This window comes from Tiliqua scincoides, chromosome 1 (assembly GCF_035046505.1).
Source record: "Tiliqua scincoides isolate rTilSci1 chromosome 1, rTilSci1.hap2, whole genome shotgun sequence".
Taxonomy (NCBI): domain Eukaryota; kingdom Metazoa; phylum Chordata; class Lepidosauria; order Squamata; family Scincidae; genus Tiliqua; species Tiliqua scincoides.
In genome coordinates this window covers 196,339,593-196,543,036 of record NC_089821.1, presented here as the reverse complement: position 1 = coordinate 196,543,036, position 203,444 = coordinate 196,339,593, and the positions used below count along the sequence as shown (strand labels likewise).

The following is a 203,444-nucleotide window of genomic DNA, read 5'->3' as shown; positions in this document are numbered from 1 at the left end:
GAATTTTCTATGACCCTCGGATAAGTCAGGGGGTCTTGTTTTGTGTGATTTTACCTGAGGCCGGATCCTAAAAAATAACCTCCCAGTAATTGTTATCTAAGAACTATACACTCCAATTTATTGAAAACATAGTAAGTATTAAAAACACAGTATACATACATAGTATATACAGTATGTATACTTAGCATAGCAAAAACCGTTTTTGTACAGACTCTAATTTATTAAAAACTATGATTATTAAAAACTATTAAAAACTCTTACCCCTGCTAACTGGTAAGAGGCACTTTTTCAAGTGGGTGCTCCTCTTTTATTCAGCAGGGGGAGAGTAACTGGCCCTCTTCTCCCCAGCAGTGTCTTTTCTAGTGGCTGCCTGCTGGTGTTCTTTTGCATCTTTTTAGATTGTGAGCCCTTTTGGGACAGGGAGCCAGTAGTTGTTTTGATTTTTTTTTCTTCTGTAAACCACTTTGGGAACTTTTTGTTGAAAAGTGGTATAGAAATACTGTTGTTATTATTATTATTTATGATCTATCTCATAGATTAGGTGTCTCCAAACTTTTTGGCAGAAGGGCCACATCATTACAAATTTTCTTCTTTGATAAAAACACATGGGAATGAAAGAACTGGAAAGAACACCTCTTGCCCAAGGAAGAACACTGCACAGTGGGGAGATTTAGCTGCACATGGGGTTTCATTTCATCAAGCAGGGAGTCAGATGGGGGGGTGGAAGGGGAGTGAAAGAAACTGGAAAGCAGCAGCGGATTTACTCAGATGTAGACCCTCTTCAGGAGGAGGTGCAGCAGCACCTCCTGGGGTGTGGGGTTTTGGGATTCCTGGCAGCCTCGCCTCCCGCCCAGCCGGTCCCCCCATTGCACAAGGACCCGGAGGAGCCCTGGAGGAGGCAGGGCGGTGGGGGGACAGCCTGCTCTCCCAGCGCTCCCCACGCCCACTCAGAGCTGCTGCACGCACTCACTTCTGCCGCCCGCGGAGGCAGGGAGCAGAGTGGGGGTGACCTGGCTACTGCCCGCCGCCGTCACCAGACTGATGGAGGGCAGGGAGCGACCTGCGCTGCCTACTCCCAAGCGCACGGCTGCGTCTGTGGTGGGCACGGAGGGAGGCACGCTGCCCCATCCAGGGAGCATCTGGTGGGAAGCAGGCAGCGCAGGACGCTCCCTGCATGCTCCCTGCCCTCCATCAGTCTGGTGACGACGGCCTCCGCGGGCGGCAGGACTTAAGCGAGTTCGTGCAGCAGCTGCGCAGGGGAGCACTGGGCCAGCAGGCTGTCCCCCCACCGTCGAGACTCCTCCATGGTTCCTCTGGGTCCTTGTGCAATGGGGGGACCTGACGGGAGGCGAGGCTGCCAGGAATCCCACAACCCCATGCAAGACCTCAAGAGGCGCCGCTGCCCCTCCTTCCACAGAGTCCCTCCCTGACCAAGGCAGGGTGCAGATGGCCCCCTCGGTCGGCCTGCGCGACCGCGCAGGTAAGACGAGGGGCGATTCTCCCATCATTTCCGGGCGCAAATTTATCGCCTTCTAGGCGAGTATCTATGGTAAGTGCTGTAAAAGGTGGGGGTGGGGATCTGATTCCTACTGAGGACTGCAGCATGCCAGGAGAGAAACTTTCCTCTTGAACTGTTTTCTTGACAAAAATCACTCACCAAACTCACTAAAATGATACAGATTGCAAAAATATTAGGATTTTGGTGCTCTGTACGAAGGAGTTAAATGGCAACAAAACCTATTATTATATATAGGGAACCTGGAAATGAATCTGGTACTTGAGCTCTCCCCAAGGCGATGCCTGGCCATTGTATCTGGGATTTATCAACAGAGTTAATAACTGCTAATTGTCCAGGATGTGGTCCTTAAATGGAAGGTCTCCCTGGAAGGTGGAAAAACCATCCGATGGGAAGGACTGGCATGTGTGATGACTTACTCCCTTCTTACACATTTTGTGCAGTCAATGGAAGGAGGAAGTTTTTCTGGGAGCTTCTATGAAAGACAACAAGAGTTTTATATGATCTGATACAGACCAGAAAATGGAGAAATTGGTAAGAGCACGTCAAGAGCCAAAGGTGCAAGGCCCAGTACCTCTGAGAAATTGTACTGATGTTGATTGTTATTTGCTTGAATGAGGTGGTCTGCTATCAACCTATTTGCATGTTAGTAAATAAAACAACTATTAAAAAGACATGATAAGCCTCCACTACTCTTTCCCCCAAGGAAAGCTAGAACCTGGTCAATGCTTGCCACTGGAACTCATCACCACTCGAGGAAGGAGGATTCAAGCGCATAACAGTGCTGAAGGTCTTGGCCCAGCCATACTTTCCTATGGATCATGGGTTACATCAGCTCCATAGTTCTAGTCATATGGAATAGCAAAGTCAGCAGAGCAGCTACAAGCTACTTGGCTTGTGAAAGGAGACTCAGATAAAAGTCTTTGACAAGTATCAGTGACGCAAAAAGTTTCAAATATCAGAAAAAGCAAAGTTTTCCCTCCATTTTCCCCCCTTTTGAGTGTAGTCCTCGTTTCTCTCTGCTCTTCAAAGTGGCTAGAAGTTCTCTCAGACTAATTCCATACCCAAGAGCCCAAATGTATTGAACCAGAAAGTGCCCAGTGGATTCTCTATAGCAGTGTCGCCTTCTAGAGGCAACTCAAGCAGGCTGCCGATTGCTGTGCTTGTAACTCGGGTGGGCTGGGCTGATGTGAATGTAGCATTTGGTAGTCGAGTGCTTTGGGGAGCAGAAGTCCTCACAGAAAAAGAGGAGAAAAACGACTGAACCATTTGCCCCTTCCTTGGAGAAATGCAGGTATTATGGCTTTGCTCTTAGAGGAAAGCATTTTAAATACAGCACACTTGCTGACAAGGAGAAATCATTACTCAATATTCAGCATTTCTGCATGGCAAATCCTGTCAGCATTGTAGCTGAGGCTACCATTGCATAGAGTTTCTGGGTCCAGAGGTTTAATAGAAGAGCACCGCATTTGGGGGGGGGGGCTGTAGATGTTTTTACTATACACAGGACACACATTCCTTTTCAAAAATCCACATCCTTTATTTCTGCCAATCTGGTGTTGAGTATTTTGCATACTGCAGTGGTGTAAGGTGTGTATTCTATTCAAAACTACATAAAAGAGGTTTGATTTTCCTTTAGCTGTGGTCTTCCACAGATAAAGGTCCATTTGCGACTATGATAGAAATACTATTCATTTGCACCCTGTGTGAGTGAATGGATAATCAAGTTCTCTGTTTCCATGGAAATGGCTGTCAGAAGAACAGCCTAAAAGCATTCCCTTAGTTTCAGCTGTTGAAATGAGGGTGGGGGGTGGGGTGGGCTTAAGCAGGCCGATTGGGCATAACATGGCCTCTTATGGATTCTCTTTTGCGAATGCCCTTGTTGTGGAAAGCTGTTGAAGTCATACTCCACAATCCTATATCTACATCAGCTGTTGCCTGAGTCAAAAGGGCTTATGAGATCGTATGAATTTGGGGCTTAGCCACATATAGCCTAAAAATAATAATGCAGGATATTGTACAACATATTGTTAACTATTTTTTTTTATTCTTTTCTATGTATTTCCCTCCCATTAAGGCAACACTCAAATCAGCACACAACATAATTTTAAAACAAAAAAAATGTAAAGAGAATAGTGATAAAACAGCATAAAAGCAGATTTTTAAAAAGCAGTGGCAAAACAGACATACCCAATAGCACCAGAAATAAAGGGAAGGGGTGGCTATATAGTATTTATTTGCTAAATAGAAAGGTTTTCAGTCAGCACCAAAACTGCAGTAGTGATGATGCCAACCTTCTGGGAGAGACTTCCATAATCTGGGTGCACCAACAGGAAGGCCTTTTCTCACATTACCACCAAGTAAAATTCCTTTGGCCCAAGGACACCCAAAACAGCCCTCTCTGAGGATCTTAAGGGGACAGACAGTTTCATGCAGGGGGAAGGCAGTCCTCCATATATTTTAGCTCCAAGCCATTTAGGGCCTTGATGGTCAAAACCAACACCTCAAAGTGCACTCAGCAATGAGCCAGAAACCAGTGCAGATGGAATATTGCAGCCTTTGTGCTCAACATGCCTTGTGCCTGTCAGCAAATGTGCTAGCTATACACACTTTGAAAAGTATGGCCCCTTTTATATACTGCATGAGAACAAAAAAGATACTAGAGTCTACTGGCTCTTCTGCTAGCAGGTAGACTATTTTGATGGAAGAATAGCCCATGCCATTTCAGGGTTCAGTGGGTCATAATAACACTAGTGATTGCTTTCTCCCTCCCCACCTCCCGAATACTCCCTGGTTTGAATTATTCATAGTAGGCTTAATCCCCCCACACTGACTGGGACACATGAGGAGGGAGCAGGACATGCGTACGCTGTGAAAGCACACACCATTAAACACAGGAGGGCAGCCAAACGTTTCAAGTATTATCCAAACCAGCCCACTGGAAACATAAATCTAGCAAATGTGGAAGACAAAAATTGAAACCCACCTGTAGCCTTAAGTCTACCTCCTTACTCTGCTATTTATTACTACCACCCATTGCCTCATTCTACTGCGTGTATAGACTCGGCCTAGCTCCCTGTCTCCTCACCACTCATGCAGCAGCTGTAAAATAGACCAGGGATGCAAACTCAAGTCCTGATGGCTCAACTCAAGTTCTGAAGACATGTGTTTTCCACGACTCATGTCAATTCGAGTCATGGATGCCACTGACTCGGACATGACTTGCAATTTGTGACAGTGACTTGGAAATGAGTCGTGACTCGCATATACTTGAGGGCACAATCCTAAGCAGGTCTACTCAGAAGAAAGTCCTATTGTGTTCAGTGGGACTTACTCCCAGGATAGAATTGCAGCCTGAGTCACTTAAGTATAATGATTTTTGTGCTTGCAACTCTGTTTTGTGTCTATGTGTTCTTGCTTACTTTTCACTGCCTCCACATCACCCCAGAAGACCCTATGGCCTATCTAGAAGTCAGCATTCAAAAGCACAGCAGCAGTAGACACAATGGGAGGAGACTAGGTAGTTCTAGGAGGCAGGGGCTGGGGGGGGTGAAGGAGAGAAGGAAGGCAGAATAAGGCTGGGGGAAAGGTACCAGAAGAAGGCGGGGGCAGCCCAGGGGAGGGTGCTCTTGGCCATCTCAGAACAGACAATTGGATAAATGATGGATGACCTGATTTTTTTTTTCTGGACAAGGGAGGGGAGAAGGAGGAGGAGGAAACCCAATCTGGGGTGGCTCGATCCAATCTACCATCTCAACCCTCTACCACCACATGCCACTGCATATACAGAAGAGGCCTTGTTCTACCTATTACACAGACAGAGGTGATAGACTGAGGTGGTAAAATTCTAGGTGTACTACATCAATTGCGGGCTGGGGAACGACAACATTTTTAATGCACTTTCATGTGGAAACACCTTCTGTTACAAAGGGGATAAAAATATCAATATTAGAATAAAATATAATTATGTTAAAGGAAATTCATAGAAGGAGGTTAAATTTCAAGTTTATGCAATGAATGTTTCCTATTAATGTTTAATGCAATTAATGTTTCCTGCCCCCTTTCTGCCATTCCTTACCCCTAAAAGCCCTGCCACCAGCCATTCCTACTGCTGGGAGTTCTTGGTGGCAATCTTTGGGTGCTGAAGCCCAGTGCCAAAGGGTGCTTTGCTCAATGCTTGTTGTGTGTCAGTTCCACTGAAACAAAAGCGCCTTAAGGCACTTTCTGTGACAGCCCGGGCCAGTGGCGCTGGCAGGGCACTGGCGCCATAGCACTAAGGGTTCCATCCTACCCAACTTTCCAATGCTGATGCAGCCATGCCAGTGGGACATGTACTGCATCCTATAGTGGGGAGCAGTCATGGAGGTCTCCAAATGGTAAGGGAATGTTTGTTCACTTACGTCAGTGCTACATTGAGACTGCATCAGCACTGAAATCAGGATAGGATTGGGTGCTAAGATGGCTGCTAAGAAGGGTGGCGATGGAATAGCATGGGAACGAAAACATGGAATAATCAGAAAGTACTGAGCAAGAACGTGCAAGAGTTATACAGCCAGAACGATATTGTACCATGTAGGGAAATATTGGGAAAAATGGATGATCATATGAGTTTCTCTCAATAAAACCTGTAAAAGCCCCATTTGAAAAAAATGTAGTTTATGGTCAGTCTGCCTATGTAAACTGCATTGATTCTATGTGACACAAGTCTACAACTGTCTGAGAAAGGCAGTATAATAATAAGACCTAGAAGAGCACCTGAATAGTATAGGGGTCACAGAAATTACCATCAATCAACTGCAAAAAGCAGCTTTACTGGGAACAGTTTATGTTTTGTGACAGTATTTGTAACATCAAAATAGGATAAAACCAGGCATACCAGGTCCTTGGGAAGGACTCAATGTCTGGATAAAACAAACCAGTCAATAACATTTACCAGACTGTGTAAAAATCTATTAATAATACTAATATGACTCTATCACTTATGAACAAAAAATTAAAACCAAGCAAAAATCAATCAACATTCATCGATGTGCTGATGAATGTTGATGCACCTAACATATTTCTTATATTAGATTTGTAGTATCTAGTTTTATTTTTTAACTTGTTCTAGCACTAACATTTCCGCCCAAAATATGTTGCATGAAAATAAGCCCCACTGTTTTCAATGGAACTTAATTCCATATAATTCCATAGCATATTTGTATGCTCAGTATTGCCACCAATTTTGCAAGTCTTTGGGACTTGCACAAGAACAGACATATCTTCTTTTACCAACTAGCTTGGTAACCAGTCATTCACTGAGAGGGTCATTTGGCAAGTGGCTGATCTATTCTGATGTCACAATAGGTTTTTGGCAAGCAGAAGGTGTGTCAAACAATTCCTGCAGCAGCCCTTTGCTTAGTCAGAGCTCAGAGCTGAGTTGCAAGAGAGATTGTAAAGTCCTTGACAGTGGAATTCTATGATGCCCACAGCATGTTAACGGCCCAATCCTGTCTGGGGCTTGTACTGCTGGAATTTTCTCTCTGACAGTGCAAGGCCTTTGTGGCAGTGTAAGACCTGAGACACCACTGAGTGCTCCTGGGCGACAGGTGCAAGCGGCCAGAGGCAAGGCACACATGCCAGTGGCCCCTAGAGGCTGCACCAATGCCTGCAGTGGGAAGCAGTAGGTTCAGGTCCATTCCATGTTGGGGAAGGATAGGGGCCAGGAGCAGACTGGAGGGAGTGGATCTTGGTGGATCTTATCCCCAATTTTCTAGCTCACACTGCTGTGTTCTTCTCCTCAGACATATGCCAGCAACATAGCTGGTGTGGGTCCAAGGAGACCCATAGGTGGCCAGAAGGCCTACTCAGAGGTAAGTACAAAAGTACTTACCTCTGGTTGGCCTTATGATCAACCTTCCCCCACCAAAGCATGCAGCACCTAGTCCACTGGTATGGTTATATACTATAGGATGCCAGGGGATAGGACTGCGCTGTTAATCACATCAATGTTGCTTATAAAACAAGGGCTGTTGAATGACATTTTGGAGCGCACACTGGTTAAACTGCAGTTTCAATAGCTTTTGTGGCCACAGACTAAATTGCTGCTGAGGGGGCACAAAATCTGCATGATAATGTCAGAACATAACGCATAATGCCAAAAGCATAATAATATATTATTAAGTAATGCAGGCTTTCAAAACCTGCAAAAGAAAGTTGGGGGTGAGGGAGAACTGACATACAAAGATTACATTCAGTGTAATCAAGGAGGCATCACAGTTGGTCTTGGAATCCAGTTCAAAGATTGGTATTATTAATGGAGAACTAAAAGGAGGCAAACAACACAATATTTTAATAGAAATTTCTGGTACAAAATACTCTTAGTATATCTATTCCTGCTTGTTTTGTAGCAAGGGAGGCGTATCCTGAGAATAAATGCATGGCATCATGAGTGTTTCTATGGAAACAAATCATTGGCAAAAACACTAAGTTTTATAATTTCACAGTTGGATTAAAGGGGAAAAGAAAATTAGTGTAGAGTGCAAGGAAAGCTTTTACTTTAACGCCACTTAAGGGAATACAGAAAACTGCAAAGAGAGAAAATTGCTTTCCATTGAAATGTTCTTTTCAAGTTTGACCCACTGTGAAAAACCCCTTTTAACACATATGATTTGGGCAATGCTGCCTAACCTTTTTGAATATTCAAAATAATGATGAAGCTATTTTCTCTCTGGAAGTATTTAACAGCTTTAATACTAGATGTTTTACTAGAACACTAAACGTTTAGCTGGGAGTGGATTATACTGAACAGGCAGGCTAATCCTATAGTATCACTATGTTGGCTGCCACTTCACCAGGCTAATGCTAGAGTGACATCGATGGGATCTTATGGTTCATCAGCAGCACAAACAACTATGCAAGAATAGCAGTAGATACAAAAGCTAACATAGCAGCACCAACAGCCACTTCCATGGCAACTCTGTTCCAGTGACCAACCAATTACATTGTTGTTCCATGATGACACCCAATGTTAGACATTGGAGATAGAAGGCTCCAATCAACAGTGACTCCCCCACATTAGTGATGGATGGATAGTGCCCATCAGCAAGCAATGACACCACCAACACGCCATATTAGTTATGCATGGAAGGCACTAATTAACATGAATCAGTGGCAGGAATGCTACGATAGCAACAATGAAATCATCCCAAACCCTTTCCTATATGCAATGTACAAGCACTGCCCAAGAGAGCATGTAACATCTCACCTGGTACAGACCATTATAACCCAACAGTTAGAGACTTCCACACAGAACCTATAATTGACCAGTTTTTCAGGAGAAAGGTTTGAGTTCCTTCACAGACCGTGTTCACAAAACTCCACAACAATATCAAACCTGGCCTGAGTATAAGTTGTACCTGAGGCACACAAAATTTGCCACCCCCATTACTGTTGCCACTTCTGCCTCTTCTGGACTAGGAGGGGGCAAGGGGATGCAATCTAGCAGTGCAAAGCAGTGAGGCAAGGCATGATCCTCTTTCTACACCCAAGTAGTGTCTATGCTACTGCTGCTGGAGAAAACCACAGTGAAGATAGCAATCAGACCCCCTACCCCCTCATCTTGCTTCTCCTTTCACAATCCCATTAAGCAAATTAGGAAGGACAGAATGTGCTTCCACAACTTCCAGCATGTCCCATACTTCCTATTTTGTTCAAAGGGTCAGCACAAGGGAGGACAAAGCAGAAATATAACTTGGGTAGGGTGAACGGGGTGTGTGACAGGGGTACAAAAGAACGGGGTACAAAAGTGACAGGGGTGCAAAAATGTTAAAGGATAGGGTGGAGTGTTTATCTGAGATTCAGAGAGTCCATTACTGCTCTTTTTACAACCAACTCTACTTAAAAAAAAAATTGGGCACTAGATTAGTCATGCCTTGCTATCTGAATTTGCTCCCAAATGAGGCCATTTAAGACCAGATTTGTTAAGCCTTCCCCACCTCTTGAGACTGGGAGGAATCTGCGGGGTTCAGCTTTCATTGCCCTGAGAGTCATTTGTAGGCACTGAACATATTGCATGTTTTGAAAATGCTCTACACACACATAGGATATCATTGCAATAAAAGAGATAAACTTTACAAGACTTGACAAAACAGCAAACGACAACTATTGCTATAAAAATTGGAATATCAAATATATTCTAGATATGTGATTCAATGCTTAATTGGAAAACGTGTGGCAGCTTAAATGAAAAGGAGAGGTGGCATCACATTTAAAGTTATTTTAATTCTGCCAGTGACAGGAAAAAGGGAAACTCTTTTTTTCCCTGGCCTAGGCGCTCATTTCTTTTGCTACAGCTCTGAAGCAAGGTAAACAGGTAGAGGGCCTGATTGCTCCTATTATAGGTAGGTAATCAGACAATTTCCCAGAGGGCTGAGGGTGAATGTCCTGGAATGGCTTGCTGGAGTAGATCCCTGGTTGTACTGGAGTAGATCAGGCAAGGAATTATATTAAGTAGATTTTTTGTTAGAATTGGCACATATAAATTAGGGGTGTAGGAGCATCCCTTTTGCAATAGTCCGAATGAATGTCCATAAAAGCTTGAGACTTTGCAACCCATCAGCTCCATCTGTCACAAAGGCTTGAATGTGTCCACCAAGCGTCAAGTCTTTGCAACCAATGACCACACACAAAAGCTTGCAAAGGTTCAAATCAGAAAGCAGTAGATTGGCTTGCAAAGATTCAAACTTTTGGTGGGCGTATTCGTGGTCCTCTTGATTCTGTTGACCAACATTTAAAGCAGGTAGTTTAGTATTTCAAACTCCCTAGTAGAATGCTAACAGAGACGGTCTAGAGTCCTGCTTCAAGGCATGGGCTTCACCTCCTTTGTCAGTTTTCCTTTGCAGCCCCAACTGCAGCAACGGAATTAAGTTTCCTTGTGGGTGCTGAAATTCCAAGACTAGGTTGAAATACTGAGATTGGGGGCTTGTGTGCGGCTAATATTACCTGGGTACAGAAGTTTACAAAAACAGACAGACGATTGAAAGAGAATATACCACCAATCTGGACTGAAATCATAAGGAATACCTTGTTGACCTGCTTCAGCACCCCCTGGCATCATAGCTCATTAATTTTAGTTCTTATATTTAATTGCATCCTTGCATGTAACCTTCCTCGGCATAGTATGACAGCTCTGTCACCCCAAGGTCTCCTATTGCTGCGATCAATAAAGTCATTTTTCCTGCTATCACTTGCACTCCTGTATTTTATCATCGGCATTACCCGTCTCATCTCATCTGTATCACTCATATCACTCATACAGAATCACACTTGTCTCATCTAATATTACTTGTTTGACAAAGTGATGGACACAGGTTATTTCTTTGCCAATGAGAGCAGTCCTATAAAACCAGACTTGACTTCCTAAAGCAGGAGGGACTCACCTTCTATCAAAGAGATTAAAGCAATGATGTGGTGGGGAATGAAACCTAAAAAACTTATCCACATCAAGGGTGGATCCAGTGTTTGTATTGGCAGTGGCTATGATCACTACCAACTCCAGAGCCCAGGTCAACCATGTGGGTAGACCTGGGCTCCCAATTTATCTTATGGCCTTCAAGGTTTGCTGGGCAAGTAGACCTGGGCTCTCTCCTGGACTTGTAGCCCAGATCTACCACCGGGTAGACCTGGGATCCCACCTGGACTTTAAGCCATTGGCTAGAATGGGAACCCAGGGCTACCCAGCTGGTAGATCTGGGCTCCAAGTTCAGGTGGGAGCCTAGGTCTACCTGTACAGCAAAGCTTGGCCACAGAGGTCACAAGTTAAATCAGGAGCCCAGGTCTACCCGGCAGGTAGATCTGGGCTCGAAGTCCAGGTGGGAGCCCAGGTCTATCCGCTCAGCAAACCTTGGCCACAAGGGCCACAAATTGGAAGCCTGGGTCTACCTGGCAGGCAGATCTGTGCTCCAAGTCCAGGTAGGACTTGGTAGCTGGTAGACCTGAGCTCCCATTCCAGCCAATCTTGCCAGCACCCCACCCAGCAGGCATTCCCCTGGCACCTGATTTTGCTCCCCAGTCTGGCAGGCACTCTTCCCTACTGGCAGACAGTTTGGGAGGGGCCATGCACCCATGCCCCCCTCCTCCTTGAATCAGCTTCTGATCCAGGTCCAGTTGTCTTGGTGTTGATTAGTATATTCCAAATTGATTCTGTCAAGAATGCTTAATGTCAAAAATGTCTCACAAAAAAATCAGTCAAGTGATCCAAGACTTAAGACATACAGTCTGAGTCTCGGATCACGTAGGCTAGTGACCTACCCAGGCTGTGTGTGCTTCAGAGACTTCTGTAGACACCACTGGAAGAAGGATTACACAATATCAGGCCCTGTGAGAGGTATTCAGTTAACAAGCCTCTGGAGTTGCATTCTGGTCATGTCTGGTCACCAGAGCATAGTTCTGAACAATGGACTTCAAAGATCCTGAAAGGGATATTGCTCATTCCAGACCTGGTCTTAGATGAAGCCACATATGGTCCACCCTCAATCTGACAGTATATCTAATATTCAAAAACAGGAAACTGTTAGTTTCTCAAGAAAATGAATCCAATGCAACAGGCTCAGATTATCTTTGGCATGGTGGTCAAAAGCAACAGTATACCCAATATACCAAAAATAAGCAAGCCACACTAGGACTAGGTAGTAGAGACTTCAGTTGTTTCAGTGGAAATAACTAGCCTAAACTGAGACCATTTCAAAAGAAGCTGAGGAGACCTTCCACACCTGACTTTTCCCAACCCTTGGCTGACTAACGTGTATCCTATTTAAAAGGAAAAATGAACAGCTTAAAAGGAAAAAGTGATTTAGCACACCGTTTCCAAAACTGTGGATTGCAACGCACCAGTGGGTCATGACCGATTGTTGGTGGGTCCTGAAACTGAAACTGACAAGCTGATTGCTGAAGAGGAAATGTATTGAGCCTATAGAAAGTGACTCACAAGTAAGCGAAAGTGCCACAGTCCACTTTGAAGGGCAGGTTGAGAGGAATGCAACGCTACCAGAATGGTCCCAATCTGATAAATACAGGCCCTGCAAAACACTAGAGAATGAAGCCCGCCCCCCCCCCCCGAAGCTGACAAGGAAAATAAGCCCTATGGAAAGAAAAACTGAGCAACCCATGTGTGTTTAGTCACAAGTAGGCAAACAAGCCTCTGGTCTTATTGAAGACCAGGTGAAGGGGAAAGTAAGGCCATCAGAATGGTTCCAATCTGATTCACATTGAGCATCTGGTAAGGTGAAACTTTTTTAAGTCTTGTAAAGCTAGGTGGGTCCCTATAGATTGTTATTTTAAAAAGTGGGCTCCAGTGCTAAAAAGTTTGGGAACCTCTGCTTTAGCCCCATTCACTGTGACATCTTGTCAGCTAGCTTTTGACTGCTTCCTATTCATATGCATTGAGGGAAGAGGGTAGAAATGACAACAGACCTGCATTTTACTATGTCCAAATGGGTCAACAAGAGAAGCAGGAAGCACCCTGAGTTGCATGTAGGATTTGATTTGGCTCTTCTTCCGAAATGATGGGAGCAGCCAAGGTTTTAAGAGAACTGTGAGGAAACAGCTAAGTCATAGGTCAACAGCAGGGGAATTCCTGATGGATTCTGTTCCTATCTCTGTACTAAAGTACAAATACAAAAATTCAGAGGGAAAAACATTTGCTAGATTTTGTTTGTTCCTGTTGAAACTCCTGTTGAGTGCACAATTAAACCACACCTAGGTCCTTCAATTTTCAAATGAAACAACGAAATTCTTCCTTTGTTTTAGACAAGGAATGCCATAGAACAGTATATACACTGCAAACTATACACTAGAGGTCACTATTATGATAAAATAAAAATCTAGATTTTATAGGAAGCTGGAAGGCATTCATTAATTCACTCCTAATGGTGACAGAAAATGAAAGACAAATTTAATTACAAATCAAATTATTTGGATTAGCCATTCAAGACACCCTGAATGACTGTATTTCTGACTCTTCAATGCTGGTTTTTACTATTCAAAAACATATACACTGCAAAAAGATGTGCAATCACACACCCTCTGTTTTGCATGGGTTGAACCAACCAGGCAGAAATAAAATATGATAAAGAATAAGGAACTGTGGTTTATGTGCATGGAGTCACCTGCACCCATGAAACTGCTAAAATAGCTATCCAGCTCTTAGCACATTGGGTTTTCTCATTACCGGATGAGGTGCATATAAAAGCAGATACAAAAGCAGATACCAACTTCACAGATACATTGTGCTACCATAATTCACAAAACTGAATTCCTGAGATTAATTCCTATGGCCACATTGGCAATAGGTTGCCTTTATATGTGCAAAACACTACTACAAATAATAATACATTACATAATTCAGTGCAGTAAAAAAATGCCAGTGGGGTGAAGATTGGGTGATTGGCAGCCTGACCTTTCAAAAATGTTTTCCTTATGGAATCACAAACAGTGGCTTTCACTAAGCCCCTACAGCAAAGACCTAACCCAGGCAAGATTAACCAAGCACTAATTTTCCAATACTCTGTGTTCTTCCATTCATGACACACAATGGACAAACAAAAGGTGAGTGGGGGGGGGGGATTATTTATTTATTTACAGCATTTTTATCCCACCTTTCTTCCCAAAGTGGCTTACCAAAAACAGCTGCAAAAGTGCAGAAGATGTTAAATCAGTTAAAAAGCAAGCTACACAATGGACTAAAACAATTTTTTAAATCAAACAATTAAAAATATCTTTAAAATAATAAAACACTGTTACAATGAGCAGTAGCCACCACATTATAAACAAAGGACTTGAGGGCCCACTCTCACCCAATTTTCCAGTGCCAGTGCTGCTGTGCCAATGGGGTATGTACTGCTTCCTGTGTTGGGGAGGCAGTCACAGAAGCCTCCTCAAGGTATGGGAACATTTGTTCCCTTCCCCTGAGGCTGCGCTGAGGTTGTATAGGTGCTGGAAAGTTGGATAGGATTGGGCTTTGAGGCTGCAATCCTACCCACACTTACCTAGGAGTAAGTTCCATTGACTATAAAAGAACTGAGTAGACATACATAGGCTTGGGTTCTGTAAAAGCAAGATGTCATTAAAAAGGCCAAGAGCTGAGAAAGCCTGTCTAAACAAAAATGTCTTCAGGCCTCACTGGAAGGTCTCCGATGAGAGAGCAGTTTTTACAAGAGAGAGACACTTCCATAGGCTTAGTGCCACTGCAGAGAAGGCTCTATTTCTTGCTATTGCCCCTCATACTTCCCTAGGCAATGGCACCTGCAAAAAAATCCTTCTCCAATTACATATGAACCAGATTGTATAGAAGTAGGCAGTTCCCTCAGATAATCTGACCCCAACCATACTAATCCAAGACAATGAGAAAAATACTCAGTGTATACAAGTATAAACACAAGCAATCATGTGCAGGTTAGTTCCACCTTGTGTTGTGCAATTCAGCTGCAGCAGAGGTTTACATGGCTTGGATAAAAAAAGGGAAACCATGGTAAGGCCAGACTGCAAGAAAAAGAGAACAAGATTTCTTTTTGTATCTTCCATGACATGGCACTGGGCTTTTTAATGAGCACCTGTACAAGCTCTAATTGCTCCTGCATGTGAACTAGGAAGTTGTGTTATCAAGCCTGGCCCTCCCTGCCCTGCCAGTGAAACTGAGGAAAGGGGGGAGGGGCTTGCCAGTTGCTGAAGAGTGACCAGGAGCAGGATTACAGCATCTTATTTGACAGCAGCACTACAGGAGGAGGTCAGCCACCCCCCTTCTCTCATTAGCCATTTAAAGAAATAAAGAAGACAGTGAAGCAATGAATGGGTGGAGCGGATGGGGGGCACCCACTTATCCCAACCCACTGTTCAAGTGCTGCTTCAGCCCACCTCATGGGTCTTATGCAGAGTCAGAACTAGATTCTTCTACATCAGTATGATTGTCTACACTGCCAGGCAATTGTTCTTCAGGGTTTCAAACAGTAGTCTTTCCCAGTCTTCCTTGGAGATGCCAAAGAAGTAACTTGGGGCTTTCTGCAAGCAAAGTAAAGTCAGCCCACATCTTCCACAGAGGTTAGAGTCTGAAGACCGTGCATAGGGGGGAAATCACTTATAGATGAAACTACCTTAAATCTGAAAAAAAAATGTGTACTTCTCTTAGAACTACAATCACAGTATGGGAGATACAGGGAAACTGAGATGACTGAGGGAACAGCAGCTTCATTTTCACATCTTACGCTCACTCCTAGACAGGGCCTAGGAAACGTTTGGGAAATGCTGTGCTAGTATGCTGTGCTAGGGCTGCAATCCTATGTACACTTTGCCTGGAGCAAGTCCCATTGAACACAGTGGGACTAACTTCTGAGCAGACATGCATAGAGTTGCACTGTAGTTATGGCCTTCCCCAGCTTTTAGATCCCAAGGGTTAAGAATATAAGAACTGTTTCACCTGATGACACTCAAAAGTCAATTTCATCCAGTATTCTGTCTCCAGAAGCAACTAGCCAGTCCAGTCACTCTCTGAATACTCACTGACACTCTGGACACTCACAATCCAGGCACAACAGTAATGGCCACCCCTTGTCATTTTTGCCCTAGTATCAGCTATAATGGAAGAACCATTTGTCTAGATCAGCCATTTTCAACCACTGTGCCATGGCACACTGGTGTGCCGTGAATAGTCCCCAGGTGTGCCATGGGAGTTTAGTGGAGGATCATTTTTTAATAGGACCATTGGGGGATATGAGCCCCCTACTCACAGCATGATGTGCCTTGTCAATTGTCCAAAAACTGATGGTATCCCTTGAGACAAAAAAAGATTGAAAAATAACTGGTCTACTTGTTAATAGTCATTGGTATCCATTAATTTAAATTTCTTCTGCGCTTCAGAAATTTATAGTTCAACTCAAGTAATCTCTCAGTTCTCCCCCCCCCCATGAGACACTGTTATGAATACTGCTGTGAATACAGCCCATATGTAACCCCATATTAGAAACAGGAGTCTGTTGCCCCAGGAGCTCATCATCTGTTCTGCATACAAGGATTCAACAAAAATTGATTTATATAATTTATTTGCAGTCTCAGAGCCAAATCTTATCCAAATTTATAGTGCTGATGCAGCTGTGCAATGGGACATGCACTGCATCCTGTGGAGGGGGGACAGTCAAAGAGGCCTTCTCAAGGTAAGGGAATGTTTGTTCCCTTCCCTTGGAGCTTCATTGCAGCTGCATCAGTGCTGGAAAGTTGGATAGGATCAGGCCCTCTGTTGTCTTTAGTCAGAGGATGGTTAAGAACAGAATTTACAAAAATCTGAGGGCCCAGTCCTATCCAGCTGTCCAGTGCTGATGCAACTGCAGTGCAGCCCCAAGGTAAGGGAACAAATGTTCCTTTACCTTGTGGAGGCCTCTGTGACTGCTCCACCACTGCAAAATGCAGCACATGCCCATTGGCATGGCTGCACTAGCACTGGAAAGTTGGATAGGATTGGGCCCTGAATCAACAAAAGCCCAGATATTCCTCCTCCCATTGTATTTAATGGCATCTTCAAAAAAAGTACTGTCTACCAGGCATATTCTGTACATGGCCCTCAAAATGCAAGTTATTTCTGCTTGTGTCTCTGCCTGGAGAGGCTCTTTTAGTATGATTTGGGCCAAGGTTTCAAGGGCTGTTCTTCTGACTTGGGAACAGAATGTAGACTCCTGTAAAGGAGAATATTCACTGATTACAGAAAGGCCCATCTTCCCCATTCCTTTTTTGTATGATGAAGACAGAAAGACAAGAGTGTCAGCATGAAATTCCTATGGTCCGTCTCAGGCAGAATTTTGTCACAACAATAATGGTCATATTTAACGTTCTACCCTGAAAGATCATTCCTTTATTTCCCTGACTCAGCAGCATAACCTGTCTAGAGCCTGCTCTCTGATTATTTGGGACATGCTTCCTGTTTTGTTTCCTCTAAAGCATTGTGGTTCCTGATGTTTTTGCACATCTTCGTGTGGCACATCCTGCCCTGGGATTTCTTATCAACAGTGTTGACAGTGTGTTGTGTCAGCTGCTACTCCTCACTCTTGTCTCTAACTATGAGGAACTTATCTTGTCTTACTGTACTTGACATCACTTTAGTCTCCTCTGTGGAATAGATTTTGCTATTAACTTTGGTCTTTTGCAAGCTTGTCTTGCACCACATACAGAGTCCAATCCGATGTGGGCTGAGCTGAGCACTGGCAGAATGCATGATCCACCAGTGCTGGCAGCTAAAAAAGAGCCGTAAAGTTATTTCCAGCCATGCGCTCAGTAGTGCACTGCCAGGACACTAGCAGGAAGGCAAGAACCTTCTCGTGTGTGTCTTTGGCTTTCCCACTGTCCACCAAAGCACATAAGCCAGTGGAGGAGAGGGGGAGGGGAGAAGGCAGAATGGGGCAGGGAGGGGTGAAACCGGGCAGGGAGGCTGTGGGAGGGGGTAGAACTGGCAGTGATGGTGCACACTGGATCTTATCCCTCTTTTCTTCAGTCACCCACACTAGAAGAATGGGTCTCTTCAGACTTGTGCTAGCCTAATTGCTAGCACAGGTCCAAGAAGACCCATTCTAGTGGGAAGCTTACAGAGGAATAAGGGGATATAAATCCCCTTTCATCTCTGAAGCCTCTCAATCAATCACTACCTCCTGAGGGATACAGAACACCCATTTTTTGCATGGCTGCATCAGCATGGCTGCACCAGGAGGGAGGGAAGGATAAACATAAGAAGAGCCCCGCTGGATCAGGCCATAGGCCCATCTAGTCCAGCTTCCTGTATCTCACAGTGGCCCACCAAATGCCCCAAGGAGCACACCAGATAACAAGAGACCTGCATCCTAGTGCCCTTCCTTGCATCTGGCATTCTGACATAGCCCATTTCTAAAATCAGGAGGTTGTACATGCACATCATGTCTTGTAACCCATAATGAATTCCATACATACATACATACATACATACATACATACATACATAAGACCTTTATTGGCATAGATAAAGGAAATACACAACAACAGACATCCAGAACAAACAAACAAAAAACAATAAAACAATCATAATCATCCAGTAACCCCTCCCCCGTTCACCATAACATAGCAGAAGACCCAGAATTCCATCCTGCCAGTACCCCAGAAGCAATAATGTTGTAATAACAACAACAACAACAACAACAGGTATTTATATACCGCCTTTCTTGGTCTTTATTCAAGACTTTATTCAAGGCGGTTTACATAGGCAGTCTTTATTAAATCCCTTATTAAATAGGAATTTTTACAATTTCAAAGAAGGTTCTTTCTTTCAAGAACGACTACATTCAAGGTGTTTCATTCCGATCTGGCTTCACATTCTGGCCTCCATCCTCCCATGCTCAGAGCAGATGGAATTGCTTGGCCTCAGTTTGTCAGCCGCTCCAAGGTCGCACAGTGCCTGTGGCCTCGAACTGGCGACCTTGTGGATGTTATCTTCAGGCAGACGGAGGCTCTACCCTCTAGACCAGACCTCCTGCATGTTGTAATGTCTCCACACAGTTCCTGTCACAGGTACATCTTCTTTCTGAGTAGGGAATGCCACTAAACCTGCCTGCTAGCAGAGCTGATGGAAATGTATTACATCTTGCAAGGGAGAATGCTCTGCGAGCCTGTGGGCACTGCATATGATAAAAGAAAGAAGCTGGCTTCCCAAAACTGACTGGGATGTGCAGATAGAGAGGGGAGCAAATGGTGTTAGCCGTGCAGAATAGCTCTTGACACTCAATATCAAGCAATCTTTCCTTGATAATCCTGTAGGCTTCGTTTAAACCAGTCATACCCAGGCTTGCTGTGTCTAGTCCTATCAATTTGAGCTTCCGCAATCTCCACAGGCAGTACTGGATCAGCCAGAAGCTGGTACATTAGCACATACGGGGCCATAATGGATTTTCCCCCCAGAAATTTGTCCAAGCCCCTTTTAAAGGCATCTAGGCCAGATGCCATCACCACATCCTGTGGCAAGGAGTTCCACAGACCAACCACACGCTGAGTAAAGAAATATTTTCTTTTGTCTGTCCTAACTCTCCCAACACTCAATTTTAGTGGATATTTCCTGATGCAATTGGCTACAATTGTACAAAGGATACAATTGACTGTAAGTGATGTAGGTACTGGAGATGGAAAGTGTCCACAAGTGCACTTTAAGACAGCTACACTGTAAGAAAGAACACACATATCAAAATGTTTTCTCCATGGACATGTGTTTTCCATACATGCTCCATAAAAATATATTTATTCTAATGTAGGAATCTTTCACCTCTTTGAGTACTCCAGTTAAGAGCCATGTGACATTTTGCACCATCTTTCCCATGCTGAAAACAGCATCCCTGTGGTTTTTACAAGCCTGACTGTAAATAGATGTAAATGTGGGGCATGAGCACATTGTGCTATTGCCCACCTCTCTCTCTCTCTCTCTCTCTCTCTCTCTCTCTCTCTCTGTTTTTCCTCTTTTCCTACTAATGCAGGGCTTTTCAAATTGGGACATCATGACACCCCAGCCGGTGGGCCCTGGCCTCTGCCCCCCTTAAGGGGCAGAGGCAGTGAGGAGGCAGTGATGCAATCACCAGGATCACGTTGCTCAGGGGGCTGCTGGGGCTGGCTTGGCTGGACTTACCAGAGCCTCCTGCAGCCTCCCGGGGGTGCAGGGGGCCCTGCACGACCATCTGCAGGGCTCCCTGAAGCTTTAGAAGTGGAAGTGGAGCGATCGCACCCCACCTCCGCAAAACCGGAGGTGGAGCACAATCGCTCCACTCTCACTTCTGAAGCTTTAGAAAGCCCTGCAGAAGGTTGCGTAGGGCTCCCCACACCCCCAGGAGGCTGCAAGAGGCTTTGGTAAGTCCAGCCAAGCCAGCCCCTGCAACCCCCTGAGCGATGCTATCCTGGGGATTGCGTCATTGCCTTCCCCCCGCTACCTCCCCCCGCCCCCACAATCTTAGAGTGGCTCAAATTCTCCCTGAGAGTTTGAAAACCACTGAACTAATGACTCACAGTCTAGAATTCTGCTTCTCCCATATACTATGGATTGCCATTTGTCTGCCAGACAAACCAGTTCCATATTAGATGTACTTAATCATGGCTCATGGTAGTATTTACATCACGGGTGTCATAAACTGGACAAAATGAGTTTATACACATTTATCTGGTGAGCTGGGGGGAAAAAACTTGCTGACCCAGCAGGATGTATAAGAAAGGAAAGATACTTCAAGGCATCATTTTTCCTAATGATGATAATCACAAACCTGGAAAACACATGTCTTTGGAGAGGAATTCCTGCTTACATGCTCTCACTGCTATAATGGCTGCTGTTCTCTCGATGCTGATTGTGTTAGTAAAAGTGTTAGGCAGCACTGACATCTAGTTTATAGGAACCTGGTACACCTGCACCATCATAAGTGAGACATTCACAAAAGTAGTACAAGTGCTAGGAAAAATGAGCACCAACAAGTGCTCTAAAAGGAGGACTGGGCTAACTGGGTAACCTACATTTACCCCAAAGAAAGGTCAGGAAGAAAATTCTGCCCTTTTCTTCTCCCCGCACCTATTCTAGAAACTGTAGCTTTAAGAATTTTGGGGACCTATCAGGATTTCACCACAGCCCTACTTCACACAATCTATCTGTTTTTAAATTCACACACATAATGATTGAAAAACTATGTATTGATCACATTCATGCTCCACACTTTTCTCCAGTGAGCTCAAAATGGTTTACATGGGAGGTACTCCGTTTTATCCTCACAATGACCCTGTGATGTGGAGTCAGCTGAAAGATGCTGACATGTTGAAGGTTCATGGCTGAGTAGAAATTTGAAAGCAGGTCTCCCCAGTCTAAGTCTATATCTATTATACCACATTATCTCCCAAATATGCTGTGGATGACCCTTTATCGAATCCACACAGTTGTGTCATATACCCATTTGATTCAATTCTTTTCCCTGTTCATAGACATATCCTATGACATGCTAGCCCAGCACCCTGGGCCCTTGTAGCTGGGGCATCTTAATCTGGGTTTAGGGTTGTTGGGGCCTGCCCCTTTGAATAGGTCCAGTGCACCAATGGCGACAAATAGATACATGAGTGAGGACGTACTGCAGAAACTGAAGCTGTTGAATTCAACAGAGAGGAAATGGTCTCTAGAGGCAGAGGAGGTTAGAAGGAGGGATGTCTCCAGGATGGGGAGGGAGTGGTATGTCCACAGGCTGGGACGTATGGGCCTTGTTGCAGGAGACTCTTTTGCCACTGGAGGGATCTGGGTTCCTTGGGCCTGCCACTGATTGGGATCAGACCTTCTCCGCCATGGACCATCCTGCAATTCCACTAGTCATCATGTGGGATTGCAAGCACACCTGGAGAGCTGTGGCCCTCACAGCATCTCACCTGTTGGCCCTTGAATGAGCATGCCTGTGGGAGGTGGCCTCTGGTTCTGAACACAAGGCAGAGGGCAGGTGCACAGACGAATAGACACCAAGTGGTCATGCTTTCTATAGACCAGACGGAGAGCAGGAAGAAAGCTGATAAGAGGTGACTGTCCAGGTAAGGGCATGGGGAGAGGCATCCATTGGGTGCCCCTGGAGACACTGTAGCAAAAAAAGGAACATTGTATCAACTTAAGGGTAAGCATCTTATGCCTGCTGTTCCAGAGGGAGGAAACAGGCCCCAATGAGCATGATCCACCCATATGATGTTGAACTTCCCCTATGGGATGGAGCCCAGCAGGCCAGAACACTCCAATACTTTGATGATGGCTTTTAAACTTCAATTCCGTTCTTTGTTTCCTTCTCAATTCCTATATTTTTTTCATTGTATATTACAGATTTTGGTTGTATCTTTTCTTCTTTCAAATTGTTTGTGATATGCTGAATCTCAAGAAAACATGGAATATAGTGATTTTTTTAAAATGTATCTCCAGAAAGCGTGTTTGAAAATAGCAACATCAATACTACTCTTGCTGTTGAACACTTATGACAGCTTTAAGCCAGTGAGTAAACTGTCCTATGACAGTCTATATTTTTCCACATACTTTTCATTCTTTAAAAGCTGGAGCACAAAAGGAAGAATAAATATGAGAAGAACGCAAGTTCCTTCTCCCACACAAGCTAGCTAAATCCATTTGGATGGAAAATGATGAATGCAGTTTATTGTACTGCAGACAGAAAAGATTGTCCGCATGCATGCAGTCATCAAATGTGTGTGAATCAAATCTCTCTGTCTCTCTTATTCTGGGCATGCCTCATGGTGCAGCTTACTCTTTTTGCCATTTGAGCAGAAATGCTGCCTCCAGCCAGGTTGCTTACACCCCTATTAAATTCAGCCTAACTGTGCAAGATTGTTTTTGTATTGCCAAGGGTTTAGAATTACCACATGTCTCACTGAGCCTAGAACCACTCATGAGTAATGCAGGCCTTTTTAAGCCTTTGAAGTTGCTCCAGTTTATCATACACATTTTTTTTGTTCACATCATTTAGCAGTCCTTTGGAAATAAATTGAAATACTCATGCACACCCTCCAAGATTTCATGGATGAAAATATGCAGGCCCAGCCTTTCCATGAAGCCAGCTGAAGTGGTTGCCTCAGGCAGATTGATGGGTGGCGCCCAGCTCTGTCCACCTACTTGCCTCCACTACTCTTCCTTCTCCTGCCACTCCCTGGACTGGAGCAGAGGGAAGAGGAAATGTGGAGGGGAGGAGCTTGCTGACCTAGAACATGGGAAAGTGGGAGGAGCACAGGCTGGCACATCATTGGGTAAGGGGGGAATCATGTGGAATGCAGTCTCAGGCATCCAGAGGTCTTAAGCCAGCCTTGAAAATAGGAATACTCCTGCCTGCTTGCAACACTGCTGCTCTCACATCAAGAGAACAATGCAGAGCTCCAGAAATGGCTAATGATGAGTGTGCGTATAAGCATTGGATATACAGTATATGTGAGCAGTGGCCATCAGTGCATCTAGCAGCAGCAAATTCCACAATTATGTGCTGAGTAAAGAACCACATTCTTTTATCTGTCCTAAATTTAATAGCCCTAACATCTCCTTTACCGGTTTTCTGATTCTGAAATATTTAAAGAATTTTTAATTGTTTATCTCACGGTCCAATGCTATGCTTCCTCCCCATAGATGAAGAAGCACTAAAATGGCTTGCGCTGCATCCTGCAAGGTGGGGGGGCGGTCCAGGAGGTCTCTTCTAGGTAAAGCAACATTGTATGTAACACCATGGCTAAAGCCTCTGTGGCCCAGAGGGATCTACTTGTTCTTGTGCCAACAAAATTGCTGATGCAGGTCTGCATGACCCAGATGGCAGGATCAGGACAGAGAAGGAGGTTAGAATTAAGCTGCTGCTGAACATGCCCCCTTCCCAAATCTGATCCACCCTCCCCCTCTCCTGTTCCTCCCTCAATCTGCCTTATTCCACCCCACCCCATCTTGCCTCCCCTGCTGAGATTAGTCAGCAGGTCTTTTCCTGGCTGTCACTCTGCATGGGGTTGTTCTTACCCTGCCACAGGTGGGCCAGTATCACACAACTGTGTGTGTTGCCAGCAGGCCATTTGTGACAGCCATACTCACTGCCAAGGCTAGTTCTGATGACATAGTGTGGGACTAGGCTTGGTCTGCCTGTGTTTTTAGCAATAAGATCTTAAAATCCATTTTCTCTCGCCTTATTATCAATTTACGCTTTTCCAAATTTTGTGCTCTTTTCGTTCTCCTTATTTAGCCAGGTCTTCCACTTTTTATGGGAAATCTTCTTGTCTTTAATGGCTTCCATGACTCTGCTCATTAATCACACAGTCAACCTCTTGAAGTTGTTTGTTCCTTTCCTAATGTGTGGGATATATTTCATCTGAGCTCTATTGTAATGGTTTTTAATAACCTCCAGGTGTCCTGAAGAGATTTGATCTTTCCGATTCTTCCTTTCAACTTAAAAAAAACACAAATATTCCTTTTGTTCATTTTTAGAAGTCTCCTCTGCTGCAGCTATCTGACCATTTTTTGACTTTCTGAGCAACGAATGTTTCTGTATGTTGAATCTGATAGCACTGTAGTTGTTGTTCCCAAGCAATTCACACCAAACCCTGAGCACTACTTCATTTGTCTATTTATTATTCATTCACTCTTCCTATTAACTAGCAGCCCAATCCTGTCCCCTGCCAGTCCATAGCATATAGCGTCACCTACAGAGTGAATGCTTCAAGCTATGGTGGGGGTTGATCAGATGGCCAGCAAGAAGTAAGTAAAAATATTGTTTTTATTTACCTCCTGGCAGGCTGCTTGGTCACAAATGGATCTCCTCAGATATACACCAGCTATGCTGCTAGAGTAAGTCCAAAGAGAGGAAGGGAGAGGGTCTGAGCTAAAAAAAAAAAAAGGGTGATAGGATCTGGTGTATGTGACTTCCACCTAGATCTCTCCCTCCCTCTACCTTCACTCTGTTTTGGCCCACTCCCTGCCCCATCAGCTCCAAAAGCACCTGCAAACTGCCCCCTCCACCACCTTTCCTGCACTGGAGGAGCATCCAAGCAGTTCTGGCACATGCACAAAGCTTCCAGTCGTTTCCACTAGTGGCTATGTAGTGCACGATGGCAGATGACGTTTGTATCATTGCAAGGTGACTTATGATAGGAGATTGCTAGATCTGCTGTCATAACTGACAGCAGTTGGGACATGAGGCTGCAATCCTATAAGGGAGTTGGGAGCACAGTAAGTCTATGCGGGATAGGAGCTATGGCACCAAAGCAATCCCCAGTATCACACTGTTGCAGGGGACGGGAGTGTTGTTTTTTTTAAACTTTCTGGCAGCCAGTGCCAGAGTACTGGGGACGGACGGACACATGAATCAAATAAGTATGGATAAAATACTAGAAGAAGGGGAAAAAAAGAACAGCAGAACACTAGTGCCCACAGCCAATGAGGATAAAAACACCAAGGCAAATAAATATCATACAATGTCAAACTAGATGGAATTTTGCCTGGCATCAAAAACATAGCAAGGAAGACTCTCTCTCTAGTGTCCATCCCTCTCACCTGTGTCGGCAGGTATACTCATAGAAAGGTTTCAGCAGACTATCGTAACTGATTGACTGGTTTTTATGGAAGCAGGCAATCTTTCAGCTGCTCTGACCCCAAACCACTTAGGCTATGAAGGTTAGAAGTTAGGGTCCTGGGCATCACAATTTCACACCATATTGTGGGCACTATTTAGGATTAAGTGGTGAGGCAATTAAGTGTTTCCCAACCCTTGAAATTCTACTGTTTCATATAAGCCCATATCCTAAAGGTACCCACCCTCATGTAGGAAGTTATATCCCTTGACTTTATTCTGAAGTCAAATCCTAAGCCACAGACAGCTGACAACTGCCAGTATATAGCTTCAGGTGGGCATTAACCCAGCAAAGCAGCATTAACCTTTCTCTTTGAGACACATTGTCTTGGCATGATGCTGGATGCAGTGATCAAGCACAATGGGGCACCACTGCTCATCACTGCTTTTCTCCTATATATACTTCCATGATGTAGTGGAGCACTGGGAGGCAGGGCAGAAAGCTGCCATTCTCTCTCACTCCTACGATGGCTAAACCAATTTCTTCTATGTTCTCCTGACTCTCCAAGTCATCAGGCAAACATAGCTTAGGAAATCCTGACTTACACAAATAAAATCAATCAAACTAGCTTATATTCCTGATACGAAGGTAAACGAAAATATTATTTCTCTACATAATCAAACCTAATATGTTCTCTCAAATCCTAGCTTCTTGATTCATTTTGGTATTTATTTATAGATATAGGAGCTTTAGAGATTAATGGGGAAGGATGAAAGCCGATTTAACCGCAACATCTTTCTTAAAGTTTTTCATTTTTAAAATAGTCAGCTTTCTTCTTGAAGCTTGCATTTCTCCTCAGCCAATCAACTGCAAAGTAAAGAGACAATTTTATTTTCCTGAGTTATGGGAAATAAGTAATCCTTTAAAAAAAAAAAAAAAAGTACAGTTCCAAGAAATGTAAAACCTTGCAGGGAGCTATGGAGCCTACAGTATTCGGTGACTGCAGTGGGGAAATCTGTCATGTCAGATTTTTAGATTCACATCTTCCTAGAAATGTTGTTGAACATGAGACTGTTATTTGTAGAACTTCCTCAATGGCCACCTATATTTATAAGAAGCATTTTACATTACAAAAGTACCCCACAAAGAGATAAGCAAATTTATTGGCCTTCCTGATTCTAGGATTGGTTAAGTAAGAAGCATGAATTCTGCTCAAGCAGAAGGTAACTGTGGGTGCACTCCATTGTCTGTAGAATTCTTCTTCCTAGTCATAAGATATGGACAGCACAGAAATTCTTCTGTACTTTTTAAACTTAATTAGCCGTTATATCAGCAGGTCAGCTGTTACGTTAGGCCTTTCTATAAAGGTAAGATTGAAAATCAACAATGTCTCTTTTTAACACACATAAAAAATTGTTACTGGGGGTGTGTGGGCAGGGGAACTGAGAGACCAGAAGGCGTATAACTCAGCATGCACACATCTGACTTTCAGTTAGATGGGTATAAATCTTTTCCATATTATAAGGCTGCTTTGCAAATTTACCACATCAACAATCATTGTGGCTGGGTGAAAGGGATATAGCTCAGTGATAGAACATATGCCTGGCATACAAAAGGTCCCTGGTTCAATCCTGATATCTCCAGGTAGAGTGGGAAAGACCTGTATGAAACCCCAGAGAGGCACCTACCCAGAAGAGAATATTTGACAGTCCAAGTCTACCCTCACCATACTATAGACTGCAACTGCACCAAGAGTGCACCTCAACACAAGCAAAAAAAAAAAAAAATGCTTATTGTCCTTCCTAACCTAAAAAAAATTCCTAAAAAAAGAATTTCCTAAAAAAAAATTTTTTTTTTTGCTTGCTTCCAAACGAGCCTTCAGGCTTCCTATGGGTCTCCTAACACTTCTGCCAGATATATAGCTGGAGTAAATCCAAGGAGAGAAAAGGGAAGGTACCAGGTAAAGAAAAGAGAATAGGATTCTGTTGCACGCGGGTGCAACTGAGATCCACCCTTTCCTCCCCATCTACCCCTGCCCTCCCCACTCCAAAACTCCCCCTGCCCTCTCCCTTCCTACTCATGACATGCCGCTGCTACCAACTTAACCGCAAGTGGTGGAGCCTTGGGTCTGCAGCAGCATGGATCCAATGCTGCTGTTGCTTTGCAGTGGTAGCTTGAACTGGCCCAGTGGTATTGAGATGTTTGTGCCATCACTGGGCCTTTTGCAACAGTGGAATAATAATTCTGCTGTCACAAAAGGCTCATAGGATCTGGACATGAGTTAGTTAGCAATAACCTGATCCAGTATATAGCAGTCTTGTTGGAAGAATCTGAAAGAAATAGCACTGCCCATCCAAAGTTTCTTAGCCTAGACCAACAGTGCCCAAACCCCAGCCCTGGGGCCACTTGCAGCCCTTGAGGCCTCTCAATGTGGTCCTCAGAGACTATGGCCCTCTGGAGATTTGTTGGAGCCCACACTGGCCCGACACAACTGCTCTCAGTGTGAGTGTGACTGTTTGACCACTTATGTGAGCTGTGGGACGAGGGCTCCTTCCACTGCTTCTTGTTTCATGTCTGTGATGCAGTAGCAACAGCAAAGGAAAGGCTGGCCTTGCTTTGTGCAAAGCCTTTTATAGGCCTTGAGCTATTGCAAGACCTTCATTCATTAATATAAGTTCATCTTTAATATATTTATTTATGTAAACTTATGTAAATTTATTTAAATTTTAAATGTAAATTAATTCTTTTTTCCCTGGCCCCCTCTCTGACACAGTGTCAGAGAGATGATGTGGCCCTCCTGCCAAAAACTTTGGACACCCCTGGCCTAGACTCTAGAGCAAGGGTCTCCAAATTGCAGCCTGGGGGCTATATCCATCTCGCCACAAGATTTTATCTGGCCCAAAGCAACTTGTTTTTTTGAAAAAGCATGTGCTACTGTTTGACATATTTACTCGTTATGTATATTTTCTCAGTTTAAGCACAGCATTGTTTCTTTGTAATTGCCACATTTCTCATTTATGCTGAATTATATCATGCTGATTACAAGAAAAGATCCAAGTAAAATTTAGGGCACAATCCTAACCAGGTCTACTCAGAAGTAAGTCCTATTTTGTTCAATGGGGCTTACTCTCAGGAAAGTGTGGTTAGGATTGCAACCCAAGTCATCCATTTAAATTTAATTCATTCATTTATAAAACTGATTTTTTCCAGTCCATTTGAAAATGTGTCAAATATATGAAGTGGCCCTTGTACTGAAAAGTTTGGAGAGCCCTGGCCTAGAGGGATGATGTTGGGGGCTTATTATATTTGCTTATATGCAGTGTGCCATCCATTGTTGTATGCTGCAACCTCAGCTAGGGCTGCAATCCTAAACATACACAGGGCCCAATCCTTTCCAACTTTCCAGCCCTGATGCAGCTGCAATGCAGCCCTTAGGTAAGGGAACAAACTTTCCCTTACCTTGAGGAGGCCTCTGTTTCTGCCCCCCCCCCCCCCACTGCAGGATGCAGCACATGCCCTGTTGGCACATGCCCTATTGGGATGCCTGCATCAGTGCTTGAAAGTTGGATAGGACTGGGCCCAAAAAGATGTTAAGTGAGCAGTCAACAGCCTTAAGCTTGCCCTGCTCTGTACTGGACCAGGTTGCTTATGTATGGAACACTACTGTATTTCTCTTCTCATTATATCTGTGCCTGCTGTTTTCAGGTGGTTTGCATGAAAGTCAAAGGAACTTTGATACGTGCTTCTGAAGATTCATGGAAGTTGTCAAAATAGTATACTTGGAATGACGCATGATCAAAGGATAAACATATGTGGCTCAGAAGTTAGAGAGAAAGAGCTAGGAATATACCAAAATGCATGGGTATTCTAATTAATTCTGAGATTAAAGGAGCAGCTATATGCAATTAACAGCCTGATCCTATCTTATGCATACTTACTTTGCATACACTACTTACTAATGCCATCGAACCTAGTAAGACTTGCTTCTGAATAAACATGTGTAGGATTGCTGTGAGTGAGAGGGTCACTATTTTATAAAGGGAAAAAAGGTCAACTGCAATGGCTGCAAACAATGATAGAAAAAGGAAGCATAAGGAGAAAATGTGTTCATATCTTAGAGGACAGATGTGCAGCTGGATCCAGCCCCCATAGCAACGATATCTGGCCCCCAGAAACTACCAAATTCTAATAAAGGTATAGGAAACATTGTTTGCTCACATATTTAGTTGTAGAGAGAAGAAGCAATATTCCACCATGTTTATTTCATATAAAGATTTGAACAGTGATTTCATGTACATTCTGTAAAGACAAAGGTCCTTTGCCAATCTGCCTCTTGCATGGAGCTTACAGCATGCACATCTGTTTGTCAACCTCAGACTGCGATCTCACACTACCTGTGTGAACCCCAATCTGGTATATGATGGCAACTTTACTAGAGAACCTAACCATTTGCAAGGAGGGCCAGATTTTTCCAGCTCTTGGACTTATGTCTGAGGATTATAGCAGCCCCTGAAAATACAGACTTTGTCTTCCACTATCTTAAATCATTTTGCCTCAGGGTTTAATGCTCTGTGTTGCTTACAATGATGTAAGTGACTGCCCAATTCTTTCCCCTGCCACATTATAGCATAACGCCACACCAACGGAGCATACACTGTATTCTGTGGTGGTGGTGGGTATGATTGGACAGTCTATAGGAGATAAGTAAAAATATTTCACTTGCTCCCCAGTATGCTGCCCAAGTGCTGGCACAAGTCTGAGGAGAGCCAGGGGGGAGGGACAGGAGGAAAAATGGGGAATAAGAACTAGCATGATCAATTGCCACAGGATTAACCCCCTCCGTCTCCTGACAGGCAAAGGCAAGGAGGCAGGCTGCCTAAAGGTAGTTATTACTAGGGTTACCAGATACAATGAAGAACAAGTGCCTATACCAGTGGTATTCAAACCGGGGCGTCGCGACACCCCAGCCTGAGGGTCCTGGTCCCTTTCCCCTTAAGGGGCGGGGGCAGCCAGGAGGCAGTGGCGCGATCCCCAGGGTCGTGCTGCTCCAGGGGGGCTGCAGGGGCTTGGTGCACTTGCCCAAGCCCCCTGCAGCCCCCTGGGGGTGTGGGGAGCCCTGTGCGACCTTCGGCAGGGCTCCCCGGGTCAGGGAAGGTGACAGAGGAGCGATCGCGCCCCGCTCCACTAAACTGGAAGTTGTGCATGATCGCTCCACATTCCCTTTTGACCAGGCTGCAGGAACTGGGATGCACCCTCCAGTCCCTGCAGCAGCCGTCCCTGGCTGTGGGGAGCCTGGCTCCTCAGGTCAGGGAAAGTGAGAGTGGGGCAATCGTGCTCCGCTCCCTGTTTTGCGGAGGCAGAGCACCATCGCCCCACTCTCATTCCCTGACCCAAGGAGCCCTACAGGGATGGCTGCTGCAGGGACTGGAGGGTGCACCCCAGTTCCTGCAGCCCGGTCAAAAGGGGAAGTGGGGCGATCGCGCACCACTTCTGGTTTAGCAGAGCGGGGCACGATCACTCCGCTGTCACCTTCCCTGACCCGGGGAGCCCTGTCAAAGGTCGCACAGGGCTTCCTGCATCCCCTGGCGGCTGCAGGGGGCTTGGGCAAGTGCACCAAACCCCTGCAGCCCCCTGAGCAGCGTAATCCTGGAGATCGTGCCGCTGCCTCCCCCCTGCCCCCACAATGACTTACTACGGGATTCAAATTCCCTGCAAGTTTGAAAACCACAGGCCTATACCTTTAACCATAGTATAGAAGAAAGAATTTTGGTAGGTGCAACTCAATATGTAAGGGTTTAAAAAGGTTAAAGGTATAGGTACTCTTTCCTACTTTGTAGCTGGTAACCCTAGTTATAACTCCCCATTCACACATATGAACTGGAGTCAGATTTAGCAATTATTTAGAGTAAATGATTCACTTACTCAATAAGTAACAGTGGTCACAATCCTATGTAGACTTTCCTGGAAGTAAGCATAATTGAACACATTAGGATTTACTTCTTTGTAGACATGCATAGGATTGTAGAACTGCATTCAGTAGGCCTTCCTCAAAGGCTACAATCCTGTGCACACCTTCCTGTGAGTAGACCCAACTGAGCACAATCCTATGCATGTTCTACTTGCTATAAACATGCGTAGGATTGCATTACATCCTACCTTCTGTAGGAGTTCTCACTTGAAGGTGAACCAAAAGAGTTCACAGCTTATCACTACTATTGCAAAATAAATTACAGATAGCTTCTTGCAAAATACATGGATAGCTGAACTTTGAATTTCATAATTTTGTGGCATGGAATCTTTCAGTCACAATAGAATGCAACCCTCTAATGAATACTGATTTTCTGAAGAATAGGAAACAGATGTTGTATGCCAGGAAAACTACAGCCAGGAAAAAAAGAATAAGGGCCAGCCCTGGATTATTTATGACTATGTGATTACCACTGTGACATCCACTTGACAGCATATGAGACCTCTGAAAACCAATGGTTCCACCTCAAAAAGAAATTGTTATAAAAATGAAAAAGGGGGAGACTGTTCATAACTGGCCATTGAGAAAGGAAATCACTGTGAGAAATAATAATAAATATTATTATTGATTAGTTTTCCCCTGGTTCTCCTTGCTCTTGAAATATTCCAGCCACGTTTGCTGACAAATTAAGTTCTATTGAGTTTGATGGAACTTACTTCCTGGTAACCATGCTTAGGACTGCAATTCAAATGAACTGTAGATGTCCATTCAGTGTGAGGCTGAGTGATGAAAAACCGCAAATATTTAGAAATATACTAAGGGTCAAGGGCATCCTTGTTTTCTATAGTGAAAAGTAGAATCAGCCCAAGACCTCCTGTGGCACTGCGCCACATGTTCCCCTTAACTGGTAATGTGCCAACCTCTGCTTCCTCCACTTCTTGGATTGGGAAAAGGAGACTGTGACCCAGCATTCTTCTCCCTTCCACACTTCCTCCTTTGCTTCATCCCCCTCTACTTTTTCCAATCCAGGGAGAGATAGGAGGAAGAGGAATAGTGGAGGCAAGTGGCAGCCCTATTCAACTTTCCAGCACCTGTGCAACAGCAATGCAGCCCTGGGGTAAGGGAACAAATGTTCCCAAACCTTAAGGAGGCCTCTGTGACTGCACCCCCAACACAGGAAGCAGTGCATACCCCTTTGGCACAGCAGCACCTGCACTGGAAAATTGGATAGGATTGGGTTGCAAGTGGGTAGAGTTAAGCCTTCCCAATCTGCTGCCTCATGAATGGACCATACCTGAGTAGACCTTTCTGCCAAGGACTGGAATATTAACCTTGGCATGGGCTTTTGGAGCAAAATGCCATGGAAACTTGCAGCACATGCTGTGTGTGCCTCTGTTCAGTGGGCCTTAGAGCCCAATCCTATGCCTGTCTACTCAGAAGTAAGGCCCATTACAATCAATGGTGCTTACTCCCAGGACAGTGTGGATAGGATTGCAGCCTTACTTCCCCATAAATATGAAGAGAATTGCAGACTTCCTATCTGTAAAAACTATGTTGTAAAATACAGTACAGCTAATTTCAGGTGGGTCCCCATTCATTTCAATATTTTATTTTTAAAATATTAGACTTGATGCTACCATGCTAACTGCATTTGGGGAAATGTTACAGACATTTATCTGTAACCAGCTTTATCTCTCCTTTCCTCCAGACTCCAGGGTGGCGGTTGAGGGCCTGGAGCGCTGTCTGGAAGCAGTGAGGATCTGGATGGGGGCTAACAAGCTGAAATTAAATCCGGATAAGACAGAGGCTCTCCTGGTTCGGAAATCCTCGATGCAGGTGCTGGATTATCAGCTTGCTCTGAATGGGGTTGCACTCCCTCTGAAGGAGCAGGTCCGCAGCTTGGGAGTCCACCTGGACTCGCAGCTGCTCCTGGATTCCCAGGTGGCGGCTGTGGCTAGGGGGGCCTTTGCTCAGCTTCGGCTGGTGCGCCAGCTGCGACCGTACTTGGATCGTGCAGACCTGGCCACGGTGATCCATGCTACAGTGACATCGAGGTTAGATTATTGTAACGCGCTTTATGTGGGGCTGCCCCTGAAGACGGTTCGGAAACTGCAATTAGTGCAGAATGTGGCAGCCCGTGTGGTCACTGGAGGTAGGCGGTTCGACTCTGTCAGCCCGCTTCTCCGGGGGCTACATTGGCTGCCCATTCGTTTCCGGGCCCAATTCAAGGTGCTGGTTTTGACCTTTAAAGCCCTATACTGCTCTGGGCCAGGTTATCTTAGAGATCGCCTACTCCCGTACAATCCGGCTCGTCCTCTCAGGTCATCAGAGAAGGCCTTTTTACAAGTGCCGCCGCCTAAGGAGGTATGTGGGGCGGCGGCAAGAAATAGGGCCTTCTCAGTAGTGGCACCAACATTGTGGAACTCCCTTCCCCTTGACTTGAGAATGGCTCCCTCTCTTGAGACCTTTTGGCGAGGCCTGAAGACCTTGTTGTTTAACCAAGCCTTCTGACGTTATGGCCTTTTTAACATCTTTTATATATCTTTTAGTTGCTTTTTTACAGGCCCGATTCCTCTAAGAACTGCTGTTTTATGCTCTTTTATTCTGACTCTTCTGACTACTGTTTTTATGGGTTCTGCTAATGTGTTTTTTAATATGTTTTTATCTGTTTGTGAAATTATGTTTTAATCTGTTTTATATGTTGTCAGCTGCCCTGGGTCCCTTTTTGGGAGAAGGGCGGGATAAAAATAAAGTTTTATTATTATTATTATTATGTACTTTTAACAAGCTACTTTGTATAATCTTTTAACAATGATAGTAAATGGGACATTCCTGGGTAAGTGTGGGTAGGATTGTAGCCTAGGAATGTTAAAAATTTTCCTGCTTGATGATAGCATTTCTGGTCATGACATCACTTCTGACAGGTCCTGACAGATTCTCATTCTAAAAAGTGGGTCCCGATGCTAAATGTGTGAGAACCACTGTAGTACAGTACTACAACTTGAGAAGACATAATAGGGGAGCAGCAGCCATAACAGGCAGTGTGAGACTTATGTGGCTTTTGCTCCATGCAAAGTGACTTAAGAACATAAGAAGAGCCCTGCTGGATCAGGCCAAAGGCCCATCTAGTTCAGCTTCCTGTGTCTCACAGTGGCCCACCAAATGCTTCGGGGAGCGCACAAGACAGCAAGACACAACCTGTGTCATGGTGCCCTCCCCTGCATCTGGCATTCTGAGGTAGCTTACTTCTAAAATCAGGAGCTTGCACATACCTACCATGACTTGTACCCATGATGAACTTTTCCTCCACAAATGTATCCAATCCCCTCTTCAAGGCATGGAGGGGAGATGACACCACTTCCTGTGGCAAGGAGGTCCACAGACTAATTACTTTCCACAGACTAATTACCCAGTTCTTTACTGGGTAAAGAACTATTTTCTTGTGTCTGTCCTAACACTCAACTTTAGTGGATGTCCCTCTTGTTGAGGCTTCCTCCAGAGGCCTCTTTGCAGCATCTTGTCCAGCCCCTACTGAACTAGCCCTTCCCAGCCCCTGCTGCCTGCAAGACCTTTGCCTAGCTGCTGTGGAAGCCAGCTGCGTGTGGTGTGGCGAGCAAGGTGAAAGCCTCGTCTTGCGGCCCTCCTCAAACTGACCACCACATCCTGAAGCGTGTTGGCGCGGTCTGCGCGCGCCTAGGCGACTTTATTTGGCGCGTGTGATCTCTGAGGGGGGTGGGTGGGGTTGGACTCCTTACAGCAGACACGTCAGTTTCCTTGCCCGGGTCTGGCAAAAGCCAGGCAAGGAAAGGAGGCGTCTGCTCTGTCAGCGAGTGGTTGGAATGACCCCTTTCCAGCGGGGCGCTCTGTCAGGCGCATGCACGTTGCACACACCCTTTCCCACAACTGCTGTGCGCAGCGGGTCCCTTTCCAGCCGCCCTGGCCTGCGGTCCCCCCTGCCCTAGAGGAGCTTTGCCATAGGCCGGCTGGGGATGTCAATCTTGGGACTCTTCCCCCCTCCCCAGCTTTGGGAACTGACGCAGGGGCTGTGGAGCCCGGGCTCCCTCTCCATCCGCGCGCGCTGGCCGGGAGGCGCGCCAGAGCAGCGATGCTGCGGTTGCGCCATCTGTCAGGAGCCTGGGTGGCGGTGGTGGGAGGGGAGGAGACAGGCTGAGGCTGCTTCTCGCCTGGCTCTGTCTTGGGCAGGGGAGGAAGCGGAGCCCATCTTCCTCCGGACCGCGCTGCAGGCAGCCCACGCGCCAGACAAAGCTGCGCCGCCTCGGAGCGGAGCAGGGACTTCGGCGTCCGCCCACTCCCTTCTTCCGCTGTTACTGCCATCCCTGCGTTCGTAACAAGCAGCAGGGTTCGGTCGGGGGCGCGGCAGCAGGGCGCGCGAGGAAGCTTTCTCTGGAGAGGGGGGAAGCTCTCCCACCGCCGCAAGACCCTGCAGTGAGCCAGGGGGGGCGTTGCTGCAGGCGCTTCAGGTAAGAGAGCAGGAGGCGCGGAGGCAGGCGCCTGCTTTTGTGCAGCCGGGCTGGCTTGGAGGCTACGGTGGGGTGACCCTTTCGCGCGGAAGTGCCCCTGGCAGCCCCTGGAATCGCCCTCTGAGTTCAGAGCCTCTCCAGGCCCTGGCTGGGTGTGCTGCGCATGGAGAGCAAAGGGGGTGAGGGGAGAAGGAAACATGGTGGGCTAGTGTTCAGGGCTGGGCCCAAAGACTTGGGAGGAGGGCGCCTATCCATCATCACCAGAAATGGTTTGCTTTGGAAGGACCACAGAATGCTGGAATGGTGCCATTCAGCATGGGCAAGGGGAGAAGGGAGCATAATTTCCATGCTCACTGTGCTTCTTGGCCATCTAGAGAAATCTGGTAGCCTATTTGCGTGTACCATGTATCCAAGAGATGGTTTGAGTGGAGCTCTGCTTGGGTAAGGTGCCCTGCGTTAGCCTCTGGCAGAAGGCTTTGGCATGAAAAGTTTTCTCATATATTCGATGACTAGGATGTTGTGTGGCCTGCTGGGAAAGAGTAGGGGGTCTCTGCAGAAGTGCTAACCCGTCCAGGCAAGATCCTGATTGCTCTTTGGGATTGGCCCTTGTTGTGACCCAGCTGGTGGCTGTGACGTTTGAAGAAGGAGCGCCTGACCCACAGCATAGTGTGGAGCGGGGCTTTCTGAAATGAGGGTTGGTTGCCGCCCCGTCATGTTCCATGGTGCTGAGATGTTCTGGAATATAAGATGTTCTTTTAAAAGAAGGGAATGCCCCTTGGAATAAGGAACATCGGATAACCCCTGCTGAGGGGAGTGCCTTGCCTTGTGAGCAGCAGATCAATTAGATAGCCTTCTGGAGCATGTTGAATGTGGAAGAGGGTGATAATGACTGCGATGATGTAATGCGCTTAATAATTGATGGTCCTCCTCACAGCTGGGTTTTCCACAGGCACATGCTGCCTTTCTCTTCCTTTTGGGCCCTTGCAACGTTTTGAAATCTGTCCAGGTCTCCACCCTCTGTAACTCACACACAGTGAGGTTTTTACTAGTTTGGAGGGGGAGGGGGCTGCGAGAGAGAACCACTGAGATTCATCCCAGGGTTTTATGTGCTGCAACTTAACTGCAAAAGGGGGGAGTGCAAGAAATAATAAATAAAATGACTCCTCCCTCCCTTGCAAATAAATCTTGCAGGATTTGTATGTGTGACAAAGAGAGCTTTCAGGGAAGAAAGCAGGAGATCCACAAAATGCCCAAGGGTGGTGAGGTCTGAAAGAGAGCTCTTTCCTCCCTTTTCTCCTTTGATTCCTGCATCTCCTCCCTGGGGCTTCTTCTTTCTCTTTGCCTCAGAAGAGACCACTGATCCGCATTTCAGTTCCTTTCCAGGCGCATTTGGATGAGCGAAGCATTCCAGACACCACACTGTGGGTTTCAGCATCTTGCTGCATCTGTACAATGTGTATCTAAGCCAACTCTCCTTTTAAAACATTAAATCTGCTTTGTGATGCATTAAGCATTTGTCTTTTCATGTAGATTTTTCAATTTGAAATGGGGAAAGTCTGCTTTCTTCTATACAAAAATTGAAAATGGAACAGGGTCTTCATTTAGCAGCTATAGTAGATGAGGGGAAATCAGGAGAACATTAAAAGACAGTGTTGTTTAAATGCAAGGATGCACCCAGCTGTGTGTCTCTCCTCTCTTCTCCCTCCCTCCAATTTCTGTGATGCATTCTAATCCTCAGAAGTGGGGACAGAGTGTGTTTGTAAGGCATGCACAGTGACTGAACATTTTCCTCAGGAGACCTTGTCACTTTCCTGTCTGTATGCATCTTTCGCACTACATCTTGCACCACCTAAGCAGCTTTGTAGTTCTTTTAAACACACTCTTCTCATGAGAGCTCTGAGAGGATTAAAAACAATGATTGGGTCCTTTTGCACATGTTCGCAGATGGTTTGTTAGGATGTTAGATACTGAAGGTGAATGGTAAAAATAAAGTGTCTTGCTTTTACAGTTTTATTAAGTGATTTTGGTGATGGAAAAATAGATTATTAATGCATTATTCAATTATCAGTCAAAATGTAGCAAAATTAATCATTTTAAGTCCCATTAATTTATCTAGGAGACCATGAATCAATTTTCTCAAAATAGAGAGGGCTGAGGTCCAAATGTCACATTGACTGTGATGAACATAGATCTTCTCCATTCACATATTAAGCAGGGGATGCGGATCCTGTGTTATGAGGCAACCGTACATGCTCCTGTGACTACTCTTCTCATAGTGACCCACTCATGTCACAGACAAACCGTGCTCCACTGTTGAGCAGCTACACTTCCCCTAAGTGGAATGTGAGGAGGGAAGTGGTAGTGGACAAAATGGTTCAGAGCTCCTCATGCATGTGCTGCTTTTCCTTTTTAAATTAAACCTTTGTCCCTCCACGTGCATGTGCACACACTCTTTTCACATAATTAGGCTGGAACTGGAGTTAAAGGTATGAATCTGCCAATATCACATGAGTTTCAGCCTCAAGGATCTGTCTCTGTCAGGATGGTCTCCATTCATTTTATCATTAAAATGACTATACAAAGTGTTCCAGCAGATGTAACTGTTGTTAGTACAGTTGGTTTGTTGCAATAAGTTTCTAACATTGCAAGATTTAATATATTTTTCACATTTTTGTACTGCCCTTCCTCCATGGAGCTCGGGGTAGTGTACCTACAGCCCAATCCTATGTATACTTTCCTGGGAGTAAACCCCATTGACTGCAATGGAACTTACTTCTGAGTAGACATGCATAGGATTGGGCTTTTAGTTCCCTCTTTTAAAAACGACTTTAGAGCTTGAGGATCACAAGCAAATGGAACGGTGACTTTATTTGGGTTGATAATGTTCAAAATACCAGATGCAAGTTTTTAAGGCACATAGGACTATCTCTCATTCTTTTCGCTCAGGCAGTAGTGTGGTGTTGGGTACCCAGAGCTTGATGATGCAACGATGCTACATTACTGTGTTCAGGAATCTAAAGAGACATAATTAAGCAAGATATTTAATCAAAGTTTAAATCAAATCTGTTGAATTTCCAGTCCTACACAAGAGGAAATCAAATGAACAACCCAGTCTATCATTGTCTGGTATGTGAAACAGCTGCCACAGCATCTTATGTGAGATAACTGAAACAAAGCTGAATAACTTTGCTGAGCTTGCAGTTTAAAAGAAGCACCTAGGAGTTGCAATGCTGTGCTGGTGTTGGTGATATTTATGGAATGGTATACAGAGCTGAAGTTGGATCTGGCTTTCCCCCAGTGCTTCCTTTGTAAATCTCCTGTGCCATGTAGTGGTTTCTTCTCTCCTCTAGAATTATAGTGCTAAAGATGGCTGCTACCTTTTTAAACGCAAAGGGAAAGCCCGGCTTCTAGTACTGTATTGTGGAAAGGGACTTTCTTGTACCTCACTGAGAACCATGAACACAAATCTATGCTCTTTTATTTCTGAACAGCAGAACATAGAACTCAACTCTTAATAAGATCAGAATACATGTTTTTGAATATTGTTCTGATATGCTTTTGGAAATTGCTCAGCTGAAAATGGGTATGAATTAAAATGAACCAGAAAAGGTAGAATTTGACATTTTTACCATAGTTCTTCTTCCATATGACCTGTTAATTTACTGTTACCTGAACAAATTCCATTTTCAACTCCAGCTGTCTTTTACGCATGCAGTTTATATTTTTTGAACATTCAGGTACCTTTTAATAATTCAGAAAGGAAAATAAAGTGTATCAGTATTTAAGAACATAAGAACAGCCCCACTGGTTCAGGCCACAGGCCCATCTAGTCCAGCTCCCTGTATCTCACAGGGACCCACCAAATGCCCCAGGGAGCACACCAGATAACAAGAGACTTCATCCTGGTGCCCTCCCTTGCATCTGGCATTCTGACATAGCCCATTCCTAAAATCAGGAGGTTGTACATACACATACACATGGCTTGTAACTCGTAATGGATTTTTCCTCCAGAAACTTGTCCAATCCCCTTTTTAAAGGCATCCAGGCCAGACGCCGTCACCACATCCTGTGGCAAGGAGTTCCACAGACCAACCGCACGCTGAGTAAAGCAATATTTTCTTTTGTCTGTTCTAACTCTCCCAACACTCAATTTTAGTGGATGTCCCCTGGTTCCGGTATTATGTGAGAGGTAAAGAGCATCTCTCTATCCACTCTGTCCATCCCCTGCATAATTTTGTATGTCTCAATCATGTCCCCCCTCAAGCGTCTCTTTTCTAGGCTGAAGAGGCCCAAACGCCGTAGCCTTTCCTCATAAGGAAGGTGCCCCAGCCCTGTAATCATCTTAGTCTTTTGCCCTTTTCCATTCCACTATGTCTTTTTTGAGGTGCGGTGACCAGAACTGGACACAATACTCCAGTTGTGCCCTTACCATTGATTTGTACAACAGCATTATAATATTAGCCGTTTTGTTCTCAATACCTTTTCTAATGATCCCAAGCATAGAATTGGCCTTCTTTACTGCTGCCACACATTGAGTCGACACTTTCATCGACCTGTCCACCACCACCCCAAGATCTCTCTCCTGATCTGTCACAGACAGCTCAGAACCCATCAGCCTCTATGTGAAGTTTTGATTTTTTGCCCCAATGTGTATGACCTTACACTTACTGACATTGAAACACATCTGCCATTTTGCTGCCCATTCTGCCAGTCTGGAGAGATCCTTCTGGAGCTCCTCACAATCACTTCTGGTCTTCACCACTTGGAAAAGTTTGGTGTCGTCTGCAAACTTAGCCACCTCACTGCTCAACCCTGTCTCCAGGTCATTTATGAAGAGGTTGAAAAGCACCGGTCCCAGGACAGATCCTTGGGGCACACCGCTTTTCACTTCTCTCCATTGTGATAATTGCCCATTGACACCCACTCTCTGTTTTCTGGCCTTCAACCAGTTCTCAATCCAGGAGAGGACCTGCCCTCTAATTCCCTGACTGTGGAGTTTTTTTAGTAGCCTATAATGAGGGACCGTGTCAAACGCCTTCTGAAAGTCCACATACATAATGTCCACGGGTTCTCCCACATCCACATGCCTGTTGACCTTTTCAAAGAATTCTATAAGGTTTGTGAGGCAAAACTTACCCTTACAGAAGCCATGCTGACTCTCCCTCAGCAAGTCCTGTTCGTCTATGTGTTTTGAGATTCTATCTTTGATGAGGCTGTCCACCATCTTACCGGGTACAGATGTTAGGCTGACCGGCCTATAGTTTCCTGGGTCCCCCCTCTTTCCCTTTTTAAAGATAGGTGTGACATTTGCTATCCTCCAATCTTCTGGCACCGTGGCCATTTTGAGGGACAAGTTGCATATCTTAGTCAAGAGATCAACAACTTCATTCTTCAATTCCTTAATAACTCTTGGGTGGATGCCATCAGGGCCCGGTGACTTATTGATCTTTAATTTATCAATGAGGTCTGAAACATCTTCCATACATCAATGCCATACTGGTACAGTCCTCTCAGTAACATAAGTGCAACATTTCCCAGAAACAACCCCCCATCTGTGGGAAAACCTCAGACATCCTCATTGTCCATGGAGCAGCATCTTGACATTAGTGTATTATTGGAGTGTAGCATCTAAGGAACCAATTGCCACATCTACACAGCCCCAGTGTGGTGGTCAGAGAAGTGGCACCAAGGTAAACTGAACAGATCAAATGAGTGGCTACCTCTGGGGTGTTGCCTCCCCTGGCGCCCCCCCCCCCAGAATGAGTAACACAGCATCAGTCAGGACAGCGCTGTCTAAGGACTTCTCACACAGAGAGAGTAAGGGTTTGCTTTCCTGTGACTGAGTTCAGCAGCTAGCAGCAACTTTTGTGCCAAGGGAGGGATGAGGCCTTTCTACTGGTGGAGTTGTGGTATCCAAGTTGCATCGGTGTGGTGTTGCACCTGTATTTGTGGACATATGCTGGGATATTTTGAGAATAGTATTGGGCTGTAGGAATAGCTTTTTTTTACAGACCATCAACTGCAAAGCATTTATGTCTGAAACTATTATGTACTTTCAATTCGGACATATAATTCGTAAGACTCCAATTGGTTTGTGCTACCACCTGACAGAGCAGGAAATGACAGTTTGTTTAATGAAAAATCCAAATTTGGAATCTGTTTTCAAATGAACAAATAGTAGGCCTTGTGAAATTGAAGATGCCTACTGGATTTTTCAAAGACACAAATGCTAGGCTTTGCATGTGAACATTTCTGTTTGCTGAGTTTGCCAACAAAGGAGTTATCTGCTAAAACAGATGTTTGCTAAGTATAAAACTGAATTTGCAGTTATGGTATGCTTTAATAGGAAACAGTTATACTCCCTAAGGAGCCTGAGTGATGTTAACCAACTGGTGCATGTGGATAATATAAATATAAATATATAAAAATATAGGTGAAGTAATTTGAGAAGGGACTTGGGGGGCCAATAACTCTGTGAGCTTCATTAGGATGAACACTGTAATCATAGGCATGATATGATTTGCAGTGGATTTATGGTCTAATAAAAATGCAGTTGGACAAGTTAAAACTGCCCACTGTCTCCAAGAGTGTGCCTCACATTACAGTATTTTTAGTCATTACAATTAGGGATTTAACTGATGCTTCTTGGAATACTAGTTTGTTTGCTTTAACATAACATTACCATGTTATTCTACCATGTTTTCTTTCCGCTTGTCAGTCCTCTAAAATAAAGTGTTTGAAAAGTTTAATACAAGTATAGTTCATAGTACTGCACCAGCAAGGAACAATTACTTGCTTTGTGGTAATGTTGGCATGTATTGCTCTGCTCTTAAGGAAGCATTAATGGTGGACCACAAGCTTCAAAAGAAAGAACTCACACTCCTCTGTGCCACATAGGAATAATTTGATTCTTTGGTATGAATCTAGGACACTGAAGTTATTTATAGTCCCAGTGTGTATCTGGTAAGTCGAGACTATATTTGTAAAACTTGCATATAGCAGCTCAGCAGTTTAACTAGAAACCAAGTATTTCTCAGACATGATATGTGCAGTCCTGAACAACTATCAAGGGAGTTGCAGGCCTAAGACATTTTTTTCTGGTTGGGTAAGATTTTTTTAGAAGTTAAAATAATCTTGCATGAAAAGGAGTGTCAAACTAATAACAAAAGAAGAACTTGCCTGGACCAACATTCTATCTAACCCAGCATCCTCTTGCCTCTAGAGGTATTCTTCCTTGTTGTTTGTCCCCAATATCTGCATGCTACCTCAGTTAAATAGCGTCTCCACATTCAATCCTACCTAATAGCTATTGACAGACCTGTTCTCCATGAATTTGCCGAATCCTTTTGAAAAGTCATCCCTGGAGGCTTGTACATGGCTTACGTTCCTTGCATGGCTATTATCCCTCCATGTAAGATAACTGCATATAATATCATGTGATTAGTGTCTCATTTACTATACAGACGGTATGCTTCCAAATCTAACATGGTATATTACAGTAAGGGTGCCGGTACAGCTCCTGATCTGTGCTGGTACAACCCAGTTGCAGTGGCCTGTGCAGTATCCAGCACAGGGCAGGAGACTGCTGGAGATCACCTTGGGGTAAGGTGATACTTTTCCCTTTACTGTGTAGCACCCAACTTGCCTTATGTGGCTTCTCAGATCTGCACCAGCTATTTAGCTGGCACAGATTCAAGCATTCCATGTAGGGCTCTGAGGCTTGGGAGTGGGGTTTAGGATATGGTGTGTGCTGCCACCACCAATCCTTGCCCCTGCTGGGCCTGATGCTCCCCCTGCCCAAAAACAGCCCCCTCAATGCCTTCTCACCATCCTCTGTCACTCCCTGCACCACTCAGCACAAACCCACCTGACCTGCCTCTGCTGGCATAAGCATGGAATCTGGTACCGGCAGGCCAGTACATGTTCTTGTGCCAGTGTGGCCAGCTCTTGAATCAACACAAATGTGCTTTACGGCATGTTTGTGACACTTGGGAGCTGGTAAAGGGGGCTTCTGTCAGTTCAAGTGGACTATAGAATTGGGCCGAAAGTTGTAGTTTCCTGTTTGGAATCTGAAGAGGGAGAATTTTAAAGGAAATTTTAAAGGAAACAGAAAGTGTCAGTGAAATCCTTTGGTGACTAACAAGAAAGCTTGCAGATGGAAAAGCAAGCTCTGCATTCTAGTATTCTAGCCAACAGTATTTCACTAAGATGTGATTGCTTACTTAGGGCATCAAACCTTAAGATGTCAACCTGTTGTTGGTTGCCAGTCTTGAGCAGCACGGAGTGGCTGCAAGCTGCTCTGCTCTCCTCGGACTTGTGCCACCTCAGAAGGAGGTGGAGTCCGAGGAGACCCATAGGGGTTGCAGTGGCAGGGGAAGAGTTTCTTCTTACCTCTGGCTGAGCCACTTTGGCACCCTATCCTGTGCTGGATACAGTACAAGCCTCTTGACCTGCCTGTTCCAGCGCCAGACAGGATTGCACTATTAACCTTGCGTTTACATCTCCTGCAACTAGTGAGATCCTAAAGGGCTCTTCTGTGGCTAAATTTTACTCTAAAACAGTGGTTCTCACTCCTTTAGCACCAGGACCCACTTTTTAAAATGAGAATCTATCAGAACCCACTGGGAGTGATGTCATGACCGGAAGTGACATCATCAAACTGGAAAAATTTTAACAATCCTAGGCTACAATCCTACCCACACTTAACCAGGAGTAAGTCCCATTTCCTATCATTATTAAAAGAATCTGCATGGTAGCTTGTTAAAAATACAGGTCTGTAACATTTCCCTATATGCAGTTACATATCATGGTAGCATCAAGTCTAATATATTGAAAATAAAATATTGAAATGATTGGGGACCCACTTGAAATTGGCTTGCAACCCACCTAGTGGGTCCCAACCTACAGTTTGAAAAACACTGCTCTAAAATGTAATCCTTGCACTGAAAAGATTTGACTGCAGAAAAGCTTCTAAGGTCACTTGTGAAACTAACTCAATAGTCCTAGGCAATTGTTTGTTACAATGTGCATACATACATTAAATTCTTCTGGTAATTAACACTTGAGGCAAGAATACCTGACATACTTTTGTTCATATCTTGAGTAATCCAAGAATAGTATTGGAATAACTTTATCCGAAAGCCGGCTTCTTACTGCAAGAAGGAATAACTATCCTAGGGATAAAACCAATGCAACCATTTGTTGGAGGTGCATCACATGCATTTTTAATCTCAAAAAATCTTCTGTTCAAGAGCATCTTCTGCTTTCAGAGCTGTATGACATGACAGCTTTATGTCAGACCTTTTTTCTGTAAAAACAAACATTTGGAAAGACCTTCTCTTAAAAAAATAGAACTTCCTTTTCATTCCTTTTCTAATATAGGGGGAAAAAAATCTTCTGGAGTTATTCTTCATCCATATCCTTCTAAATATATGTTTTTAACGGTAGAGCATAGTTTATAATTGGTGCTTTCTTTCAGTCTTTTGTATTAGTAATATACAAAAGAAAACCTAATATTTCTAATGCAAACTTTTAAGGAACCTTCTTACAACTTTGTTCCAGCCAACTACATATTGTCCACTCTGATTGGAAGCAGCTCTCTTGGCATGGAACAGCATGCTTGCAGCAGTGTTACCTGGAGATTACCTTTTTGAATTTAACTATTTTTTAAAAGTGTTCTGGGTCCCAGAGAAAGGCATATAAAGCATGCACACTTGTAAACAAACTTGTATGTGGTGATATGATTTCACTTGTCTGTCCTGCAGTTTCTTCAGTCCAGAATGATACTGTTATACAACATGAGCGTTTGATTCTTGAATTCTGCTTCTCTCTACATAAACCAAGATATTTACATCAGATTTGATCATTTGAGCCTGAAGGACTAAAACTTTTATTGTATTTTTTGCACACATAGCACAGGGAATGAACATTGCTGGGTGGTTTGTCTCAAGTTTCATTATGGTGAGTTGCAAGCCTGTTAGAATCACTGGAGCTTCTGTGTTTAAAGCAGGAACCATCTTTTTTTCTTTTTAGAATTTGCATGCATATTATATTTTGGAAGCACTTACTCAGTGGAAAGGTCCTGTAGGCTGGTATGTCAGGCTAAACATGCTCTGGTCAAGACATAGGAAAGTAAGAGCAAAGCCAGACATGACCACAGGAAAGAAGCTTGTGGCTGTGCTTTCAGAAAACGTGGAGAATTTTATGCTTTCACTTAAGAATCATAAATTGTCTGTTTTTCTTCAGATGAAATCTGAATTTCGGCAACTAAACGAATTTGTCCTGTTCTGTAAATGTACTCTGTGTGTCTCCTTTGCATACTGAAATAACTTACTTTAGTACAGAGAACTGCACTTAGATCCAGAGCTATTTCTCACTAAGAGCCCAATTCTAACTAACCCAGTGCTGATGTCAACAGGGCAGGTGCTGCATCCTGTGGTAAGGGAACAAAAGTTCCTTTATCTCATGGTAAGCCTCTGCGTTCCCAATGCATCTTCTCAGATCTACTCCGCCTATTTTGTCGGCATAAGTCTTTGGAGAGTAAGGAAAGGAAGAACTGGAATCCAGACACTCCCTCACTCCTCTCCCACTTCCCACTCGCATACAGTCTTACCTGGACTCCCATGGCAGCAGCAAGTTGCCAACACTTCTACCATTTGTGGCGGTGGCTCCAAAATGGCCAGCATGCTGTGCACCCTGCCGTATGGACATTGCAAAAGTAGGACTTCTGTTCCACTGTCATAAGCATTAATCCTAAGTAATGCTTAGTTGTTAATTTCTACTTGGATATGGATTCCGTCTTTTAAAAAATAACAAAAAAAAACTTTATATATATACATACATACATATATACACACATACACACAAGGTAAGTATACAGTGCATAAAAGGATATGAATTGTTTGACACATGGTCAAAAAACAAAGAAGATTAATAGTGCAGTGATAAATATTGATAGCCAGAATAAAATGCAGAAAGTTATTCTGCATTAGAAAGATTATGTTAAACAGGACTGGGTCACTGTAAAATATTTATCACTGTTGGCTAGCAAATGGCCAGGAAGACCTCCATGTTCATTAACAAAGTAAAATAAAAGGATGTCATGTTTTACAGGCACAAGTTGAAGATGGTACAATGTGTTTTAAATTTTTCTTATGTTATATACAAAAGCACCAAAAAAATAAAAAAAGAACGGAGCCCCTGAGAACACCTGAGTGAGGTATTCTCAGCCTATGCTGGGTTTATGTACTTTATATTTTGGAATCTGTATCTGAATGCAAACTATGAAGTGAGAAATTTACTTTCTGGTGGAATGTTATTCTGGGGAAGCTTAAGGACCTTAACATAGTGTCCATAGACTCCTTTTTCTAATATTTCAGTGACTCATCTTCAGTTTCCTGCTAGGTAATCTTCTAGACAGTAGGGTACGGAGAAGGGAGAGAGGGGTAGTGTTCATGCAGGTGAGAGCTGAAGGGCAACATCCCTGTGGGTGAGAGCAAAATTGTGATTACTTTCCTGGAAAAATTACATTAGGGTTTTCTGCTAAGCATGGCTCAGGATCAGGTGCAGTCGAAGGGGACTAGTGCTCTTTGATGTCACCTGTAGCAGGAGTGATGATGTTGGCAGGGATGCTCAGACTCATGCCTTTGAAGCTTTTTTAAAGGATTTGAGCTGAAACACCAGGCTCAGCAGGAGACAAATTGAGAAATTTGCTTAGGGCCCTGTGTTAATACTTAGGAAACTATCTCTCAGAAGGTCCTTATGCAAGGCAGTATGTAGCTCAGTATGTACGTTAAGACTACAATCCTATGTACATTTATATGGAAGTAAGACCTGTTGATCACAATGGGGCCTTGCAGAACAGTACCCTTTGATGAAAAGCTGTTGATTGGAATAAAAAATTGACCATCCCAACATTTTGCATGTGAACAGGGGCAGCACAACACAGAATGCTGCTCATTCTGTCATAGGTTCGTCCCCCTGTGCTACAAAAAAGACACCAAAGTCCTTACTATGCTTTGTATGCTGTTTTCAAGACCAGATGCCCTGCTCTTCTGGGCTTATTTACCAGGACAACATGAACAAAGGAGTGCAAGGGTATGTAAAAGAGGGGAATGATTTATTGATTTATTACGTAAACTACTTCGGTTGAAAAGTATGTATTTTCAAAGTATGTAAAAGAAGTATTCTCAATCTGCTTCTTGCTTGAGTGAGTAGGAAGCCGATTATTACAGTCTGTATCGGTTGTGGGTAGGAGTTGGTGGGAGTGGCAGCGGTGGCAGCAGACATGGGATGAAAGGAACCCCAAATCTGCAGACCCCTTGCAAACTTCCACTGATGCTGCTCACATTGGCCTGCTTCATGCATGGGCCAACCCTGCACATGAGCTTCTCTAGTTCCCAGCCATGAGATATAGATGGTGTGAAGTTGTATCCAGTAACACCTGAATCTGCAGTCACTCGAGTGAATGAGATTTACTCAAGTTCAACCAATTTATTTCAAAGGTATCTGCCTGTTATGTATTGTCTCTTTGCTTGACACACTGTGGCCTGGACTGTGAAGGTCGTCTGGTAAGTAGGTGTGGTGCATGGTCTGGTCTTGGGCAGAGGCAAAGAACAGCCCTGCTGGATCAAGCCATAGGCCCATCTAGTCCACCTTCCTGTATCGCACACTGTCCCACCGATTGCTCCAGGGAGCACACAAGACAACAAGAGACCTGCATCCTGGTGCCCTCCCTTGCATTTGGCATTCTGACGTAGCCCATTTCTAAAATCAGGAGGTTGCACATACGCATCATGGCTTGTAACCCGTGATGGATTTTTCCTCCAAAAATTTGTCCAACCCCCTTTTAAAGGCATCTAGACCAGATGCCATCACCACATCCTGTGGCAAGGAGTTCCGCAGACTAACTACACGCTGAGTAAATAAATATTTTCTTTTGTCTGTCCAAACTCTCCCAACGCTCAATTTTTGTTCCTTCCAGCTCGGTGATTCTGTGGTAATCATTATGATTGCATGGGTAGATGGTCAGTATTTGGGAACTGGATGGAATGAAGCTGCTATTCTGATTAAAAGTCAGGCTCAAAGGATTTCCTTTATGCTGTGAGTCACTAGAATGTATCATTTTCTAGGTTAACTAACTGTTCTAAAGCACTTGGCAACACTTTTGATGCCAATACCACTCTGCCCTTTCAGCTCAGAAAGACTTTGTGAATAGCAATTTTCTTGCCAATTTTCTGGACAATGAAGCAAGCCTGGACTGTGGGCAGGCAAGCAAGCAAACTAAGGGACACCTGATATCTTCACTCCTTCCAGCCAGCATTCTTAGCTTTCCATAAAGGGACCTTCCTTTTCCTTCCTTTTTTTTGTGATAATTACTTGCCTTGGCTGTGTTTGGCTTGAAAGAACTTAGGTGTATGAAGTCTCCTTGATGGCAACCATCTTCATGTTTGGCATCCATTTATTCAAAATAAGTGACACAAAATACTTGCTCTGCCTGGAAAAATTTAGTCATGTTTTTCATTCCAAGTATATAAAGTAACTAATTTTTTTAAATGTGTGTATATCTTGCACACATGAAATATGAAATTTCTTCAGTTAGGGAATCTGATAATTTAGACATTCTGATTATGAAGTACGGCCCAGCCTTTGACTAGAGCTTTGTAAACTGGGACTGGAGAGAATCTGTAGACATAAACAATCGCACTAGTATATGTTTTGTCAAACGCTTTAAATCCAACCCAGAAATGTAATGATTAGAGAACTATTTTAAAATGAAAGAAGTGGAAAAAAGAGGGAGTATAGGCTGGAAATGGGTGACTAAACATCGACATTTTTTGGGAGGCATTGACCAATCCAACCGGTTCTTCATAAGAGATCTACTGTGTAGCTGAAATGATTGATCTGCTGGTATACCTGCAGTAACTTTCTTACTTGGATACTGAGTTTTCTCTCCCTGTCTCTTAAACATTAGATTGTCACGACTGAAAATGTGGGTATCTGGTGTGGTGAAAATTATGATTTTCCCATATTTTTGACCTTCTGAGCCCCTAGAAGCATCTAAGAGATTTCTTAGCTTCCTAAAAAGGCTGCTGAGCATTTTTCTGGGATGTGGCCCTTTGTTCAAGCATCTTCATCTTTTCCCTTGACTTGGAAACAAAGAAACTTGAATTTGAGCCAGCAGATTGGATTATGAAGCCCTGATTCAAGAGCAAGAGATTCAGGAATGTAGGTGATCTCCAAGTGACCAGACCTACAGGTAAAGCAGGGTTTATGCCCAATGTTCGTCTAAAAAGGGAATGCAGACACGTTTTTGCATGTTGCCCAGGTCAGTCATTGGAAGCATCTGCTGTTTTGCAAAAGACTTGCAAAGGGAAAGTATTTTCATCAGGGTCTTTTTGTTTTCAGCTTGTCTTAACTTCCACCAGCCTTTGCTGCTCACCTACCCCTTTCTTCTCTTTTGGTTCATTTATCAACTTCATGTTGTTGATCCTATGCATTTTCCTTCCATCTTATTTTGATTTGTCATCTTTTCCTGGTACTGTATACCCAGATAGGAGACTGAAGTGGAAAATGGAGAAGTGGGAATAATCACAAACCTAGGCATAGTCTTCATCTTCTCTTACAGCTGGTGTGAGTTATGCTTCACATATGGATTCTAATTGATTCACTATAGCCAGTGTCAAGAAGGCATGCTCCTCTGATCAATGTGGCTAAGGTTTGTTTTTGTTTGTTTATTCCTGAGGTGTCTAGATTGTCTCACTTTACCAAACTGGATTGTGATGAGGGATTCAGTTTATTTTCACTATATATCTTTATTACTAAAGAACCTATGCTACCCTATTTATTTACTGTAGTCCTACCCCACCTTTCTCTCTGAAGGGAACCAAGGCGGCTTACAACAGTATGAGGAAATACAGTAACATAAAATCACCATTAAAAACAAATTATAATAAACCCTTCACAATTAAGAACATCATAAAAAAGCAATAAAATGTTCATACAGTAAAAAGAGCAGCAGCAGCAATCTTATTAAAGCCCCAAGCCCATAAAAACCAGATGTTAAAAAGACTAGGAACTCAAAAGGCTTGTCTAAAAAGAAATGTCTTCATAGTTTTCCAGGGAAGGAGCAGTTCGTGAATCAAGAGGGAGGGAGTTCCATAGTGTTGGTGCCACTACTGAGAAGGCCCTTTGGCATCTGTCACACTCTTACACTCTGAAGGTGACAGACCAACTGGATAATGGTGTTCCTGTGGTGTAGTAATCAACATTCATTCACTGTGCATGAAGCAGACATGGAATTGTTCTACTTTTCAAATACATATCCACAAACAAGTCCTCTGAAATTTGTAGTAAGAGGTGTGTTTTCAAACTGCATACAACTGAAGTGGAGGGATTCTATTTTTCAAAGGTTTATGTAAAGATCTTTACACCTAAAATGATGTTTAAAGGTAACTGTGCTTCTAAAACCTATATAGCTAAGTAGGAATGGTTGTGTTTTGTAGATGTGTATTTTCAAAGCTATGTTCCACACCCTCAGTTTGTAGCTGGGTCATTGTCAAGAAACTTATACGTTCACAGAACTTGCATTTTCAAAATATGCACAACTACAGGGGGATTTAAAATTTGTGAAAGTGAAATAGATACTTGTTTAATTTGAAGAGAGTAAGGGATATATTTAAGGAAACATAAGAGGGAGTAGAATGGAACTGTTTTGCAATATGCCAGCAAAGCAATCTTCACCACATTACACCCCCACTCACAGTTTTGTCATTGTGAGTGACTGTGTGGGGGAAGATTTTTTTTTTTTCCTGTGTGGGAAGATATCTGTGAATGTGGGTATAGAAAATTAAAATTTATTTACCATACTGTATTTTTATCCTGCCTTTCTTCCCCTAAGGGGATCCAAGAAAATTTATTTTTTATAAGAGCTCTTGATAGATGTTAATGAGATTAAGATTTGATTTACTGCATGAGAGCAGCAGTGAATAAAGCAGACTTGATTACAGGTTGAGACTAATTATTCATGTGGGTTCAGTTCCAAGCACTCACATGGATAACAAAAAAAGCACTATAGCAAATCAATTTAAAAAACAAAGTTTCTTTGCTCCAGTGATTTAAAAACAGCCCTTCTGACCTTTTGACTCTAAGATAAGAGTCATTAAGAACACAATCCATCAGCACTTCACTCAGCCCCTCCCTTCACCAATGCAAAATGATCACCTTTCTTTCACATGCTGGGGGGAAGGGAGGGGTCCGCAGGAGAGAGAAGGATTGATGGATTGTCAGCCTGCTACCCCCTCTCTCATTAAGGAGGCTATTGTTAAAGGACTGTTCAGTTTTTTAAACTGATTTTAAAGGAATGCATTTTTCCCCTTCTCCAGGGATCAGCATATTCCTTCTCATTTGCAGGGGCCATTTGTGTTGAGTCAAATCCGTGTATAAAAGATCTGTGTTTAAATAGGTTGAACCTGTATTAAAAGCTTTGGAATTTCCATGAACTACAGCCATTAAGTAATTATTTAATGATATATTTGAGGAAAGAGACATTTCCCAAACATTGATCATACACTGAAAATCTTTCGGGGAAGAACAAAAACACCTCAGAAGTTTTGGATGTTCACACTGTTCCCGTGATGAATTTTACTGGACAAATGTAGTAATTGCCCTGTTCCTCTGTCCGCTCAGCCTTGGACTTCTGTGCTGATATTATCAGGATTGTGAATTTTGTGGTACTGTTCTGAGAACATCCACCATCTAGAAACTGGACCAAAATACCTGTTATTGCTTCCATAGGATAGCAAGGAGCCTCTAATCTGCAGTTGTCACTGCCATGGGCTGGATAATTTTGAAGTGGTGACCCTGAAGGATGTAGGCATTACAGATTTTAGTAATCTGATCTCCCATTCAGCTTCCTATTGATTCTTAAATGCTCCTGTCTCTATTGAATCCTTTTAACTAAGAAAATATGAGACTCTGAAATCCTGCCAGTAACTTTAAGAGTTTGACCTAAATCCTTGCAACAACAAGAAGCTTAATTAAGCTAGACAGCTGGACTCTTGTCCCAGTGCTATTGCCAAATATTTTTCAGAATTCTGCAAATGTTATCCTGCCTTATTACAATGTGGATATCTGATTATAGATATCTCATTGTGTAGCATGTACAATGTTCTTAAACTTATTTGCTTTTAGTAATGTTTTTAAAGGTCTTCTGAAAGATTGCTTGAGATCAAATATAAGTAATGTGATTAATTTTATGACTGCAAATTAACCTTTGTGCTAAAATGGGTAGCATCTACAGGATCAGAAAATAAAACCAACCTCAGGAGTGTGATCTAATTCCTAGTTTTGTAGTTGGTTGTGATTCTTAAAAACCATAGTAATGTTTAACAAAGCAATATTAACATGATTACAAAAACATTGTATTTGGTTCCAGTTGAGTAAAATTTCTACTTAAAAGGTAGCTAGATGGAAAGAGAAACCCTTGGAAAGGAATCTTATCTGAATGAAGAGATTTTTCTTTGATTTGTGCTTCAGTGTGGTTCATGAATGAGAGGAACTATGCAACAAGCACTCTGTTGTTGCCAGCTTTGTTCACTTGAGCCATAGTTCCTGGCAGGCTGAAATCTGGAGCAGAATTTCTTGTCCTAACATTTGAGCATGAATGCCAGAATGAACAAAAGAAATTGTATAGGCTAAGAGAACATGATGGGAAAATGTGCTTTGTCATCACCACTTAAATCACATGCTGAACAGTGAAAACAGCCGATAGGAGGATTTATTTCTGAGATTATTTTGGAACAGCTGCTAGGACATTCATATAAGAGGCAAAACATGTAGCAATGGAGTTCTAGTTTTGCCTACAGTGTTGCATATGATCATTATGATATATTTTAAAATGTGGCTAACATCTGGGGAAGGAAACAGAACAAAATCATTTAATATTATCCGAAGGTACAGTGGTTTGACTTGGATACAGAATTGATGAGTCTCTTAGCCTGTGCCTGGATATAATGTGAACCATGATTTGTCTGAACCCAAAGTTGGCCACAATCAGTGGTGGGTTTAGGACTGAAGAATCAGGATTTGAAACCATGGTTTGAAGCATACTTGCAAACTAGTTTGTGTTGCTGTTATGTCTGAATTCACAGACCACTGACGAACCACAGAGAGCCATTGCTCTGTTTCAAGAGGGCTACTGTACCAAAATTATTAAATGTATATTATACATTTAATAATAATTAAATGTATTTGTTTATGAAACTGAGTCTTAAGCAGATGAGAGAAAAAGCCATGATTTGCTGGCAAATCATCTAAACCAGGGCTCTCCAAACTTTTTGACCTGAGGGCCACATGAAATATCTGGCGCAGTGCTGAGAGCCGGAAAAAAATTAAATATAAAATTTAAATAAATAAATTAGAGATGGAACTTAGATGAATGAATAAATGAATGAGTGGGCTCATTCACTCAGCCTCTTCAGCCCTCAGAACACCCTCCAGATGCAATCAGAGCACAGCTCTGATCATGTTCAGTCAAGTGGGCCAGAGGCTTTCAGGGGACAAGAGGCTGGCCGTGGGCTGGATAGAGGCTCACTGTGCGCCGCATCTGGCCCTCAGGCCGGGGTTTGGAGACCCCTGATCTAAACCATGATTTGCCAGCTGTACGTCTGGAGAAGTTCAGACTGTGAGTAGGTTCTTAATTATTAGCACAAGCTATGGTTTTCCAGTATGATTGAATTCGGCATTAGATGAGAATTTCTTCTATATGAGAATGGAATATGCAGAGGGGTACTAATATTGTGACACCCTAACTTAGAACAAATGTATTGTGACATTTTTGGATTACTGTCCATCAGATGTACCTGATAAATATGCAAATATGGGTGCAATCCAAACCCATGCTGGAGCAGGCAAGCCAGGAGGCTTGCGCTGCATCCAACGTGGGTTTGCAGCGAGCAGCAGCTCAACCAGAGGCAAGGGGAAGCTCTTCCCCTTACCCATGGGTAAGGGCTGCATGCCCCTAGGGGTCTCCTTGGACCTGCGCCACTTCTGGAGGTGACACAAGTCCGAGGAGAGCGGAGTGGCTTGAAGCCACTCTGCTCTCCCTGGGGCCGGAGTTTAGGATGTGGCATAACTGCTGGGTCCCAGCTCTGCCCCCGGCTCCCCACGTACCCACCCCTGGGGCCGCCCTCCCCCTGCTCAGTACCACCCCCTCCTGCCCCATCCCACGCCCCCCACAGATACCTTTGCTGCTTGTGTCGGCATGCTCGCGCCAACACAAGCGGTGGCGCGGGAGCTGCGGCGGAGGCTTCTGCCTCCGTCTGTGCGTCGGCGCATCTGAATGCGCTGATGCAACTCCCGCTCACAGAGGTGCAAATGTGTTTTACGGCATGTTTGCAACCCTCCAGGGCCACCTATACCGGCATAACTGCTGGTTAGGATTGCACCCTATGTCAATGTTCTTAATAGTGAAACCTTATAAAATACGTTAATGAGTATTAACCCTATAACATATATTGATTTACTTCATTCTGTTGAATAAACAGAGATACTGTATTCTTCAAAATGATCTGGTTGATGTGAACACAGGCTATGTGTGTAGGTTCTGTGTCTCATAGCAATTTTACTATGGTCAATCTCTTTTAGCTCTTCCAGTGCTGAAAATGGTGTTTTGTAATAAGATGGAAAATGCATACATTCAAGAAAAGTGTTTTGGGAGTAATGGAAGGTCAATATTGCTACCAATCTGAAGGCTGCCACTGTCCCTGTGAAAGTTACTGGAGCCTTTACCAGCTGTTCCTAGTCACTGTTGAATATGTACAGGGGACAATATTCCCATTGAATTTATAAAGCTGGATAGCTTGTATAGCCTATGTTTCCTTGAGTCCTAAAGTTAGCTCCTCTCTACAAAAGGGGACCTACACAGGAAAGTAGTTTAAAGGAGTCTGTAGATTCCAAATAATAGACCTCTTTTCATCCTTTTGAGGTACCGAAGCAGTTTTTCCTCTGCAGCTGTTCTCTGTCTCCAGCTAAGCCGGTAGTTGCTCCTGCACCTCTTTAAGGCTTCTTTCCCTGATTGACTTGGGTCATACCTATGTACTTTCTTTCTACTGTATGATCCCCTGTCTTGCAAAGCTAGGCATCTGGTTTGTTCATTGCCACATTGTGCTTTGAGGGTGTAGCTAAACATGATGGTGGTGTGATATACTGATCAGATCTCTCTCTCTCTCTCTCTCTCTCTCTCTCTCTCTCTCTCTCGGGTGAAAGCAACTGTGAAGGTGGCTGAATCAGATGTTGGCCATGTTGGAAGGGATTTAACACTTTCCTCCTGAATAACTTTACTAATAGAAATTGTCCATACCAAGATGCTATTTGTCACATGGGACAAAACATTCCAATTCCATATACATGTGTACATTGCTGGACTTCACTCAAGCTTGTTGCATCTCATCTTGACTGAAGAAAGATCCAGACTTTCCTTATGACTCTCACTCAAGTGGCACTTTCAGTCATTTGTATTCCACCTGTTCTTACACACTTCAGCTCTCTGGATTTGTTTCAAGCAGGCTTGCTTAGTAGTTGTATCCACAAGCCTGGCTCATCCATGAGACTAGCGGTCACTTCAGGCAGCAGATTAGTGGGGAGAGGCATCACCCACACCTCCACTGCTCCTTCTTCTCCTTGGGAAATGTGAATGCGAATAGAGTGCTCAGCTGGAATATGGGACATTTGGCAGGACAGAGGCTGGCCTATCACCAGATTAGGGGGGCAGCATTTGATGTACTGCCTCAGGTATTGGGAGATCTTGGTCCTGGCATGCCATAGTAAAGTTAAACTAACACTACTATGGCTTACCAAGGAGTGATTTCAGTTGGGCAACTGACAGGTGGCAGTATATGAATGCAGTGTTTTATCTGGCCTGAGGGATTGTGACCCACAACTTGGATTGTGATCTTAGTTAATCTGGGTCACAGTACTAGTGCTCTGTTGATCTTTTGGTGGAGGGAGGGAGAAGTGAGATGGTGTCTCAAGAGACTGTAACCAAGAGTATAAGGCTGCAATCCTATCCACACTTTCCTGAGAGTAGGCTCCATTGACTATAATGGGGCTTATTTCTGAGTAAATAAGCATAGGATTGGGCTCTCTACCTGCAGTCAGAGACCTGTCTTTCCTTTATCATATGTTGTTATTTGACTAGTTACTTGTGTGCCCTGTGTTGCAGCTTGAGGATCAAGGCATTGATCCCTCTAAGGCAGGGTGCCCAAACCCTGGCCCTGGGGCCACTTGCGGCCCTAAAGGCTTCTCAATGTGGCCCTCAGGAAGCCTCCAGTCTCCAATGAGTCTCTGGCCCTCCGGAGATTTGTTGGAGCCCGCACTGGCCCAATGCAACTGCTCTCAGTGTGAGGGCGACTGTTTGACCTCTTGTGTGAGCTGTGGGATGAGGGCTTCCTCCACTGCTTGCTGTTTCACATCTGAGATGCAGTAGCGGCAGCAAAGGAAAGCCAGCTTTGCTTTGTGCAAGGCCTTTTATAGACCTTGAGCTATTTCACGACCTTCATTCATTCATATAAGTTCATCTTTAATATATTCATTTATGTAAACTTATGTAAATTTATTCAAATTTTAAATGTAAATTAATTCTTCCCCCTCCCCCCGGCCCCCGACACAGTGTCAGAGAGATGATGTGGCCCTCCTGCCAAAAACTTTGGAGACCTCGGCTCTAAGGCAATGATTTTCAACCCTTTTCATCTCACAGCACACTGACAAGGCACTAAAATTGTCAAGGCACACCATTAATTTTTTTACAATACAAATTGACAAGACACACCCATTGACAGGAGGGACTCACATCCTACTAACAAATGACCTTGCCCCCAGACTTTCATGGCACACCTGCAGACCATCTGCGGCACACCAGTGTGCCACGGCACAGTGGTTGAAAATGGCTGCTCTAAGGTTTATAGCTGAGCCCCTGTGCACCTCACTGCTGAGCTCCATGCAGCACAGAGCTCAGCAGCCTGGAAGTCTGGTAATAATGATGTTGTCGAATGTCTGAAAGCAGCATTGCAACACTGCATGGTACCAGGCTGGACCCCTTATAGCAGTGGTTCTCAAACTGGTGGGTTGCAACCCACCAGTTTGAGTAAAGGTTCCCCCATCCCTTTAAGGGGCGGGGGAAGGGGAGAGGCAGGGAAGCAATCCCCAGGATCACGTCCATTGGGGGGGGGCAAGGAGATTAAAAGGTTAACTTTGGCTAGAATTTCCCATTTGCCATAGAAAGGATCTCTGCCCTGCCCTGCCTGCCTGGTGCCTGCCTGCTGCTTAAGAAACTTGGCACCTGCCTGTCTGCCCTTGAGAATGGAAACTGTTCAGAGTTGAAAGGCTCTGCCCTCTGATTGACCTGGAGATCAGGCAAAGTTAGAATTGGAGCTTGATTACTTGGCAAAAATTTCACTTACTATACTTGAGTATCTTCAGTAGTTTCCACCAACTCGTTCACAGCGAAGAAACCTCTTGCAGTCATGTTAGAGCAAATAAGCATGGAGAAACCATGCATAGGGATTTGCTTCTCTGGGTCATAGTATGTATAACTAATAGTTCAAGAGTGTTTCTACTAGTAATTAAATAAAATCTTGAATGACTTCTACTGTTCATTAAGGCATCACTGACTTGGAACCAAAACCTATTGTCCCTCCCACCACTGATGCAGACATGCCAAAATGCCTACCACTTCATCTTGTGCCTGGGTGGGGGGTTTGCAGAGCTCTCCTCTGGGTAAAGGAAAAATTGTTCCCTTACCGAGGGGAAACCCTCTGTGGCAATGGGGTGGGGTTAGTTCTAATCAGACCTATGCTAGCACTGCTGGATCGGGTCCAGTTAGGGAGTTAAGATTTTGTGGCCACCACTGCCACCCAACTATCCTCCCCTGCCCCTGTTACACCCTCTCCCACCGCCATATCTCTGCTGTTGCCGCCTTCAGCTCTGGAGTGTTCAGGAAGGATCCTGCACGCAGCTTCACTTGTTGCCAGAGCACCTTTTACAATTGCTCTGACTGCTTTATGGCAGTCAGCGCCAGCAGAAGAGGAACACTGCCATCACCTGACCCAGGTAGGAGTGGACTGTTAATCAGAACTGAGTCTTAATGAATTTGGAGTCAGAGCAGGACTGATTTATTTTTGTAAAATTCATTTAAAAAACTGTTTGTTTATAAAACTGTTTGTTTAAAACAGTTAAAAAAAACTGTTTATAATATAGGATTCTCCTCAACACAGACATTTCTTTTTCTAGTTGTACCCATGAAGTTTAGTTTTCAGTTCTTTTCAGGAAATGCTATACTGCTGACTGCTACATACTTATGACTGAATAATAATATTTGACCCTCACACTTTAAGGGCACTGGACACCTTGCAAGTTCAGAACCTGAGAGGTCAAAGGAAAAAAATGTCTTATTTTAGATGTAGGCTGGCATCTGCGAACCCCTGCTAATTGGGTAAGAGGCACTTTTTCAAGTGTGTGCTCCTCTTTTTAGCAGGGGAGAATAACTGGCCCTCCTCCCCCCAGCAGTGTCTTTTCTAGTGGCTGCCTGCTGGTGTTCTTTTGCATCTTTTTAGATTGTGAGCCCTTTTGGGACAGGGAGCCATTTAGTTATTTGATTTTTCTCTGTAAACCGCTTTGTGAACTTTTAGTTGAAAAGCGGTATATAAATACTGTTAATAATTAATTTTGTAAACCATCATTTGTTTACATCATTACTGTTTTCAGGACCAGATAGCTAATGAAAATGGCAAAGTATCTTGATGCAGTGTTTGTTTTACAATTCCTCTGGATTTTTTTGTCAATACATGTTTTGAGTGAAAAAGATATTGGTTGAACATAATGCGCCATCATGAACATCATATGCCAGACTGTACTCATATCACCAATTGATTTTACAGAATGTCACTGTTTACTGATATGGCATCCCAATATATAAAGGGTGGCCCTTGTTATGCACAGATGTTCAGTTCCCAGAACCAAAAACAGAACCGGATACTGAAAACTGTGGATGATTGAATCAGTGGATTTTGTGCCCTGAAATCCTTTGGAAACCAGGAGTGGCGATTTTCAGCCTTCATGAGGCCTCAGAAGGCCTTCTGAGTGCCAGGAAGGCATGCCCAGCTCCCAGAAGGTTGTGAGTCCCAACCCACTAGCTATAAACAGGTGCTATCAACATTTACATTTTAATGATTTTTGCAAGTATACGAAATTGGAGGGAAAATTGTGCTGCACAGGTTTGCCTTAACTCAGTCCTTATTCTGTATGTACACAAAGGCAGTATTTAATGTTTTCATCATGCGCATTTTTTATTATAAATGATTCAAGCTACTTTTTTAAAATGTTTGCTCTGGGACTGTGTGACCCAAGCTGCAACTGTTACTAGTGATTACAAAATTCCCACTGACTTGTACTGATTTGTTTTAAAGAAAAAGAAAAGATATGGGAACAGTAACATGGTTATTTTGTTACTTGTATTACTACTTTGAAAAATGTCCCTAGGAAAAAGATGAAAATATGTGGGGTACTTCCCGTGGGATTTATAGTTGCCTTCGTCTATTAAACAAACAAGATTTCAAGTTATGTATCTCACATGGTGGAATTATTAAGATAACCTATTTGCAATGCTTTCAAATTATAAAAAGAGACCTTTGTTAGGCTAAAATATGTATAGTGTAGCCTTTTGCCATATAATTAAGTGGGAAAAGACTTGTGACCCTGGAATCTTGTTAGGATGCAATTAGAAATGCCAAAAAAGTGGGGGAGGGAAGAGGAAGAGCAACAGCCACAGCCAGTGGCATTGCTAGGAGCGTGCGGGGGGTGCGGGACGCATCAGGTGACGTGCAAGAGGGGGGTGATGCACACTGGGAGGACATGCTAAAATTGTGGTGGTTAGGAGTAATACCATCATGTTATACACCATTGGATGCAGAATTTCAAGCAGAATGCAATGCAAAGGCAGGAGTGAAATATCTCATTTCTGTCAAAAGTTATTGGCAAAAAACCGGAAAACAAAATGCATGGAGCCCAATGGAAAGAGAAACCAAGGGGTATCGCGTGTTTACTCGTGAGTAGGTGAACATGCCTTAGTCCAACTGAAAGGGCAGGTTGAGAGGAATCCAAAAACACCGGAATGGTCCTGATCCAATGAATGTAGTCCTAAAAAAACACCCAAGAAGGAGGTCCCTCTCTCCAAGCTGGCAAATGTATTGAGCCCTATGGAAAGCAAAACTAAGCCACATGGTCACGTTTTCTCACGAGTAAGCAAACATGCCTTGGCTCCTGGGCAGGTCAGGCAAAGGGAAATGTGAGGCCACCAGAAAGGTTCTGATTTGATGCAACTGGAGCTCAACAAATGCTCCAGAAGGCAGCCCCCCCACCCATAAAAAGAATGAAACAGGCTTGACAGGGTAAGGGGAAATTTTTTTCTGTTTTAGGCTGCAGTCTTATCCACACTTTCCTGGGAGTAAGCCCCACTGACTATAATGGGACTTACTTTTGAGTAGACAGGCATAGGATTGGGCTCTCAGGCTTGCAAAGCCACATGGGCCCTGATAGTGATATGCTTGAAATATAAGAACTTAAATTGAACTGGGTACTGGGTAGGGGTGAAAATCTTACTGATTCTTTTGGCGGGGGGTTATTGCAGGCAGGCTACAGAGAAAATTCACTTGGTCGAACAGGGCTGGCTTTCCCTTATTTATTGATTTTACTTTAATTTATTTATATTTATTTTAATTTGCTTTAAGGTGGGTCATGGACAGATTGTCATTCTAATAAGTGGGTCCCAGCACTAAAAGTCTGAGAATGGCTCCAATAAGTTGTCAGTAAGTTGACACCCTGGCGGGAGGTGACACCACTAGTGACAAAATCACTAATAGGAATAATACCATCATGCTATATATCAATCAATGTGTAATTTCATGCAGAATGCGATGAAACAAAACTGTGTTGAAATATCTTTATTCTATCAAAAGGTACAGCCAAAAAACCAGTGGGGGCGGGGCGATGGTAGATCACCACGCCCACCACCTAGAGTGTTGCCCTGCCCACTGCAGGGGGTGATGTGCTGGCTTCCTGCCCCAGTAACGCGAACCCGAGTGACGCCACTGGCTGCAGCTTGCTTGCTCAGCTGCCTCTTTGCTGTTTTATCCAGTCATGTTTTCCAATGTTGATGTGCTTTCTAAATTAAACTTGTCCATCTTGGCAAGGATGACTGCGAAAGATGAAAACCGTACATCTATTTACTGAGTGTGAAGTATGTAGCTACTTATTGCTGCTGAAAGACTTGCGTGAAAGTTTGTTCTCTTTATTGACTTTTTGAAGTACAGATATTTATGGCCTTAAGATTGTTAGATGTATTCTCAGGATACCTGTTCTATAGGTTTTACTTCCAAGCTTAAACAGCTTTACATTTAAAAACTTCTTGAGGATTACATGGTATGCAGTAGGGGGGGAGGAAGGAAAGTATGTTCTCGACTTGTTGACTTTTCAATTGCCTGAAAAGGGTTTGAGGCATGGGATGGGGTACACAATGCAGCCACCTTGCTAACACTAAGTAGGTTTAGGTTTGATCAGCACTTGACCTAAACTATTACAGTGTTTCATGAGTTTGAATCGATTGCATTTGAACAGTCCCAACTAGCTTGCGTTCTGTTTTAAAAGGAGGCTACCTTCTATTGAAATTTCAGTTGAGTTATTTATGTAAGAAAAATCAGACAGAATCTCATTCCCAAAAGTATCTGGATGATAAGAGTGTTGACACCAGCCTGGCTTTTGTGAGTTGGTCCCATAATATATGTTAGCCTTCAAGATTCAACAAGATCCTATAACCTTAATTGTTATGAACCGAATTGATGAGTGCTTTCTTAGGACTCAGTCCTATCCAACTTTCCAGCACCGGTGCAGCCACAATGCAGTCCTAAGGTAAGGGAACAAACTGTCCCTTACACTGAGTAGGCCCCTGTGACTGCCTCCCCACCACTGGATGCAACACACGCCGCATCAGCACGGCTGTACCAGCAGTGGAAAATTGGATAGGATTGGGCCCTTATTCACTAGATAATGAGGATTTGTAAATTTCCACATCATGAATGAATAACAGGAAATTGTTTTAATGGTATTTTATACATTATTGCCATATATTAATTACATTCCTAATCTCCCATAGTGCATAATTTCCTCATAGGGAAAAACAAAGTGAAAATGCAGGAAAATTTATGATCTGGGATATACACACATGGTAATGTCTGTTTTCAACAGTGATCTAAGAATTTTCACTTTGAGAGGTAGACAGTTGATGTCAGTGATGATGTAGCCTTTAACCTTATTTGAATTTTTATCCACATTCAGATTTGCTTTGCAGCCTCAGGCCCACTGATTAAATACAGAGATAGAACTTTTACTCTGTTATAGTCTGTCATTGAAGCTTTACTGAAAGCTACCAATTAAACTAATTAAAGTTTACAGCCCTAGAGGGATTGAATTTAGAATTTATTACTGCTGGTGGACAAAAGGCTGAAGAACAATGGAGCAGATTTTTAATCTACAAAATATAGTTGCCTAAATACATATTCGCACTTGTACAAATAATTCCTTTAGTATTTCATTTGAAAAATTATGAGGTACTGTCATTAGTCAGGTAAACACTTTGTGTAAGCCAAATGTACAGTGACATACCTGAAAGTCTTTTGAAATGCAGTAATGGAAGGGAGGATCAGTGCATAAAACCTAATTTCAGCTAAGGTCATGTTCATATGACCTTACATATGTGACCTTCACTATCATGTTTTCAGTTATAACAAAAAAAACCTCATTTCAGCTGAGGTCATGTGTCAGGACGTATGTGTCATTACTGAATGAAGTGACTATAAAGTGGCTGTACCAGACCTGGCTGTATGGAGTCACATGCCCCAATTCAACTAAGACTGTTCACAGGAGGAAACACCTGCTGTATCCAGTGGGGGGAATGGACCAGGAGGCTTCAGAAGGGAAAGGGGACTTAAATCCCCATGCCCCTCCATAAGCCTCACATTCTGTAATGTAGTCTCCTTGGACCTGCACTAGCGCAAGTCCAAGGAGAGAAAGGGGACAAGGAGGCTTGAAAAAGAGGGGTAAGAATCTGTCATGCACCATTGCCACTGAATCCACACCCTCCCTGCCTTCTTGCTCCCTCCCTGCCCCATTTAACCTCTCCTTGCCACTGCCTTACCTCTTTCCAGGTCAAGGGAGGTCCCCTGACGGAAGGGGAGTGCTGCTGCCTCTTATGGCAGTGTCTTCCTAATGATCACTGTCCAGAGTGCCGGCAGCCATTTTACAAGTTCTGCTGTCATAAATGACTGTACGCAGAAGCCCAAGATAGGATTGGGCTGTCCATGTTTTAGCTATGGTGAGAATCTGGGATTACGTACAGCGGTAGTAATTGTCAATCCATCAGCATCTCTTCATTGGCTAAAACTAAAATGCATCTCCTAGTGATGAAATCATACAGTTGGACTGCTTTATATACCACAGAGAACTACAATCCCTTCACAGAACTAGATTACATAGTTGCTTTTTTTAAAAACATATCTGGATAACCCTTAGACATCATAATCAAGGTTTTGACCAATTAATGCTTTCATTTGTACTTTGGACAGAGGCTTTGCCCTGCTTCAGCTTCCTCAAGCTAAAGTGTTTCTGGTAGACCAAAAGCCAGCCTGAAAAATGTATTCTGCACTATCTTTAGATCACTTCCTGCCCACCAGAATTTAGCTCTATATAACAGCTGGACTTGCACATTAACCCTACATAAGTGCCAGATAACGAAAGCCAAATCTTCCACTTGAGTTCTCACAAACTGTACTCTTGCCTTTGTAGAGCATATTGTTTTGAGCTTAGTGCTTTTCACATAGCTTTCCAAGTTGCTGTTGTCTGAAACACTGCCGCCAGTACTAAAAGATTATAATATGACTGTCCAATAGGCTGGACTGTCATTGTGTCAGTGTACATGGAGATACACTGGCATATCTCAAGGCTAGGATTTGACCGTTAGTCTGTTATCTAATGTATGCATTACTCATAAGTAGAGGTGGGAGAGGATTTTTATTTTTTTCATGGATTTCATTGTTTTCCAAAGTTAGAAGTGTAGAAAGTGATGTTATATTTTTTTATTCCAAGGGTGCACTTTTATAAATTATTATTTAAAATTTTAATCACTTAAAAATATACAGGTTAGGTGATATATATGTAGTATAATGTCAGGAGATGGAGCCACATGCATGTAGAGGTGTTAGAGAATGGTTTTATTTTTTGCAGATTTCAGGGTTGTGTTTTTTTTACAAAAAATAAGGTGCAGAAAGCAGTGTCATGTGTTTTTATTTCATTATCACTGAAAAACTCACCTCTACTGATATCTGTCCAAGTTCAACAAGACATCTTAATAAGTGCATAAAATTGCCAACATAAAGCATTTGAATATATCAGCTGTAAGTCACTGGTACATCTTCTCTGTGTCTGTATCCACCTCCTCTAATGCGCATATTAATACTTTAGTTTCAACAAAATAAGCATTGGATAGTTGACAAGAATTTCTCCTGATTTTTGCCAGTTTCTCTGGACACCAGGTTAGAGCAGTGATTTCAACCACTGTGTCATGGCACTTTGGTGTGCTGCGAATGATCCATAGGTTTGCCGTGGGGATGGACGGACGGGGGATGGTCAAATTTTTGAAGTGCTGTTGGGCAATGTGAGCTGGCAGCATGATCTGTCTTGTCAATTATCCAAAAACCAATGGTGCACCTCGACAGTTTTTGCATCTTGTTAGTGTGCTGTGAGATAGAAAAGGTTGAAAATAACTGGGCTGGATAGAAAGTAATACAAAACACAGTGTTAACACACTATCAGACTTTCATCATGATATATATCATGATGGGATTGCATCTAGTTGTAGTGCAGTGTGAGCCAGGATGCAGGATAAGCAAACAGAGGGGGAGCTGATTTTACTAGCTAGAAGGGGCATGGTGACACTTAGAAGTAAGAAAATTTTAAAGTGAGAATTGTGATGGTGTGTGTTAATTGAAGCAGAGGGATGGCCCAATCCTGAGCTGCCCAGGGTACTCAGGCTCAGCGGCACCAAGAAAGGCTGCCTCTGGCTCCTGTGCCTCCCGAGCTACCACGGAAGGTGCCTCAGGAGAAGGGGACTTTCATCTCCTTCCCCCGAGTAAGGTAAGCAGCCCCGCAATGGGGCTACTCACTTTACCACCGACCAAAAGGTCGGTGGTAAAGTAAAGGCACTTGTGTAGGGTGTGGAACCCTACACGAGTGCCTGGGATCCTGCGCAGCAGAGCTCTGCGGATCTGCCTCCCATCCCTCCCCCAGCACTCCTCGTCCCACCCCCCTCCCTGCGTCATGTCTCCCCGGCACGCCTCCTGCCCGGCCTCTCTCCGCCCCCGCTGGACTCCCCCCTCCCTGGAATGCCTCCTCCCCACCCCGCCTACCATCCTGCAGCTCAGCGGTCTGGGAGACCGCTGAGCTGTGGAACCTGGGCGACTGACCTGCGCTAGCACTGGCGAGAGACCGGTGGTGAGGCTGGCAAACTTGCCTTATGCACGTTTGTGACAGTGCTCAGCAGCACGGAGCCGTGCCGTTGAGCATAGGATTGGGCCCTAAGTTTCCTAAATCATTAAAGTGCTCAAAAAATGCACCTGGGGGCACCAAGAGTGCCATGAAGTGGGAAATTTTTGTATATGGCATGAGTAGAGGTGTTTCTTGTGGTAAGATAAGATTACAGCCTAAGCCAGTGGTTCTCACACATTTAGCACCAGGACCCACTTTTTAGAATCAGAATCTGTCAGGATCCACCAGACATGATGTCATGACCAAAAGTGACATTATCAAGCAGGAAAATTGTTAACAATCCTAGGCTGCAATCCTATCCACACTTAACCAGGAGCAAGTTCCATTTACTATCTTTGTTAAAAGAATATATATAGTAGCTTGTACATCTACTTCCCCAGATGTAGTTACATACCATGGTAGCATCAAATCTAATATATTAAAAATAAAATATTGAAATGAATGGGGACCCACCTGAAATTGGCTTTTTAAAATGACTTCTCAAACCCACAGAGAAAGCTTTACTGCACACAGTGGCCTTAGTTTCTGAGTAAGGTAAATAACACAATTTTCCATCACCTCTAGGCATGAGCAAAGGACAGCATAGAGGAGGTTAAATTATAGGCAAGAGAGGTGGCAGCAGAACTTCATAATGGCATGGATGTGCAGTGGAGAAGGACAAGAATATTGAGTCATTATTCAGCTCTGTGTTCCACTGCTGTGTATGATGAGAAAAAGATAGCAAGAGTTTGGGCTTCTTAATAGCCAAACTTGATAAAATGCTAGAACAGAGTCTTCTCTCACAGTGTAATAATAGAGGCAGGTGTGTGCATGCATTCATATATCACCCTCATGCATACCCCACAGTCACTTTTCCGTATACTGTATCTGTAAATTCAGCTAAAAATTAAAACAGCTATTTTCAACCACAGTGCCATGGCACAATGGTGCGCCGTGAATGGCTTGCAGACATGCTGCAGAAATTTGGGGGAGGGCCATATATTAGTAGGGCCATTGGGGGATATGAGCCCCCCACCAACAGCATGGTGTGCCTCATCAATTGTCAAAAGACTGATGGTGGGCCTTGACAGTTTTAGTACCTTGTCAGTGTGCCGTGAGACAAAAAAGGTTGAAAATCCCTGAGTTAAACTATCAAAAACACAAGGGTATTTTTAAGATAAGCATGTACAGATTGTGGCTGGTGTATGCAGAGTTCTGTATCAAGTGAGGCAAGCAGCTTAGTTCTCACAAAAATGTAATATCCAGAGCTCATATCAATAGGATCACTTGTTGTGTCGTCCCCCCCCCCCAACTGAGATGTTAATGGGTGAATAGACATGGAAACTGAATTAAGCTTTTCTTCTTGAGTTCCTGATGAAGCCACATTGCTAAGCTGTGGGGGAAGCTGCCTGTATCACAACTATTCTGGTGATAAACAAAGAAGTTAATTCTCAGAGCTAGTTCTCTTTTGGCCTCTCTCAAGAGCAATAGAGTATTAGGTGCATACTCTTTATTTTTCATCTGTTAAACTATTTATGGTCTAATGTTGCACATATGGTAATGCACTGGGGGGTTTCGATAGGGACTGGAGCTCATTTTCCCATGACCCTTTCTGTGTGCATGTGTCTCGGTGCCTTATACATAGCTAGTTGTCATGGTTACTTGCAATGTCTCCATAATGCTGCCTTATAGCCATGTCCTTATATTGTTACAGTTTTAAAAATGCAATTAGCTCTTTCTTTGGATGTGTCTCATCTGCCTTAACATAGTGCAGAGAGTCACTGGACTTCTTTGAAGGCTCTTTTCTGGGTGACTCTACCATCTGAGGCAAGATGAGTGGAAAGTGGGGAGAGAACCCTTCATTCGTTCAACCTTTATTTGGCATAAGTATTTGGTAAATAAGGTCTCTGAACAGATACCATACCGAGAATGGAGACCTAAGCAATACACAGATATATATGTGCACACATAAATGTACACACAAATACATACAAACATAACATTATACATACATGCATATATTATTTAAAGAACAGAAAACAGCCAGTTACTGACTTTGCCAGGATGTGATCTACTCTGTGGTTACTTGGGACCAATAGCTTGGCTTGGTTCAAGTTACTCAAGTTTAGAAACTGCAACTGAAAGGGTTATATGCTACCTTCATCCCCCAGAAGGTACTGAATTATAGCATTCTCTGAAAGCCCTGTTTTAGCACTGAGCAAGGGAGAGAGAAATTGATGTCTTAGCGCTTGATGTTTAGGAAAGCGCAGCATAATGTGTATAGATGATTCTACTTCGCCTAAGAAGCAGTTACACAAACGTTCTCCCCTGGAGGCATTTCTAAATCTGCCAAGTAGGTCATTAGAGGGGGTCACATTACAACGTGCCAGGGTGAAAGCCCTTCTCTTTGGGGGGGCATATTAGGAGGGACAGATATTTTAGTTGTTGACCAAATGTAATTTTAAGTCGGAAATTCAACGGGGAACATTTTTTGGGGGCTATGCCTAAAATCTCTTGCCTCTCTATGTCATGTAGTCTGGTTGTCATAAGCCTGATAATAACCTCCAGAGAGGGAGCCCCTTGTAGATCAACCTCAAGTCCCATCTGTTGGGTTTTTTTATAGGATAGGACTAGGCAAGGTGTTATCATTGGGTCTGTCAACAGCCCCTTTAGCAGCAAATCATGATCAGCCCTGAAAAAGACTTTGGCCCAGTATTTTTAAAAAACTGGATCATGCATGTAGCTCCAATCTATGTTGACCTGACTCCAGGCAGAGTGCTGCATATTGAACACAATGTGGTAAGCCAAAAATTTTGTAAAGGAATTTAGACTGAACCCTTTCGATTGTATCATTTAATGCCAGCATCCATACAGGGATGCTATATAACATTTGAGCTATGACTTTTGCACTAAAAGCTTGCAAAGCAACTGGTACAAATGAGTTGCCCCAAGAAAAGAAAAAAAAATGAGTTATGGCTTGGACAGCTGGTTTGGATGAATTAATTGCAATTGAACAATGGGAGGACCAGGAATGCTTATAATGAAACCAAAGGCCAAGGTTCTGGAATTCCTTGACCTACTGTATTAGTTTTCCATTGAAAAGCGAAGACTTCCTAAAGCCACTATTTTGGACTTTTCATAATTTATCTGTAGAAAGTTAGTTGCAAGATATTCAATACAGGCTTTAACCAATCTTCGTAGGCCTATTTTTGTGCGGGAGATTAGAGCCATGTCGTCAGCATAAGGGAACGTCCACTGGTCCCAATTTGGGACAATGCGTGTCAAACTTTGTTAGGAAGGGGGCCATGTCGTTGATAAAAAGAATAAACAAAATGGGTGCCAGCACACAACCCTGCTTGACCCCCTTGTTGATTAGGATTGGAGTTGAAAGGTGACCCTGCGGAGATAATTTCACTTGGCAAGAGGTATTTAGGTGGAGGACACAAATTAATTCTAATAATCTTTTATCAAGTCCCATCTTCTCAAGTTTTTCCAAGAGTTTGTCTCTATCAATAGAATAAAAAGCTGACTTTAGGTCCAGAAATGCCACATAAAGTCGAGATTTATTTTGAGTCACCTGTTTGAAAATTAAGAGGGACAATATTACACAGTGGTCGATTGTGGACTTGTTTGGCCTGAAGCCTCCTTGTTCTGGGCCTATGATGTTGTAATCAGATATCTGGGAAGAGAGTTTCCTCAGTAAATGGGATGCGTACATTTTCCCTGCAACATCCAGAAGGCCTGTAACTGGAAGGAAGGTTCTTATTTCCTTTTTTGAAAATAGGGACCAAAATTGATCTAGTTCAGTATTCTGGAATTACTCCAAAATTTATCAAATCTTGTAAATAATTCCGCAATGATTGGGGCCCACCAATCCGGAGCTGCTTTATAGATATCTGATGGAATTGCATCTGGGCCAGCTGCTTTACCCTGTTTCAGCTGGTTAATAATTAAGATGACCTCATCCACTGAGACTGTGGGCCAGTCTGGGAGGTCTGGCAGGATATGTGCCTTAACAACAGAGATAGATTTAGATTCATCAAAAAAAAAAATTGGTTTAAAATGTGTTTCCCACAGATTAGCAGAAATTGTGGTAGTACCAATTGGCTCTTTATGAAAACTGCCTGATATTATTTGCCAAAAACTCTTGACATTTTTAGATCTAACAGTGTTAATTAAGAGTGACCACCTTGCTTCTGCAATACGATGGATTGAAACTCTAACAGCGTCCTTCAGGTGGGCAGTCAGCTTGAAATATTGGTGTAAAATTGGTCTTCTATTAGTTTCTCTGAATTTTTTATAAGTGCTGCGAACAGCAGTTTTCAGAGATAAGCAGGTCTGATCAATCTTGGTAGAATCATCGGGGGAGAACCCTTTTCAGTTGTGGTGCCTCATTTGCAGCATTCTCTCCACTGTGAAAAATGTATTTCTCTTCATCTGGCATTTGTGCTGTTCCCCTCCCCCAGTTCCAGGGAAAGACCGGTTTATTCTTTCAGGCCTTTTAGATAGATTTTTTTAATTGTTTGAATGGTGGCTCTTAATGTGCTATTTGGTTTATTATTGTGCTTTGTATTTTATGATGGTATTGTAGTTATGCCTTATTTTCATAAATCATCCTGAAAACACTGATGAAGGGTAGATAAGGACAGAAAGGCTTTTTTTCTTTTTATATTTTCTGCCTGCCCACTACAGTGTTATACCATGAGCAATAAAGGACTTCAAGATGTCGTCTGCTGGGCTCCCTTGGTAGCCTTTCCACTGGGATAGTGTCAGAGTGGGAGCCTGTTTTCCATTATCTTTTTTGCTGACAAATGGAAAACCTACAGAACGGATCATGCAGATGGCTTCCTTTCTTGTTCCAAAATTCTGCCACACTTGGAAATCTGTTGATGGCTGCTGTGTCCTCTGCTCTTCAAGTCAGTTGAGTGTAGGTTTTGGGGCTTGGAGTGCGTTTTATTCTGACACTTCTTTCCTGAAGATGAGTTGCATCCAAACTTTGCCTTCTGCTTAGGCTATGTTGCAATTGTGCAAAAGAGGGGCAAGTTTTGCCAGCTTTCCTTCCTCTCTTACCCTGCTTTCCTCCCCGCTGCACAGTGTCCTAGCACACAAAATAGGTTTACCCCGTGTTAACACTTTTCTGAACCCAGTTACAGGAGATAGCTGAAAGGAGGCTGGCAAAAATTGCAACTTCTTCTTGCATGATAGCTAGACAGTACAAAAAGGAGACAGGATATGGATATAATCTGATAAGTTAAAAATTTCTTTTGCTTTAGTGTTGCTGCCACCTTGTTTGTCAGGCAAAAGAAATCTCCTCTGAAACTCAACTTACTGAAACTGTTTAATAATTGTCCCTTATGTAAAATTCCTATTTAGACATCAGTTTATTGCATTAACTTCAAGCAGATTCAGGAATTTTTTTCAACAGTGTTGACTTTCCGTTAACTATCCCTTGCTTTCTGATTTAAAGTGTTATGGGCTCCTTTTGTGGCCTCTCAGTATAATTTTTTCTTCCTTCATATTTTGTAGTTTTCCCCCAAAGTCAATTCAAGCCATAGTAAGGCCTTTGAAGCATAATATTAACATTACCTACAAAAAACTCACTTAAAATATACAGAAGGTTGATATTTTGCTGTGTATGCATTTCATTTTTAAAAATAACATTAAAAATTAGAGTGCTTATATTAAAAGCACACAGTCTAAATCAAATAAATTGCCCAACAGCTGCTCTGTGTGTTTGGCTATCAAGAAAACTTTCTGGTTGTCAATATCATCTTCAGTGTGTGGTGCTCTGTTTATGACTTGACTGTAGACTGAAGGTAGACTTTTATCTATGGTAAAATGGTATACTTAGTATTGTTTTGCCTCAATCTTAACAATGAAAGTGTTGTATTGAAGCATTGTGCAGCTGATTCTGTACACTGGTGAGTAACTGTTGCTTAGTTCAGTGAGACTGATAGTCCAGTTCTATCCCTCTTCTCCTCGTCCTCCCCAACTGATGCAGCCACTCCAAAAAGAGTGCACTGTATCCTGCAGAGGGGGGTAGATGGATCAGGAAGCTTCAGAGGGAAAAGGGGAATTATTTCCCCTTACCCCTCTGTAAGCTTCCAACTCTGCAATGGGTCTCCTTGGACCTGCACCAGCTCTGTAGCTGGCATTAAGTCAGAAGAGAAGAAGGGAGCGGGGAAGCTGGTAAAAGAGGGAATAGCCTTCCCACAGCCTTTCCACTCTGGGCAGGAGGTCTGGTCTAGAGGGTAGAGCCTCCGTTTGCCGAAGATAACATCCACAGGTCGCCAGTTCGAGGCCACCGGCACCGTGAATGGTGAGACCTTGAAGCAGCTGACAAGCCGAGTTATTCCACCTGGTCTTTGATGTGAGCAAAAAAGCATCTTGGCTGCCCTCCATGTGAGAGATGAAGGAGCTGCTTGTCAGCTTGCGTGGGAGGAAATCGGAGGCCAGAATGTGATACCAGATCAAAAAGATCCATCTGAAATGTTGTGGTTCTTGAAAGATAGAACCTTTCTTTGATTGTAAAAATCCCTACGGGAATTTAGAAGAGCCTGTCCATGTAAACCGCTTTGAAGAAAGTCTGAGGAGAAATCTGACGACTGAGAAAAGCGGTATATAAATACATGTATTATTATTATTATTATTATTATTATTATTATTATTATTATTATTATTCCACTCCTGTTCCTCCCTGCCCATCCTGACCATGGCCTTACTTGGTGTGGCAGGTGCAGCTGGAACCAGTGATATACGTGGAGTTTTGGCAGTGCTTTAAAAATAGCTGCTGATGGAGTGCTTGGTGTGTGGCAGCCATTTTGCAACAGTGGAAGTATCTTCCACTGTCACAATGCACTCCAGCCAGCAGCCCAGTCCTGGATAAGATTGGGCTGTTACTACCGCATAAGCATTCCCAGGACTATGGTCTTGGTAATTTTACAAATTGATAATCATACATTTACAAAAATTCTTACTTATTATAAAAGCCTCTCTGCTGTTAAGATGCATTTACAAATGTACAAAATTTTTAGTATTGAGGTTTGCTGCATCTCTTTCTTTTGGGGGCACAGTCCTAACCAGGTCTACTCAGAAGTAAGTCCTATTTTGTTCAGTGGGGCTTACACTCAGGAAATTGTGGTTAGGATTGCAGCCTTTGTTATTTAAATGCCTATTAAGATGCATTTATGGAACTTCTGATAGTAACTAAACCCAACAATGGGTCATAATGCAGCTCCTGATGCATTTCTTGTTGAACCTGCAGAATCTTTTTAGAATTGTAAATTTTTTTAGTTAGGGAAAGAGGGTAATGTAATTTTACAGACTTGATAGCAAAGCCAAGCACAAATCCAAAGACTTTAGAAATCAGATTTTTAAGAGTTTTCCAGCTTTGCACATTTGAATAAATGAGCTTTAGAGTAGTTTGGGATACACTTTCATATGCTGCTGCCCAATTACACTGGTCTGCAAAATAAAACTAAATATTTTGTACAAGAAAAACTGTTCAATCCTAATAGTACTTTTTTATGCTGAATTCAAATGTTACTAGTTTTTCTCTATCATGCAGAGATTTTTACTGACACGCAGGTTAAATCTGGAAAAAATGAATATTTATATACATTTTTAACATGTCATGATACCTAAAAAGTGACATTTATTATTCTGTATTTAGCATTTAGAACAACCTCTTAAGCAGTGGTTCCCAATCTATGAGCTGTGGCTCCCCAGGGAGCCATAGAAACCTGTCAGGGGAACTGTGGAATTGTCACAAAAAAACCTGCTACCCTATACAATGTATAGTATTGTAGCCCTAATGAACAGCTGTGGCCAGTGGCCCGGTAGGTCAAGGGAGTCGCTAATTGAAAGTGTTTGTGAACCACTGTCCTTAAGTGTTGAACAACAGTTAGCAAGCATGGTAGTGCTCCACTTTCCCTGGTATCTTTTTTCCTTGATCAAGACATCTTGGTGAAATTGCTTGCTATGTTCATTGCTAACAGCACCGAGATTCTCAGGGAAGAAATTCAAGTGGGATTCCAAAAAAATGATTTTAAGGGACATATTACAACCATTAATGTAAGAGTTTATCCACAGTGTCACAGTACGTCTGTGTTTTAAACTAAATCATTTTCTTGAGAATAAAAATTTTTAAACTCATTCTGGTGGTTACCAAAAAACCCATATACTTCAGTGTCTTGGTGAAATAGATTACAGCCTCTCAGCCTAGACCAGCCATTTTCAACCACTGTGCCATGGCACACTAGTGTGCCGCGAGTGGTTCTCAAGTGTGCCACAGGAATTTGGGGGAAGGTCATTTATTAATAGGGCCAATGGGAGATGTGAGCCCCCACTGGCAGCATGGTGTGCCTTGTCAATTGTCAAAAACCTGATGGTGTGCCCTGACCATTTTAGTGCCTTGTCAGTGTGCCGTGAGATGAAAAAGGTTGAAAATCACTGGCCTAGACCCCAAAAGTTTGGTCTGTGTTTTGGACAACTTCAAATCCAAAATAAGATTGTTTATATTGCCTTAAGTTAACAGATGTGAAGCAAGTACCTCTTCTTTTGAGCCACATGTAGAGTCATGTTGCTCCTCATGTTGAACTAGACGACTGCATTGTTCTCTGAGTCTTCATCTTCTGCATTTACATTTATTAGAGGCTATGGTATGCAAGTCTTGACTGTGAGGAACTGACCTGATAGTAGATCAGAAATCTGGGTATATTGCTGTGTGTTTGGATTTACTTATTGTTCCTTTTATGTTTGTTAAATCAAAATAACAATCTGATGATTGATCTTTGGGTTCCTTCCAAACCATGGGAACTGTAAAGCACATATGCTCTTTACCCATTCTGTCAGATGCTTCACACAGGTTGAAAAGCAGATATGAGGGGCCCAGTTCTGATCTTGGTCACCTACTTTACAGCCAAAGCATACACTAGCCAATTCTTTTTATATGTATATTTACTATCTGTGAATTTGTTTATCTGTGAGGGGCAGAACTGCTGCCTGCTTTCATTATCAGCGTCTCTGTTCTTGTTATCTGCAAAGCAGAGACCTTCCAGAACCTGCAGGGACCTTCAGAATGGCACCTGTGACTAGAGCAAACTCCTTTAAAATGTCTGGTGGAAGCTTCTGCTGGTCATTTTAAAGGGGTCTGTGCTGGTTGTGGTAGCCATTCTGAATGTCCCTGAAGCCTCTGGAAGGTCTCTGCAGCATTTGGAGGTATTTTGGCACTTACTGCTGGCTTCCTGAGGGTTTTTGCTGGATTCTTCTGATGGCAGGGAAGGTACTCCTTGCCCTCCCTACCCTAACCCCATTGATCCCATAGGATCAATGGTTCATGATCTGCAAATTTGCAGTCCACAAGGGTTTCTAGGAATGCAACCCTAGCGGATAACGAGAACTGACTAGTTATATTTTTAATGCATCAAGTGAAATTTTGCCATTGAACTTTAAATGTCAATTCCCCACATGCATAACAGAAGGTATCTGGATCATTTAAACGTTTCTTGGCATAATGACACTGTATCAACCACATCACAGTTGCACAGTAATCTAATCCCTAGAACTGTGGTTCTCAAACTTAGGGAGAGTTTTACTCCCTGAGTAAGTCTTTGCGGGGAGGGCCAGGCCATTGACGTGATTCCCAGGATCTCATCTCTAAGGGGGGGCAAGTGGGGGTGCTTTTACTTAAGGTGGGCTTCAGCAAACAGCAGGAGGAGCCCTCTGCATCATGTGACTTAGAATGTTGAGAAATAGCATACACAAACCACCTCCTGGCTCCCCTCAACTGCTGCAGTTTGCTAAAGCCCACTGTAAGTGAAAGAATCTCCCCTCACCCCCCCTTAGCGACACAATCCTGGGGATTGCATTGCTTCCTCCCTCTTTTCCCCATCCCTTAAAGCAGGGGCCTCCAAACCCCGGCCCCTGGGCTAGATGCAGCCCGCAGCAAGCCTCTATCCGGCCTGCGGCCAGCCTCTTGTTCCCTGAAAGCCTCTGGCCCACTTGACTGAACATGGCCAGAGCTGTGCTCTGATTGCATCTGGAGGGTGTTCTGAGGGCTGGAGAGGCTGAGTGAATGAGCCCATTCATTCATCTAAGTTCCATCAATTTATTTATTTAAATTTTTTCCCGGCCCTCAGCACTGCGCCAGATATTTCAAGCGGCCCTCTGGCCAAAAAGTTTGGAGACCCCTGCCTTAAAGGGACAGGGAAGCTTTACACAAGCTGATGGGTTTGAGAACCACTGCACTAGACACAAAAGAACTCCAACTCTGTCAGTGCGTACACAGTGTATGTCAGCTCACCACTGGAGTAGGTTGCTGAGACTAGTAACATGTTTATGTCAGGTCACACTGCATAATTCTGTTGTCTGCTGCCGGTTAGTCAGTCTGCCATGTACCTGAATGTCATTAAACAAACAAACAAAAAATTACATAACCAATTGTGAGAAAATATGTAAATCTTTCAATATATTAATAAAAAGCTTCATCGCAGAAAAACAGTGGGTGATAGAAGCTGATTGTATATTTGAATTCAGCATGAAAAGTTAGAAATAACTTCCTTGTTCCATGTGCCAAAAATGATGCAACAAGTGTTGTAAAAAAATTAACTATAGTTCTCTGGTGTATTATATATTTAAATGATGGGTAGAGTTGCCAATTCTGAAACTATTCCTAGAGATTCCCTCCCCCCCCCCCCCCCCAATGAAGTGATATTGGAAATATCTGGAGGCCCTGTTAAAATCTTCAGAATTGTATTCAGACATCTCTGGGAGATTGATGCTGATTCCTTGAGTCTCCCAACCAGTTTTGGAGGTTTGTTAACTCTAATGGAAACCTAAAGGTTTCTTGCCCCGTCTTAACACTTTTCCTCAGGCATCTTTCAGGCACATTAAAAATATTTTGTATTCCTAAGCTTACTGATTCAGACAAATGACTCTCTTGTGAAATATAATTGATGATTCATACATGTGGGCGTAATGTATTGCTTTATGTGCACAGAGGCTGCCCAATTCACAGCTTTTGCTTCCATATTCAGTTTTGTTTCATGTGTGAAGCATTCATTTTCTTAGGCCAAAATAAGAGGCTTCCTGCATTCACAAGGGTCAGATGACATTTACATATCATACAAAGTAACTACTACAGAGCTGCAGAACTGGCTCTGAGCCCGATCCTGTGGTCCGCGCTGTGCCTCCGTGATGCGGACCACAGTCGCAAGCATGCCATAAGGTGCGTTTGCAGGGCTTACCACCAGGCTCTGCCAGAGCTGGCTCAGCTCCAGCCGGCGCTAAGCCAGCATGTGGCAAGTACCCAAGTTCTGCAGCCCAGCAGTTTCCATGACCGCCGGGCTGCGGAACGGGAGGTGAGGGCATGATCGGGGGTGTGGGGGATGCATTCCGGGGAGGGGGGAGGCCTGGCTGGGGGTGTGGGGGAGGTGTGTCAGAGGGTGGAGGAGAGGTGGGTCCGCGGAGCTGAGCTCCACAGGATCCAGGGAGCTCGGGCAGGGCTGCTTGCCCTACAGGAGCATCTTCACTTTAGTGGTGACCAAACAGTCGCCGCTAAAGTGAGTAGTCCCATTGCGGGACTGCTTCCCTTACTCGGGGGAAGGGGACAAACGTCGACTTCTCCCATGAAATTTGTTAAGGAAGGTGTGTGGTGTGAAAGGCTCAATCAAATCTGTTTGAGTTCTCTGAAAACCGTACACACTGCAGTTGAAAAACTTAAGGCAAATTGTATTTTTATGCACAATGGAAGCTGCAGCTAGTTGATTCAGTTGGTGCCTTGTTATCTCCCCAAGTCCTGTAACCTTATGCCAATCCTATTGCCCTTCCCAATTTATTTTTAAAATAGTTTCAGTTCGTAAAAACCGCCAGGAACTGCTTGCTCCCACCATGCCACCTGTTGTCAGTACTTTGAGGTGGTGCTTGATGGTTTCCTTATGTTTAGCATGAAAACATCCAGATTTCAGTTTTCCTCCCTATTGTTTTGAGCACAGTCAGCAGAGCAGTGATCTCCAGAGTGCTGGTAGCTGGTGTGCTCCTGTCTAGCTCACTACTTCTATCTGTAACTGGCTAGTGCTGGCTCCCACCAGAGGCTGGGCTGGCTATCTCAGACAACGGCTGAGCTGTGAAACAGAGGCATGGGGCATGAGTGAGGAAAAAGGAGGACTTGCTGAATTCTGCCATGCTACTGTATGTTCCTATTTGCAACCAGCATTCTTTTTAAAAATACTTCGAATTGTGGTTACAGGAGGAGGAGCTGAGGTAGGGCATTCATCAACATTAGAGAAGGGGAAAGTTAGTTTTCCGAGTGCCACAGTTTTGTTTTAGATGTGAAAGGGGCTAGTTATACCACCACAGGAAAACAGAAACAGTGGCCATTTTAAAATTCTTCATTGTGGGCATGTACGGCACCTTCAAGGTAAGATTACATTATTTATTTGGGTGAGGGGAAGATAATTAAAATATTTTAAAAACTAAGGCAACAGTGAAAATGGTCTCAGTTGTGAAAAGCAAATTGGTTATGGGAGTGAAACATAGGATGAAAGAAGGTTCAACCATGAAGGGTCAATACTGCTACAGGTGCTGTCAACAAGGTGGTGCATTTCCTTTTTTTAAAAAATGTGCTCCGTATAAGCAGTAAAGTAGTTCTGTTGTCAATAGCTTCTGTATTCTGGAAGAAGCCACTAAACAGCAGTGTCTAATACTCTGAAGTAAATCTATCATCAAGGATGATCAATATAGTATGATAACTGGAACCATTCTAGGTCAAGAACTTACTTTGGTCAGTGTGTATGGTGAGGTGCCTGGTTAGAGACTCCATAATCTATTATTTCACTCTGTCTAGTGATGGTACCTCCCAAGTCAGCAAAGCCATTTAGCAGAAGTTGGTGAACAGTCATCACAGGCATAAGTTAACTTGCACACAGATGTGTGGGCATAATGTCTGGATAAAAAAATGAGTCAACCAGCAGTGGAAACTGTAGATAGGTTTTTTTTTAATTTGGGTGTTCTCAATAATTAGAGCACTGAAGTAAGAAAAATCTTCCAAAGAAGTACTAGGAATAGATGACAAAACCCAAATTCTGGAGATAACACAGTATTATTTGTTTTATTAGTAGTATTAAAAATAAAAATGGAAAATCTACTAAGCTCCCCAGGTTGGGGGAAGCTAATCTGTTCTGGTCACAAATGTACATCTTCCTTTACTCCAGCAGTCCTGGGAAATGGGAATAGAAGAACCAGTATAATTTGTTCTTAGATGCCAGGCTAAAGCAAAAGTACAAGAAGGAGTTAAACTTTTTATTAGAGAATATTTCAATTTTACAATTTTACAAGCAGAAAAACAACTAGGTAGAGAATACAAGATCCTGAAACACGGTTACATACATTGAGAAAGTATTGTCAGTCACAAGCATAGAGCATTCGAGTCTGGTATGCAAGTCCGTTTCAGGGGGTTACAGGTGGTAGGTTGGAAGTCCATAGGTCACTAGATTCAAGGCTAGAGCGAGACGTGCTCACTCTCGCCTTGCATGTGTACCAGGCCAGGCTTCTTCTACTACATTGAAAAGTAGTCAAGCAACAAGAGATCCCCAAGTTCTGTGCCCTTAGCTACTCACATGACATGAATATTTCTCAAAAGCCATATTTCTCAAATTGGATGTCACTTTAGTGGAAAAGTGCATGTAGCAATTAATGGAAAACCTCTTCTTACAATGTTTGTAAATCTTGCGGCAAAGGGTAGAGATCTTTAAAACCATGTCCCTTGACTTCTCCTTTGGATGTCCTTATGTTATAGAGGACATGGGCCATGTCACAAGTCATTACTTGCATTACCAAACATGCCTGGCCATGCTTAGACACACTTGCCACATGCATCAGTCCATTTAGAAATAATGCTAGGATTCCATCAGCGCGCACACCCCCTGAGCCATTGAACACTGGTATGCTAATGAACACATGAAGGGGCCAGGGCACCTAGAAAGTACATTTAAATATGAATGGTGGTGTGTAGAATGTTTATGCTGGTAAAGGCTTTCCTTATGCTTTTCCACAAGGCTTCCTTACGCAAGTCTGTATAAATTTTTATGTACAGTAAAGCTTGCTTAACTGGCACAGTGTTGACTAGCATATTCAGTTAAATGGCACCTTCGCTCACTTGAGGAACAAAGTGCTGGTTAACCAAGCTCCCCATTTGCTTCCCTGCTCCCTCCCTCATATACTGGACAGGGCTTACTCTTCTGTGCTATTGTGCCCTTCTTCCTTCTTCATGAGGGCCCTCTAGGAATGTACTTCTAAGCAGACCCCTTGTGAGGAAGGAAGTGGAAAGTCTTCTTTCCTAGAGCCCTTTGTAAGGAAGGAAGGAGGGCAGAGCAGCACGCAGAGGAAGCCCTGCCAGGTAAGAAAGGAGGGAGAGGGAGCCCTGTTGCAGGAGGGGCTTATAAAAGCTTTTGAAGTCCCAATCCTATCTAACTTTCTCGTAGTACTGATGTAGCCATATCAACGGGGAATGTGCTGCATCCTGAGGTGGAGCACACTCACAGAGGCCTTTTCAAGGTAAGGGAACTTCAGGTCTGCATTGTGGCTGCACTGGTGCTAGAAATTTGGGTAGGATTTGGCCCTTTAAGTCTTGTAAAAACATTGTTAACCGGAATATTGGAGTAACCATCACCCACCTATTCCACAAAAGTGCAGGTAAAACTAACCGGTCTCATGATGGTCTAATCCCAACTCATGTTCCCTTATGATTATGCTTAGGGGGGATTCTGACTTAGAGGCGTTTAGTCTTAATCCCACAGACAGTAGTTTCGCTCCATTGGTTCCTCAGGAAACAGTTTATTTTTAATAACTCTCAATTCCCTTTATGAATTATTTGTCCTGCAAGCAGATGATCTGAAATAACACATTTCTTTCTCTCTTGCTTTGAGTATTTTTGTCTATCCATAACTAGCATATCCCTGCTTCTATGCCATTTCTGCTTCTATGCCATTTATTTCTGCGGCCAATAATTCTGCAGCATCTGCACTGCTTTTTAATCGCATGTTAAGGAGAGCAAATTAAATTTAAAATGAGTATATTATCTCCTCTTTTTCGATGAAGTAGAGAAACGGTTCTCAAACTGGGTCTGGGACCCACCAATGGGTCATGACCCAATTTTTGTTGGATCACAGAACTGACAGGGTAGACTAGGCCGTGTGCATCAAGGGTTAAACAAGCTGCTACTGGTGGAAGCAATACTGCCCAATCACCATTATAGCTGCACCCTTTGGCATTTATAAATCAGGCAGCAGCCTCTATAAACGCTTGGGAACCACTGCAGAAGGGAGTATGTTAATATGTTTGGCTGCGTGGGAGAGGTTTGCATGCTGCTGAGAGTTTTTCAGCAACAAAAAACAAGCTGCAGTTTGAACTAAACGGAAAGTGCAACCTGTGATGTGTAGGTTCCTGTGTTGGTGGTGTTGCAGTCACAGGATGATCAGGTTGTGTAGGCAAGATTTAGCACTGATTACAGACATTGTCATTGTGTTTGAAGAGGAAATGATTCATCTAATGCAGGGGTGTCCAAACTTTTTGGCAGGAGGGTCACATCATCTCAGACACTGTGTTGGGGAAAAAGAATTAATTTACATTTCAAATTTGAATAAATTTGCATAAATGAATATATTAGAGTTGGAATTATATGAATGTATGAAGGTCTTGCAATAGCTCAAGTCCTATGAAAGCCCTTGCAAAGAGCAAGGCCAGCCTTTCCTTTGCTGCTGCATCAAACATGTGAAATAGCAAGCAGTGGAGGGAGCTTTGTCCCACAGCTCACATGAGAGGTAGAACAGTTGTCTCATGCTGAGAGCAGTTGCATTGGATCAGCGCGAGCTCCAGCAAGTCTCCAGAGGGCCACAGGCTCATTGGATACTGGTGGCTCCCTGTGGGCCAGATTGAGAGTCCCTGACGGCCAAAAGTGGCCCCCAGGCCAGGGTTTGAGCACCCCTGATCTAATGGTATAGTTGTAAATTTTAAAGTAAAGGTGCTTATCATAAACCTCCTATAGCTTCGCCCCACAAAGACTAAAGAACACTAAAAATCACCTTAAGTTCCTCATTAGAGTTTTTTGTCTCCAGACACTTTTTTACTTTGAAAATTACTATACAGGTATGCACCACTTAATGACAGGGATACGTTCTCCAATCCCCGTTGTTATGCAGTTAGGTCATTAAGTGAACACCCAGTCCAATCTATTGCCTTTGTTGTGTAAGCAGACACTCCCTTCCATACACTAGCTGGCTGCACAGGCTACAGGAGATAGATTGCCTCTTCTTCTCTGTTGTGTGAACAGACATTCTGCTGCAGCTATGGGAGACTCGATTGCCTCATTAAGAGCATCTTTCTTGTGCTTTGACCACTGTCATATATGCGGTCCATCATTAAGTGAACTGTTGTTAAGCGGCAGGCGCCTGTACTTAATAAAGAAGCTAATTTCATCTCAGACTCTTGAGTAGGTTGCAATAGCTTTAAAACAAATTTGTGGACAATGAAAAGGGGGATTTAAAAACTCCAAAAAACATGAAGAGTATTTTAGAGTGCTAGCCTAGTCTGTTTAGTCAGATATAAGAAATAGTTTCTTCAACAGGACTTATTTTCAGGAAAATTAGCACAGGAGTTCAGCCTTAATATAACATGGAGTACATACTGTCTCTCCCTTGAGAAATATGAAGCCCTGGGCATGAACCTGAGCCCCTGGATAAATTTCTCAGTTTGCCTCCTGCTGAGCCTGATGCTTCTTTCAAAAATGTTCCAAAGGCAGCATCTTAGCATGGCTATTGATTATGTCACCACTCTTGCTGTACGTATGTCCTGAACCTTCACCCACCCCCCATCCTCCCTCAATCTACACCCCTGGATTGATCAACTCACTCAATTTTCAGACAGCCTTGTAGGTATTTGCTTGACATCTTTTTGGGAATTGACTTGTCCTAGGTTGATTCACATTATGCATTTTCTTTTGCATTTTACTTCAAATTCTGGATTTAATTTGGTCATGAATTTTGGATTGATAAATTTTTTCCTAAGTTTACTTTGAGCTCTTTGTTTGTTTGTTTTGTTTTGTTTTCCCCAATTTTCTTTGTGGATCTGTCTTAAATGGCAAGGCGGATTACTGTTAAGTATTTTATTGTTGTTGTTGTTGTTGTTAACAGTATTTATATACTGCTTTTCAACAAAAAGCTTACAAAGCGGTTTACAGAGAAAATCAAACAAACTAATGGCCCCCTGCCCCCAAAGCGCTCACAATCTAAAAAGATGCAAAAGAACACCAGCAGACACCCACTAGACAAGAGACTGCTGGGGTGAGGTGGGCCAGTTACTCTCCCCTTGCTAAAAAGAGGAGCATCCTCTTTAAAAAGTGCCTCTTACCCAGTTAGCAGGGGTAAATAAACATGTTTACCGATACTTTATGACAGTTTAGGATGAGACATCTAAGTGCATACCTATAAAACAAGCTTAAACTATTTGGACAGCCCAATCCTATCCTGCGCTGGAACAGGCAGTCCAGCTGGCCTGTGCTTTATCCAGGGCAGGGCTGGGGCAGGCTGTGGTGCAACCTGGGGCAAGGGGAATCAATTCCCCTTATCCTGGGTAACATGGCAGCAGCCTGAATGGGGCTACTTGGATCTGTGCCAGCTAAAGAGGTGGTGCTGATCCAAGCAGCTCAGCACTGGGACAGACAGCCCTTGAGGGGGTTAGGAACCAGCCTATGTGCTGGATCCTGGCTCCAACTCCCCACCCGGGCCCAGCCTGTATACCACCCACCCTCCCCAGACATCCACATTGGCCAAGGTATGCCAGCACAAACTTACAAGGCACTGGCACACTGGAAACCATATTGGCCTCTGGAGGCCAACACATATCCATTTCTGTATAAAAACCATTATTTGGAAATAGAATCTAAGAATTTCAGAAAGCTGACCTTTGCTTTTCAAATGTGACTTTAGCTTGGGACAAAAAGATGAAAGGACTCCATTTGTAATTGCATGGATGGAGTTAAAAATATCCTTGGCGGTTAGAGAATTGTTAACATGACAGCTGCATTTATGCTACAGGACTACCCCAGAGCCTATAATCACACTAGAAGTTACTGTAGCTCTATATAGCTTTTCATTTTCTTAATCTTCAAAAGTGGGATAAATTTGCATCAGCCCTAAATGACTTTACCGGCAAATGTGGTGGATTAATTTTCAGCAAGGGGACCTCAAATTTTAATTTCATTTATTTGCATGTGCGTGTTTTTTAATGGCGCAAAAGAGATTTTGCGTGCCCTGGAATGTGTTGCTGGGATCAAATTCCCAAGAAACATTTAAATCGTGTTCCACTTAAGTTAAAAGTACTTATTAATGTTTAACCTAGAATACTTCACATGAATTTTTAAAAATACAGTTGTCCCTTGGTTTCTGCAGGGGATGGGTTCAAGGCCCCCCGCCCCCCCTGGATACTGAAATCCGTGGACGCCTGAGCCCAGCATCGCAATCACTTACCTGAAGATAATATCAGGCCCTATGGAGATTGCAGCCCACTCCATGGGCCTTCCCAGGTCTCAGAACAACTCCCGGTCGTGATTGGAAGTCCCTTCCGGACACATTGGGGAGCCGTACTAAGACGGGGAAGTCATCTGCAGTTGCTGGAATCTGTGGATACCAAGACCGCAGATGCCAAGGGCCTACTCTTTCAGTATTTATTAATAGAAATTAGGGGAAAATGTTCATTTGGAACTCTTTGAAAGGTGAATTTTCATACTGTGCACATACTGCAGTTGCTATTTTGGGTCTATTGGTTCAGTAACTTATAACCATCTTAATTTTCAATTACTTGTTTTCTTTCTCCTGTAGATGTTCCGAGGTCTCAGGCAATGTAGTCCTTGATTTAACAGACCTCATTTCATGAAACTTTAGCAATAGAATTCAGTGGCGTACCTGGAAGAGCAAGGGGGACAAGTGCCCCGGCAACATCGTGCCACCATCCACCCCCACCCCGCGATACCCCCCTGTGCCACCCAGGGCCTTTTGCCCAGAGGTATTTTGAGGGCCGGGGAAGCTGTGCGCTGCTGTCTTGACCCTCCGAAGGCCTTGTAAAGGCCTTGGAGGACCAAAAAAATCATTTCTGGTTTCATGGAAGAAGCAGGAAGTGACATTTCTAAGCTCTTAGAAGGCCTTCTGAGGACCATGGAAGCCTCTCCAGCCCTCAGAATGCCTTCTAAAGGCATTAAAAGTCACTTCCCGTTTCCTCCATAAAACCAGAAATTGATGTTTTTTTGGGGGGGGGGTCCCCCAAGGCCTTCACAAGGGCCTCCAGAAGGGAGACAGGGGGTGGCAGCCCACAGGGGGAGGGGCAGCCTGCGATCTGGTGTGGGGCGGTAGCTCGGCAGGGAGGTTGCAGTCTGCGATCTTGGCCCTGAGTGCTACCGGGGCCAGGATCACTAGTGATACAAGAGGTGATTCTGAGGTCCATTAAGCCCTACCTTACTGAGCTCTGTCATCAATGCCAAAGGAGTTCTGTAAGATTGTTAGGGGTCAGAGAATGCTGGAGGCAGATTTCCTCCCTTCCATAGCTGGTACTGAAGCTGCCACTCTCCATTTTGCCCTCAAGCTGGCTAGGAATGGAGATATTTTTCAATACCTGAAGATGCTCAGAGTTCCTCAGGAAGTGAATTATGCTTCTGGAATAACTCTCCATCCCTATTTGCAGGAATGCAAAAATATCTTAGTTTCTTGAGTTCCTACTTGAGGGCAACATGGAAAATGGGGCTCCAGTACTTGTCCTGGAATGCAGTACACATCCCAATCTTATTCATCTCACCCCCCAATCACTGGTGCAACAGACTCAAAATGGCTACTGTTGCACCCTGTGTGGGGGCAGTTGTGCAGGTGTCCTTTGTGTAAGGCAGCGGTTTTCAAACTCATGGAGAGTTCAGACCTCTGTAAGTTCATACGGGGGCAGAGGGAAGACAGGATCACGTCACTCAGGTGGGCTGCAGGGACTGGGATGCACTCACCAGTCCCTGCAGCAGCTGTCCTGGGGTGTGGGGAGTCCTGCATGAGCATCTGCAGGGCTCCCCAGACTGCATAAAGTGAAAGTGGAGCAATCGCGCTCCACTTCCAAAAAGTCAGAAATGGAGCACAGTCGCTCCACTTCACTTCTAACAAGCTGGGGAGCCCTGCAGGCACTTGCGCAGGGCTCCCTGCACCCCAAGGAGGCTGCTGCAGAGACTGGTGAGTGCATCCCAGTCCCTGCAGCCCTGTGAGCGATTGCATCCCTGCCTCCTCGCTGCCCCTGCCCCTTAAAGGGAAAGAGGCCAGGGCCTTCAGGCTGGGGTGCCGCGATGCCGCAGTTTGAAAACCACTGGTATAAGGGAACAATCATTCTCTTACTCATTGTAAGCCTTTGCAGCATGGGGGCATCTAGTAAGACCTGCACTAGCAAAATTACTGATGCAGGACTGCATTGCCCTGGATGTGCCCTGGGATTGGAATTCAGCAGCTGCCACTGCTCCCTGGACCAAATCTGCTCATCCTCCACCACTTTGTTGCTCTGCCCCTTCCCATCTCTTTCTGTCCCCCCTTCACTTCACCCAGCCTCCATTAGTGGCTTATTCTGGCTGCTCCAGGGCTGCTGGAGCACCTTTTACAAGTAGCAATGACTGTGTTTCTATAGTCGGTGCCAGAGGAAAGCATATTCCACTGCCACCAAACCCCATTAGGATTGGGCTGTAAGTCAGTCTCCCCAATTGTGACCTACTTTGGGAAGCTCCATTGGTACTGCTGCTCGTCGCTTCACTAGGATAATCCTAAAGTGCCCTGGTGGGAAGCAGAATGGCAATACTGATGGAACTTCTTAAGGTAGAACTAATAGGTGGGTGGTTATGCAGATTGGAAAGAGAGTGCAGATCTTTCCGCATTAAGAGACACCCCTCCCCCCATTAGTCTGTTAAATTGAGGGTTCACTGTATGCTAAGTGAATAATGTGGACTGGTAGGTTTTTCTTCTGTTTATAAATATTGCACAACAATGAAAACCAATAGAAGCATTTTCCCCAGTAGTAACAGTGCATCCAGGAAGCCCTGATCAGATTCAGAATAGCGATGGGAGCCAAGTTCTAAAGTCCCTACTCCTTGCTGCAGTTTTGCTGTGTTCCCCCCTCCCTACTCACTATTCATAACAGAATGGGGGGAAAACCAACCATGGACCACATTACACATTTAGGGCAATGTATAATTTAACCCTAAGAAACCAGTTATCATTCTTATCTTTGGAAGGACATAGAAAACATTTTTCTAGAAATGTATCTAAGTACAAACACCTGTTTTTTAAAATTTATTTCATTTTTGTGCACTCTAGTAAGCTAGAGGCAACAGAGGTTAGAGGATTAGTGTAGTAAGCAAATGGCTATTATTCAATAGCCTTTTAAGTTAGAGTAGGGCTAACCAAACAAAATACAGATTGTTTTGCTTTCACACACTTCTTGTATGTCCCCATCGTGACCTTGCAGTATGCTAGAACCTGGATTTTTGTCTTGGGACCAAGTCAGAAAATCCATATTACAACTATTCATCCTCCTTTTCCTAAATCTCCTATTTCCTTTTGTAGGGGAGCATATATGGAGATGTGAAAGGATGGTGGATATCTGTGTGCTGCTCCCCTTCAGGGCAGTAGGGTAAGCAGAAATACATCTACCCTACCACTCCAGATTCTCTTCTGACATCCATTTACATTGGGAGATAGGGATACTAAAACTGCAGATACAGGAGAACTCTATCTCTGTGGAGCTGCTGCACCCATTAACTTCATTTAGGTTCTTGCCGCTGGCACCAAGAGAAAATGTTTCTTCTTTTTACTGAATGCTATCAGCATGCAAGCTTATAGCAGGACGTGCAGGCAGGCAGCCTGAACACTTGAACAGACTAATCAAACAGGAAGCAGGAAATTAACTCCTTCCTGTTAATGTTTGATTAGTCCGTTCAAGCATTCAGGCTGCCTGCCTATACATCTTGCTCACTGCTGTTGGGAGGGGGGGGGGGAAGAGAACACTTAAGTTTCTTCAGGCCCTGGCTGCTGGTGTGAAGCGGCCCTCCTCCTTGCCTCCAGAGCCAGTCATAAATGCAAAAGCAAAAGCTGACTCTGAAGGCGAGGAGGAGGGGCTGCTTTACACCAGTGGCCAGGGCCTAAAGCAACCTAGTGTTTTGCCTCCCTCCAGGAACACCAGTGATCCTATTATAAGCTTGCATGCTTATAGCATTCAGTAAAAGGAAGAAACTGTCTCCTGGTGCCAGCGGTAAGAAACTAAATGAGGTTCATGGGCACCGAGGGGGTGCGGAGAACCAGGGAGAACTGCATCTGCGGACACAGGGGGATGCTTGTATATGAATATCATCCAGTGCAATATTGGGCTGTATTGTAAGGTAATCAAATACTACGTAGATTTCATTTCAAACCTTGTTAAAGTATTCACAATTGCATTAAAAATAGTAAGTCTGAAAAATAGCAAGTCTGTAAGGCTTTCTCTGGCTAGGCTTGTTAGGCATCCCAAGCTGACTCCTTGACTGATTAATATTTTTTTTGCTTTGTAGCTTCCCCATTTTGAGCTTTTTCTAACTACATACTGATATAACTTGAAAGAAGTATGAAGTATTAAGCTAGTGTGTTGGAGTGTCTTTGTGGAAGAAATTGCGGTGCAGTATAGGTGGGTACTTCCCAGAAGGAAGGTCAGCCCCTCCTACCCTGAAGTTATGTTTCACCTCAGTTGACGGGAAAAACACTAGGGGGAAGGGGAAAAAGCCTGTTGATTGGAACTGTTTTCACTGTATTGAAATGGAAAGCTTCTCACTCTGTCATAAGTAGTACACAGCAACCGAATTAACACCAGCTAACGGTTTCCATCCCATCACTTACTTAGGGCGTTTTAATCAGTCCTCACAACTGAAGTTGGAGCAAACCATCCCGGTAGCCTTTTCAGTTTAATACAGAAGGATCACTAGCTTACTATTAGCATATCCCATTTTTTAACTATTTGTAAACATTGTAATGCTTGGTTAAAAAATACCATATGAATGATCTCACAAAGGCTGGTATGAAAATGAGCAACACTTGGTTGTAACTGTATATAAATATGCAGTACAGATATAACTTAATTATCCACAGATTTTTTACCTGCAGTTTTATCTCAACCCAATGAGAACGGCCCTTTAAATTAAAGGAAAAAGGTTATTTAACAATAGCCTTGTTAATGCAAGAGGACAGCCGTCTGACAATCCATCAATTATTCTCTCTCCAGGCACTTAGAACAGCTTCACTCCAAGGCAAGTGACCCCTCCCTTCCCTGAGCATGTGAAAGAAAGATAATCACTTTGCATTGGTGAAAAGAGTGGTCCCTGGCTCGGAGTGAAGCCTTTCTAAGCGCCTAGAGAGAGACTGATTGATGGATTGTCTGCTTAATGATTCTATCTTGCCTCACAAAGGTCAGCAAGGCTGTTTTTAAATCACCTAGCAAAGGGACATTGTTTCTTAAATGGATTTGCTTTAATGCAATTTTTGCCATCCACATGAGTTCTGGGAACGGAACCCTCACGAATAACGAGACTCAACCTGTATATACAATTGCAAGAAACAACCAATTGACCGATGCAGTGATTGCAATATATTGATAAGAGTGTGGATATTATATCATTCCACAAACAGCTCTGTCACATTATATTAACCATTGTGTTCCTTTCAAGTACATATGTTCCTTAAAGAATCATATTTGTGCTCTAGGAAGCTGCTAGAATTTTCTGTAATTATGATGTTAAAAAATTCTCAGACACATGCAGTACTTTCCAATCATCAGTATGCAAAACCTGAAACACAAGCACAAGATATGGAAAGGAAGTTCTGAGAAGATGCTGTCAAATTCCTCCACTTTCAAAGCAGCTTGGAAGTTTTAGTGTGTCTATATCTGCTGGGATGATCTTCAGCATACCACTTCATCGAATGTCTACACAGGAAAGAGATAGCCAAAAGAAATGTCTGACATCTTTTGGGCAAAAAAGTATTATGTATATTGTTTTAATAAATAAAAAAGTGTAATTAGAATTGTGTTATGGATTATGCTTGAAGTGTAGATGCTAAGAAACTGAGCTGTGTATTGGGACTTTCCTAGTTCAAACCTCATGTCTTTCACAAATTCACAAGGTAACCTTAGGTAGCCCACTTCCTCTCCACAGCTGCAGTATCAGGATTACAGGGCTGATTTAAGATAATACATGTGACTCACTTTGCATAGTCAAAAGCACAATGCAAATACGAAGCATTACTATTGATTTGATATTTTTTGTATGTGAATCTATTGTTTCATATAATTTGAAGGTGTGTCGAAAAGAAAAGGAAGGCTGAGGCAAGCTAGCATCTGAGAAGAGTACTTGCCTATTCTTAACACAGAAATTTCTCTCCAGCATGTCCTTTGCTTCCCTCCATAGTGAATGCAGTAAGATTGGCTCCACCCTTTTGAGACGCGGAGGCAGTGGTGGGATTCAGCTGGTTTGCACCGGTTCTGTAGAACTGTTTGCTAATATAGGAAGCAGTTCTGCGAACCGTTTGCTAATGAGCGGCAGGTTGGGCTGTGGGACTGCTGCCTGCTCGGTCCTTGCAAGCGTGCTCGGAGGAGGGCTGGAGCAGCAGCTGCTCGCGGATTGGCGGCCAATCCAAGCCCTGCTGCACGAATCACCTGCGCAGCCTCGTCCCTTCCCCCTCCAGCCGCCTTTGCGCCCAGGAAACAGGCTGCGGCATTGTCCTGGCCCCAGACCACCTGGGGGGTCCATGATCCGCAGGGGAGCCTTTTGTTCTGGGCTCTCCCCCGGCTGCCCTGCGGGGAATGAATGGACCAGAAGCAGCAGCAGGCGGGGGCATCCTGACATCTCCCCTTTCAGGCTGCAATCCATGCCACACTTTCCTGGGAGTAAGCTCCATGAACTAGAGTGGCACTTACTTCTGAGTAGGCAGACAAGCAGGGGATCAGGCTCTCAGTGGGTGCGTGGAGTTCCACTGTCAATAAATAAATTTATTTAAAAAGTTGGATAGGATTGGGCCCTTAGGTCAAAAAATCTGATGTGCCTTGACAATTCTAGTGCTTTGTCAGATGTAAAAGGTAGGAAATCACTGTTTTATCAGCTAAGCACTTGCCTCCTTGAAAGAGGAACCTTCAAGCTCAGGAACGTGTTTCTAACCGCCCTGCAATACTGAGACACTGAGTGGAACGAAGCTGCGTTGCACGCGAAACGGGAATGGAACATCCCAAGAGTAGTTCAGGGCACGGAACTGTGGTGCGCTCAGCTGCGTTGGTGGACAGCTTCGGTCTGTCTGAGCAGCAGCAGCAGCAGGAGAAGGAGGCACGAAAGCCTCCGAGATGGACGCAGCAGTGAGGGAATTGGCTGGCTACTCACCCCATGGTTGGTGATGTGAGGCTGGCTAGAGAAAGCACTGCCCTCTCCCAGGCTGCAGTCCTGGCCACACTTTCCTGGGAGGAAGTCCCATTGACTCTGGTGGGACTTACTTCTGAGTAGGCAGGCAGAGGATGGGGCTCTGAATCCTTCATCGTGGCAGGTGGCCCCTAAACCATGCCAGATGTTTGTGGGATGCTGCCCCATAATTAGTTTGCTGCACCCCTCCGTATAGTTTTGCTTGACTGCTCCAGTAGGGTGGATAGCTTGGATGGTCTTACTCCCTGGACTGTAACTTAAGAGGGATGGGATGGGGTGGGAGATTGTGGAGAGGGTGTGTGATGTGTATTTTGCAGCATGCTGTGCCAGTGATTTTCAGTCTTTTTCATCTCATGGCACACTGCAAGACTCTAAAATTGTCAAGGCACACCATTAGTTTTTTTTTAATTGACAAGGCACACCGTACTGCTGGTGGGGGCTCACATTCCCTACTGGCCCTACTAATAAATGATCACCCCCCAAATTCCCACAGCACACCTGTAGACCATTCACAGCACACCAGTGTGCCATGGCATATTGGTTGAAAATTGCTGTGGTATACCAAGTTGAACTTCTGCTGCAAGCCTCCATCTCATCAATGAGACGATGAGTGCTAAGTCCATAAGGGCAGGTTTTACTTGCAGCCCTAGTTCGGATCTGTCACTTATGAAGTAGTACTAGTAATACTATTTCTTAACCTCAAATAACATAGAAATAGTCCATAATAAGTAAAAGCAGAACCATGCCTGCAGGATAATGTAAACAGACACCTGAAGCAAAGGAACTTGTGGCAAGTGGCTGTATATGTTATGCCAACTTTATGATTTTTTATTTCTATTTCTGGACACATACCTCTTAACAACCAATTACTAGTGGTGTTGATTTTCTTCTTATATATCAATATACATGTTCATGACTGGTGCTCTAATTATAACTGGTAGCAGGCCAGTAATGAAAATTTTAGGGCGCATCCTAACCCACTTTCCAGCACTGACATAAGAGCAATGCAGCTCCAAGGTGAGGAAATAAACATTCCCTTACCTTGAGGATGCCTCTGTGACTGCCACCCTACTGTGGGATACAGCACATGTCCCATTAGAAAGTTGGTTAGAATTTGGGCCTTACCCTTCTGTGCTTGATGAAATTACTGATATATAGTTCTGGGAAACTGGACTGTATATACATTTCACCTGGCACAGACGAGTAAGATTATCATCTATAACATACCACCAGTTACAATAGAACAATGGTCATGAATATTGTTCTCTACCAACTTCCATCTCTGCAAGTTTGTTGTTGTTTAAAAATGAATGTGGAAGGGCATTATTTTGCCTTTTTGCTGCAAGTTTAAAAAAACCAAGGCAAGCACTGCCTTCTGCACATGTTCAGAAGCATGGTTGACAGCACACCCCCTTTTACGATCATCAACTGTCACTTATACTGCACCTATCACTATATCTGATGCAGTACCGTAACTCAAAAAAACTTTGTGGAAAACATTTTTTAAAATTCCCAGAACTATTCAATTCCTGAAAGTGTTCAAAGAGCTAAAAATATTGTCAAAACAATTGCTGTAAGTTCAGCATAAGTGGAAAGGGGTTTTTCAAAGAACATAAGAACATAAGAACAGCCCCACTGGATCAGGCCATAGGCCCATCTAGTCCAGCTTCCTGTATCTCACAGCGGCCCTCCAAATGCCCCAGGGAGCACACCAGATAACAAGAGACGTCATCCTGGTGCTCTCCCCTACATCTGGCATTCTGACTTAACCCATTCCTAAAATCAGGAGGTTGCGCATACACATCATGGCTTGTACCCCATAATGGATTTTTCCTCCAGAAACTCGTCCAATCCCCTTTTAAAGGCGTCTAGGCTAGACGCCAGCACCACATCCTGTGGCAAGGAGTTCCACAGACCGACCACGCGCTGAGTAAAGAAATATTTTCTTTTGTCTGTCCTAACCCGCCCAACACTCAATTTTAGTGGATGTCCCCTGGTTCTGGTATTATGTGAGAGTGTAAAGAGCATCTCCCTATCCACTCTGTCCATCCCCTGCATAATTTTGTATGTCTCAATCATGTCCCCCCTCAAGCGTCTCTTTTCTAGGCTGAAGAGGCCCAAACGCCGTAGCCTTTCCTCATAAGGAAGGTGCCCCAGCCCCGTAATCAACTTAGTCGCTCTCTTTTGCACCTTTTCCATTTCCACTATGTCTTTTTTGAGATGCGGCGACCAGAACTGGACACAATACTCCAGGTGTGGCCTTACCATAGATTTGTACAACGGCATTATAATACTAACCGTTTTGTTCTCAATACCTTTCCTAATGATCCCAAGCATAGAATTGGCCTTCTTCACTGCCACCGCACATTGGGTCGACACTTTCATCGACCTGTCCACCACCACCCCAAGATCTCTCTCCTGATCTGTCACAGACAGCTCAGAACCCATCAGCCTATATCTAAAGTTTTGATTTTTTGCCCCAATGTGCATGACTTTACACTTACTGACATTGAAGCGCATCTGCCATTTTGCTGCCCATTCTGCCAGTCTGGAGAGATCCTTCTGGAGCTCCTCACAATCACTTCTGGTCTTTACCACTCGGAAAAGTTTGGTGTCGTCTGCAAACTTAGCCACTTCACTGCTCAACCCTGTCTCCAGGTCATTTATGAAGAGGTTGAAAAGCACCGGTCCCAGGACAGATCCTTGGGGCACACCGCTTTTCACCTCTCTCCATTGTGAAAATTGCCCATTGACACCCACTCTCTGCTTCCTGGCCTCCAACCAGTTCTCAATCCAGGAGAGGACCTGTCCTCAAATTCCCTGACTGTGGAGTTTTCTCAGTAGCCTTTGGTGAGGGACCATGTCAAACGCCTTCTGAAAGTCCAGATATATAATGTCCACGGGTTCTCCCGCATCCACATGCCTGTTGACCTTTTCAAAGAATTCTATAAGGTTTGTGAGGCAAGACTTACCCTTACAGAAGCTATGCTGACTCTCCCTCAGCAAGGCCTGTTCGTCTATGTGTTTTGAGATCCTATCTTTGATGAGGCATTCCACCATCTTACCCGGTATGGATGTTAGGCTGACCGGCCTATAGTTTCCCGGGTCCCCCCTCTTTCCCTTTTTAAAAATAGGCGTGACATTTGCTATCCTCCAGTCTTCTGGCACCATGGCCGTTTTGAGGGACAAGTTGCATACCTTAGTCAAGAGATCTGCAACTTCATTCTTCAATTCCTTAATAACCCTTGGGTGTATGCCATCAGGGCCCGGTGACTTATTGATCTTTAATTTATCAATGAGGTCTGAAACATCTTCTCTTTTAACCTCTATCTGACTTAACTCCTCGGTCAGGAGGGGCCGTTCGGGCAGCGGTATCTGCCCAAGGTCTTCTGCCGTGAAGACAGATGCAAAGAACTCATTTAATTTCTCTGCCATCTCTAAGTCTCCTTTTATCTCCCCTTTCCCTCCCTCACCATCCAGAGGGCCAACCGCTTCTCTGGCGGGTTTCCTGCTTCTAACATATTTGAAGAAGCTTTTATTATTCCCCTTAATGTTGCTGGCCATGCGTTCCTCATAGTCTCGCTTGGCCTCCCATATCACCTTCTTACATTTCTTTTGCCACAGTTTATGTTCCTTTTTATTTTCTTCATTAGGGCAAGACTTCCATTTACGGAAGGAAGCTTCCTTGCCCTTCACAGCCTCTCTAACTTGGCTGGTTAGCCATGCGGGCACTCTCCTGGATTTAGTGGAACCCTTCTTTCTTTGCAGTATACACCTCTGCTGGGCCTCTATTACTGTTGTTTTAGATGAACATTATATGTTCAGAGAAGAGAAGTCGCCTGTTTCTAATATATCAAACATAATGATTATCAGTCTAATCGGCCTACCACTAAAGGAATGGAATCCTACTCCATTGGCTAGGATGGTTAAGGATAAATCACACATCCAATGATGCTCGTATAAAAGCAAAGAAAATTGCAAGTGAGGATGCCAATCAAACAGCAATATGGAAATATCTTCAATAACAGTTTGTCAGGTATTTAATATTTTTTCATTACTATTTTAAAACTCTTAAAACATAATCTAGTTTTGTGTACCTCTTTTATTGTTCTTATTTGAGTATTTAATGCATGAATTATTAAACTACCTTTCGGTATATCTTTTGGTATACTTAAAATGGTCATTAGGACATAGAACCTGTTGTTAATTTATTTGAATCCCGTTACTGCACGGAGGTGCAATAGCCCAGTGCCCCAGCCAGAAGTTGGGGTGGTGATGAGTCTTTGGAAGACTTGTGTGATGACAGGATACAGTGCCTCTGGCCCCAGCTCGAGGAGCGCAACCAGAAGGGCTTGTTGCTCTGACACATTACTCCAGTGAGGGGCAAAAGCAGGGCTGAAAAAAACTTCTGTTGCCCAAGTAAGGGAAATATCTTTTTAATACCCACTCCCAAGCATTAAGGTAAAATTGGGAAGCTAAATGTTATTGATTGGACTATCTTTGTCAGTAGACTGGATATGTGGACCATTAGTTTGAAATGCATGTAAAGCAGTCAATTACTCAAGGTCTGCCCAGTATATCTTATTGTTTCTTACAAAATAAAATAGTTGACACTTTGAAGATTGGTGAACTGATTCTAATTGTTTCAGTTAGAATCAACAGTAACAAAAATCCTAGAAAATTGAGGGAGGGGGCAGAGAGGAGGCGTTCCAGGGAGGAGGGAGGCCAGAGAGGGCAGGGAAGGCGTGACGGGGAGGCGGGTGTCACAACCATCACCCTTGGGGTCAGTGAAAGATTAGAGGGGATTCCCAAAGCCGGGCAGGATGTAGCCCACACCCTCTTCCACCAACCTAATCCACCAAACACCCAAGGATAATGTGATTTGCTTATACTACCATAAGCACCCAGGTTCTTCTAAAATAAATTCCCCTGGTCAATAAATACTGCACTTAATCTCCAATAGAAGGATTTTATTACAAAACTTTAAGGGAGCTCTAATTGCTCCATAAACATCAATACATGCATTGCAATAGCAGAATAAAACAAGAAAAGCTAACTAACAAACTAACAGTTACCAACATTACAAGCAGGTCAGCCATATAACATCCCTTCCAGCATAAGGACTACTAGCCCCAGCTTCCTTTCTCCTGCTGTTCCTGTGTTCTCTCCAAGGACCCATACCCAGGTTTTGTCCTCTAAATCAGGGGTGCCCAAACCTGGCCTGCGGGCCACTTGCATCCTACTGCGGGTCCCCATCCAGTCTCCATTGGGCACTCAGCCCTCATCCCAGCCTGTGCTGGCCCGCCACAGGAGCTCCGCACCTTGCTTTCCTGCTGAGCAAAGTGGCAGTGAAGCTCAGTGCCGCTGAGCTCAGTGGCAGTGAAGGAAAGACAAGCCCAGCACGTGCGCAGGGCCTTTTATAGTGGGAAGGTTACATGAGACTTCCAGGTCTCGCATTACTTCCCACTATAAAAGACCCTGCGTGCTTGCCAGCTGGTCTCTTCCTGAGTTGCCCATGGGCTGGCCTGGGCTCCGCTCAGCTGGGCTCGGCTCCCCTCCTGCCACCTGAGACGGGAGTGCAGGAGAGAGAGAGATCCCCTGCCGGAGGTCTCTCCCTGCCTTGCCCTTCCCATGGGCTGGGCTGGGCTCTACTCGACTGGGCTTGGCTCCCCTCCCCTCCTGCCACCTGAGCCAGGGGAGTGCAGGAGAGGGGGAGAGAGAGAGAGAGAGAGAGAGAGATCCCGCCCTGACCACAGCACATGTTAGGGTGAATGGGATCATAAACTGGCATGAAGATCCCCCCTTATTAGGGTGAATGGGATCATAAACTGGATTGAATTAATTCATTCATTTTCCCTCTTTAATATATTCATTTATGTAAATTTATTCAAATTTGAAATGTAAATTAATTTTTTTTCTGGCCCCCGAAACAGTGTCATAGATGTTGTGGCCCTCCTGCCAAAAACATTGAGCACCCCTGCTCTAAATTATCAATAAACTACACCTGGGTAGCCTCAGACCTTCAGCCCAGCAACCAGCTTAAAACCTCTTAAAGGAAAAGGCACTTGCCCAACTCCGTGACAGCAGAGGGCAGGTAGTGGGGGCGGGCAGGAGGCAGGTCCGTGGAGCTCCACCCACCGGATCAAAGGCATTTGTGCAGGACTCGGCGCCCTACACGAACACTTTTACTGTCAGCGGTAAAGTGAGTAGCCCCATTGTGGGGCTGCTTACCTTACCCAGGAGAAGGGGACAAAAGCCAACAAAAGTCCCCTTCTCCCGAAGTGCCACCCGCGGTAGCCCAGGGCACACAGGATCCGGTGGCAGCCATTCTCGGTGCCGCTGAGGCTGGGCACCCTGAACAGCTCAGGATTGGGCTGCCCGTCAGTAATTTAACCCATTTCTGCCCAGTCCACATTTGATCCCTGTTGCATATATGCAACACTGGGCAGAAATAACTTAACTTTTGTCAGTAACCTTGGTTGGACATGGAATATTCTGTTTTAAACTGGGGAATTTAGTGAAAAATTATCAGATGAATTTGTCCTAGGTTTTCCTTTTAAAGCATAAGGTATGCATTTGATGAAACGTGTTTGACCCAGCATCTGAATATATAATACTTGAAAGGAAAGTAGGAAGAAAAGCAGGGTGAAATGAGATGAAAACAAAACATCTAAGGGTGCAATCCTAACCAACTTTCCAGCACTGACTTAACTGCAATGCAGCCCCCAAGGTAAGGTAACAAACATGCCTTTAGCTTGTGGAGGCCCCCTTGACTACCTCCCCACTGCAGGATGCAGTGCGTGCCACATTGGCACAGCTATGTCAGTGCTAGAAAGTTGATTAGGATTGCGTCCCAAGTCTTACATATTCTGAACTTTCAGTTACTAAATAGAGTTTGATAGCAGCTCATTGAGATTAGTGAGATACTTCCAAATTGTTGGCTTCATTTTTTCCCTCAGTTTCTCTTATGGGCTCTTTGCTTGGACAATTGTTTGGAATATCTTGCCAGACTTGTAATGTCAGAGCATAGTAAAACAAGGCTGACATTTAAAGCACATGGTGGCATTTTATTTTCCTTTGTGGTGTGATATCAGTCTTTTGTGCAAGTATAAAAAAGAGAAATCAGATTATATGGAATAGGTTTGTGCAAGAGCCCTGTTTTAAAATAAAATATATTGTTCATAGCCTGTTCTGAAGCAGGATTAAGCTTTCTCAGGTCTGCTCTGGACTTTTATCTGTGTTCTATTCTGCAGCAACCTTCTCTGGTTAGAGGAACTTTCTTCACAGTATTTCCATCCAATCTCTCTCTCTTACTTATCTTGCACATAATACTGGAACTACATCATTTACCTAACAAGCAACTTCTGATAATGAATGAGGTTGATATTTGTCAGTCACATCTGTTTAATTTCTTGGCCCTACTACGTATATTGAAAATTGCTTGCTGTCGTTTCAGAGAGGCTTTTTGAAAACCTCCCTGGCTACAGCACAGTCAGTGGTCTGTTTGCCACTAGATGCATGGATGTTGCAGATGGGCCACCCCTGGTCTAAGCCTATGTTCCAACCTCCTAGTGAAGGTGCACTGAGCAATTTGGATTCAGTCATAAATGGAGGTGGTGTCTCCTTCAGAGACCTGTGTTTTCAATGTGTCTTTGGTGGATCTAAGTGTCCTCAGTGTTTCATTTAGCAAATAACACTTGCGTGATTGTTCAGCAAGCTCAAAAATCAGTATCTGAAACACAGGGTTTTTTCCCCAATAAAAATGTGCTCTCTCAAATTCTTAATATTTTCCTTCTCTACTGGGGCTTCTGAATTCAGTTATACCTTTTTCAAACAATGGTGGCTGCTAAATAGGTGGCATTTGTGAGTGGAAAAACATTTATATCCTTTCGAGTGCAAGGAGTAGGATGTCATTGCCACATGAATAATGTGAAGCATGAAGTAATGCAGGGTAAGATAGGACCTGCAGCAAATGTTAACTGTGTCTGTCTACTTACAACAGGAGAAGAGTTCATGGACTGTATCCATTTCCCAAACCACGCAGAGCTGTGAGGGGATGCAGCTGCCCAATCCTGCACTTGGTGACTGTGAAATCACTGATTGCTGGGTTTCCCCAAGGTGCCAGCGATCTCGGGGATGAGGATTGGGGTGAAGTGGCAAATTTAAACTGGGAGAAACTGCAGGACAGGGAGACAGGAGGAGGGAGCATTTGGAAGGAATGAGAGACAGGAGACAAGACAAAGTGAGCAGAGGAGGACAACAGATATGGAGACACTGGCTTAGGAGGTGAAGAGAAGGTAAAGAGGGTGAAAGGTGGGGATGAGGGGCCTTCCAATTGGGGAAAAAGGAGGAGCTGAAGAAGGTGAAAAGGAAGGTACAGGAGAGAGGAACCAAAGTAGGTAAGCATGGAAGAAGGTGCCACCAGAGAAGAGAGCTCAAGTCATTCAACCTAAGCCCTAGAAAAGGGGAGGAAAGGAAGCACCTTGGCAGATCCTGGGTGCCCTCACAGCCCCTGAGACCCATTGCCTTAGCAACTAGCAGCAGCCTGCAACAAATAGTTTTGTTATTTCAGCTATCTGTAATATTTCCCATATTTAAGGCCCAGTGTTCTGGTTGCCCTGTGCTGCCAGAACTTGTTTTCTGGCAGTGCAGGGTGCTTTTTGGCAGAAGCTGAGCCACTGTTGCATACTTCTGGGCTGTTGTCACAAGTGGGCAGAAGAATGGTGTGCAAAGCAGTGACAACCTCCATCAGCTCAGGTATGTTGGCAGTGGAGTTGTATCATGGGCAGGGAGGATGAGTTTCAGGGAAGATCAGGAGAGGGAGGGAGGGGTAGATCTAGGCTGCACAAGCATGTGCTAGATTTTATCTCCTCTTTCCCAAGCTGCTCTGTCCCTTTTCTCAGACATACTCTAGCAAATGGCTGGCATATGTCCAAGGAGACTCATAGGCAATTGGGGAGTCTACTATTGGCTACTCTTGAACAATAGCCCCTCCCATAGTCAAACACATAGATGAACAAACCTTGCTGAGAGAGAATCAGCATGTCTTCTATAAGGGTATGTCTTGCCTCACAAACCTTTTAGAATTCTTTGAAAAGGTAAACAGGCATGTGGATGCGGGAGAACCTGTGGACATTATATATCTGGACTTTCAGAAGGCGTTCGACATGATCCCTCACCAAAGGCTACTGAGAAAACTCCACAGTCAGGGAATTAGAGGGCAGGTCCTCTCCTGGATTGAGACCTGGTTGAAGACCAGGAAACAGAGAGTGGGTATCATTGGGCAATTTTCACAATGGAGTGAGGTGAAAAGAGGTGTGCCCCAAGGATCTGTCCTGGGACCGGTGCTTTTCAACCTCTTCATAAATGACCTGGAGACAAGGTTGAGCAGTGAGGGGGATAAGTTTGCAGATGACACCAAACTTTCCTGAGTGGTGAAGACCAGAAGTGATTGTGAGGAGCTCCAGAAGGATCTCTCCAAACTGGCAGAATGGGTGGCAAAATGGCAGATATGTTTCAATGTAAGTAAGTGTAAAGTCATACACATAGGGGCAAAAAATCAAAACTTCACATATAGGCTAATGGGTTCTGAGCTGTCTGTGACAGATCAGGAGAGGGATCTTGGGGTGGTGGTGGACAGGTCGATGAAAGTGTTGACCCAATGTGCAGCGGCAAAGAAGAAGGCCAATTCTATGCTTGGGATCATTAGAAAAGGTATTGAGAACAAAACGGCTAATATTATAATGCCGTTGTACAAATCGATGGTAAGGCCACACCTGAAGTATTGTGTCCAGTTCTGGTCGCCACATCTCAAAAAGGACATAGTGGAAATGGAAAAGGTGCAAAAGAGAGCGACTAAGATGATTACTGGGCTGGGGCACCTTCCTTATGAGCAAAGGCTGCGGTGTTTGGGCAGACAAAAGAAAATATTTCTTTAATCAGCATGTGGTTGGTCTGTGGAACTCCTTGCGGCAGGATGTGGTGAAGGCATCTGGCCTAGATGCCTTTAAAAGGGGATTGGACAAGTTTCTGGAAGAAAAATCAATTACGGGTTACAAGCCATGATGTGTTTGTGCAACCTCCTGATTTTAGAAATGGGCTATGTCAGATGCAAGGGAGGGCACCAGGATGAGGTCTCTTGTTATCTGGTGTGCTCCCTGGGGCATTTGGTGGGCCACTGTGAGATACAGGAAGCTGGACTAGATGGGCCTATGGCCTGATCCAGTGGGGCTGTTCTTATGTTCTCCCACTGTTGGATGAAGCACATGATCCATCAGTGGCTGCATCAGTGCTAATGGTGAGGGATAGGATTTGGGCAGTCAGAGTCATTTGTGTTCTACCAGAGTGTTGGATGGAACATATCTTTGACCATTTCCACAGGTTCTCTGTTGCTTTTTTTGCATTTCGTATAGATTGGAGTGTTATGTACGTACTTGGTTTTCTGTCAAAATATTTTCTAATAATTTTCCCTCCTCTCAGTCATAGTGTGACTTTGGCAGTCTTTTCACTTAGGCACCACAAGCACTTGTACTTTAATATTGTTGGGGAAAATATCTGGTTTTGTATGGAAAGAGAGTGAAGAAAAGATTTCTCCATTGTGGAAAAAAACACACAGACAATCCATTTTAAGGGGTGGCATGTTTGCACCAACCCTTGAATTTGAAACTTCTGTCTTCTGTGGTGGCTCAATGGCAATTCTCTTATATTTAGAAAAGGGGAGGGGCAATTGTCCCTATTCATCCCAGCATAGCATCTTTTCCCGTTGTTGTTTGCTGAGATCTTCTGTGTCTTCTTTTCTTTTTTTAAGCCCCTTTAGGTTAGAGAACCACATTCCTCATTAATTTTGTTATATAAACTGCTTTGTGTGATTTTTTTTAAATTGAGAAATGGTATGCAAATATTGTTAATAATAATAAATAATAATAATAGTCACAAATGTGTGGGGAAAAAGCAGAGGGTTGGGGTCGCAGTTGGAGTTGGAAAGCCTGCTGTCTGCCAGTAGTAACCGGAGGCATTCAGAATGGAGCCCACTCCTATCTGCATGGCCCCATTTCTTAGTCATGCTAGGATGTGATGGAATGTTGGGAGAGTTTGACAGCATCTGGAATGGCTGGCTGGCTTATTTTATTTTATTTTATTTATTAAACCATTTACCCTGCTGTCTTCCTAAGATTCAAGGAAATATAAACAATTAAAACAGAAATCAAAATGCCAAAAATAACAAACCGCACCAGAGCATTTCATATTCATGTCTAAAACATGTGTGTTCATCCCTGTGTGTGTCTGTGTATAAAGAGAGAGAGGGAGAGAGGGAGAGAGAGAGAGAGCTTATTTGAATCTGTGGAACACTATAAAAGTCCTACTAATCACATTTGGTTCAGGGTATGAATATACTTGATTCATTTGTCAGTCGTACTAGGATTAAAATAGGAACAGAAGCCACCTTCTTGTTTACCAAGATAGTAATTTCGCAGTTATGCTATTTAAAGTTATGCAGCAGAGGGGTCACAATTAAGACATTGTAGAGAAGATTGGGAGTGTAATCTATGTTACAGAGAAGGTCTATAAAAGAAACCTATTGAATGTTTTTTAAAGTGCTACAGTGCCAGGAAGTGACAAAGGATATTTGGACACATGAAAATATCTGCAGCTGCTAAGAGAAGAAAAAAACCCTGGTGGGACTGGACTTTGCCCATTAGGCATCTGTCAACAAGTAAACATGATGAATCCTATATTTGCTATGATATGTATATTTAAACCCAATAATTTTAGAGATTAGTGGGCTTAACTGCATTCTAAGCATTTGAGTTCAGAGGGGCTTACTCCTGAATAACTGTGCATACTAGTGGACTCTTTGATCTTTTCCAGTTAAGTTTGCAGAACCCTAAATTAAAAGGCTGCTGTGAAAAATGAATGGTTCAAGCAGCTGGCATTCACAGTTGCTTTCTTTGACGCTTTTTTGAGGCATGCGTAGGAGACGAATCCACACACACATTGTGTAGGAGAAGAATCTGCAAATGCTGTGTTGAAATATTTTCCTGTAGGGAATAGAGCTACTGAGAATCTCCTTTTGTGGAACATTTGCTACATGTCAACATTTTGAACTACAGATTAAATATCACAGTTCCCAAAGGTTTTCCTTTCTGTGAAATGGTTAAAACAAAATTGTATTAAGAAAGCAAAAGGTTTTGTTTGTCCTTCATTATGTAGAACTGTGCGTTTAATTCACTCACAGAAAAACATGGCTTATGCAATCCTATATACCTGCAGGGTACAAATTTGCTTGTGTACAGGCATCTAACTGCCTTTCCATATTTATGATTGCCCTCAAGACAACTAACAACATACTCAAATAGTACAATAAACTCACAATAAAAATAAATTCTGTTCACAAAAAATGATATTAAAAATACACAGTGCCAATCAAACTAACCAAAATTTTAGGACAGAAAACCAAGTGCAAGTGCAAACAAACAGAGCAGATCAATATAAACTGAGGCCCAAAGGCTAAATGGAACAAAATGTTTTCAGCCACTGCCAGACTAGTAGAGAGCAAGGAGTTAATATTTTATGAGAATAGGCTGAAATTATTTAATTTTTAGATATGACACTTTTAAAGAGAATTAAAACTAATGCAATTCCATTTAATATATAATCCCAAGATATGAACATTGATGGCCAAATCACAAAAGCCAAATATGCTGGAGAATCTCTTGAGCTTCTGTTTGTCCCAGTATATCAACTGGATCTGTTCATCAGCACAGATTTTATGAGTGTTCTTTCATGCACGTGAAAGGCTCATACAGTACAAACCCACAAATAAGCCTAAAGATCAGCCTGCTGAGTTATCCTTCAAACATTATATATTTGCTACAAAAAAAAAAAAACTGTAGTGAAAAAGTATGGATCCTGTGTGTATTATATGTGACATTTGGGCAGATGTCTATGAAAAGTAGATGTGACATTTGCGCAGTTATCTATGAAAAGTAGAAACTGTACAGGTAATGGAAAACTTTACTCCTCTGTGGCTGTTATAGCACATGAATACACAGTACAACGCACACTTGCAGTTATCACATGGAGTTATCTAGGTTTCCATGCTGTTTTCTATGCTGAATTTGCTTTTCTAAAATTCCCTACTCTCTGAATTATCGTTAAGACCAGATGCCTTATATGTAGAGGTGTTTGTTTCCTGTGAGTAAAATAGGATTACAGCCTAAGTCTTACTGAACACAATGGGCTTACTTCTGAGTAAAATAAATAACACCATTTTCAAACATCTCTGGGCCTCAATGGCCAAAGTTCATTTGTTTAACATTTTATATCCTGCAGTCATGTTAAAATAACAGTAAAAACACAATACAAAGTTCGATTGTTGGTGAAAACCACTAATTTATTAACCAGAAAACAAAAATTGATTTGGCAGTTGTGGCAGCTCAGTAGAAAGTAGGTGTGGTGTGTCTCACTGGGAAGCATATTCCATAGGAAGAGGGCATTCACAAAGTATATTCTTTCTCTAGAGGAAGGGGCACTCTAAGCAGGGACTCTCCTAATCATAGGTCAGAGGTTCTCAAATTGAGGCATTGCGACACCCCAGCCAGAGAAGCCCTGTTTCCAGAATTGTGCTACTCCTGGGGACAGGAGGGTTTTGTTTTTTTTACTTACCTGGAGTCAGTGTTGGGGTCCTGGTGGTCTGAGGGCCCCTTGGAAGGTCCCCCCATGCCTCCAAACAGCTAACAGTTACAAAAAAAAAAAGGCACTTCTGGTTTTCTGAAGGGCCTCCACAGGATTTCCTCTACACCCATCTCCACAGGTGGGCCAGGAGAGTAACTGGCCCACCTCACCCCAGCAGTGTCTGTTCTGGTGGCTGTCTGCTGGGGTTCTTTTGCATCTTTTTAGATTGTGAGCCCTTTTGGGAGCCATTTAGTTATTTGATTTTTCTCTGTAAACCGCTTTGTGAACTTTTAGTTGAAAAGCGGTATATAAATACTGTTAATAATAATAATAATAATAATAATAATTATTATTATTATTATTATTATTATTATTATTATTATTATTATTATTATTATTATTATTATTATTTCTGGTGTCCAGATCTGCATATCTGAACATACATGGATTTCTGTATTTCCCGGTGTTCCAGACCCACCTGTATTATACATACAATTTTTAAAATAAATTTTACTTACAAATTTTTTGAAGTATTTCAGGGCTTGTCCTGCATGTATTTCATCTTTTGTTCTTGCAGAAAAAAATCAACTTTTCGCCACTTTGATTGTGATTTAAGTGGATAACTTAGATCAGTATTTCCCAAACTGTGGGTGAGAACCAGTAGATCCTGATCTGATTGTTGGTGGGTCATGAAACTGAAATTGACAGGCTGATAGCTGACAAGGAAAATGTATTGAACCCTATGGAAAGTTAGATGGAACTGCCTGTTTACTCATGAGTATGCAACCACGCTTTGCTGCATTTCAAAGGACAGGTTGAGAGAAATGCAACACCACCAGAATGGTCCTGATCCAATGAACGCAAGCCCCAAGATGCAGAAGGAAGAGAAGGAAGTCCCCCCCCCTCCAAGCTGACAAGGAAAATGTATTGAGCCCTATGGAAAATGAAACTGAGCAACATATGCATGTTCACTTGCAACAGAGACGTACCGCCCTGGGGCAAAATGTAGTGCCTCCCATGGGCACAAACTAGAGGGTGCAAGAACATGCGCTCCAATTGTTTCCCCACTTGGGAAGCAATTGGAGTGCATGCTCTGTCTCAGCAATCAGTGTGGTGAAATTGCCCGGCCAGCTGCAGAGCACACACTTGCGCTTCAACTGCTTCCCAAGATGGGAAGCAGCTGGAGTACGAGTACCCTAACAACTTCATGATCCTGCCCTGGGCACCAAAAGCCCTGGATAAGTCTCTGACTTGCAAGTAGACAAACTTGCCTTGGCTTTTATTGAAGGTCAGGGTAAGGGGATCACAGGGCCACTGGAATGGTCCCAATCTGATAAACGAGGAGCTCACCAAATGTTCCAGAAGGTGTTCCCCCCCCATCATAGTAGTAAATGGATAAAAACAGACTTGAGCAACTGGTAAAGTGAAACTTTTTTTTGTCTCATAAAGCTAGGTGCATCCAGTTGGTGTCATTTTAAAATGTGCGTCCCAGTGCTAAAATGCTTGGGAATCACTGCTTTAGATAAATATTTTTCAATTGTTTGAAGTGACCTCTCTTTAAGCAGGCTGCTTTACACACTCTCATAATGGCAAAGGGTTTGGATTATTTTCACTCCCCAAGATCACTTAAATACACATAAGACTGTAAAAATTTTAAAATATGGTTAACATTTGCAGATGATGAGAAAGCAGTGCTGTCATTTGCACTTATTACTTGATCTGTGGATTATGAAAAATATCTGGCAAAATATTTTTGTTCTGAATTTATATGAATTGATTACATTTGAAGTTTGAAGATACTGGAAAATTTGCAAACTTGACCATTTCTCCATTTCAGAGTACAAGCCATAAATACTAGCAGTGGCTGTTGCTTTTTTTTTTTTTTATCATCCCAGCAAGTTCCACCAGGATGCAACAGTAAAAGTCCTAAGCAATCTGATAGGAACAATAATTGACAATACTCTGCAAGCAGAAGAATAGTGCTGTGTGTTTTAAACATCAGAACAGTTGTTAAGAACACAGTTAGATCCTCTGTCTGGTAAACAATCTGAGGAGCTGGAATGTATGTAATGGAACAAGCACTCTTGAATTGTATGTCTTTGGGATTTAAAAGAGTTTTCAATTTAGTAAATGATCTTCCTTAAAAAGGACAGTCCCTAAATACAGTTCATGTTTATGCAAATCGCTATAAACAACTCACTGTGTTCACACAAGTTCAGTCATTGAAAGAATCCTGTAAATAGGGGGTTTGTTCCAAGCTACAAAATGCTTAGTATGTGCCTGTCACATAGTATGTGCCATTTTACTGTGAGTACTTGCCACTTTTCCTCCTCCCCCATGGAAAAAAAATAAAATAGTTTAATTAACTATAGTTTGTAATGTAGTTTGCTATTCTGTTATAATTTTCTGGAATACATCTTCACAAAGAGTAGACTGTTAATTTAAACAGATGTATAAAAGTACTTGATTGTAAGGCTATTTTACACGATCAGTTGTTTTGGGATATCAGACTCCGAACACTTCAATTTGTTTTTATATTTGAGGGAAGAATAAGCATCCAGACAGATTTAAAAGAGGAATCTTAACAGCTCATGGTGAAGTTTCTTCACGCATCTTTGTTTCTTTCTTTTAGTGATAAACAATCATTTTTAAAAACAATAATAGAGATGTTATCTCTCCCACTATTGGTGGATAGGAGTTCAGTTCCATAGAGAAACCCAATTAACTTTGACCTCAGAAAACTGGCAAAAGGTCATAACTGCAATCCTTTAGAATTGCTTCTTCATGTAGATTAGTATTGTCTTCAGATAACCCTGAGAAAGCGGCTTCAAAATTGTGTTCTGTTAAAATATGCAACATAGTTTCACTTATCTGAAATGTCCTGAAATTATTCCAGAGTATGTACAAAATTGCTATTTTTCCCACATATCAGTGCACATGAGCATTTGGTAATTTAAACTAGCACAGCAATGGACTCTCATTTTAGTTTCCACTTAAATTAATGGAAGAAATGGTGACATGGAGAATGAGTTTATGATTACATTACAGTTTTGAATTCTATTCTTATGCTTTTTTAATGTTAACTTATATTTCTCATTCTATTGTACACCATTAATTTTTGAATTGTTATCCATCTAATACTTACAGCTAATTACATTGAGGGTGCAATCCTAACCTGTGCTTGAACAGTCAGGCTGACTGCCCTGCACTGGATACAGCCTGGGACGCAACTCAGAGTAATGCCACAGGCAGTCCTATGGGGCTACTTGGATCTGTGCCAGCAATTTTGGGGTTTGGGATCTGGCCTGCTCTGCCTCTGCTGGCTTCATCCCTCTCCCAGCTTGATCTGCCCCCCTGAAATGCCTTCCTCCCCACTTCTCTTCCGTCCTCCCTCTGCCCTCTCCCACCCCCTATGCCAGTCTGCCTGGACCATCACAAAACTACCTCCTCCAGGTGCTGGACCAGCTCTGTGAGGCCAGTACATGTTTATTTGCTGACCTATCCTACTCCAGAGTCATCTCGAACGTGTTTTACTGCACATTTGTGATGGCTTAGAGCAGGCACAAGAGACTTGTGCCAGCTTGGGGGGGGGGGTAGGATTGTGCTGTGACATTCCTGTAACAAATACAGGTTGAGCCTACTTATCCACGGATTTTTGATCTGTGGATTTGGCTAAGCGGAGGTCCTGTGAACCCCCGTTGAGCCATCTTTGGCCCAACCTAAAGCTTCTAGAGGCTCTTCTGAGAGCCTCCATGGACCTCAGAAAGGCCTCTGGAGGTCTTAGAAGGGCACTTCCAGTTTTCGGCCAAAAACCTGAAGTGCCCTTCTAGGACCTCCAGAGGCCATTCTGAGGTCCATGGAGATCAGAACAATTTCGGATGTGACCGGAGCAAAGTGATGTTTGGAGCTTAGTGGACCCCCAAATCCACATGATTTGATATCATGCAGAATTCAGTATTCAAAAGGGGTCCACGAACGGAACCCTCACAGATAACGAGGGTCCACCTGTATATTTTCTATCCTCACATGAGGTCCCCAAGTTCACATCTAGTAAACATTTATTATAGATAAATCTTTTTTCACCCCATGATGCTGAAAATGTCAATTTCTTGGACTGTGTTCACACATTCCTGTTACCCGAAAGTTGTAACTACGTAGTGGTAATTTCAATTGTGTGAATCACATGGGGATCAATAGGGAATCGTGTGGAAGTTTTATTCTGGAGTAACAAGAAAGGCAATTTTAAAATGTGTGCTTTGCTTTTGGTGTTTTTAGATTTGTTCATTTCCATTCACTTAAAATATTCCTTCCCTTTTTCACAGGCTGCCAGCTTCTAAAAAGGGCTGTAAAACGCAAATGCAATAATTTATGTTAAAAATTGTATAAAACTGTCCAAATTTTCTAGGGCAGGCATACAAGATTCAGTTATTAATATTGTATGATGTTGCATGATCTGCCAGCTAGAATTTCTTATAAAATAGGCATTCATGTCTAAATTAGTTTGCAAATCGCATATTTTTACAAAATAAACTAGGCAGTATTCCAATTCAATATGTGCCAGGATGCTAAATACACATAGTGGCTTGAGTATCAGAAAGGGGAAAAAACCAGTGCTTGGAACTTGACTAGAGTTTACGTAAGCAGCACCTTCTCCTCCGCCCCGCCCCCCCTTCAGCAGCTCCCTGTGCCAGGGCTTCATAACCATGAAGCTAACTAAGTCACTTCATAAGTAACATAAGTCACTTCAGTTAGCAGATTGCTAGTGGAGCAGCCATCTCCATCTGCCCACTCATCTCTAGTGCTTCTCCTCCCACTCCCTGAATTGGAAAAGGAAGAGGGGGATGGGGCAGAAGAAGTGTGGAGGAGAGAAAAGTGGCATTCATAGTGCTTGCTCCCCTATCTTTCCTGGCCATTCTCTCCTGCAGTCTTTGCGCTTTTAACTCTTCATCTTCCCTCCAAATAAGACATAAATGTTTTAGAAAGTGACATACAACACGAGACTGTCTTACCCTTCGCTGCTCCTCTTGACTGGTAAAGTAAGCAGATCTATGCTTCTAGTGTACATGCATTCGCAACTATCGCACTCCACTTGTGAATAGCATACCTACTGATAATATTTATTCATACTTTGCATCTATGTAGTGCCTTAAAAAGAGCTTCAAAGGATTTCATTCATTTTCTCTACAACATCCTTGTAAGGGCTGCTGGTCAGTATTTTTATCTTCATATTCCATATTGCAGAAAAAGATCTAATGGCACAAATGGGACATGGTTTTTGGGAAACGGTAGCTGGGTGAGGATTGCAATAAGTCATTGGCTTAAATCCAGGCCACTGCTAGCCTATATAGAGCTTTTGTGCGCTTTAGAAAAAGCACCTCTTCCTCTCTTCTGGAAGTGACTTTCCTTCAGCGTTCTTTCTCCTTCCTTTGTGAATGGTGCCCCCTTAGACATGGCATCCTTGTGCAGTACACTACTGTATGCAGTAGCCTTACATTCTCGACACATACAGTCCAGTCAGGGGATATAATCTCCAGCGTTGGGGTTACATCCTCAACACATACAGCTGTGATACAATAAAGAGAATCTGTTAAGCCCACCAGGGCTAACAAAACCTGGCGCCTTAGTCATGATGACTTCAGTAATTGACTTCAGTAATTCAAATAAACATCAATTTTTGTTCAGGATGTTTTGAATTGTCAAATAGTGTTTGAATTACTGTTATGATCATGTGTTAACTATTGTTGCTGGTTTAATTGGATCTATTCTGTACACGTAACGTAACAAGTGTCATAGTAAATTGTCCTCTCAGTGACACCAGCAGCATTCCAGAAGTAGGTCTGAAACATCTGGCATGGTTTTTAATGCAGTGATGTGTCTTTTAGAAGACTATGGGTTCTATTCATGAATGACTTGTGGCTTGTTTTTGTGTTCTACATAGTTTTTTGCACTTACACTTTTCTACCCAGAAAAAAACTATTAAATTCTCCATCTCATGAATCATAAAATACTTTACTATTGAAAGCAGACAACAGTTCTAGGGAGGTAAAAGTGGCATGATGTTCCATTTGCCATGTATCGCAATTGTGTCAGTGGCCGTTACTATCTTTTGTCAGACAGGTTTTGCAGATTTTTCAGACACAACAAATTCTTGTTAATCAGGTAGTCAGCACTGGAATTTATAGACACAGGCATCAATACATCTCTCATAGCATCTTCAGCATTCTGAAGAAAAAAATCAGTCACTAGTTTAGTGTGCTTTAAATATATGCAGTTAGAAACCTGGACACAGCAAATGAAATGGGGTTTGCTAGTGCTCCTGGATCATGCCCAAATGAGGTTTGTCATGCCTCACAGATTTAACACATGTCTGGATGCACCTTCAGCTTGATCCAGCAGCATGTTCTGTGCAAAATCCTACCGCCTCCACACACAGAACCCCACTGCATTAGATGTCAAAGTAGCAGTTCCCTTGGCCATGTCAACTTGGTGCTCTGCTGCCAGTACTGTCTAAATCAGTGTTTAGTGGGTCAGTGGGCCGGGAAATCAGTGGGTCGGGACCCACCAGGTGAGTCACGAGCCAAGTTCAGGTGGGTCCTCCTTCATTTCAATGTGTATTTTATTTTTAACATTTGTTACTTGTTACTACTACTTGTTACTTGTTACTACTTGTTACTTGTTACTACCATAGTATATAACAGCATCTGGGGAAATGTTACAGCTCTGTACTTTTAACAGGCTACTATATAGATGCTTTTAACAATGATAGTCAATGGGACTTACTCATGGGTAGGATTACAGCCTAGGATTGTTAAAAATTTTCCTGCTTGATGATGACACTTCCAGTCATGACATTCCTTCTGGTGGATCCTAACAGATTCTCATACTAAAAAGTGGGTCCTGGTGTTAAAAGTTTGAGAACCACTGCTCTAAATATATTCTATTTTGGTTTTCACTTTAAAAGAGAAGTTTCATTTGACCACACTGTGAACCAGTTCAGGGGAGCTGTGCTTTAAGGGCTGTCACTCAGTGCGATTTGATTGGCAGGCATGTCAGATAGGATTTTCTCTGTGAATGCCAATGTGGCACTTCCTACTTCAGTGACATCAAGAGTCCCCCGTTATCTCTGCCTTTTAAAAACACTTGAGATGTACCTGCTGTTCAAAGATTTTGAGTTGGGAAGTTGGGAGCTGTGTCTGCTGCAGAAATGTTGTACTTTGGCAGTTTCTGGTTAATTTCAACAACCTTTAATGGCATAGCAAAGATAGCTACAACATACATAAATAAATGGTGCAGATACAAAACAGCAGATAAATTGCACAAAAACAAAACCACAAAAAAAATTGCTCCCCCAAGTACACCAATCAGGACTGCTTAAAACTGTTGGCGGTGAGGACTTGCAAGAAACTCGGCAACAAGAGACGTAATATCGTGCAAAAAGTCGTGTAAGAGGAATGCTGCAAGAAGGTGGGGGGGCCAGAATAACTGGAGAGAACAGGGCCCAGAATAGAGCAGCGAAGTTTATTGAATGTTGGGCAAACGCAAAGAAAATGTGTAACGGAATCAGGCTCAATGCCACACCAATTACAACGCCTTTGATCGAAGGGAACCAGAGAGCATCGGGCCATTCAGCACCACAGAGGGGAATATGTTAAGCCGGGCTATCATGAAAGCCCTCCTCTCAAGGGGGTTCACAAGAAGCTGGAAGTAAGAATGGCCATTGGCAAAGGCAGGTGAGATTCCATAATAAATGGGGGAACATACCCGTTTCAGATTGGAAGATAGCCACAGATGTTCGCTTTCTGGTTACTTCTTAAATTGTTGGATTTGGTTTTATTTTAAATTGTGTTTATGCTTTTTTACTCATTCGCCACCTTGACACTCTCCAGTGAGAACGAGGAAATAAAGAAATAGTCTGTGCATGTAATTGGAGGTAATTAACAAGTTACTGAAAGCAAGATAGGCGTACATGACTAAACTCAGTTGGAGGAATGAGAAGGAGAAAATGGACAAATGTCACTATTCTGTGAAGGCTAACTAAATTTCCCACGACTATTTCTCCAGTTATTCCTTTAGGCCATCAGTTACCAAACTTATCTTGGTCCCTGTTGCGGCAGTGCTGCACCACAGACCTTGCACAATTCTCACTGGCCAAGATGGCAGCCCTTGGGATAGCTGGGAGGAAGGGGTCACTAGGGAAATCCCACAGTGCTCCTGTGAGTGCACCATAGCCCACAGTTTGGGAACCACTGCTTTTTAGGCTACACGCATAGAATGAATAGCTTTGTGTCGATAAGCAGCACTGTCAGAATTTTTATAACTGCAATCCTTTGGCAAAAGAAGAGCCTGCATCTTGTGCTAATACATAGAATTGGGAAAGGTAATCAAGATTTTAGAAGGTTGGTGGCCTGACCGATCAAGGAAGTAGAGAAAGAAACTTCTTTTTTTTTTTGCTTTTTTTTGCACACAGAGTTCTGCACACAGAACCACCTGCAGACAGAGTTCAAAACTATTCAAACTAGCAATGAATGGTGTTCAGGCTGGGTTCTTCTGGGAAGTTGGAAATTATGAGTGATTAACAACTCAACAGCCATGCTGACTATGTGCTAGCTGGGAGTTCAGCAACAGCATGTCTCTGTTCTGTCTCTATATGAGTTGCAGGGGAGCTATGATATGGTTGAGGGGTTAATGTTTATATCCTGCTTGTATGTTTTTGAGAGACAGCTGGTTGGCCACTGTGAGAAACAGAATAGTGGTCTAAATCGGTGGTCTTCAACCTTTTTTGTGCCACAACACCAATAAATAAAATATGAGACTGGGGATCTACCACCAATTTTTTAATTGAAGAACAGGTCCAGATTAGAAAACTGAGTGCGATGTGGTCATACTCCAGTCATGTCAGTGGCATATAATGTAATCCATGAATGTTTGAGCAATGAGATTTGCCTGAAGCACTCACGTGCTAAGACATTGTGCAAAAAATCCAGGAAAGATTACTGATTACACGTTGCTGAGAAAATCTCTCTTCTGTTGCAGGACCAGCCATAGAGAAATTCTTGAAAAAATGTGGTGAAGTAAGCTTGCAGTATTCACAGGGGGAAATAAGCTGGTAAGCAACTCTTATAACGTCTGTCTTTGCTGCTGTGCCCATTAAGTTGTTCCAAATTTTTTAAAATTCTAGTTTAATTTCTACTTAGACTGGGAACCTATAATTTTGCAAAGTTGGTCACTGGTGTGGGCAGTGTTTCCTCTTTTTTACTTTGTTTTCTTTATTTTTTGTATGAGGATTTCTAGGGCATAATGAGAAGCCTTGAAAGATATCAAGCTGAGCCTTGAGGCAAGGAATGCACTTGACAGTTTACTTTCATGAATGTTTTTTGCTTATTGTGCCATGGCTCTTTTAAAGTACTTTAAAGCCTTGAAGCTAAAATCTAAAGCAGGAGTTTCATAAAGTCTTGCTAAAAAAAACCATTTTACCACCATTAAAGCTATTGATATAATTCTGATAGAAATAAGTAACTTTTAACTATAGAAAATATACATGGAAGATATTTTGTAACAATATGGAAATGTGAAAATTAACAATGTGGAAATTGACAGAACACATCTGTTTCACATCTCTTATCCTCAACTCTCTGTGTCCAAACTTTTTGGCAGGAGGGCCACATCATATCTCTGACACTGTGTCAGGGCTGGGGGGAAAAAGAATTTATTTACATTTCAAATTTGAATAAATTTACATAAATGAATATATTAGAGATGGAACTTATATGAATGACTGAAGGTCTTGCAATAGCTCATGGCCTATAAAAAGCCTTGCACAAAGCAAGGCTGGCCTTTCCTTTGCTGCCGCTGCTGCATCACAGACATGAAACAACAAGCAGTGGAGGGAGCCCTTGTCCCACAGCTCACGCGAGAGGTCGAACAGTTGGCCATCACACTGAGAGCAGTTGCATCAGACCAGTGTAGGCTCCAGTAAGTCTCCGGAGGGCCAGGGGCTCATTGGAGACTGGGGGCTCCCTGAGGGCCAGATTGGGAGTCCTCAAGGGCTGCAAGTGGCCCCAGGGCCAGGGTTTGGGCACCCCTGCTCTAAACTGAATTGACTCTCCTATTAAATTATTCCCTGGTAGGCTTCGAGATGCCCTAAGTAAGAATATTCTCTGTATTGGATGTGAACTCCTGTATAATTTTAATTTTGCCAGCAGTTTTCTAGCTTGCTGACCAAACAGATGAATAATGTCTTGGATTAGAAATTTAGAGAGACTTCTCTACTTAGCTGAGTGTTGATTTGAAAGACCTGGTTTCTTTAAGCCATCACATAGCAGGGACCAAATGTGTACACCTTTGGACTGGGCACAAATGGATTAACTAAAAGGCAGGTGGATGGTGATAGTTGTTTGGATTCTGCTTGTTTATCCCAATCAAAACAACTAGGCACAACATTGCCAGTTATGGAAGGCAATGATCTATGAGTCCAAATTGCTCAACAGCCGACAATGACAAATCTCCAACAGTTCTCATGGTGTTCATCTGCTGGATCTCCATGCTGGGTTCATTAACAGTCAATAGACTGTTTGACTTCAGAGAAGTGACTTCCTGTTGGGGTCCTGCTGCCAAAATGCAACAGGTTTCTTTTTTCCTCTTATACTTTGCTCCAAGTCTGGGACAAGAATGGCTATGTATGTGAATTCATTTTTTTGTTTTCTGCCCCTCCCTTTATTTACACTGAGTGGGCCCAATCCTAACTGAAAAAAACCTGCCAATGCAGCCACACCAATGGGGAGCACACTGCATCCTGCTGGTGGGGCGTTAGTCACCAAGGTTTCCTCCAAGTTAAGGGAATATTTGTTCCCTCACCTGAGAATAAGCCTCCATTATCCCAATGGGACACTTCAAATCTACGCCAGCTTCTTTGCTGGTTCAAGTCCAAGAAAGGAAGTGCAAAGGGGGGGGGAATGGGAGGAGGATACCATTACTCCTCCTCCACTCCCAGATACTTCCCCATTCCTTCCACTCCCTGCCCCCACCGCTGACTTACCTGCCCTGCAAGAGGTAGCAAGGTGTAGGAACAGACCTCCAGTACTGCTGCCATTTGCTCTCAAAATGGCTACCAGTGGCATGCTGCAGGTGCCAGAAGTCATTTTACAATAGAAGAACAGTGTTACACTACCATAAAGGGTTGCATAGCCCTAGTTAGGATTTGGCTGTTAGTTTCCTGACATAAGAACAGCCCCACTGGATAAGGCCATAGGCCCATCTAGTCCAGCCAGCTTCCTGTATCTCACAGTGGCCCACCAAATGCCTCAGGGAGCATACAAGACAACAAGAGACCTGCATCCTGGTGCCCTCCCTTGCATCTAGCATTCTGACGTAACCCATTTCTAAAATCAGGAGGTTGCGTATACACATCATGGCTTGTAACCCATAATGGATTTTTCCTCCAGAAACATGTCCATCTAGGCCGTTAAAGGCATCTAGGCCAGATGCCATCACCACATGCTGTGGCAAGGAGCTCCTCACAATCACTTCTGGTCTTCACCACCCGGAAAAGCTTGGTGTCATCTGCAAACATATCCCCCTCACTGCTCAGCCTTGTCTCCAGGTCATTTATGAAGAGATTGAAGAGCACCGGTCCCAGGACAGATCCTTGGGGCACACCACCTTTTACCTCTCTCCATTGTGAAAATTGCCCATTGACACCCATTGTAGATTGAAGAGCACCGGTCCCAGGACAGATCCTTGGGGCACACCACCTTTCACCTTTCTCCATTGTGAAAATTGCCCAATGACACCATTGACACCCACTCTCTGTTTCCTTGTCTTCAACCAGTTCCCAATCCAGGAGACGACCTGTCCTCTAATTCCCTGACTGTGGAGTTTTCTCAGTAGCCTTTGGTGAGGGACCATGTCGAATGCTTTCTGAAAGTCCAGATATATAATGTCCACGGGTTCTCCCGCATCCACATGCCTGTTGACCTTTTCAAAGAATTCTAAAAGGTTTGTGAGGCAAGACTTACCGTTGGAAAGGTATGACCTGGAAAAGTATACTTATGGCAGATTTTAGAGTCTCTATCTTGAGCATTAACCTTTGCAAAACCAACTGCCATATTTGTGTTGTCTGTCAGTGTTGGGATCTGGATAATGGGGCATTTGTAACAGTGAAGGCAGCATCTTTTGTGACTTAAATTAATGTAACCAGGTAGAGGCTTTTCCTTGAATCAGAGTTGATACTGGCACCTATGACCTCTTTACACTGGCAATAAAAGAGTACTCCATCTGAAAGGGAAAGGAACAGGAACAAACACCTGACACATGTCTTAGCCGGTGTGTTCTTGATGCTCCTGATGCAACTGTGAGTCTTGACCCATACTGAAATCAATAAGTTATGGAAGACGTGACGACTAATCCAAGTATTTTGCAGTGTAGCTTTTGTTTCATATTCCTCATTTAAACTAGATAAAAGTGCAAAAATGCATATAGTTTGATATTGGTGGTTTTGTTGTGTGTGAGCCAACTTGAGTACAGTTTCATTAAATTACACTACCCCAAACTGTAGGCAGGACATAATAAAAACATGTGTCATGTAATTTATAACTGTTTCATGATTCACGTTATAAAGTTACATATATGTTGTCACAGAATATAGACATTGGTAACACAGGCCAACACATTTTGCTTCCTTAAATGTTACACCAATTCCTTGGTATATTTGGGGTGTCGATTCCAAAAATGGCATCTGTTTTGCCCTATCATGTCTAGTTTTGGAGTCACGGCGTAGCCTCTTTAGTGAATGGTTCAAGCAGCTTCCTCATGAGGAAGCCTACACTATGGCTTCTTCATAAGGAAGCTGCTTGAACAATTCACTAATGAGGCTGTACTTTATCTCCAAAACTACACGTGATAGGACAAAACGGATGTCATTTTAGGAATCGGCACCCCAAATTCATATCAAACCACCATAAAGTTTGGGAAAAACTTTTCTGACCCTCATTTTGTATGCCTGTGTAATTTTTACTTGATCTTATTTTATGATACATTTGAAATATTCGTATGCTATTAGACATATTGAATGTTAATATTGTGCTCTTTATAATACAGCTACTGCGAATAGTTGCCACAATACATTTGGCAGCTTTTTCATAATGCATTGAAGTCACTGAAGTGAAGCAATTAAAAGCTAATTTCCTTCATTTTCGTACTGGCAAAAATTATTTCTATACTGTTTGTATTTTATACTTCTCAACCTTAATCATAATGATGTGAAATTGGTGAGAATATGTATATAGTGCTCAGTACACTGCTATCCTATTACTTTTCTGGGAATTTGATCCCTTGTAATCTCTTATCTGTGACAAGAGTTGTTTTCTTCACTTTTCAGTCACTTTTCATAATCCATATGCCAGAGTATTTTTATAGGACTGCTTATTAATCAAGCTGCAAATCAAACAGGATAAGATGCTGGGGCAGGCATCCAAGCTGACCACAAACAGGGGCTAAAATAGCAGCGGTCATATGCTTGAGTGTTATTTTTTTACAGTTTGCCCACAAGGATCATCATCATGGCTATTAAAAAAAAATAAACATCTGTTCTACATACATTTAACATGCAGAAGTAGGCAGTATTCCTGCCTATTGTCTCTTTACTCAAGGATCAACTGGAGCTGGTTGCGATGTTGCAGAGAAAGAAAATCTTGTGTTCTGCTAAGCAGGACATAGCATTTTTGAATACCGAAAGGAGTATTTTGCGTAAATAGTAAGACTATAAACTTGCCTGCAATTATGATTATGTAAAAATCACATTCATGTCATTTCAGAGGAGGAATGCCACTGCAATTAATGTCATTTCAAACATGCTGTTCTTGTAATGAAGATTCAGTTCATACGTAGTGAATATTTTTATTAATATAGATAAAAACACAAACTGCATGTATTTACTGTAGAATTGTCTTTTCCAATGAATAAACATTTGGTATTTCAAGGCTGCAGTACTATACACACTTTAATGGGACTAAGCCCCAATGAACCCAGTAGGTAAGCCTGGCCAGTGTCGTCACCCGGTGCTGGAGGCCTGCATGTCACCCCATGTAGTGGGCGGAACAGCGCTCCAGGTTGGTGTGGTGATGTACCATCGCCCCTTCCCCACAAGTTTTTTGGCTGTACCTTTTGTTAGAACACAGATATTTCAATGTGGTTTGTTTCATTGCATTCTGCATGAAATTACCCATTGATTGATATATAACATGATGGTATTATTCCTCCAAATTCTGATTCTAGTGATTTTGAAAACTTGTAGAGTCTCTCTCTCTCTCTCTCTCTCTCTCTCTCTCTCTCACACACACACACACACACACACACACACACCCCGTGTCAACTTACTAACACCTTATTGCAGCAGTTCTCCAACTTTTAGCACTGGGACTCACTTTTTTGAATGACAATCTGTCCAGGACAGTTGGAAGTGACATCATCAAGCAAATTAAAATAAATAAATGAAAATAAAATAAATAAGGGGGAGCCAGTCCTGTTCTACCAAGTGAATTTACTCTGAAGTAAGTCCTATTGTGGTCAATGGGGCTTACTCTCAGGAAAGTGTGGGTAGCATTGCAGCCTGTGAGCCCAATCCTATGCATGTCTACTCTGAAGTAAGTCCCATAGTAGCCAATGGGGCTTACTCTGTAGCCTGCCTGCAATAACCCCCCCAGAAAAGGATCAGTGAGCTCTTCAGCCCTCCCAGTGCCCAGTTTAAAGTTCTTCTATTTCAGGCATATCAATACAAAGACCCTCCTGGCTCTGCAAGTGCAAAACAGAAAACTTTCTCTTTTTTGTCCTTTTTAGTGGGGGGAGGGGAGAGGCTGCCTTCTGTTGCGCTTCAGCTCCATCAGATCAGGACCCTTATGGTGTCCTCACATTCCCCTTTGCCTAGCCTGACCACCAGCCAAGGCACGTCTGACTACTCACGAGTAAACATCACTGTGAGGCTGCTTTGCTTTCCATAGGGCTCCATGGACTGGGAGGAAGGTAGCTGGAAGGGAGGAACCTCCTTCTCCGGTGTTTTTGGGGGCTGCACTCATTGGATGAGGACCATTCTGACGTCCTTGGAGCCTCTCAGCCTGCCTCGACTAACGAAAGTCTGCCTACTCGCGAGTAAACACGGCCACGTGGCTTCGTTTTGCGCTCAGGCTCAGACTCGCGGCTGGGGGCAGCTTCTCGGGTGTTTTTTGGGGGCTGCATTCTTTGGATTGGGACCATTCTGGTGTCGGTGGATTCCTCTCAGCCTGCCCTTTCCGACGGACTATGGCAAGTTCGCCTACTCACGAGTAAACGCGCAATATGGCTCACTTTCCATAGGGCTCCATGCCTATTTTTCCTTCCGGTTTTTTTACCATAACTTTTGAAGGAAAGGAGATATTTCAATTCTGATTTTTGCACTGCACTCCGCTGGCCTGTGTGCATTCAATAGTGTATGGCATAATGCGGTAACCCCACGATGTTAGCACGTCCTCCCACCGGGGCGCGTCACACACCCCCGGTGCATCACCTGGTGTGGCCCGCACCCCCCTAGCGATGCCATTGAGCCTAGCACAGGGGGCAGAATGGAGCAGGGGGAAGGATTAAATGGGGCAGTGGAAGGGCGGAATGGGGAGGAGATGGGTGGGTTTGGTGGCAACATGCACCAAATCTCATCCCCTTTCCTTGGCCTAATCTATCTGCACAGATCATCACGGACTTGTGCCAGCAATATTGCAGGGTACACGCTGACCTGTTGCAGCTGCTGGAGCTTACACTAGAGCAAGGGGACAAATGTTCTCTTTTCCCAAGGAAACCTCCAGCAGTTGAAAATCCCATGTGGGATGCAGCATAGCCTGTGCGGGCACCACTCCATTGCTGCATGGGAATTTAGTGTGAATTGGGCTGTGAGACAAAGTTTCTGTCATCTGCTTACAAAAATCAAAACCTCAAGATGGTGGCTCTTAGATGTCCTTGTCTCCTAAGTAAATGATTCATCACATGCTGAATGCATAGATACTGAAACATCAGGAATGGATAATGATCCATTGTATTAGGTATCTAGGTGTGTGATTGCATTTCTACTTCATTAAAAAAAGTATATACTGTATATCCTGAAGTTCTTATAATAAACAACTGTCGAGGGAAAGAAGACTGGGCTCAGCTTAATTTTAAATTCATACAACAACAAACAACAACAACAACAGTATTTATATACCGCTTTTCAACAAAAAGTTCACAAAGCGGTTTACAAAGAGAAAATCAAATATCTAATGGCTCCCTGTCCCAAAAGGGCTCACAATCTAAAAAGATGCAAAGGAATACCAGCAGACAGCCACTAGAACAGACAGTGCTGGGGTGAGGTGGGCCAGTTACTCTCCCCCTGCTAAATAAAAGAGGAGCACCCACTTGAAAAAGTGCCTCTTACCCATACCATGTAGAAAGGAGTGTTTTAATGTAAGAGTTGACTCTAATAAATACTGTTGTTGTTGTTGTTGTTGTTATTATTAACAGTATTTATATACCGCTTTTCAACTAAAAGTTCACAAAGCGGTTTACAGAGAAAAATCAAATAACTAAATGGTTCCCTGTCCCAAAAGGGCTCACAATCTAAAAAGATGCAAAAGAATACCAGCAGACAGCCACTAGAACAGATAATATATATTATTATTACCTTTACAATAGTGTCATAGCTAGAAATGGGAGAAAGTTTATTTTTTCACTGATTTCAGTGTTTTCCAAAGTTTGGAGTGCAGAAAGCAGCATTATTATGTTTTTATTCAAAATTTATATTATAATTGCTTTAAAAGTGTACTAGGTAATTGATATAGGTGACATAGTGTCAGCAGATCAGTCACAGTCATTACCCATGCACCCCACCTTAAATAATTTAAAAAGCAATTTAAAAATTTTTGTGCATATTTTGGTGTTTTTTTTTACAAAAACGAGAAGTTCAGAAAGCATTTCATTATCACCATCCTCTCCTACCGCTAGTCGTAGTGTATCTTCCAGGCAGTGAGACTTCCTGCTGCTCCAGAATCAGAGATCTGCATGTACCAATCCAACAAATCACTCAGCATGACAGCACGCAAAATACTTCCTAATATCAGGAAACATCAAGCCACTTATTCTTATAGAATATTTCTCATCCCAAGGAAATCCAACAGTATGTTCTGCCAGTTTAACTAAGATTTTACCTGTAAAATAGTGCTAAAAAACAACATACAATCTGTGACTGTACATTCACTTTCAGAATTAAGACCCACAAGATTTTTTAATTGTGTCACTTTAGCTTTAGCTTTGATCCTGTCGAGCTTCTTAGCAATTTGTTGTGATTAAATTGCACTAAATTGAAGGAACATCCCTTCAAGGCAACTAACATTAGCATTTGAAATATTTGTGTCATATCATGTAATGTTTGTTTGTTGAAAAAAGAACTGTTATGGAACTTTCTGAATAGGTGGATGTTAGAATACTTGCTGCTGCAAAATTGGTTAAATGCTGCCACAGAACAGGACTGAGGAATGGATAGGGCAAAGCTAGGTATTAGTGCGGGCCCACAGGTCTCTGAGGCTCTTTCTGGCTGTCTCTGGCACTCTTCACTGCAGCAGCTGGTAGGCAGCTGTTGCCCGACTTGTTCAGCCAAGCAACTTGTGGTGCCTGTTTCAGTTCTCTGCTGGTATTCTTCATAACTGCTTCCTTCCATTCCTTCCTTTGTTCATGGAACAACTCAGTTCCTATTATCATTGCACTTCCCTTTTGAAAAGAAACTTTGTTCAATATGGTTTTCTTCTCCCCTCATCTCGTGGTGTAGTTGATACCCCTGTCCAAAGCAGTATCATATGTAGGTACAAGTGCATTCTCAGTTGTTTAATCAATCACGGTCTCTATCCTTTTTGGTGCTCTGCAGACCTCTTTTTTAAAAAAAATCTTTTAGACAGCTGCATCATTATCCTCAACAAAATATTTTGTGTGTCTTATATTCAGGGCTGGCTCAGCCATTATGTGGCTTTCATCAGGGTGGGTGGTGAGAGGAGTGGTGGATTTGGCATGCCCTTCCCCTGAGTCAGCCACTCCCACCTTCCTCCAGCCTGCCATGGACACAAGCCACATTGATCCACTTCCTCACTATGCTCTGTCATGTTTGGCACATTCCCTGGCATGCTTGGAGAAAAACAAATGTTTCTTACCACGCTTCATTGTATTCCTCAACCAGGAACTCCTGCCTTTTCCACTTTGGGAACATGACGGAGCATGGTAAGGCGCTTCCCCCTCCCCCAACATGCTGCAGTGACATCAGCAGTGGCAGACCTGGGACAGCATCAATTGGTGAGCCATATTGCACTGCCCCTCCTTACATTCCTCAGGGCCCAGTTTTATCTAACTTTCCACCTGCAGCCATACCAACAGTGCATGCACTGCATCCTATGGTGGGGGAGGCAGTCATGGAGGCTGCCTCAAGGTAAGGGAACATTTGTTCCCTTACCTAAGGGCTACATTGTGGCTGCATCGGTATTGGAAAGTTGGATAGGATTGGGCCCTTAGGGCGCAATCCTAACCCCTTATGTCAGTGCTTTCCAGTGAGTGACACCCAACTGCAGGATGCAGCACATGTCTGATTGGCACCGTTATGCCAGTGCTGGAAAGCAGTGACATAAGGGGTTAGGATTGCGCCCTTAGTCATTTTCTTCACTCTCCATTTTTATGGACAGTAAAGGAGCCTCCCACGTGTGATGGAGACAAACAGGAATCCTTTTTCTGCAGAATCCTTTTTATTGCTTGAATTGCACTTTATATTGAAGTGAGGAAGTAATGGACTTGATGTAGTGTGAACAAAGTTCCATTCTTTTCAAACACGCTCAAGTCTCTGGAATTAAACTGAATTTTGTTATCAATTACAATCTCTTTTGATACTCGTATTTACAAATGCTTGATTACCAATTTATTTGTGATTTTCTCAGGTGTTCATATATTTTGAGCAGTAATCAATCAGAAAATTTGTTTTACCTGACCCCATTACATCTTGATGAGTCACTGCTAGTCTGTGGAATGAAGTTCAAGGAGAGGAAGAAAACAGGACCAGGACCATTTGACTTGCAACTTGGGTGCAGTGACTCCAGCATGTCCCTACTACTCATCTTGGCATTTGTCCAAATATAACACTTCCTAGGTCATTGAACTACAGTTTCCTGACTCAGCTATCACAGGAAATCATGGCTGTAGTTCACTGGTAGTCCTGGGAATGGTTGGGAGGGGCAAAATCCCTGGGGCGCAACGCTTGTGGGAACAGAAGCGCCATGCCTTTGCTGCACTTGCTGTGCTGTCGCTACCTGCCCTCCAGATCCCTTTTGGAGCTAGGGAGGCTGTGCATGACATCCCCTGGCCCTCCCAAAGCCTTCTGAGGCGTCCAGAGGGCTGGCACTACTTCTGGTTTTTGTCATACTGCAGGCCCTCAAATGGCTTCCGAAGCCTCTGAGAGGGCCAGGGGATGTTGCTCAAGGCACTGTAATGAAGGTAAGTCTCCTCTCTGGAGGGGGGGGGACATTTTGCAACTTGTCTGTAAAAGATAGGAAGAGATAGGAACACAACTTTGTGCTGTTACATCAGGTGGAGAGAATGTGAAAGAGGAAGCAGCAAATGGATGCTAGTGGAAAGAACAGGTGTCATTTGCCACTTCCTGCTGATCCCAAGCAAGGATTGCTACTAATTCTGAACAAGAAAGCAAGTAGCTAATAGCGTGCTGTTGTCTAGCGTGTTTTATGCCAGGTTGCCTAGTTGTATGATATGCCTAGTTGTACATATGTCTAGTTGTATGATGGGTTAAGCTAGAAATCATACATATGCCTATGTTAAGCTAGTTGTACATATGCCTAGTTGTATGATGGGTTAAGCTAGAAATCCCACCTTGGGCCATTTTCCTTCGGATGGGAAAGGCAAGGTATATATCTTTTAAATAAAATAAGTAGATCTTGAACAAGCAACTGTGCCAGCCATCCCTACATAGGATGATGTGGCACAGAGGATCCTAGTACTGACACTCCTGGTGCAGAGCTCCTGGTAATAAGTCTCACTGAACTCAATGTCTTCTGAGTGGACATGCATAAGGTCAGTTTTATCACTTGCTAGGGATAATGCCAGGCTTTGACCAGGTCAACACAAACCAGTACCCAAGCTCATAAGGGGGACCCACCTGCCTTGGTCAACTTTTGAACCCTCAGTACTAGTGGTAGTAGTGGTTCTCTGTGTACCATGGGGAACACAGTGCAGCACTTTGCTACAAGGCCCCAGCAACCCGGCACCAGCACTGATACTTCTGCAGTGCTTAGCTACTGGCCTGAATACACTTTTATACATCTTCAGAATGTTCTTACAGAGCCATATATTTCTAGCTTTGTTTTTTACAGGAACCAGCAGGAGGATGAAACTCTGTTGAGAGTTTTTCAAGTTGCTGCAAAACTGAGCAGGCTTCCCCCTTTGAAACCCAAATATAACTTCCATTTGGTGTCCTTAGAAGCACTTGCAATCTGAAGAGACCCAGAAATTATGGCCTATTTTTTTCCATTGCTTTGACATTTCTGTATAATTATGTCATGTGACAGATAAAGAAGAAAGCCACGATGACCATTTCTGAGATTTTCCTGGATCTGCTTTGTTAAGATTTTTCACTGGGAAAGGGGAAAAAAACTATTTTCAAAAGTGGGCTGACCTTCCAAGCGCGTTCTACACTATCCTGCAACCAGCAAGTGTTTTAGCTTTCATCCTTGACATGTCACTGGTTTTTCTATAAGAAAAATATATGCTTTTAAATTAACTACCTCAACCTATTAGATTAAAGCTGATATACATTTTAAGTGGATTGTTTAACGGTATAATCTGAAATGTTTATCCCTCTTATTTTAATTGTAGTCCTAGCATTTCTACCAAGTTGTGGCACTTTTATAGTTAGCAGGAGGATAGCAGGCAGCTGCCCCCATTCATTTCAGCTCAGCATCCCTCTCATAGACAGTTGTTGCTGGTGTCTGTCTTGTGCTTTTTCTGTAGGCTGTGAGTCCCCTTAGGAAAGGGAACCATCTTCTCATTCATTTTGCTAGGTAGATCTTTGAGAACTCTTTTTCTTGAACAATAGTATATAAATATTTTAATAATAATAATAATAATAATAATAATAAGAGGGCGCTTATGAGCTCTGTAAAGTAAAATGTTAATTGGAATCAATTTTAAGACAACCACATTCGGGGAAAATACAATCTCTATAGTGAAAACAGGTGAATCCATTAGGAATGAGTTCTTGATGTCCAGATTGTCTTTGTAAAATTTAGAATACATTTTAATTCAATCCAGATGCATAAATCAAGTTCTTAACATTTCTTGTTTGCGGTGATATTCCTGCTTGATTGAGTCTATGAAGACTTAAGGAAATAGATATTTCTAATCAGGTTTTTTTCATAGAATTTGGTACAGTTTCCCTGGCTTATGAGAGGTAAAACCTATATTAATGCATTGGTTTACTTAAGGCAGGATAGTGGTCCAGTTTAAAACCTAGATTATGCAAGCATTATGCTCTTACGTTGACGATTATGTTGAGTTATTACTTGTTTGTAGCAAACTATGCAAGTGAATCTTTACAGAGCTGGCATTGTTTTCCTCTGAGTTGAAGAATGTGAAATATCTTTGGAAATGAGGTATTTTTCACAAAGCTGTCAATGTTTGTGCTATTTCCATAGCCCATGCATTTCACACATAGGTATTAAATTTTCCTCTTTAGGTAAATAGCAGTGAGCCCTTACCTGCTGATGTAACAGCTGTGGACATGGCTCTACTATTCAAAATCAGTGCACTATAAAGGCTTTGCATTCAAAGAGCACAACACAGGCTGTGTCTGTATGCAGGCACATGTGCCACTCTGTTTTCTCATCAGTAGTTTGATTGCTTTAAACCCCATGGGTAATTAGCATGATTGTTACTCTGTATATGCAGATAATCAATTAAATTAAATGCCACTGGCATTGGAAAAAGGTCAAACCAGGTTTTGCTACTCTTTTAAAAACCCAAATGGCTTTAGGAAAGTAACTTACGTGTGTGTGTGTGTGTGTGTGTGTGTGTGTGTGTGTGTGTGTGTGTGTGTGTGCATTTTAGATGCTTCTGAGAAAGCATGAACAGAGAAGCCATTTCATTCTCTTTTGCGTGTATTTAGTATGGGTATTTAGTCTGTTGCTTTGATGATGATATTTTATTTCTATTACTTCCTAAAGACAAGTTGTAATAACTCTCTCCCAAATGACTGTTAATCCTTTTGAGCACTATAACGTTAGGAACATAAGAACATAAGAACAGCCCCACTAGATCAGGCCATAGGCCCATCTAGTCCAGCTTCCTGTATCTCACAGTGGCCCACCAAATGCCCCAGGGAGCACACCACATAACAAGAGACCTCATCCTGGTGCCCTCCCTTGCATCTGGCCTTCTGACATAGCCCATTTCTAAAATTAGGAGGTTACGCATACACATCATGGCTTGTAACCCGTAATGGATTTTTCCTCCAGAAACTTGTCCAATCCCCTTTTAAAGATGTCCAGGCCAGATGCCGTCACCACATCCTGTGGCAAGGAGTTCCACAGACCAACCACACGCTGAGTAAAGAAATATTTTCTCTTGTCAGTTCTAACTCTCCCAACACTCAATTTTAGTGGATGTCCCCTGGTTCTGGTGTTATGTGAGAGTGTAAAGAGCATCTCCCTATCCACTCTGTCCATCCTCTGCATAATTTTGTATGTCTCAATCATGTCCCCCCTCAGGCGTCTCTTTTCTAGGCTGAAGAGGCCCAAACGCCGTAGCCTTTCCTCATAAGGAAGGTGCCCCAGCCCCGTAATCATCTTAGTCGCTCTCTTTTGCAGCTAAGTCATCACACCACAGTCTTTTTTTGCTGCTGGAAATACAGTCCTGATTCACGCTTTACTAGAACTCACACTGCTTCTCCCTTTTCCAAAGCCCAGAGTAAAGCAAGCCAACACCATACCATCCAACAATTCCCAGATGAAAACAAAGGCACTATTACCCATTTATTTTAAAAACTGAGTGGATGATGGTAGGAGCAGAATCCAGCATTCCAGCAGCATGGGTTGGCGGACAATGCCAATGGCTCCAGAGCAAGTCAAGGTCATATAAGAAACAGATATACAGGTTGAGACTAATTATTCCAGTGGGTTCCATTCCAAGCATTCACTTGGATGGCAAAAAACGCACTATAGCAAATCAATTTAAAAAACAAAGTTTCTTTGCTCTGGTGATTTAAAAACAGCCTTGCTGACCTTTTGACTCTAAGATAAGAGTCATTAAGAAGACAATCCATCAACCAGTTCTCCTCCAAGAGCTTAGAAAGCTTCACTCAGCCCCTCCCTTCACCAATGCAAAATGATCACCTTTCTTTCATGCGCACAGGGGGAAGGGAGGGGTCTGCTGGAGAGAGAAGGATTGATGGATTGTCAGATAGCTGCCCTCTCTCATTAAGGAGGCTATTGTTAAAGGACTGTTCAGTTTTTTAAACTGATTTTAAAGGGATGCATTTTTCCCCTTCTCCAGGGATCAGCACGTTCCTTCTCTTTTGCAGGGGCCATTCTTGTTGAGTCAAATCCGTGTATAAAAAATCCATGTATAAATAGGCTGGACCTGTACGCAATATTGCATTTATATCTTTTAGAGAACATTGGTCCTATTTAACCACCAAGGAAACAGCAATAGGGGACGGACTAGCTTAAGACCATTCAGTGAATCCATGGCAGAGAATTCTTAAGCAGACAGAATAACAATAGAGCATTTCTGAGCATATGAGGAGTACTTTTTCATCACTACTGGCTAACTGCAGCTCCTGCCTCCCCACAGACTTAGAGTTAGTGTGCATCTGAATATTGCAGACTGCCTTTCATTTATCACTAAGCAACTGCAGCCTGTCCTATCCCCAGGTACTTAAAGTGAAGCAGCAGGGTTTACAAAGTGATGGCATCTTTCATACATCCTCAACACCTCTTTCTTTAGAAATTAAATTAGAAATTAAGCATTCAGTCCACCTTCACTGCAAGTCCACTACAACCAGCTTCCGTTTTACCTACTTATACTGGAAGAAGAGAAGCAAATGTAATTCCATCTTTAAAACTGAAGTCTCTGGATGCTATTTGTCAATATTGGTACTTGGATCGCTCTGCCTATGCATTTGTACATCCATTCAGTGCCTTGTGGTGGCACAACAGGTGATGGCAACTGCAGTGACCTGCATGTGCTGCTGTGAACAGACTGTATAAAACATTAAAGTCTTCCATTTCATGAAGCAAGGTCATGCTGCATGCCATCAATGAGTCTGTGATTAAGCTATAATTAGTGTACAGTTAGCTTGGTTCTTACTCTAAAGGTTATGAGAAAAATCAGTATTCATGAATATGAATGCTTGAATAATCTGGAAACTGGAATACACTACAGATGGTGCAATCAGTACCTAATAATGCCTCTGTTGGTGATGAGGGAAGGTTTGGGGAAACTATGAGCCTTCGTGAAACTCCACAGGCAATGAAATCTCACATGCAAGTTTCCTGTGGTTGAAAGATGGTCTGAATGTCTGTCTGACTTGAGATATGAGAACTTGTTAGAAGCAAATGTGAAATTGATTTCTGATTAGTTCTGTCAACATTCTTCCATTGATAGATACACTCAAGCTTTTCTTAGTTTTTTTTTTAACCCTAATAATCCCAATCCCTGCACTTGTTAGAGAGTAAATGAGTTGCCTTCCACAAACCAGCACTAGATTTCACAGCAGACCTAGCAGAAAACAGGCACAATCATTCCTGTGCTTGAAGTTACTGTAGATACCACTCGCCTTTGGGGAGAAGTTTCTACCAATAAATCAAGCGTAGATTGACACCTCATCTTATCTGTGGATCACTCAGGGGTCAGGGCTGTTCAGGCATGTCTTTGCAGCCAGGAGAAACTTGGAGGAGCTTCTCAGGAACATTTTGAGTGATTGCAGATAGCTTACAAACACCAGCTTTGTTTACATTTATTTCTTGGAGCTCTGTTGTAGAGTCTTCTGAGCTACTTAACTCCAAGCCCAGAAGTGCCTCTTAAAATGACAGTGAACAGTATAAAAAGTTGTCTGGCAGCAATTGAAGCAGGGTGCTGTGCCGTGGTAAGCTGTTTATGTTGCTTTATAAGGGTGCTGCATTTGTTTTGGATGGTTTTTAAAACTGCCAGTGCTTTTCTGCAGATTCAAACCTGAACCTTTTTTCTTAGCAATTCAATGCAATGTTCAATTCTGTTGCGGGGGGGGGGGGAGGGGGAATGGCACACAATGCCACATAAGCATCTTGTTTAAAAACAAAAAAAGTGGCTCAGATTCCCCAGGTTTTACCCCCAAGGGTCATGGAACATTCCGTGATTTTTGGCTGAAAATCTGCCTTCGCCTTATCTGTGAGATCGATTTATAGGAGAGTGTGGTGAGTGTCCTGGGTTTGATGAAGTTCTGAAGGTGCCTGATTGGATGAATGGAACCCACCTGGCCTCTCCATCCTACCTTTTAGTCCTGTCAGTTAATGTACTGTGTCTATTCCTGTTTTGTTGTCAAAGGTAAATTTGTTTGTATATCATCTGCATTTTATTAAGATATTAGAGAGTTATAAAAAAATATACAAGCAGACATTACACCTCTTCAGACATTCTGTACACATTCTGTGCAGTCTTCATTCTTCCAGAATGCTGTGAATGTGCCTGGTGAGCCCTGCTGCCATGCTGCTACTGCCATGTCCCTATTCTCCTCTGGGAGAGTGTTGGTTGCTGCAGAACTAGGAGCACATAGGTGGTGAGGCTGGCTGGGGGCGCTCTTAGTATTCTGTAATGGTGGAGACTCTACATATCTACTGAAAAGGGTTATAGAAGCAATTGGAGGGCCTCTCTTGTTGAAGGGGTAGTTTCAGTTTATTATTATTATTATTATTATTATTATTATTTCTACCCCGCCTTTCTACCCGGGGGGACTCAAGGCGGCTTACAACAAGGTTAAAACAAATTAAAAACATAATTTAAAAACAGATAAAAGCATATTAACAACATATCATTAAAACAGTAGTCAGATAAAAGTAGTCAGGTAAAAAGAGCATAGAGCAGCAAATCATAAAAGAATCAGGCCTGTAACCAGGTATTTAAAAAGATATTAAAAGATTTTGAAAAGATCTTAACCCCTGCTAATTGGGTAAGAGGCACTTTTTCAAGTGGGTGCTCCTTTTTTTTAGCAGGGGGAGAGTAACTGGCCCACCTCACCCCAGCAGTGTCTGTTCTGGTGGCTGTCTGCCGGTGTTCTTTTGCATCTTTTTAGATTGTGAACCCTTTTGGGACAGGGAGCCATTTAGTTATTTGATTTTTCTCTGTAAACCGCTTTGTGAACTTTTAGTTGAAAAGCGGTATATAAATACTGTTAATAATAATAATAATTAATAATCTTTAAAAAGGCCGAGAACTCAGAAGGCCTGTCTAAGCAGAAGGGTCTTCAGGCCTCGCCGAAAAGTCTCAGGAGAGGGCACCATTCTTAAGTCAAGGGGAAGGGAATTCCATAGCGTTGGTGCCACTGCTGAGAAGGCCTTATTTCTTGCTGCTGCCCCACATACCTCCCTAGGCGGCGGCACTTGTAAAAAGGCCTTCTCTGATGACCTAAGAGGACAAGCTGGATTGTACGGGAGTAGGTGATCTCTAAGATACCCTGGCCCAGAGCAGTATAGGGCTTTAAAGGTCAAAACCAGCACTTTGAATTGGGCCCAGAAACGAATGGACAGCCAATGCAGCCATCGGAGAAGCGGACTGACAGAGTCAAACTGCCTACTTCCAGTAACTACACGGGCCACCGCATTCTGCACTAGCTGCAGTTTCCGAACTGTCTTCAAGGGCAGCCCCACATGGCGCTCGTTACAATAATCTAACCTCGATGTCACCGTGGCATGGATCACCGTGACCAGGTCTGCACGATCCAAGTACGGCCGAAGCTGAGCGAAGGCCCCCCTTGCCACAGCCGCCACCTGGGAATCCAGGAGCAGCTGCGAGTCCAGGTGGACCCCCAAGCTGCGGACCTGCTTAAGCCAACTAAGTTAAGGCTTAATTGTAAAAAAGCAAAAACATTAACTCCTTCATATGATCAACTTTTCTCTAATTTACTTAGAATAAACTAGATGCAATTCGGTTAAGTCTGCAGCTGTTCTGCACTCCTCCTTGAACTCTGCTTTCTCACTCATATCCTGCAACTCACCAATCGTTCTGTCTTCTATCTCATAGCTTTCAAATACTTGGTATTATGTTAAAAATGGGATAATTTTTATTCTTATTTCATTTATTACAACTAAGAAGTTTTACTGTGGCATGCTTATTTTTCTTTGCCAACGCAGGTCTGGTGCTGCCAGAACCAGTCATCTGGAAACCAGGCTATAGTTGGGGGAGTGGGAAAAAGCAGGTCAACTTGCAGCTCTTTACCCCCCCTTCTTTGAGGAATGATGCTTTGTCTGTTGCTTCCCCACATACAACCTCTATCACTTCTTGCCCCAACCAGCCACCTCTCCTCTTGCCGTTTTCAAAACAGTAACCATTCACCACTTCTCCCCACCTCATTTTGCTGCTCTTTCAAATGACTGGAAAAGCAGTGAGTGGCTGGGGCAGGAGGTGGTGGCAGAGGTGCACATGGGGTGGCAATAGCAGATGAAGCTACGTTGCTACCGCTGACACAAAGGCAGTAGAGAGGGGCAAGCAAACACGGCATGCCCCCCCACAAAATGAAATTTCTGCAGGAGTCATGAGTTAGCAAAGTGAAGAATTGTCAGTATCTAGTGTAAAATGTATGACTGAATCTGGTTTTCATTTCAAAGGTGAGAGAAAGTAGTGAGTATAACTTTGGAAGAGATAAGTTAACTGATCTTGAACTTTGATTTGACTAGGTAAACTCAGCCACTCTGTGATGTGTAACATTAATTTCAACCAGCTGTACTAATAAGTTACTTCCACTTAAAAATAAAAGGAACTTACTTTTTAGCCAATTCCCAAGTGTATAATAATACTGATACTTTTTCTAAAGCATTTTAGAGTGTTGAAAGAGCGTCACAGAATAAATTCATTAGGTCTGGTAATTGCACAATAGCCAGCAATTCCTAACTCGGTTATTTCTGGATCCGTTTCTCTAGTAGTTGCATGCATCTTGTCACTAAAATCTATTTGTCTGTGTCTAAGGTCACAATCCTACCCTGCTCTGGAACAGGCAAGCCAAGAAGCTTGTGCTGTATCCTGCGCAGAACTGGGCCCCAAAGTGGCTCAGCCAGAGGTAAGGGAAAACTTTTCCTCTTACCTCCAGGTAAGGCACACTGGCCCCTATGAGTCTCCTTGGACTTGTGCTACCTCCGGAGGTGGCACAAGTCCAAGGAAAGCGGAACAGCTTGAACATGCTCCAAACTCCCAGGGAACGGGATCTGGTATAATTGCTGGGTCCCAGCCCTGCCTCCCACTCCCCACCTCACCGCCCCACTGCCGCCCATTGCCCTCCCTCCCCCTGCCCCAGAATGCTTCCCTCCCACCTCCTCCCCACCTCCTCCCCGCCCACCCCAGCTGGGCCGACGCAAGGTGTACCGTGCAAGCCACCACGGAGGCTGGATTCAACCTCCGTGTGCCAGTGCACCTCTGTGTGCTTGCGCGGCTTGCTTGTGAGGAGGCGCAAACGTACTTTACAGCACGTTTGCCACCCTCCTGGGCTGGCGTAAGGGCGTCTCTGGATTGTGCTCTAAGTATGAGAAGGGCAGCATCAGTTGCAGTTCTCCAAAGGTAACATCATGTTTTTCTCCAGTTATAAGATTTCAGGTAGCAAGACACAGAGAGATCTTTCCCCAAGGCCATGGGGCAGACCTTCCACTTTTACACCAGTAGTTGGTTAGAACCATTTGTTTCACTCAGAGTTCAGTTACTGTGTTTATCCTTGTTTCTTGTGGTTCTTTGCTTGTGGCCTAGTATTGCCTTACTTCCTGCAGAGCTGCAGAACCAGAGTTGAAGCAGAACCACCTGGGTTCACAGCAGGCAAAGATGAACTGTCATTTTGTATCAAAGCCAAGTTGCAGACAGAGAGAAAACATCTATTGGATATGGAGATGCACTCCACCAAGATTCACATTTCAGGGAGACTTTGTTGAAATAGGGCTAACGCTACCATTCCTTTACACACTTGGATTTACTTCTTAGTAGATATACATAAGATTGGGCTGTAAGTCACCCATCAGTGATCAGCTGATCACAGCTGATCAGCTGAAGACTAATGCACATTATTGGGCTAGAAAAGAGAATAAATCTTGGTGGAAAGCTGTACTAATAAGGATGCTGTAAGACTGTGATCTGAACAGTGCCTTAAAGTGCACCCATGGATTTGTCTGTGCATACTAAGTTCTTCACTGTGCATTGTTCACAGCACATTGTTAGCAGCTTTTGTAGCCTAATGCATTTCAAATTTAGCCTTTAAAGTCTGCCATTATGGAAAAAGAGTTTTGGAACATATGCAATGGCTCATCAACCAGTTCTCTGGATCATGCTGCAATAATCTGGGTTGTCTGTAGATTACTTATTTAGGGAAAGGACTATGGCACAGTGGTAGGACATCTGCTTGACCTGCAGAACATCCCAGGTTCAATCCTTGACATCTCTAAACAGGGCAGAGAAAAAAGTCCTACTTGAAAACTTTGAGAGACACTGTCAGTCTGGGTGCCAAGAGGGACCAATCTTGTGGGGTTTTGCTTAGGCTGGTGGCAATGAAACATTGAGTAAATAAAGGCCAATCCTTTATTGGAGGATTGGCCTATTGGAGCAATCCCCACTGCTCTGTGAAGAGAAACAGAAGTCTTACCTTGGGAAATCCCATGACAAGCCACATCTTGCTTGGTTAGCTAGTTCCTACTCATAAAAAAAAGCTCATAAACAAGACCATTAACAGTCACTAAAAATGGCTTCAGCTTTGCTTCTATCACCAACTTCACTGTAAACTCATTCATGAGTCCTATGCTAGTTGAGGCATAGGGTTCAAGGGCAATCAAGAAGTCTCTGCTGCACCCTTCTCAGGGTGCTACACAATACAATAGGTAATTACCATCTGTTGTCACAGACGAACTATCAGGACACAAAGGAATGGTCACCTCCCCTTCCTAAATAGCAGCTGTGTTGTCCTATGGGGATTTTTTTCTATAAAAAGCTGGATCACAGTCCTTGCTGTTGCTGGTGTCATTGTTGAGGGTTGCTCAGTTACTCTTTGGTACTATGTCAAGCACCTCCATTCCCTCTGCTTCCCAAGAACTGCTGTGCCAGCAAGTGCCTCATGACACCCCAGGGCATCACAACTCATGGTTTGGGAACCGCTGGCCTAGCAGTTGGCTTGCTTTAGTGGCCTGACCTGGGTTTTGCATATCAAGCCTATGTCTTCCTTTCCCCCATCTTTTGAATGGAGAGAATAGTTTGTCTTGGCAAACTAGCCCCACAATCACAAGAGCAGTTAGCCAAGACTCCTTTCGTTTGCCTAACACCACCTGTTGCTGAATATTAATACATAGCTAATTCAGTCATCCCAATCTTGCAGTTCCTGATACGTGCAAGACCTCCAGTCGTATAACAGTCCCTTGACTGCAAGATCATTCTACTTTGGTTCAAAGGAAAGGGCAAGTCTCCACATCCAATAGGGATGTGGACCTGTTGATTTCTCCCTACACCAAAGTGAATATGGTACCCACACACTCAGGATGTCTTTGTATGTGTGCAAGCATATGGGGCTATAGCACTATATTTAATATCTTTTGTTCTCCCTACCTGAAGACTGTGTACACTTTCAGTAGTATGCAGCATATGTTGAAAACCATCTATATGTTTTATTAAAAGATAGTTTACTCTCTTTGTCTGCACAAACTCTGACATAATTCTTCTTTCTCCCCATGCTTCTCACCAACCATTCCTAACACTTTATCTTGAAAAAACAAGTTTTAAAAACCTGTTTGAGCAGGAAAGCAGAACCAAGTTTGGCAAAGTTGTTAACCTACATAGAATGGTGTGGTATTTTCCTTTCCTCTTTCTCACGCGTAAATGTAACATAGGCATTACTTTGTAACACTCAATGTAAGGCTAATTTGCCTCATTTGAATCTAAATAGAGCCCACATCCTTCCTGTGCCCTTCAAAGAATTCTAAAAGACTCTACAGAAAAAACAGATGTACCAGTATGTATCACTTTCAATTAGGGATGACATGATTAGGTCTATGCTGAAGAAACTAAAGGACAAAACTGTCCATGCAGAAAATAGGCTACTGAGACGATGAGGAGAGTTGGACACTCAGCTGTTTGCTTTTTCTTGTTGCAGTAACCCAAACCCTTTCAACAGACTATCAACAAAGCTATAGAATACCCACTGTGTTTCCAGACAGCTGTTTTGGAAATGAGAAAATTATAACACTTCAATTGTAACAAGAACGTAGAAAAGGCAGAAATTAACCACAAGTCAGAAGCATCATACTAAAACTCAACCCCATGAAAGTACAGTGGTGCCTCGCATAACGAAATTAATCCGTTCCGCAAGTCCTTTCGTTGTGCCAGTTTTTCGTTTTGCAAAGCACGTTTTCCCATAGGAATGCATTGAAATTTAATTAATGCGTTCCTATGGGCAAGAAAAGTCAGAACAAAGTCAAATTTGGTTTACAAAGTGTTTATTAAGTGCTCTTTAAAGGCATACATACTTGTACTGAGGATTTCAAAAACGGGGGGATGCTGAGTGGGGAGCTTGATTCCAATACAAGTGGGGGGGGAGAGCAGATCTCTATACAGACCAGTGCAAAAACAGGGGAAAGGTGTGGGGGAGGGAAGATCTCTAAATAGACATCACAGCAAGACCAGTGCAAAACCCCTTGCACACAGAACCAACAGATGGAAGTTGGGGGGGCAGATCTCCATACATACCAGTGCAAAAACAGGGGAAAGGTAAGTCAGCACCAGTAGAGTCAATGGGGCTCACTCCAGGGATGTGTGGATGGGAGAGAAGCCTTCCTGGGCTCGCTCCCTGGGCTCCTTCCCTAGGCTCACTCCCTGGGTTCCCTGGGCTCCTTCCCTAGGCTCGCTCCCTCGGCTCACTCCCTAGGCCAGTGATGGCTAACCTTTTTGAGACCGAGTGCCCAAACTGCAATGCAAAACCCACCTTTTTTATCACAAAGTGCCAACACGGCAATTGAACCTGAATATTGAGATTTTAGTTTAGAAAAAAAAAAACTCATACATTAACATCTTTTACCCACTATTACTTGTAACCCTTAATGAACTTTTCCTCTAGAAATTTGTCCAATCCCTTCTTAAAGGCATCTAGGCAAGTTGTCATCACTGCTTCCTGTGGCAAAGAGTTCCACAGACTAATTACATGCTGGGTAAAGAACTATTGTCAGGGAGGAGGTGGCTGCAAGACCATGCCACTGCTCATTTTCTCAAACAAGAAAATATTTTTGTTAAAAAGCCCCACCCACAGAAGTGGGCTCTAAGGCTGCAATCCCAGCCACTCTTTCCTAGCAGTAAGCCTCATTGACTCTAATGGGGCTTACTTCTGAGTAGACATGCACAGGTGCAGGCTCCAATCCCAGGCACTCTTTCCTGGGAGTAAGCCTCATCCACTGTAATGGGGCTTACTTCTGAGTAGATATGCACAGGAGTGGGCTCCAAGGCTGCAATCCCAGCCACTCTTTCCTGGGAGTAAGCCTCATCAACTCTACTGGGGCTTACTTCTGAGTAGACACGCACAGGAACAGACTCCAATCCAAGCTTGCAGAATGGGCAAAATTCAAAACGGAAACAAATGCAGGGCAGGTGGGGGTGAAGGGAGAAGAGGAGCAGACTCCAATCCCAGGCACCCTTTCCTGGGAATAAGCCTCATCCACTGTAATGGGGTTTACTACTGAGTAGACACGCACAGCAGTAGCTCCAAGGCTGCAATCCCAGGCACTCTTTCCTGGGAGTAAGCCTTATTGACTCTAATGGGGCTTACTTCTGAGTAGACACGCACAGGAGCAGACTCCAATCCAAGCTTGCAGAATGGGCAAAATTGAAAACGGAAACAAATGTGGGGCAGGTGGGGGTGAAGGGAGAGGAGGGCAGTGAGCACAGGGGGTGGAGGGAAGCAACCTGCCCTCCCAACACATAGGGGCTGGGAAAAAGCCTCAGTTTCCTTTAAAGGGACACGCCGCTTCAGCGCCCCTCCCCAGGCTGCCTGGTTCAGCGCTGTGTGCCAACAGAGACAGCGCTGCGTATCTGGCACGCGTGCCACAGGTTCGCCACCACTGCCCTAGGCTCATTCCCTAGGCTCACTCCCTGGGCTCACTCCCTAGGATGGGATGAGAGAGAGGCTGGGATGCTCCAGGCTTGGGGGGGGAGAGAGGCTGCGATGCTCCAGGCTTGGGAAGAGAGAGGGCTGTGATGTTCCAGGCACACAGGAGCCTGGCCCTGTGAGTGAGTGAGTGAGTGAGTGAGTGAGTGAGTGAGTGAGGGGTGGTGAAGAGACCGTAAGTGTGTGTGTGAGAGGGAGGGAGGGATGCTGACTGACCCGCTGCTGCGCAAGGAAACCCCAAGAACTCATCATCCTTCCTTAGGGTGAATGTGAGCATAAACCAGCATGACGATCCTCCCCTTTCCTTAGGGTGAATGTGAGCATAAACTGGCATGAAGATCCCCCCCTTAAGACAAACAAAAACAAAAACAAAAAAAATTCGTTATGCGAAGCATAAGTCATAAAAATTTGTTGTGCGAGTTACCAAACTTCGCACAACTCTTTTGTTCTGTGGGTTTTTCGCTGCGCGGGGCATTCGTTATGTGAGGTACCACTGTATTCTGAATTGCTGAATGGATTGCCGTTCTGAGCAAGTAAAAGAAGAAATACCCTGCCTGTACCAGTAGTATTGGCGTCAACAAAATCAACTAAGCAGTTTTGCATGCCCACTTGCCATGGTGAAAGCTATGGTTTTGACCATGCGTGGTGCTCAGCTTCTCACATAAAAAAGTTCCTGTTTGCAGTAGCATGCTTCGAATAATATGCAACTAATAAGCAGCATGTGTTGCCCATTCTGGTATTCCTACACGTCTGTGCTCTATAAAGCAGTAGTCCTTCCCACACTGTTATAATGTATGTGCAATAAGCAGTTTGTTCTGTTTTTGTTAGGAGGTGGCCTCACTGCTGTTCACCAATCCTCATTATCTTTTAAAAAAAACTGATAACTTCTAGTCCAAATTACCATCTTCCCTTTTGCTATTCATTGCATTCTCTTCCCACCTACTCTTCCTTCCCTTGACCTTTGTGCTCCCTGACTTATATGTGTTCAGTCTGTGGTTACTAAAAAGGTACATCTTTTAAAAAAACAATTCCATGAGTAGTGTCAGCCAAATGTTGATTGTGTTTATAGAATAAATAATTTATAGAATAAATAATTTCTTGTAAAAGCACTAGCATAGAATATGAAAATACAATTTTGAATTGGAGGAAAATTTGAAAATGCGTTTTAGTAGAGATGTGTGTTTTTTGTTAAAAGCACATAAAACACTGCATTTTGTGTTAAAATATTAAAATAAAAACACAAAATACTGCGTTTTGGTGTTTAAGATCTTTTCCAGAAACTAAAATAGATTACTTTTCCAGTTAGAAATAATGCAGTGGCTGCATCTGTTGATACTATGTCACCTACCTAGTTACAATTGGCATCCTTCAGTCTCGGAAGACTATGGTGTCACTCTCTGAATGGTGGTTCTGGAACAGAGTGTCCTCTCCAGTGCGCAAAGCCTGGGTAAAGTAGGTATGGAGGATAGACTGTTACCCATGCAGCAAATCCCTCCTCTCCACGTCGCTGAAATGGTCCAATGGAAAGGCAGAGGCCAATACGGTTGGTTCCAGCGGCATCACAGGAGTTGCCAGAACGTGACTGTGTTCAGCCATGAACTGCCTCAGGGACTCCGGCTCCGGATTTTGCCTCAAGGTTGACTCCTGAAGCCTTTTCCATAACTGGATGTAGCCACAAGGCAGTGGAGGTTTGGGATCAGAGTTTTCCTTCTCTCAGATGAGCTGCCTTCCCAGGCTGACAAGTCCCATCTACCCGGTACTCTTTTAATATTAATAAAAATTAGAACTTGGAATGAGAACTTAGAATAAAAACACATAACACAGCTTTCTGCCATTTACATTTTTTCAAATCACGAAATCTGTGAAAAACTACTTTCAAACACTCCATATTAACTCTCACTCTAGTGATGGGGCTGCAGAAGCACATCCCAGCAACTCCTGGTTTTGTACAGAAGGGCTTGAATCTTTCTGCACACAATCCCATAGAAAAATACTCTGATTGCATGAAGTTGCTTGGATGAGAATGACCTAGCATGCCCTATCCTAACCCACCTCCTGGCATAAATAACTGTTTTCTTTGAAGAGTTTTTCTTGCTCTCTGAGCTTTTACAAGAAGCCGCATAAGGATGGCTGGAGTGCTACATAGGTTAAGGGGAAATGTATCCACTTCCTCTGAGGTCATCCAGCCACCTCCTAACTTGCATTGCATAGAGTGCAAGCCATGCGGCTTGGCTATACTTGCGCAGAGTTAGATTGCGCTGTTAATGTCTATCTCAAATTAGCAATACCTGACAAGCTAGAATGTAACAGCAGTATACTTCTTTTAGAATTCTTAGGACTACATCTGTTCCAGGAACTATTTTTAGTTAATTGCCTGTCTTTTTTTTCATTCATCAACTTAAAAAAAAATCCAAACTACATGCTAGTAATAATTTAATTATGATAACTATCTCTCTCCACAGACAATTTTAATTTATTGTTTTAAAATAATCTTAAACACACTGATCACAACTGATTAAGATCTGACTAAGAACTTACCTTCTAAGTCTAATATTAATGAATTAATCTGCCAAGCAATCCTTTTAATGCTTTAATCCCTACTAAAAAGCCAGGCTGATTTTACTGACCACAATCTGAAGGGTACTCTCAGGTCATTTGTTTGTGTATTTAAATTCTTGTCAGAACCGAATTGAGATTTGGAACATATTAGCACAAAAACTTTTCAAATGGGAAATTGGTTGAAATAATATCCATGCACCAGTGGCTTCCCCTTTCATTGCAGTGGATCCTCAAACTGGTTTTTCTTGCCTTCAGTAGTAGATCTGTGATATTCTTGCCAAATGAAGATAACTCAGTGAACCTAACAAAGTGGGTTCTAGTCCTAAGGCCCAGAAACAGCATTTTTAATGCTAGTACAAGGTTGTTAACTTCACAGATGAGATTTACCAGTGTATGTCTCAGATAGTTTTCACAAAGGGCTGCAAAATCCATCTGTTCAGAGGAGCATTTCAGAGCTGAGACCCAGATGTTCTGAGAGTTTAATGCTGCTGGGTGTTGTTCTCTTTGTATGTTAGTGCTTTTATTAGGTACTGTTGTGATTTTAATTATCGTGAACCTCCTCAAGCGTATAAATACATGAAATTAAATTTGGCATCAAGTCATTTGCCCTCTTCCTTCTTAAGGCTGAAACATACTCAGACAATGTTCCCAATACCTATGATATGATGTTCGTCCATCTAAGGGGTTGTGGACTGTCCACGGTGTGTCCACAAGTGACTAATAAGGCCGATAGGAGCACAGAATGTTCTGCCACGTCGGGCAGACATGTGCAGGCACCACTGTTGCAGCATTTGCAGCTCTGGCTTTCCGGGGTGCACACTTCTCTTGTCCTTCTGGCTTCAGATGTCTGACAGCCTTGGTAGATCAGCGTGCACCATGTCAATTGGTCTTGTGCCAGGATTTCCCAGGTGGTGGTGTCAATATCCAGGGACTTGAGAGAGGCTTTCAGTGTGTCTTTATATCTCTTCTTTTGTCCCTCATGCGATCGCTTTCCTTGAGACAGCTCACCATAGAAGAGCTGTTTAGGGATGCAGTGGTCTGGCATCCTTATAGCATGACCAGCCCAGCATGTCTGGACTTTCATCAGCAGGGTGTGAACTGACAGCACTTCTGCTCTGGAGAGCCCTTCTGTATCTGGCACCCCGTCCTGCCACTGGATCCTCAGAAGTCTGTGGAGGCATGTCGTGTGGAAGTGGTTCAGTTGCCTAGCGTGCCTCCTGTATACAGTCCAAGTCTCACTGGCATGCAGCAGAGTAGTTAGCACAACTGCTCAGTAGACTTTAAGTTTTGAAACAAGGCTTATTCCACAGCGATTCCACACATCGGTCCACAGTCTGCTGAATGCAGAACTTGCGTTGGAAATTCTGCAGTTGACCTCGATGTCAATTGTCACTGCGTGGGAGAGGGTGCTGCCAAGGTATGTAAATTGGTCCACTGCTTGCTTTTGTCCCTTTGTGCCTTCACTGTGATGGTGGGCTCTCGGTGTTGGGCCTTCGGAGCTGACTGGTGCATCACTTCGGTTTTCTTTGTGTTGATGAGGAAACCAAAGTTGTCACATGCTGCTTCGAATTCGTCCATGCTGGCTTGCATTTCCTGTTCTGATCCAGCACTCATGGCGCAGTCGTCCACAAAAGAAGGTCTCGTAGCACAGTCTCCTTTATCTTTGTGACAGTCTGGAGTCTATACAGGTTAAACAGTTTTCCATCGGTCTTGTATCTCAGGATGACTCCCAAGGAACTGTTCTGAAAGGCGTCTGACAGCATGACTGAAAAAATTATACTGAACAGGGTCGGTGCCAGCACGCACCCTTGCTTGACACCAGTTATGACAGGAAAGGCCTCTGAAGCTTTTCCGTCATCCAGAACAAGAGCCATCATGCCGTCATGGAACTGACACACCATCAGGATGAATTTTCAGGGCACCCAAACTTCGACATGATGCTCCACAAACCTTCGCAACTGACAGTGTTAAAAGCCTTGGTGAGATCCACAAAGGTGGTATACAGTTCATGATTCTGCTCTTGACACTTTTCTTGGAGCTGTCGGGCTGCAAAGATCTTGTCCACAGTGCCACGCCCTTTACGGAAGCCGCACTGTGTCTCAGGTAGTAGACCCTGTTCCAGGTGGTCAGTTAGGCCATTCAGCAACACTCATGCAAGGATCTTGTCTGCGATGGAGAGCAGTGATATTCCTCTGTAATTATCGCAGACTTGTTGATTTCCTTTCCTCTTGTAGAGGTGTACGATGGACGCGTCTTTCAGTTCCTGAGGGATGGATCCTTGATTCCAGAAAGACTGGAACAGCTGAGTGAGTTTATCGACAAGCACTGCACCACAATCTTTATAAACTTTCACTGGGATTGCATCAGATCCTGGGGCCTTGCCACTGGACAACTGGCTAATGGCCTGCAGAGTTTCAGTCTCTGATGTTGGGACATCCAGGCTGTAGTTGATATCCACCTGGGGCATTCTGTCAATCGCCTCATTATTGATGGAGGATGGACGGTTCAGTATGGATTGTAAGTGCTCAGCCCAACACTGTAGAATCAGGGTCTTCTCAGTAATGAGAGTTACACCATCTGAGTCCATTAGAGGGGAGCTCCCTGAGGGCTGAGGTCCATACAAGGATCTGAGAGCTTCATAGAACCATTTGGCATCGTTTCTATCAGCAAACGCCTGGATTTCATCTGCTTTGGCACTCAACCATGAGTCCTGCATCTTGCGGTGCTTGCTCTGTATGGTCCTGCAAATGTTGTTGAAGATATTTTTCTTAGTTGTTGACGATGGGTCGTTCTGATGAGCACAGTGAAAGCAGTGCTTTTCAGCAAGTAGGACCTTGATCTCTTCATCGTTATTATCAAACCAGTCCTGCTGTTTTCTGTATGAGGGTCCAAGAATCTTTAGCACAGAAGAGTGCACAATGTCCCAGAAGCATTCCCAGTCCTTCTCAGCATTTTCCTCTAATTGCAGCTCTGAGAGTTGGTTGTCAAGTTCTTCTGCTAGTGAGGCTGCTGTGATGGAATTCCTCAGTTTACTGACGTTGATCTTTTTCATTACAGCTTTGTTTCCCTACAGACGTCTCTTTGGCTTGATGTGAAGGCTTAATTTGGAGATGATAAGTCTGTGGTCAGTCCAACATTCAGCACTCAGCATGGCCTTGGTCACCCTTACATCCTGTCTGACTTTCCTCCGCACAATGACATAATCAATAAGATGCCAGTGCTTGGAGCGTCGATGCATCCAGGACGTCTTTTTGCGAGTGGGCAGGTGGAAGATGGTATTGGTAATGATCAGATCATGAGCCGCGCATGTCTTCAGTAATAGTAGGCCATTGCTGTTACATTTGCCGATTCCATTTTTTCCAGTGACGCCATCCCAGGCAGAGTGATCAGATCCTACTCTTGCGTTGAAATCACCAAGTAGAATCAGCCTGTCGGTACGCTTCACAGATGAGAGTAGGGCATCGAGATCTTCATAAAACTTGTCCTTTACTTCATCTGGATTTATAATTGTAGGTGCATAGGTGCTGATCAGTGCGGCTTGCTTTCCTCCCGGTAGTGGGAGATGCAGTGTAATGAGTCGGTTGTTCACACCCTTGGGAAAACTGGCAAGTTTGCAGACAAGACAATTCTTGACCGCAAAGCCAACTCCAGATTCACGACGTTCGTCACTGCTACGTCCACACCAGAAGAATGTGTAACCGTCTCCTGTTTCTGTAAGCTGACCTTTGTTGACTAGACGAGTTTCACACAGGGCCGCAATATCGATGTTAAATCTTGCGAGCTCTCTAGCGACCAGGGCTGTTCATCTTTCAGGTCGCTCTGCTGAGGGGTTATCTTGAAGCGTGCGAATGTTCCATGTGCCAATAGTGAGTGGTGTCACCTTGCATTTGGAAGTTTTGTTGTTCAACTGCATGCTGGCCAGAGTTCTGTGAAGCAAACAATGTTTAGGGCACCTTTTCTAGCCCCTTCCTCTGCTACGGAGGTGAGCAGTGTGGTCCTAAAGAGGGCTGCTCAGTCACTCAGGTAGACGCCAAATCCAGCTGTTGCTTCGGTCAGCAAGAAGATGACTATTAGACCTGAGCCGCTTGTGCAGGTCCATGGCTACAGCTCCCAGTGTATCCACACATACTGCTTTGTTGCTCACCCATTGCCACAGAACTTTAAAGTTTATAAAAGGTGGGGGAGATGTCAAGACTTGCGCGTGAATTGGATTACAGTGAGGGAGATGTGCGCATAGTCAGCCTAACTCTCTCTTCCCAGATTCCATCTTACTCCAATGACAGGACAAAAGTTGAGATGGTTGGAGATGGGCTGGGCCCAGTGGTTGACCAGAGCGTCTTTGTGTCTCGCCGTGCTCTTAGCGTACCACGTCGCTTGCAGAAACCACCTTCATGACCATTGGTCCTATTCTAGTAGGACTCATCCACTCGATCCACCGGAGTCTGTCTTCACATGCTGGGGATAGACAAATCCCTACTCACCGAAGGTCAATGACCCGACGGCTACCCTCAACCTGGTTTGGCCAGCCTGTCCCAGTGCCTAAGAGCACTTCAACATGGTACTTGGATGTGTGTCTAACAGTGGGGTGAATAGGAGCCATACTGCGGCAGTTTACTGACATAATTTAAATATCATGTCCAAGTTGTTTTAGGTATTGGGGGCATGCATTTAAGTCCTGTATCCTTAAGGATCCACATTACAGCTGCTGGTGGACATGCCTGGAAGATCTAAGATGCTGATGTTTATATGCAAAGAAACTGGGGAAATTAGAAGGGTGATGTTGGGTAAGAGACAAAGAACAGTAGCTCTGTAACTTTCCAAGCTAAGACTCTTGATTCTTGGAGATTCAGCCCATCCATACAAAAACTCTTTGACAATTGGCAGGTATTTCATTAAATATTATAAATTTAGTTTAACTTCCAGTTTAGCTTCTAGGCTATGTACACTTCCACTTATTCACTTTGTTTTATTGATTGATTTTTTTTAGTTGCTGCTGCTTACTATTGTACTGCCTGGGATTTAGTCCAGGAATCATAATGTGCTAGAGACAGCAGCTGCCACAGGCCATACAACTCCCCTCCTCTCCAACTCAGCCACTACCCACCCATAACCATTGATGGGATCGAGGCGCCTGGCCGTGGTCCCACATGAAGGAGAACAAAAGCTTGCACTGTGTCCTTGAAGAATACTAAATGCACATACTGGCAGATGGATTGCAAAGAAGAGTGACTTCTACGTTTGAAGGCCCTTCCTTCAAGGGTTCTTACAGTTTCCAGGCCACCTGCTAGAATCCAGTCTTGCAGGTTGACTCCAACCCTGCTTTGATTTAATTTTCTCCACAGGTTATAGAAGAAACAGTTATAGTTTAAGGGCACAATCCTAACCAACTTCCCAGCGCCAACCTAAGGGCAATGTAGGTCCGTGGTAAGGGAACAAACATTCCCTTACCTTGAGGAGGTGTCCATGGCTGCCCCCAATTGCTAGATGCAGCACACGCCCCATTAGCAGAACTCTGTCAGACCTGGAAAATTGGTTAGGATTTGGGCCTAAGATGCGTAAAACGATGACCTTTCTCTTGTATGTTCTTGTGCACATATCCTATATATGCCACTATACTAGCTGCAGCTTTTTGGTACTCCGTTATGATAATGCTTTCTGATAGTGACATTCTAAAACTTTGAAGAAAAGTTCTCCAGGATGCAGTTCTCAAGCCAGTGGCATAGGCCACTTGGTTGCATTGCTTCTTTTGCACAGGCTGAGTTAAAAGATGGATATCTTATACTTTCAGTTGTTTTAAAATAACTTCACCTTGATAACTCATTTAAATCTCAGATTTGTTTAAAGGCTCAAGGTGCAGAAACCTGAATATCAAGTGTGGCAAAAGAGTGGGATGCAATCAGTTTCTTGGTGCCTCCGCAAATGGTAGGGCACTGAGGTGAAAATTTTTTCACTATCCTATGTTGCTGGGGCAGATACTCCATGAGTCCAGTAGGTATGGCCCAGCACTAGCCTCATGTGTTTGAAGAGTCCAGACACAACATTACTCAAACATTGCAAACATTAGTTTAGCAAGAAAATTCAGTGTAAAGTTTCTGTTTTTCAGAAACAATCAGTAACGTGTAGCCTAACAAGAAGTGAAGTAGGATTCTAAATATTGACTTCATAGCTGGTAATTTTATCCAACACTGATAGGATCAAGCTAAGCTCACTATTGCATCACTGAGTTGGGCAGCTGGCAATGAAGCACTGTAGTACAGTGGTTCTCAAACTTTCCATGCTGTGACCTATCATGTCTTCCTTGGTGGGCTGCAACTCTGCTGGTTGGAATGATTTTCCAGGAGCCTCTGGAAACCCTTCTGGTGGATCACACTGGCCTCAACAGGCATCCGAATGGCCTGCAGAAGCATCCAAAAGTGACTTCCGGTCAAACCAGATTTTGCCTCTGAAAAGCAGAAGTTGCTTCCAGACGCTTCTAAGGGGCATTTTGAGCCTGTGGAGGCCAGTAGAGTGGGTGTTGCCCGCCAGGCCCACTGAGGTTGTTGTGGGTCAGGAGAATGCTGTGGAAATTTGGTTAGATGGCCCCCTTGGTTTGAGGAGCTACTTAGCCTTGATAGGGTTGTGACCCACACTTTGGGAAACCCTGCTATAATATAAGGAAGCATTGGCAAAGTCATACTGTTGTAGACAGTAACACAGGGGAAAGTGATTGTGAAGGGGGTCCCACAGCAGTTATTTGCTTAAGAAAAGTTACCTACAATTTATGTTTAGTGTACTGTGTAAATTGGCACTGAAAGAAAACAGAAACACTTCAAACTTTCTAAAAGAATTTTTAATGTGTGAAAACACTACAAATACATGTTTTATCAAAGCACTTAGTGGCTAGATTTATCCAGGTAAGTTTCTAAAACCAAGGACAGAATTTTAGAAATGGGTGGATTTAAATAGGAAATAGTCAAGCCTTAGAATCTGCTTTTATGCTTCTAGTGCAAAAAAAGAGGAATGTTCATCAAAAATTCTTCATTCCAGTCATCTCCTTAGGAATAAAGCAGTTGTGTCACTTGGATGATATGAGCAAACAGTGGCATTTCTAGGGGGGTGCGGGCTGGACCAGGTGATGGTTGCAGGGACAGGGGAAGTGACACTACTACTAGCAAAATAAATTTTTAATCTTGGTGTTAACTTCTCATACAGTGAAGTTCAGTGGTGCCTACTTTTAACAAATGCAGATATTTAACACTTCTGCTTTTGCTGCAAGTGCCTTTTTTCTCCCTTCTTCAGTTGGACACTCCTTTTCTCCTTGACTGAAACTGGTACAAGCAAAGAGAATGAAAAAGAATTCACTATTTCTTTTTTTTTTTAAAGGAAAGAAAGAGGAGTCCCTAACACTTCCAGAATTATCTGGCAATGAAATTCTGTACAAGCTGGGAAGAGTGGCAAAGTGGCCTTTTGTTAGGCATTTGGAGTAAGCCTCCTCCTCTTTCATTTGCTGCAGTGGAGAGTTTTTCATTATGCCTGCTCAAACAGCCACTTTGTGCTAATGTGTTTTCTTGTGGATTTGCCAGGTGACCCCCTGACTCACGGGCACCCAGCCAGTTCCACTACAGTGACAGTTCCTTAAACAAGCACAGAAAAGTGAAGTCGGTTTTTGCTACTACTGTCCAGATGGGACACTGACTTTCCTGTTTCTTTTCGGCTTCTGGTGAATATATCCTTGGGCTTTAAAAAAAAAAAAAAACAGCACATAATACCACTGTGCAAAAATGTGAGAGTTCCTTGTATAGCAAAGCAGGAAAGATGGCTTCCTGATATTTCTGCAAAATATACCTTCTTCTTCAGTACCCTGTATATTAACAAGTTTTTCTTCCTATGGAATGAAAATAACAATCTTTTTTTCCCTTCAGCTGCTTTGTTCCTTTAGCTTCCATCTGCAAAGTTCATGTATATTGTGGGATGGTTTCATAAGTACCAATATTTGGTACAAAATGGGCCAGTTTTGTGGCTCATAATACCTATAGGAAACATGGTGATTATCAGGGTTCCTGATTTTTTTTTTGTCTAGAGCAAACTGCTACATATCCAGAGTTGAATCATGATCATCTTGCTCAGTATTTACTGGCTGCAAATATCAGATATTTATTTTGCCCTTGAACATGACAAAGGGGGGGGGGAAGACTCCTACAACAATTTATCTTCTTTCTTCCCCACTACTGGGTTTTGCTAAACCACCCATTGCCATTGTAAATTAAAAACCTTAACCTGGTAGTGCTTGGGAGTGGCAACACAACTTGATATAAAACTGAATCAAAAAAACACTTTATAAAAATAATAAACAGGATACTTTATTTACTTAGATATTCTAATGTTTATAAGAATATTCTAATACTAACTCTGAAAAATGGCTAGATCTGTGTTTCTCAACGGGTGATATGTGAGGTAGTATCTGGTGATACACTCGGCACCCTCAGACACCCACTGCACAGCAGCGAGACTGCAATATGACAAACAGTGATAGGAGGCTCCGCTTGGTGGACAGAGCTCCAGTGTGCAATTTTTGCTTGCTTGAAAAAGCCCACCCACTGGTCCTGAGCCTCTTACCACTTTTTGTCTCATTGCTTCTGGCCTCCCAACCTGGAAGTAACTGGTGATGACATGGCGCTTGGTCTGGTGGTATACAGGTGTGCACTGCTTTGCGACCTACCAGCTTACGCCAGAATCGCATAACCGACAACCACATGTGGTCGTCGGTAGCACACACCCCAACCCCTCCAAAGCAAAGGGCACACCACTTCCTCCCCTCCAGAGGCTTGTCTGAGCCTCCCAGAGGCAGCACACGTTCACATGCTACCTCTGCAAGGCTCAGACTGAGGGAAACAGCGCATCATGCAATTTCCAGTTTCCTCTGTGAAACTGGAAGTTGCATGAGAGACACATTTTCCTTCAGTCTGAGCTCCGCAGAAGCAGTGAGCAGACACGCACTGCCTCTGGGAAACTCATACCACCCTCTGGAGGGGAGGGGCGTGGAGCATCCCTTTCCCTGCGGAGGGACCAGATTGTGTCAAGCCCCTCTTGATGGGAATTGCAGTCCCAATCCCTGGCGTTAAGTGGCGCATGACCGTATATGACAATTTGACCATGAGAAGGAATATGTCAGCGGACAAGGGTTGAGAGACCCTGGGCTAGACATTGTGACTAGTTCAATTCTTAAGTAATTTAGGGCACAAGCCTATTACTACAAGCCTACACATGGTCTACTCAGAAGTAAGTCCTATTTTGTTCAATGGTGCTTACTCTCAAGAAAGTGTGGTTAGGATTGCAGCCTTTGATAACCAGGTTCCTCAGCTTATCTCCAAATAACTCACAATATCACACTTGAAGGGCTTCCCTGGAAAGCAGGCTAGCACTGTACCTAAGATAGATTCAGGACTTGGGGAACATCTTACTGAAGGCTTCCCTCAGATCCTCACAACAAAGGTCTTCTGACACTCACTCTTCTATGAATTGTCCAGCCAAAGGGACTACCAAGTAGTTGACTCCTCATTCTTCATTTAGTTGCAGCTTCTGGGAAGGCTTGTTTTTGCCTTAATAGGCTTTGTACCCTAGTACCTTAGAACAAAATGAGCAGCAGAGAGCATCTATGCAGCCTCACATGATGATGGTCAGACTCTGTTTTGAGTTACAGAAGCAGCAAGCAGTCACATTTGACCTACTACGCACATAACTGACCTTCTGGATCACAGCATAGTTTGCAACTCATAGTGTGCTTGTCCAGAGACAACTGCAAGTGTCTCTTCTCCAACTTCTTCAGTGGTTATCAGTCACAAGGTCCTCTCTTGGTCTTAAGAACTTCTTTTTGAGAACACAGTTTCTCAAATTCCAGAATAACTACAACCAACAGCAACCTCTCTCGCAGACTCTGCTGTCTTTCTCTGACTGATCATAAGATGTGCCCTTCAAAGCTACTGACCACTGGTCCCTAGTTAAAAGCTAGTGAGAACTCTTGGAGGCGGTTTTGAATAACTTGTTGAAAATGCTCACCTGCTGACCAATCAGGTTTACAATACCTTCTGGATCATTTAGATCAGGGGTGTCAAACTCGTTCCATAGCAAGGGTCGAATAGCATTCATGATGCCTGCTGAGGGCCTGAAGTGATGTCATTAGGCAGGAAGTGATGTCATTAAACAGGTCATAACAAAAAATAAGCACTTTTTCTAACTTAGGAACTCATTAACTGCAAATGACAAAGAGAAAATATGCAAAACTTGATCATATTTCAAGATATGGAAGAGCCCAATTTTCAGGTGGGCTGCCCTTTCAGCAGTAACACCACAGCACGGCTCAGAAGCTGAGAACCTGAGGGCCAGATAAAAAGCTTCTGCAGGCCGCATCCAGCCCCCGGGCCTTAAGTTTGTCACCCCTGATTTAGATAGTCCTAGCACATGCAACCCCCCCCCCCCATAGTTCTGTCATCTTTTAGCAGCTGGTGTATAGTACATTACTGTTACAAAGAAAACTACCAATTCTTGGTTCCTTAGCACATCTTGTCAGCAGTAAGGCCCATACAAAGCATCAGTTTTCTCATAGATTGCATCCACTCAGATTTCACTTTTAAACTGAGGTTCTGTTTATTAAGCTGTCCCTGAATCCTGTTCCTTCACAACCTAGCACCCTCAGAATGGGGCTGCCTTCATGCTGCAAAATAACCCAACGTTGCAAAATAGTATCTTTGTTGTATAAAGGACAGCAAGTTACATCTGAAAAAAAAAACAGACAGCAAAGTGAAAAAGGACATCTGTTTTGTGACTGCAGTACATTGATGTTTTGTTACTGGCAACTGTCAGGAAATGGACTTTCCAAGTAGCAATCTTTCTAAAGTTGGTTGGGGTGACAATTGCATTTGACCCTGGATGAACGCACTATGAGTAGCCAATTATATTGTGATCCAGAAGGTGACTTGTGTGCATAGTTGCCCAAGCATGATTGCCTGCTGCATTGTGACACAGAATAGAACTGGGACTGACCATCAACATGTGAGGCTGCACAGACAGCTCCTTGATGCCAATTTTGCTCTCAGATGCAAGGGTGCTCGGGTATTAGACTATTAAGGCAGAAGAATCCAAAGCATAGTCAAATACACTGGATAACATGCATGGCCATTTCCCACGTGTTCTTGAAATCTTGGTGGATCTTCTTCAGTTGAACCTGGAATAAAATGCTGCTTTTGAAAGGGAGGAGAGCATTCAATACAAAAAGGAGAGCTAACATGATTTGAATTATCAATCACATAATGTGGGATATTTTCTGTATTCTGGGAAATGAAGACGCAGAAGATGATGTGGCGGTGTATATACCGAAAGCATCTCCTCTCCCCCTTTTCAATTTTCAAGGTGGCTTACAATAATAAATAAAAACAGAACTTTGGGAGGGCTTTTTATTGGGACCATTGAGAGTTGAGAACCTTCCCAATATTGGACCTGGCTCTGAGACAATTTCGCATCTCTCTGTTCTTGCTGCTCAGAGGAACTGTTAGATCAAACAGCCAGTGAACCAAGTGATCTTCAGTTGGTTTCAGATAAATGCTAATAAATTTGGACAGCCTTCCTGGAACTCTAAAGTTTAACTGGCAGTGTACTAAATTGTCTCACAGCCCAGTCCTATGCACATCTGTGGGAAATAAGTCCCATAAAAGTCAATGGGGCTTTCTCCCAGGTTTGTGTGGATAGGATTGCACCCTCAAGCTCTCCATAGATCCTACTTTTCATTTACTGGTTTTTCTCCTGCAACATTTTGTTTCCTTTCTGTGGGTGTATCGAGGTTCTTTTGGAATAATGGAGTGGAAATGAAGAGCATTTCAAAGGACTGGGGATAGTTTCGCAGAAAGTATGTATAATTACAACTTTAAACTAAAAAGGGATTCTTTGGTATTTGCAAAGGAACATATAGAAGCATAATAAAGAATATACTCATTTTGGATTTTGCTTCTTTTGAGGACCTAAGTTGTTTTGTTTGCCCGTTTTTCCAGTTAGCTTCCCTTGCGCCTGATTTTGATGGTGGCTTTATTTTGATTTTGATTGATTTGTTAATTGATTTCAGTGAGTAGAATTCAATTAACTGCAACCTTTTTATTTTCAGAATTGGATGACATTTACAGAGGTAGAAAGCCCTCCACAAGGGTATAAAGCTATCTAAATTTCATTCAGATGCATGCTGGGGTTTTCATTTTAGGAACAAATGAACTTTATTTTTAAAAGTTTCTGTTGGACGTGCTGTGTGTTTTGGTGGCTAATTTGGGTAATATACATATGTCCTGGACATCCTAATGCAGCCTAAGTCTACCTCCTGCCAATGCAGTTGCACCAGCAGGTTGTGCACTGCATCCCACAAGGGAGTTTCAGGTCCCAGAGGCTGACTCAAGGTAAGAGAACATTTGTTCCCTTGCCTTGGAGCAGAGGTATCCAGAGTTTTTGGCAGGAGGGCCACATTATCTCTCTAACACTGTGTCAGGAGCCAGGGAAAAAAAGAATTGATTTACATTTAAAATTTGAATAAATTTACATAAGTTTACATAAATGAATATATTAAAGATGAACTTATATGAATGAATGAAGGTCTTGCAATAGCTTAAGGCCTATAAAAGACCTTTCGCAAAGCAACACTGGCCTTTCCTTTGCTGCCACTGCTGCATCACAGACATGAAACAACAAGCAGTGGAGGGAGCCCTCATCCCACAGCTCACGTGAGGTCAAACAGTCGCCCTCGTGCTGAGAGCAGTTGCGTCAGGCCAGTGTGGGCTCCAACAAATCTCCAGAGGGCCAGAGACTCCGGATTGGAGACTGGGGGCTCCCTGAGGGCTGCATTGAGAGGCCTCGAGGGCTGCAAATGGCCCCAGGGCCGGGGTTTGGGCACCCCTGCCTTGGAGCAAGCCTCCACTATGTCAATGAGTCCACTCAGATCTCTCAGTTAGTTAGTCTCTCAATTAATTAGTCTCTCAATTAGCAAAATGGTAAGCCATGGTTTGCCATTACATCTGGAACCAATATATCTGACTATGGCTGACTGGGAGTTCATTGTGCTTGAGTGCCCTGTCATGAATTCACTGACTCGTTGGACAAGTTATCATTTTCTAACTATTCCCAATATGTTAAATGGCAAATGTGCCTTGGTCATATAATACATGTGCCTTAGCCATATAATACATAGGTATGACTTTGGATTGGTTCACTTTCTTGAATTATCTTCTCTGCATGAAAACTTTCTATATGTGAGTTTTCTGCCATGGATTAATGATTTCCCTAGGTTAGTCTTAGCCTCAGTGTTCCCAGTCTATAAAATTCAAAAACATTTTAAAGTTTCATTTTTAATGCCTTAAAAGGCATTAAAACATCACTTCTTGTTTCCTTCCAGAAAGCAGAAGTTGCATTTTTTTTTCTGCCTTTTTAGCCACTCTGAGGTCTGCAGTGGCTGTGGGTGGTTGCACACAACCTTTACCGGCCTCAAAAGACCCTTCAAAGTCAATGGGAGCCCAGCTCCCTCACCTCTGGGTGTGCAGGGTTCCTACGGATCTGACCTGAGGTGAAGTAAAACTACAGATATGGGATCTGCTGCTACAGGAGCCTCCCTGTACTTCCTTGCTTTCAGTTAATCTATCAGCCACTGGGTGGGAGGAACTTGGGTGTGTGGATTGAGAGATTTAAGCATCACTTTCTTCTGAGGAACGGATTCCCCATGCAAAATGGCACGTAAGGCCAAGGTCAGACATAAGAGGAAGACATGGTTTTCTGTTCCATCAGTGAGCCTCTATGAGCTGCAGGTCTGTACACTTCCCATTTCCCTTTCACATGGGAGAAGAGTGAGATAGCCTTTAGTTCTGTTTTGAAATAAACCACAATTCTGTATTACAGATGACCTTGAAACTGTGTACTTCAAAGTACAGTTAGGTAAAACAGGCCTTGTTTTTACATCCTAGTTTGTTCACTAACGTAAGCAACTGTTGCATGCACTTGAAAGTCCCCTCGCACCAGACCTCCTGATGCCTAAGGCAGCATGTAAAATGCTATCCGCCCTTGCCTGATGATATACCAGTTCCTCCTATTCTCCAATATTCTAGCTCAGTACTCTCCTCCACTTCACATTTCCCTTTATTAATCCAGGGAGTGGGAGGAGGAGGAACAGTGGAGGCAAGCAGGTGGACAGAGATTGGCAACCCCCCCCCCCCCACAAACCAATCTGCTGCCTGAGACAACGGCTTTACTTGGCCTCATGTATGAGCCAAGTGAAATGATCTCTTGCACCAAGCAATGCCATGTGTACCAGATTTCAGTAATGCAGAACTGTGGTTTACTCCAAAACAAAAGTAAATGCTTTTGCTTTTCTCCTCACTCCACATGAAAAGGACAGTTGGGGAGGAGGAGTGTGTGAGCACAGCTTACAGAAGTTCATGCGCATAGCAGGAAACTATAGTTTTCCATTACAGCTAAACTGAGTCATTGACTTTGTTCAGTGTTTTATATCACAGCAAGAATCATCCTTAAGTTGGATTCTGCTTATTTGGCAGCTCTTTTTCATGTGAAACTGATTAGCACAATGAGTGGGCAGAAAGTGAGCGCAAGAGTTTATAAAAAGTTTACTTAACAGGTTCTAGCCCATTTTGCAAGATCAAAAAGGTCTAAAAAGTTATTTTTCCTTCACTGAATCATTTTGCTTATATAAGTATCAAAATCATCAGCATCATCGTAATATCTGTGTTCTGTTTCTGCCATGTGATAAACAATAGCCTACGACATGAAGAATACTAAGTAAATTAAGGCACAATCCTATCCAGCTTTCCAGCAGCTGTGCAACAAGGGCAGGCACTGTATCCTGAGGGGGGGAGGCAGTCACAGAGGCCTTAAAGTAAAGGAACATTTGTTCCCTTACCTGGGGGCTGTAGTGTGGCTGCATCAGCACTGGGAAGTTGGATAGGATTGGACCCTTTAGCATTTTTTTTTCACTATGAATTTTTTGTGCTAATACACAAGTGTTCATGACTACATTTGAACTTACTCATGATCACACAACGTTATGGAGTGGTGTCAGCTATGGTGGAGCACTGCTTGGGGGTTTATGCTCCTCAAAGGATGCCCCTAGCTGGGCCAGACTTTGAACCTCAGTATTGGTGGTAGCACCCAGACAGCCATGAGGAAATAGGGGGTGCCATGGTTTCCCAAGACCCCCAATAACTGGCACCAAAGCCTGCAAGAGGCGTTTTATCAGGGGGTTCTTTTAGGCCTCTTCCCAAAGGGGGAGGGGAGAGGGCAAAAAGGGCAGGGAAAAGGTGGTAACAGGGGTGAGGAGAGTGGGTAAGGGAAGGCAACTGGCAACTGAACAAGTCTCTGGAGTCCAGGTCTACCAATAGAGCTCTTCTTATGTTCTTATCTGCCTGGTCAACCTGGCTACCCGGTTGACGCAGCCTCTATCTTTCACTCTCCACAAGGCCAGAAGAAATCCCAGGAAATTTCCAGATATCAAAATTTACTTCTGCAGCAGCTTTAGCCCTGCAGCTGTGTCCTGAGCTATACACTCCTTCATGATAAACAGATTCACAAGCTAAAGAGCTACTGTAGCAGGCCCATTTCCTCCCAGATTTGACACTGTGTTAAGGAGTGTCACGTATGTATTCCTCAGACTAGCACATATGGCTTGCAGCAGCAGTTGCTGCTGTGTGGCCCGCTATATCACACCCCCCACAGCATGCCTTGCGAGAGGCTAAGTCAAAGTCAGTGCGGAGTCAGCAGTGGTGGAGGTTGCACAGCAAGGGCTGCAGGGATCTTACATAGACAGTGAGTCTGGGTGAGATCAGAAAATATCCCAGGAAATTTCCAGGCCCTCTTTTGGCTCCCAGGCCCCCTTTCTGACCCTGGGCCCAGGTATCCCGTTTTGACCCTTGCACCCCCATCGCATGGGCCCCAACTGGCACTGTTTATTATATGCAACACACACATGTTGGCAGTATAAGCAGAAAAACTAAAGTATTTAAGGGCGCAATCCTAACCTGCGCTGGAGCAGGCAAGCGAGGAGGCTTGCGCTCCATCCAATGCGGGATCGCAGTGAGCAGTGGCTCAGCCACGTGCAAGTGAAAGTTCTTCTCCTTATCCGTGAGTAAGGGCTACGTGCCCCTATGGATCTCTTCGGATCTGCGCCACCTCTGGAGGTGGTGCAAGTCCGAGGAGAGCGGAGTAGCTTCAAGCCACTCCGCTCGCCCCGAGGATGGGGGTTGGGATCCGGGATAACCGCTGGGTCCCAGCCCCGCCCCCGGCTCCCCATGTGCCTGCCCCCGGGCCTGCCCTGTCCCAGCCCCGCCCAGTAACACCCCCTCCCCACACACACCCACGCCTACCTTTGCCACTTATGTCAGCGCGCTTACGCCAACACAAGCAGTGGTGCGGGAGGTACGGCAGAGGCTTCTTCCTCCATCTGCGCGTCGGCGCATCTGAATGCGCCAACGAGCTCCCACCTAAGGAAGCGCAAACGTGCTTTACGGCACGTTTGCGACCCTCCAGGGCCATCTTTACCAGCATAACTGCTGGTTAGGATTGCGCCCTAAGACGAGCATGTCTTTGTGACAGGTCAGTTTGCTGTTTTCTTCAGTTTTTGTCTCCTGGTATCAGGTTTTCAGTTACTACTGTGTTGTCAACTGCAGTTTCTTTGTGTGCCTTTTAAAACTTTTATTCTTTTTTTTTTATAAATACAATGTTAAATTTCCCTTCCATCCACAGCCTTGGGAGAAGTTCATTGTGTACGTTTATTCTTGTGCAAAGACAATCTGTTACTTACCACTCTAAGTACAGTGTGTTGTGGGCATAGAATTGTTGAACCCATAAAGAACTGCCATAATAAAGTGAAATGATATATAATCCTACATCACTCAAAATTTAATCATTCCTGTAGCCTTTGATTTGAAAACATTAATTTTCTTTGGAGAAGTTGATCAAGACTGACCTGTTTTACGTAACTTTCTCTTAACAGCAGTGACATTATGAAACTATCATATGAGCTGGCTACCCAAACATTTTAGGAAGAAATGCATCATCCAACATAACTAAATTAAAATCTTGTTTATTGCAAGTTAAATAGCATGTAGTGTTGGACATAAATCCCAGAGGGGGTTAGTGTAAATAGTTTCCAGATTTTGTTGAATGAGATCATCAGTGCTGTCCAAAAAGTTCATGTTTCTAGCTTTCCAAAAACCTGGATGTCTGCATTTAAGTGTGATGAAGGTTTGGAGTGCTCTGCAATAACAGCCAAAAATAAATTCTTTTGCTGTGACAATTTAGAGCTTCTATTGAATAGAGGATGTATTTACAATTATCTACAAAAACCCTGGAGTCCTTTTGAATCAAGTCCAGCAATGTACTTGGGCTTTCCCCTGAATCTTAACTAGGCAACCAATGATATCATGCATAGTTAGTGTCTTCAGGAAGAAATGGACAACTTTTCAAAGTCTTGGCTTGAAAAGAAACATGTAGGTTACACCCTCTGTCACATCTTACATGGCCCTGTAATCAAGCAGCCTTTATACGTGTACAGCCCAGACACTGGAGCCAAATTGGAAAGGACAATAGAAAGGGAAATAGCCTCTCCATCAAACTTTTCTATCCACTTCTCCCCCATTCCTCTCACAGAAAAGACACCCAAGCAAAAACAGTAGGGAAAGAAAGAAACTGGCTAAAATCCATTCATTGAAGAGCTGTCTATTGTACTGATGTCACTCTTACCTCTCTTAAAAGGGAGGGAGGTAATGTTTTGTTTTACAGTTTGGAATGCCTGAGCATTCATTGTTGGCATATTTTCTAAGTTGTTCATTTGGCATTCATTTCTTAAATAGTTCACTGCTTTCTTTTTCTTCCCTCTTTTTTTGGCAACTTGCGGTTAATAATTCACTTTTGTGTTGGCTCAGCATGCAAATAATGCATTTAGGGTGTAATCGCAACCAACTTGCCAGCAGCAAGGTAAGGGCAATGCAGCTCCGAGGTAAGGGAACAAACATTCCTGCCACCCAACTGCAGGATGCAGCACATACCCCATTGGCACAGCTATGTCAGCACTGGAAAGTTGGTTAGAATTTGAGCCTTAGGCTCTTATCATCCCCTTCCTTTTCAATAAAGCATATCCTTTCTATACTCTAATTTGGAAAAAATTCTTGAATATCTTAAAAATTCTATTAAGCAGAGAGGGGCCAAAGCTTGAAAATTACAGATAAATCCATGCAGTCAGTGATGGGAGGTGGGATGTTTTTATGGCATTCCAACATCCAAATCACAGATTCTGCTAAAATCAAGGAAACATACATAATCTGCAGTTTAAAGGCACAACAATCTGTTCCTTTCCAACTCTCTGCAGGGATTGTTAGAAGCTAGTATGGATCAGGGATAGTCCATAATTGGCCTAGAAGCCCTTCAACATCTGTGTTATCCATGATTCAAACTTGAGCCACTACTATCACTTGGAGTTAACCTGGTGGGGAGAACAAATTTGAGGATCAGCATGCTTATCAAAGCTTTTAAAAAGGCTTTGTATGTTCCTGTTCATGGGTGATGCATGCTGTGTATGGGAAACAAAGCATTGTAACTGATAATACTGGGCATATGCGTAGGAACCATAGAAATGAGCATTAATCTCTAAGGTACCATTGCTGGAAAAAGTGCAGCTGCTGTGGGAAAGATAACTGCCAGCCTAGTTCATGCTAGCCTTCTCTCATATGATTGCATGCCCATACTTATGATGGAAGAAGTTAATAGAGCCTAGTTCAGTCATCACAGGATACCAGGCTGTGGTTTCTCATTGGGTTCAAATATAGGACACTGCAGTTTGTTCAAAACCTCAGATCCTAGTTTAAGATTTGAACAAACCATATTTTCTGTATTTAGACATGATGAGAAACTTCAAGTCCTTACTAGATACAAATGAACTCTTCCAATCTTCATCCAGCATAGGTAAAGGAGGAAAAAAGGGAAAGAGTGTGCGTACCAAAAAGTTGCTGCAGTTCATTCTCATCACAACAAGCCATGATTGCAGTGACATCTGAGTCAGGCTAATATAAATCAATCCCTTATAACACTGTCCCCCTGTGTACATACAAGGTTTGGTTCTGGAGATCTGTATGTAAACTGAAACAGACGTATGTCGAAACGGCGGGTTCTTGTCAGCACAGCGTTATTACTCCTGTGTGAATGCACTACCAAAGGATGTGCTGTGCCTGTGTGAGAGTGCAGGCTCAGCTGTCCATAATTTGGACATCTGTAACTCAAACATCTGCAACTCAGAGAGTCAATGTAATGTTAGGTGGTAATTACAGTATGCGGTTGACATGGAATGAGCTCAAACAGTACAGACTCTTTGCTCATCATAGCATCTCTGACTTAGTTGAAATAAAATAAATACTTTGCATCAAAGGATATTTATGCATATTTATTTATATGCATATATATGTATTTATTTGTTCAATATTTATTCAATACAACTAAATATTTATTCAAATCTAGCAGTGGTTTATTAGCATAAATATGAAAGGTTAACAGTATTGGACACCTACTGGAACCCTACTGGTCAACACTGACCAACAGCTAAAGTCCCTTATTGCAGGCTGCTGCTTCATCCTCTTCCTCACTACCTTTATCTCTTTAGAGGCCCAATTTCACCATGACCCGAAGAGGCAGATGAGCAAGTGGAGGTGAGAAGGGAAAAACAGTGCTGTCCAATGCCATTGCTTAGCTCTGTCACTGTGGGCCTGCTGCTGCCTTTAGTAACTTCTCTCTTTCATTGCCGCTGCACCTTGCTTGCTCTCTCAGTGTAGGCTGGTGGTAGGGAGCAGTGACTGTGGTGAAGAGGGAGATGAAAAGCAGCAGTAGCAGCTCCCACTGTTGGGCATCTCAAGGTGTAGTGAGGCAGGAGACCAATGGTGGGGAGGAAGAAAACTTCAGGAAGGACCCCATTTCTCACATCAGGGAGTCTTTCTTAAGGATGATCCCAAACCTATATCTGGCACTGTCTGCTCTTACTTTGACCAGGTCCAGCTACATGGATAATTTCTATGGTAAAGCGAACATGTCAGACTGAACAGCTTGATGTTTTTTTTCTCTGCTTGTAGCTTGCTCGGCATGGTGGACTTGTTTTTTTTTTTAAAGTGGGTGTAAGGAAGCTGAATGTATGTAATAAGCAACTAAAGACTGAGTGGTTCATGAACAATATTTTCCACACTAGTTATGAGAAGCACATAAGATGTCTGTCTTCAGAAAGTCAAGGTATAAAATGAAAATGATTTTCTATCAAAACATAAAAAATGAGTTTCCACTACAGAAAAAGGAGCAGAGGGGTAGATTCCTGGAGATTTCAGGCTGCAATCCTGTCCACACTTACCTGGGAGCAAGCCCCTTTGGTATAATGGGACTTACTTTTGAGTATACGTGCATAGGATTGGGTTATGAGATTGGTTAGCCTATGATTCAAAGGTATTTTCACATCCTATGAGCAGTTTGTGACAGACTTTATACTGCACGCGTCCATAGTTATCCTGGTCATCCACACTACACCAAGCAAAGGACTTTTATAATCTGTCTTGGAATCACCTGTAGGTACTGAAAATAAGAGACATGTGTTTTTTAAAAAATAAATCAATTTCAAATCATATTTTGGATTTGGAGAGCTCCGAACAGAAAGCTGTACCTGGAAATGACCAATGAAAGAGGCTTTTTGCCTATAGCAATTGAATGCCTATTTGCCCAAAGATAATGTTCACACTTTAGATGCCTCTGGTACATATGATTTAGGTGAGGTTTAGTACTATCAAAATGGAAACAGCAATGTATTTCTTCTTTCTTTTTAATTACAGGATTTTAGATAATGGGCTGTGTGCAATGTAAGGATAAAGAAGCAACGAAACTAACAGACGAGAGGGATGGCAGTTTAAACCAGAGTTCAGGTTACCGCTATGGGACAGATCCCACCCCCCAGCATTACCCAAGCTTCGGTGTGACTTCAATTCCAAACTACAACAACTTTCCCACAGCTGGAGGACAGGGGTTGACGGTCTTTGGGGGTGTCAACTCCTCATCACATACTGGCACCCTGCGTACAAGAGGAGCAACAGGTAAATCATTATAACAGATATTTCCATTAACTTTTAAAAATCAGTTTGGGATGCTCATCAGGTCAAAATAAGAATGACAGTCTTTTATTGTTGAGGATCAGAATACTTCCTTGTATTCTGAAGCCAATGAAACTATGGGCACAATCCTAACTGCGCCTTTTGCCGGCCCAAGTATAGGAGGGTCGCAAACGTGCCATAAAGCATGTTTGCACCTCCGTGGAATGCGCCGACACACGGAGGCCGGCAGAAGCCTCTGTGGCAACTTCCTCAGCGCTGCTTGTGTCGGCGCGCCTGCACTGACACAAATGGCAAAGGTAGGCAGGGAGGAGGTGGGAGGGGCGTTTCTGGACGGGGGGAGGGCAGGCGATGGGTGCCCTGGGGCAGGCAGGGCTGGGACCCGGCGGATCCCAACTCCCATCCCCGTGGAGAACAGAGCGGCTTCAAGCCGCTCTGCTCTCCTCAGACTTGCGCTACCTCCAGAGGTGGCGCAGGTCCAAGGAGACCCATTGGGGAGAGCAGCCCTTACTCAGGCGTATGGGGAAGAGCTTCCCCTTGCCCCTGGCTGAGCCGCTGCAGCCAACGAACCTGCATTGGATGCAGCTCAAGCCTCCTGGCTTGCCTGCTCCAGCACAGGTTTGGTTTGTGCCCTGTATTTCTCAAGAGATGCTAGCTATAGTCACAATGCAGCCTAGCTCACAAAGTGGAGACCTGAGTGTGTCACAACAGGAGTTGGAAACCTGCATAGAATGTATCTGAACAACCCCTCATGCAATTACTAACATTGGAAGGCACCCTGTGATGTTGAATGAGACATGCTTGCTAATGTCATGTGTCATATATAGGAATGGCCAGACAGACAAATCCACCTGTTTATCTGATTTTTCAGTCAAATTGACTAATGCAGTTTAGGTGATTCTGGTGAAAATTACAACAAATTCTACATTAAAAATAAACTGCAGACTCTACAAGTCATCTCCCTTCTCGCCCCATTCCTAAGTTTAAAAAAGTGATAGTTATAGAAATTTGTATTCACATCTGAATCTCTTTCTATAGGTGTAACACTATTTGTGGCTCTGTATGATTATGATGCAAGGACAGAAGAAGACTTAAGTTTTCATAAAGGAGAAAAATTTCAGATACTTAATAGCTCGTAAGTTTTATGTTCTGTTCTCTCTCCTGATGCCTTTTTAAATGAACAGTACTGATCCACTCCAGTTTGTTTTCTTTAAGGGGCATGGCGTACTGAATTAGGATCACTTGCTTTCAATATCATAAATTTTTAGGGAGAAGAAAGGGTTCTTGTCTGAAGTGTCGTGTCAGGTAGGAAAACTACTTCAATAAGATCATATTTTGAGTTTCAGCAAATGAAAAAATCAATGCCAAATGGCCACAATTTGGAATGGACACATAGGTTTACAGCCCAGTCTTAAGACCCGGAGCCGCCATAAGGAACAGTGGAACCGAAATGGCTGCCACTGCATCATGTGGCACCAGGGCAGTTGCTGGAGTCTCCTCAGGGTAAGAGGAGACTTACCATGTTGAGCTCCGCAGCCAGCAATGGCTCTCCTCAGATCTGAGCCCACTGTTTAGTGGGTGCAGAACCGAGGAGGCCAGTGACAGGCTTTCCGGCTCGAAAAGCTGCACAGGACTCTGTGGCAGTCTGCCCCTGCCCCTCTCTCAGACCCAGTCCTCCCTCTGGCCCACCCTCCCCCTCCCAGTTCTGCCCCTCCCTGCCTTCTCCTATCCAGTTCTGCCCCCACCCCAAAAACCCCTTTGTCTGGGTCCATGCAGACCTGCGCTTGCCATTTTGCTAGTGCAGGTCTTGTAGACCCATCTACACCATGGAGGCTTACCGAGAGGAGACTTCTGGGGCTGCCCCCTCCTGGCAGGATGCAGTACGAGCTCTTTTAGTGCAGCTGCATTGGTGGGGGTGGAGTATAAGATTGGGCTATAAGAGTTTTATGGGGATGTCATATCTTCTTGGGAAAATGAATTCTTGCTGTAATTGCATAAACCAAATACTCAACAGTGATGTGTAGTAGAGTGAAAACTGAAGTGAAAGCAGGAAGATAATTTTGAAGAATATTTCATGATTCTGTGTAGCGGAATGCCTTTGATCTACATGAAAGCACGGAATCTTGAGCGATGACTTGTGAAAGAAGCAGGTTTTTAAAAATCCTTTGCTTTTAAATTAGCAACTGAAAACAGCCAACAAAAGATTGATCCCAGGTTTCTTTTGTACTTCAAAATACTACAGGCTACTGCAGACCTAATGAAGTAATGCTTGAAATTAATTACAAATCTTAAATGCAGTTAGGATATCAATACAGGTCAGTCCTTGGCATCCACAGGGTTCTGTTTGCAGAACCCCTGCGGATGCTGAAACCGTGGATAATGAAATCCATGGTCTGACCTCTTTTCTGAGATGTGGGGATGCCACCCAACTCCCTTCAGCTCAGAGTGCATGCCTTTTAGCAGGCACTTCCAGTTTTCGCTGCCAGAAGGCTCCGGTAGGCATTCTGAATCACAGGGAGGCCATGTGACTCCAAAGACCTCCTGGACGTGATCTTTGATGGGTCCTCCTGCTGGTTCAGAACCACAGTACATGTGTGTGCATCTTGTGATTAGAATTACTGGGTTGTATTCTAAGCTTTCTTCTTTTGGAGGAACACTCCTTCCTCTGGACAGGGTTTTTCCCCTGAACAAAGAAAATCTGAGGCTATAACTTACTGAAGAAGGGCAAACTGTGCAAAGTACAACAGTTCAGCTTAATCTTCTCCTTCATCTTACTGAGAAGAAACTTATTTCTCTCTTAGCACTGCAGACCCAATGGACATGTTTACAGATGTGTTAAAATATCTCCATCTAGTGGCATTTCTAAGCAATAATAGTAAGATAAGAAGCAATGACAAATAGATCTTTATTGAGCAATATTAGGGACTCATGCCTTCCAAACCATTTTCCTATAAGGATATAACAGAATCTTGAGCTATCACCTGTACATCAGACAAAACTGAGATGTGCTTCTGTCACACATACACAGCATTTGCAGAAGTGATTAGATGCCAAGGTGGGTTGCAGTAGCAGTTTCAGAAACAGTCCACTGTTTAAAGGAAAGTTTTTTAAAAGATCCTGCGAAGTCTGCAGAAGTACTCGTTGTTTTTCCCTGCCTGTTAGAGGTTCCCTGCAGCATGTGCTGTGGCTGTCTTTCTCGATCTTCAGGAATTTGTCTTAATCCCATGAAGGGACTTTTTGCAGCTTCTTTGCTGTGAAGATATAAGGGCCAAACCACACAATACATTAAATGCAGAGAGAGAGAGAGAGAGAGAGAGAGAGAGAGAGAGAGAGAGAGAGAGAGTGTTTAAAGTAGCAAAGGAGGGGGAAATGGGGCAATACTAGAAGGGCCCATTCCCCTAAAGGGAAGTGACCCAGAAATGGGTGTCCCAACAGCCGATCGTGGCACTGCAGGCACCCAGCAGTATTTCAACATTCCTGGGGGGAGGGACGGGGGGGCACTGTGCAGCCTCCTGGAGGGTCCTGGAGCCATAGCACTAGAGTGTGGAGTTTCCAAAACGAAGTGGGCTCCGACTGCACAACTGAACCCACTGCAACAAAGGGAAAGCCATGGATGGGGCTGCAAGCATCCAGGACCCTCCGGGAGGTTGCACAGTCCCCCCAGGTATGTTGAAATGCTGCTGGGTGCCCTCAGCACCACAATTGCTGCAGCACTGTCAGAACATTCCCCCATTCTAGTGTCCCGGCCCCCCACAAGCACTTGCCCCCAGTTCTCAGATTCCCAGAGAATTTGAGAACCACTGTACTAAAGCATTTATATCTCTGTTGTGTTTTCATCCTGTTTCTCCCTCCCCCTGCACTACTTAAAAATGTACACACAAAGTGGGACCTCTAGATGTCTTTATTGTAATAAGTAATTTGGCTCTAACCTACACAGAACCTGTTTTTTGTGCATGTGTATGTATACACACACACACAAACAAAAAGCAACAGTAACACACAAATGATAAGACAAATCCTGAGCAGTGCAAGCAGGTGAGATCCTAAATCCCTACTGAATTTGATAGCAATTTGTTACTAATATTTTAATAAATATACCAATAGCAATAACGCCCAATCCAATATAATTTCTCATGCTGCATTATATTTTCCTAAATGAATGTGTTCTCTCTGAGTGAGTGAGTGAGTGAGTGAGTGAGTGAGTGAGTGAGTGAAATACACACGCACAGACTGCACACTTATATAGTTTAAATTTTTCCAATAGTTTTGGTTATTGTTGGGTTCCTGTTTATCACGATTGCTTCTTAACAGGTTTGCACATTCTTTTCCCATCATTAAAAAACAAACCTTTCCATCTTTCTTCAATATTAAATTTCCAAAATCTTGATTGTTTATCAAAATGAACCTGTAAAAGAAATTAGACCTATAATATTTAAGAAGAGTATCTTTAAATTTAGGGGAGATTTCTTATGCTTTTTCTTATTTTTTTTTCAGGGAAGGAGACTGGTGGGAAGCCCGTTCCTTGACTACAGGACACACTGGTTACATTCCCAGTAATTATGTGGCTCCAGTTGACTCAATTCAAGCAGAAGAGTATGTATTTTCTTTTAAATGTTATGCTAGCTCATTAATGTTATACTTGAATGAGGTACAAGGGATTTGTGTATGATTGACTATATTAATTTTCAAGCAACCTAACATTTCAAAAAAGAAAGGAAGTATTCATTTTCTTTTTCAACTGTACTGATAAGTAATTGGATAATTATGACCCAGTCCTGAGCTTCCCAGCGCCCAGGACTGCCACGACACTGAAATGGCTACCGGGGCATCCAAAGGAGCTGGGAAGCATCACCGGGCAACTTGGACTAAGGGAGCTTATGCTCTCACAAATTGCCTTTAAATCTGCTGTTATAAAAACATATATGTATTTGACTTTACTATTTAATTTCCTATCTTAAAAAAATCATATTTGCCATACTTACATTTTTGTTTAGGTGGTACTTTGGCAAATTGGGACGAAAGGATGCAGAGAGGCAACTGCTGTCATTTGGAAACCCACGAGGAACTTTCCTAATTCGTGAGAGTGAAACCACCAAAGGTAATATGCTCAGTATTTTGATTGGTATATAGAGACCGCCTGGCCTTTCTTCACTGCTGTAGGAAGAGGGCTCTTTGCCACATTCTGGCAGGTGACACAACCACTCAGTTGGCTGCCAGGCATGAGGGAAGTGCTTAGAGTCCTGATAATCAGCCAAGGTACCCACACCAGTCTGATTCTGGCAAAGGCTTGAGTCTATCTTGAAGAATCAGGCATACCCACTGATTTTTTTAAAAATAATCTTTGGTTGCTGAAGAGGAATCCAACATTATTTGTTACTGAATAATCATTTCCAAATAATTCTGCACTAGTTATGATTGTGCCATGCCTAAATTATATTCTAGAATGGAGAAACATAACTGCAGAGTTATGGGTTGACAAGTTAAAACTTTGTTGTGTTATGGAATTCTGCTACGGTTTGGAATGGGAAGTTAAAAATAGGGAGGAATGGACCATATCAAATATATAGTATACATACTCTGATTTCCCATTGCTGGAGTGGGAGGAAGCATTTTCATGTACAGGTGGAGTCTGTTTTTCTGCAGAATTTCCATCCGTGGATCTGGCTCCACACAGGTTCCCTGGACCAGTGTGGAGCCAGACTTGGCCCCACCTGAACCCTTTGGAGGCAACCTCAGAAAGGCCTCCAAAAGCATAGCTTCAGTCATCTCCGGAGTCTCTTCTGAGGCCTGTGGAGGCTGCGTGCAGCCTCCACAGGCCTCAGAATGACCTCTGGAGGTCCTAGAAAGGCACTTCCAAAAACCAGAAGTGCCTTTCTAGGACCTCCGGAGGCCATTCTGAGGCTCATAGAAGCTATGCAAGGCCTCCGTGGCCCTCAGAAAGGCCCTCAAAGGCCTCAGAAGACCCCTGAAAGCATCAGATGGCAAATCCTTCCAGCACTTTTGGGGGCCTTTCTTAGGACCATTCAGCCTCCTCAGAAAGGCCTCCGGAGGTCCTAATAGGGCACCTCCAGTTTTTGCCCAAAAACCAGAAGTGCCCTTTTAGGACCTCTGCAGGCCTGTGGAGGCTACACACAGCCTCAACAGGCTTCAGAACAGCTCCGGTTGTGACCTGAGCAAGGTTCCGGTTGCGTTTAGAACTTGGTGGTGCCTGAAATGTGCGTGATGTAGTTTCACATAAAATTCGGTATCCACGAGGGTTCTCGGAATGGAATCTTCGCAAAGAATGAGGGTCCACCTGTATATATTTTAAATGGTTCTTATACTGACAAGCAATAAAAACCATTTATTTTTAGACACTGCACAAATGTTAAAATTGTTACTTAAAACTGATTTTATTCAGTATTTGCCTTTACAGTGCTATCTTTGATTTTTTATCTGCTAAAAGTTGCACCAGTAACTTCTCTCATCAAGAAAATTCCTTTTTACAGTCTTGAGGGAACATTGATTTTCATTTTCATGCCTTCATTCTTGTGTAATTTATATTGGACATTTTCAAAAGAATGTAAAAATGAAACTCCTAGGTTTTAGCCACATGTCATTTCTTTCTCATGTTTAATAGGTGCCTATTCATTGTCTATTCGTGACTGGGATGATATGAAAGGAGATCATGTTAAACATTATAAAATTCGCAAACTTGACAATGGTGGATATTACATTACAACCAGGGCACAATTTGAAACTCTACAGCAGCTTGTTCAGCATTATTCCGGTAATTTTGCAAAATAACATTTGGTCAATACTATCAGTTCCTTAATATACAAATATGCCTTAGTCTGAATAAACATGTATATGATCATGCTTTTAATTTGTTGCACCAAATATTAGGGCCCAATCCTATCCAACTTTCCAGGACCATTGCAACCGTGCCAGTGGAGTGTGTGCTGCATCCTGCAGTGAGGAGGCAGTCATGAAGGCCTCCTTCAAGTAAGGGAACATTTGTTCTCTTGCCTTGGGTCTGCATTGCAGCTGCATCAGTGCTGGAAAGTTGGTTAGGATTACGTCTTTACTGTTAGTTTAACTGAGGAAATGACAAATGATATTCTTTCTAGGAAAGATATTTATAGGAATGCTTGTAGTCAGTCCTGTGGTTTCAAATGACAGCTGCAGTCTCGCTATTTCTTCCCTTTTTAATATCACAATCTTATGCACCTGGAAGTATGCCAATGAGACTTTATTCTTGGTAGATAGGTTTAGGATTGCACTGTAAGGGGCGTTGATATGAAATCCTCTGTGCTACAATATATCTGGTGATACATTTTCCCTTGGCTGACATGCATTGGCTTAGATCACGCTGAGGAACTCCATGCTAGGCCTTTTCAGCAAGTTTCTGTTGACAAAAAACAGTCCAGATCATGGTATGCAAATTGTCTCTAAAATGAAAAGTTATGTGAAGTTACAACCCCACTTGGCAAATGGGCATCAAGAAGCTGTTGGATGTGGTAGAACCTATCTGGCATTGCCTTCATCGGCTGAACTAAACTTGTTGGAATAAAAAGCACAGCTAGCCTTCACATAATCTTCAGCAATCCTTAGAAATGTGCACTGAGAATATATTCAGGTGATAATACTCCTGATGCTTTCAGCAAAGCTAGAAATCTAGATCGCATAGGTGTGTGAAACCATGCTATAGCAGAAAAGAATCTTTAAACAAAAAACATAGAAGGATCATCCCACAACATACACCACAGGAGATCCATATCTAGTTTACAATAAACTTCTAGCGTATGTTGTGCCTGTTCTAGCATACACATACATTCAGTATGTCCCTGGCAGAGAAGCAACCTTGAGCTGAGATAGTGGATGCATAGTCTTCTTCTTACCCTTTAATTTGTTTACTTAAGTGGAAGCGGTGGTTTTTTGTATTTTCTTTAACTGCCACCTATCACTCACATGGCTTTTCAACCAACTCCAGTACTTCTTCCAGTACCATAGTTGGAGAGATGTGAGGAGACAACTGCTTTCACCCCAGTTTTACCCCAATTAGAATCACCCCAATTCTCTCTCTTCTCTTACCAGTGATGGTGTCAACATTTTGGGTGAAAAATTGCCCTTGTGAGCTCTGATGCTGCCATTATTTGCAAAGAAGAGGATTGTTAGTTATGCCAGGACCACTGTTTTATTTCCATCTCATCTCCTGTCCATCATAAGGCAGATTTTAGATACACACTATAGTGTGTGGCCTATACACCTTACCTTAAACAGTTCTAATGAACTTATGCTTTAACTGCTGACTTGTTAATCATCTCGTACAATGGACAGCTATTGAAACTGACAGCCTTCATATTTATTGCTTGCTACTGCTAACATCTGATCAAAGGAGATTACTAATGTGTTGAAATATTCTCACCCAGATTTCAGCAAAGTTGCTGCATAGGAGTTGCAGAGTTCATTTTATTACAAATTTTACATTTTTATGTGAACAGATAGTCAGTATTTGATATTTGGTGATATATAAATATTGTAATAAATAAATTTGCATTATCAGATACTAATACAGTATTGATATAACAGCCAAAGGGCGCATTCCTAACCCCTTACGTCAGTGCTTTCCAGCACTGACATAAGGGCAATGCAGCTCCAAGGTAAGGGAATGAACATTCCCTTACTTTGAGGAGGCCTCTGTGAGTGACACCCAACTGCAGGATTCAGCACACATTTCCATTGGCTGGAAAGCACTGACATAAGGGGTTAGGATTGTGCCCAAAATTGTTTAGTGCTACAAATACCTTCCTTGTTAATTTTTAGAAGTGCCTAAATACAAGAGTGCCATGATTCATGGCTGATATTTATGCATTTCATTATGTAGACTGATTTTCTCCCCACAAATGTCTACTAAATGTTTTAGCCCTTATGACATTAAATTATTCTTTAAAAATATATCAGTTTATTGAGGATTTCTCAGCTGATTAGAACTGATGGAAAGATATCAAAATTTTATATGCACTATAGTTAATATGTCTGCTTTATTACAGTGAAGAAAACTTTTAATTTCATATATCTTTTGAGATAATCCACAGTTTACATTATGTTAGCTGAGAAATCAACAGAAATGCACACTGCATAATTTGCTTAATCCTCTTTCATATTAGCTGTTCCAAATTTTAGATAGCATGTATCTATCTATGTGCCGGCAATGTTATATAAGTCTTGTATAAAGAGTCTTATCTTTCAAGAAGTATACTTCAAACAACTGTATTTTAATACTTATTCTAGGGTATCATTGTTATAATAGTATTGTGAATGTTCTGTTTAATTGGTTTGGGAATATTCCTGCTTCATTTTATTTCTATTTGCATCATAATTCAATGCCTCTCTGTTGCTTTTACTCAAGCAAGCTCTGCAAAAATGTCTGACTTTCTATTTTTGCTTGGCCTAAGGCTGTGTTAACTAGAGGAGTACTTAATTTATGCCTCAGCTGTTTTTTTAAAACATTAATACTACCTGTAACTCTCCTGCATTGTCTCCTCTTTCTCTTTTGCATCAAAGCACTCCCCCTTGGTTCTAAGGTCCCTTAGTCTATGTACTGTGGTACTATGTACCATGTAGTCTATTGTCAGGGCAGCAGGGGAGGATAGCCCTTGCTTTCACAATAGCAGAGTGGCACCAAAGCGTAGGGAGACAGCACAAGAAGCAGGCGATCCCAAACAGAGCCAAAGAAGCAGACACAGGCTTGTTTGTTGCAGAAGCATGTATTGGTAAAGGAGCAGGCAGAAGAGTAGTCAATCCAACGGTCCAGAAGTCAGGGATACAGCAGGTCACAGTCATGATAAGGCAGTCCAAGTCACAGAACAAACCAGCAGCACGACACGCAGAAACTCCACCACAGCAACCCACATTTGGTGTCTGTTCTTGCCCCCATATATACCAGGGCCAGCCAATCAGAATAGGGTGACTTCATAGTCACAAGACAGTCTTGTGACCCACTCCGATTGTCTGTCCAGTGGTGCATTGCACCACTCCACCATAGCCTATGTGACTCTGCACACATTTCTCCCCAAGTCACGTGACTCCCACCCGCAACAGGTGCAGTTTATTGCATCAGCACACGTATACAGTGCTGCTGTTCCTTTAATTACATTTCACAGCAGGCCTGGACATCAAGGCATCACCTGCCACATCCTGGCTTATAACAGTTTAGGGTCTGGGATGCCAAAGGCCTGACAACATTCAACTTCTCGAATCCCATGTGTTGGTGCTTGTCCCAGTTCTCCTAATAGCATAGATATAGTGCTGAAACATTGATCCATGACAAATTTTGCAGCACACATTTAAAAAGTGTTCCTTCACAATCATTGGCTTCTGCACTGACAGCATTGTCCTTCTTGGACATGGGCAGTGATATCATAAGCTTATAGTCAGGTAGCACTGTTGGGCAGTTACCAGCAGGCTACTCCTATCTCAGTTGCTTTCAGTGATGCCCACCTTAAAGGGTTTCCTCACCTCCCTTTTCAGTCTTCTGTCAGCTGCAGTCATTTAGTGCTGTTTCACCCATGTCATTAGTCCCTGATGGATATGAACCTCAGTCTTTTTTCTCCTCTACCTCTCATAGTCATGATCTAAACCTCTCTTCTGCCCATTTTCTCTCCCAGTTTTCTTTTTGTCTGACCCTGCCCCCATCTCACATCTTCTCTTGTAAATACAACTGTGTTTCATTATGCTTTTTGCTGTTTAAACTTCTGTGGTGCAAACACTTTTAGAGCAGTAATTTGAAAAGTTCTTGCTATACATGCCCAATTGATTGGATCATGCAAATTGCAAGATTCATCATCAACATTCTGGCTCTGTCACTACACTTATCTATACATTACTTTGGTATGCCCTAGCACTGTCACTCCACCTGGCATTACTACATTTTCTCCTCCTTCCCCCATCTTCAGATTCATCTCCTACTTAGAAATGTATAGAACAGGGCTGGGCAGAGGGCCAAATTCTTCCCTCCCATGACTTGCTCTTGAGTTCCAGAGCACCACAAGACTGCATGTGCCCAGATCGGGACAGTGCAACGCTTCCACCAGTACAAGACTTCCAGGCTCAAGACTGGTTGGAGCATTGCATCATCCCAATCTGGGGACATGCAGTCCTGCAGCTGTTCAGAGTGCTGGTCATGCTGGAGAACACATTACCGGTGTGCAGTGGTCACTGCTTTGAGCACCACTGACATAGAGGAATGATTCTCACACCTATTCATAGGGCATGGCATGTAAATGTCTTGCAGAGGAAGCAATGCCAGCCTGCAAAAAAAGGCAAAATTTCAGACTTATGCTTGAACTGCCAGACTGAAACCATGCAGGCCTCCCCATCCCGCCTCAGATAGAACCAGCCGGCATATGAACACCCAGATGCTGCATGTCTGGATAGGATGTCCTAGCCTTTGGGGTAGCTGTGTACGTGTACTGTATCTGGAGTCTTAATATAGATTAATAATGCAGTTGTCCTTGCCTGGCTCAGAGAAGCCTTGGGCACGTGCAGAACCTTGTTGACTTGTTATTGGAACCCACTAAGTGGACACTAGATGTCAGGATATTTCCATAATTATTTTTTTTTGCATTCTGGGGCAAATTAACATTTCATTAATGTTAATTTTGATTAAAGGTTTTTCCTTTTATTTCTCTAAACAGTGCACAGGAGCATATACAACGCAGCTCAAAGCTGCACTGGGGAATGCAGGGGTTTATTGCTTTATCTCATCAAAATTGCAGTCATATCCTCTACTCCTGCACACTGTTTTAAAGAAGAAGAAAAATAGTGTTCATTGAAAGCCAATAAAAGCTTGTTTTCTCTTTCAAATAGTATGGAGGTACCATGATCACAATTTCAATTATGGAGGGGAGAGTAATTTTTAAAAAATCCTCTCCCCCCATAACATGGTATTAAGCGGTTTTTCATCCCATCCTCCCATATACTTTTAAAAATGAAAGGGAAAACCCCATAAGAACATAAGAACATAAGAAGAGCCCCACTGGATCAGGCCATAGGCCCATCTAGTCCAGCTTCCTGTATCTCACAGCGGCCCACCAAATGCCCCAGGGAGCACACCAGATAACAAGAGACCTCATCCTGGTGCCCTCCCTTGCATCTGGCATTCTGACATAACCCATTTCTAAAATCAGGAGGTTGCGCGTACACATCATGGCTTGTACCCCGTAATGGATTTTTCTCCAGAAACTTGTCCAAAAGTACATTTAACTCAGAAATAAGCCCCATTGAGTTCAATGGGGCTTACTCTCTAGTAAGCAGGATTGCAGCCCTAGTTTGGGGAGTGCTATATAACTTTGGATTTAGTCTTAAGAACATAACACAAGAAGAGCCCCACTGGATCAGGCCATAGGCCCATCTAGTCCAGCTTCCTGTATCTCACAGCAGTCCACCAAATGCCCCAGGGAGCAAACTAGACAACAAGAGACCTGCATCCTGGTGCCCTCCCTTGCATCTGGCATTCTGACATAGCCCATTTCTAAAATCAGGAGGTTGCACATGCACATCATGGCTTGTAACCTGTAATGGATTTTTCCTCCAGAAACTTGTCCAATCCCCTCTTAAAGGCATCTAGACCAGATGCCATCACCGCATTTTGTGGCAAGGAGTTCCACAGACCAACCACATGCTGAGTAAAGAAATAATTTCTTTTATCTGTCCTAACTCACCCAACACTCAATTTTAGTGGATGTCTCCTGGTTCCGGTGTTATGTGAGAGTATAAAGAGCAACTCCCTATCCACTTTAGCCTTCCCATGCATAATTTTGTATGTCTCAATCATGTCCCCCCTCAAGCGTCTCTTTTCTAGGCTGAAGAGGCCCAAACGCTGTAGCCTTTCCTCATAAGGAAGGTGCCCCAGCCCCGTAATCATTCGCTCTCTTTTGCACCTTTTCCATTTCCACTATGTCTTTTTTTAGATGTGGCGACCAGAACTGGACACAATACTCCAGGTGTGGCCTTACCATAGATTTGTACAACGGCATTATAATATTAGCTGTTTTGTTCTCAATACCCTTCCTAATGATCCCAAGCATAGAATTGGCCTTCTTCACTCCCGCCGCACATTGGGTCGACACTTTCATCGACCTGTCCACCACCACCCCAAGATCTCTCTCCTGATCTGTCACAGACAGCTCAGAACCCATCAGCCTATATGTGAAGTTTTGATTTTTTGCCCCAATGTGCATGACTTTACACTTACTGACATTGAAGCGCATCTGCCATTTTGCTGCCCATTCTGCCAGTCTGGAGAGAATGGAGAGTCTGGAGAGAACCCCAGGGCAAAGCACACTAATATGTACGTAATTTGACTAACAGAATAATCCTATGCGTGCCTACTCAGAAGTAAGCCCCATTAATTTGAATGGGCCTTACTCCCATGTGCGTAAGATTGTAACCCTAGGCTGCAGTCTTGCATACACTTACATTGGACCAAGTCCCATGAAAGTCACAGAGACTAATTTCTGAATAGGATTTCATGCACAGGATTTCACTATTAGAAAAGTGTTTTGCTCAAAATACTAGTCCCATAGCTAAGACTAGTAAGTAAACTTTGCATCAGGTTATTGACTATGGCAGCAGCTTTCAAACTCTCTAGGATCACTCCACTTTCACTTCTAACAAGCTGGGGAGCCCTGCAGCCACTCACGCAGGGCTCCCCATACCCCAGGACGGCTGCTGCAGGGCCTGGTGAGTACATCCCAGTCCCTGCAGCCCTGTAAGCAATGTGATCCTGGGAATCACATTGCTGCCTCCCCCCTGCCCCTGCTCCCTAAGGGAAAAGAGGCCAGGGCCTTCAGGCTGGGGCGTCATGACGCCCCAGGTTGGAAACCACTGGACTACGGTAATATGATGGACTAATGTGTACTTTTCACCAATAGTAATACACAATAATTTTTTTCTCGATCTCAGATTGAAGTCATCGACATAACATTAATATAAGAGCGGTTGATTAACTGTTGCCTAATATCAGTGTATTCTTGCATTCACTGTCATTCATTCTATCATCTCACTAGTGCAACTTTTTTCAATTACTTAAGACTTGCTTGTTTAATATGCTCTTTGCCACTCAGTAAAGCCAGGTAGATTTTTATTTCTATCCGAAATAAAGCCAACCAAAAAATGCTGAACTCCACTGAATAGCAGTATCTAAGTAAATAAGGACATGTCTTATTTTTCCATACCACCACTGTACTACACATGCATTTTCATGTACAGGGATACCTCCAAAAATACCACTTCCTTTACTGCTGTTTTGTTAAAGTGCTCATTTTCCTGGGTTGACTAACAGCTATTGTAGCCAATGGGAGCAGCTCATTCCAGCCCATCAGCTCCAGTTTTCTTCAATGATGTTTTCTATAGTGCTGTTTCAGACAGAACTCAGCTTTCCAGGAATTGATCCCCAGCATTATTGGAGGTACAGGAAAGTATAGTACGTTTCTCCCTGGCTTCCAGATCTTAGGTTAAGTAGGAATTCTAGTTAACTCTAGCTGCAGTTAGCATGATATTGGTGACAAAAAATGTAACATGAATAGTATTGATTCATGAAATACCTGGAGTTTCATATATTGATATCTGGATATTTTTCAAATGAATGTGTTTTACATGTGCAGTTTGTTTATTCTCTTAAGCTTGTTTTGGAATGCTACTAACAGACAATATAGCTTGTTCACTAGCATTGTTTTTCTTGCTTGCTGCGTTTGTTTCATGTTTGTTACTCTTTTCTTTCTCCTCTGCTTCACTTCTGCTTCATCAGAGAGAGCTGCAGGTCTTTGCTGCCGCTTAGTAGTCCCTTGTCATAAAGGAATGCCAAGGCTTACTGATCTGTCTGTCAAAACCAAAGATGTCTGGGAAATTCCACGAGAATCACTACAGTTGATCAAGAGACTGGGAAATGGGCAGTTTGGGGAAGTATGGATGGGTATGGAGAGAAAATATTATTTTTTTTAACTGTCTCCCAGTGTTTGGGGGCGAGTATGGAAGATGGAATGTGGAAGCAAAAAGAGTCGTGACCAGCAGTATCAAAGAGCAGATGTCTCCAAAACATGGGTAGCATGTTCTTGGTTTTGAAAACCTTTCATTTCAAGCACTGCATAAGTGACTTTTTAAAAAAAAGGAAGCAGTTATCATATGCCTCCTGCGTCTAGGTGTCAGGTTGACAAACTACCTTCAGCTTAACTATCAAACCTCACACATTCTAATCTTAGTTCCAAAAAGGTTTGTCATGAGCCTGCTATCTAGAAATTGACTGAGCACAGACACCATAAGGACAAAGCCACCTTCCATCTTTCTCTGTGCATGCATAACAATGGATTATAAGTATTTCTTTTGTCAATTTCCTTTCCTGTAGAGAAAGCTGATGGTTTATGTTTTAACTTAACTGTGATTGCATCGAATTACATTCCACAAACTGTCGGATTGGCTAAGGATGCATGGGAAGTTGCACGAGATTCATTGTTTCTGGAAAAGAAGCTGGGTCAGGGCTGTTTTGCTGAAGTGTGGAGTGGTAAGGCAGTGAAAACTGTTCTGTTTGGGATGAATACTTAAAGTCATCGTGAAAGAAGTCAATTTCAGAATCAAAGTTCATACTGAAATAAGTGATAGTACAATTTGTTTATATGATCCCCCAGAAGAAGCCCGGTCTGTTGACTTGCTATACAGGTCCATAAATGCTTAGGATAGGCCATGTTAATAGCTGCATAAGTTCTGCATCACAGCATCATACTGGTGTTGCAACACTTTATTCTAGCACTGCAGGCAATTATAAATGCATAGGCTTTGTAAGGGATGAGTACAGTCATTTTATTAGCTCCTAAATTCCATCACACTAGTTTGTTCAAGAAATTAAATCTAGAATGGGGCTATGCTAAATGTGCTAGTTCACATTATTAGCTGTTTTCCATTGAGTTCTAAGATATAATACAAAAAAGCTGTAATTTGGGGCATAATCAGAGGGGAACAAAACCCGCACCATGCACTGGAGTAACAGGTGAGCCTATTGAGCTCCAAACCCAGTATTTTTCCAAAATTCATTCCATTCTCCCATATAAGTGAAGGACAGCCTAGTCCTAAGCTGTGCTAGCATATTGGGGCCACAAGGCCTTCTGCTACAGAGGCCAACACAGCTTAGGAGCAGGCTGGAGGCCTCCTTGGGGTAAGCAGATATTTTTCCCCTTACCCTGAGTAAAGCTCAGCCTGCCCTATGGTGCTACTCCTTCTACCAGTTACTTGACTGGCAGAAGTCCAAGCAGCCCTGTATAAGGCTAGGAGGGAAGATGTAGCTTAGGAAGCCTCAGCCACTCTTGCCCTCCCTGTGCCCAAAAATACCCCCTCCCTGGCTCCAAACCACCTTCCTGCTGCCCCTGTGCCACTCAGCATTTCACTTACCTCCACCAGTAGCCTGAAGCTTTAATGCAGCGTTGGCAGGGCAGCACAGACTTCCCAACTGGTGCTGCTTACTCTCTGGGTGTTGCAGTGTGTCTTAGGACACATTTGCTATGCCCTCTGCAGTCACAGGAACAGCTGTGCCAGTGTATCATTGAAATAAGATTGTGCACTGGGTTGCATACAATTCGGTCAGGAAGGGTAAGGGTTTCTATAGAATTCTATAGAATTTCACTAGAATTCAGCTTTCTATACCTGATGGTGGGTCTCCCAGTCTTTACGGATGATAATACCTCAGGGATATAGTGCACAGACCCGTATAGCACAAATGCATGCACTTGCTCACTCTACCAATCAGAACAGCAGGCATTTTGTTAGTTAAGCAACTTTTTCATTTATTGAATATGGGTGTGCCATTTCTACAGCAGATGTGAGAATAAATTAACAATATGTAGTAATATTCAGAGACAGTAACAACATAGAATCTGCTTTGACCCAATTTATTGCTTTTTTAACACACACTTCCAACACACACACCCCAAAAAACAAGTGCTTTTAATTTCAGAATACAAAAAAAAAAAAAAAAAGAACAATTCCAGGGATGGAAAAACAGATTAAACACCAGAAGAAATTGATGAGCTGAAGTGGGTGTCGTTCCCTGTAATAATGCACTCACAGTTGCTGATTCAATGCAGACTTAATTTTAACTGAAGAGATCATGAATTCCTTATCTGTGTCTTTTTAAAGAATGCAATTTCATATGCTTAATGTTGTCTTCCTTCATTAAAAGACTCTTCTGATTACTCCTGTCAAATAAATTGAACAAATTTTAACACTGAAACATCAATCAGCAGAATTTAGTCAAATGAGACCTCTGCTAATGTATATCTGGTGCTCAGAAATCCAGCCCTTTTTTAGAGGCAGAGAAACAACCTCAAAAGAGCCTGAGGTTATGTCAAGGCCATACCTCAGTCATAAAAGATGGATTCAGCTACATTAACAGTGGTTACTCATGGTCACACTGGCTGCAATCCAATACTGTACACACTGTTCTGAGAGTAAGAACATAAGAACATAAGAACAGCCCCACTGGATCAGGCCATAGGCCCATCTAGTCCAGCTTCCTGTATCTCACAGCGGCCCACCAAATGCCCCAGGGAGCACACCAGACAACAAGAGACCTCATCCTGGTGCCCTCCCCTGCATCTGGCATTCTGAAATAACCCATTTCTAAAATCAGGAGGTTGCGCATACACATCATGGCTTGTACCCCATAATGGATTTTTCCTCCAGAAACTTGTCCAATCCCCTTTTAAAGGCGTCTAGGCTAGACGCCAGCACCACATCCTGTGGCAAGGAGTTCCACAGACCGACCACACGCTGAGTAAAGAAATATTTTCTTTTGTCTGTCCTAACCCGCCCAACACTCAATTTTAGTGGATGTCCCCTGGTTCTGGTATTATGTGAGAGTGTAAAGAGCATCTAAAGTGTAAAGAGCATCTAAAGTGTAAAGAGCAGCCTATATCTAAAGTTTTGATTTTTTGCCCCAATGTGCATGACTTTACACTTACTGACATTGAAGCGCATCTGCCATTTTGCTGCCCATTGCACTGAACGCATTGGGGCTTACTTCTGAGTAGACATGCATAGGCTTGTGCTGTCAGTGAGTTTTATCACTGTGGATTTATCGTTAGCTTCCCACATCTGAACTCTGGCACTACACTGGGCAGATCTAAATTAAGTGGGTAACTAAATGGTTACAGCATCATTAGCATCTATTATTATTTCTTAGATGCCACATGTATTTGTCTTTCCATTTGTCCTCTTTAACATTTACATAGTACAGTAGGAGCAAAGGGGCATGGGACCTTTCAAGTTTACTGTATGTCTGGATTTTTTTGCAGGTACCTGGAATGGGAATACTAAAGTGGCGATAAAAACACTGAAGCCTGGCACAATGTCCCCAGAGTCATTCCTGGAGGAGGCTCAGATCATGAAAAAGCTAAAGCACGACAAACTGGTTCAGCTTTATGCCGTGGTATCTGAAGAACCTATCTACATTGTCACAGAGTATATGAATAAAGGTAGTTTAAGAATTGCTCCTGGATTCATACTTTGTTCCAGCTCATTCTAGATGTGTGAGAAATAGGGGAATTGTAGTAATTTACATTTGCAAAATGCTTCACATGTAAGGACTCCATCAAGATAATACAAGAACCCTATAAGATAAGTAAGTATTATTATCCCTATTTTGTAGCTAGGGAGCTGAAACTGAGATGGAATGGCTTGCCTAAGGCACAATCCTAACCCCTTATGTCAGTGCTTTCCAGCACTGGCATAGTGGTGCCAATGGAATGTGTGCTGCATCCTACAGTTGGGTGTCACTGTAGTTGGGTGTCACTCACAGAGGCCTCCTCAAAGTAAGGAAATATTTGTTCCCTTACCTCAGAGCTGCATTGCCCTTATGTCAGTGCTGGAAAGCACTGACATAAGGGGTTAGGATTGTACCCTAAGTCTACCTGGTGAGTTCAGGGGAGATTTGAACCAGGGAAATCCCAACTCACAGCTTAGTCTCCTAGCCACTATGGCATACCTGTTCACTGTACAGATTACCGGCACATTAAACCATTTGTTCACCTATGCCAGGGGTTCCCAAAGTGTGTATTGCAATGCCTTAGGGTGTCACAGCACACTGAAAGGGGTGTGCCAGGATGTCCCCCCCCCCCCCGATGTGCTGCCATGAGATCTAAGGTGGTGGCACCTGGCTCAGCCAGGAAGAAGAGGCTGTGGGCACATCATGTCTCAGGAAAGTTTGGGAACCACTGGCCTATGTTGTTGATAAATAGATTGATTTCTCCATTCTTCCATACAACATTTTAAAGTGGAAAGGAGATTAAAGATCAAACTACACCCTATTCAGGGTCTTTATTACAGATTCTTTACACTTTAACAATTTGTTTCTGAGACAAACTTTTATTCACAGAGCTGAAATAAATGAAAGAGTAGTAATGTGTTTTTCTACCATTTTATTTTTTTTATCATTTTCCAAAATAAAAACAAGCAACAAATATAAACAAACACATAACAAATACAAACTCAATACACAACACAAAAACACACCATTGGAGGGTGGCAGGCAATTATATATCAATATATCTAATCAATCAATACATATCTTCTAATCTTGTTCCTCTTCTAGTTTAGCCTCTTAATATCATTTATCTATCATATCATATCCTGTATAATATATCATGTATACAATATATTCATCTAAATGCCCTGTCTTATACATCTACAACTTCATTTTCAACCAAGCATAGAATGGTCTCCATTGCTCTATCTGTGTCGGTTTGCGCTGTTGATCCAAAATCTCTGCAAGTCTATCCATTTCCGCCATATTCATTATTTTCTCTATTAATTCATCTTCCATTGGAATTTTAATATCTTTCCAGTATCTAACACATAAAATCCTTGCAGCAGTTAATATCATAATAACTAAATATACATCATTTTCTTCATCTATAATATCCAAGGTAATATTAAGCAAAAATAACTCTGGTTTCAGCGGTATCGTAAATCCAACAATCTCTTGCATTAGATTCCTTACCATTTTCCAATATACTTGCACTTTTTTACATGTCCGCCACATATGATAAAATGTCCCTTCTTCACATTTACACTTCCAACAATTTTTTGATATGTTCTGATTCATTTTTACCAGTTTTACTGGTGTCATGTACCATCTATAAAACATTTTATATACATTTTCTTTAAAATTTGTTGCTCTAGTAAATTTTATATTATATTTCCAAATCTGTTCCCATTGTTCTAATGTAATATTATGGCCTATATTTTGCGCCCATTTTATCACACACTCTTTTATTGTTTCTTCATGAATCTCAAAATCCAATGGGAACTATATACATTCTTTTGATATATTTTGCATTTGTATTCTAAAAGTATTCTATCAAATGGTGTCTGTTCTGAATAGAATCCTTCTTGTTTATCTTTTCCAAATTTTGAATCAAGTTGCAAGCGAGTCCACCAATCCATCTCCATACCCTGTCTTAACAGTTCTTCTTTTGTCTTTAAATGCCCATCTTTCTTCAATAAACTCTCATATCTAAGCATTTTTGTTGTCTCTAATAAATTCGGCTGTGTACATGCTTCTAGCAGCGCCACCCATCGGGGGATAAAGTTTTTCTACAACTTTAAATGTGCATTGACATATGGAAGAGTGACTCTAATCTATTTTTTTTTTGTAAAAAAAAATTGTAAAATGAGGGAATATTATTATTTCACTGATATTATGCTTCAGCAAAGGGAGGTTTATGAAGAGAAGCTTTATTAGTGCACTTAACATTTTCATGTTGTGTTATGGAGAATTATCACAGTTCAAGCTAGAGCTACCTATTAACCTTATTAGGAATGTATATCTTATATTTCATATCCAAAGACATAGTTTCCTGAATACCACTGACCAGATGTTGCATTTTCCAGTGAGAGTTCACTCCAGTGACAGCTAAGAGAAATCATATGTCTTGGTGACTTGTTGCAGAATGAAACAGTAAAAGTGGGAATGCATATCTCAGCACCTACATTTCTGTTCATATCAGAAGAAGAAACAACAACTATGACTCAAGTACTGTAGGCACTTGGTATCCGCAGGGGAGCTGTTCCCAAACCTCCCATGGATACCAATTTCTGTGGATAATGAAATCCACAGAGAGGCCTGGCCTGAAAAACCAACTTTCAGAAGGTTCCAGCAGGTGCAGGTGAGGCATAGTCAGCCTGCCCTCGCCTCAGAAATCCTCCCGGAGCCTTCTGAAGGGCACTTCCAGGTTGGAAGAGAGCAGCAGCAGCAGGATGAATGGCCCCCCAAATATGTCTTACCTTCAGACCTTTGCAATCTGCCAATACAACCTGCTTCAGGTGGCTGCATGGATGGACCAACCCTGTGCATGGGTCTGAATTCTTCCAGGAGTTAAGTAATTTTTAGGGCATTTCTGACATTTATTGTGACCTGCACTTAAAAAAAAAAAAAATCTAGTACCATTTTCATTCAGCATCAAAAATAACTGCTTTCCTTAAAAAAAAAAAATCTTTGTTCATCATTGTTGCAGGAAGCTTGCTGGATTTCTTAAAGGATGGAGAAGGAAGAGCTCTGAAACTGCCAAATTTAGTGGACATGGCAGCACAGGTAGATTTTAAATATGTATATAGTAATTTGTATCCATGTCAGGGTTCCTTTATGTTAAGCAGAGTCCATTGTTCACCTAACAGGTCGCTGCAGGTATGGCTTATATCGAGCGAATGAATTATATACACAGAGATCTACGATCTGCAAACATCCTGGTGGGAAATGGTCTAATATGCAAGATTGCTGATTTTGGATTAGCAAGGTTAATTGAAGATAATGAATATACAGCCAGACAAGGTAAGATCAACCCTTAATGTAACCTTGACCGTGGCTTTGATCGACAAAGAAGCCAAGGTGTTGGTGGCTTTCTCCGTACTTACTGCCCAACCCTAACCAACATTCCAGCACTGATGCAGCCCCAAAGTATGAGAGCAAATGTTCCCTTACGCTGAGGAGGCCTCAGTAACTGCCCCTCCACCACACAATGCAGCCCGTCCACCCTGTTGGCATGGCTGCATCCGCGCTGGAGAATTTGTTACGTCTTGGGCAGTTAGTCATTTGTTATAAATGGAATGTGAATCAGTGTTGGATTTGTGAATATAGATAAGGAATTGTGAGACTGTTTAAAGAGAGAAGAAATGTGTGTGTCATGTTTTAATTTATTATAATACTGACTAATTTGGCCCGGTCTTCAATCGGAAAGATAATTTCTGATTCACATATGCTTGCAGTGGTTCCAGAAGGACTCAAAAGCAAACAGGGAAAATGGAAGCAAGAGAAGTGATGTCTTGTTTATTAACTCCGGAGCCAGTTTACCTGATTGGAAAGAAAGGGAATGTGGCTATTCCCTCTTCTTGGTGCCTGTTATTATGAGGATAATGAGGGCCATAAATCGAGAGCACTTTGCAGGATAAAGCAAAAAATAATATTATTCAATAATATAAACCAGGGGTGTCCAAAGTTTTTGGCAGGAGGGCCACATCATCTCTCTGACACTGTGTTGGGGGCCGGGGAGAAAAAGAATTAATTTACATTTAAAATTTGAATAAATTTGCATAAGTTTACATAAATGAATATATTAAAGATGAACTTCTATGAATGAATGAAGGTTTTGCAATATCTCAAGGCCTATAAAAGGCCTTGCACAAAGCAAGGGTGGCCTTTCCTTTGCTGCCGCTACTACATCACAGACATGAAACAGCAAGCAGTGGAGGGAGCCCTCATTCCACAGCTCACACAAGAGGTCAAACAGTTGCCCTCACGCTGAGAGCAGTTGCGTTGTGCCAGTGTGGGCTTCAACAAATCTCCGGAGGGCCAGAGGCTCATTGGAGACTAGGGGCTCTCTGAGGGCCGCATTGAGAGGCTTCGAGGGCCGTAAGTGGCCTCAGGGCCGGGGTTTGGGCACCCCTGCTATAAACAGTAGGAGCAACAACTGTAAATTACTGCAGTACAAAAGCTGGAATATTTTTTTCGTTGATGTTTATTACATTTTAGAATAAACCAGGCAATCTGTTAATATAATGATAAAGTCAGTTCAGATTTTTTTCCCCTTTTCATAGATTGCTACAGCAGCACATCTGCAATTATCGTCCCAAGAAGATCAAAACCCTAATGGTCAAACAGTTGAGTTGTCACATGATCATTGCAATTATCACATTTAAAAAAGTTGTAATTGTAACGTGATCCAGTCTCCCACATTAATCTCTTGTTCCTTTTCAGTATTTTATCTGTGATAGACTATTTTATTTTGGAACATGTGCCGTTTTATGATGGGGGGGTTAGACTGTTTCGATTTAAACAACTTCTAATGGTACTGTTTTCAGTTAGACTGGGACAAAACCATTGAAAAAAGCATAAAGAACCATCTTAAAAAGAACACTTAACATTCTCTGGTGTATTAAACAATTGGTACTAATGAACTGACTTTGTGCATACTGATTTAAACAAAGGACCAAGTTATTCCACATATATCAAAATGCAGATCTGAAAAATGTATTTATTATAATCTCAAGAATGTAATGCTATACATACATTAAATCTAGGCTTTCTAAATAATAAGATATCCTGTATGTGAAAATTTGATAATTGTGAAAAACAGATTATACAAACATATAGTTTGTGGTTATCTAGGTTTTTTGGCATACTTTATAAGATAATAGATTTAAGAATTATGAAAAACCAGCTAGTCTTTCTTTTGAAACTTTTGCTTTATATTGAAACAGGTTTTTGAAGCAAGCTTTTAAATCATTTTTAACTGGAGCCTTGTTTAGACTCCCCCTTGCCTGTAGTCTCACTCCAGAGGGACTGTTGATGGCATAGTAACACTATTAAGCAGGGACTGTTTTTGTATTTTTTTTTCCCATGACCCACTCATAGATTTTCCATAGGGATACAGCTGGGGAATTGTGTTGTTTATCTAGTCGGCTACTGCTCCTATAGTGTCTCTGGTGCACAGGAGCAGAACACTGGAAAGCAAGATAAAAACTGGCAGATGTTTTTGGAGACACGAAGTGTTCACCCCATTTATAGCTAAAGGTTGCATTTGAAAAAACACTGAGTTTTCTTTTTCCTTGCCACTTGATATTTTGTATACTTGACATTAATAGGGCTGACTTCCTCCCTCCTCCTTCTCTGCTCTCCAAAAACTATCTTGAATTCTTGCAGAAATTGCTGAAGGAAGCAGATGGTGTTGATTCTCAACTCCAGTGGTTTACAGGACATAGGATTATTGGCTTGATCTTTTTGTTTTGTTTTCCTTCTATCATTGTTCTTCTAACATTTGCACTAACCATTTGTAAGAACAAAATAGAGTTATAAACTATCTTTATTGACTATAAATCACACACAAGCAACCAATGGACACCCGCTGCTGTTTTCCACTAGGGCAGAAAAAGCTATTCATGTGTCCTTGATAGATATTTTCTCTGTATCACCCTGCTTTATCCCTCCTCCAGACAGTGGCAGACCTCCCCAGCTCTGCATTCCAGGGCAAAGGTCTGTGATGGCACCCCCGTAGAATGCCAGCACCCCCACCCCCCCACATGCAAATCCGCCCCCTACTCACCATAACATTCCAGAGCCTTGCACGACTCCAGGATGTACCAGGGAAGCCTCCTGAGGGTTCCCTGCACTCTTAAACTGTGCTTCTGGCAGACCAGAAGCACAGTTTCCGACCATGTCAGGAGCTTCAGCAAGACTTCCACACGGTCCCAGAGATGCAGGAGGCTCCACACCCAAGGCATTTTCCCCTTTCACTTAATGGCAGGTCTGCCACTGCTGCCAGAGTTTTGCTGGTTTGAGCAATGTGGAAGAGTGGTTGGAACTGTGACCAAAAAAGTGTTAGCATTTCTCATAGTTTAGACTGTAAAAAGGGCACTGCACTAAAGGCTTCCCAGGCGTATATGTAAGGACAAATCTGGTATCACACTTGGTTGGTGGTATGTGTCTTTTTGATAGAATTGAATGTATAGCCTAAACTACACAAAAATTGACTTAAATATTTTATAATACTCAAATGCAGTGGCTCCCAAACTGTGCCACCACAAACTAGCAGGGGCATTGACATTGTTGCAGGGACATTGACTAGCACTGGAGAAAGTTGTTCTCTGAAGTAGTCAAAACTAGCCTACATGGTTAAACATATAGACTAGTAAAATATTAGCATTTCTTGAGGAAAGTTGAGAGGCAGCTATGAGCCCAATTCTATCCCCCCCCCCGTGCGATAGCATGTAGCTGTGCCAGAAAGGCGCATGCTGCATGCTATGGGGGAGGGGGGCTGAAGGCAAATGGAAGGTAAGTAAAAAACATTTTTATTTCCTTCCAGGTAAGCCCTCAGGCCACCTATGGGTCTCCTTGGACATACACCACCTCTTACATCACTCTGTACCAATTAGGTTTATTAGCGTAAGCAGCATAGATTGTACCTCCCAAGGTGCAGTGTAGGACTGTCTTACACCAAACCATGTTTTCTTTCTCAGAATATTTTGCCAGAATTTCAACTCTCATGCTGTATTAAAAATGGGGGAAATGGCCCTTAGAAGAAAATATATGCTGCTGTTAAGATGCCTATGATGTTTCCCGTTCATAGAAGTTCTTCTATCTTCATGAATAGCATAGGAACGTTAGGAATAATTCATGTTTTGAGGAACTCATTTGATCATCAAAGGAATATTCTAACTTGCAAAGAGATCCAGTTCATTTCATAGGACACACAAAGGTTTTTATTGAAAGATTTGGGGAATACTAGAGTTTTGTAATACAAGATGACCAGGGTATGGCAGGTAAAGGACTCTTGTGTTTATTTTCCTAACATGTTATATAATTTTGTATCAGTTGCTAGTTCCTCTTGAATTTCAATTGAACTTTTCTGTTCATAAGTCCCTGCAAATGACACCGTAGCCTTATCAAAATGAACTTGTTTCCTGCTGGGTACATATGTCAGCATTTTCTAAACCTTTCTGGTTTCCTTTCTATTCCCCTGTACCAACGACACAAAACTAGAAATTACTAGTGAGTAACAGTACCAATTCAAAATTCCTCCGTAAAATACGATATTAATTATAGTGATTGGGTTGTATCCTAACTTCATTGGCAGTTCCTTCCACATGCAGAATGGTGCCAACCAGGAGGCATCAATGTGGTCAGCATTTTGCTCCTCCCCCTCACAGCTCAGGCAAGTAGAGACAGCTGATTGGAACTTCTGTGACAATGGCCTGGGGAGGGTGATGCAGTCCAGATCTTCCTCAAGCCCCTTTAAAGGGGTCTGCATTGATAAACTAAGTCATTATCAGTGATGGTTAGCTTGGAGCCAGAGTGGGTTGCCCTTAAGGTGAACAGAGAGTAGCTGGCTGTTTCCCTCAAGGAAAGGAATCCACACTAAAGGGGACCGTTATGATACGTGTGCTTCAAGTTTCTGTATTTGATCTATAAATTATGATCCATTTCAACCCAATCTTGTTTGTCCTTTCTTAGGGAGTGTCTGGAGGCGAAGATAGCTGTACTCATGCAAGGGATTCTCCCATGAGTGGAAGGGGCCCTTGCATGAGCACAACTCACCTTCTGCTGGCAACAGTGGCAAGACACTCCACACAAAGTTCGAATAGAACCCCTTAAGAACTATAGGTTGTTCTGACTTGTTGGTTGGAGGAGGTCAGGAATGTAGTGTGCCAAGGTTTAGTAACAATACATTAGAAACAGAGCAAAACTAACCACCAGGATAAAAGAAAAGATTAAGGTTCCATCTCCATGGCAGTTCTCAAAGCCAGACCAAATAACTAGACTAGAACATGCCCAAGTCCCAACTTTATTAAGCCTTTATATGGTCTTGCTCTTGTAAGTTGATAACAGATGGCAAACTTGAAGGGATACTCTTATCAATCAAGTACATTACAGTAGGTCATAGGAAAAGAGGTATTTTCTTAGAAATACTCCTTTAATATTCTACTGCCAAATCCCCTCTATTGGCACCGATGCAGCTCTGCTGATGGAGCATGCATTGCATCCAAATATTTTTACTTACTTCTGCATAGTCCTCCTGGTGGCTTATGGGTCTCCTCATATCCACGCTAACTATCAACGACGTTGGCAACCTTCAGTCTCGGAAGACTGTGGTATCGCGCTCTGGATGGTGGTTCTGGCACAGCGTCTAGTGTGGCTGAAAAGGTCACATGCTAACTATACAACAGGCATAAATCCAAGAAGAGAAAGGGGCGGGGCAAAAATGGATCTGGCATGCTCATTTGCTGGCAAGATCCTCCCCCATTGACCTGGTCCCCACCCTCCACCCTTCCCACCACTGAATACTCCCAAACCTCCACCACCAACTTTACCAGCACTTGCAAAGACTCCTGTTTCTGCTGCCAACTGCACCATTCCTTTTGTGGCAGTGGCCTGACAGCAGCCCAGCTTTCATGCCATAACAAGGACCTTGCACTGCCAGAATGCTAGTTCCAGCAGTATGAGGCCACAGCAATATTGGGGTTTTAGTTGCACTATTCTATTTTCCATATTCTATATTCCATCAAGTGGTTTTTGTCGTCGTTTTCATGAGAGCATCATATCCCAAGTGTGTGTACTTCTAAATTTTGTAACTCTGCTGGATTTCCACAATACCAACTGCACTTTTATGTAGCAGATTACGGTTGCAATCCTTTTCACACTTTCCTGGGAAGAAGTCCTATTAGTGGAGCTTACTTCTGAGTAGATGTGTGTAAGGATAGCACTATATCCAGCTTTCGTTTATTTTAAATAAGCTTAGAACTCTCCTGGTTATATAAACTGGAAAGAAAAAAAATGATCACAATATGACCCAAAGACTCAGAATTCAAAGCAAAATAGAAAGGAGGTTTGACTTGTTTCTCAAACCTCTCAGTTTCTGAAAGTTTCTGTCAAGGATTTTCATACTCACAATGAAGTTAGGCAATCAATGGAGTTTTATTTCACTCCCACTGAATGACGTGGCCTCCGATTAGCTAAAGTAGCACATGCTGCAATGTTACCTTGTCTGTTCTCTCCTAGGTGCAAAGTTTCCTATAAAATGGACTGCCCCGGAAGCAGCATTGTATGGAAGGTTTACCATAAAATCAGATGTCTGGTCCTTTGGGATATTGCTGACAGAGCTAGTAACAAAAGGGAGAGTGCCATATCCAGGTAAGAAAAGAATCCAGAAAGCATACTCTTGTTTTCAAATAGTTGTATGAGTAATGTCAGGATCAAAGAAATTATAGGTATGCAAGGGGGAGAACATGCATGCAACCACCTTTCATTTCCAGGCAACGTGAACTACTGAACAAAACCAACAAATAACACTGCATTCATTATTCTCCTCTTGCATGTGCATATCAATGGCTTTGGATCCACAGTCAAAGGATTCATTTGTGTATTACATCAGGCATATGAGCATGCCCTTTTTTGTTTTTTAACAAACAAAACAAAACTCTGTACCTACAGAGTTCTGCTGTACCTACAATTGTCAAAGATGGTATCATAATGGAAATACAAGCTTTTGAAACTGTTTTTATGGATGCAGAATGCCTACTAACTGTTTTTATGGTCTTTACCACCTTTTTGTAAACACTATCCGTGCACTGAAAACAACCTACCTGTAGAACAGTGGTTCCCAACCTGGGGTTCATGTACTCCCAGGGGCACTCAACAGGACCCTTAGGGGTACTTGAAAAAGAATGGCATAATGGCAGAAAAAGGCAGGTCGTGCTCCAGAATGCTTTGTAGGGCCAGCAAGGCAGGAAGGAAGGTAGCTAGTTGACTATGAAAGCCCCACCAATAGCTAGTTTTTGGTCATCAATTCACTTATGCACCAGTGATTGAAAACCAGCATAGTAAAAAAGCTGAAACATAATATGGAAAGTGATCAATCAGCCAGAATTTCTCAGCACACTTCTAGTGCAAAACAGTGCAAAGGCAGAGTCTTCTGTTCTTCAAACAGATAAAAAGAGAAAACACCATGATAAATACATGAAGTCTGGGCTTTCATATAAATGAGATGAGGGCTTGTATTATTAATTACAAACATTTTGCTAATATGAAGGGTACAATTTATGGAAATGGGCTGCCAAGGGATATGCAAGTGAAAAAGGTTGGGAACCACTGCAGGAGAACCATGAATCAAATCCACCTTGAAGGTGTCTGGTGTGTTAAGCCAGAATCTCTATGTACAACTTACAACCCATAACACAGAACTGGGAGTGTGCAATTCAGTTCACAGCAGAGAGATGCAGCTGCATATATTTGCAACCCTTTTTACTCAGAAGTAGCCCCACTGCTTTCCATGGGTGTTATTCTTAAGTAAGGGTGCACTGAATTGTAGCCTGCTTCAAATGGAAAAGAGGATTCCCATCCTGGTGTTTCAACAAACAAACCTGCTTTGCAAGCATTTGCCAAGCAGAACCAGGCTGCAGCAGAAGAAAGGAGAATAAAAGGTTAACAAATTGCTTCTAAGGAGCTGTGCCTGCCTGCTGCTTGAGAAACTTGGCACCTGTCTGCAGCTTGAGAAGTGAAACTTTTCAGAGTTGAAAGGCTTTGCCCTCTGATTGACCCGGAGATAAGGCGAAGTGATAATTGGAGCTTGACTACCTGACAAAAATTTCATGCACTATAAGCAAGTATCTACAGTAATTAAAAGCCTCTTTAAGGGGCGAGGACTTTATGGCATGGAAAGAGTTAGATGGGTGCAGTACATGATCCAAGAGATGTTTGTGCATATAGGTTGAGCTTACTTATCCATGTATTTTCTGTTTGTGGATCTAGCTCAGTGTGGGTTCCCCGGCCCTCAGAATGCCTTTTAAAGATACAAAAATGTAACTTGTTTTCCTCCTTCAGGCATTCTGAAGCCCACAGATGCCATGGGCATACGCATGCAGCCTCTGCGGGCTTCTAAAAAATTTTCTGAAGGCAATCAAAGCACAGCTCTGGTCACTTTCAGAGGGTTTCTGTTGGCATCCTTCAGTCAGAACAGAAATCCTTCAGGGTTTCTGTTGGCATCCGACTATGGTATCGTGCTCTGAATGGTGGTTCTGGAACAGAGTGTCCTCTCCAGTGCACGAAGCCTGGGTAATGTAGATATGGAGGATAGACTGTTAACCCATGCAGCAAATCCCCCCTCTCCACGTCACTGAAATGGTCCAATGGAAACGCAGAAGCCAATACGGTTGGTTCCAGCGGTGTCGCAGGAGTTGCCAGAGCGTGACTGTTTTCAGTCGCGAACTGCCTCAGGTACTCCGGCTCTGGATTTTGCCTCAAGCTTGTCTCCTGAAGCCTTTTCCGTAACTGGACGTAGCCACAAGGCAGTGGAGGTTTGGGATCAGAGTTTTCCTTCTCTCAGATGAGCTGCCTTCCCAGGCTGACGAGCCTCATCTACCCAGTTTAAGAGACCCAAAACTGAAGATTTGCTTATCCCTGGTTTTTGGTATCAGCAGGGGGTCTGAGAACCAATCCCCAGTAGATACCAAGGCCCCATTTGTATTTACAAAAAAGAATTCCATATTGCAATGTTTGTCTGCTGCTTGATTTGCTAGTGGTATTCTTTGACAAATTCAAAAGAAACTAGAAAAATTTGTATAGCACTCTGAAGTTTGTTGCAAATGTTTAGCGTCATTTTCTTGAAAACTTCCAAGTATCTTCAACTGGTCTTGGTTTTTCAATCCATGCAGACTTTGGGAGGCGGGGGGAGTGGAGGCAGTAAACTTGAAATATGCACATGACAAATTAGACTTGTGAATCATTTTTGATCAGTCGGTTTGAATCTCATTGTATATATCCATTGCTGGCTTGCTGGGCCTGTCGCAATTTCACCAGAGCCCTTTTTGCCAGGTCTTTTCAGGGTAATCCAGGATGGCCTTCATGCCTGCCGTAGTGGTCCCATGGTACAAAAACCATGCTTACTTTGCCCAATCCTAGCTATCCCTTACTTGTCCTGTTACCACCTCTCACAATGTGGATGCAGGGTTGGACTTTAAGAGATCATATGAGAATTATTAAAGAATAGACTGAAGTAACGGCAATTGGAAAAGCATACTCTAAACATTGTAATAGAAAAAAAACAAGTATGAAACAAGTGTCAGAGTTTACATAGCTAGGAACAACATTTGCTGAAGATGGTAAAATGAACAAAGAGATCACTATATGATGTAGTAAGGCAAACCAAGTACTAGGACCGTTAGCTCCACTTTTATAATGTAAGGTAGATCCGATTAGTACAAAGAAGCACCTCATACAGAGTATATTTATGCCCACATTATGTTACCAGTGCCAAACACTTACAATGAAACATAAGTTAGTCACTATGGAAATGAGATGTTTGAGGAAAGCTATTGGAGTAACCAGAAGAGATAAAATCAGGAGCGAGATAATAAGGGAAAGAATTGGAATAGAACCAATATTATATTAAAGGTAAAAGTTCCCCTGCACAGTCACGTCCAACTCTAGGGGGCTGTGCTCCTCTCAGTCTCCAAGCTGAGGGAGCCAGCGTTGTCCAAAGACATCTTCCGTGGTCATGTGGCCAGCATGACTAAATGCTGAAGCACACAGAATGCTGTTACCTTCCCATCAAAGTGGTACCTATATTATATACAAGACAGCAAATAAAGTGGTTTGCTCACCTAGAGAGAATGTCTTGAGATTCTATACCTTATAAGGCATGTATAAAGAGAGGAGAAGGGCAAAGAGCACGAGGCAGACCCAGAGGACAGTGGAGAGACCACATCAAAGATATATTGCAACAACATCAAATAACATGGATAGAGGCTGCTAGAAGTGCAGGAACCAAAACTTTGTATCTCCCTCGATACTCAAAGTAGTAAAAGAAGTGAAAAAGAAGAATCATTTTTGCCACCAACAGAAAATAATTGTTTTCCTCATGATGGACTATGTGGAATGCCTTTAGCATAGTTGGTCATGGCTAGGTAGGGAGAAATTCTGAAAAACCATGAAATAATTTTGCCTTTCACTTTGATTTTCTTTTCACCTAATTCCCATAGAGTACTTGAAAAGCAGCAGTCTCACAATGAATGTCTTGCTGCTGTAAAGGGCATTTTCTCTCTCCTTACCTTACTCTTTTCCATTGCAAAAAGTGTCTCCCATTTGGTTTATTTCTGGCATTCATTCCAAACACATTCATGTGTTTGCTGCCCTTCTAGATTACATTTCTGTCTTCCTTTGCCTTCACAGCTGTCTTCAGTCTCATTTGATCACACTTCCATTTAATCCTGTCAGCCATGGTACGCCATATGACATCACAGTACTATATCTGATGTAATTATGTCATGAATGCTTAGAAACAAAACTATGTGGGTGATCATAGCCAAATGTATTAAATGACAGTTTGGGCAAATGAGAGAAAAGAAAATTATGCAGAAAAGAAGCAGAACAGCAGCAGTGAAACAATACAGATGTTGCAGAAGGCAAGGAGATTTTTTTAAAGAAATCTTTGCTGTTTCATGTGATTAGGTGCTAGCACTCTGGCAGTGCTGATGGAGGGGCACGCAAGCAACCTCCTTATCCACCTTCTTTGTCCTGAGTGGCCTTCCTCTGAACCCCCTGCATCATCGTCTTTGCACGTAGGGAGGGCAGAGCAAGATGGTGATGGCATGAATTGCCTGGTTGAACAGCTTGTGCTGCCTGCATTGGGAGGCTTATGGGGGTCAGCCAGTTGGGCTCTTTTGGGCCCCTGTGGAGTCTCTTGACCAATGCCTGGACTGGCCAACTGCTGACACCATCCTTGGGCATGATGGTTTTTAGGGAGAAATATGTCCAGAATGTGTCTTTTCCGAGCAGATTTTGCTTTTACGTTTGTGTTTATAAAAAACATGTTTCTGCTCTTTTTTATAGGTATGAATAACCGTGAAGTCTTGGAACAAGTAGAACGGGGCTATAGGATGCCATGTCCTCAAGATTGTCCTATCTCCCTGCATGAGCTCATGATTCACTGCTGGAAAAAAGACCCAGAGGAGCGTCCAACATTTGAGTACTTGCAGGGTTTCCTTGAAGACTACTTTACTGCAACTGAACCCCAATACCAGCCAGGTGACAACCTCTAATTTTGTAGCCTGAATAGACTGCCATTATCAGGTGTCCCGTTCACTGTTGACGCATGGTGACTGGCTCCTCCCGGAAGCTGCATCTCAGAGCAACAGAAGCTCTGGCGTTTGAAGTAGAGAACTTTCACAGCTACCTGCTCAAAAGTCTGAATGTCTTCTAGGAACAGAAAGTGAACATTTGGTTTTGTTCTTGATCAGAGACTCTGAAACTGCATTGTTTTTGACGTTATGTAAACTGCAAGATCTTTGTTCAATGTAAATAATAATTCAGTGCCAATAACTGATCCTAGTGCTTTCCTTTTTTAAAAAAAATAATAATGCAGAACAATGTGATTTTAACTAGTCTTCTCCTGACTCAACTAAAAGTATTTTTTCCAAAAGTGGCCTCTTTTTGTCTATGTTTTTTCATGTTTTAACAAAATAAAATCAGGACTGGTGTTTAGGGTTTTTGTTTGTTTGTTCATTTGTTTGCTTTTATATATGAAATATATGTAAAATATATACATACCTGTATATATAGTAAGTGGGTGCTACTGCAGAGAAAACTTGTTTGAAAACTGATTAGCCATGCTGTGGAAGCACCCAGAAGAAAACACCCTAATTTCACTGTGCACATGAAACACTGGTAAGATTCCGAGAGCCAGTGGCTGAGTTTTTGGCTTTTGCCAAGCATGACTTTTTAAATTGGTTTGCACTTTTTAGTTTGACGATGTACCTGTAGGCCATTGTAACTTTGGATCTTTCAGAAATCATGTGCACAGTCTCCAGCAATGTTTGCCAACTGCATGGTTTGATTTTTGTGATCAAAATGAAAACAAACTTGTTAAAGCAAGAAAAGGCAACATTTACCATTTGGACTGAAAGGTTAAATTTGCAATTACTCTTATGTATCAAAACATGTATACTGAGGATTTTTCTGATTTTTTAATTTAATAAACATTGCAACCACCTGCAAATACTCTCAACCTCATAGCATTATAGTCATGTCCACTTGCTTAACCATTCATCAGACATTGGCTAGAATATATTTTATGTGTACCATTTCGCATCATAAAATAAGTGTTTTAAATGTCCTGTACTGCTATTGGAATTACTTTTAATATGTCTGCAAGTTTTCCAGTGGAATTACTATGCACTTCTTTCATGAGAAATGGGAGGGGGATGGGAGGGATGTTCACAAGTATTATTTTTTAAGTTGACTGTACCAGCCTTTAACTCCTTACTTATTTTTTAACCAAAAAGAAACAAAAAACCCAATCCTTTCTTTTTCTCTTTTTAATAATTTTGAAGTCTTAAGTATGTTTTGTTGTTGTTTATTTGCAAGTTTACATTTTTAAAATGTTTAACTGTCTTAATTTAGTAATTAAAAGAGAGCATTTTACTTCTGGATTTTTATTCTTTCATTTAAACCACAGCCAGCTGTGTTTCCTAGTAGAGAAGGAACATCAGCCTTGGCCATTTGACTCTTGAGTATCATTATCCAGTTTTATGAACAATTGACATGAAACAGCTGGATTCAACCTAGGCGAGTGGATGGAGATGGAGCTTTCCATACTCTTGTTCTAGAAAGCCAATTATGCTAGAATTATAACTCAGTCCTAACTAAAACACACACACACACCCCGCTGCCAGTGCAGCCACACCAATGGAGCATATGCTGTATCCTGCATTCTGCAGGGAGCAGTCACTGAAGTCTCCTTGAGGTGAGGATTCCCTTATCCATGGACAAGAGTATTCTACCACAATGAAATCTGTGGCAGTCATTTTGCTACAGAAAGACCAAGGAGAGTAAGAGATAACAAGGGAAGGAATGAGGATAGGATCCTGGTGCATGCCAATACCGCTGGGTTCCACCCCTCCATCCCCATTACACCTCCCTACCCAGACATTCCCCCATTCTTGCCCCATTCCTCACACCACCTGCCCCTGCTGCCAACTTACTGGTACTAGTATTGTGTGGATCCTCTGTTGGCAGTTGCGCATGACCACCAGCCATATGCAATGACCTCATCATGCATGCCATCGTGGTGGCACTTCTGCCGGCAGAATGTGCAATCCACCAGTGGAACACTTAGTTAAGATTAGAACCGTATTTTCTTTTAGCATGCATGTTTATGCACAGCTAGGTGTCAGAAGGAAAGAACAACATTTCTATGTAGGAGCGAATATCCTTCCCCAATACTTCCACGTGGAACCCTATCCCTAATTCACTGAGCCAAACTAAAGATAAATCCTGTCAAGATCAAAAAGGTCCATGAAGCATATTGAGTTTTTAATTTATTGTAAGAAGTACTAGGAGCGGTTTGCCTGCCAAAGTAGCAGTAGGGGTCACTGAAACATTAAAAATACAAGAGCTATTTCTCCACTGGATAGCAATGTTACTGTGCATTAATCTTTACAAAGCCCCTTTGGATATTTTGTATTTGCATCTCACAGCTATTTGTGAGACTGATGCAGGTCTCTTGTTATCTGGTGTGCTCCCTGGGGCATTTGGTGGGCTGCTGTGAGATACAGGAAGCTGGACTAGATGGGCCTATGGCCTGATCCAGTGGGGCTGTTCTTATGTGAAGGAGGAGGAAAGAGAAGTATCTTGTATTACCACTACTTAGTAAGCACTTTACATTCAGAATCCCTGTTTTTGATCAACCATTTCTCTCAAGACAATCGATATGGTGAAGTTATTTTTGCCTACTTCTGTTTGCATTTTGCAGATTTTGGAGAATTTTCAGGTACTATTAATTTTTGTATAGTACTTTGATACCTTCTACACCTTGAATGGAAAGGTCAGAACTTCCTAGGTTTTTTTCTTTTTGTGGAAATTAAGATTTTGCTTATCTCCTCAGGGTAAGGAGATATTCTTCCCCTTACCCCAAGTAATGCCCTAGTCTGCCCTCTGGAGTTACTAGGATCTCTGCCAGCTATTTAGCTGGCGGAAGTCCAAGCGGCCCCATGTAGAGCTGCCTGGCCTGGGAAGGGGGTTAGGCTACAGTGAAGGAGGCCTCTACCAATCCCACCCCCCTCCTTGGCCTGTTCTGCCTCCCATTCCACCCTCCCTCACCCTGAAAGCACCCTCCCTAGTTCACTTGCACCCTCCCCATGCCCTGCACCACTCCATGCCTTACCTGCTTATGCCAGTGGCTAGGAAAATGTACTGTGATTAACTTTGTCCCACTGCTTCTAAAATTAGCAAGGGTTAGTGTCCTTTTTTTTAAAGAATCTATTTCAATGCTTGGTCCTGACTACAATTATGATTGGTTATACATTATGTGCTATAGTCTGTTGTTCCCCTTTATCCCAGGGTTATAGATCATCTGTTTCAATCTCAATATAACAGTCATCTCTCAAACAATCTGTAGTGTGGTCGTCCTCATGAGGTGATGGAGAGGAAGTTCAAAATGGCAACTTCAGTTGCACCTCTGCTTTCAGCATGGGTTCTTTGAGTACCACATTATACTAATGTGCTATGCAGTCTCTTCTAAATCGGTTGGCATCCTTCAGTCTTGCAAGACTATGGTATCGCGCTCTGAAGAGTGGTTCTGGAACAGAGTGTCCTCTCCAGTGTGCGAAGTCTGGGTAAAGTAGATATGGAGGATAGACTGTTACCCATGCAGCAAATCCCCCCTCTCCACGTCGCTGAAATGGTCCAATGGAAAGGCAGAAGCCAATACGGTTGGTTCCAGCGGCGTCGCAGGAGTTGCCAGAACGTGACTGTGTTCAGCCATGAACTGCCTCAGGGACTCCGGCTCCGGATTTTGCCTCGCGGGTGACTCCTGAAGCCTTTTACATAACTGGATGTAGCCACAAGGCAGTGGAGGTTTGGGATCAGAGTTTTCCTTCTCTCAGATGAGCTGCCTTCGCAGGCTAACGAGCCCCAAAGCAGCAGCAATGGAAGATGCATTCCCTAAAAGTCATATTATTTTGCCTAGGAGAAACCTAAGCACACCTAAAGGGCATGCATCATGAGCAATAGTACATTATATTGGAGGAGTAACATAACCAAATACCTTTGATGGGACTGTAAGCAAATGTACTTCTGAATACAGAAATTAGGAATTTCTAATTCTGATGAGTAGCCATAGTAGGGGACCCTCTTTCTCTCCTTTCTTAGTACTAATTTTCAAACAAGATTAACTTTCCTTTCCATTGCCTCAGCTGATTTTGTCTGTGGTAACCAAGAACCATGAACTCCCTGCATGCCAAGTTAACAACTTACCTACAACAGATTGTGCTCAAATTACTCAATCCACAACAGTTGTGTGGGACTGTAATCTGTATATGTGGCCCTGCCTCTACCTATAACCTACCACATCACCACATGAAACCACAAGCTGGATTGACATAAAAAGACCCCAAAATACATTTTGTGAATTAGTTCTCAAATTGTAGCATCAGGACAAGCAATGTGTGACTTTAAAGTTTTATTAGATTCTTAGTATGGATTAGTAGGGTTTATTTTAATATGGGCTTCTATAAGAAACATCTGGGTGTCTAATGGCTATGATTTGGCACTTGAGCTGCTATCATTTTTGACAAATTCCAGTTAGTATTTTCAAGAGCTTTCTTAAACTCTCCCACTTGTTCATGCCAAGGCCTCCCTTTAGAGGGATGAGGTCATAACTCTGATATAGAGAACTTACTTTGCCTATATAAGGTATCACATTTAACCCCTACCATTTTCAGTGACTAGATAAAAGGTGGTATTGCTGTCAGAAGTCTCTGTCTGAGTCTGTGGCCAGTCATTGTTGAGAGGCAGAGACAGAGATGATGCTTAAGCTTAGGGTGGCCCACTCATGAGGCTAGCTGAATTCCTCACTTCATCTCCCCTGAACTGCTGCTTGCCCAGCCTTTCCACCAACCTACCCCATCTTCTCACATGCTCAGAGAACCTGCAAAAGAACGGGGACAGCTTACATCCTTTTACATCTGCTCTGCTATTAATCCTTGTATTGTGGCTGGTAGAGAGAATGCTGGGATGCAGAGAGGTTCCCAGGATTCTCCCCATTAAGCCACTTTACAAATGGTAAAGGTGGTGCCACAGCAGGAGGAGAAAGACAGTAAGGTGCACAGTTGTGGTGTGCACATGTGCAAGTATACACATGCTCACAGGGTAAGGGGAGACAAGCAGAATTTGGGGATAGGTTAGGGTGTTGGATTAACTTGGGCTATCTCTGAGACATTGGTCTAACTCAGGGGTGTTAAATTTATTTCATACAGCGAGCCATTCATAACACCTGCTGAGGGCCGGAAGTGATGTCATGAGGCAGGAAGTGGTGTCAGGCAGAAACCAGTCAAAACCAGAAATAAGTATTTCTTCTCACTAGGAACTCGTTAGCTGCAAATGACAGAAGAGAAAATACGCAAATCTTGATCATATTTCAATATATGAGACAGCCCCATTTTCATGCTGGCCACCCTTTCAGAAGTTACATCTCAGCAGCTGAGAGCCTGAAGGCCAAATAAAAAGCTTCTGTGGGCTGCATCCAGCCCCTGGATCTTATGTTTGACACCCCCGGTCTAACAACCATAAGGTAAATTATTAACTCTTTTTCAGTAGTAGTGGCATTACTAGGGCTTGCATCACCCAGTATGGGAGCCCAGCGTGTCATCCCATGATGGACCTCCTTCCATACAGTGGGCAGGGCAATGCATCATCACCCCATCCCAATGATTTTTTTTTCCTATAACATTTGATAGACTAGAGATATTTCAGCATGGTTTGTTTCATTACAGTCTGTATGAACATACACATCGAATGATATGTAACTTGATGGTATTATTCCTAAAACCCAAAATTTTAACAATTTTGGCCAGTAGTGTTGTCACCCCCATGCGCATCACACAGTGCAGCCTGCACCCCCTAACAACACCACTGTTCATTAGGTAACCTCATGCCAAACCAACAAGGGAATCCACCACCTGTGCCTTACAGCTTTCCAAATGATTCACAGAGTTTCCCAACAGAAGGGTTATCAAGCCTATGGAAGGTCATCATAGTAGTATATGGCTGGTGAGTGGAGTTCAGCTTGGTGGGTTAAGAGTGCTTAAGACCTGAGCTAATCTGAGCCACAGATTTGTTACTCAGGCCCAAGAAGTCTTTAGAGTACGTCGAAGGCAGATGGCAGATTAGTCTAATATCCTGCAGTGAAGGATGCAGTGTTTGTGCCATTGAAATAGATCCATGGAAATGTGGAGGGGATCATGTGCTGCTCTACTACATAACTGCCCATGTAATTGTTTGGACCTTAAGCAGCTGTTCCACACAAATGAAAGGGTTTCCCCATTTGAAAGGAAGTGAGTGGGGGCCACAATCCACTCAGCAGCAAGGAGGCTTCTTTCACTCTCTCGTTCATCCTCAAATGGAGACATTGAGTCTCCCAATGATAATTAGATATTATGTCATCATGCTGGAATCTGGCGGCATTGCCACAGTCCCACCAGAAACACAATTATAATTCTGGGTGACTCATGCACAGACTCTTGTGTTTTTTTAATTGTACAGTAATATCCAGCCATACTTATCTGTGCAGGGTGTTGCATGGAGAGTTTTGTTTTTTTTTAACCATGCATGATTTAAACCTGGACAATGTATCACACAGCCAATAAATGATCTTCCGCTTATTTCATAATTGAGTTGTAGGGTGGACAGAGAAACTTTGTACTTCCTGGAATCTTTGTACCAGCATTCCCTCTAAGCAATGCTGTCTCCAGGGGTCAAAGACCGCTGAGTGGTTCCAGAAAAAAATTACCTAAAGCAATGCCCATCTTCATTTCTGAGTATTCATATGAATTATTCCAGACACAGAAGGAAAATTCCCATAGACTGGCATTTTGTATGAACAATTCTTTGGACCTGGGGGAAGGGAAATAATGCTGAACTATTTAGTAAACATAGGTTGTGTGTGTGTGTGTGTGTGTGTGTGTGTGTGTGTGTGTGTGTGTGTGTGTGTGTGTGTGTGAGAAAGAAAGAAAGAAAGAAAGAACATTATATGAGCTGTAAAGTGTCACTTCTTCTAGTTTCTACACAACCGAGTGGAGTGGACAGTAGTGGGACACTTGGATGCCTAGAGTTGAGGTGGAAGCACATGAACTCTCTGGCAGTCACAAGGGGATGCCTGCAATTACCTCATTGTTGTAAGCACAAAGTATAATGTTTTGCTAAAGCCATTCTTGACTTTCAGATGACATCAAGCCCCTGTAATACTTTGCCCTCAAGACATTCACCAAAGAAAAGCAGGTCCCTGTCCAGTGGGCTGCCTTGAAATTCGACCATGTCCTGCAAGTGACTTCAAAGCTACCAGACCAGTTGTACGCATGACATCTCTGTGTTTGAACATTTGCCAAGAATTCAAGTAATCTGATTTACTTGAATCTGGGGAATCTGAGCTCCAGCTCTCTGCACCAAAATTCATGAGCTTCCTT

At 43.1% G+C, this 203,444-nt stretch overlaps 1 protein-coding gene across 6 annotated transcripts; it reads left to right on the top strand.

Annotated features, from left to right (window-relative positions):
* Positions 1-35,691: 35,691 nt before the first annotated feature.
* Positions 35,692-197,308, top strand: FYN (FYN proto-oncogene, Src family tyrosine kinase). 6 transcript variants are annotated; one of them, XM_066613482.1, is made up of 14 exons: positions 35,692-36,034; positions 114,858-114,930; positions 117,652-117,818; positions 162,642-162,899; positions 163,953-164,049; positions 167,409-167,507; positions 167,909-168,012; positions 169,534-169,683; positions 177,706-177,870; positions 181,238-181,417; positions 184,457-184,533; positions 184,617-184,770; positions 190,990-191,121; positions 195,817-197,308. In XM_066613482.1, the coding sequence occupies exons 4-14, from the start codon at positions 162,653-162,655 to the stop codon at positions 196,023-196,025; spliced, it is 1,614 nt and encodes a 537-aa protein (XP_066469579.1). In that variant the 5' UTR covers positions 35,692-36,034; positions 114,858-114,930; positions 117,652-117,818; positions 162,642-162,652; the 3' UTR covers positions 196,026-197,308. The 6 variants fall into 6 exon arrangements, with proteins under 6 accessions (XP_066469579.1, XP_066469568.1, XP_066469596.1 ...); XM_066613471.1 differs by having other exon boundaries at positions 117,652-117,848; XM_066613499.1 differs by lacking the exons at positions 117,652-117,818; positions 177,706-177,870 and adding an exon at positions 178,300-178,455.
* The last annotated feature ends 6,136 nt before the right edge of the window (positions 197,309-203,444 follow it).

Bases quoted from the DNA above. Each gene is read 5' to 3' on its own strand.
- FYN (XM_066613454.1), top strand. From the start codon at position 162,653: ATGGGCTGTGTGCAATGTAAGGATAAAGAAGCAACGAAACTAACAGAC. The intron at 169,684-177,705 runs GTAATTTTGCAA...CTGCTTCATCAG, and splicing joins GCTTGTTCAGCATTATTCCG to AGAGAGCTGCAGGTCTTTGC. The intron at 191,122-195,816 runs GTAAGAAAAGAA...TCTTTTTTATAG, and splicing joins AGGGAGAGTGCCATATCCAG to GTATGAATAACCGTGAAGTC.